At 40.9% G+C, this 234,703-nt stretch overlaps 6 protein-coding genes across 11 annotated transcripts in view; 3 read left to right on the forward strand and 3 right to left on the reverse strand.

Annotated features, from left to right (window-relative positions):
• Window positions 1-8,109: 8,109 nt before the first annotated feature.
• ypel1 (yippee-like 1) lies at window positions 8,110-30,092 on the reverse strand. Its single transcript, XM_085476436.1, has 4 exons — window positions 29,908-30,092; window positions 16,268-16,311; window positions 13,832-13,940; window positions 8,110-12,675 (listed from the first exon to the last, which is right to left on the reverse strand). The coding sequence occupies exons 1-4, from the start codon at window positions 30,022-30,024 to the stop codon at window positions 12,586-12,588; spliced, it is 360 nt and encodes a 119-aa protein (XP_085332562.1). The 5' UTR covers window positions 30,025-30,092; the 3' UTR covers window positions 8,110-12,585.
• A 12,148-nt stretch (window positions 30,093-42,240) lies between these two features.
• Window positions 42,241-80,130, reverse strand: mapk1 (mitogen-activated protein kinase 1). Its single transcript, XM_085476438.1, has 9 exons — window positions 79,749-80,130; window positions 56,040-56,222; window positions 54,828-55,017; window positions 54,430-54,546; window positions 54,028-54,142; window positions 52,949-53,080; window positions 51,828-51,937; window positions 50,596-50,724; window positions 42,241-46,796 (listed from the first exon to the last, which is right to left on the reverse strand). The coding sequence occupies exons 1-8, from the start codon at window positions 79,892-79,894 to the stop codon at window positions 50,608-50,610; spliced, it is 1,110 nt and encodes a 369-aa protein (XP_085332564.1). The 5' UTR covers window positions 79,895-80,130; the 3' UTR covers window positions 42,241-46,796; window positions 50,596-50,607.
• A 4,410-nt stretch (window positions 80,131-84,540) lies between these two features.
• On the forward strand, window positions 84,541-90,964 carry grsf1 (G-rich RNA sequence binding factor 1). 2 transcript variants are annotated; one of them, XM_085476441.1, is made up of 11 exons: window positions 84,541-84,603; window positions 84,720-84,967; window positions 86,015-86,159; window positions 86,257-86,412; window positions 86,564-86,698; window positions 87,122-87,260; window positions 87,377-87,486; window positions 88,675-88,799; window positions 88,873-89,008; window positions 89,896-89,947; window positions 90,325-90,964. In XM_085476441.1, exons 2-11 carry the CDS (start codon window positions 84,767-84,769, stop codon window positions 90,326-90,328), a joined length of 1,203 nt encoding a protein of 400 aa, XP_085332567.1. In that variant the 5' UTR covers window positions 84,541-84,603; window positions 84,720-84,766; the 3' UTR covers window positions 90,329-90,964. The 2 variants fall into 2 exon arrangements, with proteins under 2 accessions (XP_085332567.1, XP_085332568.1); XM_085476442.1 differs by lacking the exons at window positions 84,541-84,603; window positions 90,325-90,964 and having other exon boundaries at window positions 84,610-84,967; window positions 89,896-89,951.
• Window positions 90,965-91,506: 542 nt separating this feature from the next.
• Window positions 91,507-107,976, reverse strand: rufy3 (RUN and FYVE domain containing 3). 2 transcript variants are annotated; one of them, XM_085476439.1, is made up of 19 exons: window positions 107,760-107,976; window positions 107,376-107,672; window positions 100,940-101,113; window positions 100,613-100,730; window positions 100,339-100,440; window positions 98,948-99,071; window positions 97,573-97,637; window positions 97,132-97,197; window positions 96,982-97,051; window positions 96,773-96,862; window positions 96,600-96,683; window positions 96,135-96,302; window positions 95,337-95,434; window positions 94,276-94,395; window positions 93,426-93,552; window positions 93,272-93,342; window positions 93,162-93,189; window positions 92,970-93,044; window positions 91,507-92,306 (listed from the first exon to the last, which is right to left on the reverse strand). In XM_085476439.1, exons 2-19 carry the CDS (start codon window positions 107,626-107,628, stop codon window positions 92,163-92,165), a joined length of 1,977 nt encoding a protein of 658 aa, XP_085332565.1. In that variant the 5' UTR covers window positions 107,629-107,672; window positions 107,760-107,976; the 3' UTR covers window positions 91,507-92,162. The 2 variants fall into 2 exon arrangements, with proteins under 2 accessions (XP_085332565.1, XP_085332566.1); XM_085476440.1 differs by lacking the exons at window positions 107,376-107,672; window positions 107,760-107,976 and adding an exon at window positions 103,415-104,091.
• A 15,647-nt stretch (window positions 107,977-123,623) lies between these two features.
• On the forward strand, window positions 123,624-189,574 carry slc4a4a (solute carrier family 4 member 4a). Of its 3 annotated transcripts, XM_085476444.1 has the most exons (27): window positions 123,624-123,775; window positions 124,283-124,371; window positions 129,852-129,925; window positions 138,117-138,290; window positions 149,452-149,587; window positions 151,730-151,890; window positions 154,425-154,577; window positions 158,204-158,280; window positions 163,491-163,648; window positions 164,580-164,667; window positions 165,748-165,902; window positions 166,576-166,683; window positions 166,891-167,065; window positions 167,155-167,288; window positions 167,840-168,114; window positions 169,301-169,371; window positions 169,697-169,882; window positions 170,004-170,117; window positions 170,490-170,651; window positions 172,202-172,380; window positions 175,377-175,449; window positions 177,231-177,299; window positions 178,022-178,195; window positions 179,380-179,541; window positions 180,429-180,522; window positions 181,391-181,470; window positions 186,685-186,747. In XM_085476444.1, the coding sequence occupies exons 2-26, from the start codon at window positions 124,355-124,357 to the stop codon at window positions 181,432-181,434; spliced, it is 3,213 nt and encodes a 1,070-aa protein (XP_085332570.1). In that variant the 5' UTR covers window positions 123,624-123,775; window positions 124,283-124,354; the 3' UTR covers window positions 181,435-181,470; window positions 186,685-186,747. The 3 variants fall into 3 exon arrangements, with proteins under 3 accessions (XP_085332570.1, XP_085332571.1, XP_085332569.1); XM_085476445.1 differs by lacking the exons at window positions 123,624-123,775; window positions 124,283-124,371; window positions 180,429-180,522 and adding an exon at window positions 157,182-157,277 and having other exon boundaries at window positions 129,718-129,925; window positions 154,425-154,604; window positions 186,685-189,574; XM_085476443.1 differs by lacking the exons at window positions 123,624-123,775; window positions 124,283-124,371 and having other exon boundaries at window positions 129,718-129,925.
• A 34,008-nt stretch (window positions 189,575-223,582) lies between these two features.
• Window positions 223,583-234,703, forward strand: part of npffr2a (neuropeptide FF receptor 2a) — a 16,769-nt gene continuing 5,648 nt past the window's right edge. Inside the window, exons 1-3 of one of the 2 annotated variants that reach the window (XM_085476448.1) lie at window positions 223,583-223,913; window positions 231,174-231,273; window positions 234,236-234,249. In XM_085476448.1, the coding sequence (XP_085332574.1) occupies window positions 223,586-223,913; window positions 231,174-231,273; window positions 234,236-234,249 (442 nt within the window). In that variant the 5' untranslated portion in view covers window positions 223,583-223,585. The remainder of the gene's footprint in view (window positions 223,914-231,173; window positions 231,274-234,235; window positions 234,250-234,703) is intronic. The other variant, XM_085476447.1, reaches the window with a different exon arrangement.

Raw genomic sequence — 234,703 nt, forward strand, 5'->3', positions numbered from 1 at the left:
GATGATTCTAGCTGGTCTGCTTTCTTGCAACTGTATATATAACTTTGGATTATACAGATTATACAGTATGAGTATGTCAAAAATGTAGACTCTCAGGAAAAAGTAACATTTTTACACTTAACATCACATAATCTCTATTTATTACACGTGCAGTGAAATATTTCAAGCAGTTTTTATTTCGATCTGGATGGTTTTCATACAAATCTAGAATCCAGTGTCTTATTTGAATAGTTTGTTTTGAGTTTTAGTATATTGTGTATCTCTTGGACTGTTTCAATAAACACCACCAGAGTAATGGGTGCGGTTGATGATCATGAACTTTGTTTGTTTTAGCTGCTTTCCACCCGATGGAAAAGGACCTCCCTCTTCCTTCTCCTTTCCCCTTATTACACATTATCAAACGAAAGATAAGAAACACCCAAAAATACAGGTGAGTTATCAAAGCAACCTGGGCTGTGAGTAACACCCCAGCAGCTACAAGCTGAGCACCTCTGTGCCAAACCACACTGATGCAGTAATTCATGATAAAGGAGCCACAAATAAGTATTGAGTGTGTAAATGAAAATACTTTTTAGAAGTTATAGATATATTTATATCGAATAAAAACATGTCAAAAGTATGGCCTGGGGACAAAAGTGATCTGCCAAGAGTTCCACAACCCGACCTGCTGGGGGCTTTGCTAAAGGGCAGTAAATCAGCTTAGATGACAGTTTAGTTTTCTGTGAATTTTACAGGAAATCATGGAGCAGACTGCCAGTACTTTTTCTATCATTTTACAGATCTGTTTCGTAGACTATAAACTCGTGGAGACATGCTGATGTGTCTCTATTATGGTCATTTGTGCAGATAAGTGCTTGACAATAGGCAATCTCGTACACACGCACACCTTCATACACCACGTTACTTTTTGCATAATGCTCAGTATTTTGCACCTTTCTATTGTCTCGTGTCTGTGTCGTTCTGTTCTGTCTGCTGTTGCACAGTGTTTGTTTTGGGGGTTTTGCAATTTTTGCACTTTGCACTTTATGTAGTCCTGTGTAGATTGTCTGTTATATGTCACATGTAGCACCGCGGTCTTGGAGGAACGTTGTCTCGTTTCACTGTGCACTGCATCATTACACATGGTTAAAATGACAATAAAGCCACTTGACTTGAGTTGTATTTATTATCAGGTGTTTCTCTGCTTGGTGTGGATCAAGTTTTTATTTTTTGCTTTGACTCTACCATCTTGAGTCTTGTTGCGTTTAAGATTCCTTTATGTGTAATTTGGTTTGTCCCCTTTGTCACAGTACTGGGTCTTGTCCAGCTGCCACAAGGCAAAAGACAGGGTACACATCTTTAATTGATGTGAATGTTCTCAGAATGTATTTCTTTATACTAACAGAGGATTCATTCTGAGGTATTTGTTTTTACAGGTTATTGGTAATATTAGTTCTCTGGCCCCTCTAAATTGGGCTGTTTGCGCCCCACAAACTACAATAAGTTTACCAGCATCTGATATAAAAAGTCTAAAACAGTTTCAAATCAATATTGAAAACTATAACTTGGAAATCTATATTAATATTATGCATTTATAGTCCTGCAGCTTAAGAGAAAAGCAGAATGTGGGATAAATTAGAGGCTGACAGGCTGCTTTGTGCTTGAAAACAAGCCAGCCACCTCAAGGACATGAAAATACGAGGCTGTGTGGGCATCAGCATCACAAGCTAGACAGATAGAAAGCACCGTGGAGAGAATATTTATCTAAGTATGTACTGTCACAGGAGCTCCCGTCATTACAACAAATGAACTGTCTGTACTTTACCAAATGATTCATGCTTAATAAGCTGTGCAGCTGCAGGTCAGATAATCTTTCTGCAAAATAAAAGCTCCAGAGCTCAGTGACACCTTTTAAATGGTCAGTACACTCAAATCAGCATAAATACACACGGTGTGACTCACCCATAGTGGGTTTGAAGCATCGCACAAAGTTCTCCCAGGTTTTGGGGATATTTTCTGCCACAGCCTCATTTGTGCTGCTCACTGCAGAGCAGACTCAACACTTCACAGAGCCCGACAGACGCTTCTTCTGGACTGAAACGCACAGCTTTGTTAAATAAGATTTTGTGGCATTATGCGGCACGCCGAAGTTTTATCTGGCTTCTGCTTTCAGTTTACTTTGATACACGATACACACTTGACAAAGTTTTCAGCCAGTAAACATTTGTGAGTGTTTGGGCAATTTACAGGATCTGATTAAACAATAAATAAATGTATTAGTTGATTAATGATTAAATTATATAAGGTGATTGTCTGATTGTTGGGATTTTCACTAATATTACGACGTCTGTAGCTTACAAGATAAAGTGCTTTGATGCAGCTACAGTTATAAATTGATTAAAACTGAGCCTTTAAAACCTGAACCATGAAATAACTGCCAGAAATCTTTCATTTTTTGATGATGGAGTGTTTGTTGAACCTTTAGACAAACTATATAAAAATATATATCAAATTTAAATCTGCATATATGAGTTTTAATTTGAATCACATTTGCTACATAAGCAATATTTTTGCAATGTAGTTATTAAAAATGTGTCATGCAATTCATATCATTTTGGGGGGGGGGGGGGGGGGTAAAAAAAGTCATGCTGATCATGTAGAAGTCTCAGAAACTCACAAAACACATGGATCAAATATGATATACCTGGATTTGAAGGGTTAAACTGTTTACCAGTGAGTAGCACAGAGACCTCCAGCTAAAGCAGGTTTGGGTGACCTGTACTGCAACTGGTTGAAGGCAAAGAGAAGAAAGAAAAGGACAAAACAGAAATTAGAGGAGAGAGAAGACATGGGATCCAACATTGTATTTAAGTAATGAAATATTATTGTCACATAATTGCTGCAATGTCTGTCTATGAAATTATCTTACTAAAATCCCGATTAAATTATTTTAGCTCCATTTTTGGTCTCCACCAGCTAAAAAGAACTATCAGGCTTCTCATTTATTACTTCTGCAGTTTCCTCTTTGCTGGTTGGTCTGTCTGCCACACGCTAAAGTTCTTATTTATCTATTAATTAATGCTTCCAAAAACCATTATAAGAAAGTGTCTTTTGGTGGAAAAGACAGCCAGTCTTTCTCTTGTTTCACTGACATGCCAAAAACTGAAAAAAGTGTATTTTTTAAAGAAATTACAGCTTCCTGAGATCAAAGCATTGATATTTCACTGTGTGGCAGCCTTTTTTGTGGAATAAGTTTACATTTCTGTGTCTTCTGATGACTTTAGGCTGGAGTAGTGGGTGTAACTGTAAATAAATAAAGAGACCAAGGATGGAATAATACAGAAGCTTGAAGAAATGAAGGTAAACAAGAAGGTTTTTGAACTCATCTGAAAACATAACAGAATGACTTTATGGTTAAATGTATGTCTTCTGTTTGGAAAGTTATGTGATGAATATGGGCTTAAACTGCAGAGTCTTAGCTTTCATTTGAAATTATGACATTTTTAAAGATGCACTGTTATTTTAAGCAGGTGGGCAGTCTAGAGATGATTCTGTATGTGGCATTTTGTTTACTGTGAACCTACAACATGTGAGCTTACGATGCAAATTAAATTGTTCATCCTTACTGGGTCTGAGCAGAGACATGGCAATTAGAGACCAGAGAATCAGAGACATTTGGCGACTTGGAAACAAGAGCTGGTGATGTGAAGTGGGTGGGTGGGTTCATTTCAACAGCTATCACTTCAAGTCCTTGAATTTCATCAGCTTTCTGTGATCTGGTTGCCATGTCGCTGCTTGTTATTTACTGTGTGGAAGCCCCGAGACAAAATCAACAGTTTAGTATATTCTGGGGAAAAAAGAAAGAACAACAACACACTTCTTATAATACTTTTCTTAAAATAAAAGGCCTGGATAATAGAAAACAACAGCGGTGGATGATCGCAGGAAAAGCAAGTCTCACTAAAGACAGCTACAGGCCTGGGAAAGCATCTAAAAGAAGCAGACGGACTATTTTGCAGTTTTCTTGTTTTTAGACGGCTGTCATTGTTTCTTTCATTGTTAAAAACATTTAACAGTATATTAAAATTATTGTACTTCCTTAACTGTTTATGCAATATCTTTGTTTTTTGCACTTTAATATCAAATAAGTGATATGTATATTATTATACGTAATATATTTTGATATTTAAAATATGACATTGACACAACATGTTTGTTATTTGTACTACTGTTTCTGTTGAGTCATTCTGAGTCATTGTGTGTGCGTGATGCATGTAAACTCCTGAGGTTTATTCCACAGACCTTACATATATAATGCACAGTTATTCTCATAATACAGACATTCAAATTCAAATAACTCCTTTACTTTGAGCTATTGCAGGTTAAACAATTGTGAGTGAGAACAGACTGAGCGGCTGCTGGGAGAGCGGTAGTGAGATTCATTCGTCACCTCGGGCCTTCACACTCATCAAATATGATTTAAAAAAATACTTTTATGAGAGAGGAGGAAAGTGTTCCAGTCTTCTTTTATCCATCATATTAAATTTAAATACCAATCCCCCCACTGCACTGTCTTTATCTTCATACCATTGCAGGCTATAGTCATTTTAAATAAGTTGTTTGCAAGGAATTCACATTTTTTTATACTTTAGCAGAATTCTTGCCTTTGTTGTTGAGATACCGTCACATGTATGACCATGATATGGATATGATGATACTGAGGGAAGTAAAGATCAGTTATAAAACAGCAACCTTTCTGTTTGAAGTACTCGCTGTGTGTCAGTCTAACTCACCCAAACAGAGAATGATTAACCTGTGAGATAAAAGCAAAACTGTTGTGAGAACAGAAGAACCAATATAAATCTCAGCTGAAACTGAAACTCTTGGGACTGCATTCAAAAGTGAACATTGTAACATTGTACTTCACTCGAGTAAACCAGAAAACAGGAGGAAAAAACTTAACAAAATATTGTAAAAGAAAATTTATAGGGCAGAACTTTTATTTTTCCTTCTTTGTGACCCCCATTAAACATCTTAAGACCCCTCATATTTTAGGGTATCTGTACACAGTGACATCGGCTTCTAAATCAAACAATCAATTTGAAGTGCAGAATTTTGGGTTTATTTCAAGGGGTTTAAAAACAATTTTGCATTAACTGTTTAGGAATTGCCATCATTTTTATTCATATTTGAAATACTTTGCAATTAAAGACCACCTGCTTTATTTGAGGGTCTTTCTGCCTTCAGTTTTGTCTTCAGTCTTTCATATATATATATCTCATAATATCTCATTTCTTTGCTCTGAGAAACTCTTGGACTGCTTTTGCATTTTGCTTTGGTTTATTTATCCATGTCCTCTCTGAAGCACAGTCCAGTCAGTTTTGTCTGACTCTGAGCAGAGCGTACAGCCCTGTACACGTCACAATTCATCCTACGACTATCTGCCGTCACATTAATAAACACTAGTGAGCTGTTTCTACATGCACGCTCATACATAACAATCCCCCACCATGTTTGCCAGATGATGTGGTGGTATGATCTCTCTGTTAGGTTTCATTTGGTTTGAACTGTTGAAGTCCTCCTTCATTTCCATTATTGGACATCACGTTCTAACTTCCAGTGAACAGCTCCCAAAATCCAAGTTCAAGTCTTGGAATCTTTTCTCTGCTAAATGTTTCATGGAATAATGAGCGGAAAGGCCTCACTTGACCATGAAACTGAGAACAGTTGAGTGTCATAGAAGTGAAGATAGTCACAGTGTAACTGCAAAACAAAACAAAACAGCCCTGAAGCTCAGAAAATATAGTCAAGAAATCTGAGGAACCTGTGCAGACTAAATTTATTCATCAATAAACTGTCAATTCCCAATCCCACAGTATAGTCTTGTTTAATTTATATAAAGCTTCCCCGCCTTAAAGAATTCACTGTTTGTCACTTGGAGACCTGCTAAAAATAATTAGAATTATTTATATATATATTTATGACCCTATGCCCTTTGGCACTGAGCCAACAGTCAAACCGGGTAAAAGGAAGTGCGGCTGCAGTCGATGAAACACACAACTGCTGACGTCCGACTCTTCAGCTGCACAAACCGAAAACAAAAAGCACTGTCACCTGCAGTTCTTTGTGTTTTGAAGAAATGACCTGACAACCCTCCACACTTGCACATCAGAAAGGAGACTCGTGAATTTCATGCCTCAGTAATTGTTTTACATTTAAAGCCTATATTTCCTGCAAGGCCTGTAATACTCAATGAAGAAGTTTCGCCTCTGTGGTAAACTGTCAAAGTTCATTTCATCACCTTTCACAGACATGACATCCACCACAGACCAGTTCCTCTTTCAGCTGCATCCCTGTTTTAAATGCTCCAGGCCAGTGCTCTGGTCTAATTTACATTATCACTTTCAGGGCTTTTTATGGTGCTCAAATAAGCACATAACCATTGTCTAATTTTTGCATTCTTGTTGTTTATCCGTGCTCACAAAAAAATGTATAAGGGAATAACCATTTAAACTAACTCACCTTAACAGTTTAGTGCACAAAGACAGAAAAAGTATATTTATTACAGTCAACAGTTACAGACTTTGAATCTACGTATCAGGACATGATAAGCAGTTGTCTGGTCCTTCGCAGGTTTTCAAATGAGGCAATCACAGCTTTAGAAGAACAACAACACACGACATATTACACTTTTTTTTTATTTGGTAAACTGTAAGCCGAATAGCAGAAGCAGTGTGTGAGAAATGAAGAACATCCCATGATTCGCTTTTAGAGCAGCAATCATTTTGTTGAGTGTCAGTGTAGCTCACTGGGCTGAGCAGGTGACCCATATGCTGCAAGGCTATTTGCAGAAAGCTGAGTTTGATGCTGTCCCAGGCAGATTTACTGTGCGTCCCCCCTTAAAGCATCTCTATCAGGTTGAGGTCTGGACTTTGATAGTGCCAACGCATCAGCTTGAGGTTTTTTCATTTTCACTTATTCTGTTGCCGTGCTTGGCATCATTGTCCTGTTGCATGACTCAGATCAGCCAAACTTTAGCTGTCAGACAGATGAGCTCACATTGATTCTAGGATACTGTGATACACAGAGGAGTTCATGGTCGACTGCGAAACAAGCCTAAATCATCACCCGTCCACCACCGTGCTGATAGTTTGTGAGGTGTTTGTCCTGATATGCTGATTTGGTTTTCTCCCAACGTGGTGCTGTGCCTTATGTTAACCTCCTAAGACCCGAACTCTTCCACGGCATGCATTTTTAATTTCTCTTTGATATTTGGGCATATTGGGGCCTAAGAACGTCAAAACAAAGAATTACCAGATTTTTTTTTCCTTATTTTTGTTTTTAAGAAAAATAAGAGCCACATATGAGGATATTGGTTTAAAATTTTGATAGAACAGTAGCAGTATAATGTCCTCGTAAGTGGATATCAGGCCCTTGTAGAGAAAAATTGAGTATTTTGGTCTAAATAACCCAGAATGTGATGTCCACATATGTGGATGCCAGGTCCTAGGAGGTTAAACATCACCACTTTGGACTCGTCTGTCCCAAAGGCCATTGTTCCAGAAGTCTTTCTTCAGAACTTTTCAAACCTAAGCTATGGTACTATGTCCTTTTTGGAGAAAAGAGGCCTTCTCCTGGCAAACCTTCCAAACAATCCATAAGAGTTCAGGCTTCTTCTAATTGTAATTTTCACGAGCTTTAACATTTAACAAGCTAACCAAGGCCTGCAGACTCTGAGAGGTGGATTTTTTTTTGTATGGTCTGACCTTGGGGTGAATTTGTGGGAACATCGACTCCGGGGGAGATTGTTCTGAAAAACTGTAGAATGATGGACTTCAGTTCCTTGAAAGTGGCAACAGTTGCTTCTCTCATGGCTGATGTTTATGGAGGGTCATTCTGATTAATGATTAATTAATCAAGTGATTTCATTAGTAGCACTTGGTTGCTTACTCTTTACATTTCAAAATATAAATAATAAAAGTTGCATAATCTTTAGATTGTATATGTTTAAAAATTTAATATACAAAAAGCTCTCTTACTTGCACACATTCAGAAAAAGTTAATGTGCTACGGAAAATGGCATATGAAATTTAAAATGTAAAAATAATGACACCTTCTGACAAACTGAGACTTAATGCCATTGAAAATTTTATTGTGATATCTGATAGTTTACATTAGAGTGAAAACAGACATGTGACATGGCTTTAATAAGACAGAATGCAAAGCAATGTAGTCAAATAAAAAGCAGAATATTTGCTTTAAAATTTAGGAAGAAAAAAAAACAAAAAACAGGCACGACATCATAAATACAACATGCTTTTAGACCTCAAACTGTAGTTTAACAGTCCTAAGAAAAGAACTTGTACAGTCTTTTCCCCGTATACCCATCTAGCCTTTGATCAACATCCTGTTTAGACAGTAACAGAGCGCAAAAAGTAGGTAGCCAGTGCCACGATAACAACAGAACAACAATAAAAAGTAAACAGTTTTCAGCAGCAAATATCTACATTTTTCATCCAGGCTGCTTTGACGCTGTATTTCAGAGAATCAAAACATTCTACAGAAAGACAATGTCATAGGTGACAGGTTTTCTACTCTTTGATTTTGGTATCGCAGTCGAATCTCCAGGGGCCCATCGACCGTGGCCCCTGGCTTCGTTCCTGCCCGCTGACACATGACACTGATGCATTCGATAGAGCCTGGGTCTTTATTTGGTACGCACTGGCGGTGACACTGGCAGCTGCTTTTTGTTGGTTCAATTTTGACTGACTTATCGAAGGGAAGAGTACAGAGGCTCTGCAGTCGGGTCGCTCCCAGAAACTGCTGCTGCTGCCATGTGGAGGTCCTCAAGAGAAACTGGCTGTGTGCATGTAGCAGAGGGAAATCGTACAACTGTGTGTGTGCATTCAGTAATGATTCAGATAGACACAAACAGTCCTGTAAGGTAGATTTCTTTCCAAATTTTGCTACCGGTGCTGGTCTTGTGAGACTGAGTGTGTGGAAAGTTCACAGAGGTAAACCAACCTAAAGGCAGGGGCTGTGGCATTGTTATGTTAATGCAATCAGACTTTGCTGTTTTAATAAAAGCTCATCATAGTTCAGGAGCTGCAACCTTCGAGCATCTAACGATGCATTCATGCGTTCATGTGAACATCTAATGTTTGTAGCTTTAAACTGACCAAATCTCACGACATGTGGAAGAAGACATGGCTTTAATGCAATGACTGTTTTATCCGATGGCCTTCCAGTCTGTAGTTTTCCAGCTTGTTACCAGGAAATGGAAAGACAAGCTAGTTCTGGCTGAAGGACCTCAAATCTTTCACATCATCTTTCAATACTTTAGAATTTGGACTCAAAAACAGGCCATTAAAAGTTTGATACGACATCCGCAAAGAAGTTTGTTGCACCTCTGAGCACACGCCCAAACGATGCTACGGGGTTAACTCTTGCAGCTGCGCTCAACACTCTATGCATTAAGTTGTTGGACAGACCTGCAAATTCTTGCCTGCATTTGACAGGCCCTGCGTGTCCTGCAAAACATCGAAAGGATGCAGCACCAGAACTGAGATGTGACTAAAACAGGCTATTATCATCAAAACAAGCCATTCGATCAAATAGATAAGGGGAGTAACAGTTCACTTTTACACAAAAAAAGAAAAACACCACGAGAATGAATACGTTCAAAAAATACAATCAGATATTCACAGCCAGTGTTGCCGCAAACTAATGACCTCCGACATAGCTGCCACAGGGTGCATTTCTACACCTGAAAGCCCTCAGCACAGGAGACACTGACTGCGGTGGCCAAAGGGTCTTGGTAAAGGCTCTCCCTGCGACATGGTGGGAGATTCCAGCTCGCCCTCAACGTCTACATGGCTCAGCAGAGACCTAAACACCGGCCCTCTAACGGGCTCTTACCACACAAGCTAAATAAACAAGCTAACAGAAAAAAAAGCAAACAAACCAAACGGGGGATAAATCACTTCCAAACAAACTAACCTGGCTGTCAACCTCGCAGATCAGCGGGCGAGACAGCGAAACCAAACAGCTGTGAAAGGGAAGAAAAAAAAACACACCAGGAAAACTCAAAAAGGAAAGAGGGGAAAACTGAGGAAGAGAAGGTAAACATTCGCTTTGGTGTGCAGGCATGCATGTGGATTAACACACATGCATGTATGCGCACACGCCAGACACCACACAGCCAGAGGTACGGTGAACAAAAGTGCTTCAAGTAGGGGAAGTAAAAGAACTAACCCAGTAGAAATACGTATAAAACCTTAAATATGTTACTTTATGTACAAAAACTGTAACACGGGCCAATATCTTAGCTGTTTATGTATTTATATTTCAAGTAGGTATCACTGCTAACTATCAAGGGTTTGCATTGTCATAGTTTTAGGTTAAAAGGTCGTGTGATCTGACTGACCTTGCCGGCAAAGTAATCAATCACTGCTGATTTTTTTTTTTTTAATTTTTTTTTTTAAAATCTCTCCCATCGTGTCCCACCCTGCCCACACCATCACCTGCCCACACCATCACCTGCTGCCATCTTTTTAATCCCTCTGATTAAAAAGTCCAACAAGTCCCGGGCAACCTCTTCCTCCTCTTTGCTTTACTCTGAGAAATAATATACTGAATATCCATCTGTTTTTGCACCTTTAAATCTGAACGTAGAAAATATATGTGTGTATATATACCAAGTCTCTGTTATCCATAGAGCTCTGAGGATTTTGGTGAAAAATGTTATTTCGAGGGCTACTTCTTTGAACCAGGAAGGGGGCGAAGGGAAGGGGAAGACACATCGGTTCACATGAAAGTTTTCAGAGTTATGCACTGCACAACAGAAGGAAAAATAAAAGAAAACAAGTAGAGGGAGGCCGTTCGTGTTTTGAAGAGGCACAAGATTCATACGGCTTGGAGGCAAATCACAGATGCTGTCCACAAAGAGACGATTCATACGCTCCGAGAGAGAGAGAGAAGGACGTAAAGTGCAAAAGATCTAGAAGAACGGGGCGAAGCGGCGGGATTTCCAGGATAGCAGCAAAAAATTGGAAACTACTTTGTGGTGTGGAAGAAGTGAGAGGAAACCTGGAATTTAAACAAAATGAAACCAAATTTCCTCAAAGTATCTAACAGGCAGCTGCTAAGCATACCAGAGTCGACGAAGCCCTCCTGCTCCAGCTTCCTTTCCATCTCCAACAATCTGTCGTTCATCTGTGAGAAGGCCATTGGGAAACGAGAGCGAACAAACATTTTGCCTCCAAACCGCGATGGACCAAACGCCTCTGCAAAGTGCAAACGAAGTCGTTCAAGTATGCCACTGTATAATGCATGACCACACACACACACAAAATGCATATATACACACAGTAATATGCATATATACATATGTGCGTGACAGCAAATATATATATATATAGAAACCATGTTCCAATATCGACGTACTACGAACATTTTCATAGTATTTATGGATATGTAATCATAGTATGTGTATTTATATTCATATGTAAGTGTCTCTTATTGTTTCATTACCAGACAATGGGATAATACACTCTGTCATCGTGTTTTATGATGTGTGGGCACTGATGGAAGGATCCCCAGTCTAATAACCATTTCTGCTCCTTTTTCGTCTTTCACTCGTGGTACTGCTGCAAACTGGGACCAGCCACAATCGCAATTAGCCAAACACTACAAATATGTATCTATAGATCTATGTATACGTATATATATATACCCATTTATGTCAAACGAATACTAGGTGCTGCTTTCAATGCTTTTGGGTGCTGAAAAGTACCAGAAAGAGGGAAAAAGAAAGTCGAAAAAAAGGGTAAAAACAGAAAAATATCAGGTATAAAATTCCACAATACTGCAAACTCATTCTTTGCCTCTTTAAAAAAGAAAAAAAGAAAGAAAGCAAGATGCTGCTACATATTTGCAACTACGATAAACTCCCTTTCCCCCTCTGCTCCTCACCCATCCCTGATTACTCATTTGGACATTAGCAAAGAAAAGCATGCTCAGCTAGAGGCAGAGATACACCAAGCCGACAAAATGAATAAACACAGACTTGACAGGGAAATAAAATATAATGCTAACCAGTAACATCCATCGGCTGCCAAACCAAATCTTTACCAAACCCGACGTTAAAACTGAAGCAAATAACATTAAAATAACCAAAGTCATCCATCAAGAAAAGAAAGAAACGTCCTCTCGGTGAAGTCTCTCTCTTCCTTCGCATAGTGGTCGACACGTCACCACAATCACTTGTAAGCGTGTTTCGGTGGGGCGGCGGCGGGTTGAGAGTGGGCGGGGTCGATCCCAAAAGCTCTGGGGAAGTAACGGCGGGACTCACATGACGTCGTTTTTCAACGAGTCGCTCCACTCGGCGGTCGCCGTTTGTTCACTTTCACAATGAGCAGGTGGGTGCGTGTGCACGTGGAGAAGGCGGGAAGGTGGAGGTGTTTGATTTTTTTAACTGTTAGGAAAGTGTGGGGGCTGGTGGAGGGAGGGCCGGACGAGCGCCCTCCCCCTGTAGTTCGATAAAGAGCATTCCCAGGTCAGAAAAACAACAACAAAAACAAGAAAAACAAACGGAGAGGCGGAGCGTCACTCCCACCCGTTGTCCTTGATCATGTGAGCCAGCTCGATGATGAACTTTCCCTCTTTGTACTTTTGACTGCTTTCAAACGCGTGCTCCTGTTAAAAGAGGAAAAACATCAGAGAATCAGTCAGGAAAAAGAAAAACACATTATCAAACAAAACGAGTGACAGTGGGAATACAAGTGGAAAAAGAGCAATAAACAGCTGCTCTTCATATCTCAGTGGCTCATCTGTGCTCACTTTACTTTTCTCCTATATCGGTGCATCTTTGTAACCATCACCGGTGCATCATATAGACTAACGTGCTCTGCAGGGACTGCTGATGTAAATTAGCAGCTTTGCTAAAATCTGGCACGCTTACATCTTCCGTTTTTTGTTTTAAAATAGTTATAAAAACACACAAAAAGACAGAAAGACTGGCGATTTTGTCCCAGCCCTTTTTTATATGGAGAACATGGGAAGCGTAGAGGCAGCATTCAAGCATCCAAGATGAACACATTGATGTAGCACTATCACCATCTATCACATCACCGTCAGAGAACAGCAGGGCTTTGAGAGACGCAGAGAGAAATATGAGAAATATTTCCTCCGGTGTCCAGATCGCTTCGTTCAAAGGTCTAAACTTCCAGACCGGCAGTGCATCTCGTTAAGTGCTGTATGATTTCCGGCATATGTCCCGGCCCTGCTGAGCTCCGGGAGACTCGTGCGAGTCTGCTTCTGTGAATATTTGCTCAGCCTGGTTTGCCTTGTAAACCAGTCCTGCTCTGCTTTGCTTGCAGGGCTTTTCGGAGAATCTCTAATTGTTTTTGTCACTGAAGCAGCAGCTTTAAGTGAGTCCCTGTCTTTATACCGTGTTTAGTTATTTTACACCCTTCTATACTCTTTTCACACAATTACCAGGACAAGCCTCTTCAAAACGGCCTGACATTTAATCACTGTAGACTCTCAGAGGTACCAGCCTGGCTGTCTGCAGCCAACCTTTCGGCACTGTAATTATCTTGCACACTTGGATACCACAGAGTGTTCAATCTCTGAGCCCAAACAAAAACCTGAGTATTTAAAAAAAGAAAAAGTGTCACAGTTTCTTTAATGAGCATTGCTTTAATGAGAGCAACCTCGTTCTTCTGACCTGTAACAGCATAATGTGTTCTCTCAGAAACTAGAAAAACCACACAGATGCAAAACAACAAAGCAGCAGCCTTAAGTGATCCATCAAGACAGACGGGGAAAGTTTAAATAGCAAATTACTTACATATTTCCAACCAAGGGTGGTTTTACAGTTTTCACAGTAGATATCAGCCACAGCATGTAAACCTGTGAGGAGAACCCGCTCCTCTGCTGGCCCGCAGCCGACATTCACCCTGTAAGGAAGGCAGGGAGATCAGGAAAGGTCACAAGGGTCAAGGAAATTAAAGCAGAGCATAAATAGAGGCCCTGTGATTAAATATGGTAAATGGCCTGTATTTGTACAGCGCTTTACTTAGTCCCAAGGACCCCAAAGCGCTTTACACTACATTCAGTCATCCACACATTCACGCACTGGCGATGGCAAGCCACAGCTGCCCTGGGGCGCCACCGGGCCCTCTGACCACCACCAGTAGGCAACGGGTGAAGTGTCTTGCCCAAGGACACAACGACCGAGACTGTCAGAGCCGGGGCTCGAACCGGCAACCTTCCAGTTACAAGACGAACTCCCAACTCTTGAGCCACGATCGCGCCTAAATCTACCTAAACCATTTTGTATAGACCGAATCTTATTTTCTTGCAGAAAGTTTCAGGAGTGAAAGCAACGCAAAGATAAACGTGTTAAGAATGACTCGACGCTGACACTTTGCTCTTAGTTTGCCCCCAAAATCTTTGTTGTGTTGTTAAATCCTCTGCTTTAAATTTACCAGGTAGGGACACATCAGCTCTACAGACGTCAGCCTTTCCTTGAAAATACCACGAACCTTGGCGTCTTACTTAATTTGCTGACGAACTGGTATTGCCGCGCAGAGGTGCAGCAACCTGTGACGGTGTGAGAATATGTAAACGTTCACGTCTACCTCGGCTGACCTGTACTGTCAGCGAGCTGCACGCTTGGATTTGTTGGCAGATGTAGACACAAGAAAGAAAAGCGCCTGATGCTCAGCCTCATGAGGAGAAAGGCAGACACGTCTGATAACTCACAGCAAAACAATCCAGGCAGACTGACTGGACTGCTTTTTGTGGTGAACTGGCCCTTTAAAAACGCTGCGCTGCAGAGAAGTTTGAGTGGCGTTTTAATTAAACAAACACGTCATAAGAAACACACTGAAATTATTATATGTAACCAAGCAACCGGTAGATGTCTGCAAACCTTTAGTTTTTTCCCTCCACCACAAATGTTTCTGTTTTTCAGCCTAAATGTCTTTTTACCTGCAGCGCACCATAAGCTTCGTCTCAGGGGTTCGGTTGCTTTCACATTGTTCGGAATCATTTATTCAGACGCTCGTAGACTGCTTCTCTCATTCGATTCATTGTGACAGGTGAAACAATGTAATTCAGAGTCGGGTGGCACGAAGCTGCTGAAAAGCAACACTGTCTCAAAATGTCTCGGGGCTCTGGGGGGCAGAGCGGGGGGCGGCTTCTGCGCGGTTCATTAAGACTGAGAGCAGAGTCCCAAAAACCAACCAACCAAGAAATAGACCGGTAAAACTTGCTCTCAGGTTCAAAGAGATGAATGCTAACCAGCTTTTTCTGCAGCACGGACTGAAACTCTGAAAGAATGGAAGTTCGTCCTGTGTTTACCGGTAAGAAATGATTTGTTTGTTTCCAGGTCAAATGATAAATTAATGACTGGACTCATTAAAACATGATTAAAAATAGTGCAAAAGCTGAACTGGTCGTGTGTGTGATCTAAACTGAAAACTACAATTATTTTGACATCGTTTGACCTGCAAAACACCAAATAAATCAGCGCTTGCTGGGCTTGGCTGCTGCAAACTGGAACCAGACTGTTTCTGAGTCACTATGGTGCCAGAAATCTGCAGTTCCTTTGAGTGTTTGTAGTTAAATTTTCTAGCATGCAATATCATTTTATGAACCCACAGAGGCCACCTAAAGGAGGTGTTTGTAAGCCAACTGTGGTGCAGTCTGCATGCATGACAGATCCATGCTCCGAGAGCATGAAAATTTATGTGCATCTCATGCTAACAGCTCTGGCTGCAGCAGTGCACTGATAAGATGCAGGTGTACAAAGAAGCATCCCGGCACAACATTTCCTCCTATGAACCTTCATCACTGGAATGTGTGCATCTATGAGGACATGGGGGTGGGAACTATTAATTAAAGGATGGGTTGCTTTAAGTGTGCTTTTCCTGAACAGTGATTATGTGCGTGCATAAAGCATGTGCTGAGTAGAACTTATCAAAATAACTGTAAATGGCTACTCCGGCAAATTCTGCAGAAGTGAACGGGGTTAGTGGAGGTGATCGTTCCTCTTTCGCTTCTAAATTTTGGACTGTGCAGTTAAGAAGAAAGTGCTTTCAACATTTCATCAGCTAACATGGTGTTTCAACTGATGAAAGTGGCAAATGTTGAAAGCAAAGTGGAGTGAAAGAAGAATTCAGATAACTGAACTGTGTTTTAAAGCCAAACTAAGCTATAGGTCAGACTGCTTATATGAGAAACAAGGAGGGTGAGCTGGAGGTGTGAGATTCATACTTACACTGAATTAAACAGATAGGCTCTTCCTTGACTGCCTTGAAATGACTGAAACCAGAGAGAGAGAGAAAAAGACATCATGTAAGTTGACATTAAAGAGCTGCGCCGCACCGCTGAGTTCAAGAATGTCAGCATCTGACGCCCCGGGGTGCTTCTCCCCCCTCGACTGCTGTGCATTCTTGTTCTTCCACCTTATCAACAGTCCTGCACAAGTTTGGCTGCAGGTAAGGAATAAAATGAGGCTCAAAAATGCAGAAGCCTGAGCAGATAAACAACACAGACAGGTCTATGAATAATGTGGACGTGAGAGCAGTAAAAACATTAGACCACATAAACAATGACTCAGTATTCACAAACTTCAGTTTCTGCTAAGTACTGCATGGACAGTCATGTAAGAAGAGGTCAATACTCTACTCAAAAGTAGAGTATTAAAGTACAAGTAGGGCTATGAGGAAACAGATGAAAGTTTGTTTTGAATAAATGGATCATATAAAATCAAGGTAAAAATCTAATGAGTCACATTTTTACAGTTTTTCCGCCTGCAATCTCAACATTTCAAGCTCCACTGTTGACATGCAGCTCCAGGTATTCAGTGCATCTGCTGAACAACAAAGCAGCTTTCACAGCAGTTGATAGAAGACTGATGTCTGAGGAATGCTGCAGTTTAACAGGGATTCACACACCCGCACACACACAGCTAATAATAACTACTTTAATCATCGTCATCACCCCCAAAATGAGCTGAAAACCCTGCATCAGTTTTATTAAACGCACCCCGTGGAGTTTTCTCGTTAGACAGGAACTGTTATGTTTACATCCCTGAAAATAGCATAAGCAGGGATTCCTTGAGGCAAATCAAACACAGCCTTCCTTATGAGGCTGGAATTAAAAATGTCTCTGCAGAGAAGGATGATGTGGGTAACCGGGGGTCCTATGTGTTCATGGTAAATGGCCTGTATTTGTATAGCGCTTTACATGCTGCTGCAAACAAAAGAAACTTTGAGTCAAGTACTCAAATAACATTTTTGGGGTGTTTCAGTCTTCATTTACAGAAATGATGAGAACAAACCAATGACAGCGGCAGGTTTTGTCTGAGAGTAGCACAGATGAGCCTGCTGAGCTGTTTACAGAGAGAACGTGAAGCAAACAAGAAAGTGCCTTAAACTTGCAGTCATTCAAATGTCCAGCAGGGGTGATTCCTATTGTTGCAAAGATGTCTGGTTGTATAGTAATCTATGGGAAAACGGGCCTGATTCTCACTTCCTCCATGAGCTCAGTAAATACTTTCCAGATTACTTTATAGGCTCAATCACTAGTTCCATGTTGCATTTAATATAACATCGTGTTCATTTAGTAAATCATGGTTCCCATTATTGTCGAGGCAGATAAAGCTTGCTATGCCTTACCTGTGGGAAGTGGGACTATCACAGACAGAACTACCCAGGTTCATATTATATCGGCATGACACGTTTAGCCGTTAGCAGATGTGAGTCTGATAGCATCTGCCAAAAATAAACCAAAGACACAATTAAAGAGAATTTTACATTGATAATTCAAAATTAATACTTTACAGTAGTATGCTACAGATCAGGAGTTGGTTTAAAATAGAGACACAATCTTAAAAAGAATAAAAAGCAAATCCACAATGTTTAAAGTTAACGCACATAGTGCACATGTTACTGCATTTCCACACAGAGCCACTAGAGGTCGCTTAAACTTAAAATCTGACTATAGGTCCTAAGAAGACGCTTGCACAAACAACTTATGGTAGTGTCGCTCCAGCAGGTCCCTGAGGGACAGCCGACGCCTGCTGCTGACCGGGAGGGAGTTCTTTCTCCCCACAGTCACCAAGTTTGTTTACAGGGGAGTGGCCAATTGTTGGGGCTGTTTCAGTAATACTGGAGGGTACACTCACTCACATATGTAGTCCTGATTGCTGTTGGAGGTAATAAAAAGAAAACTGGCCTTTTTTACTATCCTGCTATTTGCCTGCCATTAAACATACACACGACTGTTCTGTAAAATGTAAACAGAGCGCAGTAAAGCCGTCACAGTGAGTGACAACAGAGCCTGCCAGGCTTCCATCCTCTGGTCCCGTCATCCCAGGCTGGGCGACAGGCCTCGATCGGCTTTGCTTTTTCCATTGCAAATGAGTGTGGCAGATACATTTGTTGTTGCGGTTGAGGGCGCTGAGCTAATACCGCCTAATAGGAGCACCAGCTGCCTCCTTCACTGACCACAGCCACAACCAGCACTGAGGCCCGGGGGACATCTTTAACTGCCCAGCATCTGTCCAAACCGGCAAAGTTGAATTTCAGACGTTAGCAGTTCGTCCCAGCAACAAATTTGAGGTGCAAAAAAGGAAACCCTTCTCTCTGCAGAACTCTTACTGTCACATCCTTAACTTTGGTGTTTGTGTTTGAAGGGAAATCTATGCACACATGCAGTGCAGTCCAGCGCCACAAGACATGCGACCTTTAGCTGCGAGAGGGAACTGGGTCGGTCCCCGTGGAGTTAACAACAAGTCCTCGGCAGCGTTTAGGCCAGAGAGGGTGGCGGGTTACTCTGTCATATCTGTGCTGCTCTGTGGCTCGCCATCAGCTGAACAACTGGCAAAAGGCTCCATCTCTTGCTGCCCTTATCTGTTTCCCACAGTCTATTTTTACTTTGCTTGTGTTTTTTTCTCGAGCTGCTGCAACATTCACTAAAACATTAGCAACAGAAAATCCTACAAGATTAAAAAGAAAAAAAGAGAGAAAGAAATTCGGATAGTAGCTTTGGGAGACAGGCGGCAACCCGAGCGTCCTCCAGCCTACCAGCGGTCCAGCTAGACATCCCAGGGACTGCTCTGTTGACTGTTTAACCATGCAGCAAGAATCAGATACCAGCTGGAAATATTCACACAGCTTGTTTTTTTGCTGCTTAATAAAACATGACAAAAACTGGAGTGTGGTTACCAAGCTCATTTCTTTAAGCTGCTGCAATCACACTTGTTTTAAAACGCTTGTTCCCAAGAAATAAATTCTACAAAGTAAATCTCAAAATCCCTGAATATCCTGTTGACCACATGGGACTAAAGGGAACAAGACCTCGCACACAGAAATCTTCTCCTTCAGCCAAACACACGATACACAAATCCACCGTGAGAGCAGTGAGTGTGCTGTGTCACTGGCGTTTCTTCTTAAAATGACGCCATAAAAATGAAAGAGAAGCTGTGAAACAAACACTTGTGTTTAAAAAAAAGGAAAGAAAAGAGATTAACTCAGAGCTCTTATAACAAACACGCTGAGGTCAACTTTTACCATCTGTTTGAACAGATGTTGGCTGTTGCAGGTGAAGCTCAGCTCCAACTTAATCTTCTTAAATCCCAAGGCTCTGTATAAATTCAGTTAGACAGCGTTTGTAAGGAAAGTAGATCTGGTGTTTGTAGAGTTTGTGTTGGCTTCTGTTTTATTATAAGTCCTGTAGCGTTCACTCACAGATATGCTCCGACGGGACATATCAGAGCTTATGTGAAACTTCAACATGAACTAATGAGACGCAGTTTGAACTTGATTATAGAAGAAATTGTCCTTTTCATGTCATCCCTCCAAACCTCAGTTTTCTTATTTGAAACTGCAGTTTTTGGTTTACTTGCTGCTTTGAGTCTGTGTTGTTGCATTACCCAAACCCGCCTGTGAACCTTGCTAAACTTTTGCATTCATTGGTTCAAAAGCAGCGCTGAACCACGATGATTCCTCCGCCGTGCTGCACAGTCAGGACGAGGCTTTAAAACTTTTATCTCATCTTTCCTGAAATGTTGTGGCTCATCCAAATATTTGAGACACACTCCAGTGTTCCCACTCAACGTTTTCCTGCGAGTGGACGCATTTAAAGTTTTAGTCCTTTTTCCATGTTGCACTCTTGGCGTGATCATTACAGGATATCTGGTCATCTAAAGGTTTGTGATCCTCTTAGAGGCATCCAGTTTTGTTTGCCTCTCTTAATATGCCGTTCTTTCTTCCCACTGTCACCAAGTGTTTGCAGATATGGGATTGTTGAATCATTGGGGCTTTCTCTCTCTCCATGAGATCGTTTTTGTTGTGAAGTGATGCCATTAAAATAAAACTGAAATTGTCTGTAACCCACAGGTGCGATGGATGTACTGTAGGTGAGGACTTTTGTCTATAAGTGAGACAATCACCGCTAAACATCACCGCTGATGTTGCTGCGAAAAGGTCCAACAAAACCTTCCTGGTCAAATGGAGTTTTTTTTAAAGAAGAGAGAAAGAAGAGCAATATTAAACTGACTTCTCTGTCACAGGCAAACTTCCAGTTAAAGATGGTTTAAAAAAGAAAGACGAAAAAGGAGCTGCGTCTGTTAATGGTGAGAAATGAAAAGTGCGATCAATCCATTAGAGGGACTTCCATCAGCCCGATGGGTGGGACGAGGCCAAGGTGCTGAATGAGACACTCAGCCTCCTCGTCAGTATTCGGGCGGCATCCTCCCGCTCCAGGACCACGTTCACACTGCAGGCCTTCACGCTCTGCTCTTAACCGCTGCTCTGATTTCAGGATGCCGTATCGCTATCTGTAACCCGCATCTGATAAAAATATGAAGCGACAGCGATGCTGAAAAGAAGCTGCGTGCTCAGGATGACAACAACAACACGTGTCCGATCAGATTTTGTGCCTGCGCGTCTTGTGTTCAGCGTGTTTGGGTTGAAGGTGTTGACTGAAATTAAACCGTGTCATTGATTGTCTAGCTGCCCTTCATGTTAACAAATCAGTGACAAAAACAGACCATAGAATCAGAGCTTAGGAACTGTAACAAGTCAGGCCTGGATATCGGCACAGTTTTAGCCTCAACTCAATCAGAACAGTGAGAAATATATTTAAAAAGTTGTCTGCTGTAATATAAATATAAAATAGATATATATCCTACAGCAACAATCTAGCATCATTTCCCGAGGAACATGTTTGCTGGCAAACTTAAAATCCAGCTTAAATATGTTTATTTACTTTGCATGCTTTGCTGCAGCAGTTTGCAGGAATCAGCCCAGGAAATAAACAGACATAAAATATTATAAATATTGCATTTGTTTGATTAATTCCTCTTTTAATTGATAAACAGCCGTACAAGTGATTTAAATGCATCATCAGTGTTCTATGAAACATATAATCTGCACATTAACTGATGCTCATCAATCCCAAGACTGCCTCAAACATTTTCATCAGGTTTCCACCATAAAAAACATACATCACCATCTCCACTCAGGGCTGGGGTAATAAACATATTTAGTTTAGTGGCTGAAGCGGGAGGGGGGAGGCCACTGTGCCTGCCATACTTCCTTCTGGTCCATGTGCTCAGGTTAATCCTCTCTTTCAGGCTGCTCCATCTGCATCTTCCCTCGCTGCCTGGCATGCCTCGAAGACTCTGTGCACAAGCTCGGTAACGAAACATTTTTCCCCCACTCTTCTTTTTTATACCTGACTCAGGGGATTTCCAGCACCCAGGCTGCAGCGATGGAGAGAAATCTGTCAGAACCTGCAGATCTCCTCCAACACTTCCCTTTGTGTTTTTGTTTTTAAACAGGGCTCAGGAACTACTTTCTCCTCTGCTTAGACCACGTACAATGAAAAAACCCCACATAACGCACTACCGGTGCGAGATACTTTCACTCGAGATGAAAATCAAACATGGACAAGGCGAGCGGTCCTTGGCACCATGCAGTGGAAAACACCAGACTACGGTGTCATCTTCTCCTGAGTAACATAATCGGCTTAGAAGGCTCGATGCTGAGGTCCAGCGATGCCGCCTTGGACTGAACACACACATGGCAGCGAGGTGTGGCGCAGAAAGAGGAGTTTATTAATAGATCAGTGTGAGGTACGGTCAACAATCAATATCGAGATATTAAGAATGATTTCCAGATGGATGTTTTCACGGTACGATGCATTTGTGTGAAATCAGACATTAAAATGCACGTTTGTGTTTTTTATCCATCAACAAAGATCACAACCGGGTCAACAATAAACAACGACGCTTCCACATAAAGCGGAGCGAGAAACACCAATCAGAGTGCTGCAAGGAGAACATTCGGAGGGGTCCTGATGTGATCTAACAACACTTGAAATGAAATTTTGGAAACATATTAAACGGTCACATCCGTCAGCGCTCTGCTCCCTGACGTCACCGTCGTAAGCTGGACCTGAGAACAGGAGGCCTGCGGGTCGAGTCACTCGCAGGTTTCAAAGCTTTTTCATTATTTTGAATCACATGACAATATTTAAAAAACTGCTGAATACAAACTTTCTTTAGCTCAAAAGTCAAACAAGGGGTTCAGGTGATGTTGAGCATGGGCAGAACTTTTATTTTGTAACTACGATGGTTATTTTATTTTGAAATGATTGCTAGGAAATTTAAATCAGCACTCATGTTATTGATAATTATCCTCAAAATTAGCCTCTCTACAGTTACATGGATTATACTACTTTAGGTGACATACTGGTGGTCAAAGACATAATCGTATGTTGCCCTATTTTGAGAGACATCTCTACTTTAAAAATAAAATCATTCAATTGCAATTTCTCAAACAATAGAAAAAGACTGAAAATGCATTCCTGCACTCGTATGAAGGAGGCAAAGCGTCTGTTACTGTGGCTGTGAGTCCACGTGGCAGCATTATGCAACAAAATACATTTACTGCTGCGCTGCGTCGCAGGTTTTCCTGACATTTGCAGTTTTTCTGGCCGTGTTCCGATTGCTTTCTGTATTAATTATGCGGTGCTTGAACTGCAGGAGCTACGATTGTGAAATTATCTCCTGCGAGGCTGCAGGAGGAAGCACATGCACGGCGGCCTTGAGAAACCCTTTTGACACTTACCCCGATGAAAGGCTGCTAATTGAACTTCAGCTGAAATATCTGCATCCAAATGAAGTGCACGCAGCCTTTTGTAGCATCTGATCTCTCTGGACGCCTTTTACCTTTTTTAATTAAAACTAACAATGAAGTGAGTTGGGGGGGAAAATAAAAATATTACGTGCACTTCAGGTCAGGATTTACAGAAAAAAAAAACATGCTACATAGATATTAGTGTTATGAAGGCAGAATAGGAGCAAAGAGCCTCATTTTAAGCATTGAAACCTGCCGGAGAAGAACAGCCTGTCCGAGGAAGCGCTCTTAATGAAATCCAATTATTATAGACGTGGATTGTTTGGCTTAAAGAGGTCGTCCGTCATCAGTCGCATTAGTCCAGTAAACACAGCAACACAACCCAGTGACTTCACTCTTTACTCCAGTGGTGTACTGGGAACTGTTTAGCACTGCCAACTAATCGCGTTCCTAAGAAACAGATGGAGAATAGAGATTTTTATGGCCGTATATAACTATTTAACATCATAAACCACCAACCAGCTCGGTTATTGTTCGGGGAGTTTCGTGAATGTTGCCTTGGTGTTCCTGACCAGTTAAACAAATGTAATTATTCACCAGTTTGCTGGTCGGCTAATTGTTACTTGAATCGTTTGCACTTGTCACAACAGCGCGGGGCATTTTAAAGCGCGTTGGCGTTTCTGACTGCAGTCTGACGCAAACATCGCCTCTCAGCTTTAACCACAGCAACACCATCTCTGGTTATATGTTAGTAAACACAGCAGCAGGATGTCTGCGGTTTGATTCCTCAATAATTCATGAGAAAACAAGACAGGTTTAATTTATTCCCATGGAAATAAAGCCCACAAACCAAACAAAGGCCAGCACGGACGTGGCTAATGTGAAGTCATAAATCAGCTCCCAGACAGAAGCGCTCTGGTGCTGCTGGTTTTCCAGCATTCCTGCTCCAGTGTCATCTCTGAGGAACACTGAGAAACAATGTGGCGTGACTTTAATAAAGCCAGCAGACAGGCTCAACAACCTTCAACACCTTCAGCTCCTCCCGCTCTGACTGTCATTATTGTGTTGCTTCCATCTAACAGTTTGTCACACGGGAGGCAACATCAAGAAGAATGACTGCAGCACAGGAAACGTGGGTTTGATGCTCATAATAACACATGACCGCGGTGAGACATTTGGCTCACCGGCCATTCGAGCCGTGCAGTGCTGGTGTAACTGCAGATTAAATATTTCAAAAGGCAAACAGGCGGCTTCTTTTGGCTGACATTTCAATGCAAAATTACGCCTGATCAGATTCAGCAGCACCTTAACCACACAGGCCTGTACTCAGTAACACACAGTATTGCATATTTTCCTTAAAAAGAGCTCTCTGGGAACTTTGCTCTGGAAAACAGCAGCTGACCTCTAGTTTTGGCACCGTTTGAATCGGAGACGGCCCATCGCAGCCAAGAGTGTGTAAAAGCATTTGTTCCGTTTCCTGCTACATGCTCGTCTTCTCCAAGTCACACAGAGAAAGTCAAACTGACCTCAAAGCATGCGGACCGGCCCTGATCCAGTAAGTCACCGATCGGCCGTCATCAGCCGCTGTGTCAACTGAGCGAGAGGTTATGGAGGAGATTACAACAAGCTGCTACTTGATGGTAAACAAGGAGCCGCTGATAAGAGAATGACTGAGCAACAGGGCAGTTATTATTGTTTCAGCTTCACTTTCATCCATCGTAATGAAAACTAAACGTTTTTTTTAAATCCAGCTTTGACCATTGAGGATGAGCCGTGTCATAAAAGTTACATTTAATAGCTTTTTCTTCCACGATCGACTTCCTATTTGCAAAAGCGCGAAAGAAATGTATTAATTACAAGAGCAAGCAATGGTGCCTCGATTTAAATAACATCCCATGAATGAATCATGTTTCCCTCTACATTTTTCTTCTGCTGATAAACTGAAGGTTATTTGCATGAGCCACATCGGCTAAACTTCTCTTCATTTATTGCTTTATCCCCCCCACCACCACCACCCACAGCCACCCGGTTTCAGTTCAACTTTGCTGGAGCAACAATTTAATTTCCCCGCGCAGGATCCAATAAACCTTCACTGCATAAAACCTCCTTTCTCCCCTGTCACAGTCTTTGCTGCGCGTGGAGATAAATCCACATATCTGACATGGCTCACGACAGGTTAAGTGAGGCGCAGATAAATGAGGACACCCCCCCCCTCTCTCAGGCCAAAGGCACATCCATTCATGATTTATGACACTCGTTAAAAATTAAAACCCAGTGAAATTGTCGTTGTGCAGACTTTGCAACTCCAAACTTACCACCTCGAGGCCTCCGAACCTTCTGAGAGGCTGCTGGTAAAGCTTTTCACTGAGCGTGCTGTTGTGCTTGCACCAACAAACAGAGTTATCAGCATTTGCTTCAGGAGAGAATTAGCACATATATGTAGAATTTTTAAACACTGGATTTTTGACATAGGGGCCAGTGGTAATGTTATAGCTGTTCCAGTAGTACCCATGTATCAGGGTCATAAATCACATTGTTATAATTACCCAAAATGTGCTCTAAACTCCCAAACTGCTCCTTTTATACCTGACTTTTAGGACCTCCAAGCCTGTAGTTATGTTCATTATCAGTTAGAGCCCCTCCTCATTCTTTTCTTCTTCTTCTTTGGTGCAATCCTATAAATACAGTGTACCCCTTTTGCCTCTCCCCTTTTCTACAATTCCCCTGTGGGAGAGGTGGGTGTCATTTCTTTCCAACACTTTAAAACACACATATAATGCATATTTAGCCACCTGGATGTTTCTGATTGCGATTTTAATTCAGTTATTGTCATTATTAAGCCTGTTTTTGTTAGATGTTATAAGTGTGTAGTATGTGTGTATCATAAATGTGTTTTAGGCGCCATAAATGCTAGCATGAATATATACTCCTTGCTAGCTTGGGAGCTGTGGTGGGTTGAGCTAATCCTCTTCCCCACTGTTTGTATTTGGTCGTCGGAGCTGGAGTGGGCAAATTATTTACTTGGAGGTCTTTCTTTTACCTTTTTTATCAGGTATGTCGGATTTCATGTTGTTGTTTTTGTTTTATCTTATGCATACTTTATGTTTAATGTAAAAATAAATGCCAGCCCTTACTCGACTGTACTTGGTTTCAGTTTTTTCCAAGTGAGTACCACATGACGTACGTGAGGTCATTACAGCAGCGCAGCCTCCACACAGTCGATCCAAGCTCAGATTGATCAACTTTTCCATTTAAATAATCAGCTTAGCGCTCGGGAAGGCCTTAACGCAGAGGAGCACGCCGTCGTAACACGTAAAGGTCACCACTTCTGCTCTGCTTCATCTCACAGTTCTGAAACTTTCCCCTCCAGCTGCCGATTCACGACCGGCGTTAAAGCGACGCTTTCACACCTTTGCGCGTTTGTGCCCCCAAATGCCAGCGTGGACTTCGATACAGAAATCGTGTAATAAACAGACTTTAAGGGGCCACAGAGCTCTTTGTATTTGACTCAGGTTCACATTTGTCACTCTCTGTGGGCTGATGAATGACCAGCCCTGGCAGGACAATTTCATTTTGGGAAATTGGCTGAATCTTCAGCGTCCTGCTGTGCGCTCTGACTGTAAAATGAGGTTTTTTGCTTGGTTTGGTCTCTGCTAGAATTGATCATTAGTGAAGACAGGATTTATGTGCAGGCAGCAACAAAACGATCAGCAGTCATTTATGATGGGAAGTTAATACTGAGGCTTTTTTCCACAGGACTACGCAGACATTTGACTCCACAGACACATCACAGAGGAGGGGTCACGAGTTGATACCAGCGACCAGTTGAAAACCAGTCCCACCACCAGGTACTGTGAAAACTGTGCGGAAATTAGTGGTCCTAATATTCGCGTTTTCAGAGATTTTCCCTGAGATTCCCGACTTTAAATCCAGACTGGCACCGTCGGACACTTTATGACGCTTATAATAATGTGTCGTCTAGATTCGCTTCAGGTCACAGACTCGCGGAGATGAATTTCTCTGACAATAGTCTGACGGCAACACTGGATTCAACGAGTGACACATCATTTCTACCAGCACCTTTACGCTGTTCGTACTCGACAGGAGTGGATGATGATGAAGGTAATTTACCTTAAAAAAAAGGGTAAAGTCAGAATGAAAAGCACAATCACAGGAATATTAGTCACACCAGCCCAGCGATGACAGGTAAGGTGAGTAGAAGAGCGCTGAGGTTTTCATGCTCATCAGCCTCAAACTTTCAGTCAATGAACGTCTGAGATTGAATGATTTTTGTGGCTTTCTAAAGTGTTGCCATCCATGCATTGACTTATTTAAAACTTTTGTTCATGGAGATTATGGAATCTGAAGACATTATCTCTGACATTTTGCAATATGCAGCTCTTTAAAGCCACACTTATTTACATCATGACAATATACGATATGAGCTAACACAAACAAAAACACGTCCCCAGGCCAGCGGCGCAGATACGAAGCTCGACTGTCTTGATTTTTCCATCTCAGATTTTCAAAGCACGTACGAGGTTACCAAAAATGCTCAGCGAACCAAAGCGGCTCTTTCAGCTTTGACGTTTTTAACTCAAAAACAGCCACAGAAGCAAAAATAGCCACAGCAGTAACACTTTAATAGAGCGACCAGCTCTTTCATGCTCGAGCAGCGTCAGTGATAATAGCAGCCCCGCCCAGCATCCCAGCCTCTGAGAATTTATGGGCAGTAACAAGACGCAGACGCCCGAGCGAACAGGTACACGAGCTGTGGAGATGCAGCAAGTTGAGCATCACATAAAATTTCATCTGTGTCATTTGCCAGAACTGATATCAGATATTGCTGAGTGGGATTTCACAGTTTAGACATATTTATTCACCACAAAATATAACGAGCATGCTGTCAAATATGACTGCCTGAGAAAGTCATCCCCATGGTTACTAAGGAAAACATGCCATTCATTTTGATCTGCAGATCTTCTTTTTTTTTGGGTTGTATGGAAGCCCCAAACGCAATTTCATTGTTCTTGACAATGACAATAAATAAATAAATACTAAATACTAAATAAGTCTGCATAATTATCAGAGCTCGATTTTAACCGTGAGCTGCATAAATCAGCACAAACACTTTCAGAGCTCTAACTTTACAAATTCACATGCGTGTTGCTTGTGCTTCTAATTCAGTTCCATCTAGTGAGGATCACTTATTTAAAATCTCCACTGATTAGGGCTCAAGAGTCAGGGTTAGAAATGAAGTGTCAAAAAGCGAGTCAATCCCAATTGCACTGCCAGGATTAACAGCCTAAATGCACAGCATAGAGCCTGATATTAAACAAACACGCAGCAGTTTCAGTTTCCCCTCAATGACACCCGTAAGGTTTTTATTTACACATGTCAGCTGTTTAAGTTATGCAATACTAGGAGGTGACCCACTTTGAGTAACAGGTGGATTGTGACACAGACGGGTAAAGCCACTCGCAGCCTGTGAGCCTTTAGGTAATCTGACTGAGTCACTGAACCTCCTCAGCATGTTTGTGCTGTTTGTGCCTTCAGAAGTATTTATAATGAAGTTATGTGACACATGTTATGGATAACCACGTTTTGGTTAAAGGTGGTTTCATCGCCAGCTCCAAAGAAGGAAAAATAAACATGGCGGCATCAACAATGCTAAAGCTTGAGCCTTCACAGCAGGTGACACCATTTTTGATATACAGTCTATAAAATACTGCACAGTGAATCTCTTGTAGCACATTGTTAAGGCTTTAAAGCACACGATCCACCTTATTCCTAACACGAGGCAGCTGAGCTCTTATTTTGAAGGAACAATAGAAAAAAAACAAAAGCTCCCAAAATTCACGTGAGCACGCCCGCTCGCTGAGCTGGCTGAAAGTAAATATTTGGTTGTAAAACATACATTTAATACCACAACATTAGGTTATAACAGAGTGAACTGCGCTAGTCACTATGCTAAAGAACGCTCAACCATAGACTGTATATTAAAGACGGACATAGCGATAGTGACATCACACATTTCGGCCATCGCCATGGTAGCTTTTTGAAACCAGATGCGATCAATTAAAGGACACCTCACACTCATACGGTAACGGTTTGTCAATAACAAGGTGGACTCACCCTGCAACTGAATGTCTCGCCCCCTGCTGGCCTTCGTGAACACTGCAGGTTTATGCACTTCCACACCGGCTTCAGGCTATGAGCTCAGGAAGCGAGGCCAGTTTATGGGATTCGAGAGACCCATTTATCGACAGACTCCTGTCTCGTAGCTCTTCCAAACTCGCATTTTAGATTTTATATAACTAAAATTTTCTGTCAGCTCAGGCGAGCACGGCAGATTACGAGAAGTTCCTGCGGCATGCTGGTCACCATAGTAGTCAAACAAACACGAGTGTGCGGCGCGGAGCAGCCTGCTGGCGCTCGCTCAGATTAATTCTCTGTTCTGCTCTCACGTCATGACGTGTCTTCAAACAGACAGTATGGCTAAAAACAGTTTACTGTGCCACAGTAACCTACATTTGCTTCTTCGACTACATCACGTTATCCACGCTTATTTATAGCTTACAGAATGGGCCGACACTCGCAGCTTTTATTTATAGCTCTAAGGAGAGGGCCAACACTCGCTGCTGATCAGGGTGTTTTAAGCACGCTGCACTAATGTAATATTTCTCTCTAGTTGACCTTCGGGATGGCACCAAGGGTAGCTGCTGTGAGATTTGTGAGACAAGTGCAAGCTCGTGTGGAGCCGTCATACCTTTGAGATGAGCTCGTCGTGGTTGGCCAGATGTGCTCGGCAGTGAATGCAGCTGTAGGTGCGGTGGCAGGACGGCAGGTAAGCCTGGAAGGTCTTAGACTTGGTCATCTTCACCATGTCAGTGGGGCAGGGCTCCTCGCTGGTGTCAGGGCTGGCACTGGAAGAGTTGCAGCTCTGCTGGACTTGCTGACAGAAGAAACACTGGAAGATGCAAGCAAAAGCCGTCGTTGTTGTGGAGTGGGTGTGTGGCACGCTCCACACAGACACCACGGGAGAAAATCAAACCTGCGGATAAGTGGGAAAAGGAAAGAGATGATGTGGTGAGCGGCACGTTCCGCACTTCCTATTTATAGCGCTCGTGAGCTTAATTGCATTTCCAATATAAACAGCTCGTTCACTGGAGCAATCATTTGATTAGAAACATCTATTAAGTGATTACAGTCGCATGTTGTCCCTGACCAACACGGCTGCATGGTTATGTAACTTAATATGACAACGAGTCAGAAGCCACATAACACGTTTCACCTGCTCTCAAACTATTTTCTTCTTCACAGCACATGATAGAAACCAGCCTGTCTTCATTTTGTCTCTTTAGACTGAAAGATGCGAGAAGAGATCAGCAGCTTGGAGATAAGTCAGAGGAATTTCTCAGGAGAAACAAAAATCGTTCAAAAGACAAAAATATACAGGATTTCGAATCTAAAACTCGGCACCAACTCTTGTGCCTGTAGAAACTTAAGGAAATGCTGCTCAGATGTCAGTTTTTCAAGTAGCTCGATAAGTTTTCCTCTCATGTCATTAATTTACACGAACAAATGGCTCATAATCATTTTTGTTGGACACTTGACGTCAAAGTATGTTAATGCACGCCGAACGATCCAGGCAGTGTTTTCAGTAGGAGAAGTGTTGCATCACTCAGCCGAGTGATTTCTTCAGTCTGGAATGAACTTGGCTGACTGATGAAACGTTTGTTTATATGAATCAACTTTCTGGGATTTTATGTCAAAGGATACCATTAGTCACATCTCTTGGCCTTATCTTGGAACGTGGCGTTTAAAGAAGAAAGAGGCACGACTGTCTGCAAAGGTTTCAGAGGTAAAAGTGAAAGCAGGCGCCTGCAGCGCCGCAGTAAAAACTGCACACCAGCACAGCTGCTGAGACAATGAAACAGAGGCCCGATAATAGGTGCGAGCTTTGAAAGGGGTTCACGAAAAACACGTCTGCAGATCTACACAGATGCTAAACATCCACCCACGTGGAGTCTTCCTTCTCCTCCTCCTACTCCTGTTTGCAAGCATGCGACTCCCAGCTGACCAATAAGAGATTAATGCTCACATAAAAATGCATATGTGGAATTTTTTTAACCTCAAAAAGAAAAAAAAAAGAGAGCCCGGAGTGACAGACCTGCACAGATCTGCCACAACATTAAAACCACTTGCAGGTGAAGTGAGTGACATTGATGATCTCGTTAGGATGTAATGTCCTGCGGGGACTCGTCGGCTCCTGGAACTGCACTGACATGCAGATGTTACTTTCACACTGCTACGGTTACTCTGCGCTTCCTGTGGGACTGTGCAGGTAGGGGGAGTTGTTAGATTCATTTAAGCGCACCTGTGCAGGCTAGAAACCGAGCCTAAATAAGCTCAGTGTAATCGATCTCTCCCCCTCTGCCTCCTTTGATTTGGTTTGCTCCATCTTTTGCTTTCTGCTAACAGCACCACCACACATATCGCTTCTCCATACACAATCAGAAGTCTGTGTTGGCAGGGGTCTCCCACAGCAAACTGTGTCCCCACATTTGTTAAAATGAATAAATATGATCACAAAAGTTTGCAAAGGTCTTTGCAAGAATGTTTTAAAATGCATTTAATTATTAAACCAGATCCAAACAGCATGCAGACTTTTTCCCAGATTTCAAACTTCCACGGACATGCCTGAACAAGCCCCATCCCAGACACCAAGGCTGTGATCCTGGACTGAATCTAAATCAAGAAAAGACTAAAAGTAGGTGTTGAAAACATCCCACAAACAGACTTGGATAAAAGAATAAAATGAGAGGATATTTTGTGCTCGCCAAACTAAAAGCAAATAGAAAAACTGAGGAAGTGTTCTTAGTTTTAGTTTTCCCCCCAGTGTGGTCGGGTTTGTGACACAACCAGCCTCACGAGGCTTTGGAGTGTGTGATTACTGGGATGTCCACCGGACTGTGACTCAACTTCCTTCACAAACTGTTGCATTTTGCTATTGTGAGCATCGTATCTTGGCCCTTAGTAAAACCCGCACTTTTATAAAATTCAGAAAATAAAACTAACCTGAAGCTAAACATTGCAAACTAAACTGCAACGAGTAAACCCACGAAGAGCTAATGCAAAGCCCCACCCACTCGGTGTCCTGACCTTTAAACTTCTCAGAATAATCATGATTAATCGTTAGGTTTGTGCATTGTAGCCAGGCCAGAAAACACATTTTTATTTACTGAGGCATTTCTCCACATTTACACAAAATAAATGAATCACTGCTGTAACTTTTAAAGGTGCAGTGGAACTCACGCAGAATTCGATTTGAACACATTCAGACCCACTCACTGTTCAGCTCTGCAGACAAACATTCACTGCTGTGCATGGTGCTAAAAATAGCATTGTATTCATTTTTAAAAATCATATTTTGTGTCATTTTCTATTTTACTGGTTGCTGCATGTGAAGAGCACACGCTGATTGAAGGTGCTAAAGGTGACGGACTGATTGATTGGCTGATTGAAGGTACATGTATTGATTTGCAGCAGTGTATCAGCAGCCAGGAGGCGCAGAGCACCTGAACACTGGTGTCGAGTTTCTGGACACCTGTTGAATGCACGCCTGATATTTGCTGTGCTTTTAGCGCTGATTAAGTTTCCACCGACAGCTGAGAAAAGTCATCTTTGCCTGCTTGTGTTTAACTTTGTTACTGATTTACAAAGTGCATCTTCCCTCATATGGATTTTTTTAAGCCTTTTTCTGCTGAACTACTGACTTTCAGGAAATGAGCAACACGCAGTAACTTTACCAGAGAGTCAAAGTCCTCAGCCCCTAAACATGCAGGGCTAACGGAATGCTAATCGGGTTAACTAAGGTTACTAGGTTAAGGGAGATAAAATTAACCGTGGTAAACACACCCGGCTGGATCTTGATAAATCTTGAGGACTTTAGATTAGATTTCCCAAAACTACACAGCTTTAACGTCATCTGACTAAACTGTGAATGTCAGTTGGGTTGGCATGGTTACCATAATTGGATGGATAAACACAGTTAATGGCTACATAGATGTTACAAACGGTGCCTTTATAGATCCAGGACATGCATTCCCCTTCCTGTTTGTCCCATTGCAATGTGATTGCAGTTCAGGTTGGGGTGCAGTAGGGGGCGCATCGTGAGCTCATCCTCCATAAATGGTGGTAAATTGTGCTAAATGACTGAGACAAATGCATATCAACAACACCTCCAAACGGGTATGAAATGACATTCACACACTTCTGTTTTTCTTGCAGGGAAGCCAAAATTCTCCCAAATAAAAATGGCCGATGATGTAAAGGGACCCATGGTGCTGTGAGGTTCCTGATACCCACAGAGATGTGTTTCCCTCTCTCACCCTGGCCTATTAAAATCATGTTGAAAACTGGATGAAGAATATGAAATGTTTATATTTTCGGGCTCACCAGCGCCCCCTATGAAACCAGAGCGTGAGGATTCCTGAAGTTTGCAAATTCTCTGGCTCACATTTCCCATGTTGACTGAAATATACGGTGAATCCGACTCTGTGGATCATATTTCCCCATTCAAACACCAACCAGCACATTGTACACCCAAACTCTCAGACTTTCACTTTTATCTCTCAAGAGTTGCTAAGTGAAGGAAAAATCCACCACACGCCTCTCTTAATATAATCTCTGCATAGCAAAGGTTGCCCCGTTAGACAGAAATCCCCTCAAAACAATAACCCTGCGGCCCTGCGAGGGAAAACAATTAAAAAGGCTCGAGAAGTTTCCAATTGAGCTCAATGTGCCGCAACAGGAAGAGCAGCACCGAGACAGAAGCCAGCAGCCAGACAGAAAACAAAGGAACTTCCGCAACTCAACAGGAAGCAGCATGAAGCATGGCTGCTCTGCAAACACAAACACACGAATATATACGTATGCATACACAAAAACACACACACAATCAGCCAGGTAAAAACCTGACATGCAGACACACTCTGGCCCACAGAGGCCCCACGCAGAGAGCCACGTTTACATACATACAGTATAATCTGCACAGGTGCCGAGGCCTAATCCCTGCATGAAAAGGACAAAATCCCCTCTGAACTAGCTCAGTTTAACCCCAGTGGCACGTACACAATGAAGGTAAACACAAACGCACGCACACACACTTTATAAGCCAAGTTGCTGACTTCAGGCCATTTAAACCACATGTTCTGTTTCTTTGATGAAACTTTAACATTTCTGGAGTTTTGCAGATAAAAGTGCTGATAAAACACTTTAAACACGACGCTTTGAATCCTGCAACATTGTCTCCTCCTCCTATTGTGTCCATGCACTCCATCGCCTGCCATCTCACCTTCTGCTTCTGTTTTTTAATTAAACAAAAATATCTTTCTGCTTTTAAAAAATTAAAAGCAGAAAGATATTTTAAAAGGGTGGCAATGTGAGTGGAGAGGACAGGTAACAGCTGACATTCGCACTGAGCAAAGTGAAAACAAAGAGGCAGCACAGTGTGCGTCTCTGGTAACCACTAACAGGAAGAGTGTCCAGACAAAAGACTCGCTCCCTTCATCACTGAGTCCAACCAAAACAAGCCGATAACATGCGTTTTCGCTGAAAGTCTTACGATCCAAAGCAGTTAATCTGACCGTTAGACGCGTTTGCAGCCCTCCCAATTCCTCCTGCTCCTCTTCTAAATTTGTTTATGCCCAACAAAGAGCACGACGCCAGCTCAGGCGCAACAGTGTTGCTGTCTGCTTTCATTGTTTGTTTTTCTGAGCCTGGCGCTGTCTCTGAATCCAGCGCACACAGAACCTCGGCTGCTGCTTTCTTTCAGTTTTTAGGCAAACGGCGCTTCAGCTGCTGCTGTACTCACCACCTGGATCAGATCTGAGCAGAGCGCAGCTCGGTGGAAAACTGCTTGCTGGAGGAAGAGACAGAGAGGTGTTGTTGTTGGGGGTTTTTGCACTTCTTGTTGCTTTTTGGACTTAAAGAAATGATTGTCGGCGTCCCAGGCTCTGGTCCATGGGTGATGCTGCCAGATGGGAACTTATTGTTGCCTCCTTTGGGTGATGACGGTTCTCATTTTTCCCCACACGGGCTTTTGTTGTGCCTTTTGTGTGCGCAATGGACTGGCCTGGTTACTTTACGAGGACGTCACCACGTGGGAGGGAGCGTGAGCTTTGATTAACAGCCCAGCTGACCAATAGATGCCTGTGCTGCCTTCAGGCTCCCTTGGGAAAGATGGATTCCAGATTAAGAGCGCAATTCAAGGTAAAATGGTGTGTTTGTGCGATTTTAATGCCTGCCATTCTCTTTAAATCCACCCTTTGAGAACTCTTATTTTATAAAAAGCACAACTCTGTTTTAAAGTTTATTTGTAAACTTTAATCTTGTAAATATTTGTCTTTGTTTACTGGTACATTTGTACTTCATTTACTTTAGATTACCAAAGTATTTTCGACTATTTTTTAAAAATGTGATTTCCACTAATTAGTATTTATATCCATATTTACAAGATTTCTTTTGAAACTTTAAATGCTTTTGGATCCTTTTGGAAAGCCATACTTGGAATTTTTAGTCAACGATCCATCCTTGCTTTATTCTTATCCTGCTTATCCACTTCAGAGTCATGTGGAAGGTGGAGCTTATCCTTGCCTTCAGGCAGTTTACAACCAATTTCCAATCACCAATTAACCTAACATGCTTTTGGACCATGGGAGGAAGCCGAAATGCCTGGAGTGGACACGCAAACACCACACAGAAAGGATCAGATTTGACTTTTGCTTGGACAGGGAAAGAATCACTTTCTTATTTTAGCTCAATACCAGCAGAAAGCCATCTGGCATATGGCTTCAGCTGGAATATGTGCCAAAGTGCAACAACATCTATGAGACATGACAGCTAGCAAGCTAAAGAAGCACAAATTTGATCCCCTCCAAACATGCCAGAGGCAGTCAGAGGTTTTTGCTGGACTGTGTGAGAGGTAAAGGAGGCAGGCTGCATGCCAGTGGAGATAACTGCAGAGCCATGAAAATTGGTGCCTCAATTTTTTTCTTGTTATTTAGGTTACATTGTTAAATCGTTGTTTAAATGATTAGTAGAAATTGTTTTTGTGGATGGATTTATGCTGCTTAATTTGGTTTTATAAAACAAAATGTTCCCAGAGTCTTCCACCCACATGTTCAGCCAGAGTTTTTCTCTTTGCGAGTCTGAAATTGGTCATAAATGGCATTATCACGGTTTCCTTGTATCACTCTTTAGATGTCTGTGTTTCTGCTGTGACAGACTGTCATCTACTTATTTCCCAGAAAAGACAATCGCATATTTCTGCTTGGAGACCACACAAAGGAGGGAGAACACCCCCCCTACATGTTATTGTTTTTACTGTCGAGATTATTTCCCATGCGGCTTGAACGCACCACAAAAGGGAGGTGGGAGCGCGCAGACACCCGGATGTGTAAATAAATACAAGATGAGAATATGAATCTGGATTCTGTCCTCTACTTCACACACAAAGCAAAATAAAAATCAGACACACTCGTGTGTGTGCAGCTCGGTTCCCCACCTGCGGATCTTCGAGTTAAATGAAGAAGATGATGCGTTTGCGTTCCCTCCAATCACCCCGATGATTAATTATTTCAAGATCAATAATAATGAATCTGTGAGTTAACCAAATAGAACTAAGAAAATGATTGTTTTCATGTTCTTTACAACTAAACAGTCAGACTTACATCATCCGGAAACGTCATAACTGAGTAATAACGAAATAATTAACGGTCGTTTTTCTAAGAGGCAACAACATAGGCGATAAAACAAAGCCTACCACTGTGACAAAGACCAGCAGGTTCCTTCAATGCTCTGTCACGTGATGAAGATGTTTTTATGGAATAAGAGGCACAAAAACAGCAGCCTTCCTCCTCACCCTCCTCCTCCTCCTGCAGCTGCTGCTGCTGCGCTGTTTATGTGTCAGCGCTGCATCATCCTGTCACTGGACATCACATCTGGAACAGGACGCCACGAATGATCACACCAAACATTAACAAAGGTCTCATATTAAATAGTACAGCTTGTCCTCTTCTTACCCTTCCGCTCCTGGCGTCGTGGGCGCGCTTACCTTAAACAACATTTCATGTTTCTCCTTTTGTTTATTTTTAAAGTGTTTCATAACAATAATAATGAACTGTATCGTGAGGACTGTCGTGTTGTAACAAACCCTGAGGGGCGATATTGCTTCACCACGAGGGCGGCTGATGATGATGATGATGATGATGCATGTAAACACAATATTGCAGCTTCCTTCAAGAGGTGCAGGCAGAATGCGCGTGGACGTTATGAAATCCGTCCTTTCGCTGTGTTTTTGTCGCCTGTTCACGTGGCATTATAAGCCCTCCCCTCCTACCTACACACACACACACACACACACACACACACACACACACACACACACACACACACACAAATCTGACCGAGATCTGCAGCCAAAAAAGCGCACCGATGATGATGGTGGTGGTGATGAAGGCAGCGCAGATAATCAGCTGAAAGCAGCGGCAAACCGTGCTTTTTTCTGCTCTTGAACACAACTTGGAGATCAAATTACAAAACGTGTCCCATTAAAGGAGAGGATGTTGTAACCTTATAATTAATGTAAGCAGATTGGTAAAGCCCCACGGTTACATAAATCCACCCGAGCTGCCATCCTGTAAGACCACGGACTTCCACAATGGGGACTAAATGATATCATCTCAAATTCTAGAGGGTGACACCTGATTTTTATTTCTTCCCCGACGCGTCAGACAGTTTAAACCAGCCCCACAGACACGCAGAGCAGGCTTTAAATACGGAAAAACTCCTCTGGTGCAACAGGAAATAGAGTGTGACAAGATCTGCACACACTCTTCTAAAAGCACCACAGCACGGGTGTATCTGACCAGTACATGCGTGTCCTCCAGCAGGTCACTGCTTCTGCACTTACCCCAAAAACTCTTCACCTTCCTCCCCGTCAGAGAACCAAAACAACCCGGCCAAGAAATCGAAGCTTTTCCCTCTGAACCAGCAGTGTGGATACCAGTTTAGAAAACAAACAAAAGAAATAAATAAAAATAAAATAAAATAAATGAGGATAGCTTCACCGTCCCATAAAGGCAGCAGCAGCCTCTTTAGGTCGAGCCCAGAGCCATTAAAGTCTCCAGAAACATCAGTGTCCTCGTTGGAGTTTCAATGCGTTCACAAAGCAAAAGCGTGAAGAGTGCAGCGTGGGCGAAATCCCCAAATCCCATCCGCTTGTTTGGGATCAGAGCGAGTGCATGCTGGGGTGCACCTCTGTACCTTCAGCTCTCCGACATCAGCGGCAGGACAGGCCGAGCTGTCCCGACTGCGGCCTTTTTTATACTGAAATCCTAATTAGCTCTCTGATGCGCGCACAGCCGCGTTCACGGCCGCGGATCTGTCAATTATAAGCGTCGCCTCGGTGTCTGCAGCTTCTCTTTAGCGTCAGCGCCGCACGCTTAGAAGGAAAACTTCAGCAAAAAAAGTGCAGAAAAGGCGCAGTTTTATCTCCATCTATCGGTGATGCGTTTAAGTGTCGCAGGAAATGGCGGGTGTCAGACACAGCCCGTGAGAAAACCACGCGGAATCCAACTTCAGCACAAGAATGAGAAATGAAAGAACCCCCCCCCCCCCACCCCCCCCCACACACACACACACACACACAAATGCAAACTTCTAGAACTATCCGAGAAACAAACAGGAGCTTAAACAGTTTTCTGTCTTCCATTTATTTCACGTTATTCGTTTTCTGGTGTTTTAATTATTATTTTTTTCTTAGCTGTATAATTTGTGGCTTAAAAGTGAGAGAGTAAAATCTACAATATGTATCCACAATTCACTCCTGCATCTCTTTGCTGGCTAACCAATCGTCCCTCTCCTTTCATTTGTGTTATGACTCTTCATATGTTACATGTCATACAACCTTTACCGGGCCAGTCAAACAGCACTGTGACAAGGAACATTTCGCTGTTACTCTTCACACAAAGGCAAATAAAGACGTGTTTTTTGTGTTTTTTCGTCCTTAAAATTCGCTGTTCGGAGAGGTACGTGAAGGTAACAGCAGCCTAGCTACAAAGCCTGCTTTACAAATAGAGTCCAATCAGCGAGGAGAAAGATCTCCATGTACCCAATCAGCTGCAGCGGAGGGCGGGGAGACGCGATGACAACCAATCAACTCGAGGGCAGGGAAGTGGCTGCGCGCCCGCGTGGCTGGTGGTTGTTTTTGGCTGCGCGCGCCACCGATACGCGTGCCATAAGAACAATACTTTAGTGCGCATGCGTGGACACATTGCAAGCACGTGGTCGAAACAAAGCTGGTAAACAAAGCCGTCAGAAATGAATCCATCTGATCGCTGCTCAGTGACGTCTTCACTGCAGTTATTTTTGGTTTGAATAATTTTGAATATATTTTTGCTTTCATACAGCAAAATCTGCTTTTACCTTCGTAAATGTCATGGGTTAAATTTACATCTCTCTGCGATATTAATATATTAATAAGTATGAACGAAGATGCTTTTTAAATTTACTACAAAATTAAAAGCAAAAGACTCGAACTTCTGACCTGCTTTGGTTTGTAGCTGAAAAAAAGTGAATGAGGTTTTGAATTTATGAATCAGTCACGGGACATGCCGCAGCACATCATATTAAACTGTACCGCAGCACCACCTACCGGACACACTGAGTACTACTAAAACGTGAATACTTCTGGTCCCCTTTGAAGTTGGTTTGGTCCCGCTTTAGGTGATAAATTCTCTATGGATGACTTTTTCCTAAAGACAGTATAAAACTGCTGAAGTTGTTGTTTCCTCTAAAAAAAAAGATTATGCTACTAAAAATAAATAAATCAATAAATCCTCAAATGCCATTAGGTTTTGAATCTGAGAAACATGCTTAAATCTTTGTAAATACTTTTATGCTGATGTGACCCCTCCTACTCATCTAATGAGAAGATGACACATATTTCGAGTGTTTACAAAAAAAGAAAAGAAAAGTACCAATGTATCCCAGCTGAAGTTCAAAGAAAACACAGGTAACAGTTTGGGACAGAAAACGATGAGTATACAATGATGATCATATAAGATCATGAAAATAAACAGAAGAAGCTGGCAAAATATATCTTCAAATAAAATATAGCATCTCTGTCCTTATGATCAGTCATTTTTATTTACTATTAATAGTATTTGCCATCAAGTCCACAAAGACTTTAGAGCAGTCACACATCACTGGTCACAAAGTGCTTTGAACACCTGGTGAGAGGTACATGGTCTCACAAAACGAGCATCGTATAGACCCCCTGCAATTTGCCCACCAACCCTGTAGGTAGGTGGAAGACTCAGGACCGACTCTGCTGCATGTACTACACACTTTGTGGACTATTAATCTGCTTTTTTATTAATATTTTAAAGAGTATTTTATGTATGCAGATGATACTGCTTTAATGCGTTCTTAAACATTGTGACAGGACAAACCTCATCCTTGACACTGTAAAGACTTCAGGCGGAAATAATCATCCAGCCTACTTTCATTAAAGGGAGCCGATCCAGCCTGTGACTGGACAGAAGCACCTTGGGGCTGTGCTTGAAATGGGTTCCTGGCACAGGAAAGAATGTAGTTTCAAAGGAAACTTTAATCCCTCAATGTGGACTCCAACATGTTCCATATGCTCTGTGCTTTTATTGAACGTTTCTGCCTCTTTGTATCATTTGTTGGTTTGAAAAGCCCTCTGAAGCACCAAAACGTCCATTAGAAAGAGTAACAACAGCCTGTCAACTGTCAGGAATGTCATTATTGAGTCTGGAATGCACTTACAGGCAGTGTGTTAGGAGCAAGGCAAACACTGCTGTGAGTGATGGGAGGTGTCAGTCACAGGTGTTATTTGGATTTGGGGGCTCTTGCTTATATTAAATCCAGTATTTAGTGATTGTGGATACGTCATTTTTATTCCATCAGATTTTTACGCCACACTTGGCATTAAAATTGTAGAATTCACCATCAGTAGGTTTAGAGATCAGGACCAGGGAGATGGTATTTGGGTAACTGGGATAGTATTTGTCAATCAGCCTGTAATCAATCATTTGTATTAAAACTATTTAACTGAAATGAAAAAGCCCCCAAATTATACAAAAAAGTAATGTCTTTGTTTATACTAGAAAAATATTTCATTGTATAAGATGCATTAGAGCTTCATTTAAACACCACATTTAAAAAAAAACAAAAAAAAACAAACATCTTTAAGGATTTTCTCCCTTTGGAAAGTTTTTCTGCCATGTGTGTGTGTTTTTTTTTTAATAGCGCCCTCTACAGGCTGTACTCCGTATTTCAGGTATTTATAGATTTCCAGCCTTTTCATTCGGACTGGTTGTGCGTTTTTCCAGACACCGGGACATCGCTCCGTTTTGGGGCCCACTCAGCTTACAAAATAAACCTAAAGTATCCTTTTAGCTGAAGACGGCGCCTCCAGTGGTTTTCTGTGGTTAAAGCAAAGTTTTTTATCCAGTTGATCTTCCTCAAACATGTCTCCTCCTCAGCACGATGGAAATGTTGCTTTTAAATAAAAGTTGTAAGGATTAAATCATCAGTTGGAGTCAGTGTGCAGAGCTGTTTTTGTTTGTTTTTATCAGTTAATGATAAAGTGAAGAACGATGTTAAAAACAAACTGAAGCATAAAAGCAGATGAAACTAAATTAGTAATGCTGTCAAACATTTCGGCCATGAGTACTTTTTTGGGTTTGGTTTGGTGCCGAGTAGAGTTGACTTGCAGCCGCATGTACCTCTGCTTGTCCAACAACCAATTAGAATCCAGGACTGATACGTGCTGGCAGGAAACACCTCAAACGCAGCACAAACTTTAATGTCTATTTAATTGTCATGGCAGAGTTGCAAAGAAAAACATTAAAGAACAGATCTTTCAAAGTAGCAGTCAGTCTTTAATAATAGTGAACGCTTCGTTCAAGTCAAATCCTTCACACGACAGCAAAATAAAACTGACCAATCAATTCAGAACAATTTCTATGGCAGGTTGAAGAGAAACCCTTAAAAATACAACCAAGGATCTTATTTATTTATTTATTTATTTTCCTTTCAGAAATGTTAACTACACAATTAAAGGTTTATACTGATCAAAACATACAGAGTGAAGTAGTTCCACTGGAGACAACTCAAACAAGATTAGTGTCTGATAGAAACATAACATTCATTTTACAATAAAAATATCTGCACAAAAACATCCCCCCCCCCAAAAAGGAAAAAAAAATCTCAAAAAAGTGTTACGCAAAAAAATAAAATAAAATGTTTGCTTTTCATCTTTTCAATACAGTCACAAATCACACAGCTGTGGCAACAAATCTCTTTAAAATTTACAGAAATGAAAGGTAAGGATAACCCCCGAACCCCTCCCACCCCCCAGACTTGATTGTATTCATTTTTAAGCGCATATACTGCAATTACAACGGATTCCCGACTGAACGAAAGCTGCACATCAAATCTCAGATATCAAGACTATCAAAAAAGGCACAAACAGACAGGTTGCACAAAGAACTCAGCAGAAGCTTTTTTTTGTTTTATACAACTAATCCCAGTAAGATTTCCAGTGCCCTTAATGTTCTCGCTAACCCCCCCGCCCCCCCAAAAAAGGCTATCTACAGGCGAGTCAAGTCCCGGCAGGCACCTCGGATTACAAGTCCCATCCCAAGTACTGTAGAAGCAAGTGCATTTAATAATCGTGTGACAGACGGGTGTATGCAGCGAGCGCTGGAGCACTGGGACAGACGAATCTCAGCGTCTTTTAATTTGAGTGCAAAAACTGTCATTTCTGCATCAGAGTTTTGGTCATGAACTATATTTTTTTTAGGTAAATCTCTGCAAACTGAACCAAAAATAATATTTTTTCAGATGTTAGCAAAGAGGGAAATCTGATCCAAAAGATTAAAGTATACATTTACAAAGCAAACTTTATTTGTACAGGTCTGTGAGTTTACCGAAAGACCACGCAGTTTTACCCTGATCACTGGGGAAATGTGTTCAGCTGGACCTTTTTTTTTTTTTGAACTTTTGAAAGTCACAAAGTTTTACTCTCTTCTGTAAAGCAGTCAAGGTTTGAGGTGTGTCCTCTTTATGTGGATTTTTCTTTTTTTCCTCTGATGCTGATTTGTTTGATTTTGTTTTAAAAACTACAATAAAGTTTGTCTTGGTGGAAAAACGTGTTGAAAGGTACTTTTTGTCAGCAGAATGAAGAATCAGCTTCTTTGACTTCACGTTCAGAACACCTTCCTATCGTGTTTATGCAATATCAGCAGAAACTGAACTGGGGGCCAGCTGTACTGCCATCTGAGTTTATACCACAAGATGGCGCAATGAAACCAGGTGAGCTTAAGGGCTTCAGTCACACAGGCTTAGAGCATCCGCAGCTCATCAGGTTACGATTTTGAGCGGCTGCTGTAAGGTCGACTGATGAGTAATGCTGTGGTAGAACAATGGTTGGTGAGAGGCTGCAGGAAGCTGCGTGCTGTTATTAAGTCAAAGTAGTTTCAGACCTTGTGACAGGCAAGTCCCGTAGTTTGCAAGAAACATGCCGACTCGTCTGCAAACACCTGTGACAATGAGACCAAGTTACTAACTTACTCAGTGGCTGTTTTTTCCAAGTTTTGGCTGATTAGTCAGCATCTCCCTGATAAATTACAGGTGACTGCATCGCCCTCTTTGCAGCTCTCAGCAACCCAGTCAGTAAAAACCGTGATCTAAACAGACACTGACAGGAGGTCGCGAACCGGCCTCTAGGGAAAAGGGCAGGGCTAAAACTAAATTTACGAGAAAAGGGGCACATATCTGGAACTATCTGAACACATCGATGGGTAACACTGCCCCTAGTGGTAAAAGTTCATTAAACTCTGCAGAGGGTCACTGCAGAAAGTACCTTTAAAACTGCATCACTTCATTTATTACCTGAAGCTTGTGTCCATTCATGGATTCTCATCAATTTGCCATCTTTGCTTCTCAATGAACGGTTCGCTCTAAAGACGACTCCAATTATCCGTCAGTTTGTGCAAAGTTACATGTTCTTTCCAGAAAACTCAGCAGACACAGAAAACATTTGCTTTCGTCTTAAGTCAGCGCGTTAATCTTGAGTCTTAACGTTCGTTTTTGCCACTTTCATTGGCGTAACATCACGTGGCTGCAGTGATGTTGACGTGTACTCGAGGGAGGTGTCAGTACGCCGTGACATCACAGTCAGAGGTGCAATGGGCTGGCTGACTGATTATGGCTTGAGTGCATCTCAGCAGAGCTCCGGCGTCCTGTCGTGGCTCCGCTCAGCTTCAGTCTAATGTCATTTAGGTCAGAACTAAAAAAGTAAAACTGAGGTTCTTTGGCTCTGTGATTTATTATCGACCAGAGCAGCTCCGCCCTCGGGGAGATCAACTTTAAAACGACTTAAACTTGGCTTGTCTCCTCAGAGAAACATAAAAATCATGAGTTTACCTCTGCGACTGACCACATGCAGGGGGGAAAAAGGAAAAATCTTTTAATAAAAGATTTCAATTTTGTACTTTAAGTGCAGCAGAGTCAGATTCTTGAAGAATCCATTCAGGTAGATTTTAAATTTGATGTACTCTGAAATGTTTTAATATCGTAACTAACACGAGTCATGCACACCTTACCAAGAGGTTTCAATTTGAATATGCAGTTCTGCAACCCAACCTAAGGTCAGGTGTGCCATTAAAGCCGAATAGATTTAAACAAGCTGAAGCTTTGGGGATTTCATCCCGCTTTTGCTCCCCAAAAGTTTCCAAATCCACACCCACACACACACACACACACACACACACACACACACACACACACACACACACACACACACACACACTGATATATGTGTTATTTTTAAGCTCCTCTCACTTGAAATAAAACCTTCAAATTCAACAGTCTTTAATCAGCAGTTACTGACAAAAAGTGGAATTATGGTCTTGACTTCTGCTGCATTTCTTTTTGTTTTTTTAGTTTTACTGCAGTCGGCTGCTGGCGCTGACGCTGCTAACGGCTATCAGCGTTAAAATGTGCAATTTAAAGCAAAAACAAAAACAAAAAACCCCACAACAAAACAAGCATGATCTGTTATATCTGAGTATAATTTCTAACTTTATAATGCCTGGATCCCATTTGTCAGGTTCAGGAAACGTACGTACGTACGTACGTGTGTGTGTGTGTGTGTGTGTGTGTTTGGCATAAATACAGTTATATGGTTATTCTCCTATTTGCAACCACAACAAGATGTCTCACAGCATGCAGATGGAGTTTATCTAAGAAACAAAAAGTTGAAATCTGAAGAAATAAAGAAAAAACAAGACAGAAGAAAAATGGACAGAGAGGTTGTGAAAGCGACAGAAAGAAAGAGGACAAAAAGCACCGTGAGTGTGTAAAGTGTGATATACCACAAAAGATAGAACGGACAGAGCCTGGGCGCTCTCCCGGCAGATCCGCCCGGTTTGTGTGGCACTTAACATCGTCGTCTTTGTATACAGAGCTTTTAACAGTCATGCAAAGGGCACAGTTTTATTCTAACAAGGCGAGAGAGAGAGAGAGACAGAGAGAGATCAACAGAAACTCACAAAGAAGAAGAGAAGAAGACAAAGAAACGGGGAGGCACAACAACATTTCCTCCAGACAAAACAAGCGCTGAGCGGTAACTGAATTCTTGTCCTGATGCGGTAAAGCTCCCCCAACCCACCATGAAAAACACCACCCTGTACATACAGACGTGTGGGAAATTCCTCACAGCTAAGGTGGACACTTTCCTCCTCCAGCTGATGAGACAGGAAATCCTAATTCTCACCTTTAAAATATCTTAAGACTCTTTAGGCCATATATTTATATATGTCTTTATAGGTATACATTTGCATTCGGGCCTTGTGTGTGTTAATTAAAATACAGCGTTTGATAAAACATAGGTCCTCACTGACTGATGGCTTGTTGCCTGCAGACCCTCTGGCTGATTCAGTGATTTCATTGCATAAATCAGGTTGTTAAATTTGGATTTTTTTTCTAAATAGAAGAAAAAACGTAGACTGCATCCCCTGTAACACTGCGACGAGCATTAGAAAACTCCGATCAATGATCCTTAGATGTAACCCTCTGCTGTTTGTGCAATGAAGGCAGAGAAAAGAGCAGCTAGTCTATGACCATCATTCAACTGGACATTAAAGGTCTTGAATAGTAACTCCCCCCCCCCAACCCCTGTTGTTTGAGACACACAGGTAGAAAAAAAATGCTTAACTTGGCTTAAAACACACAACCCCAACCACCCCTGTAAGCTGTGATGTGACCCCGCCCTCCCCTCACCTGTCCTCACCTCCGAGAGAGAACGAGAGAAAAAGAAAGCAAAACGGAGGATGATCTGATTGATTGATTCCTGACGCCATTCCTGAGCAAAGTGGATTTGACGAGTGAGACCCAAGGAATCCAGGAGATGTGGACATCGGCAGAGGAGCATTCAAACAAAAACAAACCCAAACTAAAAAAAATAAAATAAAATAAAAATGAATAATAAAATATCACAGCAACAGTGTGGAGGCGGGGAGGAGCAGTGGCAACGCAGGAGCCAGTCCGCAGAATCATCTGGAAGGAGAAGGAAACAGAGACGCCGTGATGAGCCGCCATACTGAACCCAAGACTCATAACACTGAGCATCCAGCAGAGGGGGGGTGGAGCCTATCCCAGCTGTCGTAGGGCGAGAGGCGGGGCACACCCTGGACAGGTCCCCAGTCTGTTGCAGGGCTAACACACACAGATAACCATTCCCACTCACATTTACACCTGTGGGCAACTTAGAGTTTAACATGTGGGGACAGTAAGAAAGATGGTTTTAAAAAGCTCTCTGTAGCATTGTTATATCACAGCTTCAGGGTCATCATTTATACTTCCGCCTTAAATCTCATCGGTTACATCATAAATCAAACCCTATGCTGTGACCTGGCATGTATGCAACTCCCTAGAAATGTAGGTACAGGCGACGACTGATTGGCTTGTCAGTCACGCCATTTCCTCCTTCACATGTGCAGCTATTTATTCTGACGCCTTTTTTTTTTTTTTTTTTTTTTTTTTAAATGAACGGAAGAGAACGGATCAACTCAAAGAGAGAAAATGAAGCATGCTCACCGTGCCCACCATTATGTAGCAGAATATAGAGATTAAATGCAGAAGCAAGACCTCAAAGGGTTGATGAATGAAGCAGCAGGTGTCTTAATAACAGAGCTGTGATACTGAGAAGTCACTTAACAGCTTTTTATCCTGGCTTCAAACTTTTTTAATATAATGGTGCTTTTTCAGTCTTAAACTTCATCGACGTCCAAAGATAATCACATTATTGTGTTATTGTGTTTGTTGTACCATTTATTTGTAGATTCTAAATATATTTTCCCTTTCTGATCTGTGATGAAATCACTCCAAATCATTTGTAATACTAATAAAACACTTAAATAGTTATTTTAGTCTAATCTCGCCTATAATTACAAAAATAATATTTTGGCGCTTACTGCTGTTGCAGCAGGGGGCAAAAACGAACCTTCTGGCAGATCTAGTGCTGACGCCTGCACACAGTCATACAGTAGCTTTGTGGGGAGGCTGTAGGTCAGGAGGTAAAGCAGCATCTACTGATCGGAAGGCCGGTGCTTCGATCCCTGGCTGCTCCAGTCTGCAAGCCACATATCCCTGGGCAAGATACTAACCCCACATCACTTAAACATAGAAGAAAGTGCTTGTATGAATGGGCGAATGAGGCTGTTGTATAAAGCACTATATAAGAATCAGTCAATTTTATAATGCTATACTTTTCCTGTACGTTTCACAGCGCGTTTATTTTTAACCCCGGTCCATGTTTGAACTCTTCCTCTTTCATGTGAACGTGCTGCATAGATAAACCCCGGGTAGACTTATGCAGCTGATAACTGTGTTCACGTGACCCTTTAGCCTGATTGCTGATGTTAGATCAAGCAAAGCTACATAATGGAAAGCTACCCTGGCTATGATGCATTTGCTTGACAGCCCAGGCCCCAGGAGATGAGTGCAGCGCAGAAAGGCAGCACTTTTACAGATAACCAGATCTGCAGATACTGAAACAAGGAACTAAAAAAATGCAAACATGCTCAGTGCTCTAATCTGGGAGGTGTCGCACAACAGACTCACTTTCACTGCACTCGTGTTATGCTTCAAGACATGCACAGTGGAAACACAGTAATTACACACAGCCCGTCTTGTGCACAAAGAGGATGATGGGCTATAAAATGTAGAGCTGATAGCTATTATCACAAAAGGAGGCCTGTCAGGAAGCAGCTGGTGGTGAGCAGAGATCAGCGAGGGAGGGGACAAACAAAAACAATCTCTCCAAATTTTCATTTCAATCCAGACGTGTTTTTAACTGTATAATTTGCCAAAATCCTTTCTGAAGGAAATGACACTTTAGCTGTTAAGAGTGGTGAGTATCCATTTTAGCATCAGTGCATCTGTCAAATAAAGAATTACATTGCAACAATAAACTGGGTAGTTTACATTGTTTAAAGAAACTTTTAGAACTACATAATAATAATTCTTGATATGACAAAGTTATTACTGTCAGACGCTGCACAGACAGCTCGTCTCCCATCTGACTCCCTCACAATCAGCTGATTGTATTTGCACAATGATGTCTGCATATTTAATGACGCCATGCGACTCTTCACCTTCATTCCAAGAATATCAACACGATTACAGAGAATCGGTATCGTGATGCACATCACAGTTTCATCAGCAAAACACGAATTTGAGGTTTTCTATCTGACTGTACTTTTGGAGGTTTTCTCACACAAGTCATCAGAAAACGGAGCAAACACCCAGGCCAGCGATGCCGGTTTCTGATCCTCTATGCCATTTATATTCAACTGATGCAGTTTCAGTTATTAAAACTTTCATACGGTGCTTAACAAACCTGTCAGATCACCTGTCATAGAAACAAGAAAACAAATATCAAAGTGTTTGGCACTGTATATGCCCTGATAGTAATCACAGAAAAACACCTTTAGCTGAGATGTTGTATCTTAAACAAAAGAAGGTGCAGCAGATTTCTATAACACAGCAAACATCAGATACTTGCGTCACTTCCCAGTATGTTTATGACTTCACCAGATAACAGGACATGAGCCTTTTTCACTTTTTCATAATTAATCTTTTGCTCATACCGAAGCTGCTGGCCAGAGGCTGACTCACAGCTCACGGTAGCTTTAGCCACTTTCCTTTTGTTAGCTTTTGTAAAATGTCCATATTCAGCTGAAGGAGTCTGATTAGCTTTGTTGTTAGGAGCATTTTTGTTGCAGTCCCCTGAGGTTTACTTTAACAACTCCAACCAGCTTATAATCAGTCATAAGTGAGGGTGACTGGCCAGTCACCAAACATCTAAGGTGGGTCAGATGGCACATTAGCAACCGCAGAATCTGGAGCTAGGGAGCTAGATGCAACTTCAGGATGTTTCATGTATGTGCCATTGGTTAGTGTGAGAGGACGGACTGATGACCTCAGCCACTTAAAGACAGTACATCAGATACCCTGTAACCGGCAAACCAGCGTTAGCTCAGGGTTTGTTTGATTCCCAAAACCAAAGAACGTTCGTCCGTTTCAAATGGCTAACACAGGTTAGCCATTTGAATGAATAGTGGCATTGTAAAGCGCTTTGGGTGCCTTGAAAAGCGCTATATAAATCCAATCCATTATTATTACTAGTGTTGCTCACTGCTGACAGTGTGGGAGCAGAACAGAGGCACCGAAGCGAGGCATGAGCTAAGGAACATTAAAGTCTTATCATTTAGAGTTTCTTGGAATATCTGTCCCACACCCTTCACACTAAACTATACTGAATTTAACTTGCGTTACAATCAATTCACACATTGGCAATAGGGAAAAAATAAGTCTTAATACATGGTAAATGCTGCATATTGAAAAATCTAAATTTCATACCACAGAACAATTTTTGTGTCTTGCTTTGGATACAAATTGATGGCAGTAAAGCACAACTCACTACGTTTAAAGTGCTTAGATGGATGGTTTTAAGTGGTTTTATCCTGTCCAGTACCTCGGCTTCGTACTCAACAAAAGCAAAATTTAAACTTACTCTGTGAGGTCCTGACTACAGCTCTTAAACAGATGAGCTGTTAAATTTAACCCCAGTGATCCTGAGCAGATTTCAACGCGGGAACACGACTCACTCCACCGCGCTTTGAAGCAGCGGAGGTGGGACAGTCATGAGGATCTCCCTGATCTTTATGACCTTGGAAAAGTTGGTTGTTGTGTACTTCTTAACAAATTGCTCATAGTTTTGTGTCACCAGCCCCTGCAGGTTATTTTTCAGTAGTTTAGGGTTATAAGTTGGGCTGCAGTGATGTGTACTTACCTGTGTGGGATGTTAGGACCTAAAGCTGGGCTGGAAACGTGCAGTTTCTTGAAAGATGAGCTCCTTCAGCGTCTCTTTGGGTAGGTCATCTAGCTCCATGTCAAACTTAAATGGGGCCTCGGCAACAGGCTAAAGACAGAGAGCAAAGAGGGCAGAGTGAGGTAAATGTTCATGGAGACTTTAGGTTTGGCTCCAACAGAGCAGCTAAGTCACAAACAACCACAAAAGAAATTAAGAACATTTTTAGATCAGAGAAACATGCAGGCAGCTTTTTGGACAACGCCACTACCATCACTTTGAGATCAAAGTTATGACTGAAGTGCACGTTTGAGCTTTAATTCAAGCAGCTCAATGGAAATTTGCATCAACTGTTTTGCAATTACAGACATTTGTATTTCCATTTTCTTAGCCTCAAAATTAATTGAACAAACTAACAATTTTAAACATAAAAACTGTGTTTAATATTTAATGGAAATCTTGTGTGGCCCGTTTCATTACATTCCTGCACCATGTTTGACAGAGGATGTGGTGTGCTTTGGGTTAATGAGCCGTTTCTCTCCTCCTCAATTTTCTCTTGATTTCATCTTTCCAAAGAATATTTGAAGGCTCTTTTAGACGTTTGCTGCCAGTCTAATCTGGCCTTCCTGGTCCTGAGTGTACAAGGTTGCATTTGGTGGCTCGTGATTGCAGACTTTGATATGTTTACCTACTCAAGAGTGACAAAATTCTCTGAAACTGTTTTTATTAACCATGAAAATAATTTGGCAGTCATCCACTTCAGTTGCTTGCTGTGGTATTTCAGATGCATCTGCTGACGAGTGCATTCATTCGTTTTAGCGGCGACTGGTTCTTGTAAGATGCTTTTCTACTTTATTTGAACACCTAAAAACAATTTCTAACTACAAGCACAATTCATGCCATAATATTTTTTCTTACACTTTTAAGCGTACATTCACCCTCTGACGGTCTTCACTCCCATCGTTATCTTTGAACCTCATGTTGAGGATCAGGCCTGAACTGAACATGAGCCTCTGAAAATGGAGGACTCAGTATTTATATATATATAAAAAACTGCATATGAAATACAGCACCTGCTAAAACAGTTCAATACTTCTGCTGAACTCCTTGAATTAAAGCTGGAAATCTGCTCTTCAATCATCTTGTAAAATAACAAAAGTTGTGCTGTTTTTTTGAACCCAGGTGATCCATATAGCACAAGATGCCTGACCCACCTCATCTGTGGGGTCGTAGTATTGTTCCAGGTAGGGGTGTGCCAGCGCCTCCTCCACCTCGATCCTCTTGTGAGGGTTAAAGGTCAACATCTTGTCCAGCAGGTCCAGAGCTGTAACACAAAGATGGACTTACTGTAGGTGACTCTGAAACAACAACAATATCCTTGTCTGTCCACTAGAGGTCCTAGTCTACATCCAACATGTTATCATTTTTTTAAACCATCCTTTGACACCAAAGTCTGTCAGTCCACCTCTGATCAGCTCTTTACTGAACACGAATTTGATGCATCTCTTCATCCAACCTTCATCCAACCTTAATACTGTGTGACAATGAGGGGTTCAGCTTACTGAATTTGCAGAATGGCTCTAATAAACATCTGTGTTAGCCTGTGTCACTGCATGATATCAGTTTGGAAGATGTCATGGTGATACGGTGAATATGTGGTGACTCATTGTGAAGTGTTGTAAACAGAAAAGGATTTAAGAGCAATATCGCGTCATCCACCTGCACTGCTTTTGTGCTCTGAGTAAAGGTTTGGCCACAGTTCTTGAGTTTGACCAAATCCATCATTCAGCTTCTCTCTGTGAATTTTACAGCTTCTGAGGACGTTTTTCTTAAGTAAACTCAAATTTACACTGTGTAAATATTATCATCAGCTTCTCTCTGAATTTGGCTTCAGGCTGCCTGTTGGTGGACTCACATTGTGATTACCAAAGATTTTACTAAAGCTTTTCTCACTATGTTGAAATGGCACTCTGCCTTTATTAGCACTGTTCTTATGAATGATTTGATTTAATTTCAGCAGTGAAGGAGACAGAAAACCATCATGCACAGAAAAACCAACTGAACCTGCAAAAACATCATTAGAGTGTAGTGAGCGTGTTTGAGCCCCAAAGTCCAGATGTTGTGACTACTGTGACTGCTGTGTGTTGTGCCAGGGCACAGGTCATCAAAGAAGTAGACACAACATGAATGTAATGTGATGTGTATGAGGTGAGCCAGGTGTAGGCAATCATTTTTCTCCCCGCTCTATAAAACGAAATTCTCTCAGGAAATGTTTAACATTTACTAATCCCCTGATGACCAAATACTGCGGTTATGGTGAGATTCCACCTCTTACCTTTTGGATCAGCGTTGGGAAAGAGACGGTTCCACGGCACTTTGCAGCGCAAAGGCAGTGACAAGAGATAGTTCCTGGCTTTAATGTTGATGATGCAGTTGAGATCCTCCTGTGAGGGAGAACCCAGAATTCCTGGAGGACAAATAGAAAATCATAAAGACAATCAGATTTTGTTCTTTTATGATAAATAAATGATATGTAAAATGATAAATGATATGATATGTAACAATTTGCAGAGCCTCCGCTAAAAGTTTATACTGAAAGGAAAAATTCTCAAAAACGGACAAAAACATTCAGACCGCACAACGAACGGACAGATGGGAGAAGCAACATGTGGTCTAGCACCAAGAGACAAAAAAGTCCGACTTGATAAGGACATATTAGTGTCTACGGTATCTATGGACTGGCACCAGGAAGCTGTTGCGACTGAGTGTGAAGTCTAAAGGTATCAAAGTTTTTCTTACAGACTAAATAACGCAGCTGAGTCACACCATAATGATACACTGTACTACCAAACAAATACAGACCAAACAAATTCATTATCAGGAAAAACAAAGTTCATCATGGAGGACTCGGCTTGGTCAGACCATCTCCAAAACAAAACAGGTTCCCAGTATGAGGCAGCGAGTACCAAGCAAAAGGAATCCAAGAGGGAATAACTGGAATAACCAGTAACCGGTGCAGACGTTTACTGATTACATGGCCACTGTTGCTCAAACTGGAGAAAACCTCAATGCTTGCTATGATAGACCCACAAAGCAATGCACTACACAGCCACAGAGCCCCAGCTGAACCCCAGCCACCACCTGAGCTGAACAATGGAGCAATAGAAGTGACTCAGGTGTGTGCGGTTTGTGGGGATCATGGGATTCATCTAGATGTGTGTTTGACTTATAGACCCATAACCTAACCCTAACATCTCTGATCCGTTCTGGCAGATTCATTTTGCAGGAGGCTTTAATTTTGTGGCCTATGGGCTAAATGTCAGCCTCTGTGGACTTACACATCAACACAACTCATTTGAATTTTTAAAAAATGGAAAGTTCTACATGTTTACTGCATGCAAAGTTTATTTTTACCCAAAATATGGTTAAGCTGATCCAAGTAATGCTTCCCCGGAAAGATTGGCCTGTTGGACAGCATCTCAGCCAGGATGCAACCCACTGACCAGATGTCTATGGACTTGGTGTAGCCCTGAAATCAAGTAGAACAGACATAATCATGATTACAGTAACTAACTTAGTTATACACAGCATTAATATACCATGTGCCTATCAAGTGCTGCAAGTCATTTTAAATTATTCCAACTAGTATTTAGAAATTAAAGTTTAAGACTTGAAATAGAAATACAAAGTTTAAAGATATTATCACTAACAGGGTCGTCGTTTTCCAATCAACACGTTTCAATGGAGGGCACAAAGTATTTTTTAAGTCGGGAAAACCTAAAAACACTAAACATACTCCACTGTTACTCTACTCGCCTTTGAGTTGAGCATGATCTCAGGAGCTCGGTACCAACGAGTGGCAACGTACTCTGTGAGGAAACCAGTGTGATCGTGGTCGGGATCAGCCACACGAGCCAAACCAAAGTCACAGATCTACAAAAAAATGAGAAAGGCACAAGAAATTGTCACATTAGAGGACACAACATAAAAATTATAGGCTGTAAAACGTTGAGAGTCTCCACAGCAGATTTGTATTGGTGAGGATTTATGACAACATTAAGTTATTTAATCATGATGAAAATATGTCTGGTGTTAGTTAAACCACCATACGAGGAGGTCTTTCCCGTGACAAGAAAAATATCTGAATGGGGCCTTAAGGGTAAGTGCCTGAAAACAAGCATTTAAATGAAGCCAGCATCTGCTTGAGACGCTACCTTGAGATCACAGGTGGTATTGAGCAGAAGGTTGGAAGGCTTCAGGTCACGGTGTAGTACGTTGGCAGAGTGGATATACTTGAGCCCTCGCAGGATCTGGTAGAGGAAGTAGCAGATGTGGTCATTGCTCAGGTGTTGAGTCTTCAGGAGCTTGTACAGATCTGTTTCCATTAGATCCTGGACAATATATCTGCACGGTTCCAGGTTAAGGAAAGTCGGCTTTTATACTGAAAAAAATCACTCACACACACGTGTGTATTTATATCCTTGCAGGGACATCTCATTGACATAATGCTTTCCCTGGCCGCTTACCCTAACCATCAAAAATGGATGCCTAACCCTAACCTAATCGTGACCCTGACACTAAAACGACATTTTGGTCCCCACAAGTAGAGTAAACTTACAATTTTTGGCCCCCACAAAGATGCTCACTCACTCACTCACTCACTCACACACACACACACACACGTAGCCAAAACACTTGAGGATTCAAAACAGAGTTTCACAATCTAACGTGTGGCGTCAGAGTGACTACATACATCATTTACAGACAGTCAATAGTCATGACTCACTTACGAGGCCATTATTAGTCAGTATGGTAAATTTTGATAAATGTATTCATCATGCTGAAAGCTCACTGACATTTAAGTTCAGTAAAACTATTCACTGTTTTACGTTTCTTTGTTTTTTTTGTTAAAGGAAGACTTGATAAGAGCAAAGGCGGATGCACAGCTGCAAAAATACAAAACTATCTGATCAATTGTTGGGTCTTTTAGGACTTTTAGTCAAGTTTCAAAGTCCCTAAGCATGAGGATTCTGATTGGTGCTCTTGAGGCCAATATGTACTGAAACTGGTCCAGGTGGACTCCACCTCCCTGACGACTCTTGGTGAAAGAAAGCCAGTGCAATTTAGTATTTGTTCTTGGGCACATGCTTGTGTTGCCAGGCTGAGCAGCTGCAGGCTTCAGTCACAGACGCAGTGTAAAACTATACACAGTGCCTGCAGGCTTGATAGTCTGCTACCATTTGGCTACAGCGAAAAGCATCTCTGCCAACTGTATGGCGACAGGTGGCTATTATGTAATGGAAGACAAATAAAAACCTCTTGACCACAAACGTTTGGTGGTAATACCAATCTGACCAGCAGCTAAAGAAAACCATCAAACACAAGAATGAGACGCTTTACACTCAAACATGCTTCAGTGAGGATACACATCCTTCATCTGCTCGATGGTCGGTGCACGGATAATGTCGTTGATTCCGATAATGTTCTCGTGCTTGAAGCGCAGAAGGATTTTGATCTCTCTCAGGGTTCGCTGGCAGTAGGTCTGGTGCTCAAAGGGGCTGATCTTCTTGATGGCCACGCGTATCTTGTTCTCCCGGTCGTAGGCAGAGCTGTATTTAAAAAAAAAACAAAAACCCCAAAATAAGACAAAAATGCAAACCTTTTAAATCCATAAAACTCAAATGCCAGATATGTGCAATAACTGCATTAATTTATAATTACGATTCAGAACCACTTATTAGGACAGAAAGGCCGCAGGTGACCAAGACTTTCTCGCTGTGGTGATGGTGCTAACACAGCTAAGAACATGGCCTTTGTGGTGAAAGTGAGTCACACTCTCTCCTCTGTGAATGCCCAGCTGTGCCCAAAACTGAGCACAGCCATTATCCAAATGTTGAAAACCATGTTTTCAAGTTGGGATGGTAAATATGAGAATCAATCAAAGAAATACAGACCAAGGGTCACTGAGCTGATGGAGCACACCTCACTAAGATGAACTGCTCAGGACTCTCCCTCTCTTCCACACCTGGAATCAAGGTTTTTTCCCCCTTTAATTGCCTTAAGTCAATGTTTGGTGGAGACTGTGCAGACTGTAGTCAATGTAATCAATATTAAAGCTATAACCAATATCGCACAAAATAACACTTGATATAATCAATTTCTTCCATATCCAGCTCTAAGCTTCTGTGCTTACTGGGCCAAGCAAGTTCAACAAGTGCAGCCTGAAGAACCACACATGTCACATACCAGCACGATACTGTAGCTTATATTAACTTCTAATAACTATCTTTAGAAGACAACAATAAAACCTATTCCACAAAAAGACCACATGTTCATTCACCAAAAAGTCACGTATAATCCCAAATAAGGATTTATGAAAAAGGTACCATACAATTTTTAAAAACAACTGACCAAAAAACCTTTAACCGTTACATTAACTATTATTTACAAATGAAAATGGCAGATAAAAAATAAAGAAACATTGCTGTGTGAATCAAACCCGCTCAAACCTCTGTGACAAATGCCACTTCCTTCTTGTGGTTTGCAAGCGAAAAGTTTTTCATGTTAAGTCAAATCGGCAGGAAATGCTAGGTTTGAATTAAAAGTATTGTAAAACAGTAAGCACACACTAAAATGGAAAGATAAGTGTAGCACATTAGCTTTTACACGAGAACTACTACAGCAATATAGAAACTAGTGGTGCAGCGGATCACGGTTGATCCATAATCCAAACCGATCCCACTCCACGGTTCGGCACACACGTGATCCGAAGATTCGAAAAAGAAGGAAAAAAAGTATGAGTGTGGTCAGTCTGTCAAGCGATAGCTATGGTCAGCGCTAGTGGTCCAAGTGGAGGAGCAGAGGAGTTTGAGGTATTTAAGCAGCCCTTTGCTGCCCAGTTCGACCGCTTAAAGCTATTACAGAAGCTACTGGGGTGTTTAGCTGCAGACATGAGGCTGTACTCTCCTGTGCAAAACAAGGGGTTTAAACAATGATGAACGTGCTTGAGCCACGCTATGATATCCCGTTGCGCGTCCACTTCAGTGACAAGATCGTTCCAGGCATGTATGAGCAGGAAAAGATTAAAGTTATGGCTGAACTGTCCCAGGCATCTTCTGTTGCCCAACTAAAAATGGGTGGAGCTGCAGGTCAACGGAAAGCTACGTGACCGTGACCGCTCATTATATCACAGCGGAGTGGTAGATACAAAGCCCTGTACTGCACCTTAATTTGTTTTTATACAGTTCCATGGAATGAGTCTTGAGTTGAAGGTTTTAAATAGGCAAAAATTACTTAAATAAGTTAATAAGTAAATGTTAAAATTCTCTCTTTTTTCCTTTTTTTGCTGATCCGAAAATTGATCCGATCTGTGACTTAAAACCGTGATCCGATCCATGAGATTTGTGATCCGTTGCACCACTAATAGAAACCCAACCGGTTTAAGTGCTTTCAACCAAACCATATCTGGAATGTGATAAAGACAAAACATTTTCAGGAAATTAGGAAGCCGTCTTGCATGCCGGGTATGGAGGATCTAAAGTTAAAGCTAGATTTAGAGAAGGAGCAGGGAGTTAACATGCAAAGCTTAGCTAGCTACTTTCATATCACACATTCTTCACAGCAGAGGTCAACCTTAGCAGAGAGATCCCTCACTAAGGTAAAGGCTCATTACACAAACATGTACGATTAAAATATAGATAATAATAAAATAATTCAATTCAATTTTATTTACACAGCGCCAAATCACAACAAGAGTCGCCTCAAGGTGCTTTACATTGTAAGGTAGACCCTACAATAACACATACAGAGAAAAACACAACAATCATATGACCCCCTATGAGCAGCACTTTAGTGACAGTGGGAAGGAAAAACTCCCTTTTAACAGGAAGAAACCTCCAGCAGATCCAGGCTCAGGGAAAAATAATAAATACGCTTATCAGTTACTATATTGGAAAAAACATTTGCAAGCCTTTTCAAAACTCTTACTCCAAAATTAGTCTACGACACTTCATTGTCATACTTCGCATGTGGCTAAGCAGAAAACCCAATCCTAATCATTGCCTACAGACACTGACAGACGCCCTGACCAAAGGTGCTGGAATATTTTTATGTACCATGCAACTCCAGCGGCCATAAACAAAGACAGGACCACAGCACATGAACACCGTGTGTGTGAGATTAGATGTTGAAAGGGAAAAATAAACACTAGCACACCCTTTGGCATGAAGAGGGTTTGTGTATCAGCACTTTTCTCTGCAGGGTTTTTACTTCCAAGAATGACACCACTTATTTGTACTAACTAGTAAAAACATGTTGGCTGGATTTTTGTTTAGTCTGCCCACTTTGTCTTATTTTCTCTTGTGCAACTGTGCAGAGACCATAATTTCCAAAGCAGAAAGCAGATGTGATGTTTTGAATGTGGGACACATTAAGCCTTTTAGAAAACAAAATCTAAACTTCACTGCCATCACATTTCCATTCATCATAAAATGATCCAACAAATTTAGCTGTAACTTATTTTGGAAACATTTTTAATTTAGAAAAAGTATCTTTAGTGATTATGTGGAAAAATGTGGGTGATTATGCTCGCACCCAACAGGCTCAGTGTTCATCCACTCAAATATCCAGCCCTGCCTGTGCTGAAACACCTCCTCCACACTACCCCAGGTACAGACATGTCCACTGCTGAATATCTGGCTTTTTTCCCCACTCTTAATGGCTGTGTCAGACCCACGCTGTGGTCTCAACCTAAATCTCACAGCCTTACCAAAAAACCCAAAACAAAAGCAAACACACTTTACTAAAATAAATAAGAAGATATGCAGGAGTCGACTTCAATTAATCTTTTCCAATTATTAGTCTGCATGAATGACTGCAATTTTGACTATAAAAGCACTTTGTTTTTTTGTATGTTCTAGTTTTTTGGGTTTTTTTTTTAAACTGAATAATAATGACAGAAGTTGAGCCCGCCTACATACGTCATGGAGAACGATTAATTTACAGCCTGGTGTTGGGTGTGCGAAATGATCAAACATCTTCAGATGACACATCCAAACCAAGTCCAGCTGACCTAGTACTGTCAGGAAATGCAAATCACTGCTGCCAGCTCATCTCACCCCATTTGGTACAACCAGAAAAGCAAAACTGCACAACGCAGCTGCACCTCGGGATGACAAACTGAGAGAATTTGCAGCTTTTATCATCTTCCTCAGCTTCATCGTTTACATCTACACAAGCATTGTTTTATTTCGGCACATTACACACAACAGAAATGACTGAAAAACACCCACGTAGTCAGACAAAATAAGAAAATGAGTTGCTATAGTGATGGGGGTGTAAGGACTGCAATGTAAACACAAGTGTGCCAGCCTTCTGTGAGGGAAATATGAGTGACCTTCCTTTCCACTTGTGTGTGTGTGTGTGTGTGTGTGTGTGTGTGTGTGTGTGTGTGGGAGGTAAGTAAATAGTTCTCCATGTAACTGTTCTACACCAGCAGATGCCCTCATGTACAGAGAAGCAGGCAACGACAGTAGTTATTCATCAAAGCTGCAATCCGATCCAGGGCAGAGGCAGTTTGGCACAGACATCATATCCTCGTACTGTTTTTAAACAGTCAATGGTACAACAGCCTCCTCCTAGTTTGTGGAAATGGCAGACATGAGAAGCTAAATATTTTCATGAAACTGATAATATGTCAAAGGTCAAAGATAAATATGTCCCTAACTTTGGAACCATTTAGAACAGCAGGTCTGCAGCAGTACTGGATGGTATAACAAAATGTATATTTTGGAAGACTTTGATGCTTTCACTTTATTTCACAGCATAAATCCATCTATGCATCTGCTGCTTATCCAGTATGGGTCACAAGGGCAGCAGTCTAAGCAGTGCAGACTTCCCACCCCAGCCACCTCCTCCAGCTGTTCCAGAGAGACAACCAAGGCCTTCCCAAGCCAGCCGGAAACGTATTCTCTCCAGCAGCTCTTGAGTCTGCCCTGGGTCTCCTCCACACCGGATATGCCCAATACACCTCACCTAGGGTATCTCCAGGATGCACTCTAGTCAACTGTCAACTCAATCTCAACTGGCTCCTTTCGATGCGCAGCTCCTCACCCTCTCTCCCTCTCTTTCCTCTTCCGGTGAGGAGCCACCAGAAGAGGAAAGCTCATTCCCAGCAACTTCATTCTTTCAGTCACTACCCAGAACTTGTTGAGGTGTTTGGAGGAACGTAGACGTAGACTCATCAGTAAATCAATACTCTGCTCTCGCTTTACCACAACAGACCGGTACAGCACCACTCTCCCCTCGTTCGTGAACAGGACTCTGAGATACCTGAACTCCTCCACTTGAGGCAGCAACTCCTCCCTGACCTGAAATGGGCATTTCACTTATTTCCAGCTGAGAACCACGGCTTCAGACTATGAGGTGTTAATTCTCATTCCTGTCATTTCACACTGGCCCAGTAAGTGCTGGAGGTCACTTTCTGATGAAGCCAGTATTTAATGGCAATATTTCTGGATGACAAACCTTTAGTGCAAAAAAGCTGTGAAACAAATCTCCATTTGGACTTTTCTTGAGTAAAACCTCCTGTTAGCTTTGAGTAACACACAGACACAACAGTCTGAAGTACCACCTCTAATCTACTGATTTGTATTTTTGGACAGGATTTTCATCTGTCTGGACTCTTATGCTCTGATTCACATGTGCATGCATGTGAAATGAATATTTTCTGCTTTTAAAAGACGAAAAGTCCACATTTGGAGGTGGGAGGGGTTAAGGGTGACAATCAGACTACACATATTTTCACACATCAATTAGGTTTATGGGGTGAGGCATCATAAATCACTGGATCAGGTCTAGAAAAGGATCACGGTTTAGCCAACTCTAAACAACATTGGTTGCAACTTCTTTTAAAAAGCTCAGTGTCTTAGTTGGCATGGTGAAACGTTTCTGCATTTTCTGATGCAGAAATATACCTTCTAGTGAAATACATCAGGCACAATGTTGTGCTCATGATCATGTGACCATTTCCTGTTTTGCAAAAGACCAGGATGGTATAAAGATGAATGCAGATATCAATCGTTGGTTATGAAGCCCTGAGATGAGCAACCTTGCTGTTCCTGAACTGATGTGCACAATTTTCTTTTGTTTTATTATTCTCAGGCTGCAGCTGCAAAAAAGAGAATTTGGTGCTTTTGTGGTTCATATTACTGTAAAGTATTTATTAAATGATCGCACTGACATAAGATAAAACTTCTTCTAAGGCAAAAAAGGCCTAATACTTTTTGGTTTCAGCTTTTGAAATGCTGTTCCATGCTATAGGAATTTATGACAAACAAAAAGTATTGGTTCATACTGTATTTCACCATATTTACTGAGCCAAGCCCTGCAGTTCCTTGTCCCTTTATCTGGCATGCAGAAGGAACTTTGAGGAAGTACAAAGTACAGAGTTCACCAAGTAGTTTTAATGCAGTTATCTCTGCCTGCTAAGGCAGTTTTGAGCTGCACGGCTTTATCACTGGAGGGTGGACTCGGGCTGCTCTCAGGCACCTGTGACCTTTGAACTGAAAGCTATTACTCTGCAGATCAAACCTGGTTTAAAGCCCTCATTTTTTTTAGCTATCCTGTTTTGATGAGCAATAGTTTAACTTAGTTTATTTTACTATTGTAATTTTTTTGACCATTTCACTGACCTACATCCATCCATCAAAAAGCATTAAACGTCATATGTGACTAGAGCAGGGCGATATGGCCAAAAATATTTATCACGATATAGATTTGAAAATTTGCGATAACGATATAACTGACTATATAATTGATGCGAGACAAAATGCAACTCCACAACTTTACTAGTGCAACCCCCCCCATCCATTTATTTTTACTTAAACAAGCAGCTGTTTTTTTATGTGCATTGAAGCTATATAAAAATTTAACAGTGCAAATGCAAATTCCTTACTGAAAGTTTAACCAAAAGGCATTTCCAGTAGAAATGGGCTGGCATATCCAGAGCATAACCATGTATAATATCCACTGAAGTTAAAAAGAGGTGCTTTGCAACATTAAACTGCAGTGTGCCAAATAAAAAAGTCAAATACGTATTTTTTGGACAATAAAGGTGCACGGGATTATAAGGCACATTAAGCGAAACAAAGCAGTCAGATAAATCAAACTTTACTCAACTCATTCTTCTTGCTTCCTCCACTTCTGTACCATTGATTCATTAATGCTGTATTCTATCACAGCTGCTCTATTCTATCACAGCTGCTCTATTCCCATGTTGTTGCAGTATATTAATGACTAACCTCGTATTGTGGATGGATTATCTCAGTTGTTCTTCTGACTGAAGTTTGGTCCGTTTACAGCATCCTGCCATGCGACTGTATTTGTCTCTAACCATCAGGAACCTTCACGTTAACTTTTATCGAGTGGAAAAGTGTTAGCGTTCATCCTCCAGCTTCACTGTTTATGTTATGCTAACATAGCTGAGTCGCTAGCGATCACGTAGCACATCATTATATACCAGCTAGCCCAACTTCAGTAACTTTACAAACATCACTGCTGTTTAGTTTCCTGTCTTCATTTATGTTGGAAGTGATAGCAGAGCTGTACATTTGAATTTTTTCAGAAATCTCTCAGTCAGAACATGTAATATCATGCTGAGGTAACTAGCGAAACTAGCGAGCTAACTTCCGCTAACTTCCTGCTAACTTCTACCTCCGTTAAAAGTAATAAATTCTGTTTTCATGGATGCCTGGATGCTAAACTTCATAGTTACACCTGGTAAAGCAGCAATGCTGATCGTTTTATTAAAGATGAAAGAATTTAGACAGATTTTTACTCTCAGTGATGCTGCAGTGTTCGTTTGACTTTGGGACCTGTAGATGACGGAGTTTAGGGCCCAGATTACTCCCAGATTTACGAGCACCTTAGTCCGACAAATACTGCAATTGACTATGTGCACGTTAGCATATGCTACTTCCGGTGCGGAAACTCCTGTGGGGAGCTTTGTTTCCGGTGTCCTATTCGCGCCTGGTTTACGGTCCAAAACAAGTTAAGCAAATGAATCAAGTGGCGATTTACATTTCTATAGATGTCTTGGGCATTTACCCAATATATCTGTAAATGATGTTCATTGACTTGTCGATATTTTTCCCCCGCGCCTCAGAGCAAAAGAGAAAAGGGATTCAAATGTTATATTTCTCAGCTGTCCCTCGTTTATCGCGGGTGTTATGTTCTAAAAATAACCAGCGAGAGGTGAAATCAAGTAGCCAAATTTATTTTTGACGATGCAAAACGTTTGGGGGACACTTCAGAGTCACACTGTTAACAATCAATGCAGCGATTCTGTACTGTACAGGAGAGGCGTCACGGAGGAGATCGTCTGCAGCGATCAGGACGCAGGACACAATGTGACGTAAAAAAAGCATGCAAACTTGCACTAAAAAATCTGAAACAGCGAGGTGAAAGGTGAACCGCGTTATAGCGAGGGACCGCTGTAATTTTGAAGGTAAGTCACAACATACCCTTCGTAAATACTAATGTATAGAAACCATTACCAGCAATCATTCATTTTTTGTGTGGCTTTTTTCACGGTTTGTTAATATGCTGTGTAGGTGTGTACTTGACTAGCTGATATGGACATAACGGGGGAAACATCTGGTTTGACTATTCTTCACCTGTAGTTTGAATGCTGAACATTTGCCTGTTTAATTCATAAGACCAGTCATTATACAGAGATGTGCTTCTGAATGTGGACGATGTGTCTTCTGCTGCAGTAATGCAGTTCTGCTTGTGTTGAGTGATGTAAACAACTGATCGATCTAAACGCTTGATCATTAGATTTTTTATGACACAACAGCGGTGAGTGTTCCCACGTTCTGCTCTTTGTAACTTAACGCAATCTTTCCGTTTTCGAGTTTTGGACATGATTGTGGAGGATATATCTTCGCAGTAGCGATTGACCGCAAAGTAAAGCTACCGGAAATATACAACCCCACATCCGGTCTCAAACCAGGAAGTTAGCATTGTCTCGTGCACATAGTCAATAACGAGGCCCGCTTGCATGTTCTACAAAAAAAAAAAAAAAAAAAAAAAAAAGTGCTTTGTTGTGTATCTGACGGACAAACACCAAACCAGTTCCACATCACTGAAGTGGCACCATTTTTACAAACCAATTCTCATTCATCCGTTTCACTCAATGATCCGCTTTCTCCCTTCTCATTCTCCGTTGCCGCCATGCTTTTCAGCCATGTGCGTATGAAAACAAAGGCACTGCACATGCGCGTTTTACCCATATTCTATTGCGATATTTCATTTTCTTATCATTGCCTAACATTGTACCGGTATTACCATGAACGGTATAATATGGCCCAGCCCTACATGTAACTGCATTTATTAAGAATCAGCTGTAAAGTCAACCAATCAGTGTTTTTAAACAAAGCATAAAAGTTGTATTAAATCCTTAAATTCTCCTTTACTTTGAGTTATACGGGCCTACAATTAGGAAAAAAGGTGAATCAAATAGGACCAATTTTCGATCCACATTGTGTACTTTCCTGAATTTGGGGAAAAAAGGCCTAGGTATGATTATGCAATAATATTTTTACAAGCTAAATTTAACACAGCTTGTGCAATCATTATTTTAATGAAGTTGCTCTGTAGTGAAATCTTGTTTTTCCTATTTCCTCTGTGCACTTAGTGTTTTCTGAGCATGCTCACTGCTCAGGAAGAAGCTTTGTGGGGGTAGGGGGGGTGGGGTGCCTCCATTTCCATGGAGACAAGAATACAAGGCTTTTCTCAGTTATGCAATAGGACTGTAACCATGACAATATTCATGGTTAGAGTGGAAGGAAAAAAAAAAAAGGGGGGGGGCAAAGTTCACTGTGCTTAAAGGGCGACCCATGGTGAGAATGTGGACTGACATCACAGTCACAGGTTTAAAAAGGCAGCGTGAGTACCATAGCTGTGGGGTTGGGCTTCACACCACACTCAGTGCTGCTGTGAGGGGGTTTGCTGCATTAAGAGGTGGTACAGTAGGACTCGAGCGTCTCTGCCATTTACAATTTACTGCTGTGGCCTGCAGTTACTGATTCAGACCGACAGCAAGTCATAACTGCTTATCAGTCACATCGCAGATTACTCATGGAATTTTTCCTGAATAGACAAATGTTAGTCAGAACCAAGAGAAAAATAACTTTACAAAAAGAAAAAAAGAAAAGTGATTGGACCATAGCAGTTGAATAAGCCACACATAAATTTAAACACGTCATTGGTTTCCCCTGTTTAAACTGCTTAAATGAGTTCCTAACAATAATATCAAAATTAACCTACAGTGAAATAAATTGACATGTGCATCTGCAACAACTATGAAAACTGTTCTCCTTAACACGACTGCACTGCTACCAGAAACCACTGGTATATTGTCCGGCCTACAGAACACGTAATCTGCAATCTTATTTTTGTTAATTTCATCCTGTAACATTGATTTATTTCTGCACAGAGATCAGTTAAGTTTAATCTTTTTGAGCTGCTCTCTGAGAAGCTTCAGCAGATAACCGGGCGACACTGACCATTGGCTGCAAAAGCTTAATTCAAGTTCATTGAGATTTATACCCTCCAGCATTTATCATTGGGAACGATCATAGATTTAACTGCATTTGCATGCTTACTAAAAAAAAAAGAAAGAAAAAAAGTTAAAAAAACAAAACAAAAAAGTCTTTCCTGTTTCTGTGTACACTAACCACAATAACCCATTTATAAAAACATGCCAGCATGGTGTTTGTGTCTGCAGGTGCTTTTCAATCAAGCTTACATGGGTGTATGAAATATTCAGCTCTGCACAATAAGCCATTTGTTTCCCTGACGTCAGCAAAATGCCCACATTGAAACATACCTATAGTTTGTTTTCAGAGGTAAAGCGCTATAGTGCGTGGAGCTCAACAATATCATTTCACTCACTGTTCGCATTTATAAGTAATAATTAGCAGGTAACCTTATTGCAGCAATTCAGACTATTTAGCACAAACATGATAAAGAAACTTTGAAGAGCATGAGCAGAGAAAAGTTTCTTCCTCAAAGCCATTTCCTCACACAGTATGCATCGCAGTTTTCTAATATATTTGTACAGCCTCAGTGTGGCCTGCAGGGTTTCGTCACAGGCTTTGCATTAGTGACTGGTGGAGTCTATTCTTACATAGGGGAGAAGCCACTCCTATAATAAAAGCCACCTCTGCTACTATCATAAAAAAAATAATGAATCCATTTACGTGGAATAAATCATTAACTTTCCAGTGTCATTTCAGACTGAAAATGAGACATATATAACTCCAAGAGACTGTATGGAGTCATTCATAACCCCAGCTCTATATTTAGGTGTGCCGTTATGATAGCCTTAATATTTTAACCATTATAGGCTTAAACGTTACTGTAACATTTAAATTTGCTGCTTGTTGTCCCCATCCTTTTGAGTATAAAATGTTTACGAGTCCAGCAGACCAAAACCCAACAGCTGAAGCTGAAACCAACACAAATTTTTGCATTTAAATAAATAAATAAAATAACGCCAGTTATTATTAGTTAGCTGCCAGCTATTAGGAAGGCACAATACTGGTGTCAGTAAGCCAACCTATGGACTGAGGCATTTCATTCAGTTCTATGTTATTTCAGTTTTATTTTCTAATTTTTCTTACTATAAAACTAGTCGATTATTTTCTTTTACCAGTACAATAACTGGTAAATTAGATGCCAGGAACATCTGTTTTTACTGATACTGTAAGTCATTTCATTGCTTTCATTTCTTCACATATGAAGTGGATTATACAACCAAATGTATTTAAAAAATACATTTAAAACAAACAAATAAAAAAAAGTATACTTTATACGTACACACACGTACTCTTGACTTCTTTCTAGGTTTTTATATTTCACTCTCTGATCACAGCTGCTAACATGACATCTAAATAAATTTATATAGTTTATTTAACCTAAAAGCATAAAGCAGACTAATATCAGGCAAATGAAGCAAAACCTGAATGCACAGAATCTCGCCATCAGTCTTAATGTGCATCTCCACCTGTTACCATCAGTTACAGCTGTCATTCTTTTGAGTCATCGAGTCACAACCCAATTTTTCTAAAGCATGTCGAACAAATTTAAAAAACAAAAAAAAACTTTCTGGCATTTAGAATGACCGAAAGTGACTCTCTGTTTTATTCAGTATGACCTGCTATGGGTGACTGAGCTTATAAACCCATTAGGAAGGTGTTTACAGAGGTCCCCAAAATTTATTCTGTTCATCAGGACGTAGTGTTTTCAGTTTCATCACTCATCCAAGTGACTTCTTCAGTCTCAGCTGATTGCTGGTTTCCAACCTTATAAACAGTACATTTGCATAATGACTGAAACAAGCCCACTGAAGGAACAATGGTGCTAGTTAGTACTGACCACAACATTATCATCTTTCCGGCATACAAAGGTAGATGCACAGTTTTGCTAAACCAGAAAGACTATCATAAGAAAATTTTGTCGCTCAGTGACGAAAATACTTACGAGCCTCTGAAACGAGACCCAGGAAGTGGCTACAGGAAGAGGGTGATACCAAACCAAACAACCTCTGCCGAAGTGGATGTCACAGCACAGAAGAGCTACCTCGTCAGGCCAGGACTCTGCAGACTATTTACACCTACAGGCCAGTGGACACTCTTTCAAGGATGAGGATGTAACATCCTGGACAGGGAGGAACGCTGGTTTGAGGGCGGAGTCAAGGAGGCCATTTACGTGAAAAGGGAAAGACAGTCTCTGAATGGAGGAGGGGGCCTAAGGGTACATCTGTCACCATCTTACAATGCTGTGATTGCAGCCGTTCCCCAACTCTCTGTGAATGGTGATCTTTGATAAAGTAGCTTTGATCAGTGGGTGTTGATCAATGGTCATGAAAACTTCCATAATTAAGATTAAGGAACTGACCTCCCAGCCCACCCAGCCCATTGTTCCTTCAGTGGGCTGGTTTCAGTCATTATGCAAATGTACTGTTTATAAGATTGGGGAAACCTGCAGTCAGCTGAGACTGAAGAAGTCACCTGGATGAGTCACAAAACATTTCTCCCGCTGAAAACGCTACTTCCAGATGAACAGAATCAACTTTTGGGGATTTACTCACCTGGATGATTGAGCATGCATCAAGTAATTTACAGAGGTCAAGTCAGAGAAAAGCACAACAGCAAAACAAAAAACTGTACACATGTGACTCACTGAAACTTTTCCCTGCAGCCCATTTTTAGGCATCTGCTAAGAACCACTGATATAAATGCTTAATATAGGAACTCTCCTACAGATAGCACTCATGTTTTAATTTCTGACCATAGGCCTGCTGCTTCTCTCCTATTTAGCCACAGCATACCTTCCAGTTCCAAGGCTTTGACCAAACACTTGAACCTCAGATTCAGATGCTGGTTTTTTTTTTTTTTTGCATCAATTCAAAGTCTTTCATTTAAATGAAGCACTCTCTCGCATCTCTGAATGAGGGAAACCAATTAATACAAGAGCTCAAGGAAGACATTTTTCATAGACAACAAATTGTGCAAATGAAAGCATCGGCAGTCTCTAGAATTCAGAACTCAACCTGACCAACACAAGGATTTTGTCAGTGGCTTCATAGTTATTTAAAGCGCATTTAGATTTCATAATGATGAACTGTAATTAGAAAGTTGGAATCCTTTAGACTTCTTTCAGAGAATCTGGACTTTACTGTGACTTATTGGTTAGAAAACTCAGTCTTTTGGTTTAAAAACTGATAAATGAACCAAAGTAAGATGTCACACTGAAAATTGTAAAAAGGTATTTTTCCACTGTGGGAGTGAAGACTATAATGAAGTCCTAAAAACAGCAAATACTCTGACCGTAGCTTTTAAAATGTTGCAATTTTGTGCTTTTAAATTAAATATTTCTGGGGCTTAGCAGAGTCATTTTCATGGATTTCTAGTTCTTTATGTCACTTCATATACGGAACGATTAACAAAAAATATATCTTAGTTTGTCACAAGTCTTTATTTTAGGGCAATTACATTTTGTTTGTTTATTGAAGCACACTTGTGATTTGTAATTCATGCAGATAATTTAGACTATTCAGCCGAAAGGGTGCTAACCTAAGGTAATTCAAAGACAGGCGTGTTTTAAAATCTCTGAATGAAAACATGCAACTTTTCTTGAGAAAAAAAAAAAAAGAATCTTCCACTGTTCATTGTGATAAACATCCTTCCTTCAGCAAAACTTTGCTTGTCAAGCCCAAAAAAAAGAAAAAAAAAAAAAAAAAAAAGTATTCATTATAACACTGGTGTGTGTGTGTGTGTGTGTGTGTGTGTGTGTGTGTGTGTGTGTGTGTGTGTGTGTGTGTGTGTGTGTGTGTGTGTGTGTGTGTATTTTAAGGCAAGTTGAACTTTCGTAAGCATACCTTGACATAAAAATGAGGGCAGGTGATAGAATCAAAGCTAATTCTGCATATTTCACTGTGCATGAACTCGATATCTGCCTTTTTCTCATTAGGTTACAAGTCCTAATGTAAGCTCAGCACTGTGGTTTCTGAGAAATGCGGATGCAACAGTAAAAGCAGCAACAACATGCACCTCTAAGTCCTGATGATCAACACAGATATTAACATCAACGCAGCAGAGCAGCGCCTGAATGTTTTACAGCCCTTCTGAACCAGAAGTCGTCATGCTCGTCTTGGCAGGCGCAGCCACCCAAATTACCCAAATTACATCTCCTTCTGAATTGCACAACAGGATTTCAGAGTGTCAAGGCTCTCATTCTCTCCCCCCCTCTCTCATTGGCTGTGGAGTGGTGGTACTGATGTCAGAAGCAGAGGAGTTGCCATGGAGATGGGCACCACAGTGGCATTTCGAGAGGACGAAGCAGAGCATCGGCGGTGGCTAAGAATCAGGCAGGTCAAGGACTCGAGACGGAGTCAGAATCACCAGAGGACAAGAATGACAAATAAATTTAGGATGAAATGTTTACAAGCAACAAGTGTTTCCCATGCTGGATGTCAGTGATACCAAAGAGTTTGCTGTGATAACACAACTTTGTATTTCTACACAATACCAAAGCTCAAATGATAGCCAGGTTCACATTATGAGATGCCAGATATCAGAGGTGCTTATTAGTCCAGCGGGTTCTTATATAGGGCTTTTCTACTCTAACTGGGCACTCAAAACACTTTATACAACTTACCTCATTCACACATTCACACAGGAGCTCTTTTTATTTTTATTTTTTATTTTTATAAATCCTGTCTGGCAGCTTTTACAATCAGAATTATGATTTGAATACACTTGTTGTGCTAACCACATTTTTCATGTTTTTTCCATGCATGTATGTGTTTTCTATCTAACATTTGCACACACCGGATGGATCGCAGAGCAACCTTGGGTTACTATCTTGCCCGATGATATTTGGCATGCAGACTGGAGCAGCCAAGCATCGGACCACCTGTTTGGTGAGTGCGAAAAATTTAGTTCCATGCATTTGTCAGTTTAATAAACCAAATATTATCCCAAAGCATTCTGATGCTTTTTGTGTGACAAACTAAAGAACTATTTTCTTCACAATTAACTTTACGTTTTTATTTAGTTGTAATTAACTATAATCCGAATCTGGAGTCATGTTCATGTCTTTCTTTTCTATTATACATGTCTGCGCAAGTGCGCTTTAATGTGGTTAATTTATTTAATTTCTTCCCTTTATTTGTTTATATAGCCATCAACACAAAAAAAGCTCTTTTCGAATAGCACTGGAGCAGTTTCAGTGTGCTGCTTTGTTTTTACCACAAACCGTATAAAAGATAAACGCCGACACCGTGACGTCACCCACTGGTTAGTCAAGTCCAGTTCTGAAGCCTTGAGTTGAGCATTTTCAGCATATTCTGAATAATCTGACACTTAGAGTGATCAAAATTTACAAAATGGACTTTAATATTTTATTCAATATGACCTGAAATGAGTGAATGAACCCATGTATTTAACCAGAATCCATTTATAGACATGGTGTCTGGCTGCTGTTTTTCTGCAGCCTTCTGTAGGACTACAAGTCTTTTTGCAGCCACAGGAGTAATCCTCTGGTGGCCATTAAACAGAGTCTCTTTCCTAAAACAGGCTTCACTAAGCGATCCCCACTGCATACTAGCTAATATAAAAGCATACGACTTATCCCCTCCTGCCGTTTTCCTTGTTCCAGTGTGATATGAACAAAAAAAAGTGGAATCTGACCAACTATCACCCATCTTTTCAGATGTAAAACTTTTTATAAACACGAGCCACTTCAGCAGCATTCCCCCATGATCTAACTGCTCATGTGGGCGGGTTGAAAAAGGCAGAGTTTGCCATGGCAGCTTCTGAATATTATCACAGAGGGTGATACAGTATCTTGTGATTGTGTAAGCATACAGTGTTAAGAGGCTCAGTGTACCACCAATCTGTGGTTGTACATCTGCTCATGTCAGGGCTTTCCAGCCTCAACAGGCACCAACAAGAGGTTGTTGAAAGCAAAAATAGGCCTGCTCTGAAAATGACACAGACATACCTCACAGTCGACTGGTAAGCAAATGTCTTCATGCAGCGTACCAACTTAGGTTACAAAGAATCTGCATCATGTTTCAGGGTTTTTGTAGAAAAATAAACAAAATGTGCATTTAATGAGAATTCACAGAAAACGAATATCCTGCTGTACAGTGGGCGACCAGAAAGAGAAGTGGGATTCTTGGTCCAAAAATACGCTCTTTAAGCAGAAGCTTACATCAGCGATATCTGATCTTATAGAACCTCCGTAAACACTTTTCTGATTACTTTATGGGCTCAGTCACTCATTTTGGGTAACAGTGAATAAAACATGAAGCACGATCATTATTAAAGTCAAAAAGGAGAAATAACGTGTATACCGATTTGGTATATAACTGTCAATAACAAACTAGTCAGATCAACCTGTAGCTTGTCATGTCTGGTTTCAAAACAGCAAGATGGTGACAGTTAAATGCTCAATGTGAATTTGGTTTAAATAATCCAAAGGAGTTAAACCCAGTAGAGCTGTAGAAACATAGTTCTTCATAATCTTTAAAAAAAAAAAAAGAAATCACACAAGCAATCAGTGTATCACTGTGCATCTGTGGCTTTTACTCATGTTTAATCTCTATAGAAAATGCAACAACAGAACAGTGCATCCTGCTTTACTGACTCATAAAGGCCAGCTGACTGCAGCCCAACACCACCATACAGCAGCGCAGCCTGACAAAGAACTGACTGATGGTATTTAAAAATATTTCAGATGCAAACTGAGGGATGTCTGAAGTACACCCTGCAACACTTTCGCTGGCTGCTGCACATCAAAGCTACATGCCCAACTGGCTGAAAACCACAGGTCTCAAAAAGAACGCAGAAAGAGGAGTGCAAGGAGGCTGAGGCTCGCACAGCACTCGCTCCAACCGCCTCTGACTCGGAAGCACACACAGCCAAAAATACAGTAACGCTACCAGAGTCAGTGAAACAACTGGGCTTCAACCTGAACCTGAGTAAGGACTGCGAAAGGATCACCGATTTGTGAATATAAGCGAAACTGAAGAAGCCATCATGGGACGGCATCTGTGTCACTCCTTCAGGCCCATACAGTCTGCTTTACTGTGACAAGAGCGCAAATACAAGGAGCAAAGCAAAAAGATGTTAATGGTGACAACATCAGGTGCTTACACCATACATGTATCCATTTCTCTATTGTTGTTGCTATTACAAAGTCATTAGATCCTCTGACACTTAGTGTGCACAGTTTGGGCCAGTGCTAGTGCTGAAATCTGAAGCTCAACGCACCCTGAAACATATGGCTAATAAAGCTACGGGAAGCGGTCGGTACAGTCCGGAACAATATAAACCACCTCTAGAAGTAGCAAGAGTGTCTGGACTATAGCTGAGTGTGTCTCCAGCAGAGCGTTCAGACACACTGAAAACCAAGATGACACAGCTCAGCTGTCCAAATACCTGCCAATGTCATTGTGGGACAAAGAATAAGTTTTGAAGTGTACTTAAAAAATTGCAAGGTCAGCCTAATATGGAGAGGCAACTCACAGTTTAGAAGCTATGACATGACCCTCCCGTTCTTCAGTGTAATCTTCAGGATATGGGGGATAACTGGTCAGCCGTTCTCAGTGATGCTGACGGGACGTAAGGTGTTAAGAGATGTGCAGTTGTTGTTGGTGACAATCCATTAAGGGATTTAAAAAAAAACATGCAATAATATCCTACAAAGCACAGGAGGACAGTGAAGAGAGGCCAGAACATGGGACATGCTTTATCGTATATAAGCGAGCAGCGTCATTTTGGACCAATTAAAGATCCAAAAGGGAAGCATGATCCAATCCAACGGGGTGTAACAATAGTCAAGTCAAGTTGCAATAAAAGCAGATGTAACTCTCTCAAAATAAGAAGGACTTGGCCATAGAAATAAGCATAAACTGGAAAGAGTTTATTGATTTTACAGTGGATTTAATCTCTTTACCCGATTTTAAGTCAATTTTCAGGATTTACAGGATTATTTATAATAGATAAGGATCCAGTCCAATTATGAACAAATACAATAAATAGCTCCAAGAATCATGTCCTTGGTTTTACTCTCATTAAAATGGTCATCAAAGTTTTGATGTCACTAAGACTTTCTAACTTTTTAACAAGCACTTTATTTTGCGTGAGGGGCAGGTAGATTTGGGAATCATCAGCATAGAAGTGGAAGGACATGCTCTAACTTTAAAAAAGCAATAGATCAGATGGGAAGTGGGCAGAGAACTGTCCCCAAAAGAGAACCTTGGGGAACTCCACAGAGTAGCAAGATGACTGACATTAAAACGTCTTTGCAACGTATACCACTCTAAAGCTGTACCTTTACTCTCCGCACAGTGCTTAAGGTTGACTGGGTCCAAGGGTAGAATTTAAAAATTTGAGTCAGAAGAAAATAAAAGAGCATTCGAAATTCCTAAAAGTATAAATTATGAAGTGAAAAGCTTTGCACATTAATTTTTCTCTGTAGGAAAATCTGCGACAAGATTAGAATTGTTACATCTATTTAATATTTTTAAGAAAAACAAATAATGCACAAGTTCTATTGTAAAACATTTAAAATAACACCTAATGGCCATACATTTTAAAACCTGTGATTTTTTTGATCAGCCAAGAGATTTTTCTATCACTGGAAATTAAAAAAAAACAAAAAAAAAAAAAACCCTAACAAAAGAAATTAGAGTTTTGAACGAAGCAAAAATCCCTCGAGTTTCCCTTTCGACCTGAAAGGTTTTGTTCAAACTTGCCCAGATTCATCATCATTCATCAAATGGACTGAAACATTCCTGAAACTGGTCACAACATGCTTTCTCTGAAAAGGCCCTTAAAAGAATACTATTACAGCTACAGCCATTAAATACTGATGACAAAGCTCCAGACAGACAGAAGATCATCATCATCATTAACATCAATAAGAACCCAATTCTGGAGGAAAATATGAACTTTGATGGTTACTGGAAGTGGCACCTGCAGAGACCACACTGACAGAGGCCACATTTCGGTGACGGAAACAAAGTTCATTAAAGAAAAGTTCAAACCTTTCACCCAGTTGGCAGTGTGATGGACAGGGAAGGTGTGGAAAGGCCACAGTGATGAGATCCAAATCTTAGAAGCAAAACTTTAAGCAAGTCATCACTTGTAGGAAATTAACATAAACTGCTTGCCAAGACGACGCCTAGAGCACTGATATGTACATTTTACAGTTCTACCTAAATCCGCCTTCCTGGAAATTACGTTACAGTGATAGAGATCTCAAAAAGCATAACTGCTCTGTTTGGTAGTAATCCTCCATTTAACACAGTTCATCAATTAGCGCAATAGTTAGCACAACAGTTCATAAAACAAGATAGCATGTAATAAGATGGACAGGGATGCACTGCATTTAACTTTTGTCAGTGTCAAACCGACACACTATAGATAGCGTACCCTAAGCCACGCTGATACCAAGAACCGATCCACTAACACTGTTAAACGACCAAGCTCTAGTCCTTACTGTGGGGAAGAGACTGGAAGTCATTCCTTCATATTTAAGACAACAACAGGGTTAAGGTATGCTGCTTTACAAACTGTGTGAAATCAATGTGGCAAATAAATAAATCCAATAATATTTATTTATTGCGCTGGTATTTGTAATCAAAATAATAAACAACAGCTCAGTGTGAGAGACATTATGGTGAATTTATGGCACACTGGTTGTCAGTTTGCGTAGGTTTGATTACACAGAGGTGTTTGCAACCTATGCAAACATGCTTGTGTGCAGTCCTCGCTTTCCATAAAGACAGCATGAAGGTCGCCATGAATGATGTTGTGCATAAGTAAAATGCTAAATTGTTCAAAACTGGGCTGGATCCCTGTTCCAAACATTAAATGTTCTTGCTTCACCTCAGCTCTTTGCAACGTTATAAGTTCAGGGTCCTCTGCAACTGTGGGCTACTCTTGCTTATGCAAGAATAGCCCACAGCCTGGCTGCTTGCGACACTTCCCCCTGGTAAAACAGCTACAACATGCGGACGATGGTCTGCAAAGTTGCCCATAGGCTCACCACTGAACTATTAAGGCACCAGTACACTCGATGCATTGGTCTCTTCATGTGCCACCAGTATAATCGTCACACAACCACATTGATGAGTACTCGCCGTTGTAGCGCAAGTAGCCATTGCAGTATTCTTCAAAAAACAACAACAAAAAAAAAAAAACAGTATGCCACTCAGGCAGCTGTGATGTAGAAGGAGAAGTTGTCAAAACCGGAAGCAAAGAAGGTTTTTCCACAAAGTCTCATCTTTCCAAACTGTGGGAACATCTCCCTCCGTTTACCCTGAGCTTCTATACTATCTCACTAAAACATTGGTTTAAAAAAAACAAACAAAAAAAAACACAAAAAAAACTTTGTCACCTTTGTGAACGACAGCACATAGCAAAAGTGACATCACTTTGCTGACACATGCTGTGGCGTTCTTTCAGCTGCTTGAGCACCTCTCACAACTTGATGTTTGCGGCCTAGTTGAAGATACAGTGTATAATTGTGTCCTTGCGGCCGTTACCTCCATTTCTGTGATGTATCCATGTAGAACATTAGGTTGCTGTAAACTGCAGTAAAACCTTGCAAACACGTGTTACAATTAACATAAAGAAACTGCTGAAGCGGTGAGCAAGACAAAGCATCATCATTGGTTTTCAGTTGTGTTAGCTCTCCTGACCACAGTGTGTGGTTAAAACTGAAGTGTTGCAAACATACAAATAAAAGCTAGCTGGATATCAGCGGTAATATTTTCATGCAATAGTGTTTCTAAAGTTGTCCAAGCAGGTGAACTTCTGAAAGTAATTTTAATGTGAGCTCAGCTCTGCAATAATGCTATCTTTGCAGACTGCAACACGTACTTTGAAGCATTACTGTAAAAGCACAGAGGCCTCTTTACAAGTGAACATCCTCACATGGAAAAATGTACTTCAATTCGGCTTGACTTGAGCTACGAGTCATTTCTTTGCTCGTACAACTGTAGCTGTGTGCTTTCGGTGGGTTTTCCAGTTTGCAGACGAAAAGGTGCTAAAACAACCTGCTGTGCATCTACACCGTGGGCAGACTGTGTGTCAAAGCCTGTTCTCAGAAAAGCCTGCTCCTCTCTCTAACTACAGAAGACAAAAGAACTACACTGCTGCTGTTTGACACAAGGACAATATATTATGTAATGCAGTACAGTGTGCACATTTAAGGTCAGAAGCAGCTCCTCAGGCTAAAGAAACACATGCAAGAAGTGTTTTTCAAAGTAGAGGGTAGGGTTTGATTTAATACACCAAGAAATGTGGACAAAACTAAGTTACCTTTGATTGCCATTCCTGTGTGGGAATGTACACTACTAAGAGAAACCACAAATAAAATGGTGAATAATTTGAGTTTACACTCTACTGCACTACTGATCGCATACCATTAGGTAGAAAGTGGATAGAAAATAATGCTTCTGTGGTCTATCTTTCCTTCACATTCCTTCATATACTGCTTGTAATCTGCCATCAGCTACAAGGAAAACCCCTTGAGATACTCCCACAATACATTTTCCAGGCATTTTATGCAACACCAAGCAACTTAAACAGAGGACTAACCTCATGTAGGAACAAAAAGAAAAAGAAAGAAAGAAAAATTTAATGAGGTAATGTCAGCTCACTATAAAGCCCACAAACAAGCGGTATTTCCAGGATGCTTTAAATGAGGTGGCACAGGAAATCTGAATATTTGATTGAGAAAACTGGCCTAGAAAACATTAGGTATGACTTTCAGGCTCATGTGAAGCAGCCTGAGAGTACTAACACAGCACCAAAACAAACTTTACATTTCAAAGCAACATTAACAAAGCAAATGCAGAATTAATATCAAATCATAATCATTGATGATCACTTTAATAATGCAGCTGGAGATTATTTAAATGTGTCTGGGTGCTTTCATGTATACATGAAAGCTGTTATTGGGTTTATATTACAATCTTTAAAATATTAAGAACCCAAGGCTTCAAGATAAATCATGTGGGGTGCAAATTACATTATTAGCACCTAGAATGTAGTAGATTAAAACTGCATTTCTGTAAATGTTTAAGTAAATGTGGCAGAAATAAACCTGAAGACATGAAGACACATATAGAAACTAGAGTTGATTAAATTACTGCACATGTCACTGAATGACTACACGCAGCATGTTACAGAAACTGAAGAGACATTCTTATTTTCTGTTACATTATTTTTTCGACGCCACGCTACTCTCTGCTTCTACTCAACTACTTTTGAATGGAAAGAAATTAAAAACCTGTTTACAGCTGAAACACTAAGGTGACATTACTCATATTAAGAAATCAATAGTTATGCTCTCAGAGCATCATGAGTACATGACTCCAGGTACCTTTAAGTGGAGTCCTTTTTTTTTTTTTTTACATTCAAGGTTTGAGTTTATTGTAATTTTCCACTTCTAATCACTACATTGTGCAGTGAACCATGGCTAACAGACCCAGAGTAGCACTGCTGCAGAAGCCTCAGGCAGAGAGCTAACACACAAAGTTAGTATAGTTAATGAGGGTTTGCAAAAACAAACTATGCATTTTTAGAATATCTGCTATAGCTATAGGAAAACCGGTGACAAACATAAATATAAATATTAAAATAAAGATAATGGGAGGCATAACTGACACTGATGGGTCGTTTTAGTGACTTGAGGGTTGTTTTAAAGCAGACACTTTTGTATTTCTGTCCACTGGAATAAATGGAATTAGCATTTTTGATTGAGTCTAATTGTTATTCAATCCAGTTATTTTAAAGCCTCGGTTTCTCCACAATTATAACAGTAAATGACACTGTGTTAGTACACATAAAGTACAAACAATTAAGTCGCTAATGGCTGCAATATTAAACTGATAAACACAACAATGAATCCATATTCTTGATGTGACATTGTAATGTATGAGTTTCCTTTTACTTTAGGAACTTTAAGAATATAAAACATGTTTCCAGCATCTGTTTAGTTAAACAGGATAACGATCTTTAGCCGAGTGAAGAATCTAAACAGTTTTTTTTCCCATCTCTTTGCGAAACAGCTATTTAGTAAAAACAGCCTTAAACCTTTAAGCACGATCACTTTCCATGTGCACAGAGCTTCACACGAGCCTGAAAAATCACACCCAGTGACTTTTTCTACTCTGCATTTATTTCTGATCAAATGTTCCGATTCCCCGCGGGCCCCCTATGCGGACCCCACTTTAAAAGAAATCCTGGAAACGCCTCTGTCCGCCTGAAGCGATCGATACCTTAGATATCGTCCACCCTGTTCAGCATTGATAACAGCTAAAAGTAGCCACATAAAATGCACTTCCAGGCTAGTATAATGCCATGAAGTCAGCGACCACCGGCCGGGATTTAACTGCCGTCTTCCTTTAAGCAACATCGGCTTCTCGCTGTTCCTTGCTAGCCAGACGAAACATGACAGTTAGAAACGGAAAAGATGCGGGTTAGCCGCCGTTTACGTCGGGCTAAAATCAAAAAGTGTCAGCCCGAGACACTTCGGCTACAACTTACCACACCATCCCGTAGGCGCCTTCGCCGATGTAGGAGAGGTTGCTGTACCGAGGCCCGACGTCGAAGGCCTGCCCGCGGACCAGCTCCGTTCCCGGCCCGGGGCTGGGGCCGCTGCCAGTTGGGGCAGACACCGCAGCTGTCGCCATTACGAGGACTGTCTTTTAAAAGGGCTTTTAAATGTAAAAAAAGAGCGACTAGGATCAGAAAAACGTGCGTGTCTGTGCTTATATCCGACGCCGCTGTGACTGCAACAGGGTGTAGAGTGTGGCGGAGGCCTTCCCGACGTGTGGAGTGTTTTTTTTCCTTTCCGTTAACGTGCGTTCAGAGCGACCACACCGCGGCTGTGCTGTCGCAGGCAGGAGCGCGCAGCAGAGGATGCTGCTGCAAGACATCAACGGAGGCGGTCACGTGACTCCGGTCTTTATTTATTTATTTTACTTTAAAAGAAAAAAAAGCTTTATTTTTATTCTGCCACAGAAAGGCTGTAACGGAGAGGACTTCAGATAACATTTACGTCATTTGAAACATTACAAATAATAAAAAAAGAAACTGGGCTCTTGGAACTTTATCAAGTGGGCTATAAATGCAATTGTAATATTATATATACTATATTATATTATTTTATTATTATTATTTACCTCTACTCTGATGTTGGCTTTGATCTATCTGTTAGCAGCTGCAGAACAAGATTACATGTTCTTTTAAAACATGAAAAAACACCCCAAAGTAACACTTTCCCGATGAAAGTAGTTACTTTAAATGCATGAAGTGTAAACTTCATCTTACTAAACTGCATCCTACTCCTTTTCGAGCACACACATTCTGAAGACATAGATATATACATGATAACTTGATGTTTGTTAAGTTTTGTTTTTTGTTTTTTCTCTTGTTATTTCAGTTATATTTGCATATTCAAAATAAAATTCTATCTATCTATCTATCTATCTATCTATGAATTCGACCTTTGCAAGTTTGTTCAATAACTAAATAACTTTGGTTGTGGAGATATTGAAAGACAAAAATGTAGTCAAGTGACGAAATGACATATCTACATGTCCTAATTTTCTCTGTAACTGATGAAATCGGTGTTTCTCCATGTCACAATATTTCTAAATTATGATCTGATCTGGCATGCTGAGCTGTAAATAAATTCAGTAAAGTTTTAAGGACATAAAGTATAATAACTTATACATTATTTCATATGCAGCCTTGTCTACATATAGAGACCCTTTTATTTCAGGTTTTTACATAAAAAGGAAAATTATCACCTTCTTAGCTATTTTAAAATAGATTATAAAAATAAGAATTTTCACATCAAAGTTACCTATAAAATGATGATGATGAAGTTTTAGAATTAATTTATTGTAACATAAATATAATATAAAAACTTATTCGATCTCTAAAGAAAGAAAAGCGGATTTAATATCAATGACGCAGCTTCTACGCATTTAGTTGATGCCACTGGTTAATTTTGGAAGGTTATAAACACTTTTATTTTGCATATAATACTTTCCATCTGCAGAATTTCATTAAATGTTGGACCATAGGGGGGCACCTTAAAAAAGTAAGTTGTCATGTGCTTTAAACATGAGCTGCTTTCTTTTACCTTTTAAATGTGCACTCAATGACTTACCTGGTTAAATAATGTTACATTGACACACTGCACCACCTGGTGGTAGCAAATTGTATTATGCAAAAGTGCAGCTCAGGTATAATTCAGCTTCAGCTAGCATCTCTTCCACACAGTACACTGATGCTTTGGGCATAAAGTCATAGGTTTCTTTACATTCTGCTAATAGCTTTAGTTCCCTCTAGTTTGTAATTGTTTAACTTATTTAGACAAACCTTTAAAGCATAAATAACTAAATGAAAAAGAAGTGAGAGAAAAGAATGAAAAACCATTACATTAAAAAAAGAAGAAGTGCTGAACGACAGAAGGTTCGAAACAGATTGTTTAGAAGATATGAAAATACCAAAAACCACGACTAACCACTACTTCCTCATTATCTCCACAGAGTGAGAAGATTTTTACGCACATACTCGTGAATGAGGCCCTTCATAATACCCACAACGACCCAGACCTCTAGATGGCAGTGTGGGTTAAATACTATGTGAGAGAGGAAGCGCTGCAAGGCAGAAGTTGCTAAAGATCATCAAGTTTGCAGTAGTTCACAATAACATCCCGTCCATTTTGGCCCACTAAAACAAAAGAAGCCCAGTCTGCTTCTCTGATCAACAAACTCTTATTTAATATCTAAGGCGGAAATGAACTGTCTTTAAATAACCACAGCAATATTCATGTATAATGACAAATATAAATGTGAAAAATTCAGCTTCTCTTTTTGTGGCACATTTGTATAACTACTGATGAATCTGTTGTCACACAGTCTTTAGCAGTTTGCACCCATCACAACCAATCCATGTGAAAGAATCTAAAAATAAAGTTAAATAAATACATACATACATAAGCAAGCAATTAGACATTTAAAAGATATCAGATCTGCTTAATTATCAAGGATGTTTTGTTCTTCTTATCTGGGCTGCTCCCTTTAGGGGACACGGCAGTGGGTCACTTGCCTCCATCTCATCCTCTCCTTGGCATCCTCCTCTGTGTGACGCCAGCCCTCTGCATGTTCTCACTACATCCTTGAATCTCCTCTGTGGTCTCTAGATTATTTGACCTGAGCATTTTCAACTCTGCCACTCAGTTGTGCCACCATCTCCTAACCATACATCACAGCAGGTCTTACTAATATGTTAATCATCCCTTGCACTTGTTTTTCTATAATTCAGTCATGAATGATGACAAATATTATTTTAATATTTTAAAATTTTTACTGCTGCATCACAACTGACCAAAACCTGGTTCTGCCAGAGTTTTCTTCCTGATAAAAGTGTGCTTATCCTCCCCACCTTCACCAAGTATTGCTAATAGGGGGGGTTTATGGTTGTTTCTCTCTATTATTTTTAACGTCATTAACGTAAAGCATGAAGTGCTTTAAGGTGATTTCGTTGTGCATTAGTGCTATATGAATAACATTTAATTTAAAAAAATAAATTTTGAAAAAAATAATAAAAACACAACAACAGTTGTAACAGTTATTAGCCAGATTATTATACTTATAAAATCCACTAACACAAATAATAAAATAAAGACTTGAGATGTCCACATGGCCAAGTCAACTGCTTTCTGAAAAGCTGCATTCATGTCGTAATTTCTATTGTGATTTCTAAAAAAAGGTTCTCCTGTCAGATTTTTATTTTATTTTTTTTATTTAACCTTTATTTAACCAGGAATGTCCCGTTGAGATCAAAGACCTCTTTTTCAAGGGAGTCCTGGCCAAGAGGCAGCACATTTCAAGACAAATACATACGAACAAACAAAGTTAAAATTACACAAAACAATTACACATTATTGAGGCAGCCTGTAGGCCTTTGAGTTTAGTTTTAAAAACATTTAAAGACAACAATTCAGTTAGTTTCCAGTCTTTCTGTAACATGTTCCATGAAAAAGGCGCAGAGTGGACAAAGGCTTTCTTACCCAGCTCTGTGCGGACAAGGGGAACAGACAACAGCAGCTGATCATTTGAGCGCAAGGAGTAAGAACCACTATTTGTCCTTGTGACCAAAGTACAAATATAAGGAGGCAGCAATCCAAGCATAGCTTTGTAAATAAAAGTGTACCAATGCCCCTGTCTTCTAATGGCCAAAGAAGGCCATTTTACTCTTAAGTACAAATCACAGTGATGGGTCAGGTATTTACAATTGGTAATAAACCTCAAGGAAGCATGATACATCGTGTCCAACATTAGAAGACATGAAGAAGAAGCGTTCATATACAGAATGTCACCATAATCCAACACAGATAAAAAGGTTGCAGTGACAAGACGTTTTTTTACTGCAAAAGAAAAGCACTGTTTATTACGGAAGAAAAAACGAAGTTTAAGTCTCAGTATCTTTACTAGTCTCTCTATATGTGGTTTAAAGGTGAAGGAGTCATCAATCCAGACACCAAGGTATTTATATTCATGAACTATCTCTATGACATTTCCTTCAAGGGTGGACACCACTGGAATAGGCTCCGGGACCTTCTTTGACTTGGAAAACAACATTAGCTTAGTCTTGTCAGCATTGAGAACTAATTTTAGCTGAATAAGTGAATGCTGGAAAGCAACAAAGGCTTTCTGTAAAGTTTCAATGGCCTGAGCAAGAGATGATCCATAACAGTAAATAACTGTGTCGTCAGCATAAAAATGCAAATTTGTGTCTGAGACATTTTGACCCAAGTCATTGATATATAAAAGGAACAGAAGGGGACCCAAAACTGAGCCCTGTGGCACCCCCTTGTGGACAGCAACAAATTTAGAACAAAGACCTTCAAGTTTAATGCACTGGGTTCTATTTTTCAGATAATTTGAGAACCACGCTAATGCATGTTCTGACAATCCAAGGCTGAGCAGTCTGTTTTTTAGGACTGCATGATCAACAGTGTCAAAAGCTTTTGAGAGGTCAATAAAGAGTGACGCACAGTACAATTTCTTATCAAGTGCCACAATAATATCATTTATCACTTTCATAGTGGCAGTGTTAGTACTGTGTTTTTTCCTGAAGCCTGACTGAAATTTGGAGACAATATCATTAGAGTACAAAAACTCTATACCATATTGGAACTAAGAAAAAGTAAACCAAAGCTGAAGATTTTTTTAACCATACAATAGAATTATGACGAAAGAGCAGCGTCCTGCCCTTGAAATAGACCTTTATTGTGAAAATCCAAACCGGATATTGAGAATGTGAAACTGTTAACTATCAGTTTCACGTTCTCGAGCTCTGCCCTTGACTGTCACCGACCCACGTGAGTGTGTTCATTTACAGGTTATCGTGATGCTAAGCCGGTAGTTAGCTAAGCTAACCGACTACATTAAGAGAAACCCGGTCTCACACCGTTCGGGCGCCTCATTTCTTTTGCAGAACAGACTGTCTGTTATTGACCTGACTTCCGGCTTGGTTCGGCTACGATGTCCTGCAGCGGTAAATCTCTGTGGTTTTTACTGCGGCGGTGTGTCGCAGTCAGACAGCTAACGGTACCGACAGCTTCACGCATGTGCGGCTTCACTCAGCAGCGAACTTTGACTTCGGCGGCCCGGACAGCCTGTTTCCAGAGACTGTGCGAGCTGCAGCCCGCAGTTAGAAGCAGCCAGAGCCGCTTCTGTACTAAGGTTAGTCTCAGAGCAGCCCCGCGTGGTTTAGCATGTGTTTGGGTCACAGAGGCAACTAGAGACGGTTAAAGACCGAGAAGATGCTTCTAGAAGAGTTTATTAACGCCACGGGCGTATGTTTTGTTTGGGGAGCATCAGACACTTAAATTCGTGCTTTTTATGAACTTTCATCTAGAAATGTGTCCCTTATATGCGAAACTCCAGGACAGAAATATCCCTGTTCATGTAAAGGAAAGCACTTGTACCAAACCCACTCTGGCAGGGGCTAGTGTGGGGGTTCCTTAGTTCCGGCGTAGGAGAGCAGTGGAGGAAATGACTGTCAGAAAAAAAGAATAAGTAATTTCTAATGTGAGCTATGTCTCTGTGGTCTGGCTATGGTCAGTTGACCTGAGCTGGTTCTGAGGTTTACCACCTGCCTTCTACAGTACATACAATTATTCTACCTGAGCTATCGTGGCTGCTTTCCGACTCCTAGTCACTATAAAGCTGCTATAATTGTGGGATTTGACAGGTGTTACTGAAGAGCAGCATCAACTTGAATTGATGACTACATGGTCCTTCTAGCAGCATGTCGTTGTCATTGAAACACATCCAGGCACTTATTTGGGCAGCTATCCTGAAGCATTATCTAAATTAACTTTCATTTCCCTTTCACTAAAAGGGGTATAAAAACTGTATGTACAGAACCCCAAAAGACTGATTCTGGTCATCTTAACGTAGAGTTTTCATTGGGAGAAACGTTTTTTCACTCATCCAAATGACGTCTACCACCACTGTTTCTTTCACCACTGTTTCTTTCACCACCGTTTCTTTCTCAAAAAGGTTCCTTTAATTTTTTTTCACTGCAGCATCTCTTTCATATAATACAGTTGATCCTGGTGCAGGTAGGACCTAACCTAGCAGTGACCAGAAAGATGCAAATACAGAAGTGGCAAAGTCCTTTACAATATAAAATCACATACAGTTAAAATTGTATCAGTGGATAAAACGAGCATGTATGATCATTTCACACTGATATATTGATTTAATTGACTCTACATCTTCCAGACAGGAGGAACCTATGAGGATGACTACCCACCTCTGCCGGCCTATCATCCTGAATCAAAACCAGAGTCCAGGGAGGTTTACATCGTGCAGGTGAAAGGTCTCCCATGGTCCTGCACCACTCAGGACCTTCTGCAGTTCTTCTCAGGTGGGAGTCTGAGGAGTGGCACACCTTTACTTTGTAACTACACAGTATATGAATAAATTAAATGAGATTATTATTTTTTGCAATTACCATGTACCAGAGTGTAGGATACGTGATGGGGTGAAAGGCATCCACTTGACTTTGGACAGGCTGGGGAGGCCGTCAGGACGAGCCTTCATCGAGATGGAGCACGAGGAGGACGTCAGCAAAGCACTGGAGAAGCACCGGCAGTACCTCGGCCCACGATACGTTGAAGGTTTGTTCCAAACAGGAAGTCCTTGACAAAGACTGATGGTTTGAAGGAAAACTCAGTTTCAGGGTCCTGACAACATACATTTATTTATAATAAATAAGAAGCAGTCATGTTTGCTTAACTCACAAGAACACATTCTCCTGTCCTGTCTCAGTGTATGAAGTGACAAACGGTGACGCTGAAGTCATCCTGAAGAAAGCCACCCAGCCTCTAGGAGCTGATGGCGTGGTGCTGCTCAGAGGGCTCCCCTTCACTTGCACTGAGGATGACATTGTCCACTTCTTTTCAGGTACACTGTGTTGCTACAGTATGGGACTCTTGTCAGTGTAAACTCAGTAGATTTAGTTGCAAAAAACCCCAAATAAACGTTAGCGATTGAATGTAAGTAGAGCTTGGTAATGATTTTGGTTTCTTATTAGTCTGAAGACAAGAAAACTAAAGTAAAATTCTCATCGTCTGTGGCTAAATAAAATGTTATCACTTACAGTCTTGGCAGTGTCCTGCTTATTTATTTATTTTTTAATAAATTCATGCATGATTTGGTAAACTTGGTAAATCACATTCGTAGGATTCATTTGTTTCACCTCCCAACATGAGCAGCTGAGCACACGGCTTTCAGTTAGAAAACTGGCACTGAGCCTTTTGAAAAGGTGAAAGTATGCAAGGGGAAAAGAATTATAACTACTTTATCTTAACAAGCTGTGTTTCACAGGTTTGGAGATAATGGCGAACGGGATCACCATGGTCACAGACTCCAGGGGAAGAAAGTCTGGAGTGGCTTATGTGCAGTTCACGTCTCAGGAAGCAGCTGATGAAGCGCTGCAGAGGGACCGAGAGATCATAGGGAGCAGGTGGGAAGCTTCACTGACTCTCGAATTCACCTGGATGTTTCTCTGGTGACCAAGAAGTGCACTCTTTTATTTTTTGTCATGTTTGTTGCTTGTTGTGCTGTTTCTAATATCTGCAGATACATCGAGGTGTTTCCCAGCAGAAGAGATGAGATTCACTCGACCTGGAGGAAGAGAACGAGTCCATTTCCGTCTCAGTCCAGGCCTCAGTCAGTGGACTGGAGGAGTGGTGAGGAATTTTAATTGGAATTGGAAAAACGTGCAAATCTTACACTTAAAATATGAATATAAACATAAAACAAATAAAAAGAAGCACAGCAGGAGTGGCTACAACAAAACATTTGTGATGTGGCTCTGCAAAATATCATATTTAACATTGTTTTGAAAAGAGGCTCAAAGGCTTCGGTGTCTCATTTAGCCAAACACCCTCTCGCCTCACATCCTCTCCTCAAATCTCTGGTGGGAATAAAGCGTGTTTTATGGTTCTGGAAATGCGTCTGCCTGTGTACACGTGTTAGTTTGACCAGTGTTTCCCAGTGAACTCTGCTCTAGCTCCTTTCCCAATCCCAGCCTACTTGTCGATCAGTCGGCATTCGGTAGACGGATACATTTATGGGAAAATAAATTACACTTAAGATGTGATAAGACAAGTTTAGGATGTAACGAACAGGTAACACAGAGAGGGGTTAAAACTCTTCATGTGGACAACTCTTACACGTGCCAATTCAATGTTAGAAGCCATATTTTAAAAAAGACTTTCTTGTTCTTTACAGCAGCGGTCCCCAACCCCCGGGCCTCGGACCGGTACCGGGCCGCGAGAGTAGAGGCTCAGGTGTGAAATGTATGGTTTTCAGGGTTTTTATCGGTTTTCAGCGTTATTTTGTTATCGTTTTTATCGTTAACTCGGTTTTCCTGGGTCTGTTCACGTGTGTTATGAATAAATCTTTTTTTTCGGTACCGGTACTGGTTTTATTTTGTTGTATTTATCCGCGACACCTTAAAGGCCGGTCCGTGAAAATATTTTCGGGCATAAACCGGTCTGTGGCGCAAAAAATGCTGGAGACCGCTGCTTTATAGGGTAGAAAGCATTTAAATGACCTGACATATACAACACAGTTGGCGCCCTCTATGGGTTCAATACGGTGCAACAGGTGCTGGTAGTGGCCCGTCCCTCTGGCGTGTTAATTCTGCTACCTTGATAAAGACTCATCGGGGGAGGGGGGTATAGATTAAATGTATTTCAGTGTCACTGTCACATTCCTTTCCCAGCATGTGTAATGTGAATGTTCTGACATACATTTCAAGCTTTAATAGCTCCAGTGAATATTTGATGATATTTCAGCCATTTATGGAAGTTCAAGCCCAAATGATACATGAGCCTGGTTAACAGACAGCAGTGTAATGGGTCCTGTTTTAGCCCCTGAAAACAGATCACCTGCTTCGCCTCCTCCGTCACTTCACCTTCAGAGCTCCACCGTACCGCTACACTACATCCACGTGAGGGGACTTCCTTTCCAGGCTTCTGGGGAAGACATAGTGAAGGTAAAGCTGTTCACGTGTTGAGACAATGAAGCTGAGTTTGGTGATTTCACGTGTCGGTGTTTCTCTCTCGCAGTTCTTCTGTCCTCTGGCCGTGTGTAAGATCCTGATCGAATGCGGTCCCGACGGCAGGCCGAGCGGAGAGGCTGACGTTTACTTCCACTGCCACAGAGACGCCGTGGCCGCCATGTCCAAAGACAGGATGAACATAGGTGAGCCCGTTGGTGAGCTTTTCACAGCGTTGTTTATTTTTGCTTTTAGTTCAACTCTTTACCAGGGCAGCAGCTGTCGATAGATTTAGTAATCGAGTAATTTATCAACTAATTGAGTAATCGGATAAGAAATACTTTTGTCTTATAAATGAGCCACAATACATTTTCAAAAGATGAGTTCAGAATGAACTTCTCATTGATTTCCATTTTAGAAACTTGAATGTTTTAAAGTTTAACTGCATACAACATCTGTCAAAACCCCGAAATAAACTCTTTGATCGTACGCCTCGTATTAAAATTACATTTAAAACATTTTTAAATGCAAAACTCTGGAAATGATCTCGAGTCAAATGTCAAACTTGAATGAAATAAGATATAGATGCAATCTAAACTAAGGCATAAAAACGTTATCTTTACTCAGTCTTCTTGGAAAACCTTCTGACGTTAATAGGAGGCAAGTTTTTGTGCTGCTGAAAACAGATGTTATATTAATAATAATTCAGCGTCCAAACCAACAACCCTCAGGTCAGCGAGCTTAATGGCCCTCGTGCATTTTTATGGAACTGTGAAAAAAAGCTTTTATTTTTACATGTTTAAATATTACAATAATTAATTAACACAGTATTTGATATTATTTCTCTTTCAATATGAAAAATGTTACGAAAGTATTGAAATTAATGTGGTCTAGTACACCCCATGCCCCCCTTTTCTCTCTCCTGAATGTCTGTGATAACGTCGTAAATCAGAAAAACAAGAATAATTTGAGTCTTCTCTGCTCTTTATATATTTTTCTGTGATCCAAATAATATTGGCCTAAATGTCTAAAGCGTGTCTTTGCTGCTTGCTGATCGGTGGCATATTGACTTTGTTTGGTTCTTCTCTTTCAGGCGAGCGATACATCGAGTTATTTCTCAACTCTGTTGCAGACGGTGACGGCAGGTAGGAAACACATCTACCATCAGTTAATTTACTTTTAAAAGAGACCAAGTTATGCATAAAACAGTGGAGTGGCCCTATTTGTGTAAACCAATAATTACTAGAGTCCAACAGAGTGCCGTTTCCTTTTTCTGAGAAAATATTTGGTCTCAAAGTCTTGGAGAGGAAAGGATGCAAATGTGTCGTAGACAAACTGCTCTGAGGTCCGTACAACGATCCTTCCCTCTTCTTGTTTCTTATTCATGGACGGATCGACTGATTTTACATGTAAAACTAATATTAGAAAATATAAAGAGGTTAAACACGTATTACTGAGTGTAACCCAGAGAAAAACTTAAGCTGCCTTGACTGAGCGCGTTTTGTTTTTCCCTCTTCTGCAGGTGAACGTTGACACACAGGATTCCCATATTTATTTTCCAGCCTCACGTGGACATCGAATAAACATTCCTGGTGTCAAAGACAAAGCAGTCGGTCTTTATTTAATCAAATGTAATATTCCTGTAATGCTTTTTTGATTTTATTCTGGAGGTTTGCATCTCCACTTTAAAATGAAAGAAAGAGGCGAACACTTGTAAATGCTCATGTTTATTGTAAGCCAAGAAGCTGTTCCACTTCACCTGTTAATCATCATCAGCCACAAAAAAAATAAAGATTTAGTTTTTAAATCAACAGAACACAAGTTATAAACCTGTCTTCACTTTACCTCAGCCAGGCAGAGCCGTGCATCAAAAGTGCTGAAACACATTCAGTTTATCCAGAGCAAAAAGCCTTCGGTCTAAAAATGTATGATTCACCTGCTACAGTTTAAAACACACCAGACTCAGATGTGACTTCATGCTACATGACTGATTTTAAGCCTTTTTGTTAATGACACTTCTAATACACAACAGCAGGAAAGAAAAAGCAGCTTTGTGACCTTAAGAATCAGGTGATCATTTGCAAAATACATTTATTATTTCTCATTACATGAAACTAGCTGAGCTTAGCATAAAGAAGGGAAACGAGTGCCGACTAACACAACGTTGCAAAAATGAAACACTGCATCTAAAGCTCCCCGCGCTGACGGGAGCAGCTGTTCCTGAACAGAGCACCGGGACTGAAATGTGCAAACCTTCGATCAAAACTCTGATCTTGCTGTTTTCACCGACTTGTTGAGGTTGAGTCTCCATGAACGGCTTTAAATTGGTCTCCAATTTTTAAAGCTTTACCAATATTAAGACAAGAGACAAACTCAGCTTCTATGAAGCTGAGTTTCTTAGATGAAGAATTTAATGGTGATACTGATTTTTATTGTGAATGACTTTGAATCAATGTCCAAGTTTCCAGCACACAACACTGTAAACTCAAATTGGCATGTTGACCTCTTATGGTGGATTTGGTTATTTATGCTAATACTCTAACAGTCATATTTAAGCAAATAGAGACAATAGATACCAGCGTTTTCATCTTTTATCTCTGAAAGCAGGGAATAATCATAACTGCTTCTAAGTCTCACAACATCGTTGTGGATTTTTGGTGATCTGATTTTTCATTCCAGTTTATAATTCCCAGAATCCGCTCCACTCTGGAAATAAACACTAACTTTTTTTTTTTATATATATATTGCATGAATTTTTATTTTTTATTTAAAACCGTCTTTAAGGAAGTAATGACACACAACATGACAGCATTTGGTCATTTTGTTGACCGAGTTTGTCAGGATTTTCCCTGAATGTGACGCCAGTTTAATCACAAAAGTGCATAAAGGTACGAGTAACTCCGTATCCTGATCTCTGAATCGAAACACCGAGCCTTGAATTCCAGTTTTTCCTTTTTTATCTGTTAACACTGGGGATAAAAATGTCAGTTAAACTTTTCATCACTTAGTGTCCATAAATGAGATGATTCTTTTATTTATTTGTTTAAATCCAGCCATGTGAGGGAGAGCAAGTTTAGCTTAAAAGTGCCGACAGAAGCCTAAATCACCAACACGAACCAGAAAAGGAAGATAAATGGCGTCAGCTGTTTTTATTTTAAGGAAACACACACACACACACACACACACACACACACACACACACACACACACACACACACACACACACACACACACACACGACTGATTTAAATAGCTCACAGACCCCGTGATTCTTAGGATGTCTCAGGAAGTTGGGATTTTTTGGTTTTTAGGTGCCATTGTTACACTCGCGCGTCTCTGCTGTGTGTGATGATTGTGGGTTCATGTTGGTGATGAAGCGTATTGTTGGAGTAACAGCGAGTAGCAGGCGGTGCAGACCGTCTCTGGGAGAATGGAGGAAGGTAAAGGCAGCTCTTTGGACACGCAGCTCTCACAGAAAACGCCGCTGCAGTTCTTACACTGTTTCTGCAGAGAAGAAGAAAAACTCCATTAAAGGAAACCACAGCTGGGGACACGAGTTCTCCTCCATTCTGCTCATTTACAGCGCCTTATTTTTACTTTTTGGTTCTATGAGAGTAGCTTTGCATGACTCGCAGATCATATTCATCTCATATTGGGCTTTGGTGCAGTCCACGTTAGCTCCCCATTCAGCACCCACCCTGAGGGCCAGAACCGGCCAATCAAAGACTCCGCTTCAGCCTTCTAAAGCCTGACCATAAATCATTGATTGGTTTGAGATCGGGGCAGTTTACTGACCACTGATCCAAAATGCTGACTATCTGTGAGTCTTAATAATCACTTTGCCCTTTGAGATGATCATGCTGATCTTTGATGTGGGCAGTCCTTAAAAAGTGTGGGGACAAGAGGAGTTCCACCACCTGTGCTCAGCCTGGAAACGGATGAGATGGGAATGGATCCCCCACAATCAGGATTTGAACCAGACTATTTGCATATGTTTGATATTTTTTTTGATACAGAAAATAAGTTTTGGAACAGCCGTAACAGCTTTAGGAAGTTCAACCCAAGAAAAACAGGAGTCAACTATTTAAAGAAGCTGTAAACTTTCAATGCCAAACAGAAAAATATTCTTGATAACTCAAGTTCAAAATGATCCTCAGTAATTTGTACCTTTGTCTTGAGGAGGGAGTCGGCCTGCTCACACATCGTACACATGGAAGGCTCGCTGATCTCCAAGAACGACTCCTGAGGAAGAACAACAAAAAGAAATAAATGCATGAGTCTCTGAACAGTGCAAAGACACACTGCCATCAGTACATGCTGACTGCTTCAGCATCCACTTATTAAAAAGTCAAATCTCACCTGCTCATCCTCGTGGTGCGACAGGGACCTTCAAAGTTAAAGACGGGACATGAAAAAGTGAATTATTTTTCCATAAATTTCACTATTTTTTGAAACTCTGAGATACCTACAGGCTGGTATTGTCCTCCAGGCCACTCTGGAACTGGTCTTTCTCCTTCACTGACGGGGATTCTGGGAGTTGCTGTTAAGAACACAGTCATAAGCCACCAAACCACAGCTGACAGCTGTTCGTCGGACATATCGTTAATGTGAGAATCCACGTACTGTTGGTACATCCCCTGGTTGTCTCCTGTCGGTCCGCGGAGTGCTGGACTGAGGTACCGAGGAGGCACTGAGGTGATGCTCGCTCTTTCGATCGCGACCTTTTCTCAGCTCACGCTCCAGATTAGACCTGAAACAGCAAAATAAGCCAAAGAATAGAAACGTATAGTTCAGTGACGACAGTAATTAATAAACATATCTGGAGCAGAAAAAGGAACAACGTTTATGGTAAAGGGGAACCTCCAAGAGGTAGGAAAGCCCAATGTTACAGTAGAAATAAGATTCTTCTGATGGCAGCTTTGATTAACAGCTGTGCATCCAGCAGTTTCCTGCCAGGCCTCTGACCTGTGTTTGTCCCTTCGTCAGGTAGAACCTGCATGTTATACATCCTGTGTAACTGAAATCTGTGTGAAACGTCGCTACTCAAAACTTTCTAGAAACCACTCTCTGTATCGATGTGGTTTGATGGGCTACATATCGTTAGTATTTGTACGTTTCTATGGTTACAAATGCGCTCGCACAAGTCTGTGATGAACTTCTAAAAGATCTCAATGAGAGCACTGAGACCACAGAGTGAGAGTCTGACTGTTTTAACAAAGAAAGAGTGATAAAATAGAAAGGAGTATTAGGGCCACATTAAGAAAAAAATGTTCATTTTCAGCATAAATTCAAAATGTGGATTTGCCAACTGCCACGGCTCACAGCTTCTACAAAACGCCTCGTGTAGATGAGGTAGTGAAATCGTACTTCAGAATCTGTTTTAGTAATAAGGAAGCGATTTGTCCTCTTCCTCTTTGTTTTGGTCATCTCAGTGTTTCAGATGGAGCAGGAGTAGTGAGGCGCCAGACTTTACCTTTGCTTCCTCAGCTGCTCCACCTCCACCTGCAGACTCTCGATTTTGTCTCCAAAGTCCTGCTTGAAGAGCCGGTTCGCCTCTAAAGCCAGGTCCCTCTCCTTCTCCGCCTGCTTGCATCTGGTTTGGGGTGAGCGGGTTAACATAAACTCATGGAAAAATAAAAATGTGATGAAGGGAAACGTGGCTTGGAAGAGAGATCAACTCAAACTAAAATGTAAGAGCAACCTGGGACACTGTGACCAAAGACCATGAAGCAGACTCTGTTTGTTTAGCGTTTTATTAGCCTAATGATTACTACAGTTGACACCAAACTTATGTTCACATACAATTTTAAATTATTCATTAATTTTGCCCCTTCCTTCTTCTGCGCTGGACGTTCGACTTCAACAAACCCCTCTGATATCTGGCGCCACACGCCACTTCTCTCTGTCAGTTGAGAATATCTGACAGCCTCAGGTTTGAGGACGAATCACATTACAGCAACTGTCAAGTATTCAGCATGGGTTTATTGGCACATCAGTCCATCAGGCACCTCTACTCATCTTATGTCTGACTAAAGCATTACCGGGGCAGTTTTTAGAAACGGAAATCTGAAGTAGAAATCTGATGTGGCGAACACATCTGGCAGAAAACACGAGGATTAAGGGGCTGCTAAAGGATCCATTCAGTCCACACTAAAAGCTGATGCTGGAGCGCCGCTGCAGGAGGTTGTAAGAAGATGGTTTTTATTTTGTAACAACAAAGGAGCATCGTACAGAAAAGATAACATCCTAGTTTGGTTATTTCTATATTAGGCAGGGTTGTATGTTTGTTTTCAGACTCGTGAAAGCAGGCAGCTACTGCTGCAGCTGCAGCAGCTTCCCCGCTGCAGAGTTCAGGCTCCGGGCCTGCTTCGCCAAATGTTTGTCACTGATTTTTTTCAAAACAACAGACGAACAAATGATGGAAAAAATTAAAGAAAAAGAAAGTGAAGAGAGAGAAAATGGATCCATGAACATAAGAAATGTCATCTGGAAGCACCAAATACATATCGTGCTGTAATAATAAACTAGCCTCACCTGGTCTCCAGCTGTTTTATGGTCCCTGACATTTGGTTCATTTTCTCCTCCATGCGAACGATGATCTCACTCTTCTGTTTCGAGCTGGCATCGGCACTCTGCAGAAGATGATCCAAACTAGTCAACTGATGTCTTTCCTCCATATACACTCGGATTTGTGTGAAAAGATATTTTTGGGGATCTAATCCTCCACCTGCTCGTCATCCCTAGAACAGCAGGTGGAGGATTGGGATTAGGCGGCTGTGAAGACCAGGATAGGGGTCCGAAAAAGGAAGGACAGGTGGACGGATGAAATATCTGATAAATGCGACCATCCCTAGTTGATCAGACGGCAAGAAATCCAAATTAAGAGACTAAACTCAGAGCAAAAGTGAAGATCACCTGTGCACCTTTTAATCTGAGGCCAGGTTGAAAACTTTTTCCGCCTAATATTTTCAATGTGTTCCAGTAAACTAATTGCTATCGTCCATTTTATTCTTGCTTTGTGGAACAGTTTCAGTCTTCTTACAGTTAAGCAGACCTTTGAACTTTCTCATTGAAGTGGCCTCCTCTTTTCTGCCTTAACTGAAAAAAAAAAAGCCAAGTTCTTACTGTCAGTCAGTATCTACTGCTGACTGCAAGTTATTCTAGACAGGAAGTGATGCTTTATCATTTCACAGAGAGCTAATAGTGAAATTAAACACCTACAAGTTTCTGGGAAAAGCTGAAATCTACGAGTGAAGCCCTGAGAGACAAAAGTGGATGTGAGCCTTTTAAAAGCAGTGTCCTCATAATCAGACATGAGAAGCACCGCCTCACCTGTGACTTGTGCATTAGCTGTTGGTTGATGGCACGAAGGTCTTCCAGCTGCTGTCTGAGCTCCACCAGAGCGTCCTGCTTCTCACAGACGTCTTTCTCCAGCATCTTCATGGACAGCTCCATCTCCTGCTTCATCCCGATCTGCACCTCCAGCTCCTTCTCCACATCCTGCACACAAGTCAGACTTTGTCAGTTAGAAAAATATAAGCAGGAATGTCATAATTAAACTCTAAGCTAAATGGACTGAATTTGGACTGGGCTGACTGTCTTTCTCCACATAAGCTTTGTTGTATTTCTGTGTAAATGGCAGCTAAAAATGAAAACACTAAACAGGCCAAGCACATTTGTTACTATTAACTACAAACTTTGTCAGCAGATGACACGGCTACATGTATAATCTCTCGCTGGTATCAACGCTTCAACGACTTAAAGCTACACAAAGACTGTCAAACAGCTGAAACGCACCAGTCGAAGCAAAGTTTCCTCTTTGAGCTGCTTGCGTGTTTCCCCCAGCGCTTGTCCGTCTGCTGCTGAATCACTTCTTAATGCCTGAAGAAAAAAGGAACGCTTGCTTTTACTACAAATTTCCAAATGCTCGAGTCAGCTGCTGCATAAACTGGCAGATAAGCAGTGTTCACCTTTCTGGACTCCAGCTGATACGAGCTCTCCTCCTTTACTCTCTCCACGTCTTCTTGTAAAGTGATGATCCTGTTATTCGCCACTGCGAGCTGCAAGGACAGAAATCAACAAAGCAGCTTGGTAAACAGGAAGTCCCTGCAGCCGGGCTAAAAACATGTAAGGCTGACATTTAAAGACAGTTTTTGAAGATGATCACTGTGAGACTCGCCTCTTCTGTCAGCTTCGTGTTGGACTTTTCCAGAGCGTCCACTTTGGCCTGCAGGTTATTTACCGACGCGCTGTAAACAGGCAGAAAGCAGGTGAGTCACCGAGCTCGACAAGGTGAGGAGAGCAAAGTGAGCGCACCACCCCGACAAACCTTAAATGTCTGTTCAGCTCCTCCACGTAGTTCTTCTGATCGAGAATCGCTGTGATCTGACCGTCCCTGAAAACGCACAAAGAGAAACGTGCAGTTAGCCGTCAGGCACACAAACACACAGCAACACAAACAAAACAATAGAAATCTGACAGAAAATCTCATTCTAGTGCAGTATTTTTAAACTGTTGAGGCTAAAATGTGTTTCAGGCATGGAACGGAAATCTTTTTCAATATTCAAGTTTAAAGGCCACACATTGGAAAAATATGGTCCGAAGGCTGGGGCTCAATCCAGCCGTCCAAATAAAAGAACACTTTCTGTCAATTAAGTTCAAGACAAATGGCTGTCAGTCGACAGAGGTAGGAGTGAAGCAAAAACAAAACACACGCTCCGATTACAGGCCCACAGCTACTGCTGATGGGACTAGAGGAGCCAGGACTCACCCCTCCACGCTCTTGCTGCTGTGTCCACCGTCTTTTAGGTACATGGAGAAATCGATCACCCCAACCTGCAGATGTTTTAAGAAAAAGGCAAAAAACAAATGACAGGAGCCATCCTCGTATGTAAAACAATTCAAAGTATGTGTGTAGAGTCTGCAGGCTGAAATATTTTAGTCTCCAAGCTCAGGCGGATATGAACAAAGAGCTGCAACATTCCTCACAGTCACTCTGGACTCCCAACCTGAGAGCTGAACATCCTGACTGACAAGCTGTGAGCTGCTGAAACAAGAACAACCTGAAGCTGCACTGCTCAACATTTTAATGTTTATGAAGCAGAGCGGGGACACAGGCCTCAGAGCCCAAATCGCTGCGCCCCTTTACATTGCTCTTAATTCAGTTGTGCTGCTGCTGTGTAAAGGAAACATCGCTGTACTTCATATTTAAATGATCTGAACAGATGGTTTAACTCAGGGTGGGGAACTCCAGGCCTCGAGGGCCGGTGTCCTGCAGGTTTTAGCTGTGTCCTTGATCCATCACAGATGATTCAAATGGCTAAATGACCTCCTCAACATGTCTTGAAGTTCTCCAGAGGTCTGGTAAGGAACTAATCATTTGATTCAGGTGTGTTGACCCAGGGTGAGATCTAAAACCTGCAGGAGACCTGGAGTTCCCCACGCCTGGTTTAACGAAAGGCTTTTGTTGGCATTTTTAAGGGAAAGTACTGACTGTAGGAAAAAAACGAAACAACAACTCATTAGTGAGAGTTCAAATATACAGATATATAAATGCCATCTGGCCAAAAGTTGAATGCCAAACAAACTTCATTCAATAATTCTAAATAACCACACCACAGTGTAGACACTGTCTGCACCACATCTGCCAAATCTGGACCAAACCCGGCCGACACAGACCAGATTTTTAAGACCGATACCACACAGGTATTTGGTGATTTTAAAATGATATTCTAATGCATGAAACATTTTTTGTCTTTCAGAAAAATGAAAACATAAACAGATCTCCCAAACATTTATTCGTTTACTCTTTCTAGCCAGTACACACCACATGCTTCAATCATTGAAAGAGGCCACTTTAGACATTTACAAATAAAATGATGGATTATTTCCCTTTAACATGAACTTGTATCATGTCAGGTTGTTGGCGTTATTGCAGAAAATAACAAGCTATTTTACACATGTCATAAAGTCCATGTCTGGCCTTTGATGCGATCAGTGAAACTGAATTTGACGCGCTTGTTCTACATGGGCTGAGAGAAAACGATGCCACACCAGGGAGTGTGATGACTTTTCCTCTGCCTTACTTCTCATTTAGTTTGAGCTGCTCTAAGTGGAGTTAGAGGTGAAGGTGAAAGCAGACTAACCTGCGAGTCCAAGTCCTCTCCCTTCATACACAGATTGGCATCGATGACATTTAATCCAACCAGAAGCCCGGCGATGACGGCGCCTTCCTCCTCCATCATCAACGCGTTTGGCTCGTAAAATTCACTACAGAGAAGAGACAGAAAGGGCTACAACGTCAGGCGGAAGGGTTTTAGGTTTGTATATAATACTACCGGAGCCAAAAACAAACAAACAAAAAACCCCAAACCAAAACAAAAACTGCAGATCCTCAGATGGCCACTTGAGACAGGCTACATGGTGGGGTCAGGGGCTGAGGGATGGAACCAGACCCAGCTGATGCCAAAGTCCAAGAACAGGCATTACTAATACAAACTGACTGATTACACACCTTAAACACACTTTGATTAAAACAGCTCGCAATCTGGATTTAGGGAGCTCATCAAGATAAAACACCTTGATAAGACTTGATAAGATTTTTTTACCACAGTGTAAAGTTCAAAGTTGAACCTGCAGGTTCAAAAGCTTGTTGTTGAAAATTCAAAACCTTTAACAAATGGCATAAAAATAATGAATGCACTAAAATGAGGATTTACATGATCCATGTCATGCAGACAGAGTGTGGTATGAACTGTGGGACAACATTGTCTCCTTTCATAAAGGATGCTTCACTGCATCCTCTGGATAGGAGATCATATGAAGGAAGCACTGAAGCATCCTTCTTAAAAAAGACTTTGACCAGCTGCTATTATTTCAGGGTCAGGTGAACTATCTGACTGCTCCACTGGCTGATATAAGATGAGCAGCAAGTGCACTGCAAACTCCTGACCCACCGCTTTGGAGCCGGACTCTCATCCTCCTGAGCCAGCTGACCAGGCGGTAAACTGAACACGGGATTATAATGGTGACATTGGAGGGAAACTAAGAAGACAGAATCTACATGTAGATTTATGTAGTAGCGTTTACATAAAACAGCACAGCCAGTAATACAAGCTGCTGTCTGGGCCTCAACACCTGTCTGTCCGTGACTGAGTTTGACCACAGCCAGCTTTGATCGAGGTGATAACTGCTCTAAGCAACCAGGTTTGCTTTGTTATTAAAGGTTAAAGTTGTGCATTATCAGGAGTGTGGCAGCTTAAACATACAGGTGAATGAAGATTGTGCTGCAAGCTGCCTGCTCGCCTCCTCATCTGCTAAGTAAAGTCAGTGAACTGAACCTTTCCTTCATATTTGTGGTGTTTTTGCCTTCTGGAGAAGTTTAATGCAATTACCTGATAAATCATAATCATTTGTTATAATTAATGACTGTACTGCCAACTGATAGATGTTGTGACTGCAGTGGTCAACAAGAGACACCACATTCATCTGTTCACATAAAGTCTTCGCCTCTGTGAATATTACGATCCAAACACACCTGAGCAGGTCCTTTCTGTTGATGATGGTCTTCATATAGTCTGAGAGCTTCTTCTGCATCAAGGCCAGTCGTAACCAGGCGCGTCCTCTTCCTAGAGGAGTTCTGGTATCAAACATGGGAAGAGTGAGATTTGCACACACTAACAGCCTTTACAAGATTAAGGCAGCTAGCAAAGAAGCTCCAGCCACGTTCTGGCATTGTTTAAAGCTCAGATGACATAATTAAAATCCAAGCAGAAGAGCCTTTTTTTGTAGGAAACTTTGAACAAACTCACTTGAGCCCGGGCAGGTCTTTTACGCTGGCAGTGATCTCTCCTGCCTCAGGCGTCAGCTTCTCAACCAACTCCAATGGTCCCCAGAAGGACTTGTTCTGCCCCAGGAAGGTCTTCTTAGCTGAAGATTGACAGACAACGATGAGACGGACAGACTGAGAGCGTGCATACAGAAAGAGCAAAAACACACTGGCCTCAATACAGTTAAAAGGAAACTAAAGCAGGAGTTTAAGACTAAATATTCCTTACAGCTATGTCAGCTGTACATTTTAATCTCTCACATCTCACTGTCAAAAACTGTAAGGAGTTATAAACGAATGCAGTTTTTACTTTTCAGCCCGTGTTTCAGACAGTGCTCCATCACGACAAAGAACTGCTGCAGAGGTGCATAGTCAGAGTCAAGCGTGCGTCCCAGGTTGAGCGCAGACTCGATCAGGCCCTTGATGCTCAGTTTGGCCATGTTCATCAAGTTAAGCCTCTCGATTGCGATGGGATCCTTGGGATCTAAAAGACGGAGAAAAGGAAACAGACTTATAATTCTCACCTTCAGAATTTAACAGCACAAATAAATCAGGAACTAAACTCGTTTGAAAGTCAGCTCTGTATTTCTTAAACAGAAATTTTAAAAAAGTCAGTTTCCAGGAAGGTGAAATAAAGAATACACAGCAAGACAACAAAGACTCCATCATTACAAATAGCTAAAAGAAGACAAACTCCAGGACTTACTGTGAAAAACCTTGTAAATCTGAAGATTATATACAGTTTTAATATAAAACTATAAAATGTGTCTGCAAGAGAAATAGTCTCAATTAAGAGAATGTGAAAGTTTAATACAGTCCACTCGTTCTGCACGCCTGATCTATTATTTATGTCAGCATTTAACACAGAGAGGTTTTTAGTGGAGGTGCTCTATGCTGCCCTGCAGATTTGTTTACATTATTAATACAGTTACACATTTAAAGTTTACATTTGCAGTGCAGCATGTTCATCTTATTCTCTCTAACGCAAAATGTAAACAAATTAGCAGAGATCCTCAGCATGCTGGTATTAAAACTGTATAAATTTGTATTATAATGTTAATGCTGAAAGTAAAATAGAAAATTGTAGAAAACTGGGGAAAAAAAAATTTAGGCAACTAAACAACGAGACACTGAGAAATACTGAGCTGGTTCAGGAGGATGGCCTGACTTATCTGGGTATTTTATAGTGGGTACTGGTCTGCTTGATTAAAACCATTTTCTCCACCATCTCTATCTGGTGTTTTCCTTCCAACGATAAATGACAAAGAGCCAAGCTTTGTCATTTATCGTTAAGAAGAAGAAGAAGAAGAAGAAGAAGAAGAAGAAGAAGAAGAAGAAGAAGAAGAAGAGGAAGAACTTTTATAACGCTTTCAGTGGAAACTACAGATCCATAAGCTTCCACCTCTGAAAAGTGACGCCGACGCTTTAGCTCCTTAAAGCTGCATTCTTCCTAATGCAGCCAGCAGGGGGCGATACCAGCGGCTGTAATAAGGTCTTTGACTCTGTATGTGTCTGTAGGAAAACAACCTTCCTTTATCTTTCTTTCTCTAACAACCTTATGGGATATATCACAAGTTTCAGGTCTTAGTAAATACAACATGAAGCTCATTTGTTTTAATGTTACAATTAAGACTTAAAAAGGTGGATAAAGCAGAGCATGCTCTATTGTGTGGCTGATAAGTGTGCAGTGTCCCTCAGCTTCAGACCCAGCCCTCACTTGTTACCTCCAGTTTTTAAAACCACCAAGAGCGGTGGTGGAATCACATGGCAGGATCTCGCCAACCAATATGTGACGTCACGCTGGCTACATCCATCTTTTTATACAGTCTATAGTAACTATAATACTACTAACAATAATAATAATAAACATATCATGAACAGTTATTATACAATAAAAATATTATGTGCATATGTTTAAAATATAAGATGTCCTGTATCTGTCCCTGTGGATCTGAATCAGTCTGATTGAGAAAATGTTCAACAGGATGGAAATGATTACCCAGCTTGTTAAATTAAGCCATGTGGATAAACTGTATGAACATTAAAATAAATACTGCCACGTCTCCCATAAAAAGGTTTGACACTACCAGTGCTATGATAGATTTAAGCAACAAAATTGTGCATGTTGTCGTTATCAATAACAAGAACCTCAGAAACCTATGCAAAGTGAGTGAAGAGGAGAGAGAACTAAAGCCTAAAGCAGATGTTTCTGTTGTCTGTTAATGGGCTTCTGTAATGTCATTAAAGTGGACTCTTCAGCGGTGTAGGCTGAAAGCTGCAGCGCTTCATTTGCCAACTGAACTGCCTACGAGTGCCTGCCAGCTGGCCTGCTCGTGCTGAGAGTAGGTGTGGCAGTTTTAAAAACAATAAAAACAGAGCACACAGTTATAGATATCTGTTTACAGTCAGGCTTGTGTTTGCTGCCAAATCTATAATTGGCTGCACTCCGCTTTGTCAGTGGGAGAAACTAAATGAAAATCATCAGCACACAAACATGTTTGTTCTGTGCAACTGGGATCTTCTGTAAGGAGCAACAGCTACCAAGTACTTGAAGCCTCCCAGCAGGACCTGGCTGCTTTGTTGTCCGCCCCTGGCTTATTTATAAGTGGCGTCATCCTGCTGCGTAACCCTCGATGAAATCAAACCCGTCGTGACACAGCTCACACCGTTCACCAGGTGAAATATGTTGCTTCTGGTGTCCGCGATGCACACCACCACGCCCTAACACATAACGTAATGTGCTCACAAACACTTCCTCAAACGCTGAGCTAATCTGTCACGTTACCTTCATGGACCGGCTCGGGGTCTGGCGTGAGCGAGATGTCGTTGAGCTCGCGGAGGCACAGCCACTCGCCATCGACAGAGACGCGAAAGTTGCACAGATAAATGGTCTCCCTGGCAGCCTGGGTGATCTTGTCTGTGGTGGGAGTCGGGGTTTCGCTCTGAGGCGTCAGATCAGACATGATGACTCAGCTTGTGCGAGGCAAAACCAACACCACCGAAGGGGAAAAGGGAGGGGGGAGGTACAAAAGATGCAGGAGCTTTGCGTTCCAACAGCCAGAGAAGGCCAGAAAAACAAGAGGATGAAAGATGAAAAGAGAATCAGAGGAAGAAACAAAAAGGACAAGACGGGAAAGGCCCACAGCAGCCTTCAGCAGGTGTTAGAAAGGGTGCTCCTCCTCTTTATGCATGCATCCTCCTCTCCTCCTTGCTACAACTGAGTGAAACAGGCTGCTGTCTGTGCCTTCTACTCCTCCACCGCCTCCTCCTCTTCAGCCTCTTGTTATCGCCTTTTGTGCCGACTGGGGATTTAAAATGCAACAGAGAGCACCGTGCTGAAAAATCACAGCCCTCCTCCGGTCAGCTTAGCACCGGTTCTCTGTGATTGGACTGCCTGCGCACCGCAGTGAATGCACTGGGTGGGTGTTGACCAAGATGGCTGACGGCAGCGCTGGGTACAGCAACACATTGTCACGTGAGCAGATGGTGCATGCGTAAAAAAAAAGAAGCTAAAATAAGGGGGGGAGGGGGGTCCCCGGAGTAACCAACCAAGGCTAATGATGCAGCAGAGGGCCTGTGTCTCTCTGAAGCATCAACAACATCCCTCCTCCTCCCAGTCTCGAACACAGGCCTGTCAGCTGGCTGCAGCAGAAAAACAGCAGCAGCAGTGAGCATGAAGGGCAATAAGGCCAAAGGTCCCAGATGTAAGCGGGGGCCATCTATTTTTTTAAATCCCCCACCCATTCTGGTACAGCTTCCCTGGGCCTAACACCTTAAACATCGAGCTGGATATTGACAATCAGATCATCTTTAGAGGATGACACTCCGTGCCATCAGAGGACAACAAAAATAAACATGTGACAAATTTAATTGAGAAAGTTTTCACTTTTTTTTTTTTTTTTTAATCGATTGCTTTGTTTGTCTGAAACGAACCTCTGTTTTCTCTTAGAAAGTAACACCATGTGTTCAGTATAATACAGTCAAAAACTGCAGTTGCTTTAATGTTCACATGAGGCTAGAAAAGTGAGTCAATCCTCACAGATGTGTTAAAACCTTCAGTTTTACAGCAGAAACAAACATGTTTATAGCATGTACAGTAAACAGCTTAGTTTCCATATTGTAACAACTTTATGGGGACGATTATTTTATACGCTTTCTACTTCGATTGACAGCCATCTGATCACAGGTGACTACAGCGTAACCAAACTGAACCTCTCTACCATGTTGCATTGGTATTTTGGGGGCAGCTTAAAGATGCTAAGGCACATAGTGCACAGAGGTCGCCAACTTTCTCCAGAGTTAATCGGTAGGACCTCAAACTTCACGTTCCTTCAGATTAGATCAAGAGCAGTGCACACAGAGCTTCGTGGAATGTGTTTACATCCCTGAGCAGCTGCATCCAAGCCTTATATCACCGAGTGATGTAAGATGCGGTGGTATAAAGGATACTACTAGACTCTAGTGGATTGGGCACATTTTCTCTGGAGTGGTGAATCACACTTCTCCGTCTGGCATTGCGATGGATGAGTCTGGGTTTGGCGGTTGCCAGGAAAGTGGTACTTGTCTGACTGTAATGGGCCAAGTGTAAAGTTTAGAGGTGTTTCTATGATTATGCCGTTTTTCAGAAGCTGGACTTGGCCCAAAGGAACTCTTAGCGCTTCAGCATACCGAGACATTTAGGAAAACTTCATGCTCTCAGCATTTTGGGAACAGTTTGGGGAACGCCCTTTCCTGTTCCAACGTGAATGCACACCACTGCACAATGCAAGGTCCACAAAGACATGAATGAGAGAGTTTGGTGTAGAAGAACTTGACTGGCCTGCACTGAGTCCTGACCTCAACCTGATAGGACACCTTTGGGATGAATTAGAGGGGAGACTGTGAGACCACCATCAAAAATCCCCATAAACACTCCTAAACCTTGTGGAAAACCTTAGAAGAGTTCCAGCTTTCATAGCTGCAAAGGGTGGGCCAACATAGTATTAAAGCCTATGAATTAAGAATAGGATGTTACTCAAGTTTTATACTGTAACGTTATGGACAGACATTACTGACCTATTGCCTACATTTATTTAAGGTCTCTCTGCAAGAGCTTTGGAAACTAAAAGTAAAAAGGATCTATATATCTTAAATGCCACAGAGACCTGTGTGCTGATAGAGAATGAAGATGTGAAAGCAAACAGGTATTTTAACAACAGGTTAACTCTGTCACGACCAACGACAGGATCAGTCAAAGACTCAATACCTCAGGAAGGTTTCTAACTGAATTAAGTGACCCTAAAGTATCTGCAGCCAGAATAAGAGCTATAAGACATACATCCACTCCTTTTAAGAGTTCCTGTAAATACTAAAGAAAGGTGTCTGAATGCTTCCTTTATTACCTCTTTTAACAGAGGACACACTGGACAATCCCTTTATGAAAGGAAAGTACACAACACCACCCAGAAGCTCACCACAGCACACAAAATTAAATCATCAACATGAGCCTTAAGTGATGCTCATCATGTTTGTTAATAAATATTAACAGTACAGAGAACCAAAGAGTGGAATACCCACTCCGGGTTGGGGATGGGATGTACCTTCCAGCGGAGGAGCTCAAATATCTCGATCGTCTTGTTAATGAGTGAGGGTGGAACAAAGCAGGACGTTGAAAGATGGACTGATGCAACATCACCAGTGTTGTGGATATGAACGTGAAAGCGTAGCTGTGAATTTACTGGTAGAGCTACATCCCCCCCTGACCTATAACCACCAGCTTTAGATAGCGATTGAAAAGGTGCCTTAGCTCTCCCTTAGAGAGGGGGTTAGGAGCTTGGTCATTCAGAAAAGGTTCAAAGTTGAGGTATTCGGGGCACGTCCCACTGAGAGGCGACCAAGGGGGATAATGGAGAGATTATGTCTCTCATTTAGCTTGGGGATGTCTCAATGCCCCCCAGAACAGCTAAAGGAGGTTGCTGGGGAGAAAGAAGGCTACTGCACCCGTGACCCAGACCCAGATAAGTATCAGAAGTTGGATGGAAGGATTTGGAAAGTTTTCATCCTTTTTATTATTTAATTCGGACATTGGGAAGGAAGTGATAGTTTTCTTCTGTATTAATTGCATGAAAGACGACACAAAGACACTAGAGGAGGTATCAAAGATGAGCCATCTGCAGTACATCTTTGAGGCATAGTTTCAACACAGCAGACCGATGTAAACAACACTCACTGTCACAGTATTAAACAGCCTGGTGTAAGGGCAGCTGGATTCTCTGAGCGATCTTATTTTCCTTAAAAACTCCTTAGGAATTCTACTTTTTTTTTTCAAGTGGTTAGGAAAGGAGCCAGGAGGTCACTTTCTGCAGCTCCAAATCAGATAAATGATAAATCTATACAACAACAACAATAATAACCAGCAGCAAGGTGAGTCAACCAAGCCTGTCAAAACACATGACACATGTTGACACATTAGCCGAGAAACAACACAGAAGAACACACAGCGGCTTTTACTTTGCAGACAGAAATCTGAGGCTGAGAATCAACAATCATGTGATGTAGCTTATCCTCTCCCCAGCTTTAGCTCCGATAACTCCTGGTACTTTACTGAGTTCATGTGTCAGCAAGGTGTTTGTTTACGGACGCTGGAAAGTTAGCCAACAATGCTAGCAGCACAAACTGCAGCGTTACAGTTGGTATTCTCAGTGTATTAGGAAGCTAGTGTTAGCTGTCAGGGAAAGGTGTACTTTTTGAAGTTGGTCAGCACTTACTTCGTCGCCTCGATTCGATTCGTTCAATCTGGAAGTCATACTGTCGAAGCGGAGCGGGCGGCAGCGATCCAGCCTTTGCGAAGCGCAGGTTGGACGAGTTTAAAGCCTCCTTGAAGTAAATCACTGAGGTCGGGGAGAGAGTTTCGTCCGGGCTGTCAGTGTGTCCGTTTTCATCGGAGGAGTTTTGTTTGTCGGAACTTTCTGGAGAAGACCGCAGAGGAAGATCTCCCGGCGGCATATCCCGCTCCGCCATCCTCTCTTCGGTCAAATTCGTCTCATGTGACCGGGGAAGGGGGGCTGTCGGGCAGTACCAAGCTAGTTAGCTACGGTTAGCTTCTGCAGACATGCACTGAGGTGATTAGCAACAGCTGGATAGTGACTCACTTGCCAGCAAAGCCTCTCTAGTAATCACTCCGCCTTTCGTCCTGTCCACCACGGCCTCTCCATGACCCGGAAATAGCCAAGCCTCAGCATTTTGGTCAGATTTGTTGCCAATTTCGCGAGAGTTTAGGCGCTGTGTCAGCTGTCTTTTACATACACAGAGCCCATACACGAAGCAAGATTTGACACCAGCAGCAGAAGCACGACTGGGAACGTCCTCCTATGTTTCCCATGATACATTGCGAAACATGTCGCATTAAAGGAGCCTCTTCTGTGCTCTATTTTTATCTTAGTGGGTTAAAAATGGACCCTGCAAGCATTTAGGTGTATAAATAGCGCAGTTTGTTGTAGAAGATAAAAAGTAAACTGTCATTTTCCCCACTAACAAAGACTTTAGCTAACACTGATGTGGCAGCTAAAACCTAAAAACACAAAAGCTGGATTATAGCTGAAAGCTGTACAGTGGTTCAAATTATGAATGAATGAATCACAGAAAGAAAAACCTTCCACATATTTTATATATTTTCTTAAAATGCTTCTACAGTTTAGAACAAGCAATAGTCATATGGTGCTTTATAAATACAAATAATAATAGTAATAGCTTGGAAAGAAAAGCGTCTGGACTTCTTTAAGTTGCTTAAGATTGCTTCTTTCCAAGCTCCTTAGACTACGATGACCTGGATGACTGAGAACCTTCACAGACAATAATAGTAATAAATAATAGCATGATACACTATTTTGCTAATCCACTTTAATGTTATCTAATATTTGGTACCCTGTTTTTACTACACTCAGCCATTTTAATATTGTTTCGCTGTTCTGTTGAATGTGAGATAATTCTGCTTTAGTAATATATTTGTTTAAATTTTGACTTAATTTATCTTGATTTTCAGATTAGATTTTACCTTATTTTTTTCATATTTTGGTTCATTTTTATTTAGCTCCATACTTTCTATTTAGCTTCTGTAACAAATTTTTTAAAAATCCAACTTTGGGTACATTTTGGGATACATAAACTACATTTTATCTCATCTTATCTTAAACTTGTTGAAGGTTGTATCCCAGTGAAAATGTGTAAATAAGCAGAATGCATTGCGGAGTAATATGTGGGCATAACTGTGTGAGCTTTGTAAAGGAATCCATCAGAAAGAATTAAAAGGAAATTAAAAGGAAAGATTAATTTACAATAACTGTCAGATAATTAAGAAACAAACCGCTCCATGCCAAAAGTCTGAGCTCTAAATTTAGGATCTAAGTTTATCGTGAGGATGTTTTGCTAGTTCTCATACAAAGAAAGGTGAGCACTGTTACATGTGATACCCATAACTGACAACAGGAGGAGACTAGGGACCAATAAAACTGCCAGGGACTGGAGAATATAACAGATATTCCTCATCACCAGGGATTTAATCTGGATCAGAATGATCTGAATTAAGAAAGCTGCATCTTGCAGTCCAGATAATCAATGAATTCTTGGTTTTTCAAACAATTTCCAGATGCAAGTGATTCCAGATTCCAAATGAGTTTAAAACACCAAAAAACATAGCCAGAAACATAAAAATTATGGATATTAAATTTAGCAATAGGATGGATCACACCATTCATGTCCCCTGTGTAGTGTAAAACCTTTTCATTAGGCAGGCTATAAAATGATAGTTTCTGCGGTACTTTGAAGCTGATATTTGTATAACCTGCTCGAGCCTGTTCTTTACATGGCTAAGAAACAACAGACCTGCATCAGTCAGGATTTAGTGCTTTTGGGGGCTTTTAGAATTCTCAGTCAGTATATTTGATTTCTATTTGGGTTTTATTGTTATTCTAGTGTTTGAAGTTTTTCTGTTTATTGAACTTTGGATTCTGGTTTTGGTTTCCTTACATTTTTAGCAGACTGTGAGTTTTATTTCTGGTAATAATATGAAGTGTTTGACCCCTGCTTTTGGTTTATGGTTGTTCTAGCCATGACTCTCACTTTTGTAGTTTTGTGTTTTGGTTCAAGTTGATTTTTATTGGTTTCAGTTCCTCACGCCTCATTTCTGTGGTAACATCTCAGTTCTCCTGTGTTCCTTGATAAGTGCTGCTATTAATGTCTGTGTTACTTCTCTTCTGTGTTGCTTTAAAACCGATGGTGATCCAGCTTTGATCTGATTATTACCCCAAACTCCAAAAAATAATGACCTTCCACTCTTCAATTTCAATTACAGTCATCTTGTGGGCCAAACTGGATACTTTGGTGGACTGATTCTGCGCCACATGTCACATGCTGTAATTCATTATTATCAATATGCCCTAAAAACTCCCTGAAAAGCCTTCAGCTAATCCAAAATGCTGCAGCAAGAGTCCTGACAGGGACTAGAAAGAGAGAGCAGATTTCTCCTGTACTGGCTTCCCTTCATTGGCTTCCTGTTAAATCCAGAATTCAAAATCCTGCTCCTCACATACAAGGTCTTGGATAATCAGGCCCCATCTTACTGTATCACCCCATTAGAGCACTTCGCTCTCGCTCTGCAGGCCTACTTGTTGTTCCTAGAGTATTTAAAAGTAGAATGGGAGGCAGAGCCTTCAGTTTTCAGGCCCCTCTTCTGTGGAACCAGCTTCCAGTTTGGATTCAGGAGACAGACACTATCTCTACTTTCAAGATTAGGCTTCAAAACTTTCCTTTTTGCTAAAGCATATAGTTAGGGCTGGACCAGGTGACCCTGAATCCTCCCTTAGTTATCAGAATCAGAATCAGAATCAGAATACTTTATTGATCCCTGGGGGAAATTATTTTTTGTTACAGTGCTCCATTTTAAACCAACATTAAGACAAGACAGACAATACGCTAACTAAGAATAGTACAATATATACATATATATACATACATACATACATAAGTCACTTATAAATAAATAGTTGGAAAAGAAACATGTGTAGCTGTAGCAGCAAACAGTGTGTTAAGTGGATGCGTTGTACAGGGAGCCACAGGCAGGAATGATTTCCTGTGTCGTTCAGTGGTGCTTTTCGGTAATCTCAGTCTCTCACTGAACGAGCTCCTGTGACTGACCAGCATGTCATGGAGTGGGTGGGAGGTGTTATCCAACATTGTCTTTATCTTGGACAGCATCCGCCTCTCCGACACCACCTTGAGGGAGTCCAGCTCCATCCCCACAACATTGCTGGCCTTACGGATCAGTTTATTAAGTCTGTTGGCATCTGCGACCCTCAGCCTGCTCCCCCAGCATGCAACAGCATAGAGGATCGCACTGGCCACCACAGACTCATAGAAAATCCTCAGCATTTTCTGGCAGATGTTGAAGGACCTCAGTCGCCTCAAAAAATAGAGACGACTCTGGCCCTTCCTGTAAAGTGCTGTGGTGTTTTTAGCCCAGTCCAGTTTATTGTCAATGTGTACTCCAAGGTATTTATAGTCCTCCACAATGTCAACACTGACCCCCTGGATTGAAACAGGGGTCAAGTGTTTCCTGGTCTTCCTGAAGTCCACGATCAGTTCCTTGGTCTTTGCCACGTTGAGCTGCAGATGATTCTGCTCACACCACGTGACAAAGGAGTCGACCACAGCCCGGTACTCTGTCTCATCATCCCTGCTGATGCATCCAACCACCGCAGAGTCATCAGAAAACTTCTGAAGATGGCAGGTCTCTGTGCAGTGGCTGAAGTGCTGCAATAGATGTAGGCTGCCGGGGGGATTCCCATGATGCATTGAGTTTTTCCTTTCCAGTCACCTTTCTCACTCACTATGTATTAATAGACCTCTCTGCATTGAATCATATCTGTTATTAACCTCTGTCTCTCTTCCACAGCATGTCTTTATCCTGTCTTCCTTCTCTCACCCCAACCAATCACAGCAGATGGCCCCGCCCCTCCCTGAGCCTGGTGCTGCCGGAGGTTTCTTCCTGTTAAAAGGGAGTTTTTCCTTCCCACTGTCACCAAAGTGCTGCTCATAGGGGGTCATATGATTTTGTTTTTTTCTCTGTATGTATGATTGTAGGGTCTACCTTACAATATAAAGCGCCTTAAGGCGACTGTTGTTGGGATTTGGTGCTGTGTAAATAAAACTGAATTGAATTGAATTGAATGTTTGAGACCCCTGGCCAAGGCTCTGTTGGTGATCTAAACAGTTCATCTAGGTATCAGAAATATTTGACATCGAAAGGTGTTTTTTTTTTTTTTATGTTAAAAGGCAGTTAAAACTACTATTATTTGAAATACAGGGTTTAGTCTGTGTTTGTGGGGTCAGTTCAGTTTGGTGAGCAGGATCCTCCCAAAGCTTTTCTGCCCTCACAGACAGCTGCACGAGAACATCTGCCCACCAGTTCTGGTGCACATCAAGGCTTTTTCACCTCTTTGCTGACAAAATGTTATAAACACTGTGCATTTACGTTAAATCCAACCAGAACAATATGTATTCATGACCTTATTATAACTCCATCAAACATCACATAGACTGTCCTGTGACGTAGTTTAAGGAAATTCCAGATGCTTACTCGCACGGAATTCTTCAATAACTCAAAGTTTTCTTATCCACCATCACTACACACATTAATCCTGCTCTCCAGTCTTGTCATATTTGTTTATGTCCTCAGTCTGCTCCTAATCCATCTCCATTTCCTTTCCCCCTCAGCTGTGCATTTCTGCCCCCCTGCTTTATTTCAGGGGTTATTGATGTTTACAGAACTTGTTGCTGTCGTCTGCTAGTTGGCTGTTTTTTCAGACTGTGCCATCTCTCTAACTCTAACTCTAACAGAAAGTATGTGAAGAGATTTTGTCTGAATGAAGAGATGATGCTCAGTGTGTGTTTGTTTCAGTGTCCTTTTTGAGATTGATAAGCTGAAATAAAACAAATTAAAAGATAAACTGGGAATGTTTGGACCTAATCTTTGGTTAATACTCTTGTTTTTTTAGTCATCCACATCCATTCCTCCCAGCCAATCCAGAAGGTTGCCCACCCCCAAACAAAAAATGATTTGGTGCTTGGGATGCTTCCAAAACAATGAAGAGGTCTGACCCTGGGTGTATCCTGAGTCTGCTCCGGGTCTGTACTGGGTCTGGGCCTCTCCAACTAGGGTCTCACATTGCAGGTGTTCAGGAGGAGTATTACGTCTGTTTTGTTGCTTTAATTAATTTATTATTAACAATAATATAAAATTATGCACAAAAGGAATTACTAATGTAAAAAAAAGAAAGAAGTGGTTTTATGTATATATGTTCATATATACATATATGCGGTGGCCCCTAGAGTCAAAGCACGTACAAACTCCAAAACACATTTCTAGCATGAACTGAACTTCCAAAACAGCTACCTAGATCACTTAAATTACACAATTGAAAGCATATGTGTATTGTTTGTGTATTTATACACAAGCACTCATATATATTCAAATAATAATAATAAAAAAGGTTCATTTACCTGTTATTACCACACATCAAATCCGGTCGTTGGCACTTGCTGGCTTGTGTAGCCACTAAAGCTCAACACTGCCTCTAGCACCTCTAGTGTTTTGGAGTTTGTATGTGCTTTGTCTCTAGGGGCCACCGTAAATATACTTTTATTTATTCACTCCACATAAAATGTAATAAATAAATCATATAATACAAAAACCAACTATTTACATTTCAACTTTTAAATATTTAAATTTTCAGCTTTTTCCTTTTAAACAAATTTAAAGTGAAACAACACAAAACACTGCAAACCACAACACAATTAAATATAAGTTAAAATATGAAAACAAAAAGAAGATGCATATTCTCTGTCATATGGACCTGCATGAATAAACTTTCTGAATCCTTTATCATCCAAAACTGAAAGTAGTTGTGGATGATTACTATACCTTTCTAATGTGGCGTTGTTGTCCCTGGCTTTCTTTCTGTCTCTTCCTCCCGCTCTGTTCCTGTGCTACTGAGAGTGTAACTACCGCCCCCCTGCCCAGTGTAAAGCACAAGGCTCGCGTGCAGAGTGAAGCGGGAAAAAAGTGCGAGAGAGGGTGAGAGAAAGAAAAAAAACAAAACCCACGGCTCCCAATAAGGAGCCGGCTCGCGTCGTTCACTTCAAAGAGTCGGCTCTAATCATTCGTTCGCGACCGACACATCACTAGTGTGAATCATCACCTTACTGCCCCGGAGGGATTTATGCTCATGTGATCTCAAGAAATATGTTGTTAGGGGCAAAGCAAATTGGTCCTCCTTTAGGGATCAGACTAAGTGAAGAGGACACCAAGAACCTTTCCCGGATCTGCAACACTGACCTCAGCCTGGAGCCAGGCCTGAAGGATGGGGCTCAGAGGCTAAGCCATGAGGCCTGACTGGGCTCAGCCCCAGTGAGTTACATGCATCCATCCTCCATCTGCAGGAGGTGGCAGAGGCAGATGCTTTGGCAGTTCAGTCCCAGGCTTGTATGCACTTTACTCTGAAAACATCATTGTAAATGTTCTTGAAGTCAGTCACTTTTTGTATAGCTCAAAGCAAACACACATGCAAATAAGGAATACAATAAGACAATAACGTGTTTAACAGAATCTCACCCAGATATGCTTCAGGGTGAAAGTGAGGAAAACACGTTGAAGCACAAAATCTCAACAATTCAGCATAAAATGGTTCATGGGTGGAAAAAAAGCAGATTAATCACAGAAGTAAACCCTCATCACTTTGATTCAAGTCAAAATGGGATAATAATGTTGGATAAACTCAAGCCAGTGCCCTCAGAAAATAACTGGAGGTTTTTTCCTTTTATTTAAAATGACATACATCGTCACATAGAACCTTTGTATTCTAAGAAATATTATACAATTATGATGGGAAATAAATAGCTTCTGCTTTTGTTTTTTATCATTTTGACGTCACAGAAGGATTAGACGTCAAAGAAGGAGGGGGACTAGATTTCCTGGAAGGATTTCACATCAAAGGCAGGAGCTGGCAGAAAGTTAAAGACAACATGGATCAAAACAGCAGCATGGTTGCCTAACACCTTCAAACTACAAAGCATCCATAAAGCCCAGCAAGTACCCCTCAAAGTCTTCTTTAAAGGGAAAATCAAGTCAAATACTTAATAGGCTTTGTGTTTATGAAATGTAAAGTGAGCTGAAGCTGGAGGATCATGAAACAGAGACATCCACGACATTCATGTTATTATGGCTTCTCGTCTCCCTCCACTTTGCTTTTTTTTTCTTCCTCTGGATGAAACTCGTCGTCCATGAGGGAAAAACATCGAAACGCTGACACGTGTGTGGTTGTAAATGTGTAAAACAGCAGCTGTTCTGCATCATACACACAATCATGAGGGAGAAAGCCCTTCTCATACCAACTTGTCTGAGATATGCTGTATGAATGTTAGCCTTAACAATATTTTGTGTTGTGAATAAAAACATAAAACAATGTTTTGTGAACAAATTTTAACTTCTGGAAAATTTAAGTAGCTTCAGTGAAAACATCAGACTCTTGTATCATTTACTCACATTCTTCTACAAACTGATGTTTGTCTTGAAAATTCTTCAGAAAATTAGAAAGTAAAGAGTTAGTTCACTGAAACACAAAGCATGCACAATTATTGCTTTTGCATGGTTTCAATAATCATGATTTGTGTAAAAAATAATAAAGAAAGCTAAAATTGGCTCTTTTGACAGATTCATGTATGAGAGGGATGACTCAGATCAGATGTCAAAAAGTAACACTAGAGTGGCAAAACAATTTTCTTTTACATTAAAAACAATAATTAAGCATAATCAGCCACAAAAACAATCCACAGAGATCTTTGATTAATTTGATTGGTCAAATAAACAAACATCTCGTCCTGAGCAGATTCAACATTTGTTCAAGACAAACTGCAGAAGCAGCAGGTGAAAATCATAGACGACCCCTGGATTCAGTCGCTTGTAGAAACTCTTTAGCAGCACAAACTTGAAATAGTTGTTTCCTGCGTGACTTGATCAGTCTTTCACATTGCTGTGGAGGAATTTGAAGTTTGCTTCAGTTCAGCTCTCTTAGCACTTCAGTCGGTTACAGTCTGGACTTTGATTGGGGCCGTTGCAGCAACTTTCTTCATTTTTCAGCTATTCTGTTGGACATTTGCTGCTGTGCTTGGGATCATTAACTTGTTGTGTGACCCAGTTTGGGTCAAACCTTCACTGTGAGACAGAAGGCTTGACATTTGACTCTAACATGCTTTGTTATGCAGAGGACTTCACGGTGCACAGTAGGTCACTCTTGACCTACTGATCTCCAAAGGCCTGAGCATTTCAAAGGTTACTGTGTCTGATGTGGGCCTGTCTGATCATTACTGTGTTTTCTTTGAAAGTAAAATCTCAGCCCACACAAATATATCAACAACAGTGATCACAAAACGGTGTATAACTGAACACAGTAGTGCAATTTTTAACCAGGTCTTCCCATTAACACCTGACCTGCCCAGAGGGTCAGTCAATGAGCTCGTCAATAGCTTCAATGCTAACATGTTAAATGTAATGGACACTATTGCTCCCATTAAGGTGAAGGTTATCTCTGGAAGGAAAAAGTCTCCATGGAGAAACTCCACACTGGTGAAAAATGAAAAAAGAGAGTGTAGGAAAGCTGAGCGCAGATGGAGAAAAACAAACCTCCAGGTTCATTATGACATTTATAAAGAGAAACTTCACAATTATAATTTACAACTGAGGAATGCAAGGAGGTCCTACTTCTCTGACATCATCACTAAAAACAGCCATAATGCTCGGGTCTTATTTTCTACAGTTGACAGGCTAACAAACCCTCCTGTGTCAGTGGCAGCTGAACTTCATTCGACCATGGCCTGCAATGACTTTGCCAAATTCTTCACTGAAAAAATCCAAAAAATTAGACAAGCAATTGGTACATCAACAGCAGATCCAGGATATGTACTGTGTCCACCAAAAAACTGTTTAAACACCATGAAACAGTTTCAACCTATTAACAGCAAAGACCTGGAGGACATCTTAGGTAAACTGAACTCCTCCTCCTGCTGTTTAGATGTCCTGCCAACAAGTTTTTTCAAAAAGGTCTCAAAGACTTTAGAGTCAGACCTGTTACAGATCGTCAACTTTTCTTTATTATCAGGTGTGTTTCCAGAATCACTAAAAACTGCTGTAATCAAACCTATACTGAAAAAGGACAATCTTGACAAGACACAAATGAACAACTACAGGCCGATCTCAAATCTCCCGTTTTTAAGTAAGATCATTGAAAAAGCAGTTTCTCAACAGCTCAGTTACTTCTTAAAACAGAATAACTGCTACGATGCCTTCCAGTCAGGTTTTAGACAGAACCACAGCACTGAAACCGCTCTGACCAAAGTGTTTAATGACATATGTCTGAATACAGACAGTGGAAAAATGTCAGTCCTAGTTTTACTGGATCTCAGTGCAGCATTTGACACAGTTGACCACAACATATTACTCAAACGACTGGAGAACTGGACAGGTCTTTCAGGAACTGTACTAAACTGGTTCAAAACATACGTAGAAAACAGGAAATACTTTGTATCAATAGGTAACTTCACATCTGAGCAGACAAGTATCACATGTGGAGTTCCCCAAGGTTCCATCTTGGGACCCCTTCTGTTTAACATCTACATGCTCCCACTGGCACAGATTATAAAGAACAACAAAATAAACTACCACAGCTATGCAGATGACACACAAATATATATCACAATGTCACCAGGAGACCGAGGCCCTGTACAGGCTCTTGGTAAATGCATTGAGGAAATCAATGACTGGTTGTGCCACAATTTTCTCCAGCTAAACAAAAACAAAACTGAAGTAATAGTCTTTGGCGCCAAAGAAAAACGATTACAGGTCACCAGAGAACTTCAATCTATACATCTAAAAACCACAAACCAGGCGAGAAATTTGGGTGTAGTGATGGATGCAGACCTAAACTTAGAAAAACACATTAAGACAATAACAAAATCAGCTTACTATCACCTCAAGAATATATCAAGGATAAAAGATCTGATGTCTCAACAGGACCTGGAAAAACTAGTCCATGCATTCATCTTTAGTAGGCTTGATTACTGTAACAGCATCTTTACAGGTGTACCTAAAAAATCAGTCAGACAACTACAGCTCATTCAGAACTCTGCTGCTCGAGTCCTCACTAAGACCAAAAAAGTGGACCACATCAGTCCAGCTCTGAGGTCTTTACACTGGCTGCCTGTCCGTCAGAGGATAGACTTTAAAGTTCTGATGCTGGCCTATAAAGCTCTGAATGGTTTAGGACCAAAATACATCAATGACCTCCTGACCCAGTATGAACCATCCAGATCCCTCAGGTCATCTGGATCCGGTCTTTTATCAGTTCCCAGAGTCAGAACCAGACACGGAGAAGCTGCATTCAGCTTTTATGCTCCTTATATCTGGAACAAACTCCCAGAAAGCCTCAGATCAGCTGAAACACTCAGTTTATTTAAATCCAGGTTGAAGACTCACCTGTTCTCAGCTGCATTTGAATAAAGCACCAAATCCACACTTTAAGCTTAAATTTCAAAACTTACATTTAACTACTGATTTTATCTGTTTTGATTTTATATACTGTTGTTTGTTTGTTTGTTTGTTAATTAGTTAGTTAGTTTATTTGCTTGTTTTATTCAATTTTAAATCATGCTTTTTATTTGTTCTTGTTTCTAATGTCTCTGTAAAGCACTTTGAATCACCTTGTTGTTGAATTGTGCTATACAAATAAACTTGCCTTGCCTTGCCTTGCCTTGCACTTAATGACTGCCAGAGCTCAACTCCTCACTCCCACCTCCGTGCCGACAGTGTGAGGTGTTTGATTTTCTCCAGATCTGGTGCTGTGCGTTACGGCCAAACGTCTCCACTTTGGACTTGTCTGTCAACATGACATCGTTCAGATGCAACGTTGACTAAAAATAAGCTGTGCTGCCATGTTCGGTTTCTCCCGGCAACCCTTCCAAACAAAACACACTTGTTTGGGCTTTTTGTAATTGTAATGTCATGACCTTTAAAATTTGCACGCTAACTGAGGTCTGTAGAGTCTTTTTGCTTTTTTGCACTTGCAGAGTCTGACCTTGGGGTGAAGTTCCTGGGATTTCCATTAATGGGAATACTGGGAACGGTCTTGAATATTTTCCACTTTTGAATAACCTTCCTCACCATGTGCTGGACTTCAAATTATTTAGACATATCCTTACACCCATTAGTGATGGACAGCAACACTGCTGAAGGTCAGTTAATAAGTGTATTTGATTAGCAGCATCTGGCATCTCAATAATTTTAGAATCTGGTGGGAAACAGATGATTTTGTTATTGTGTCCTGAGATGTAAAGGTTTATAATGTAACAAAGATGTACTTTCTTTCCTCTTTTCCCATTGCTTTGGATGTTCAGACACCAAAATTCCCCATGGCAGCAGAAATCCCTGTCCTAGTTTTGATTTGGCAACACTCCAAAATGTATTGATGATTGTGTCAGATGAACCTGAAAGGTTAAAGTGAATTTCAAAGTTAAATATTATTCTCTTGTTTTTGCATATAGGTAAAGAGGCTAAAGGTGACAAATACGAGCTCTGAGAACAATCACAGGTTATACAGCAACCAAGTTTAAGTTTCCAGAAAGCAGTTAAGGATTCCCAGTAAAGTGGGGAAAAAGGACAATACAAGCACGATGACACATCTTCCCTACGACCATTGACAATGTTTCTATGCCTTTGAGAAATGGTGCACACGTGTGACTCTGACTCTAAACAGCACTTTCCATGACTTGTGCATGGGCAGCATGCTTGAAGGCATCTCTGCTTGGGACTCTACTGTCCTGCTCGAGGACTTCAGCACTCATGTGAGCAATGACAGTGTGACCTGTGGAGTGTGACTGGCAAAGAAGGCTTGATCAAGTGGTCTTGGTTTGTTGGACTTTTGTGCTAAACAACAGTTTGCTCATAAAGAAAAACATTGTATTTGAGCATAAGTGCATTTAGATTGGTGGTCTGTGAGAGACCTACAGAGAGATCATGTCCCACAGCTGGTTTGGGAATGCCAAAGGTAGAAGGTGGCTGGGGAGAGTGAAGTCCCAACTTCTTTGTTTAGACTTCTGCCCTAGATAAGCAGCAGAAGATGGATGGATGGACTTTTTCAGCGCAAGAACATTTAAACACCTAGAATATCTTATTGCAGCTTTGCATTACAATTTCTATTGAACTACCTGAAAGAATAGCCCACCCTACCTTATTCAAATAACAATGTGGCAACTGATACGCAAATAATTTGAAATAAACTTTCAGCATTTCATTGAAGCATATTAAAAATAGGCTAGTAAGTGTTTTCTGCAGCTCTGTGCAGCTTCTTGGACCCTTTGAATTCATTCCTTTGATTTGATGACTCATTCTATTCTGTCTAATGAAACCTGAACCAGCAGCTGAAAGTAAAATGTTTCTTTATCAAACAAGGGCAAGTAAACCCACTGATTCCACTGAAGCGTACATCCAATTACTAAAAAGGTTAGCAAAACTGGAGTTGGTGGAGATGAAAGCAGAGCTACAAGCACCCTGGACTTTGGGACAGGCAGAAACACAAAGCTACAAACACATTAGACATCAGAGCTAATTGGATTCACCAGTGATCACGAACCCTCACAGTGTGTTTGGCCCTGAGTTTAATTTAGTAAATAGTCTCAACCAAGCTTTACTTCAGAATCATGGTCCAGAAAAACAAACAGTCTCATAAAACAATACAAAAGCCACGTTAAGAGGCACCTGGACCAGTGTCCACAGTGGAGACAGATATAAGACGTCATACTTGTTGAGCCCACATTCATCTCATTCTCACAAGTGTTGATGGATGGAGGGAGACTTCTTAATAAGGCACTGAATGTACTGACTCCAGCAGCAACAAACATTTAACCTGCTCTGAGCCACACAGGTCACTTCAATAATAACCTCATGGCATTAGAAGCTACTTTCCATAAACTTTCCTACAGTTTCTCCGTAAGTGTGCCATAAACAGTGGTGTGCACTCTGCTCTGAATAGTGAAGTCTTCACTGTGTACATGCAAAATTTGAATTAAATTTGCATAAGTGGATGTTTGCTTGGTCGTCCATCATAAATCATTTCCTATAAATATTTTTATCACACAGCCAGTAAAACAAATGGGAAACACAGGAGCTACTGGTGTGAGCTAACACACACATACGTTATTATCTGGAGACTTAATACACCTCATTTGATATTAGTGTTATACAGATCATGCTGATAACAATTAAACAAGATGCTTTAATGCTTTTGGCTTAATGCTACAATCTGTTGATCTGCTGATTGTCTGAATGATGCTTTTATTCCCGAGTGTTCGTTAAAATAATTTCCACATAAGATACACTTACAAAAACTTACAGTATTGGTGTTAAAACCTGGATAGCATGAAAGTTTAAGCTGATAACAGTTTGATATAAACATGAGTTTATTAAGGCAGAATTGTTTGAATCGCTGCTTAATTCTGAGGAAATATTTTCAAAAAACAAAACAAAAAAGTTATAAATATGTTGAATCGCAAGTAAATGATTATTACCTGTGGAAGTTTATGCTGTCAGAATCTGCTGCCGTTTATGGATAACGGAAATGAAATAGAGAAAATGTTAAATGTTAGAAGCCTAATACCTGCAGACTCATTTGTATAGAAATGACCTGGCTGAGGCAGAAACATTCAACACTTATATTAAAATTCCTGTTTAGTATGGAAGTTTGTTTGTGCCACTGAAAACATGTTTTTTTTGCCAAAAAAATCTATATTCGGGCTAACATCACAATTTGACTTAATAATTAGAGATTTCGAGTTGTGTATTTTGAAAGTTTTACTCAGAGGGATACAAAGCTAAATGTTCAAGGACTGAATCCACACCTTATGTCTGCCTTAGTTAACAATTTCAACTTGTCCCTAGTTTTGTTTTTACACCGACAAAAACTGGCAAAGGTGATGACAATTGTTTCTCTATTTCCAAATTAAATATTCACCTTTTCCTGGAAAGTCAGGTCTGTGTGGAATGTTAATAAAACTCCTTTTACCCCATGGCTGGCCACCAGATTCTGCATAAATAGTCTGGAAACATTAACCAGTTTGTTCTGCCTTTCTTTTCTTAAATGTGCACAATTGAAACTTGGTGCTGATGGATTTCCTGCTCTCAGTAGCTTTATTGTCTCTGGAAACCATTTTGGTTATCAATGATTCTTTAGTCCAAAAGAATTTGGGAGGGATGCAAAGCTAAATGTTCAAGGATACACTGAGTCCACACTCAATGTCTGCCTTATCGCTTCAAACCAGCTCTCGCCTGTCATCTCAAGGACAGGAGACCTCAGTTTTATCAGTGCTGCTGGGACCAGGTGGTTGACAGCACATGTTTTGGATACTGTGGTTTTGCAGCGTGGCCCACCTTGGATTTGGTCTGTGCTGCCACATCCCACAGATGCTCCTTTGGGATCTGGCAAAGATGGGTCAAGACTTGACCCTCAAGCTATTCCTGAGCAGACTGACCTGCTGGGCTATGTTGCTGATGTAGGACAGTGACAGTTTGAGTCACTCGAGCTATTGTCTTACTTTAACATTGCAAGTATTTGGTGTATTTAACTGTTACGTGGGTTGCAAACCAAGAAAAGACCTTAGTGAACAGTTTTCTGAACCACAGCAGATGATAAGATAAGAGTTTTGATTTAGAATGGGAGACTTTAGGCTTTAGACTTTAACAGTGGCTCAAACCAAGACACCACAAACAACTATTATTTTTATAACAGGGTAAGCTATAATTAATAATTTCATAGTGTGAGGAAGACTCAGGTAAAAAAGAACCTTCAGCAAAAATAACAAAAACCCTTTTTTTTCCAGCCATGGCATGAAACTTACTTTCCATTTAGTCAAAGGAGCTTGCAAAGAAAAGCGTCTGGTGATGATAATGCTGATATTACAGCCAAGTAAGAAGGTCGACTCAGCCAATCTTGCAATATTTCTTCCAACAGATGGCGCTCTATAGCTGCAGAACTAAGCAGCTTCAGCAGGTGTCCTCTTTAGAAGCTGCAGCTATGCTGAACATTACCGGCATCTAATGAAAGCCAGGGCCGTGCAGAGATGTTTGAAGGGGCGGGGGGGTCAAAGCTAAAGTGATTTCATTATCCACAGTTAACAACCTTGCACTTAATCCATAATAAAGTAATGATAGAAATGTTATAAAATATTGCGTTTATAATTGTTTTTATACTTGAGTAATAACTTTAAAAAATCTATACACATAAAACACGCACAGACACATGCACATACAGTGACATTTTATAGTATATACTGTACGTACTATGGTCAAAAGTTTGCATGATGTTGCTGATCCAGAATCCTTCCCATAGGATTTATTCCTAGTGCTATAATAATAAAGTAATAAGGACAAAATAAATAAATAAATATAAAAGAATGCATTTATGAGGATCCAGTTTGTTTGACTATCCACTCTGTGCAAACCCTAAAAAAAAAAAAAACTTGGGGCACCCATCAGGAAAGGGGCAGGTGCTCTGCTACCCCCCTCTGCAAGTGCCTGATGAAAGCATCCACAGATTGTTATGTGAGCCAAAAGTATGTCCAATAGTAATAAGTTAAACGTGATTTCAGAAAGTACAGATTACCAGATTTTGAAGTATTTACTAATTTCGGAGTATCTAATTGAATGATTTAAATCCAATGTCGCTCTTTTTGTGCGTGATTTTAGTTCGGACAGACTTTACTGCGAATATCCGCGTGCATTCCAACATCGTGCCCGCGCGGTCAAACCGCGCAATGGTTCAGCTGGAGCAAAAACAAAGCTGGGGGAAAAACAGGACGGTGCAGCGGAGGGGCAGTTTGACCTCCCACCGGAGGAGTGGCGTTGAAGGAAGGATGGTCCAGGAGATAGAGGCTGCACGCTGAGCGCAGCTGCTGTCACAATGCCACATTCAAACTTACTCTAAGAAGTGGGAGCAGTACCTCTTATCTGCATGCCAGCGAAGGAGGGACAATAAGAACCAAAGACACAAAGCCAAAGATCAATAACACAGAGGTAAGTCCGCAGCTCCAGTTTCACTTTAGACAGCGGAACGTGTTCCGGCCTCGTGTACATGCGTAAAAAGACGCCTTGGTACGAAATCAGCTTTGTTTTCTTTTCATTTTTCTGCAGGTGTCTTCAGGAGCCGGTAGACTTTTTCTTGCTTTTTGTGACTTTATATGCTCAACTTGGTAAATTATCACAATACTCAAGAGTGGGCTGCGCGTAAAATGCGCAGCTGTTGTTTTGGTCAGGCCGTTTGCTCGTTCAACTTGATTTGATGGTGTTTTCTGGGAGCCAAAGGGTCTGCACACAAGTGCAAAGTTAATGAAGTCCGCTTGTTTGATCTTTCGGTGTGAATGTCAGCACCATATGTTGCATTTTTCCTGCGTTGTGATTTTAAGTCTAACCTTTGCTAAACTTTTACAGCGGCAGCAGCACATGTAGCACATTGTTGTGATTCCTGTGTGTAAGACTTGTCCGTGAAAGCAGGGAAATCACCTCTCTGTGTTACTTTGTCAGGTCAAACATCAGCAGCCGCTCGCTCCTCTGATCCGCTCTACTCAGCAGGGAGATTTATCGCACGCTGAAGAGATGAGTGGCACCAAGAAGTAAGTGATCCCGTCAGACGCTTTTTCACAGCATAGTTAAGACATTTTATATATTAAGATTGATTCGAACACACGTGTGTGAAAAAAAGCTGCTGATACTTGTGAGCAATTACGATGTTTTGATTTAAAAAGTAAAAGCTTAAAAACAGGCGTTTAATTTGTTCTTTTAGTCTCTGCCTTTCAGATTCATTTAAAATAAGAAACCTGTCAGTCAATTTGAGCGTAGCTCCCATAATAAATATCACATGTCGAGGCAGGACAGTCGTCCATTAACAAAGGCCCAGCCCTTTAAGGTCAGTTTAGGTTTAAAGATGTGAAAGTGTAAGCTCTGACACACATGGATTCTGTCACCTAACATGCAATTGTTTGGATGGTGAAGCTACTTTAAACACACCGCCTATATTTCTCTGATAAATATTAATCACAGAATATATTGGATATATTGATCTATCTTTGTATTTTAAAAACATTTGGAAGGTTTTTGAAATAACTGTAGAAACCCAGATCTTGGTGCGGCTTTATGATGGGGTTTTTCAAGGTTGCAATTAGAAACCCAATAAAGAACACAAAGAAGAAAGAAGAACACAGAGACGATAAAAGCAAAGCTTATTACAGTTAATCAATCTGATCAAAAATGAATCACAAAAAGTGTCTGAATATCTTTTGTTTGTTCCATCACAAAGATTGGAGCCATAATTTCAACATCCATCAGCACCTGCGTTTATTTAGACACCACACTTGAATCTTCAGGTGTGATAGCTGCCAAAAAACTATCCTTTTACTGCACAACCACCCTTTTGGCTTTCAGAGTGATGACTTTTACTTCGCCCTAGTTGTTGTTAGTTGTTGTTAGGTGTTGTAGGGAGATTTTCCTTTACAAATCTGACCAGAGGTCAGAGATACTCGATACATGACCTGCATGCATTTTTTCATTTCTCACGTGAGCAGATGCCGTCAGCCACAACACAACGTGGATGCCTTTAGGCTGTTTGATGTTTCCATGGTTTGGAGACACAGACAGAGAGTGCACGCTACATGCAGGTTGTAGTGAAGACAGAGAGACTGATAAGTTATCTGTGAAGGGACAGATTGCACCAATGTAAGTGCAAAGTTACAGCCCTCTAGGTTCTGATTGCTTGTACAGTTTTAATAGGGTTGTTTCAAGGTTTAGTTACTAATCTTTAACATATGCAAAGTGTCAATTATTGATTAATGAAACTTGCATAAGGGTTCATGTGATTTGCATTTTAGGTGCATTTATTCTCCATTTGTTCTAACTGGAGAGCTAGCATAGCATTATTTTAGCAGAACTTCCATTAAAAGCAAAGGTAATGGAAAGCTTTCTATGTTAGCAGCAGACTCGGAGCAGATCAGGTTCAAGGTCAAGTCCTGAACTTTTGTTGTATGAAAGAAGGAACATCTGTTGAAGTGCTGCCCAATAAAAGTTATGTAAAGGTGGACGAAGTGTATCGTCTTCTGCACTTTTTGGTAATATTGTTTTTCCCCCTTTTGGTCTCATAAGCCGCCACACATTCTTTTTACAAAGATGATTTCTTACTATAAACTTGACTGGAATCAGACTCTGCCTGTCACTTTTGGTTTAAATGAGTTCATTATGAACTATAAGTCACTCACTTGTTAAATACAATAAGACTCGTGTTTCTAAATAGCAAAGCATATGACAGAAGATGCAAAGAATGTACCTTTATGAACTCATGAGATCACATGACATGAGACTGGTCTTTAAGTCAACTTGGAAAAGTCTGAAAAGTTAAGACTGTACAGAAAAAAAACAACACATCCTTTCAGCAGAGGAATCAGTGAATGTTTGGATTGCTTGTTTTTCATTATGCACTTTAAATCTGTCAGATTATGTTTAACCCAGTACTAAAAGGTGAGGCTCAAAGGTTTTGGTTTCATATCATGCACACAAAATATGAAGCCAGATATCTATTAAACCTTTACCTCTTAAAACTCTAGAGTTAGGGTAGAAGCAGATACAAGACAGAGTTTTTAGTTTTTTATAACACGAGGTCGTTTCTTCTTCTCTTATGTTAAATTTAGTGCAGGCATGTGTGGGCGGTCAGCCGAGGCCGAATGGAGTTTTGCATGTTATGTCCTTGGTTGTTCCATAGGTGGCAATGAAGGAAGTGGGAACGGCAGCATTAGCAGGAAAACCAGTGAAGTGCAGAGATACAAAACCACAGCTTTAGCTGTGACTGAAACTTAGTGTTATTTTAAAGCTCTTAAGAAGTTGACTCAGGCACATCAAAACTCCAGTTTGTTCTTTAACCGGTAAAACCACAAACCAGGCTGCATGGGCATGGCAAAGGGCACCAATTAAGAAACAGTTTATGCTAAATTAAAGAAATATAGGAAGTTAAATCAACCAGTGTGCATGTGTAGTTAGTGCAGTCAGGAGCAAGCAAACGCTGAAGCAGTGTCTCAGGGAAGAGGGCACCACAGGAACTGAAGTCTGAGGGCTGCTGTGAGGCACAGGTGCACTGCGCCCAGGTGTGCTGGCGTATTGATTGAGAACAAATAACAACTTCTCTGCAATACCTGTGGCGAGACACACAGACAGGCAGAAAAGGATGGCGGGGCGAAGGAGCCCATCACACAGCCTTTATCTGAATATTAGGTAATATCACCAAATCCTGGATAAGAGACTCTGTAACTCAGATCATTTGGTGGATTGTTGCAAACACACACTTCTTCCTGCCCTGGCTTTATAACTTTGCCTAACAAGAGAAAAAGTAAACATGTTATTTTATATGCATGATAATTACACAGCACAACACATTAATGAGTCTCCTGACAGTTCTGTAGCTGACCTTTACCCTCTGAGCCCTCTCATCCCCAAACTGTCAAACCTTCTGTGACCTAAACCCCTCAAAATGTTGAAAACGTCCTTAAAGGTGCTGTTGTTATTTATCTGATATTGCCTAAATACACAGAATAACCAAATGTAGATCATTAATATATTTCCTGTCTTGGGGGCTTCAACGTCCGTTACCTGAGGCTCTGCTGATCATTTTTTAAGATTACTGTTACAGAAAAAAGTGCTTTCATTTCCAATAGCTCAAAATGACGTCTACAGAGCGCCTGTTTTATGTACGCCTGTTTACAACACCTTAAACGTTCGATCTGAAAGTATGCCCCGCTGAAACAATGCTGCTAACTTAAAGAAAATTAGCTTGTTAGTGTTTTCTCATCTTTTAGCGTGTTTGTTCTTTTGGTTAGAAACTGAGTAGAAATCGATTTCTCAAAGAACGCCTCATAATCTTTTCAAATGTCACTCTGACCTTTCGACAACGGAAGACAACATTTCGTTGATGTGCAGAAAAGGCAAGAAATCCTATTTGAAAAGCTGCAAGAAGAGATTTCAGACATTTTCTTTTTTCTTTATAATCAATTAATTAGTGGAAGAAACGGATGTTAAATGAATTCAATATTTTATTGCTTTGCAGGTAACAGTTAGGAGGCTTTTAAATTCTGCAGACAGATTGGAAAAAATTGGACTGTTTCTTTGCAAAACACATGAAACAGTCTGTGTCTGCATTAAAACCTCTAAAACGACTGGTGTTGTTTTCACAGCAGCAGCAGATGTTTTGTTTGAACTTGAAGCTTTTTAAGGGCTTAAAAAGATTCAGAATCTGACTGAACTGATGAGGAAAGATTTGTGTTTAAGGAAAGCATTATGTCATGCTTTTATCATCTGTTTCCATCCTGTTTATCATGCAAAGGCACCAATTCCCAACAATCACAACAAGATGTGTCACACAGTCTGTCCAATGTTAGACAGAAAGCTCCCACAGAGACTTTCCCTTTTGAGCAGCACAAACAACGGCAAAGAAAAGGCCAGTTATAACAGGAAGTGGCCTCCACCTGAAGCAGGTTAAGGGCGGGGCATCCAGAAACTTTTTATTAATTGACAGAATATTTAATTTTTACATGATTTTTACAGTGAACTGACAGTTCTATAGTAGGCAGTGCACTTTCTGGTATTTAATTGTTATCCTACTTTTTTGCTTTGGTATTGGACGGGGAGTCACCATCAAGAAAAACTGTAAAACTTGAAAATACAGGTTTAAAATTCATGTCCTCCTTCATGTTTTCCTAAGCCGCTCAGTGGCCCAGGTTGGAGTCTTTGGTGGGCCAATTCTGGCCCCTGCACCTGATGTTTGGCACAGGCTTTCTGTCACTTTTCAACTGAAAAAATCATTAAGTGAACCTTGAAGATCTTAGTGATGAAAAGCGAATTTTAATAGACTGTTAAAACGACCGAATTCTGCACCCCTACTTAATTTTATCAGTTCAAAAGTCTTCGATCGGTCGTGTTAACAGACAGAACGACATGCACACAAAAGAATTGTCCTGGAAAAAAAATACTCAGAAATCTTTTGATTAAAACAAACGACATCAAAGTTTTTACCAGGAAGAAAAGCACACTGTAGGACAAACGAGGGTGTGAGGACGCTTGTGAATTATGAGGAAGATCTGGAACTTATAACTGTGAATGTTTTTGTGTGTGTGTAAAAAAAACCCCCCAAAAAAACAGATTTGAGCTTAAAGACAGCAAAGTTTTTATTTCTGCTGTTGCTCGTCTTGCATAACTGGCAGTACATACTGTAAAGATCAGTATAAAATCTAGAAGGCAAAACCTGTTGTTACCTTCAAGGCAAGTCAGCCTGTAGAGACATTTGAATCCTTTTTTATTGTCAATGTTTGTTGGGAAACAGTTCGGCCCATTTGAGGTAACGTTACGTTTGTGAGGTTCTTGGAGAGTGGCGGAGGCGCCGGTACGCCAGCCTCTTATGGGCTTGTGTGAGTGTGATGTCACTTAAGTAAAGCTGGTGTAATCCTGTAAGGGAGGATGAGTATACAGACATGTGATGGCCCACTTGTTTCTTGGGTGGAGGGTGATGGAGGGGGGGCTGGCAGGCATTACCAAACAGATGGAGAGGCTTTGTAATGTGGGGGCGTGTAACTGATTAGACACAACATTTATTGACGCTCCCTTTGATGGTTTTTCACCTTGATTCTGTTTCTAATCAAAGTCAAGTGAAGCCAAAGTCACATCCGGATTTTACCGGGTTTAAGTCTCGGTCAGTCGGACATTTTTTCGCGCATGTCCAGCGCGGACACTCTGGACATCGTACTCAATTAGAGGACTTCCTGTCCTCCCCTCACCCCCCTCTTCTAGATTAAATCCATTACACCACACTTACCGACTGCACACTTTGTCCTCCGGAAGGACGACGCGTGTTCTCTAAGTTAGGATAGTTTGCTTGCTGAAAATTACATCTCAAGGCGCTGTAACTCTGGAGCCTTTGATGGGTGGAGATGAGCGCCACCAGCAGCACCAGACTGAACCCCAGTCCGAACTTACTGCAAGTGAACGAGCCCAAGCGCTATGGCTCCACGCTGTCGCTGGAGGAAAAGTGTGAACAGTCTTTCTTCCTTTTTTACTACTACAGGATGGAGGATGAGGCGGTGCTGGACCGCGGGGCATCCTTACTCAAGCACCTTTGTGATGAAGAGGAAGTAGAAGGTAAGTTTTACCTGTTGCTCTTTAGTTCTTCTATGTAGCTGCCTAAAAAAAAAGAGAAATAAAATAGATTTTTCCCAGTTTTTAAAACTTCTGAGAGGTTCCTCAGGTTCTGAAGTAAAAAACAATCCCAATTTGCCTAGAAACAATAGTTAACCAAGAAAACAGAATTTTATATATATATTATATAATTCTTTTTAAGAAGTCCCAAAACACAGGGAGGTCGTTTAGCCTTTTCAAAACTGCCAGTTTCTACTTCCTGCATGTACAACCTGATGCTCAGCTATTCAGCGAGCTGGCAGGAGAAAGATGTGGACCACAGAGCGCGTGACGCTGTGTTTACCTCACTAATCCTGACCTACAGGACAGCGGACAGGAACAGGAAAACCTTTCAGCATTGCCGTCTTTAACATGCGGCAGTTAACAGCTTTAAAACTTTAGAATGAGCTGCATTCTGCTCTCTGCGCTCATTTAGGATTACAGGCAGCCAAGGCCTTTTGTTTTTGTTACATTTTAGATTGTGTCTGTAACAGACGAACTGAAAAATTTTTTATACATGAAAGCTGATTTTAAATTCGAAATGAAGTAAATCTTAAATACTTTAAATCGAGGAACTTCAAAGTATGGCATGCGATCCACCTTGCTATTGTTTTGTGTTGCCCAGGGCCACTAATGAGACATTGGGGTATATTTACGTAATTTAAGTTCATGCCATGAACTAGCTGCACAAAGGAAGACCAATCTTCCCAACACTGACAAATACACCTGGAGTCAAGGAATGTAAGAGCCACCTAACCCGTGGTTAAAAAACTATAAACCTGTTCAATAATGAAAGCTGTCAACATTATAATAATAATAATAATAATAATAATAATAATAATAATAATAATGATGATGCAGGGCTCTAGAGTGCGACCAATTTGGTCGCAAATGAGACCAAATTTTTCAGTGGTGCGACTAAAAAAAATATTTGGTTGCACCAGTGCGACCAACTGTTCGGGTAACAAAAAACAAAAAAAAATCTCTGCAATTCTCCGTGTGGTCAACAACAGACACACATTATGCCCCTATCGTGGACTAAACCAATCAGAGATAGTCAGGGGCGGGACCTCTGTGATTGTCCGTGGTCCAGTTGAAAGTGCAGCGTGGATAGAGGGAGGTGAGTAGTTTGAATAAAGCGATATCGATTCATTAAATCCTGAATCGACTTTTAAATATAACTGTGTTTTGTCAGAAACGCCAGATTCTCAGATTAAAGCTCACAAAACTATTTCAACAACAACCAAACAGTAAATGAGAGCAGGTACACGGACTCCACACAAAGACGTAAACACAGACCCGACGCATCAGAATCAGCTTTGTCTTTCTCGGCTTTCTCACCCGACGGCCCGTAGACGGACACGCCATCGGAGCTCAGCGATTCTGATGCGTCGGGTCCGCTCTGTGTTTACGTCTTTTTGCAGGTTTTGTCTCTCTCCAACCAAAATTCACCGAGCCAGCAGCAAAAGAAGCAGCAAACTGCGCTTCACATGTGATCAATGTCGTCATGAATTCCCTCTGACTTTTGCTGCTTTGCTTCCACCACGATAAAAATCACACTTCATGCACAGCTCTCTCTCTCTCTCTCTCTGTACTTCAAGAACAGTTTCTCGTCTCAAATCTCTGTTTTCTGCATTATTCATTCTCTTATTACCCACCAGTCTACTGTTGTTTACAGCGCTGTCGGCCGCTTTTTATTTTATTTTATTTTTTTTCACTTAAATGACCTCGGACAAAAAAAGCCTCATTTCTGTTGTTCAATACTGAAGAAATTTAAACTTAAAATAAAATAGCTTTTATGCAAAATTACAGAATATTGCAGAATATTTTCTGCAATATTCAGAATATTTTTAGCCAGCTCTGACACGGTGCCATCAACCTCTGAATGCTGAAAAAACACCAGTGTATCCAGAAAACACATTATATGCTGCAATAAATGCCCAAGTGTCCCCTCTCCCCACTGCCTGTCAGCAGCATGCAACAGCAAACAGGCCGTCAGAGGAGCCGAGATGATGATTATGTTTAACATTTTCTACAATATTGACAAAGCACTTTAAGCACAAGTTTGTTAGTTAATAATTTAGAAATGAATATTGTCTGTATGGACTGCAACTTCCTCCCAAAAAATGTGCACATGTAAAACTGCGGTGTTAAGCGATGCTAACAAGTTAGGCGCACCGGTGCGCCCATGGCAAAAAGTTAGTGTAGAGCCCTGTAATGATAATAATAATCTCATGAGTTTTATGTATATTATCAATACACACAGAAGACTTTTCACTTGAAGCTGGAATTGGGAGCAATGTTATTAAAGTGAAGTGAAATTAGGAGTGAAACAAAATAGTGAAAGAAAAATGAAAAACAGCTTCAGCAGTGATTAAATGAAGGAGTGACCGACGGCCTGTCATGGCATCGAAATACATCGAGCGATTGTCCAAACATTTATGGACCTGACTGCATGAACAAGTCATTTTTGAGATCCAAAAGGTCAGTTTCTACATATCCCACTTATTGTACTCTTTGGGGACAGAAGCTCCGCCCACCTGCTATTCAAACCTTCTGTCTGTGAGTGGCATCCAATGAGAAGAAACCTGGCTCATTAAGGTGAGGAGCTCAAACAACCAAGACCCAGAATAAACAACAGAATAATCTACTTTAAAGATGCGTATTTGTTACTGTGAAATCAGTGCTGGAGTTTACACGTCAGTCTCGGATCTGATGGCTACGTTTTGTTTTCCCCCTCTGTGCTGCTCTCTCAGAGGAGCCAAACGGACATACAGCCGGACATATAGTCTCTCCTGCTGCTGAGTCAGCAAAAACAAATCTGTATTCTTTCTGACAAAGAAGCCCAACAATCAACAACACGTTTAAAGGCTGGAGTATTAGTATGCTGTCAGTGCTGTGTGGTGTGCTGCCACTCCCCCCACCACTGGTCTGGCAATGTCCCAGCAGTGCTGTTACTGGGGAAACTGGCTGTAGCCTTGCCTCTCCTCAGAAATCTGGCGAGCTAAACAAACCTCCTGGCAAACACAAGATTTCATTCACTTTGTGCTCATGGGCGACCCCAAAAGAAGTTCTTCTTCCACCCTCCAAAAAAGAACAGGAAGTTGTTTCACAAAGCCGCTCTGGCTCCCTGCAAATCTTCCCTTCCAGCTCCTTGACTTGACTATTTTTTTTATTCCTTCGCCTTCATCGCTGTCCTCTCATTCAGCCGCCTCCTTTCTTGTTCTGCTTCGGCCTATGCAAGCGTCTCGTTTTTATCGCTCGTCTCTCAGCTGTAATGGCTCTGTGTTCTTTATTAGCGCCGTCTGTCTCTTTTAGCTACTGTTCAGCCATCTGTGTCTCAGCTTTTCTGTCATGTTGAGTCACAGCAACAGGAAAATCTCCACATTAGTCTCCAAATCCACCATTGATCCAATTGTTTAATTACATAACTGTCATTTATTGACACTTTGAAGTTGCTCATCAAACACAGGTGTTTGAAATGTGTTTTAGTTTCCCTTGTACCTATTGCACTTGATGTATCCAGGTAGGCTGTGTTTCCACTACATTTTAATTTGACACTGAAGATGGAAACTCACCTGAATTTAAAGCTTGTTTACGACTGCGTCAGGGTTCAAGCTATCTTCTCCTATGCCACCTGTGTTATGTTAAACTGAGCTACCTTGCTCTGCTACACAACTACCAGCATGCCGGCACAGAAATTCACCTAGAAGCAAGTCTTGCCACCCAGCATCATCCCTGCACCCCTGGGCAGTTATTTCATTTTAACAATTTTCAGTGGTCACCAAAATACATGCACCGATTAAAAAGAGATTTAAAAAGTTTGATGACTTTGACTCCATCGCAGGGTTTCCCCCACAGCAGGTCTTATCCTGCTACGTTAGGCTGGAGAGACGCAGACTCGGGCAGCTAAGTGAGTTCCTGTTCAGATGCTGGCATCTCCTCTCCTTTCTTTTGTACATGTTCCATAAGAGAAACAAGCATAAAAACATAAATAAATAACAGATCAATAATTAAAAATAGATTTGAACCATTGTTAGCTCTGCCTCGGATTTGCACCCTGTCTAGAGTGTACCCCACCTCTCACCCTGTGGTACCTCTGCGAGGCTCCAGCCCCTGATACTGATAAAGAAGAGAATTGATGGATGGACATGAACTGTAAGGAGGCAGGGGAAGGGCTGATTTTGTGCACAAAGGATGCAAAAGCTGGAAAAAAAATCTCCAGAAGACTGGAAAGAAGTAACAGCTGTTTTTTCCCGTCTGAAACTAAGGAACAGATCAATAATGATCTGCTGCTACAGTAACTTAAACGTGTTAGTGTAACCAAGGCTGCTGGAAGATTTCCCATGATGCACTGAATTCTTCTCTACTCCCTCTTTTCACTCCTGATGCATTTATGTGCCATTACTGCAGGGATGCCATTAACCTTTGTCTTCACTCTCCTGTAGTTTGTGTTGGTCCCTGTCTCTCTGTGTCCCTCTTGTCTCAGTTCTCTTTCCTCCGACCAGTCGTAGTCGATGGCTGTCCCTCCTTGAACATGATTCTCTTAAAAGTCTACTAATTTTAAAATGATGGTCTTCCTCCCCACTGCTGCTGTTCAAACAAGATAAACAAGATACAAAGAGGTATCAACCAAACCACCAGTTTAATAGTTACTTTAGTTTAGCAGTAATTAAATCTAACAACTAACTAAATGCATAACACAAGAATCCAAGGAAGTAAAAACTATATTTAAAGTAAATGACACCAGTCGTCCCTCCATCATATAGCAGGCTTTCTCATTTCTCAACCTGTACTTCCTGTATTTAATAGTTCTGCTTTCAAAGACCCCAAGCACCACGCACAAAACCTTAGGGTGGGCAAAACTTTAGGGTGTCACGAGAGTTTACATTTAGCTGAAGGCTCGTTTCTTAGAGTACATGAATTCTGTTTGGATGTTTCCCCTCCTTGGCACAGGATCCCAGAGTTGTAGATTAATCTTGTGTTTGCATGTTATCATGTAAACATGGGAGTTGTGCCATCTTTGCTGAACCAAAAGCACAGAGGGCAGGAGGTCAGGTGTGGGTGATGGTGGCTCGGTCTCCAGTTTTGTCTTCCTCTGTCTCCGTTTTTATTTCTGTCATGCTTTTTATTCACCACCTCCCACACTGACTTCAGATATGTGGTCTGATTAAGCACATCAAGTTTTTGAGATACCCAGCATTGACGTTTTTAAATATTAATATAACAACACTCCGTGTGGAATTTTAACCAACCATCCATTCTCTTCCACTTATGCTTGTCAGGGTCACGAGGCTGCTGGAGCCTATCCCAGCTGCATTAGGGCGAGAGCCAGGTTCACCCTTGACAGGTTGCCAGTGTGCCGCAGGGCTCGCATAGAGACAGACAACCATTCGCATTCACATTCACACCTGTGGGTAATTTAGTTACCAATTAACCTGTCCCCACCAACTGCATGTTTTGGACTGTGGGAGGAAGCCAGAGTTTAGTTCTGAGAACAAAACAGAAGACCAGAGATGTGTTGAAGCATATTTCTGTCATTTTAGATGAAAAAAAAAAAAAGAGTTTTAAACAAACCACATCCAGCCGACCCGACGGGCCAAGGAAAGAGCTCAAGCTCTCCTAAAAGTGACGGAGGTAAACGTTGGGGGGCAGCTGTAGTTCAGCCCCTGGCTCAGTGTAATATTTGCTCTTCACTCTGTTTGGACGTCATCTGAAAAATGTAATAAATGATCACAGACAGAGGAGCACAACGCCCGACCACCTAAAATAGTCCCCTTGGTTTACAGAAGCCTTCACAGTTGTTGACTTTCTCCGTCCCTGCATCAGCTCGGTGTTGTGAACTGTTGGTGTCACTGAATTTAGATGAATCCCTAAAAATAAAACACAAGGCGTTGTGGTACGAGTGAATAATGAACACTGTTGTGCTTCTAAGAGGTCATTGTTTGTTGTGCTGAGGGGTTCAGCCATTTCCTGGTTGGGTCATGTGCAGTGCTTGGCTCAGCTTCGCCCGACCTGCTCCAAAGGAGACATTTGACACCGATCGCACAGAGCTTTTTGTTCCTGGAGCCCGTTTGATGTTTGCTCTGTGATGTTGCTTTTATTGGGTTTATTGGTGAAAATAATAGATTATATAAAACAGATTGTATTAGCTTAAGTTAAAGGTTTGCAGGTATGAGAGAAGATGATGAGAATTATTCTTATTCACATTTTTACTAATTTACTACAAAGAATAAACATCTGAAATGAAAAACAAAAAGTTTTTTGTAAAGTTTTGGTAAACTGGCGTTCATGATTATTTGCTAAGTATTAGTGGCGTTAAACACCAACTAATCTGTTGAAACTGCAAGAAATGAAGCGTGCAGAACTAAATTATTACTCTGTTATCACTAAAGTAGCTTCAGGGGCACTTCCGATGTTTGATGCTATGAAAGAAAGTGTGTCAGGATCAGATTCAAAATTAATAAACTAATTTTATGATCATTTAACTGACAATGTAACACTCAGGTACGTGTGGCTTCAATTCTCACATACCCGCATTAGTAATAAGTTTAAGTTTAGTAACTTATGTAAAAGTTTCTCGCCTTATTCTGCACACGTGTAGATGTACAGTGAAGCCTGCTGGCATGAACCTCACATCCATGCAAATAATATGTTATTAGCATGCAGTATGGTCTGCTTGTCAGCCTGTATACGAGGGATGTAGCCATGCAGTCGGTGGTGGCTTCACTGCAGAGTGTGACTTGATGGCATACTGTTGCCACTGTTACGCTGCTCTGGTGCCATCGCTCTGCTCTGATCCATGTGAGAAAGCTTGAACTGAGGTGAGAAGTGGTCAAGATCAGATCGAGTCCACAGGTTCCTCGTTCCTCGTCGTTCTTATTGTAGTGATTAAAAACCAGGCTTGGGAAAAATGCTAGAATGCTAAAATGCTATGGTGTGTTGTTAGGGATAAGAGAAATATTTTTAATGTGTATCTGCTCATTATATTGTTTTATGTACTTTAATAAAGGCTTGTAGAGCAAGGCCGCTTTTGACTCCCAAACTAAGTGCTCAGCCAGACTGAAAAACAGGAAGTTTTAGTGCACAGCCATATTAATAGATAAGACACTGAAATGAGGAACTTGCCATATAAGCAATGTTTGAGACTGTGTGATGTGTAAAGTACCAAAATCACACCTATATGAAGCACAGTTTATGATTCTAATGTTAGAGAGCTCTTGCAACTGGCGTTTGAGCTGTGCAGGGGTCTCTCTCTTCCGGAAGATGATTGAATAAAAGAAATGTCAATATTTTAACACACTATGAGTCGGTTTTCTCCGTTCTGTCATGGGGACAAAAGCATCGGGTTTAATAGTGTTTAGGAAACAGGAAAATATATAAGAAGTTGATCAGAGATGAAGAATTATGGTTAATAAGTTTTCTGTCAGTGATGTTTGATAGTTTAAAATTGTATTATCTAAAGGTCAGAGGCACATCTGCTCCACTGTTAGGCTATGTGTCCTGAACTTCAGCACTTTTGGGTGCCAATATTTGCTTTATTTATCTCAACATTGCATAAAAATTGTATGAACTTCAAAGTCCTACCTTTAAATCTTGTTTGTATTCTAAGATCTACTCTGCACTTCTGAGAAATATGCCCCCGACATATAATATAAATGAAAAAGATGACTATAAATGTCAATATATAAAACTAAAACTGAGCATTGTTAAATAACAGCTGACATGAAGCGAACAAATCCCCTCAGGAAAGCCACCGAACCACACCTGAATTACAAAAATAAAAACCTAAAATTGAATAACTGGTTTTCACTAACCAATAAAAATGGTGGGATGCTTTAACTTTTATCAGCTCCTGAAATGAGGTGTTTGAAAAGCACTGCTTTAACATCTGTGTATGTAGTGCAGACAGTGCATCTGGTTTATTTTAATGCTTTATAACAATGTAACTATTTTCCTCATTTAAATGATTATAACGTGTTGAGCTGAGGGCTGTATTCACAGGGTGACTATGAGCGCACAAGCCTTCATAGATATTCTGGCCTTGTTGTCATTTCTGGAAAGCTCGGACGTTTGTCTTTGCGGTATCATGGCGCTGTGAATTTGTCAGGATGTTGCGTGTCAGAGTTCATCTTCCTTTCTGCTTTATTTACAGGTCACCACACCATTTACATCGGCGTGCACGTGCCCAAGAGCTATCGACGTCGGAGGCGTCACCGCCGGAAAACCGGCCACAAGGACAGAAAGGAGAAGTTGATGGAGAATGTCTTTGACAAGTCGGAGACAGAAAACAACGACGAGGCCAGCAACAGCATCCTCAAACCTCTCAGTAAGTTCTGATGGACTCGGTGTCAGGCCTGATTAGAGTTCACGTCTGTCTTTGCTGAAGGCTGCTCTCTTTTCCAGAGAAAAACGCTTCTGTGACTCTGCGTGACCTGAGCAAAGTTGCTGAGTCCACTTAGTGGCCAGAAATAGCTTTGTATGTCCTGCTAAGTGACAAGTCTGCCTCGACAGAGGACAGTGAATTTCTTAGGAAGTCGTGGTTGTGAAGATGCGAATGCAGTAGTGCTGAATCGTCCCGTGGCTTTGTCATAATTTTAGACAGGAATATGTCTGTTTTGGGTATACGGTAGCATGTATGTTGTATGTGCTGGTGTTTGTTTTTTGGTTGCCTTAACCTTCTTAGGAGTGTAAAGTGCAAAACGCCCTCAGGCTGCTGAGATCAGTGGATGCTCAGACAACCAGCTCTGGCCAGTTGTGAGGAAACCAATAGAAGAGGCGGGTTATACTGGGTGACATAAGTATAAGCAAAGCTCTTAATGGTATCAGTATTTTTCTCGGTCATTGCCGTGTTCAAGTTAAAGTTTCAGGTCAAGTAAGACTAAAATCCTTCTGGCACCAGAAACCTTTAGTGATGTATTCAGTCACAAAGAGAAAAGCTCACGACTTAGTCAAGTGAACAAACTGAAAGGAAGCTCAGTGTTTTCGTCGAACTGCATGAACAGTTTGGTGAAGATGGGACTCTCCTGGCAGTTTTTGGAGAAACAGAGCATCATAACGCTGATGAGTCCTCGTGAAAACAGCTTAAGATGTTCTTGTGTTCTGCCAAGTCGTATAATGAGGCAGACCGCTGTCATTTCCAGAGAATGATGCAATTTTACACATGCCTGCATGCGCGTGATGTGACAAGAGGACTAAAGTGTGCCAAAACTGGATTTCACAGTGTGCCCACATCACTCCATGAGAGGGATTTTCATAAATCCAATCACAGAATAGATTACAGCCGGCCCATCTGGTTGGTGCTGGTCACTGTCCACATGCATGTTTAGCAAAAACTGTGTTTTTTTTGGTTTCTGGGATATTTTTTAAATTACAGTTAGGAGTATTGAACAGCATGGGGCTGAAGTCAACTGTAACTGGCTTTTATAGTGTATGAATTCATTTTTTTGTTATGTTTGTTTAGTAAGAGCTTTGTGTTTTTATTTGTTTATTGCAAGTAGAGAATGTGTCATGTATTAAAGTCTATGATTTTTCATCATCAGTGATAGCTCACCAATCAGTAATACATGTTTCATATGGTAAATGGCCTGTATTTGTACAGCGCTTTACTAGTCCCTAAGGACCCCAAAGTGCTTTACACAACCAGTCATCCACACATTCACACACTGGTGATGGCAGCTACATTGTAGCCACAGCCGCCCTGGGGAGCACTGACAGAGGCGAGGCTGCCGGACACTGGCGCCACCGGGCCCTCTGACCACCACCAGTAGGCAACGGGTGAAGTGTCTCGCCCAAGGACACAACGACCGAGACTGTCCAAGCCGGGGCTCGAACCGGCAACCTTCCGATTACAAGGCGAACTCCCAACTCTTGAGCCACGATCGCCCTCGTATAAGTTCTAATTCGTGAAAGGGAAGGCTGTGTTTTTGTTCCTAAAACTCTCTGGTGCTGTCGGCGCCTCGATGGGGGAACAGATGAAACCTTACGCACTCTGATTTGTTGATTTGACCACTAATAAAATGTCCGTTTTATTAGCGGTCAACACTGTTTGCTGTGTGGAACACCACAAACGCAGAGCATACGGTACAGTTGGTGTTGTTGTACAATCGGCTGTTCTTATGTTTTATTGTACGTAAACAGACTTTTGCACATTGTGTTGATGTGCTCCATTTACTACGACACGCGAAAAGTCTCTCTTTTTAAAGTTATGAGCTGATTACTTCATAGATGAGTGCCAATTGTAACGTCAAGCTTAGCTGCATATATGAGTAACTTTCAGATTTCATTGTCGTCATAGTGAAATAACATGAAATATTCTCTGATCGATAGACTACAGGTAGGGGTGGGCGGTATAAATGGTATACGGTCGAAGCGATATGAATTTGGCCAACTGTAGAGATTTTGACTATACCGCTCTACCGCGATAGCGCATGTTGATGATGTCATCAAGCTGCACCTGTTTTGGTTGAAAGCATTGCCACTGTCACTACCCGATCTGTACCGAAAACCCGATCGGTACCACGCATGTGCAAATCTTACCTCACTTCCTCTCTTTGCCAACACTGCGACATTTAATGTATTGGAATGACACGGTCAGCGCCCAGTTAGCTGCTAGCATTTCTCGACAGCTCTGCCTCCTTTTCGACTGCCCGGGACATTTAAATAATGGATACCTCGTATACAAACAAATTCAGGCTTTTCTCCTCAACAGAGAGTGTCCCCCGATTGAACAACGACGCTGTAAAATAAGAAGAATGGCGCCTAATTACAGACTTAATAGTACAGACTTAGTAATGTGCCACGTGAAGATTCATCAGCCAGATTAAGTGTTTACTGATGACTGACAGTGATAGCGGACATCATCATCATTATTCCAATCAATCCTCTCCACACAGAAAAGCTTAAACACACTCGACTATCACTAAATCAAATTTAACACGCACACACAAACACGATTTGTAATGACGGAAATTGATACGATTGATGCATCTACTTAAAATCTTGTACGAGTTCGAATCTTAGTGATCGCAAGGTTAGAGGTCAAAGGTCAAGTTTTCTGAAAATCTTGTGAATGCGATAACTTGAGAGGTTGGAGATGTAGGAATTTGAAATTCATACTGTATCACCGGCCATCGGCAATATTTTTTAATTGATAAAATAACACAAATTACAGGTAATTTTAAACAAAAGGGCAGAGACGGGACAAAAAAAATTAATTACCTTGAGGGTTGATTTCATTCGACATATAGATTAACTACATTCACCGTCAAGCTTATGATCAGTTCTCCTGCAGTCATTTCAGTTTTTTTTATATAATGTCAAATCACAGCAACAGTTGTTTCAAGGTGCTTTATGAAGTAAAGACTCTGCAATAATACAGAGAAAACCCCCAAATCAAACAACATCTTGGAGCAACCACTTGGTGACAACGGGAAGGAAAAACTCCTTTTTAACAGGAAGAAACCTCCGGCAGAACCAGGCTCAGGTGGGAAAACCGCCTGCTGTGACCAGTAGAGGGTGAGGAGAGGGAGACGGGACAAAGACACTATGCTAAAGAGACCCTAATTTAAAAAAAGAAGACTTTATTAAATTCTTTCCATAAATGAATCCCCATCACCTCATGACATCCACAACATGGGTCCTCCCAAGTGTCATCCTCTACAATTGTAAAACTCAAATCTGCAGGCATTCAAAAACTGACAGGCATGCAGTAATGTCATGCTGTTATTCACTCCATGTTTGTCTCTGTGGAAAACATGGCCGCCCCCAGGGGAGGGCCGTGTTCTTTCTGAACTCAAATCCTCTTGTTTGGTCAGATGGACACTGCAGGGACTGCAAGTGCGTCCTCCCGGCTACGTGCATGTCCACTGCACAGCTTTCTGACCCTGCTCATTTTGATGAGTTTTGGTTTTTCCTTTTAAATCCTAACCTTTTACTCATCTTTTTCTGCTCTGGGGTCAAATGCTCTTTCAAAGTGGATTATAGGGATTACTTAGAAACTTAGCTTGCACACAGATAATAGCTTTAGTTTCTCAAAGTCACCGAGAGCAAGCTGTGATTGCTATAATTGTTTTTTGTATACGGATTCCTAAATGGAAAGAATGGAAACCTTTATGAGCTTTTCCTGTTTGATAAATGCAAAGATTTAGAGAGCAAAGTTTTCTTCTTATTCCTGAAAAGCATAAATGTGTGGCATGTATGCTATCCCAAAAACATTTCTAGGTAACAAGTTAACAAAAAAACTATGTTTACACCACAGGATGGTCTGTGGTACTTTAGGATTACCTTAATCCTAAACATATTCCAGCTGTTTGCTTAACTGGTCAACACACAAGAATGATTTTTAAAAAGAAACACTATACAGAACACTTCACTGTACTTTTCTGTGTGTTCACTGTAAAGCCTGAATGATTAAAGTGCTGCAAAAGTATGTTGAAAACTATAGATAGAAACATATCACACTATCATTTTATCTACTTTAGTTATTCTTCTACACTTTTTGACACAAACTACTGAGACATGCATGAGGACATGCAGAGGTTTGGTGTGACAGAGGAGGATGCTGGGGATCAGGTGAGAGGGAGGCAAATTCCCTAAAGGGAGCAAAAGTGCCATTAAACTATCGTGACATAGTAATTTTTCAGGGATCAATGCCATAAACGGCCACTGACGAGCTGAATATTCGAGGGCTTATTTGGATGCTTTTGGTATAATTTTGTTAGAGAACTTGTCTAATGAAGTGAGACAGAGCAGCGAGTACCAACTCATTTATTTTACTTGCAAGGAAGCAAAAGCATAATCTATGTAAATGCTCGCCCACACAATCCCACGAGTTTCATTTATACACTTCTTTGAACGTTATCCTGGTAACAGATATGTGTGCGACACTCTTGCAGAGAAACAGTTCAGTTACACAGTGAACTCGGACATCTGGATAACAGATAGCAGAGGAGCCACAACAAGGCCTGAGACAAGGACAGAGAAAGATTCCTTCAGCTTGCAGTAAAGAGTGTTGCATGGCTTTAATAATTTTTCCATCAGATATCTAATATTAATAACAATAACCTCATTATTATCTCATTTTAGCTGTCTTAGTCATTATCTCAGCACTTTTTGCCTAGTTCACTTATAGTGATTAGCTTAGCTATAAGTTAGCAAGCTACTGAAGCTAGCTAAAACATGCACACATGGAGTCACTGGACTTTTTTTTAATGATCCACATTTAACGCAAGCTGCAGTGTTTCAAAAATGTTTGTTTGAAGTATCGTAACCTAACAGTGTTACTGATGGGCCTGCAGGTTTTTAACTGTTTTTGCTGATGCTTGCTTCTCATTGCTGGAATCTGGTTTAATAACTTGTAAAATTATTTAAACACATTTTGTTGTAGTGTGCAGCCTACTTTAAATCTTCCTTTAAATGCACAGGCTCTACTTCATTGCATAGCAGATTGATATCAGCTGCTTCTCTGCCACTCATTTCAGTTTCCTCCACTGTGGCAGCTGCAGCTGGAGCTGCAGGCATCGTTCTCCTCTTACAACCACCCAACACCCAGGCACTCCACATTTCACTCTTACAGACCTATTCTGTTTTTCACCCACAAATTTAAAAGTGATGTGAACATCCAAAGTAAAGAGTAGACAGGAAAATGGGGAAGAGAGCAGCAGCAAAGGATCGCAGGTCAGAGTCCAACCCAGGCCGCTGCATTTCAGCCGTAAGGCTGAATCAACCAGTGAGCTAAACTGACAGCCGTATGGTTAAACAGGTCTCTATTTGAAAAAGTAACAAACAATCTGTTTAGTAATGCGTCTCAGCACCGCCTTCTTATATCAGTTAAACATGACAACAAAGTGGAGCGCGCTCCCAGCTGAGCTGTCGTACGCAGGAGTGAAGGTCCTGCACGAAATCGAGCTTTCTAACTAAGTAACAGCACATTTATTTCATGTGAATTAAACATTACTTGGGATGAATGTGGCTTGGAATCAAACTTACATTTGAGCTCAGTGGAGGCACAGAGAAAATGTTTTTTACATCCAGCACGCCTGCAGACAGCACAGTGGTTTCATTTCAGGTTATTTCCCGCAGCTGGAATTTGTTATATTGGCCACCTCAGCTATCACAGCAAAATACCAGAGCTAGATGTTCTTGATATAAATACTGTGTTCTCAATGAATCACCCTCAGGGTGTCACTCTGTATTCAAGCCGGTCCCTGCTCGCTGCCTGTGTGCTAGCTCCTCTGCATACTGAATGTCAGACTTGAAAACATGTCCTGCACTTTTTTTTGCTTTGAATGAGGTGAAATGGAGACACAGATATCATTGCATGTGTGGCCAAAGACAATGAGCATGTTACTACATCCCATGTAGCATTTATACTGCACTGAGATTTTCAGAAAGGTCAGAGTAGATGGAAGGTATTTGTGTAGGATGCATGTCAAGAATGGGACTAAACAGGCCTTTAGTGGCAGTCGCACTAAGCTTTCTGCCGGGCAGCATTCTTCCTCCGTACCCTATCCCATGAGCCTTTGCTGCTGGGACAAAGTCCTCTTTGTGTGCCCATGGCTCTTGGCTAGAGCACACAGAGCTTTGAAATTGTGTTTGAACGATGGGATTTTCATTTCTAGCCCTCCTTTTCGTGCTTGCTCTCACCCCTCTTTGCTTTCACTCTGACTCAACCCGCACCCTCCCCACCAAACCCACCTTTCTCTTAGCAACTGGCCGAGTAGGACGGTATTGCTCTGACACTAGCACTATTTGTGTTACCTCTTCATTTTTATATTGGATCACAGCATCAATTTCTCATGAGAAATTTCAAAAATCCTCGGACACATTTTTGTGTAACAGCAGTTTAGGTTGCGCGCTGAATATTTAGCTGTAAAACTTTGGGGAATTCATTTTTAAAGACGCTTCTAATTTACAGCTACATATTTGCATTCTTTGACTCTGTTATAGTAACTTTGGGTGAATCACAACTCAAAATAATCCAGATTTGAGAACTGGTGCAGCTCGTCAGTCTAGCCTCATCATTTAAGCCACTTTTCTTCTGATTGTCTGCCTCTGATAATCAGGAGGGTTGAACTAAGATGATCATATTAAGTGTATCCCCTCTTGTTGACATCATGCAGAGCCAAGAATAGAAAGAATTGTGTGAAACAGCATTTTATACCAGTCTGAATTCCGAGCTTCCAGCTCACAGCATGTCCTCCTCCCCAAAGGGATTTTTTCCTCCCCACTGTCACCAAATGTGAACATCTACTCAGGTCTACATCACCGTTTGATTCTTGATTCTTCCAAACTGCATGTCAAAGGATCCTTGGGCAAGATGCTGAACACTGAGATGCCCCTGGTGCATTCATTAGAGGGCGAGTGTGTGCATGAATGTTAGACAAGGCGTTTGGAGAATAAAAGCGTTGTATGAATGTGTGTGATTGGGTGAATGAAGCTGGTAGTATAAAGCATTTTGAGTGCTCAATTAGAGTAGAAAGGCCCTATGTAAGTACCGATCCACTTACCATTGTACGAGGAAACGTGTGACAGGAAATAGAGCCATTCATAAAAGGCCCTTTAAAATGTGTTCCTGGCCTTATTATGAGGATTGTAGATGCCCCCTCACACCCAAACGTGCTTCTTTCGTTTCCCTTGTGTTAATTTCTTTGCTTGTGCAACATAGTTGATGATAAATGTATATGTAGCTCTTATTAGTAAAACCAAAATGTAAAGGCTGTAACTTGAAAATGCGGATAGGCATAGTAGTGGATTACAGCCGTATACAACTGCTTGCATGTTGGAAAAAATTCCTCTGGAAGCAAGTCTCACCACTAGGCGGCCATCTTGAAACTGCTCCGGGAACTTATTTGTATTAAGGTGAGGTTGGCCGTTATGAATGTCTCTCTTCCACAGCATGTCTTTATCCTGTCTTCCTTCTCTCTCCCCAACCGGTCACAGCAGATGGCCCCGCCCCTCCCTGAGCCTGGTCCTGCTGCAGGTTTCTTCCTGTTAAAAGGGAGTTTTTCCTTCCCACTGTCACCAAAGTGCTGCTCATAGGGGGTCATATTATTGTTTGAGTTTTCTCTGTATGTATTATTTTAGGGTCGACCTTACAATAAAAATTGCCTTGAGGTTACTGTTGTTGTGATTTGGCGCTGTATAAATAAAATTAAATTGAATTGTATGTATTTTTTTATTTATTTTATGTAAGTGGCTTTTCCCCCTAGAAATTGCACTTCTAGCACCATCTTAATTTCCGTTCTGGATTATTTGAGAGCCATGCCTCTCTCTCGACATTTCTCTGCTGTTAGCTTGTCCTAACCCATGCTAAAGCTGATTTCTCCTAACATAATGCTTGGCTTCATCTGGAGTGTCTTTACTTTGAATTCACAGGAAAGAAAATAAATACTTACTGTCCACAGTTTGGTTTGTTACACTTAATGCCACTTTAAAATATTTCACGATGATTTTTGATTAAATATTTTGCACATTTGCTGCTCCTCTATTATTTTTTTTGCCGCTTCTTTTTTTAACCAGAAGTACCTGAAAATTACAGCAGTAGATCCTCGGTGTGTGGCCGCATCACTTGGCTCTTTGCACCCACCTGCCTGCCATTGTTTGCATGTAATTTTGTCCATACAGGTATTTAAAGCTTGTTTTAAATGTTTACTATAATCAGCCTAAATCGCTCTGGATGTGAGTGTCAGCTGAATGTGTGAAACACACGTGTGCTTTACTCCCTCTAAGATGTTATTAAACAGGTTGTGGTGTCTTAAGCTAGTTGCAGCTTGTAGAAATGAGTGAGTGTGTGTATGTGTGTATGTCTGTGTGTGCGTGCCAGCAGACAGTTTTTCCCCTAACTAGTAATCTTACAGCTGCCTGTCTGGCTCATACCTGCTGCTGTTCCTGTGCCACAGAAAACACAATCGGGAAACTGCAGCCCTTCACCCCCTTTACTATTGGGCCATGAATGAATGAATGAGTCAGTGTGGTGGATGATATGATGTTAATTGTGTTTGCCAACATCTAAATTTGTCCTGCAAAGTAAAATCCAGACTCTTATAGTTAACTTGTAATTGGACCATGGTGGTGGCTTCAGAAGCTCCTACAGACTCAGAAGATTAAGAAACAAAAGCAAATTTTTACTAATTACCTGTTGAGAAATAAAGATGCTCCATGGTAAATATATCCATCACTGTAGTAGCTCTCTGGTGCTACAGTATTAGCAAGCTGTTGTGTAATCTGATCAGCTGGCTTTGCTATCACACAGAGACACACACACATGTGTGAGCAGAGTTATAATTCTGTGCTCTTAAGGCGATTCATTCCTGGATCTTTACCGTAAATCCAAGTCTTAACCCTCAAAAAAGCCACTGAAGGAATGGTCACTGAAAAGACCTGGGACTCAAAGTGATGCTAGTAACAACAGGGATGCAAGAACACCTCATTAGTAATGTCACAGAGTAAACTCGCTGTCCATATTTAACTTTAATCACTGCCTCCTAATATTTACTAGTTTTCTAAGTTTTGCATATAGCTGTACATACACAACTTCATTTTCAAAACCTTAATTCAGTCACGCTGTGATCATTGTTTCTGTTATGTTGTGTTTTGTTGTGGCTTCGACGCTGTGGGTGATGTGGTTCCAAGAGTTTGTGTGAAGGTTTAGCTAGCAACAGCCTGCAGAGATGAATGTTGAGGGTTAATGTTGCTGAATGTTGATAAATGTTCATAGTTTCTTAACAGGTAATAATTGTGTAGAAACACTTAGCTCGCTATGAAAAACAGGAAATTACTGCAACATTTTCCTGAGTTTACACTTGCAAACTAGGGTAGTATAAAATGCATTTACCTTTAAACTTTGAAGCCATTTACTTTGGTAAACCATTAAGTTCATGCGACTTCTTAAGTGCTTCACATTCAAAGTACAAAATTTAGCATAGATATATTAAATTGAGAGTATTTACTGATTTACGCAGCTTATGTTTTGCAGTGTACAGTATTATCTACTAGTTTTGTGAGCAAATGTTTGCTTTTTTGGCTTTTTTGGGGGATCCGGGCTAAAATCTGAAGTCTCACATGTCAGGTCGCAGGAAAGCCTGGAGAGCCATCAGAACAGATCAATAGAAGCTGTAAAATCAAGCCCCCAACACCACATTAATCGGTTATTGAATAACCACGTTATCTGTCTAACTGCGACGCGTGCTGCCAGCTAATTAAAAGCCAGGGCTATTCATTCTGGATTTAAACATTTAAAAGCTGGAGCCCAAGACAAGCACAAAAAATATCAGCAAATTAGAATTACAGCCCCGCACTATTCACGCCACAACAATACTAGAGATGGCACGATACCACTTTTTTATGTCCGATACCGATACGTAATATCGGATCGGTCCATCTCTAGACAATACTGAAGTAAACGTTAAATTTTAAGATCAGCAAAATGTTAAATGAAGACATGATCTTAAATGTAACATGAGCTTCTGCATTGAGCAGTACAGAGTCTGAATTTCAGTGACATTTGCTTTAAAAAAGTTCAAGGTGTAATTTTGACATGTGATACCAGCCAAAGGACAGAGTTACTAAATAATAGTGATTATTAATGGTAGTTGTGCTCTTTTTATGTCTCACTGTTCAGTTTTAGGCACTCGTGGATACTGTGCAGGTTTCTGGTGTCTGTGTCTATAGTGATGTTGTGTGGGTCCAGTAAAAAGTAGGGTTCAGAAGCAATGTTCAGATATTGTCTGTTTCACTCAGTGAAAGACGCTGTTGTCACGTCGACTGTTTGCACCATGTTTAATACTGAGGAGTATTACACCGTTATTGTTCCTGCTGGAACTGTGCTGGGTTCACTTATGTGTCACTCTCTAAATATTCAAATGAGAAGACAAGAGGAAGGAAAGCCAAGCCTGAGCTGAAGAATGGACCAGTTTGTGAACCATTTCCTAATTGTTAATGAGGGGCTTCAGGACAGCTTGCCAAGGCTGGAGGGCCAATGGCGAAGAACTGTTTGAAAAGTGAAGGGGGGGTTGGGGGGGGGTGGACTGGGGCTAGCTGTTGGGCCACTGTCACTGAGGGGGACCCTAAACCCAATCAGCCCCCTCCTACCTGCTTCACAAAGTGCTGGAGCAGGCAACTGAGAGCCGCTGTCACTTCCACCGAAGATTTTAATGAGGGTCTAGCTGGTGCTTTGGGACTGTGGTGAGCCTGTGACACTTGCAGACTACAGTCTGTTAAGCAAACGCTGTGTCAGCTGACTTGGAGAGCAAAGGGGGGTCAGATTTTAAAGATGTCCAACAACAACAATAATCAAGAAGAGAAGGAGGAAAAAGAAGAGGACGCTGAAGATAAAAGAGAGGAGGTCACAGTGAACACTGCGCTGCTTCCACCTCCTACTGAGGTCAATGTGAAGAGTCCAGCTGAGGACGAAAAGCCAGTGCCCAAGCCCTTGCCCAACGGGCACCACTGCCAGCCTATGAACCTCAGTATCTTTCCTCTCTCCACAGTCTCACCAGCAGCAGAGAGGATTCGCTTCATCCTAGGTGAGGACGACGATGGCCCGGCACCCCCACAGCTCTTCACTGAGTTGGATGAGCTCCTGTCAGTGGACGGACAGGAGATGGAGTGGAAGGAGACGGCCAGGTAAGATCCTCTTTGTGTGTATCTGCTTTGTTAAAATCATATCCTTTCACGGAGTCACTAAAAATGTGAATAAAAATGATGAAAAACCAGCCTCACGTTAAGTTTTTATCTCAAAAGGAATGAATATTTGTTTTTTATGGAAAAACAGTGAACAGACATTTGAAAACAGCTCCAAGTTTAAAACTGAGCTCAGAGTTTTACTGGTTTCTTCTGAGTGGCTCTCTAGTGGGACACACTGGGACAGAGATGGGATGATTGTTTATACATAATTAGCAGTGGATGAGTGAAGTTCTTTCAGGAGGAAACAGAGTCTCTGGACCGCTGCTCGAGGCACCCAATCAGTGATTCATTATCCTAAACTCAGACATACTGTAGAAGTTTTGATTCACTGTTGTTTAAACAGTTTGCAGAAGTACTGCTGACATTTTTAGTGCACTTTAAAATTGCTTTTAATTAAACTCAGTGAAGCTTTTAATTGCTAAGTTCTGCTTTAAATCTAGTTGACTGTCGTTTTAAATTTGGCCTTTTTGCCAGCGTTTCTAATGACTGACGATAAAATTGTCCAGCCTCCGCCCCCGTGCCTACTGCACACAGGAAGTTATTATATATGACTGAAGGATCAGATGAGGGGCTGATCCTTCAGTCATATTCGGTCAGCTCTGGAGAAACTTCAGCATAATTTAACCTGCACTGGACCACATGTTTGAAATGCACTATGATAGGTAAGTGTGGCCTCGGGAGTAATGATTCCCATCATTTCATGTCAGCCGTCTGAAAAAATCTAATAAAAAGCAATAAAAAAGCTTCTACTTGATAGAAGAGGATGCAGCATATTTTTTCAGTCTCTAAAAATAAAAATCTTTAGCATACAGAAACTGTATGGAAAAAAAAAAAACAGGCTGAGGACAGCAGTGCAAGAGTTGTAGTTCAAAATTTAAGAACTTGTGCAGCATCTCGCCGAGTACACTCAGAGGACTCAAACTGAATAAAAGCTCTGCAACGTGCCGGGCAGTGCTGACTGCCTGCCAAGTGCGGTTTTGGCAGCCAGATTAAAACCGCAGTAGAGAAACAGCCGCTCAGTAACACCTCTGATTCTCAGGTCTCTCACTCTGAGCTGTCGAAATGAAGAATGGCAGAAAAAATATAACAATGCAGACTCAGAATCCAGTTTTTTTCCCAATAATGAAAAATGAAAAATTGATTGATTTAAAAAATAATGGCTGACCCTCGTCAACAGGTCCACCAAGCGTACATTTGATGGCTCATAATTTGGACTAAAGAGCAAAAAGCATGAAATTATTCTTTAAGTTTGTCATATATTTGACAATATTTACTTTTCCTTTTTTTCCCAAGACAAAGTTTAATTAAATTTTATTCATACAGCGCCAAATCAACACAACAGTTGCCTCAAGGCACTTTATATTGTATGTTAATGACCCTACAATAACACGTACAGAGAAAAACCCAACGGTCATGTCGCACTTTGGCGACAGTAGGAAGGAAAAACTCCCTTTTAACAGGAAGAAACCTCCGGCAGACCGGATGGGGTGAGAGAAGGGCGAGAGTACAAAGACATATTACAAGTATGATTCAGTGCAGAGAGGTCTATTAAAACATAGTGAGTGAGAAAGGTGACTGAAGAAGAAACACCCAGTGCATCATGGGAATCCCGCAGCAGCCTACACCTATTGCAGCATAACTAAGGGAGGATTCAGGGTCACCTGGTCCAGCCCTAACTATATGCTTTATATGCTTTAGCAAAAAGGAAAGTTTGAAGCCTAATCTTCAAAGTAGTAGAAGTGCAATACATACTTGCATAGATATTTTTAGTGGTGGCATTTTTCACCAGGCACTTGTTCATTGTGACGCTCTACATTCTGACATTATGAGAATAGCTTGGGCCAAAATTAGACTTGTGATGCCTCGAAGCCACCCATACTTACTCTCTAACACTGATATCTCTCCTCTTGCATCCTGACTGTACAGCCTGTTTTTGGTATGCCTGCTTCCCCCCAAGTTAGCAGGTTACTGCTTAGTACATTTCTATAAAATAAAATAATGTAAATGTTTATCCAAGACTATGATAAAAAGATTTTCATGTTAAATCGTGTGCCTGTCTGAGTCTTTTTTCTTTAAATCCAGGTGGATCAAGTTTGAGGAGAAGGTGGAGAAAGGTGGAGAACGCTGGAGTAAACCTCATGTGGCGACGCTGTCCTTACACAGCCTATTTGAACTGAGGACATGTATAGAAAAAGGCACCATCATGCTGGACCTGGAAGCTTCTACGCTACCCCAGGTTGTTGGTAAGCTCATCTCTTCAAAAATAATTTGTTTGTTTTTTTTCTTTTTAATTCCAGCAGCTACAAATTAATTTAACCCATCGAGTGATTATCGCCATGATGTGTAATCACAGCTGTAACAAATTCATATAAAGCTGCAGTTCATCCTGTGATTATGAGGTTAAAAGTGCAGTAGAACACCTTTTACTTCAATAATAGATGTGTTGTATCTTTAAAAGGTTATGTTCACATAGTTCAACCACAATGGTTGAGAGAAGGTTAAAGTGGAAGGAGCAGCAGGACCAAAGTGTCTTCATCCCACTTCATATGTAAATTAAAGTGGTCTCACTGCAGAGATACATAAGTGGACAATGTTTCAGCTTCATCTCCTGGTTGGGGCTATGATGAGAACCTCAGACTGCATATAAATGATGGCTATAGCCACGGTGATCTCATCCAGCATGTGAAGCCCTCTTTTAAGTTATTTAATTTAAAGTTATTAGCTGATGGTACTTTACCAAGTCATGACATTTGTCAGATAATTTCATGAAAAATTCAACCTCAACTCTGCTTTTAAAAGCTGAGACTAGTGATGCGAACTTTTAACTTCGATAACATTTAAACAAATGTGTTATTTTAAAAAAAAACAGACCCTGAAGAGCTGTTGTGAAGGGCAAAATGGGCTATAGTCCGGTGGCCAAAACAGAACAATGCTCAATAAAACCCCCCAAACAACCCCAAAAGCCCCCAAAACAAACACACAAAACACGACGTAAGTGTTTTTGGGGAGACAATAATGTGACGGACACTTCCACAGCTGGTCCGTCATGTTATTGTGTCCCCAGAAACACTTCCATTATGTTTGTGTAATTGACCTCTCAGGGCCACCGTACTACAGATACCGTGAAGGTTTTTTGTAGCAGGGTGTGTCACTACCCGATCGGTACCGGAAACCCGATCGGTACCGTGCGAAAGGCCACTACTCCGGGTAGCGACAGGGTGTAAAGTTTTAACATGGGAGTAAATGGGGGTTGACTCACCTTTGCAGCAAGCCTCAAGTGGCCATTCATGGAACTGTAATAGAGCGACCTCTATGGAAATATTTTAAAATTTTTTTGAGTAAATAAATTTTATTTTTCATTTTTTACCATTCCATGAACTCTAAACTTTGAATTATCTCTATGATTAGAAGTAAAATTATTTTTGCTGAGTCTGAATATGAAGAAATTGAATTTTTGGGAGATACAATATAAAATGTAAATACGTCTGGATCTCTATCCCTAAAAAATCGTATTACTTAACAAAGTCCAGCACAAAAGTGCTTTAGAGTGTGAAAGAACTGAACTGACAGATTTCTTTGATGTAAGAATATTTTTTTCTGCGGTTTGATCGTTTCGTTTTTTCTCCCTTACACATCACTATTTTTTACTGCTGCGTAACGATACTAAAGGTCAGCATCTTCCTGCCCGTCTGCCAGCTTGATTAAATCAGCTGTGTGATGTGCAGCGTGTGCAGAGCAGGTCGGCAGGTTCACGGATTGATGCGCATCAAAACACTCAGGTTTCTTTTCATTCCCGTCTTTTAAGAGCGAGAAAAGAGCTGAGTTGCAGGCCACGCTGTACTTTACATTACAGCACTAGTTGACTATAGTTTGGACTAAATGGCCACACAAAAACTTCCTAATCTGAGGGCAGCTAACCTTCTCCAGTTGCTCTAAGATGATTATATCTCTGTGTCCTCCTATCTCATGCCACCACCCCAAAATTTTTGTCTGCATGAGGGAGCAGGAAGAAGAGTTACCACTTGGAGTGATTAATGTGAAGTAATTGTCTGTGCTGCGTGAGCTGCACTGGGTGGAGTGGAGCTGGGCCTCTTGCTCTGAGGCCTGCTGACTTGACTGATAGGCCATTAACAGCACTACCCTTACACAAGAAGAGGAACTGCCCCGGGCTGCTTTCATTCAGCATTCAGGCTTCTGACCTTCTTTTCAAAAATAGACTAGACCTTTTGATTGAGCCATTTCATGATGCCATAAAGAGGAGCATTAGAGTCTGGGAGGCACTAATTGAGTCCTTAAAGTATGAAGAGACTTTTATGGTGACCTGTTTTGGGTGATAGTGTTGCCAAGTCTACCTTTTTGAGTAAAATGCTGCAGGGTGGGGAAAGAAAGAGACCCCAAATTAAAGTGTCATTTGACAGAACAGCACAATATAATTTTACTCTTTGTGCTCATCTTTTAATTTATAAAACTTGAAACAGGTGGCACCTTTGCAATAAACTTAAAACAATATTTTATTTTTGTTCATGTTGCAAAAAAGTGTTTATTCAATCTAACATGTTAAATTTCATGTTTTGTTTATATATATATATTTTTTTTCTTTGGATTCTTCTGAATTCTTCTGCTCCTAATTAAACCTAAAGCTCAAGAAATTAAGCAGTAATTAAAAAATGCATCCACAGTGTCTTTGCTTTAATGCAGAGTATTTAAAGCCTGCATTTAAACTTTAACTCAGCTTTTCACCTTCTCTTCCTCGCCTCGTCTCTTTCTGCATTTTCAGAGATGATCACTGACAACCAGATAGAGATCGGCCAGCTGAAGGCCGAACTTAAGGACAAGGTGATGTACACGTTGCTGCGGAAACATCGCCACCAGACCAAGAAGTCCAACCTGCGCTCTCTGGCTGACATCGGGAAGACGGTGTCCAGTGCAAGTAGGCTGTTTTCCACCCCGGAAAATGGTAATACTGATGCCAGTTTGGTGCAGTCTTAGCTTAAATAATTAAAGCTCGATTGCTATTTTATAAGAATAAACTAATTGCAGAATGGAGTCGACATTGAATTTTGTTAGGTGAAGAAAAAGATGTAGAGTGGGTTCTGAGGAATACCACAGTGTGTCATAAGGGGCACACTGCTGCCCTCCTCTGCATGAACCCACTAATGGGGCTTTAAACACAGTTCCAGCTGGAACCAGCAGATGAGGGAAAACACTAAAGAACCAACCTGAATAACTCGACCTGCATTAACACCAAAGCTAAAGAATAATTGAGTAAAATTAGTAAAGTTCAGAAATGTCTTTTGCACTTTAACGCTTTAAGTGGACTCACTGCAGGGTACTGTACTAACTACATAAACAGAGGTAGAGGTTTAAAGGGGACCTATTTATTAGTCATCTACAGTCAAGTATAAAGGAAGTGCACCCTCTGTCAATTCTAGGTTTTTTGTATCAGGACATAATAAAAAAAATAATCGTATCCTTAACAGGTTTAAACTCATTCAATACAACATCAGATGGACAACCTTAATTAACCTTAATTCTGATGATCATCAGCAAGTGTCAGTAGCTCTATAGCAGGGGTGGGGAACTCCAGGATTTAAGGGTGTCCTGCAGGTTTTAGATCCTGGAGGTAATTTAGCCATTTAAATCATCTGTGTTGGATCAAGGACACATCTAAAACCTGCAGGACAGCGGCCCTCGAGGCCTGGAGTTCCCCAACCCTGCTCTACAGAGATATGCATGTGATCAAGGATACTGTAAAAAAACACAAGACCAGACTCTGTAGGCCTCTGTTAGCTTTTTATGGCAAAGTTCATGATGGTACAAAAAAGTAAAGAAGTAGTGTTTGGAAGGGCAGCCAGGAGAAAGGCTCCGCTCTCTAGAAGGAACATGGCAGGACAGATCAGGTTTAAGTTCAGTCTGACCAAGCAAACTTGTGGAACAATATCCTTTGGACTGAAGTGGATGTATTTGGCCATAATGCACAGTGCCATGTTTGGAGAAAACCAAACAGCTGATACCAGCTGTCAGCACTGGTGGAGGGGTGATGAGCTGGGTTATTTTTCTGAGTCACAGGACCCGGACACCTTGCACTCGACCAGTCGATCAGTCGAAGTATCCTACAGTCCGACGTGAGGTCATCTGTCCTATGACCAAAACATGATATAAATTTGTTCATGCAAACTGGTCATTAAAACAGAAAAAGACAAGTCCAGACCTGAACATGACTGAAGAACTGCAGCGGGACCTAAAGAGAGCTGTGCATCAAAAAAAATGCTCACTAATCTCTGTGCACTGAAGCAATGCTGTAAAGACGACTGGCCAACATTCCTCCACGATGATGTGAGACTGATAAAGTCATAAAGAAAGATTATTACTTCGAGTTATTACGTTCTTCCACAAGCTGTTGTTAATTTTAGAGCCTGCTCAGATGATTTTTTATGTCCTCATGCATAAAACCTTAGAACTGAAAGAGGGTTTTTTTCAACCATAGCCGTTGCAGTTGTTCTTACATCTGATAAATAAAGTCACATGAACAAGTCATTTCTGTAAACCTTAACTTTAATATGAGAGAGAACAATGGGTCCTCTTTAACTCTGAAGAAGTGAGCTGGGGCAAGACTTCACGACCCACAGGAGTAATCATAAACCTGAAATCATAGGATTCTGGTGTTTGCTACTTTGGTCACAATCTTCTAGATTTATGATTCATGTTAACAGTAACGTTTCAAATCAATTAACTCTTAGTTTTGATTAAATTCATGGAAATGCATGTTTTATTTACAGAGCTGTCACTTTGTTTTGCTGAAAGTTGTCAGAAAATTAACTTTTTTTAAAAATTCTTCTTTAAAAAATAATCATTAGTTCACTCCCGGGATAAATTTCATTTGTCCCGGGATAAATGAAATTTCACTCTGGCACAAAATCTTCAGAAATATCTTGATGAAGAACTCAAAGTGACAGCCCCACCACACAGCTCTTACTGATGTTAACAACATGTGGATTAGTAGTCTGTCAAATATTGATTTACTAAATGTTTATTGTGTTGACAGTGGAATGAATCTGTTACTAGTCATGGGCCTTTGGAAAGTGAAGTTATTTATTAGCCACTATCAGATTTCAGGAACTTTGATGATCAAAGAAAAGGCTTTCTGTGTTCATGACCCAGCTCTAGCTGTGCTCGTCCTCTTATCACGGCAAAGATAAGGAGCCACTCTGATAAATATTGCTTGATTACCATCTTTTCAAGGATAAAGTTTATTTTCTGACTTATTAAAGTGCAGGTCAAACTTCTGTCCAAAGACCCATGATGTCCTCATTTAATGATGCCCCTCCTCTTTCCTCACTGTATCTCTGCACGGCTTGTCAATTGCAGCAATATCATGTCTTCACATATTTTAACAGCCACTTGATCTTTTGTGCATTTAACAAATCTTCTGCTTTGGCTCAGCGGGCTTTTCTGTCAACTCTGCTTTCCATCTCTCTTTCGTCCTCTTTGCTTCCCTGGATTGGCTTTGATAACCTGCTGCTGCCACTAAAAGCCCGCAGTCCTCTCGAGAACTCTGTGACTTGCCTGTCAGGTCGCATCTCAATGGAGGACTTGCAGACCCAAAGGAGTTCCAGTATGGACTGGCTCAGTAAGTTCACTGAAGTCTACATTCACACTGCAGACCCCTGGTGAGCTTCCATTTGGCGACAAAGAAACGAAGACCAGAGAGTTCAAATTTAGTCTCAAACTGAGGCTTTTTTAAAAATACAGACAGCGGATCGTAAAGTTGTGTCCGAGGGCATCTTTGTGCTGATGACCTGCAGCTTGAATGTAGTCACGACTAGCTTGAAATTTCACTAGATGCAAGTACTTGATGGTGAATAATCCCTGTCAGCTCAGGTTGTTTTTAAAGAATATTTTCTCTCACCTACACTACACCTATAAAAAAAATTATCTGGCTGCATCATACTGACATGCACGTTATTACCAACAGTGCCAAAGGTGCAGATGCATGAAAGGCTGCAGTGGCACCAGATTGTTGCATTCTTTGAGGTTTTTCTTTCCCTCGGATCTCTGGACTGAAGCCTGTTCTGCTGTCACATTTCAGGATCATCTTCTACTTATTTTGTGTCTGCACCCATTAAGTCCATCCACAGAGTAAGGCTTTAAATGTGACAGTAAGAATGATGACACTAGATCTCATTATTATCAAAGCACAACAAGCTGATTGAACCTCAAGAAAGATGCATTAATAATGGTAATTTTACTCTTCGTTTTTGACCTCCTGCCTTCTTTTATTTGAAATTCAAAGTAAAAAGTTGATATTTGATCTGATCACACATGTTATACCCGACGGGTTAGACCTAAATATCGGCCAGTTACTTTATCACAGACAATAGCTTTTGTCCTACAGCTTGCACGAGTATTTCTGTTGGATTTTTTCTTCTTTTGGCAAAGCATGTAAGGAGCTAATTGTCTGGGCCACTTTGGGTTTCTGCCTCTTTTCCTCTTGAGTCTTAGACCACAGTGGGGGTGAAGCTGGTCTAACTAGTCAATGTTGCCCTGTCTGAACAGATAGTCCCACCACAACTCCCAGGAACCTGACATCCACCAGCCTGAATGACGTCTCTGACAAACCGGAGAAAGACCAGGTAAGTCGCCCTCATGCATCTGCTGTACTGTTTCTGGACACCAACCCTCACCAATCCATCAGACTCAGTGGTGAGAGGTTTATATTTCCTGGAAAATGAAGGGGATGGATCTCTGTATTCCCAAGTTCCCAGTTTAAGGTGGTGTAGTTGTAACAATACGCTTGATTATTTTTATTAATCTGTTTTATTCTGAAACATTTATAATGAACCAGCTTGTCTGATTTCTCGAGCTTGAGGCTAAAAACAAGCTAGTGCATTGGCAGAAGAGATGAGAAAAGCCTGACTAGACTCCATGACAGAGCTGCATGGTGTAGGCTGGATGTAACAGAGCTGAGGAGGCCCGTCGGAGTATTTCGTGGTTGTTGCTTCACAGCAGAGATAACATTGTCTAAAGTGCATTGTTCCAGCTCCTGGTATTATCACCCAGCCTGCTGTAGCTGCTCTGAACCTTCCCCGCCTTTTCCTTTGATGGTTAAAGTGGAAATTTTTGTAGCAACTTTAGACTGCAGTGAGGATCAGGCTGTGGCTGATAAAGGATGATGTCATCAACAGCAAAGAGAGACTGAATTTCCTCTGCAGCCTTACAGTCGACAGCAGCGGTCCCCAAACCCCGGGGCACGGACCGGTACTGGTCCGTGAGTCGTTTGGTACCGGGCCGCGAGAGTTGAGGCTTGGGTGTGAAACTGATGGTTTTCAGGGTTTTTAGTGTTATTGTTTTTATCATTGACTCGGTTTCCCTGGGTCTTTTCCCACGTGTTATCAATAAATCTTCTTTTTTTGGTACTGGTTTTATTTTGTTGTATTTATCTGCGACACCTTAAAGGGCGGTCCATGAAATGCTGTTGGCCATAAACCGGTCTGTGGTGCAAAAAAAGTTGGGGACTGCTGGTCTACAGTGCCATTAAACTGTGTTTGCACCGTTCCTGATTTCTCACTTTTAGTTCAAAAAAATTTTAATATCAGACAAAGATTACTCGAGTAAATACAAAATGCAGTTTTCAAATCATGGTTTAATTTATTAAGAGGACAAAAAAGACTAAAAAACTTTTTCCTACCAGCCCTCGGTGAAGAAGTAACTGCCCCCTAAACCTAATTACTGGCTGTGCCACCCTTGGCAGCAAGAAGTGCAGTCGGGTGTTTGTGATAACTGTCCGTGAGGCTTTCATGTGATTGTGGAGAAACTTTGGCAGAATCTTTTTTGCAGAATAGTTTTCATTCAGCTACAGCTGGGGGGATTTGCCTGTTAAAGGCACACCAGAGCATCTCGGGCTTTGAGGAGTCTTCACCAAACCCTTTATTTGTCTTTTGAGCCATTCTGAGGTGGAGTTGCTGGTGTGCTTCAGATTATTGTCCTGCTGCAAAACCCAAGTGCACTTGAGCAAAACTCATGGCTTGACATCCTCCTTCAGGATTTTCTGGTAGAAAACAGAATTCATGGTTGCATCAATTACAGCAAGTCTTCCAGATCCTGAAGCAGCAAAGCAGCCCCGGGCGAACACATTATCACCACCATGTTTGACTGTTGGTGTGATTTTCTTTTCATGAAATGCTGAAGTAGTTCCACACCAGATATAACAGGTATGAAACCTTTTGTTTCATCGATCCACAGAATATTTTCTTAAAAGTCTTGGGGATCATCAAGATGTTGTTTGGCAAATCTGAGCTATGTCTTTGTATTGTGTTTGGTCTGCGGTGTTTTTCTCTTTACATTTTTACTCTGTGTCTTTCTTATTGTCTTTTGGATGCTGAGTCAGATGAGTCATTGTTGGGCTCTTGGAGTAATTTTTGTAGGCTCACCACTCCTGGAAAGGTTCACAACGGTTTCATTTTTTCCATTTATTTTTTCCATAATGGCTCTTACTGTGTTTCACTGCAGTTCCTTATAAATGGCTTTGCAACCCTTTCTAGACTGATAGAGACAGCTGTAGATCGTGGCATGATGCGTTTCATTTTGAGATTGTTGAGCCTACTTTACTTTGTCTTGTTTAGCAGGAATCAGTGACATTTGTTACTGAGTCTAGAGGAATGATTCTCACTTCGGGTGCGGATGAGCCCCAGTTCATGTTACAACCCGTCTAGGGGCCAGGTCATAGCATGGATGAGGCACTCGCTCCCCCACTTCCTCAACTGTTACGGAGCACTGCACCCGGCGGCTGTCACAGGCGTGGCTGCTCAGGCGTTAGGGGAAGCACAAGAACCTCTCTTGCCGGCGGTGCTCCAGGCTATATTTATAAGACGGGTCCTCCAGCTGGAACCAGTCATTCCGGAGCCATACTTCCACGCACCAATCGCAGCAGGGATTTACCATAACACAGTGAGCTGTTCAGACAGAAACAAACACACATGACAGGTGTCGTAACCCAGGTTTTAAACAATAGGGTTCATCACGAATTACGTGGAGGGGGCAATGACTTTTTCACAAGGGCAGGTGGATAGTTTGGATAGTTTTCTTCCCTTAGTGAATGAAACCATCATTTAAAAACTGCAGTTTGTATTCACTCAGGTTATCTTTGTCTGATATTAAAATTTCTTTGATCTGAAACATTTAAGTGCAAAAAACATACAAAAAATGGAGAAATCGGGAACGAGGCAAATACTTGGCGCTGTTGCTATATTTAGATCATCTAACACGCCCACAGGACATAACACAGTTTTCCTCTGGGTTTTTGTCAGAGGCTTCCACACACTTGAGACACGCTGCTCCTTTGCCCTCACGCTATCTTATCCTTACTACTTGTATGCCAACATGTGTAGTAGCATCTGCAAAGGTTGTTTATTACCAAAGTGTAGCTCCTGGAATATTTCTCATGTAGTCTACCTGTGTAAACTCTTCTGACTGGATAAATGCAAAAACATTGTAGCTGTGCTGATTACTAAAACGAACAAATTATTTTATTTTCCAGACTGAGTAGATTTAACAAAGTCAGATTAATCTAAACTAATCAGTGAGTTACTTTCTCATGAAAATATCCAACCCAGTATCACGGCAAGATGGAGAATAGACACACCAGTCGACCATGTCATAGCATGCAGAAATTGCATTACCACCAGGGGGCGCTAATACATTTAAAGCCGTGAGGTGAAGATCTACAGAAGCTCAAAAAAAGTACATTCCAAAGGCCTTAAGCAGTTAATGTGTACATACACATATAAATGTGATAATAATGTCTGTTAAACACTCAAATAAAATCTCCCCCTGCTGTTACTGCAGAGTACTGCAACTTACTGCAAATTCTGCATGCGTGTCATACGATTCATAGAAGCAAAGTGCCAAATGGACACAGTGGACCGGCGTTTCTATTACACGTTTTGTTGTGATGTTGGGTTGAAATGGCAGCTCTTCTCTGGACTGTACTCTATGCATTCTCATTGTATGTATTGTCATATTCCATGTGTCATGTTACCCCAGTTCACAGCAGACAATGTTTTATATGCCCTCATCCCAGACGAGGCCTGTGGGAGAGAGGAATTAGGTCAGAGCGACCCAGTCAGAGGGACCCAGTGAGTCTCCTGTGGGACAGATTAGAGACTCCCAGGCAGGAAACGAATCTCCTAAACCGAAGCTCCTCCACACCCACTCAGCCCATAAATACCATAATGACGTTTCCACATGGAGCGATCGTGACTGATAACTTGTTGCTAATGTAGAGATAAGATAAAGACGGGAGCTGTTCAGATTAACATACAGAGACTGCAGCCACTCGAGGTGCACAGATGAATTACAAACGTATATAATTTATTTTCTCTTCACAGTGTATTACTTTTGCAAGGACTTACAAGTATTAGTTTAAATTTGAACCTGAGTAACAACATCTAAATATTATATTGTATCATATTCAACAAACGCAGTTCTGAAAATGTTGGGATGCTTTTAGTGGGTTTTTGGTGCCTCTAATTTCTTAACACGTCACATCTCAGATCTCACTTTGATCTTTGCACTGGCTCATTTTAAACGTGCTAATAAACATTTCAGGTCCATGCATATTGCGTTTGTGTCTTAGGGCAGTAAACAACAGATTCAGGTGTACGTGGTTTACGAGCGCGGTGTGGATTAGCTGGGATTGGACACAGGCCGTGGTGTGCAGTTACACAGGTTTAACCTCTTGACTTGAATCATTTACAGACAAACTCTTTGCCAAGATGGCCCAACAGCCTGTGATTGGATCTGTTTGGCTGTTAACAGTGGAAGGTCACAAGTTTATGGGATTTCAGTCCTTAGACGCTGAGAAAGCCCAGTATGTCATCTGCATTTGCTTGTCATTTGAATATGTATGTTAGTCTGTGTGTACAGCAGGCTATCTAACGTCTTTTAGCAGCATCAGTCTGACCGCACCAAGCTGGCAGAGCTGCTTTTCGAGTCACTTTTAATAGTATTTGTTACTCAGTTTGGTGCCTCAAAACTTGTCTGGACCGATAATTGTTGGTTGCCAACAAGAACTCTAGTGCAGCGGTCTCCAACCCTTTTTGCGCCACGGACCGGTTTATGCCCGACAATATTTTCACGGACCGGCCTTTAAGGTGTCGCGGATAAATACAACAAAATAAAACTAGTACCGGTACCGAAAAAAAGAAGATTTATTCATAACATACGTGAAAAGACCCAGGAAAACCGAGTTAACGATAAAAACGATAACAAAATAACGCTGGAAACCGATAAAAACCCTGAAAACCAGACATTTCACACCTGAGCCTCAACTCTCGCGGCCCGGTACCAAACGACTCACGGACCGGTACCGGTCCGAGGCCCGGGGGTTGGGGACCGCTGCTCTAGTGCACTAAAAAGGATAAAAAAGAAAACATTAAATCCACGACTGCAACAAAAGCATGAAAAAAACAAACCTCTGAAAAATGACCGAATCCAAACTGAAGCCGTCTTTAACACCTCACTGGTTTACTGCCGCCCCTCTCTGTCTATGCAAACACATTAATGACATAAGGATGAGCCGTCGTACAGATAAAAGTCCCATGAAAGACACACATGTATCTGACCTCCTGGCATGTCTGTGTCATTACGTCGAGAAGAAATGCTCATTTTACTGCTTGCTTCTTATTTAGGCACCATGGGGGACGCCTGGTTTGGTATTTAACCTGAATGGGATTGCCTCGTTTGATATAGGTTTTTTAATTTCGAGTGCGTGCTTCTAGACGGCTTGCTGGTGTGAACGGAGCACCTCTCAACTCCTGTTGCTTTTCTCTTTTGTGCTTTTCAGCTGAAGAACAAATTCATGAAGAAGTTGCCAAGAGACGCAGAAGCCTCCAACGTGCTGGTGGGGGAGGTGGACTTCCTGGACGCGCCCTTTGTGGCGTTTGTTCGTCTGCAGCAGGCCGTGATGCTGGGAGCCCTGACGGAGGTTCCTGTTCCCACAAGGTGCCTGAAATTTTGTCCAATCCAGACTCCTGGTTGTCCGTTTGCAACCTGGATGTGTTGTTTATACATTTTGACAGGAACCTAATACGTTTTCCTTATTTTCTGTCACATCTTCTGAATGTGAATGAATCAGAGTGGATATCTCAGGCACACAGCTCTGGCTCGAGCACAGGAGGCCGATGTTCAAATCTTTCTTTTGAGAGCGGCAGCCAATCAGAATAAACCTAGCTTAAAGGGAAATGATGATAATGTTGAACTGTGAATCATGCAAAGCTGCTGTAGCATCACAGTCCACCAGTAACATAGTAACTGTGGAGCTTGAAATAAGCTCCACTGCAAAATCCAATAAAAAGTGGATTATATGATAATTCCGGATATTTTATTATGATCAACAAACAGTAAAATATGAAAGAGTATTGCATCACAGCTGTAAAACACAGATGTATGACGGTGTTTCACCTGATGTTTGTTCACTGAAACAAGCATCATAAAGTTTGATCACTGACACCTGATGTCTGTTCTCATATTTAAGCAAAGGAGCCATAAAACAATTTAACTTTCAGTACTTTTCAGTGAAAGTATTTAAAGCTAGTTCATGGTATTTATACGACAAGGCCTCAGTTATGGTGTCATATCCATTATATCATCATTTGTTTATTCTTATAGTGAGCAACATCCTTTACTGCTCGTATCTGTATTGGAGAGTAGCTGAATAGATGATTGTCATACAAAGCAGCATCTTTGCAGCCAGAACAAAACAAAAATGTCTCTGAGCTTCGAGTTATGTTTTATAAACTGCACAGGGACCCCAAGTGTGCGCATGGCATCTGAATAAATGCAAACTGCCCCAAAAAGGCTCTAATTAAAATAAGAAAATATCTTTTTAACCTGTAATCTTTTTGTTAAATTTGAACTTTTAATGTGGCTTCAGATTTTTATTCATCTTGCTTGGACCCAAAGGCAAAGCCAAGTCGTACCACGAGATCGGCAGAGCGATCGCTACACTGATGTCGGATGAGGTAAGATCTTAGATATTAGACATTAAAATGTGATCCTCACGTAAACCTGTTTAGGATAAAGTGCTGGTGCCAAGTGAACTCTTGGACATCGTGTCTGGGGAACGAGCTGAATCAGTAATCTTTGCAGTCGTGCAGCGACATGTCCTAGCTGCAGTAGCAGTTAGCATTATTTTAAGCTCTCCAATGAGGAAAATCGACCTCTTTAACATTTGTATTTGCCAGTATTGAGATAGATATAATCAATAGATACTTTATTGTCCCCACTGATAAACATGGTACACAACCCCAGCTGAAACAAAACAACAGGCATCACACAGAAGTGACCCTGCAGTGTAACCTATGTAGGGTTCATTTATTTCACACTGCTCTGTAAAGTCCTCAGCAGGCTCTTAAACCTACCCGATAGTAGCAGCTCATGCTGAGAACATATATTGTGCTGGATGAATCATAAAGTTTTATTACAAAATGTTTAAAAACCAGTTTATAATAAAACCTGAAACCAGTTTGGAGGCTATAGCGGTCTTTTTAACAATCGCTGCAGTCTGAACTAAGCAAGCTAACTTTGATTTCAGTGACACAGGAGGGTTCCCGTCCCATGCAGTTATCCCACACCTGATTACACTCAATAAAACAAGCCTGATTAAACATGCTCCCCTCCAAACACATGCCAGTGTCTGGAGGAGAACTTAACCAGTGAACCACATTATCCTCCCATGAATATGAAAGATTAATGTACTGTATCACTGTGGACACTGAGATATTTACAGCACTGTATAATTGAGTGGTTATGAATAACACCTATCGCTTTGTGGGACCAGGTCTTAAATGCAAACTAAATAAAACTAGATGGGACAGGCACCTCTTTAATGTTATATTCATGCTGGGGTACATTATGAGAGTCATTGTTTTGATGAAAACAAACTGCATCTCTGTCCCCCTACAGAGTTTTGGGATTTACCAGATGGGATTAGTTCACAATCCTTAGATCTGATATTGCAGTTTGCTGCCCCGTGACCCTGGATTCTTTGACAGGTGTCTTTTACACTTGAATGCCCCATCTCTCCCCCTCTGTGTGTTCAGGTCTTTCATGACATTGCATATAAGGCCAAGGACAGACAAGATTTGCTGGCTGGTATTGACGAGTTTCTGGATGAGGTGATTGTGCTTCCTCCTGGAGAATGGGACCCAGCCATCAGGATAGAGCCTCCAAAATCCCTCCCCTCCTCTGACAAAAGGTCAGTGAGCTCAAACTTGTCTGTTTTACATGATTCAGATTTGATGATTGAAGAAAAAGCTGCCTGTCACTAAAGAAGATACGCAGAATGGGTCATATCAGAGTTTGTGGGAAAAAAATATGTTAAAAAATAAGCGTTAGTGGTTCAGAGGGAAGTTGTCACTGTGATCTTATCTGAAACCAAAAGAGTTGATTGATTTAAACACCTGGGGCTGTATATTAGTGTGCTGGTCATTCATTAAACCTGTGTCAGCACAAACACTTCATCTAACTTCATGTGACCCAAAGTCTGCTCTAACTCTGGCAGCTTGTGTCTAAAAGAGCCATTTAATAACCAGCAGCATGAAAATATGTCTGCCTAGATGTTAACACAAATCCACAGAGGACCAGTGCGAGATTAGAAGACGTTTGTAGATAAAAGACGGAAAAATGAGGAAAAATGAGATGTTCCAGGAGAGTAAAATCACTGAGGTGCATCCAGGTGGACAACAGTGTTCAATTATGAAAGAGCTGGTTACATAAAGCTGGCATGTAGTAACTCTAGAATAACTTGACCTTCTATGATTCTTCTATGATCGATCGATCTCCCAGCACATACCAGTATCTGTAGGACCTGGATCAGGTACTCTGACTTCCTGCTGCTGAACAAATCTGTGCCTTCATGTGTATTTCAGGAAAAACATGTATGCAGGAGGCGACTCTCAGATGAACGGAGACATGCCTCACGATGGAGGTCATGGAGGAGGACATGCTGTGGGTGAAGAGCTCAGGAAGACGGGAAAGTATGACACTTTGAACAAAGCGATGTCATCTGCATGCAATAGTTGGGAGCACTGTACTGTTTTTACCTAACATATTGAATATTGAGTGAAACGACACTGTCCAGTGTCGCGTGTGTGAATGTCATGTTCGGTGCATCAAAACGAGTTGCTGGCTTTAGTAGTCCATACCACTGACAGCGACTCACCTTTTGCTTTGTCCTGTTTCAGGTTTTGTGGGGGTCTCAAACTTGACATCAAGAGAAAAGCGCCTTTCTTTGTCAGTGACTTCACCGACGCGTTTCACATTCAGGCCCTGTCGGCTATTATGTTTATTTACCTGGGAACTGTAACGAACGCCATCACCTTTGGTGGTCTGCTGGGAGATGCTACGGAGAACATGCAGGTCAGGCTTTTGCACCATGTGACGGTTTGAAGAGCGTTCACCGTTTACACTGTGAGCGTTTCCCTGACTGCTTTCCAACATGTGTGCAGGGTGTGCTGGAGAGTTTTCTGGGCACAGCCATTGCTGGTGGCGTTTTCTGTCTGCTGGGTGGTCAGCCTCTCATCATCCTCAGCAGCACTGGCCCCGTTTTGGTGTTTGAACGGCTGCTTTTCAACTTCAGCAGGTAGGTCTCCATTCTCTCTGTTTTTTAGATGCCTGGTTACTGCCCTGTGTTTTAGAAAATCTCAGCTGTCACTGTGTCTTTTTGATTCTGTTAAAGGCGATGCGTTTTATTCTTGGACTATGAATGAGTCACAGTTTAAAATGATCCTTATTTATACTTATCACCGTGCTTCAGTGCAATTCTTAGCTGATTCAGAAATAAGGCTTTTAGCTCTGTTTAATCCAGCTCGATTCTCATTTGCTGTCTCTTGAAACGGTTTGAGTAGAGGGCAGGTGGTGCAGAGCTTTCTGCACAGCCACATTAGGTACATCTGCTCTGACCTCATGACAACAGCACTCAACAGAAAATAAGGAAAAGCACAATAAGTTGTGCTTATGTTGTACTGAGCAATAACTTTTTAAGAAACAATATTCACAGTTCTTTGTGCTGTTTTTGTGCAAATTGTGTTCAGTGTCTATAATTCCAATAATACTATTGTTGTTTTACTCTGAAAGTCACATCCCCGTCCCATCATATGACTCATTGCCCCCCCCCCCCCCTTTTTTTTTTAGAGATAATGAGTTTGACTACTTGGAGTTCCGCCTGTGGATCGGCCTGTGGTCGGCTTTCTTCTGCCTGCTGCTCGTGGCGACTGATGCCAGCTACTTGGTCCAGTACTTCACCCGCTTCACTGAGGAGGGCTTCTCCTGTCTCATCAGCTTCATCTTTATCTATGATGCCTTCAAGAAGATGATCAAATTAGCTCATCATTATCCAATCAACCCTGACTTCAGAATGGAATATGTCACGCAGTACGACTGCCTCTGCATGGCTCCTACTGTCTTGGGTGAGTAGTTACTAAATTAAAGGCATATCTACACACTGTACAGCCTGTTTTGTCCACGCATGCCAATGAGCCGGTCTGCTATTCAATGTTACAGGTTTTGCCAGAATCTTTAAGAACAATGCATGAAATTTATCTTCTTGTGAGAATAAGAACAGAGATCTTTTTTTAAACCAATATGATGCGTTTAATGTCTAATTATCAGTTAGAACAGAGGTTTAATTTAACACAGCTGGTGCTGTTCAGCTCTGTGTTCAGCTTACAGTAATGCTGCTGCATTGTGTAATATAGAAAAGAGGAAACGACAGTTGTGTGGATCGTCCAGTCCACTGGCATAAAGTTAAACCAGCAGTGCATTCATAGCTAAAGGTCTATGGTGCAAAGGCAGCAGTACACATGTGCATTTTCTTTAATCAGATTTGCTACAGCTGTACTTTTTATTTGTGTAACACTTTAAAAAACACAGATTAATAAAGTGTTTCAGTTTGAATATTACATTAAAGCTAAATGCACATGTTCACACAGACATCAACCAAATTATGGCCCAAAACAAAGGTAAAGATTAAGGAAAAGCTAACCTATAAAAACGAGTTTATCCTGCACCTAATCATAGCTGTCAGGTTGTATTGATGCTTTTCCCTCTTATTGTAGCTGCTTCTTCTGTGGCTTGGTCTAGAGTTTCCTAGCAGACATAAATGCATAAAACGTTTGTATCCTTTGTGTCAGATTACAAGAAGTTACAAGCATTGATGTCTCAATGTCAGATTGTCTGAACACTTATTATGTCTGCTTCAAGCTGTTCTGTGTAGATGGGACATTATTGAAATGAAGTAGCTGTTGAGTTCATTGTTAGCAGATTGCTGCTGATTTTCTTTGACATTCGGATGCACTCAGGTAACAAAGGCTGTTCCCAAGGGCACTTTAACATGATAGCTAATACTTATATTGAGATAGTATCACAATGAATGCAAAATAATCACTGTAACAAGTTAAGTCATAGCTGAGCTTTGTACTGTACTGCAAGTATCTTAACCTTGACCAGAGTTTACCAGGCTGATTGTCAGATGTCATAAATGGCCTCTGTAAAATTAATTTTCCATATAAGATTTCAGTCGTGTCACTTTGGAAACCTTTAAACGTATTAAAGCTCTCATGCTGAGAGGAAACATGTTTTGTTGTTTTCTTGCAGAAAACAGCACAGACATCATTGGCGATCCTTTAGAAGGCACTTCAGACTGGTTCTGGAACAACACAGATCTGGTGCGTCTCTCTCCTTTTATTTGATGCTCTTTAAGAAACAAACTAAAATGTATCATTTTCAGGTTAATAGTTTCTTTTGATGAGTCACCTGAGCAACCAAACCTTCTCGACTAAACCCCTCGCTGTGCTTTGCTGTATTAACCTCTGCAGGAGAGTCACCACATTAACACTGATGCTCTCGGTTTTCTCTCCTGTGTTTCTGGGCACTGTTTTATGAATCTCTTACACTGTAAAAGATGGAAATTCTCAAGCAGCTATTTTGGTTTAATTTAATCTGGAAGTTTGATCTCAAACTTTATTTAACCTGTTTGTTTCTCTCACGCAGCCACCGAATGCCACGTGGTCGTCCCTCTCCAGGACCGAGTGTTTGAAGTATAATGGAGAGCTGGTGGGCAAAACCTGCGACTTTGTCCCAGACATCACCCTCATGTCCTTCATATTGTTCTTTGGCACTTACACCTGCTCCATGTGTCTAAAAAAGTTCAAGACAAGCCCCTTTTTCCCCACCACTGTGAGTCAGTGTGCCGAGCTAATTTAACTGAACAAGCCATGTGTGAAGGAACTAAATGAAATTTCCACCTGTTTGTGGATCAGCAGGTTCCAGAGTCTCTTTGTGTTTTCTTTTCATTCAGGTGCGAAAACTCATCAGTGACTTTGCCATCATCTTGGCCATTCTTATCTTCTGTGGAGTTGATATGCTCGTAGGAGTTGATACGCCTAAACTTCTTGTGCCAAGTGAATTCAAAGTGAGTGCCCTCCTCCACCCAGAGAAATTAAAGTCCATATTAGTTATGCATGGCTTTATGAAACCTGAGGCAACAATAAACTCTTGTTAAATTGTCCTGCAAGTCATCATCATAGACTGTATGTAAAAGATGGCCAGTCGGCATAAGCGGCTACAGACAGTGGTGTAGCACTTTGTACCAGGTTCATCTTTCACTAAAAGCAGCCACTCTAATTGTGCACATAATGAACCTTAACACAGTTTCAGAGACAGGTTAACAAAAAAAAGGTTTTCTGGAGTTTAAATGAACATGTTTGATGGACAGGAAGCCTTTGCAAGGATATGTACAATTTAAATCTCATGGACTGACTCTGTGTGTCTTCTCTCCTTATAGCCAACAAGTCCAAACCGAGGCTGGTTTGTGGCCCCATTTGGAGGAAACCCCTGGTGGGTTTATCTGGCGTCTGCTCTTCCTGCCCTTCTGGTCACCATCCTGCTCTTTATGGACCAACAGATTACTGCTGTGATTGTCAACAGGAAGGAGCACAAGCTAAAGGTAAGTCAGAAATCCTTCTGACAGAATGAGCTTTGTGAAGCGTCTTTACAAAGCTGAACGTTGTTGCTGCGTAAATACTGATAAATCCAACAAAAACAGCTTTTCATAAGGTGCAAACATAAGAGGTTTTTTTCATTTGGTTTCTCTTTTATGATGTATGGAACTTTTAGTGTGTTTCACATAACAAACTACAGTCCCTCTATTATAACAGGGGTGTCAAACATAAGGCTTGGGGGCCAGAATCGGCCTGCCAAAAATTCCAATCTGGTGCACCGGACGGCTTTGGAAAATGTGAAGAAGGGCACAAATTTTCACATTTTCTCTGTATTTTCAAAGGTTTTACAGCTTTTCCTACTGATAAAGACCTCCCCCATGGCCCTTCATACTAGAGATGGCACGATACCACTTTTTTATGTCTGATACCGATATCATAAATTTGGATAGTTTTAATCAATAAAAGTGTTTTTTTAGTATGTTGCTGCATTTTGTATAAGTTCATACTCAAATTTAAAAAGTCGCGACAGCTGATCATTGATCAGTTTCATGATTGAAGTAGCAGCAGGAGAGGGAGGGAGAGAGGCAGTCGCTCCATATATCTGTTGTTATGCTTAACGCTGGAATGCTTTACAAACATTCAGAGATGAACTTACACACTTGCTTTACTTCTGTCTGGGATCACTTTCTCGGAGATGAAATACCAGTTTGGTAACGAGGCTCCAAATGCTCAACCAGACCACCGACAGGTCTCGCACGCCACAGCCGCTCTATCAGGTGACGCACACTGCTCCGACGTGCTACGGTTATGAGCTGAGTTACGCCATGTTGCAAGTTTTTTGAGGTGCTTTCATGATATTTAATGGATCGGATTACATTTTTTATTTCTCTCCGATATCCGATCCAGTAATTTAGGTCAGTATTGGACCGATACCGATACGTAATATCGGATCGGTCCATCCCTACTTCATATAAGAACAAAGTAAAAAAGCATTAGACAAACAGTCAAGAAAGTTCCTGTGTTTTCACTATCTGCTATAGAAATGATGATTTTTACAGTGTTAAAAAAAATGAAAAAATTAACAACACTGTTTTATAATTACAGGATGTATTTAATTACATTTTTTATATTAAATATATCTAAACATCTTCATGTTGACATGAAGACGAGTTTCACTGGTCTGGCCCACCTGAGATCAAAGTGGGCCACGATGTAAAATGAGTTTGGCCTCCCTGCTCTAGAACACTGGATCCTTTCACACTGGAGCTAAACATCATTCTTCTCATAGGGGTGAGAGAGATGTCACGACAGTACTACCTGTTATTTTTAGGCAGTAACTGCTGAAGTAGACCAATAGGATTCTTTCAGCGGGGTAATTTGCCCCTTTAAACAATAAATGATGGAGCATCGCGTTGGTTCTTCTGTCTTATTCTGCAAACAAACCATAAATGAGCAGTTTGCAGGGTTTTAGGTCTGCCTGTATCTGCAGCTGTGCTCTGCTTACTGCCTGTACATACACACACGTTACCTCTGACCTTGTTTTTGTCTGTACCAGAAAGGGGCAGGTTACCATCTGGATCTGTTTTGGGTGGCTGTTCTGCTAGCAATTTGCTCCTTCATGGGTCTGCCGTGGTATGTGGCCGCCACCGTCATCTCCATCGCTCACATCGACAGTTTGAAGATGGAGACTGAAACATCGGCTCCCGGAGAGCAGCCAAAGTTCCTGGGTGTGAGGTAAGAGCAATGCTTGTTAGGAAGACGCCCCCTTTCTGGACTGTGGTCACATACAGCCCGATGACAGTTTTAGTTTGACTGTGAGAAATGAATGGCTTTTACATCTGATCTGCAGGTGAGATTCCAGGAAGAAGAAGGCAGAATCACTTGGTTAGATTTGGTCAACATGCATCAAAGAGCAGTAAATGGATAATCTTTCAGATATTTCATGCACTAAATTGAAAATGGAATTAAGTGCTTTCAGATGAAGGGCTGTGGTTAAAACTGGAAGGTCCATGAAGAAGGACTCGTGCTGTGATCTGCTCAAACACCAAGTGCTCTGCAAATGGCCCGAGTGTTGCAGCAGCAATGAGTCATTTTGAGATGTGATGAACACAGAAGCAAAAACCTTCCTCAAAAATAGTTACGCTAAGATGTTGAATTGGCTCATGAGTTAAACTTTTTCTTTTATTTTCTTAGCACATATGTCATGTGCACTGGAAAGAAGGCTGTTCATGCCAGAAATGCTCAAATTAGCCACACTTGTTTCGATTTCTGACTGTTAGATTAGCTGATTAGTCTTAGTTTAAAATTTATTAACTGATTAGCAAATAAGCAGCTAAAGACACCCCTGCCTACTTCTGGTAGATTCATGTTGAAGGACTCGATGACAGATGTTGCAGCTGTGGCCGCTGATCAATTACTTCAGAAATGTGCAAAATTAAAAAATGGTTTAACAGGAACAAACTATCGCTAAATCTAAGTAAAACTAAAATGATCTTATTTGGGAATTCCCTTAGAAATGCACAAGTGCAGATTCATGTAGATGGTGTGGAAATTGAAAGAGTACTTGAACATAAGTTTCTTGGTGTGATTATAGATGATAAATTAAACTGGAAGTCTCATATAAATCATATACATAACAAAATTTCAAGAAGTGTCTCAATCTTGAGTAAAGTAAAACACATTCTGGACCACAAATCACTCCACATTCTCTATTGTTCCCTGATTGCACCGTATTTGAATTACTGTGCAGAGGTTTGGGGCAATACTTACAAATGTTCGCTATCATCAATCTTTATATTACAAAAAAGGGCCATAAGGATAATCCATAAAACTGGTTACAGAGATCATACAAATCCACTATTCTTAAAATCAAAAATTCTAAAATTCACAGATCTGGTTCATTTTCTCACAGCACAAATTATATATAAAGCAATAAATAACCTGCTTCCTGACAATATTCTAAAAATGTTTTCTAAAAGGGAACGGGGATACAATTTGAGGGGGGAATTAAATTTAAAACATCCTCGTATCCGTACAACATTAAAAAGTTTTTGCATCTCTGTGTGTGGAGTGAAGCTGTGGAACAGACTAAGTAAAGATATGAAGCAAAGTCCAAGCATGGCGCAGTTTAAAAAGCGGTTTAAGGATATGGTTTTTACAGGGTACAGGGAAAAGGTAGAGATTTGATAGGGTGTTCTTGTCTAATATTTTCATGTGTGTGCGCATGCACGGGTTTGTTGGTATGGGTATATATGTATGTGTATATGTATGTATGTATGTATGTATGTATATGTATATATATATATATATATATATATATATATATATATATATATATATATATATATATATATATATATATATATATATATATATATATATATATTAAATATATATAAAATTGTAGGTTGTGTATCCTTCAGGTGTTAATGGGGTTATTGAAAATGTGTATATGTGCGTATGTGTGTATATACGTAGGTATGGATAGATAGAAACATATATGTGTATATATTAAAAAATAATAATAATAATAATAATTACACATAACATATAATGTAATTACAAGGAGGTATTTCTGTAGTCTATTGATACTAGATAGTGGAAAAGGGGTGGGATTAAATAAGCTTATGCTTCTTCCTGCTCCTTTTTGAACATGGACGTTATTTGGAGTTGTGGTTGCTCGTTTTCCTTTTGTTTGCTTTGTTCATTTGTCTCTTTTAATTCTATTTTTTTTTATACTTTTTCAACATGTTCAAAATAAAGATTCAATCAATCAATCAATCAGGGAGGCAGTTTGAAGCCTCAGATTTCTTTAGCCGATCACTCTGAATATGAAACCATATACTCATTGTTAATGACCTTTAACTGACAAGTATTGCTCCATTGTGAAACATGTTATTACCACGATTTATGAAGCAGACTCTGATTTGTTATTCAGTATGACCCCAAACGTGTGACTGAGCCCATAAACTCGTCACAACATGTTCACAGAGGTCATGGCAGAGAGGTGTTTTTCCATAGACTGCTATAGGACCAAAGTCTTTTTTTGCAACCGCATCTATCGCCATCTGGTGGCCTTCAGATAGAACGCAGGCTTAAGGCACGTCAACGCTGGCTTCGTTTTTCTGACCTGGAAGTTACGTCTGTGCTTTTTAACGTGCACACGATCTCTGAACAAAGTGTCTCGATCACTCTTATCATTCAAATCATAATCAATAAACACTTATTGCTGTTGGCTTGTTGATCCTAGCTGGTCAATATTGTTCATTCAGTGTTTGGTCTCAATAAATATTTCAGAAAAGGCAGCGTGAGACAACTTTAACAAATGTTCTTTTTTTTCTCATCATCTCAGGTTTTTAATGATTATCTGTATTTAAATTAAGCTGTGTTATTGGCAGTATTAACATATTTTATTTTCAGCATCTTGCCTGGTTCTTCCTTTGTGTTCATTTTAGTTTTACGGGGCTTTTGATTGTTTTCATGTCTGACGTCCTCCCCGGCCTCCTGATGTGTCAGCTGTAAGCTGAGCTAACAAACCGTAACACCAGAACATCCACACTAACTCTGAACCCTCTGCAAACACTGGTGCTGTTTTCTTTTTCTTGGCTAAACTAATTTATGAATTGGTAACTGACTGCCAGGCTGCTTCAGATCATGACTTTATAGCAAGCAGACAGCTCAGACGCTGCAGTTTTGTTCTTGTGTAAAATGTATTTTTCTGTCCTTTGCAGAGAGCAGAGGGTCACGGGTGTGTGCGTGTTCATCCTCACAGGGCTGTCTGTGTTTATGGCTCCAGTTTTAAAGGTAATCAATCAGATATTGATTTTATTTCTTGTCTTGTGATTGATTTGTTAACTTGACATGCCAGTTAAACGGTTTATGAGTTTAATCAATGTCCTTCTAGAAGCAGGTCTTACCACGTAGCAACCATGTTGGTAACAGCTCTGGGGAGGAGTTTGAATTTATTTTCAAGCCTCTGACTAGAAATCAACAAACAACAATACATTTTTAATAGATCTAGAGACATACAATGCAAGTACTGCTTAAATGTGATTTACAAAAATGCTAAAAAGCTCTCTTTAGTTATACTGCACAAAGTTAAACAATATAAAGGCAGTGTAACTTGGCTTCATCGCCATCTCTGAGCAAAAGTCATGCTGCTTCACACTATGCTCCTGCAAAAAATGCAAAAACAAAACACAGCTAATGTCTAAGGAGCTTGGAAAGAAAAGCATCTGGACGTCTTTAGGTTTCTTAAAGATGTTTCATCCGAGAAGCTTCTTCAGTTCTAAGAGCAACTGGTGGAGAGCCCCAGATTTTAAGCCCTATGGGAGTGTCCCCAACAGGGTGATGGACCCCTTATTGATCCTCTACCTAATCACATGAGCCAAGGTGTCATCTGGGACCCTCTTTCCAACCTCCTTAGGCTACGATGACCTGGATCACTGAGAGCCCTCACAGACACGATTAGCTAATATGTCCCATTTCAGTTTAATGTGTTTGAATTCCAGTTGCTCTTACGTGACTTTTCAAATCTGCATCAAAATGCAACGACACAATAAAGTGGTAATAGTCTGTCTAATATGGCCGGTGGGTCATATTATTATGAAGAGGATCTGTAGTATTTAACCTGTTCTTCAGTTACCAGGACATATATGAAATCGGACTTCTCTGCTTTTTAACATAGTTTTCATTGGTCAAATTAAATTTAAAAGAATAAAAGGATTTCTTTATCAGGCTGCCCATAAACCTGCATAATAAATACACTCACTGATTACTGATAAGCTGCTATCTTATCAGAATCAGAATCTTTATCGTCCCTGCAGCAACGAGGCGCTGAAAAATGACATTGAGGTCCAGTTATCTCAGTGCAAAAGAAGATCGCTCAATACAATAAAAATTAAGTTAACACACACACACAATAAATACTTATGTGGATGAAGTCAAAGATCAGTGGAATTTTTTTTAAGTCCTTCTAGACGTCAGTTGTCTCTCAATGAGTTTTACAGCAGCGCCATTAACTTTGATCTTCGGCCACCGAGAGGCCAGACTCTCTCACAAACTTTCATAAATGTTCACAAACTTTATAACTCAAAGACTTTTGCATGCCGAACACGTGCCAAGTTCCTTGAGAGAGTTTTATATGCAGCTTTCCCTCGATTTATACAAATCAGCCAATCTATCATTAGATTACAAAGATTAGATATACTTATTCTCACCTCATATTTTAAATTCAACCTCTGAAAGCTGGGTTCAAAAAGCTGTCATTGGTTCCCTTTGCAGCACAGTAAGTAATTTCAGACTTTTAAATGATATTCAGCTGCTCTTCTTTCCTGCGACTGTCGACAGCTGTGGAGTAATACGACTTCTCTTTTTGGAGCTGTGATGCACAACAGTCCACACGCTGTTGTGGGAATCTTTGAGAGCACTACACAACTCATAGGCGACTCCTCGAATTCAGAACAAATCAGACAAGTTTCAGTGGTTTCATTTTGCTCACTATCCTTTACATATTCTGTGTTTCCTAACAAACCAGGATCTAAGTATCATCTGTGATGTGCATTCTTCTTTTCCCCTTTACCTAGTTCATCCCCATGCCTGTGCTGTATGGAGTCTTCTTGTACATGGGGGTCGCTTCTCTCAATGGAGTGCAGGTATCATTTTAATTTTTAAAAAAAACAAGCCACAGAAAAAATTTGACTAAAGAGAAACTGATCTGAAAAAACAAAACAGCAGCAACAAAAAAAACAACTACAATTACCATATTTCCACAAATTAGACTAGTCGGGGGGGGGATATAACCCAGTTGTTTAACCATCATTTCCTTTTAAGAAATGGACGGTTAAATGGTAAAAACAGACACAGGAAGCACTGAGTTGGCAAGGGGAGCGTGGAGGATGGTCCAGCTTTGAAGTAGCACATGTAATGTTATGCTTGTTGCGTCAGAGCTGCTGCATGTTTGTTCTGGTTTCCTTCATGTTAGAGAAGCAAGCCTGTGACACCATAGGTGCAGAGGCTCTTTGGATAGAAGACCATCTGTGCATCAGCACAGACAGATGTGCTCAGAGTCAGAGAAACTCAAGCTGCCTTGCTGCTTTCTCCCCCCTTTGAGGTAGTCACTCAGCACTTGTGTAGGATAAACTGCATTATGCTGTAAATTTAAGGATACCAGCTGGAAATGATTGGCTGAATCTTCACGCTTAAACATAAAAAATCCAAACATGCTGCAGATGATGCCTGGGTACCTTCGGCAGCCGATATCAGTAAAAGTCTCAGAATAAGGACTTGCATAGTTTCCTTTACTTTAGTTGCAGTGAAAAGCAGTGATGGTTACTGAAGCTCTGTCATATTAATTGGTACCACGGTCTCTCTGTAGTTCATGGATCGTCTTAAGCTGCTTCTAATGCCGGCGAAGCACCAGCCGGACCTGGTTTACCTGCGACACGTTCCTCTCCGGAAGGTCCACCTCTTCACTTTTATGCAAATCCTTTGCTTGGCTCTGCTCTGGATCCTCAAGTCCACCGTGGCTGCCATCGTCTTCCCTGTCATGGTGAGACATCTTTTTATTGAGATGCTGCTAATTAAGTTTGCAGCATCCTAGAATGTATAGTTTTAATTAATATTAGTGAGTAATGTCTTGACGCACGCTCAATCACCCAGGTAAGTGGATCCCAAAAGGTTGATTCTGTTCATCTGGACGTTTTCAGTGTGAGAAACATTTTGTCACAGAAGAGCCACCTCGTCAGGCCAGGACTCTGCAGTCTGTTTACGCCTACAGGCCAGTGGACACTCTTTCAATGATGAGGATGTAACATCCTGGACAGGGAGGAACGCTGGTTTGAGGGCGGAGTCAAGGAGGCCATTTACGTGAAAAGGGAAAGACCATCTCTGAATGGAGGAGGGGGCCTAAGGGTCCATCTGTCACCATCTTACAATGCTGTGATTGCAGTCATTCCCCGATTCTTTGATCAATGCTCCGTGGGCTTTGATCAGTGGTCATGACAGTTAACATATTAACGATCAAAGAACTGACCTCACAGAACTTTGTTCATTCAGTGGTGCTGGTTTCAGTCATTGTGCAAATGTGCTGTTTATGAGAAACGTTTCTCCCATTGAAAACGTCCAGATGAACAGAATCAACCTTGTGGGATTAGTGAGTAATACTAACACCTTTTAGTATTATTGTAAGAGTCATATCACAGGCATCAGCAGCAGAAGGACTCTGATCTAGGTACATAGGTATTGGGCAGATTCATAATGGCGTGACGAAAGTTTCATATCAGGACACATTTTTACAGCTTAAATGGAAAGTTCATTAACAGAGAGTTTGTGCTGTTTTAAAGCTAAGCAGGCACTATGTTCAGCATTACACTCACCAAAGCAGAATTAAAGAGGCTGTGACCAGAAATGCATTTTCAGTTCAAGTTCAAACCGTTTCTCGAAAGTTTGTTTTGTGTACGTAGACTTGAGTTTATCTGGGTGATAAATCAGCAGAGATCATCCCAGTACTTCATGTAACAGTTATATTGCAGGATGTTGTTATAAACTTCATTGAACGATAAAGTTTGTTGTACTTTTCAGAATCAAAGTGAAATAATCAGGTTTGACGTGTTAATGTGGGTTAATGTATTATTTTATTTTACAAATTACGTCGATTTCAGCTCATGTTTAAAAAAGAAATATCGATAGAATTAACGCTGACGTCTTTCTGTCAACGAATGATCTCAAAATCAGATCCTCGCTCTGGTCGCTGTCAGAAAGGGGATGGATTACCTGTTCTCTCAGCATGACCTCAGTTTCCTGGATGATGTCATCCCAGAGAAGGACAAGAAGAAGAAAGAGGATGATAAGAAGAAAAAGAAGAAACGTGGCAGCATAGACAGCGACGCTGACGACGTAAGTTTGGGATATGTTCATCTCTTACATTTCTAACTCACTCTTAGGTTTATTTGAGATTCTTCATTCTTAACTCTTTTTGTTTGTTTTCTGTTACAGCAGCTCATCCTAACTCGGAGTTTATGCACATTTCTTTCATTTTTAGGTTGTAGTTCTTCCAGTTAATGAACATGAGAATGTTTAAGAGGCGACATATGCTGAAATCATACCTTCACCGTGTAGACCGGAGAACGCCGTGGGTTTTATTCAAGCACTTTGCATTTTTAGATATTTGCAGCACAGAGAGAGATCTTATTGCAAGAGTTTTGACTAAAGGCTAAACAGTGCACCTCAGCACAGTTATCGTTAACTAACAGTTAACGAGTCTCCTGCAGCCCAGTCTGTATGATTGCATAGTAAATGAGGTGAAAAACAGCCACACCCCTTTCTTTTGAATACATTTAATGAACTATCGCTTTAAAAACAGATGAGTCTGTGACGCATCCGTGTTTTTCCACCCTCAGTGAGTTTGCTGGACATTTACATTATGATTTACAATCACAGTGGGCATTAAAAAGTACAAAACTTCATATACATTGGTTTTAAAAACTAGACAATATTATTTTATGTCTACATGAGTTTAAAAACAAGTTAAAATTTCCACATATTTTTACTCCTGTGTGTTAACGCCATCGTCGTGCTGCATTCAAAATATAATGAATGACTTTGCTCCAATTTCTACACTTTGCAGAGATGTGCAGTGGGCCCAGTTGGACCCTCTGGCAGGCTGCTCTGAATTATTCACTCATGACTGATTTTCTTGTAGCTCTGAACAGGATATGGCTCGAAACAAGCCGGTGAAGAGAAAAAAGAAAGTTTCCAATGATGATGTTTCCTCTCTCCAACAGTCTGACTTTCCTTACAATGAGAATATTCCCAGCATTAAAATCCCCATGGACATGATGGAACAGGAGCCCTTCTTAAGTGATAAGGCTTCTGACAGTGAGTAACTACCTGCAGCACCGGAGAAAACTACTTCTTGCGCCTGCCTAACTTGCTGTACTTAGTGAAGATGTGGTGCCTTTTTGTCTGTAACTGCATGATATTTAAATTTGCTTCACTTCTTTGCCGTTCTTTGTGCTTACTTCCTTTCAAACATGCATGAAAGCTGCTCGCTTTCTACCTCGTCCTGCTCAATTAACTTCTTTCCCCCATCAGTTTCCATTTTCAGTTACGTGCTGTTAAGTCTGACTTTGTGGATCCTGCCTGTTTAAACATATTTAACAGTAACTTTAGTTTTATGTACAAAAGTCTTCTTGAATTCTAACTTTTGCCTTAATATATAACTAATGTGTGTTTGCTGAAGGACTAGTGTGTAGACTTAATTACATTTATTGGAGGTTGGAACTAACTGATTGGCCCTGCTTTTCAGAGGGTGTTGATTATTATATGTTTTAGGATCACTTCACCTAATAAAATCAAATAGAATACAACACAGCAGACCCTCTCCTGAGCTTTGTCTGGGCTGGTGTAGAAATATACTAGAACAACCTTTAAAGACTCTGTTGAAGCAGATAAAAGTATGATACACGCTGGATGGGGAAAAATAAATGACCCCAGTATCACACACTGGTCCTTTAATGTTAGAACAAATGCCTGTTTACAACATTAAATGAACTGACTGGTTTCTATATGTATTCATTACAGTATCTTTGATCCACACTGTGTTCCTGGTTTTACCCGCTGCTTTGCTCTTACAGATGCTATGACACACACAGGATGTCAAACATTAAAGTGTGTCAGAGGCTATCTAACAAGTTACATGGATATCTGTGAGCTAATGGCTGTTTTCTTTGGGGTTTTTTCGTAGGAGACAAGTCCTCATCATTCCTTGAACGACACACATCGTGCTGAGCAGCTTCGCTTCTACCAGGCCAACTACTTGTCCAGGTGAGATGTGTGTGTGTGGATATCAGAGTGTGTACAGACGGGAAGCTGAGAGCCACAGACTGTCACAGTGCAGCTCACCTGCCAGACTAAACAAAATGACAACGAAACAAAACAACCTCCACCAATTTCCTTTTGCATTTAATAAAGACAGTGGCATCAGAGATGGCAAAAGGTCAGAAGGCACGCTAACTATCCCCACGCGTAATGCTAGCCTGAACTTTAAAGGTCAGTTAGGCTAATTAGCTTACCTATGGCTAAACTGTATTTTCCTCAAGGGGAAGCAAAGCGCTGGGCGCCATATGCCAGCTCGTCTGTCTGCCCCGTCATGCTGTTTGCATGCTGTATGCTAAAAAGTGAAAGGCTTCTGAATACTAGTTTTTTGCTGTGCTTTTTTTCTGCTATGTTCACAAAAGAGTTTTTACTCTATTTTATTTCCTTCAGTAAAACAAAGGAGCTGCTTCAGTGAGACTTTTTCTTTTTTAGTGAGCTAATATTTTATTTTGTTTTTGGTTTACTTTTCCACAGCTTTAGAGATAAATAAAGTTTGTCCTAAACACATTTTGTGACTTAGTCTGTGTTTTACTCAAATTAACTGACATCTGTAGATGCTGGCTAACCTAAGCTGCCACGTAACTGTTAAGCCTTTTGAAAGACAGCAAACTGAAATCTTCCATGCTCGGCTGCAACTTGCACCCAAAGTGCTTTCTAATGGCCAATGATGCCTCCAGAATCTGCATTATCACAGATAATACTTTATTATTTTCAGCAAATATGCATAGGATTAAAGCTACATAATAATTATGGCCCCAAACTATAGCATTCAGACCCGACGGGTGTACTTGGAAGCAAAATTAGCCCATATTTTCAGTCTCATGGAGACTCATCTGTTTGTATGAGTTTTAGTTAAAGTCATATGTAAGTTTTCCACACTTTCCCGTTTGTGTGATTTAGTTTCTGTGCCGTAGCAATGCAAAAAGTATATAAAACAACAAAGTGTGTTTCACTAATTTTCCCATCTTTATGGGAAAGCGTCAGACATCAAATTTCAAATTTTTTCAAATTCAAATTTTATTTGTCACGTACACAGTCATACACAGTACGATATGTAGTGAAATGCTTGGACAACTGCTCGTGACCTAAAGAAAACAAAAAAGGAAAAGGCTATGAATAAGATAGGAAATAAATATGAAAAATTAAAAAGGGTAAATTTAACTAGGAAGGAATAAAATATAAATTAAGGTTAAAAATGAAATAACTGTACAACACAAATTAGAATGAAGGGTAAATTTAACTGGGAAGGAATAAGATAAAATATATAAATTAAAGTTGAAAATAAAATAACTGTACAACAAAATACACAATATAGAACTATATAAGAATGTATGAAGAAATCTAAATATAAATAAATATATACACAATGACAGTAGCTGTACAAGTATTAACCGGAAATGAAGAATATAGTGACCAGTGTTGTGCAAAAAAACAATGTGTGCAAAACCAATGTCCAGAAAGTCCAGTGTGTGTGTAAGAACCATATGTGTGGGTCAGTACTGTGTGGTGGTGTGATTGAGAGACCGTATCGCCTGCGGGAAGAAGCTCCTCCTCAGTCTCTCTGTGTTGGTCTTCAGGGAGCGGAATCGCTTTCCTGACCTCAGCAGAGAGAACAGTCTGTTGTTGGGATGGCTGAGGTCCTTCACCATCTTCCTGGCCTTGGTCCAGCACCGCCTGCTGTAGATTGAGTGCAGGTCAGGGAGCTCGGAGCGGATGGTGCGCTCAGCTGACCGCACAACCCTCTGTAGAGCTCGTCTGTCCTGCATGGTGCTGTTCCCGAACCAGGTTAAGATGTTTCCTGCCAGGATGCTCTCTATGGTGCAGGAGTAAAAGTTCCTGAGCACCTTGGAGGGCAGTTAGGGTTAGGGTGGTAGAGACGCTGTCGGGCCTTTTTCACCACGGTGTTGATGTGACAGGACCATGACAGGTCCTGCGTGATGTGAACTCCGAGGTATTTGAAGCTGTCCACTCTCTCCACTGGGCACTCGTTGATGACGGGGGTCTGGTAGTTCCTCTCCTGCTTAGTGCTGAAGTCCACTATCAGCTCCTTTGTCTTACTGATGTTTAGAAGGAGGTTGTTCCTCTGGCACCAGTTCTCCAGATTCCTAATCTCCTTCAGGTAGGCCGTCTCGTTGTTATCAGAGATCAGGCCCACCACGACGGTGTCGTCAGCAAACTTGATGATGGTGGTGGAGCTGGTAGTGGCCACACAGTCATATGTGTACAAAGAGTACAGCAGGGGGCTCAGAACACACCCCTGGGGGGCTCCAGTGCTGAGAGTGGTGGAGGCTGAGACATGTCTGCCCATCCTTACTGCCTGTGGTCTGCCAGTTAGGAAGTTGGAGATCCACTGACACATAGATGAGCTGAGTCCCAGATGCTCCAGCTTGGTGGTGAGTGTGGAGGGAATTATGGTGTTAAATGCAGAGCTGTAGTCTATGAAGAGCATTTTAACATAATTCCACCTTCTAGTGTCCAAGTGAGTGAGTGATGTGTGGAGGAGATGAGAGATGGCATCGTCTGTGGAACGATTTGGACGGTAAGCGAACTGTAGTGGGTCCAGTGTGTCTGGTAGTGAAGAAATGATGAAGTCTCTGACCAGGCGTTCAAAGCACTTCATCACTACTGAGGTGAGGGCTACAGGGCGATAGTCATTGAGAGAAGCAGGGTGGGGTTTCTTCGGGACAGGAACAATGATGGACTCTTTGAAGCATGTGGGGATCACCGACTGAGATAAAGAGATGTTGAATATCTCAGTGAACACAGGAGCTAGCTGGTATGCGCAGTCTCTTAGGATACGACCTGGGATGCCGTCTGGTCCTGCTGCTTTCCTGGTGTTCACTCTTTTGAAGGCTCTCCTTACTTCATGCTCGGAGATGACGAGCACGTTTCCGGTGCTGGCAGTATCTTCCTGTCTGCAGCCGTTAGCGCCGCTAACACTAGCATTGTTGGAGACCTTAGCTGCAGCCTCGAAGCGAGCATAGAAAGTGTTCAGCTCGTCTGCCAGAGTCACGGCCGCGTTCGTCACACACTGAATAACATCATGTTTAAACAAGTTAAAGATTGAGAGCTGTAATGTGCAGCACCACCACAACGAGTGGTAAAATATATGAGCCTGAGTTACTTTTTCACTCGTGCTTGTTACGATCAAATCGAAACATTTACAAAATGTCTGCAACGTCTGTGTCGTGGTTCTGGGTCCTTTTAACCCAGCATTTGAGTTAGTTAATATTTTGTAGTATGGTTTATGTTCTGGTTCATTAGTAGTCCTAGTGCTGTTTTGAGTTTCCTATATTCCCTGTTTAGCTCTCTGTGTCTCTGTTTATATCCGTTTGTGAGTCCTTGTGTCTTGTTTCGCTCCTTATGTTTCGTTGCATGTTCCCCTGTCTACCATGTTTATCCATGTTCCCCTCGTGTTCCCTCGTGTTCCCTCGCTCCCTCTCATCTGCCTTTTCTCCACTCCAGTGTCAGTCTTGCGTTCGTTTCCTGTTTTATTGTGAAAGTCTTGCGTTCCATGTTCAGTGTGTTTCGTTTTGCTTCCTCGTGTCTAATTTGTCTCCGCTGTGTTCCCCATGTGTTTCCTGTTCCCTCATCATCCTATTGTGTATTTAAGCCCCGTGTTTCCCTCTGTCCAGTGTCGCGTTCTCCCTCATGGTTGTGTGTCATTCTGTTTGCCTCCACATGTGTTTAGTTCTTATCATTTCCCACTGTTGTTTTGTATTTCCATTTACTTAATAACGCTGTGTTATATGTTATCTGCATTTGCGTCCTTTCACAGCCAGTTCACGACAGTTTCTCTCATGCAGACAAAGTTGATAACCACCTTTGTGACATCCATCATCTCTGACTGGGATTTATGGTTTTATTGAGCCAGCTAATGCTAACAAAGTCTGACTATGTTGAACTTCATTGAACGTCTGCAGGAACATAACCTGCAGGATTATCAAAAGCAACCAGCTGAATAACAGCTAAACTGGTTCGTCTTAAATTTGCCTGTGACTTGTAAGAGATTAGTATCTAAAGCTGCATCTTAGGCCATTTTGTAGTGTTTTTGTGTATTTAGGAACACAGATCAATCTGCTGTGTGGATGTTGTAAGTCTATACTGCATGATAAATGCACACTGTGTTCCACTGATAAGAGCTTTAAGGAGACAATCGGTCTTAAAAAGGCATGACAGGAACTGCTGGTGTGCAAATATTTATAGCAAAGATTATGCTGCTTAAGAGAGATTATGTTTTTCCATCATGTCCGCAACTTCTCACAATGACCAGGATCTGCGCATTGTGAGCACATGCAGGGTCAAGCTGCCTTCCCATCACCCCATCTGCCCCACAGTCGTCCCACTAATCCTCTTCCATCAGCACTGTTACCACAATGTGTGAAAAGCAGCTGCGATTACAGGACATCTGCGATGTCAACAAACCACAACCAGTGACATAATTGGTCCGCAGCCACAGCCGCAGTGCTCTTCAGTCACATGTTGTTTTCTTTTAGGGTTAATTAGCTGGCTGCTTTTTGATGTCATTTTACTTTAAAACATTTTAGGCATTTTAATAGTTACATGCTCATTATTATCACTGGCATCGTTCCTGGGTATCTATTGTAGTAATGACGTTACGCTGACCCTGCTGTTAAAGTAATCCTGTCCCACTAAGACTGAAGGCAAATTGTTTTGAGCTCAGACGACCTCAGGAAACATCAGATCTATACTGAGGTATTAGTGAAATACCACAATAAAGTGACCTAGAAGTGAGATGTTTAGTCAGCTAAACATAAACTAGTAACCAAGATAAGCAACAATGCCAAATAATCACCGGGTACAACCTTTGAGATGTGAGCATGATTTTTTTGGTGGGCATCTATCAGATCTTTGTCATATTTACTCTGCTCCCAAAAAATTACAGGAAAACTTTGAAATCCTCCTGGATATCTACTGAATACTGATAAGGACAGGATGATGTGTTAGGAACAGAAGGATGCTGCGTTGTTTCAAAGAAAAGAAAGAGCTGAATTTAAAGACACCCTAAAAACTGAAGTGAAAAGTGATGCAGCAGGCGAGTCTGCTGAAGCTTCATCTAATCGACCCCGAACACCTAGATGATATAGTCGACGCACTACGTCTGCACACATGTACTTAAAATATTTTATTTTTGTGTTTCAGCCCTGAGATGAGTCCGCTGAAGTCTGTGCCTAAGATTAGAATAGACATGGACCCAGACGATGATAACACTTTCTACTGGAAGAGCAGAGGATCCGAAACATCTCTGTAGATCTCCACCAACCTGCAGCACAACTTTTCTTTTTACTGACCTTCGGTGATTCTTTTAACTCCGATCTCCTTCATGACTTCAAGACTTTGTTGTGAAGAGCGGCACGCTTTAGAAGAAGCATTACGCTGCACGCTATATGGTCTTTCCTCACCACGTTTCTCTCACAGCTCCACAGCTAGTCTTTGCTTACAAAGGTAACCCCTGAATATTCTTCTATGCAACTCCTCCTACGCATCACCGACCGAGGCTGCAGCTCACTCTGACCACGCATGGACCTGCTCTTTTTATATAAACATATACAAATATCATCTGTCTGAGTTTTTATATAAACCGAATTATTCTAATAACATTTTCCTGTAGCAGGAAAATCATGTTTTTATAGCTCTACCTCTTGTTTTAGATTCAGTGCTTATCATGAATGATTGCAATGTGTTGACTTTTGATGGGGTTTTGATATTTTCTCTCTGTCCTCTTGTAGAAATGATTCACACAGATTCACTCTATGATCATATCTTGTGAAGGAAATACAGTAGATATTTAAGTAAATTAATAGCAGATTAACAATGCACATTTGTATGTGCAGATGAGGAAAATATTTTTATTCTCACTTTGTGATGCAGTTTTACTTGCTTCAGTTTCTAGTTTTCTGAATCTTTTACTCTTTTGCTTTTGTTACTCGTTTAATTTAAATCATTTTCTTCTTTTGTTTTGCTTTAAAAAAAAGATTTTATTGTGTGTGTGTTTGTAACATTTCTTATTTTTTTTCTGTTCGAGTAGAAAACAATCCAGCGACATAATCATCCGATTTTCCTCCGCCAAACTTAAACTCTAACTAGAAATGCATATCATAATAATTACTTTTGCTGCACAAAGTACTTTACCTAAGTGGCTTATAAGAGATTGATTCTTAAAGTAACAATGTGAAAAAGAGGAGACGGGAATCAAATCCATGCGAGCTCAGTTCGGTTCACGGCAGGTTTTCTTTGTTTTTCTCAGCTGTTTTTGGAATTATCTGATGATGTGAAGACGTTTTTAATAAGGATGTGTTTGGGCTGTAATACAACGGTCACATGCCATCTGTGCTTACATTCAGAGACTTATTGGTCGGTGTTATGCAATCCTATCTTCTTCAAATCCACACAAAGACCCGTGCGCACGTCAGCTGTCAAACATGTCTTTGAATCTCTGATTGCTGGTCAGTGTTTGACTCAGTTTTCTTCACTTTAACTCAAATTTCTAATTATCAGGCAAAGCATTTTAATTTTGGCCCCCATAATAAACTTGCTGAGCTTGTAGAGTGTGCACAGGGCATGTGAGTGTTATGTTTAACCCACACACATCCTTTAAACAGTTGTTAAAACATCATGTCAGTGAGGCAGAAGATGCACAAACTCCATATTTGCTCCAATGTTTTTACTTCAGACGGTTTCCCACAGAATGACCGCGTGCATCTCTCTGACTGCTCGTCTGTTTTTGGCCAGTTATAAAGGATAATTCAGGTTTATGTGAACTTATATTACATGAATGTGGCTGCTGTGTGGGTCGCGCTAACTTTGAACTCTTCCCTTCTGTTGTAGTAATCAGGCAGGAAACAGAAGTTGTATTTAGAGAAATACAAGCTCCAAAGGTTGTTTGAAAAAACAAAATTGCAGCTGACCCATTATGCATCAGCTGTAGGTTTCTTGGTATATACAAAGAAAAATGTTCTTTTCTTCAGTGCAAAAACATTTTACAATTTCCCCCAAACTGCAGTAAGTATCTCACTGAAACAACTGAAAGCAAAGTGCTCTGCTCCTGGTACAGGTAATTAAGTAAAAAGAGTTGCTGTACACCCACTTTCACCTGACATGCATTTTACTTTAGCAGCTTTGTTATATAATTTCCCATCAAAATAACTGGTGGGAATTATAATAATAACTCCATCAGATAGCAGGACATACAGGTGGATGTAGACCCTGTGCATCTTTAACATACTTATTCCTGGAGATTACAGATTACCTTTGCATGGTAAGATAAATAATCCATATTTATCTTACAGTAGTCATTACTGTTTGAAACAAGTAGTTTTAGCCTCAGTTCTCCACATCTGAAGAAAGTGACTGGATGACTCTCATAAGCAAAGAAAAACAACAACAACAGCACAAAAGAGCCGCTTTAAATGTTGAACGACACACTCTTGCAGTTTGATCTGAACAATAGACACAAAAAGCTTTTACATGCTGTTTTCTGTTTTTGTTTTGTCTCTGTGGTGAAGATGGAGCTCAAAGTTGGCATGACCCACATTGAAAGGTTAAAAATAACCCACGGTTATCTTTTAACTCCAGTACAGTGATCGACACCATCTCCCCACTGAATCTCTAATGGGTGCACTGAAGCACTTTCTCACTTTTTTCATTTTAATTTGAAACCTCCGGGCCTCTGTACGGATCGCCACGGTAGAGATTTCAAAGACGTAGATAAGAGTCACGACATACTTAATATTCCACCTCAGTATTTACAGCTGTCAGCAGCGGCGAGTGGAAACGAATGTGAGTCAGCGCCCGGGACATCTTCTGTGGGGAGTGGTTAGTTTAAAGTGTGATTCTGTGTAAGTGTGTCGGACAAAAACCTACAACACGACGTGAAAATCTTCTGTTAATCCTAGTGTTCGGAATACTGATGCAATTTTTTTTTTTTATTATTAACATTTTGTGACTTTAGAATAGGTGAAATTGTTTATTTTAGAATTTATATTTTTCAAATGAAATGTATATTGGAAATAAAGAGAATTATCAAACAGCACTCGAGTGCTCGTCAGTCTGATGTTGGGGATAATTAAAGTCTTCCATATTGAAAAGCCAGCATAATTACATTTAATGTCACATTTATGAACTGAAACTATTTGAGGATTATTTATGTTAAAGTAAATTTAAGTCACTATTTTGTGATTTAACAAACAAGTGAAACCTGAATAACTGAGTCACTGCTCTTTAAACCTTCCTTCAGAACAATCATCAGAAACCACTTTTACTCTGGATAAAAAAAGTCTGAGGTGAATGGTTGCTGAGTGATGGACAGTTAATGATTTTGCATTTTTGCCTTTTGAACATTAGTTAAAAAATCTCTTTTAATCTCTTTAAGACACATAAAAAGTTCAAGGACATTCATCAGTTAGACATGTGCTCATGGACTATATCCCCCATAATGCAATGCACCAAGAAGCTGGCAGACCTGAAGCACTCACTAGAAAACACCTTAAAATAATAGTCTGTAAAAAATATATATATGATGGTGCTGGAAGGGTCCTCTTTGCACAGGTTTTTGATTTTACTCACCATTACTGATTATGTAACTCCCTCTACTGTCAGCTGAATGCTATTAAAGACTATAGTACAGATGTTTCAATAAAAGAGCAGTGTGTGTGTGTGTGTGTGTGTGTGTGTGTGTGTGTGTGTGTGGCTATTTAATTTAAAAGTTTCATAATACTGTAAATACTGCACTTGGTGGTACAGTTTTTCTTAGTTATCAAAGTTCAAAACAGTATGTGTGACAAGAGAACAAGACTGAAAAGTGTAAAAAGACCCAAGCAGCACAGGAAGATGCAGAAGAAGAGATGCTTCTTCACTCACCTTTTTGCTCACCATGTGTTTACACACCACTCTGCATCTAACCATTAGTTGTTATCAATCTCTGTCTTCTTCCAAAACTGTCTTCTGACCATAAACAACATGTCATTGTTCATGTACGATGACAATAGAGGGCTCTTCTATTCTGTCACTTCAGCTACAGTTTAAAATACCTGCAGGTCATTTTCAGAGCAGCTTCAAAGCTCCCGTTGGCTCTGTGCTCTGGCCAACAGTGCTCTCAGATGTCAGCTAATTATTCTACACAGAGTGTAAGAGGTGCTGCAGCTTATCCACCTCATCAGCATTTAGAAACACCATCAAAACAAAGCACTAATCAGCAATGTGTGATTCCTGCTCTCCCATGTAATCAGGGACTTCCGGTTCATTAGCAGACATGCAGAGATAATTACAGAATTACATGAAAAGCATGATTTCACGTCAACTTTGATACTGTGTCAGAGGTTATAAAAAGGTAACTGCTCACTGTTTCCACTAGGGGGCTATAAAGAGCTGTGGTAGAGATAAAAAGCACCGGTGAGGATGAAGCTGCATTCAGCTGGAAGCAGGTTGAAGGGAAAATAGGTAAAAAAATACAGCTAGACTTATTCTGACAAGACCTGTAGCTGAAGACTATAATTTATGTTAAATTGCTGTGTGAGCAATTGTGGTAGTTTGCTGCCAAGTGAAAGAGACAAGAAAAAGTCCATTAAATGAGCTGAATAGACTTAAATCATAGCTTGACATGAGCCGTCTTTCAGATGAAAGAGGACATTTCTAGAAAGTGCAGCAGACATGGATGTAACAGTAACTTTATCACAAACCTGGTCATGGTGTGACTGCAAAAACTGTGCAGATCAAACAGAAACCAACAGGTCACAGTTTGAAATCTCAGTATCTACTGGGACTGGCACTACATCAGAGTTAGAATTTATTAGTTAATTTCCTTCACACTTCACACACTACAGGTATTTTCATACTGGAAATACCTGGAAAGAGCAGCAGCATACCATCAACTCAGAGAGTTTTCTTCACATATCTTTGAATTTTGTTTCTGATTTGTTGAGGGGCCAGCACGCCTCATGTATTCACCGTTAGTGAATTCCCTAGAGAATGAGTAGATTGTCCATCGGATCAGTGTTGGGCAAGTTACTTTGAAAAAGTAATTAATTATAGTTGCTAGTTACTTCTTCAAAAAAGTGGCTCCTATCCCCAAAGCCGCCTCCTATCCGCCGCATAAATGTCCTTGCGCTTTTACACCAGTCTTCACGGTAGCGCCTTTTCGCTTTATATCCTGATTGAAAGCCTAGACTCGCGCACACGTGCGCGCGCGCGAACAGTCACACGCACACGCGCGCACACAAATTATAACTTTGTGTCCTTCTCTGGGACACCTACTGTACCTGTGTGCCAAGTTTCATCCAGATTCACTGTAAAATTCCTCAGAAATTAAAGGACATTTATATACAATTCAATACAGCCAATACACTACAATTATGTAAATTTCGAAAATTCATTAAAAATCATCCTGAGTAGTTGAGGAATCTGTTGAAAGTTGGACCTCAACTATTCTGGAAAAGGCGAAAAGGCGCTACCGTAAAGACTGGTGTAAAAGCGCAAGGACATTTATGCGGCGGATAGGAGGCGGCTGGCTTGACCGCGGCTCACAAATGACGGCTCACTTTACCGCGGTCCCATGTTACTTACATAGACAGCAACCTCCGCGCAGCTGATATAAGATGCGGTAACCTGAAGACAGCTTCAAACGTCTGTTTGTTGAAAAATAGTAATGCGACCGCATTTTCTTGTTAGTAATGGTAACGGCGTTGTAACGATAGAAATAGTAATTAGATTACTCGTTACTGAAAAAAGTAACGCCGTTATTCCCATCACTGCATAGGATGTATACAACAAAAAGGAGGAGGCAGCTGCCATGTCCTGACAGTGAAGGCAAGGGCATGAACCTTGCATTCTTCTTTATGGCCAGCAGGGGGCGACTCCTCTGGCTGCAAAAAGAAGTCCAGTTATGCAGACGTTTGTGCAAATGATGGCTCTCAGCTCTATGACCTCACTAAACATCTTCTTCATGGCATATGGTGTCAGTCACTCCTTTCAAGTCATGTTGAATACAACATGGATCTCATTCAGTAAGTTATGGCGCCCGTTAGAGTCGCCTCGTGATTTAGATGTTGCTAAATGATCATGTAGTGTTCCTCAGTTAAAAAAAACCCTAAATAACTAACCTACTAACTAACTAACTAAAAAAATTGTAAAAGGCTCATTTTAATCCTGGAGTGGCATGTGGACCTTTAGCAGTGTTACTGGTGTGATGGGTGTCTTTTAGCACAGAGTACAGGTTGTAACCGAGCAGATTTCAGTGGCTGAACATGAGCACAGGCTCCACAGGAGAAGAGAGGTGACACTTGAGTTGGGGAGCGAGAGCAGGATCCACCCACACGAATAACACAGTCCTTCTAGCTGTGTGTCTGGGGTAAAATAATATTATTTTACTTTTGTACATGCAGTACTGGTGTGCATTTTGAGCTACAAGCACATTTGTGGACAAATGCAGCCGTCTGATTGGTCAGATTTGCTTATTTGCATTCGACAAAACAAAACAAAAAAGCATCAACCTTAGTCAGAAAAAATAAATGCTGCAAATTCATCCGAACGTCTGCGGTTCAACTGAATTTTTAACACTAAACATATTCACACAGATCCTGTGTGTGAAAGGCCTTTAAAGCTAGTGATCAGAGACCATAAACACATGAAAAACGTGATGATCGACCAGAGTCGCTGCCTCCTGCTGGCCATGAGAAAGAATGCAGGTTTAAAGCATTTTTGCACTGATTGAACTTTGCAGACGCTGAAGCTTTGTTGTCCAGTGTCGACGCTCATCATTTTTACTTTCATGATGAGAACTGACACAGCCTCATAAAAAACCAGCTCATTCTCTTTAATGTGTTAAAATTGGAAGCTCATTGTGTGGCAGGTTGGGAGTAACAAAAACAAGGTATACCCGCAGAGAGGATGAGTATAAGCTCTATAAACATAAACTGTATTATTAAGACGTTGTGTCCCTTCACCGGAGGAAACCGGGTGATTAATCGCAGTGCACGAGTGATCTGTCACATCTTAATCAGTATGTGTTTGCCTGCTGACGTCAGGATATTTCACTGTTGTGTGAACACAGACCAACACTGACAGGGAAGCATTCAAGAAGAGGAACATTTTGTGACCGATTTAACAATAAATTCATGGTTGTTCTTACAGCACAGCTATTTCAAGGTTCAATGTTCTGTAACTACAAAGGACAAACAACAACAGAGTGCAAGGTTTAGGACCTGAATGATTTGCAGGACGAGCTTCAGTTTGCACGTTTCTTTTAGAAATGTGCATTTGAGCCTCGGTTTGATTCTCCATTTACAGTAGTGACATAACTAAGTCTGCAGTTTTTATACAGTGGCTTGAAGCACAAAGGAACTACCTTCTGACAATAGTGCAGGTTCGCCCTTTGTCTGTATGTGGAATTGTTATATTGATGTCTTTGACCCTGAAACAACCGAGCTGTTTCAATAAAAGGACTGAACTGAACTTTTAAAGTATTTTGTACAAAAGCACTGAAAATCAAGCCTGCTGCAGCAGGACGTCTTTCTACTATATTTATATTAATTAATTCAGGAAATTACAATGTAGTGATTATAGGTGCAAAATCACAATAAAATCAAACCCAACCGTGATAGAAAGAACACAATATGAAGGCTCAATTATAACCTAACTGCAGTCAACAATTAGTTTATTGACAGGTTAAATTCAGATGAAATTAGTTTGGACATTTTGGGCTTCACAGCATCCTCAGTTTCCATCTCTCCTGTCTGTCTTTCTGTTACCAATAAGGGCTCTATGAACCCTTCCAGTATGGCTTCCATACACACTGCAGTGCTCAGACTTTAGCAAAAATAACTAAAAGCTTCTCATTCCTGCTGACTCTGGCCACATCAGCATCCCCATCCTCCTGGACCTTTGGAGCCTTTATCAACCTTTCTCTCACCATCCTTCTGTCACATCTATCCAACTGTCTTGGCTTCACTGGTACTGTATTCTCCTAGTTTCAGTCCCGTCTCTCTTGTCACCAGTGGGAGGCTCCTGATCCACTCCTGCCCCAGGAAATCATGGTGTGCCACAAGGTTCTGTGTTTGGACCCCTTCTCTTCACATCTATTCTTCTTTTACTCCCTGTTGGTCAGATGGGAGAACATGTAGATGTGTAAAATCTCCCCTCTTACTCATCACAACAAAAGCAAAGGAGGCACCATCCTGTGACGCTATGTAGCAACTGTGTTTTAGGAGTTGCCAACACCAATAAAACAACAGGCCCGGGACTCTGGGACCACTGAGAAATGTGTCATGACCTCTGGGATGCAAAGTTTACATTTTTAGTCTGATGAAGTCCGTCTGCGTGATGTGGGACTTATGTGGAGAGATTATTGTACAGTAAAGTAACATCTTTGCTCCAGATCCATGAAACCCCCACTTTGTCACCACAACAACTCTTGAGCCTGACACAAGCCTTTGTCCTGTTTATGCCGCTTATATCTGTGACAGTGGGGGGAATGTTATCACTAAATTTAAGCCTGCCTCGCTGCGCAGATATTCACCTCGTCCAGTGAACCCAGATGGGGCCCCGAGGACGAGGGAGAGAGGACCAACAAAAACACAACGTCTACAACCCTGATGCTCTGATAAACTCTGAGGCTGCTATTTTAGGTCAGTGTCAACATGGAAAAGTATTGAGCATCATCCAAACATGAGTCATCCTCAAGAATTAAATTTTATAGCTCTGTAATTAAGTAGGACAAAAAGCAAATGAGATAAACAGAATAAACCGAGAGACTCATTATGAAATATGTTTACAGCTTCAGGATATATATATCGCCACTGATTTACATAACTATTGATCAAAGGAAGCCACGCCATTGGATCTGAAATTCACCCTGATGTGCCAACCTCACAGCAGGACTAGAGGAAACATACAGGAGGCAACAGTTAGTAGGATTCATCCTTTGGGAATCCCGAGTGTTTCTCAACATTAAACGTAGCTGTCAGTCTGAGGGCCGAACCACAGATCCGCTGCTCCCAATAATATAATGTATTTCCAGAAGTTTTCAAAACCAGAACAAACAAATCACAGCTTTCATTCATTTTATTTTATTCACAACCCTACTTCCAAAAAAGTTTGGACACTATGTATAACTTAAAAAAGAAATCAGTATTTCAGTATTTTGAAAATTTGGTGACAGAAACGGCTTAAAAACAGTTGGCAAACATCTGGGGACTGAGGAGAGCAGCTGCTGGACCTTTGGAGGAGGAATGTGTCCTGTTCTTGTCTGATAGACGATTGTAGCTTTTTGGTTTTATGATGAGCCGAACGTTGTTGGTTGGTGAAAGGTCTGTTCAGGCCAGTTCAGCACCTGGACCCTTCTGCTATGAAGAGTCCAGGTCATTTATGAATTTGAAATGAGCTTTGCCCCAGAGAAGACAGCGGTGTTTCTGCATCATGTTCACACATGGCTGCTTCTTTGTATGACTCAGCTTTAACCTGCATTTGCAAACATTTCCTGAGCCCATGATGAGCTGATGTCCAGGATTCACGGGCATCCAGGACTGATTTTCTGATCAACTCTCACACTGCTGATGATGAGATATTCAGTCTTTGCAATTTTAACATTATTTAACATCATATTGAAATTGTTCCACAGTTTATAGATGCAGTTCTTTTTGCAGATGGGTGATGCTCTCTAAGATGTTCTTTTTCTATTCCCAGTAGGGTTTCTGACTTGATGCCATTTAAGCTGATTAGGTGCAAAATGTTCCTAAAACTGTTTCTTTTTATTACCGTTTTCCCAAATATCAAAAGGAGCAAATATTCTTCAGGAAACAGTGAAATGTTTACACATTTTATACTTTTTCTTTGTTCTATCTTGAATAAAATCCGGGTTTATGAGATTTGCAAATCATTGTCTTTAATGTACATTTTACATGGGATCAGACTTTTGGGATATGGGACTGGAATTTGTTGGCAGGAGATTTGATCTCTGGTGACTTGTGTAAAACAGCATACTTCATTACCAAGTGTGTCAACTTTATTACACTGATTAACAGAAAAGGCACCAGAGAAGAAGAAGTTGAAGACATTTTGGTAGTTAACACAGCTGTAAAATAATTGAAACCTCAAAGCATCCAAGAAAAATTTCTGATGCACCAAAGAAACTGAAAACGTGCTTTAAAAGGATGGATTACAGTCACCACAGGTAAGGACACGTTTTTAAAGAGGAAATGACATTGAGGGCAGACCTAGATGTCACATTAGTGCTGTCGGACAGTTTGCTCTTGAAAAATAATTGAATCAGGCTGCGCAGATGTTACATTTATTCAGTTAAAATGATGGATTATTGCCTTGGGGCAGCAGAAATTTCTCTGAAGTTCTGAAAGTACATCATTAGCGTGTGTTAGTGTTTTTATAATTACACTGTTTTAATGGGACAGAAACTTTAGTACTCGTGGTTAAAACATCACACTGTATATTATCATCTTAATTTTAATCTTGAGAGCACCCGTGTGCGCACACCCTGCAGAACTGGCTGGAGGTAATACAGAAATACAGAAGCACAGCGTGGTTGTTTTTTCCTCGCCAGTTATCCTGCTCAGGTTTTCAGTGCTCTCAAATTTAGATGAACATGTGGTTACCAGTATTTATAGATTTTCTAATCTTTCCCTATTTCACATTAGAACAGCCACAGACTGCTTTCGCTTCTAGCTTCTGTACGGTGGCCCCAAGAGGTCAAATGCACTGCAACTCAAGAAAACACCAGCAATTAGAAGAATGCTCCACAATGAGCGGAGCCAGTTGAGGTGGCTTGAGGATCTGAATACGACGTCTCCTGAGCACCTCCTAAGTGAGTTGTTCTAGACACGTCCTGGGAGCAGGGCTCGGGGTAGACCCTGGACAGGGAGAAAAAGATGCAAGGTAATGTGTATTTTGACTGCATTATTTACAATCAGCCATTCCTAAAGTAAAGAGAGCTGTTACCACTTGTTGGCTAGAAACTAGGAATTTCTACCCAGTCATAGTCAAAGGTTTCAGTCCAATGTGTGACCCAGCTGCTACTGGGGCACAAACTTTAAAATCAACAGTAAATTTATGTCAGACTAATGAGTAATATCACAGACTAACCACCTGCTATTACACGTTTTAATTCACTTTTTATATAAATAAAATCATTTATAGAAATATGTAACTGTACATACCTTTAAGCTGTATTTCTGTTCTGAAGCCCACCTGCAGTACCGTCACTGCCCACCAGGTGGCCCACACTTTACAAATCACTACTGTCGATAACAGTTTGCCATTTGCTGGTTACTGTTAACTCGTCACTTCTGTCACCTTATAAAAACACATCTGTCATGTTTTGAGCTTTTGCAGCATTTTTCTACTTTCTGGTCTTTCATTAAGTGTGTTGACCTCTCTGGGTCACTGTAGAGAAGCACTCGATTTATTGCATAAACCATTTTTGCTTCTCTGTAGTTTGTATCTGAAAAATAATAAATAACTTGAAGGACATTTTTAAACTTTAGTTTAAATGCCTCTCTGCTGTGCTGAGACGGTTCTGCTTACACTGAAGGAAAGAAAAGCAAAACACAAACATGTGGATCCATGCTGGGTTGCACTTATTCGTGCTTCCACCCAAAACCTAGAATTACTAAAATAACACCCCCACATTAAGCTTGTTACCAAAGGTTTCTCAGAGACCGCGGCAGCACTGCAGCTTCACTTCATACTAACTGAAACTCCAAAACCCAGGTGGTTTATCAGGGGTCCACAACCGACCGGTTTAATGTCCAACAGTATTTTCACGGACCGGCCTTTAATGTGTCCCGGATGAATACAACAAAATAAAATGACACGACCAAGACAAAAACTGTGGTATTTTGTAAATATAATAACAATCGCGAATTCAGTTTAATTGTGTAACTTTATTAGCAGCGTCCTCCTCCCCTTAATGCTCTCTGGTCGCTATGGTAACAGGTAAATATTTCTTTCAACATAAGACACACAACTACAGCACGGTAAAGGCCCAGTGAAACCGAGTTAATGACAAAAACCCAGAAAACCATAAATTTCACACCCGAGCTTCAACTCTCACAGACCGGTCCATGGCCCGGGGCACCGCGGGACGATCTTAGACGATCTTTTCTCCCGTACGAGCATCCCAAAATGAAAACAAGTCACACAATGAAATTAAGACCAGGCAGTGATCCAAAAGCTTTTCAAAAATATATATATATATTTTACAATCTTGGCCCAGGAGAACATTTCAAAAATGTATTTCTTTACGGTAAACACAGTGAAAACTTTGGAGTGGTGTTTTCACGCAGCTCTTTCACTGCTCTGGCTCGTTTTAGATCGATGTGGGCAGCATGTGGCGTATTAACTACAATGAGTCTGACACCTCCGCTCTGAATGCAAAAAGTTGTCTTCTGATAAAAGCCAATATTCCTCCTCAAAAAAGGCTTTCAACGATGCTTCAAGTGTTGAATGTGCCATTTGGAGGACGCTCGCCAGACAATAACATATTGGCTTTGGAAAAATCTGTCTTCACTCAAATATGAGATGAAATACGCTCCGAACTCCAGCTCCTCCAATTCTGCTAGAATTAAGCTTTTATTTCTGGGTGCTATTTACCAGCAAAACCCCTCCTGACATGCATTCCTGCCATTTTCATCAATTGTGTCAAATTTAGGGTAAAGTCTTTTGTTTAAGGCAAGCATCAGTCCATTCCATGGTTTCATCATCGTTTCCAGGGAGAGATATTGAAACCGTTGCTGCTTGGACACGTCGTCCTGTTCTAAAAAAAGAAAAAGAAACATGACTGCTTGGCTTCAAAGCAAAGCCCCAGAGTGGGCACAGGAGTAGATTTGTTTCTGGAATACTTTTGCAAATAAAATTTGTGTTAACTTGCAAACTTTTGTGCTATTCTACAATGTACAGCAGCAGTTAATGTGCTGTTCCAGTCCAGATTTGATGACGTGTCACATTCAGAGAAAGCCTTCTAGGAAGAGAGCAGAGATAACACAACACTTGAGCTCTGTGATATGGAGCAAAAATCTTGCACTCATCTTAAGACACTGATTGACATAAAATGTGATGATGTTCATTTTCATTCAGAAAACCGTTTCCACTTAGTTCATTTTCTTTAGAATAAGCTGGTATTTTCCCTCAGACACAGGACATAATGACAGACATGAAGCCAGAGTGAAAGAAAGAACATGCACAGTAGAACAGATGAATAAATTGGAGAAGCTGGATGGAGAGAGAGCCTGACGGCACACGTTTCTATTAATATGACAAACTCAAGACAAGTGAAAATTAAAAAGACCTCAGCAAGCTTGCATCTGCAGAAGTGCCCGCGCTGTCATTTTTGTCACATCCTTGCTTCACCATGAGAGCTCACCACGGCTACATCACAGGTATGATGGAAAAGAACTCACACAGTGAAGCACAGTGACATTAGGTGGAGGATTTGATTTGATATACCTTTATTAGTCCCACAACAACAATCAATCAACAGATCCATGCAGGAGCTTCAAAGGAAAGGACCCCCAACTGTGCAACCAAACATCAGTCTAAGGCCTCAGCACAGCAACCCTGATGTTTCACTGACACAAACTCAGACCTCGGGCACTTGACTGAATATCTTGAACATGAACTCATCCTTTGATCTGTCACATGAAACGCTGAACTCCCGACACAACAAAAAAGGAAGAGAACACAACCCTTTGGCTTTACTCATAACCAAACCTTATGAGTTGTGACTCAATTGTTCACAGAGAAAAATCAGTTGGCAAATCAGATGTAGATGTGCTCCTATTCATTTAACCGTAATGTGTTATGGGACAATAAAAGCCTGAGCATGCTTCTCTTGTTGAAAAGTAAAATACGTTCAGCTTGATTTGCCTGTGTCAGCTTGTTTGTGTGTCACTTACCGTTCTCCTGTTTTCAGGACGTCCTCATTCAATAATGAATAAAACAGAGATCAAGAAATTTATTTCATTAAATGAAAGATAGAAGTTTGGACACACCTCATTTAATGGGTTTTCTATGTTTTTAAAGCCTGTTTACATTGTAGATTCTCACTGAAGGCATCAAAACTATGAATGAACACATGTGAATTATGTAAACCAAAAAAAGTGTGAAATGTCTCAAAACACGTTTTATTTTTTAGATTTTTTCAAACAGCCACCCTTTGCTTTGATTACTGCTTTCACACTCTTGGCATTCCCTCAATGAGCTTCATGAGGTCGTCACCTGAAAGGGTTTTGCAGCAGTCTTGGAGGAGTTCACAGAGGTGCTGAGCACTTGTTGCACTTTTGCCTCACACAGCCTGGAGGTGTGTTTGGGGTCATTGTCCTGTTGAAAAATAAATGATGGTCCAACTAAACACGAACCTGATGGGATGGCATGTCGCTGCAGGATGCTGTGGTAGCCATGCTGGTTCAGTGTGCCTTCAACTTTGAATAAATCCCCAACAGTGTCACCAGCAAAGCACCACCACACCTCCTCCTCCATGCTCCACAGTGGGAAACATGCATGTAGAGACCATCTGTTCACCTTTTCTGAGTCACACAAAGACACGGCGAGTGGAACCAAAGATCTCAAATTTTGGCAGTCAACTTCGTCGCAGTGCTTGATGGTTTTTGCAGCTGCACTTGTGGACACGTTCAACATTTTAGCAACGTTTTACTCCATCATTACTTTAAGAACTGACCCTCAGTTCTTATAGTTTCGTTTCTCTTTACTTCGCAGATTGGCTCTTGCAATAATATGAATTCTAACAGTTCTCAAGTAGGGCTGTCAGCTGTGCACCAACCTGACTGCTGCACAACACAACTGATGGTCCCAACCCCATTAAGAAGGCAAGAAGCTCCACAAATGAAGCCTGACAGGCACAGCTGTGACGTGAAACCATTCCAGGTGAATACGTCATGAAGCTCATTGAGAGAAGGCCGAGGGTTTGCAGCGCTGTCAACAAAGCAAAGCGTGGCTACTCTGGAGAATATAAACTATGAGACACATTTAGAGTTATTTATTGATTGTTTCTTTGCTCCATTTATCTTGCTCTGATGTTTTCAGTTTGTAGCTACAGTGTAGAAAGTAGTAAAAATAAAGAAAAAACATTAAATGAGAAGGTGCGTCCAAACTGGATTTGAAAACCTTTAAATGCAGCCAACATGCATTCAGTGATAAATTGTAATGCAGCTGACTGGAGGGAGTGCTATGCACCAACCTCTGATATTTGGAGGACAGCAGATAATGGAAATGCACCTTAAAAACAAAAACAAGACACAAGTACTACAAATCAGAGCTCTAAATATGTCTAAAAACCATTCATGCAGCGAATGGTTGCCTCCTGCTGTTCTTGTGAATGTTCACCTTGAACTATGTCTCTGCTTGTTTTTAATGTCAGAAAGACATTTAAATAAAAAAACAATGCAAGAGCCAATTTGTCAGGAGCCAGTGCATCATCAGCTTTGGACAAGGTGATTATCAGTCCTCTGCCAGCAGTGTGTACATCATCACTTAGCTTAAAATGACTACATCAGTCATCAGCCATTGCAGCTACAAACCACTTTATTAGGCTATAATGAGATTAGACTGGGTGGATGATGCTTTCACCTGACACACACACATCACAGTGGATAAGAATGTAGTTTTCTACAACAGGAATGTCCTGCAATCTGCACATTAGCTTCACTTGTATCAGTCATGCAAACTTGCTTCAGAAATGTAATGTAACAAAATCCCTCCTGACTTCTGAATGCAGCTCATTAATACAAAAAAGATGATCAAGATGACCAAAGAATCGATCGGTCATTAAAGCATTTTACTGAAAGCATAAACAGAAGCAGGACTGTTCATCAAATTCAACTCCTACACTCCCCAAACTGTGAAATAGGTAAAAACAATGTTGGTGCAGTAGCACTGAAAACTGATACACAGGATGATACAGAAAACTTCACTTTCAGTGCAATCCTTTAACCAGCAGTCTTTGGTCTTACAAAAGGTTTCACACAACCAGCAGCTCTGCAGACACGGTGACTTCTTCGATTGAGATCAAAGATCGATGCTGTTATTGAGGTCGTTCATTGACAGTCTGGCCAGGAGGCAGATTTAACAGCTGTGTTTTAATCAAACTATAATAACTCATTAAGAGTCTGCACTTCTCACTCTGCAGCTGGAATATTACTCAGGGTGAGACGGAGGGGAGAGAACCAAGGAGCAGGAAGGACGGCTCGGTCTTTATCATCTATCAATAGCGAGCAGCTTTCCGCGGCGTGAAAGCGACTCTACGACGTGGGTAATTTTTACTGTAGATTGCTGGAGCCGCTGAACGACAAGGAGACAAAGCTCACGCCGAAAGGAAGCAAGAGGAAGTAAATTAACAGTTTATGACCTTTGTGATGCTTGTAGCCCTTTTATAGGAGCGTTCATGGTGCTGCTTCTAGTGGAGGCTAATGTGGAAAAAATGACTGTCTACCACTAGTGCTACGAATCAGTGATCTGACCTTCAGGCCAAAGTCACTGGGATTTGAACTCATCTGAGATTTTCAGTAGACACAACTATAGTACAGCTACCACAGGGCGAGAAGCAGGATGCACCCTGGACAGGTTTCCAATCTGACACAGAGAGACAGACAGCTACACCTCTGGGAAATTTATAATCGCCAGTTAACTCAACTCCACTAACCGAGTGTCTTTGAACTGTGGCAGGAAGCTGGAGTATCCATTTTATTATACTTGACATACCTGACAGGTGATAAAAGGCAGATCAGGGGTCAGAGGTCAAATGTGGAATGATATTTGGATACAAAGCATAATGTGATATTTAGAATCCTCTTGTAGCAGTATCATTTCCTAACTGTCAGCGATACAACCAAAGGAATTTTAAGTTTTAAAGATCAAACACATTTTAAGAAAATTTGATCTTATTTGACCTTGAAAAAGAGGTCAGAGGTCCAAGGTCATGTGATATTTTGAATCTCCATATATCATTCCCTGTATGCCTCTGTAATGCCAATGCAGACAATGACAGTAAGAAATATAGTTTTAAATAGCTTCATAGGATTATTATCATTTTGACCAGATCAGATTCAGATCAATCTACTGAGAGGTCAGAGGTCAAATGGGACATATTTTAATTAGTTATACAATACTTTCCAAATGTTGCTAACATACACCACACTTATAAGAAGCATAGTTTTTGTCTGTTTTCAACCAACAAATTGTGAAGTTGACCTTTACAAACTTGGTAGTTTAACACGTTAACCGTTAACACGTCCTCCTGCTACACCACCACAAAGTCTCATCAGAATTTGCTGAAAACTTTTCGAGCTATCGTGTTTACAGAGCGAACGACATGCACGCATGCACACAAAAAAACGTAACTTCCTTGGAAGAAGTAATCAATTCGATTCCTTGCAGGTCTAATCAGTTGTTTGTTTTCAGCAAAGCTTCAGCATCCTCAGATGTTCATTATGTGTTTTTCTCATTGTCACAGCTGTTAAAGTTTATTAACTAAAATCAGTATTTTTGGAAGAAATGTTGTCATCACACACAACAAGGCCCAGGAGAACAACAAAGGCAGGAACACAGACAGCATACTAATTTTACTTCTTCTTCTACTCCTTTTGCAAACAGTCAGTGTATTTTCTGCCAGCTTTATCTGAAAGGATAAGATGAATGCCTGTAGGAAAAAAAGCCCTAAGCTAATTTGTTGTGGTAAGGTGATCAAAGCTGGGATGAAATTAAATTTGAGTCTGTAAAGGTTGAAATGATGACTCTAGAACAGCTTAAAGTGTTTTCCATGTTACAGCTTTTGTCCTTTTCTTTCGGTAGTTTTGGTCGACATTGAACCGCTGCGCTCCGCATCACAGTCTGCCTTTTTGCAACTTCTTGTCCCTGGATTTGTCTCATCTAAATGCAAACATCCTGAGGTAACTGCTTACTGCCCAAGAACATGCATAACAAACAAACAGAGACTCTTAAATCCTCAGGCAAGGACGGCTGTCCCAAAAGTCTAGACCGGAGATCAAAACACGACAGTGCTTTTCATCCTACTTGAAATGTGTGTTTTAAGTGGCACCACCTTAAGTCATTAAATGTATTTCTGACTTTTGTTTTCAAAATTGACACGGTGCTGCATCATTCTGTTTTTGCCTGTTATTATGTAACCAGCTTTATTCTGACTGACAGCGTTCTTATTTTATAAACAGGGTTTGTATTAGCAGAAATACGCCTGTCTTGTTATGTTCTGCACATGAGCTTGTCTAATTGGCTTCCTGCGAGACTGAGGTGCCTCTTGTGAAATTATTAATTAGTCTCTTGGATGTTTTTTGATATTTCCATTTCAAAAGATACCCTGCAGTGGATTCCTGCCACATAAGCTGTAATATCACCTGGGCAGGAAGCTGGGCAGCTGTGAGATCCAAATATCACCATCACGAGTGAGCCGGATGTTTCTTATTATGTTCCAAGATGCCTGGCAGCTCACTATTTCACTTATTTTGTCCAGTATATTCACTATCTGCCCTCTGCACATGTCCAAAACATCTAAACCTCACCTCTCTAACTTTGTCTGCCTGCTCTCTTCTTCACCTCTCCTGTGCCCAGGTATTTAAACTTTCTCTCTTATTCAAACTCATGTATTGGAGGTGTGCTTTCTTTTCATACCTCCACCTCTAATGCGTCTCTACCACCTGCTCCCTACTCTCACTACAGGTCACAATGTCATCGTCTGCAGACACTCCTGCCGGTCAGCCTGTCCATCACTGCTGCAAACAAAGAATGAGCTCAGAGCTGATCTCTGATGTGAGCCAACCTCCATCTGTCACTCCTACTGTACACCTCACCACTGTCTTCCTGTCCTCATCCATGTCCACCACACTCACATACTTCTCTGCCACTCGTGTCTACCTCAGTTCTTCTCCCTGTTATGTCCTTTTTTCACAAAGACAGAGTGAAGTGCTGTCTGACCTTCTCAATACTTGTTTTCTTCCAGGACTCTTTTCTGGATCTTCGCGGTGTGGCTGATCAGCTTTGTGCAGTTACCACAGCTCTCTTATTCCTGAAACTCAGTATCAACACACTTCTTCTCCATTCCTCAGAAATCCTGTCATTCTTCAATATTGCGTTAAACAACCACTCTCCTAGACATCCTCACACCTGTGGAAGTACAGAGATTCAGCTGGACCAGCTACCGTTCTTCATCCTCTTCAAAGCTTCCCTCGCTTCCTTTTTACTAATTCACTTTCCCCCATCTGTCCTCTTCTCTCATTTTCCTCATTCATGAAGTCCTAAAAGTACTCCTTCCATCTTTTCATCTCACTCATCGCTCTCCTTTCCAGCTCAATGTCTGTCAATGTCTCTGTCAAGCCAAAAATCCCTTTCTTGTTTCTTAGTTCCTAACAATCTGTAAACATCACAGTACTTCAGCTTTCAGATTTCTGCTATAAATATATCCACAAAAACATCAAGTTGGAAAAATGTTCAATCCGTAGACAGCACTGCTTTGATCTTTCTGCACTTTGTTAAAAATATAGACATATAAAGCACTTTCTACTATGTGCTATATATATAGATATAGGCTCCAACCCTGAGATATGTATGAGTTAATATATACAGTATGCAGAAAGTGTAATTCTCTCTTGGTTTGTGTGGGTGTGTGTTTAAAAAAGAACGAGCTCTGCCTCGCAGGAAAACCCCTTCAGGCAGATGGCAGCGTGTCTGAGAGGACAGACTCCCCAATGATTTCCAAGCTTGTTAAAAGAAAAAAAGGACAGTACTGTGGAAATATCTTTTGTTCCGATCTTTGTTAAAGTTATCAAAAACTGCTTCGAGAAAACTGAAATTTCTCATTTGGGTTCATCACTCCGTGCCATTGACTGTCAGTCCAGTTCTGTGTAATTTGGTATACCTCAGTCTTTTCTCCCTGATCCTCCCTGATCCTGTCTTCCTGACAGCCACTCGGCTGAAGGATGAACTGAAGGCTCTGATGCATCTCTCAGGCTCCGTATCAGGTCTTTGCTGGATTTTCTTTTCGTATTTGTTAAGCACGTGACTTTCACATGCTGTTCATCTGCTGTAGATAGTTTTTATGCCTGCCGTTTCTTTGTTTGCCCTCCACTTCCTCAGATTTTTAAGGGAACGCTGCACAGCATGCAGAGATGTGCCACATTTTCAGCTAACAGCTCTTTTGGAATCGCCTTGTTGATGCTAAAATCTTATTTCATGTCTGTGAAACGGTTACCTTTAACATTTTTATTAGATTCAACTAAAGAAAGCCTCGCGAGTGATGGATGTCTGTGGAGGGACGTCACAAAGTGCTGAAAATTGGCACATTGTTCGTTGTGATCTGTCAGGTGGACTTTAGTGACAAAAGAAACAAAAGAAAATGTGCTGGTGACAAATTCAATGAAAAACTGTGAACCGGCAGAACAGCCGACAAGTTTCCAGACTTTTTTTCCAGACTGTTGGTTTTTTTTGGGTTTTTATCATATAGTTTATTCCAATAAAGAAAAAAAGGGAAATCGATCACCAACTTCCTTATTTAGTGAAAACTGAAAGGGCACTGAGCTACATTCAAGATGTATATTACAGGCTGTGGTTGGAGCTAGTTTGCATGTTTCAAATTCATGAGCCGATAGAAAGAAAATTTGTGATGCTGATGAACCTGTTGCCCTGAGGCCTGTCAGGTGTGCAGAGGTAGACGTTCCAGCTGTATCAACCCTCCTGTCTGTAATAATCAGGATCTAAGGGTCGTCCCTGGGGTGCACTTTTATAACCCTGCAGTGCATCTCACCCTCAGCTGCTCTACACTTTTCTGTCTTAGCACTCTTTTCCCCCAGAGTCACGTCACCTGACACCACAGTTTAGTCAAACCAACTGTGGGTGGATGCAGGGAATTTGAAAGAGGAAAGACTGTAACACACATGCGCAAGACATATAAGTGCAGGACAAGACGTCATTTGATTAACATCCTCAGAGACTTAGCAGCTACTAGTGTCTTTAACAACCAAGCGCATTTTAAGAAACTATATATTAAAGTCGTAACCAGGACTCTTATCTAATCTTGAGTCTGATAGTTTTTCAGTTCTTTAAAGGGCTATTACCATGGTGACTGATCATATTAATGATGAAAGAGAGCATGACCAATCCTTAATTAACTAATTAAATAACTCATTTATAATGTTAATGTTTTTAAATATGCCAGAATTACTTTGTATTTTCTGTATACATGTCAGAAAATATAATTTGTAGCAGAAAGAGTATGGAGAAATCTCCCCGGTTTATCTGCTTTTAGCCTTTATGAATAGTGGTGGCAACACAGAAGTGCTGAAAAATGTTTGAACACAGTGCGGCTGCTGGTTGATCGTAGACGGGCTGATAGGTTTGTTTAAGGGTGTAAAATAAGCAAAAGGAAAAAAGTGAATGAACAAGAAAAGTTGCAAATGATTTTATGCTGCAAAAAGCGTATAAAGGAAAGTCAGACTGATACAACATCAAAGCTGACAAATTAAGCGGTTCAGGAACGTGGTGATAACTGGGCACCAGGAAAGACTTGACTGTTGGGATGTGTGTCTTCAAACATATTCGTAACTAGGGATGGGTATCGTTTAGGTTTTATCGCTGCCGGTGCTTAAAGAATGAAGAACACAAACTTTGTCCAAAAACCTCATGTTCAGCTGTTTTTTTGTAAAAAGATAACAATGTTAGCCTTTTCTGCAGCTATGGGGCATATATGGTATCACTCTTGGCTGGAAGCAGTGCTTAAACAATGGAAAAAACACAAACTTTGTCCAAAAACCTCTCATGTTTAACTGTTTCCCACTTTTTCTTTGGTCATTTTAGCCTTTTTGTCCAGGGTGAAGGGAGTATCTGCCATCAAACAAGAAGACAGCCGCATGTAGCTATGATGATGTTTGCTAGTTTACCTTACATGCATTAATGTAATAACGTGGTTAGCCTACTCAACGTAAATTACACACGAACAACATGAAGCTACTCACGCAGAGAAGAACGGCTGCTGCTGCATCATCATCCTCATCATTTCTGCTACACTGGCAGGGCTAGGGGCCAGGACTCTCCTCTTCGGGTTTTTGGGGGATGTTGCTAACTCCGGGTCCAATAACAGGCACCACACCGCAGTAGATGTGCTCGGTGTGAGGTCTCGCAGCAAGCTATCAAATACAGCACATTTCTCGGCTTTTAACAAAACGCTATGCGTCGCCAGGTGTTGTTGCAGGCTGCTGAGTTTGCATCTTTTGCTGTGAAGTACAGCGAGACTTTTGACCGCTTTTTAAATCTGTAGCTCTGCTCTAAAAGAACGTATGTACCTGGCCCCGCCTACTATCCTCGGAAACGTAAAATGATTGGCTAGAATCTAAAGCGTATCACATCTCAGGGGGAAAAAAGCACCGAAATGTGCTCTGCTTTTCGGTCTGGTTACTACCGTTTATGTCAGAACCGGTGCCATCATGGCATCAGATACCGGTACCCATCCCTATTCGTAACAGTTTATAACCTGATCATTTAAGCTAAAATGCAAAAAACAAAAAATAAAACAACACACACACACACACACACACACACACACACACACACACACACACACACACACACACACACACACACACACACAGCAGTTAAATCCATGTTGGACCAGGAGTTCTTCCTCTTTCCTCTGTGTGTACTTTTGTTCCTCGGTGTTTGGGGAATCCATTCTGACAGTAACACATTTTTCATTCACTCCCCAACCAGTGCCAAAAAACCTGTATAAATGTCTGAAGTGGGCCAGAGGTAAAGCAGTCGCTCTGATTAGCATCCTGCCTTCACCGTCACTGGAGACAAACAGCCTGCTGCATGTACAATACTTCAGAAGAAAAAACGGCTGACAGATGCTTCCCACGACCACTCCAGGGGGGAAAAAAGAGATGTTTCCCTGAATTCCCTCATTGTTGCTGTGAGATAAGACAGAATTTAAACAAAGAATAACACGTGTTCTGCATTTTAAACATATCAGACTTCAGAGAGTTAACCCATGACTTCACCTTCTTTTCACTTGTTGGGTAAAAACTGTTGCAATAAAGTGAATGTGAAATCACTCCTGCGTGTCCAAATATGAACTGTGAACGTTCACATAGATTTATATAAAAAGGAAAATGCATGCCGTTTTCACATTCCTCTGGATACTTCAGTCTGCTTAGCTCTAAACATGCAAAGAGAAGGTCTCATTTTTCTCTTCTGCAGGGATCCACAGATGCATGATTAATTTTATTCATAGCTTTAGCTGTTCCCGCTGTTCTTCTTTATTCACACTTGTCTTAGCCAAATTATGCATAGATCATAAGCCGAATAAAACAGACTGAATAAAGATCTGGCCTCGCACTAAAGCCAAATGTCCAGTGACTCTTAGATCCAGCATGCACATTCATTCCTGCGGGGTTTGGTTATGGCTTGGAGCTGCAGGTAGGTGGTGCTTATCCTTTTTTATTTGTCGTCTGTGTAGATCAGGGTAAACAAATGTATGAATCTCATATTTATTTATCAACTTGAGAATCCAAATAATAATCTTTTATTTTATTTTCAGTAGTAAAACGGGCGAACATACCGAGACAGAAAACAAAGAAGAGCCCTACAGTTTGGCTAAGCAGCTGGAGAATGATGTATGCACTTATTTGCAATTGATCAAACAGCTTTGCTGCAAGTAAGCGCATATGTATGTAATATACAATGACAGAGCTGCAGTAACATTTCTTTATCAAAGCCTTTATGAAAATGTTTCAAATTACCATGGAAACAATATAAATCATTTCAAAGACCAGGCACTAAGCCATCTATGCAGCCTTTCTTCTGGAGGCAGAGTTTATTTTTGTACAGGTTTTCATATTGTAAAGCAGAATGAACTGATGATTTTATTTTTATATGTGTACCAATATACAATATATACATACTGACAATAAAAATGTTAAATGTTATACAATCTTTAGCATTAAGTGACCCAGTCTAGGCCGACTGGAGGCTGTGATCAGCTCCAAACGTCGTGCTGTGTTCCTGGAGTTAACCTTGCTAAAGGCAGGCTTTCCATGTAGACTTCCTGTTCTGTTTGCCAGTTTTTATCAAAGTGGTTCTGAGACTGAACTTCACCAAATGCACAGTCCAACCGCATGAAGCCAAAGCTGGTTTAACCACGAAAAAAAACAGAAAGCATTTTGCTTCCAGATGTCTTGTCCTTTGTCTAAAGATAATGCACAAATGTACATGGAGTAAAATAACATTTAAATACGCTGCCAGATGTGTAGCTATATAGCTCTAACAAAGCTTAAAAATGCTGTGGTTTAGACAGAGACATGCGTAAAACTGTAAATTTGCCTCAGTTTTAATATACGGCGCAATCTTACTTTCTGTTTTCGATTTTGTTCAATTTAAATTATTACGGCTTTAGTAAAGAGCCAAACAGATTTGGACAGACATTTGACAAACATTGGATTGATGATTTGGATTTTAGGTCTCTATGTAAAGTTCTGATAATGATGAGGAAACTGAAAAGACCTAATCACACATAACTCAACCAGCCCGTAAAATAATCAGAATCAGAATACTTTATTCATCCCGAGGGAAATTAGGGGTTACAGCAGGCAGCACGCTAATGGCGCATGCGCACTCACAAAGGAACCTTCTGACCAACTTTACACAAACATCACATTGGGCAGACATGTCAGTAAACACTCCACTGCAGGCAAGTTCAGTAAACAAAGCACAGGGTCAGGGAGCTGCAGTGTTTGTAAAGTTTGAAAAAATAATGCAATCCTATCTATCCTTCCACATGAGGCCAGCTCTCTGCACTCTCTACAGCTGCTGTGCATATAAAACAATGTTATTCTCAAGGCTCGACCTGCATATACTGCAGGATGCCTGTCGTCCACAAACTGCCTTCTTGTTACCATGGTGACTTTCATCAGCGCGCACACACACACACACACACACACACACACACACACACACACACACACACACACACACACACACACACACACGCACACACACACACACACACACACACACACTGGATTCCCAGAGAGTAATCCAATTGTTTGAGGTGTCCTGAGGGATGACCCAAAAGTTGCAGCAAGTTCAAGTTTTAAACTGGTGTCACTTTTGGATTTTATTAGTGCAAAAAGTGTTTGGCATCACTTTATTTCAAATGACAAAACCCCCTTGCTAAAACAGCTGTGTTGCCATACTGCAACTCCCACAGGGGGGGTGCAGTTACTACTGCACGATTTCTTACCACAAAAAACCGAAGTACAATGCACAACATTGCTTCTTTAATAGAAGGGCAGCCTATTTGAAGCACCCACTAATCTGATATGTTCGACCCTGTGCCACTCGCTCCACCGGTCACCCACAATTTAAGTTTAATTATAGATTAACATGGTTCAGTGACACATTCATTACTTGGTATGAAGTTGGACCATCAAATCAAAGCTCGGTCCTAAAAGTCTGTAAAAAAAGAAAAAGATTTAAAATGAAGAGCAAATGTGGCAAAATTTAAGAATGAAAATAAAACATCACAGTGAATAAATTAATTAAGAAGAAGCCAAGTGTAAAACTGGGAACGCCAGTCATACCTAAATCAGCTCTTTGTGGGAATGACCCATCTTAATACTGGGAGACAAAAGGAGCAGGGAAGCAAATACATGCACATGCATGCCCTTCAATAGGTGGAGAAGGTTTAAAAGGCTACTTTAAACATGTCTGCCAGCAAGATCTGCATCGCTTCATCTCTGGTTCTAAAAAACCTAAATGTGGATCATGTTACTACAATTAAATCATTGGGTGGGTAAACCAAATTGGAGTTAACCAAACATGTAAGTGCTTTTCTCCAAAAATAGTGTTTCATTGCATATCTGCGCAAACAAAAAGAAAAAGTGAGATGTTTTCAAAATAACACAAACTGAAGGCAGCAATGAGCAAATATATAAAACAAAATATATAATGGGAGGAATTCAGTTAATAACTGAAGGGGATAAGAGAGCAAGAAATCCATATAAACATCTGCATAATGCCTTCTGAGTCCTGTCTGCAATGAGACAATTTGCTCCTGGCGTGCTGAGAACTGAACTCAGAGTCTATGTTCCTGTGATTTGTGTGTGTAAGTGCACTTGGCTGCACTGTTCACCACCAGTTGTTCACATTTGAGAGTGAGAAAAAACATTCTTCATGTGCAGCTGAGGTGAATCTAAAATCTCACAACTTTTGTGCAATGTGCTCAGAGGCAAGGTCAGAATATCAGCACTCGTCTGCACAGAAATAAAAAGATAAAGAGTTTTATTTACATTACAGGTTAAGATTTTTAAAAATATCTTCTGCTTTTCTATTTTTTTCTACAGTTTTAAACTCGCCGAGGTCTCACATTTATTCTGAGAAATAGAGAAGATGTTCAGCAGGTTATCCCGTTAATACACACCAGCCTGAGAGCCTGAAGCCAAATAATCCAGCAGACCGACTGGTAAACTAAGACTTCAGGCTGCAATCACTACAAGCAGAGAAACTGTCTCAAGAGAGAGTCGGCACACTTTTAGATTCAGGGTTGGTAACTAAATTTTATTTAAAGACAAAAAAGAAAAGACATTTCTTTTAGAAAGAGAAAAGCGTGACTGTCAAATCTAAAGGGTTTTTTTGTTGCTCAGCAGGTAACATGGAAAAATGAAAACACCACAAGATGGCAATCACAGTCCTCCACAAACGCCGCACAAGCCTAATTTTAAAAGAAATACTATGATATTAAGATGAGGCAACATCTGCTAATACTTTCGTGAGAAAAAAGTGAAAAAACAAAACAAAACAGCTGACAAGTAGATTTGAGATCAAGACAAAACAGGAAAAGGAAAGAGTCCAGAAAATACAAGCAGCATAAAAGCAAAAGTTTTAGAAAGTACAGCAAAGTTGTAGCAAAGCAGCAGGAAGAAAAATCACAAGGGGCAAAACAGAGACACGAGGAGACCGACAGGGAGGTGCAGAACTATGATTGGCTAACAAGTCACAGGCAAGTTTACAGGAAGCAGAACCAACTGAGACACACGAGCACGTAGCAAACAAAATAAACAGTAAATAAGAACAACGAGCGACACAAAGCTCACACAGACAACAGGGAGGGAAACACAGGAGATATGGTTTAAAAACAAACGTGTTTCATGATGAATCCTCACATATCAATAAAAGACGCAGCAATAACTGTGACTGACTACGACAATCGTCACAAAATCATGATAACGTTTATCTCACTTAATTGGTCGCTTTAGGCTTCAAAGATAAAGCATCTAAGGGTAAGGCAGCCAGGAAGGCCGCCATTAACGATGCTTCTGCAGGTTAGATCTTGTTGCTCAATAACTTTTTCTCAATGATTCAGACTCGAGCCGAATCAAACATGCCAGAGCCTGGGGAAGAAAGTTTGGGCTTTTAACTGCAACGCTTTCTCAGTGTGTACGCAGCAAAACAGCACTCTCTTCCATCTGCCATCTACAGGGGAGCATACTGTGTGCTGCACACACGTTTCATCATCAGAGTCCAAAGAACAAAAAAGAAATAAAATACAAAGTGGGAATTTGCATTAATAGAAGCTGATTTAGAGACAGATTAATACTTTCTTAACATATTAGCGCAATGAAAGGAACACATGCAGGAAAGGTCCACAGCAAGATTCAAACCAGTAACTTCATAGTTCAATTATTTGACCAACACATTAAACCCACAAACCACAAAGAAACCCAGATAAGAGAAGTGACCCTGTTAGACTTAGTAGAGCAATCCCTTGATGAGGCAACAGTCAAGCTGTGGGAGCTGAAGCAGCGCAAGCAGGCGGGTGGTGGTGGTTTTAATGCAGCACAGCAGCTACCAAAGCAGAAATACAGGTTTTTAATGTTGGGCTATCAAGCCGACCGCATTTGGTCCAATTTGATCTCAAGTGAGCCACACCAGTAAATTATAAATAAATCCATCTATAGATATACAAAAGCAATAAATGCTACTTTTCATCGTTACACACTTAATCTTCTCTCATTACATTTGCATTCAATTATATGGTTCACAAATAGACCTTTAAAAAAAGCATAACAACACATAAAAATCATAATTTGTTAGTTCTTAATAATCCAAAACAACAAATGAAATGCTGTATGTACATGGATTTCCACTGGAAAGGCATTTTATTGATAAAATCTGAGGTTATTATTCATTTCTCTGCAGGGAAGTTCGGCCTCAGTCACACAGGTCTAAAGATTAGATGACAACAAAAAATTGGGTGGCAAGTTTCACCTTTCAAAACACGTTGGCTGCAGCATTGAGGCACTTTTACTTTGAAACAAGTGTGCGTCACACTTTTTCTAGTTTCACTATTGCTCGTTGATTAGTTGGTGGGGGCAGACAAGTTTCTGTCTTCAGTGCAAACTATGGGCAACCAAGCAAACTGCTGGCACCCAAAGCAATTGCAAGGTTTTGTTGTGCAGCACCCTGATTTAAGGACTGATTTTAGCTAGCACCATTCAGCAACAGACAGCAACCGCTCTCCAACTGGTTGGGGAATAGCCAATTTTCCTAGCGACCAGTGGTTGCCAGGGGAGTGCAGACTTAATAAATTCTGGCATCTCAGGGCTTCCATAAATTTGTTGACCGTGGCTTTGAACATTTTTAGAAAACATCCACATGACTATATGGGGTGTTGTGTGACGGTTCCTGAGGCTATGTTTTACTGCGCAGACCATCTGTGTTCTGCCCCCCCACACTTCCACCATCACAGACAATGACATTTAAGAGTCAGCAGCTGGGCGAGATCGGGGCGATATCACTCAACCATTAGCCCGTTCATCCTCATCCTCTAATCCCACCCCTGCGCCCCCGACGTCACAGCATCAAACACGGCTGGATCTGCACAAATCCCACACTTGCCGGCCGCTCAGAGCGCACCATGTGCCACGAGAAGCGCGCTTTCAGGCGACGCGCTTGAACGTGGATTGGTACGGAGCTGAGTGAGAGAGAGAGACTGGCTTCTTTCTGTTTTTTCTTCGGTTTCATATAAATATGTCTCATTCGGAGAAAAGTAGAAATTTGGACATTTTCTTTAAATGAACGCTGCCCGTTGAGGTGAAAGCAAACAAGGTAGGACAACATCATAAATAACGCAATGGTGAACATTTCAGTGTTTGGCAGGGCGACGTGAATCTGTAGAATTAATTTTCAGTAACTTTTACTTATCTTCAAGCTGAATAGTTAAAACTGGACAGCGTTTAAAGCTCGTTGGGGCGTGTAGAGGCAGGGAACAAGTGCGCATCCATCCAAACCATTATCACCGCGTTTTTGTCCACTGCCTGACAGGACGCTCTTTGTCCAGGAGCGCTCAGTCATTCAGCTCCTGAAGTCTGCATCCAATTCCTCTCCTGTGAGATTTACTGGGAATCTGAAGAAGCGATATTATGTCCTGATTAACTTTAATGTTTCATTAAGTGATGTGCGCATAATGGTTGCACAGTGTGTTCATGGAGCTGTCTGCTCGCCTCGATGCATCAGGCAGAATGCTGCTGGATGGACGCGAACTTAACGAGCTCCTGTGTACGTGTTATCATTATCATTAGTGGGAAAGAGGATCATGCACAGTCATCACTGGGGACTTTTGGAGCTCCATTAGAATTACATTTGAATTGTTTGATTAGTTAATAAAAAAACGTAACTTCTTTTCACCTTTTTCATTAAAATATAAAATTTAACTGGGTTTGACTCTAATTAATTAACTTCTAAACACGTAATGAGCTCCTCTTGTCTCATGCAGACGAAGGTGGAGCATTAAAATCTGAATACAAACGTGCACAATGCAGCTCTATTAATGCCATTACAATGGCTGCTTTTAATACATGCTTAAAGAATGATGAGAAATGCAAAATCTGGGGTTGGTGAAAGATGATGAAGGACTGGATCTGACATTTAAGTTTATTTTAAGCTGCATGTTTGACAAACATTAGAGAAGGCAAAAGGATCTTATTCGTTTTTGAGCTACATTTCCAGTTACACCCTGGATAAATGCACTGTGATCACAAGTTCACCAAAAAATGATCAGTGGCATATTAGGGACATGAACACAGTCTGGAATTCCCTTGCGGCTCCCAGCTCATATGCAGTATCATGTGAAGAGCATGTTTAATGACAGCAGAACCTCCACTGTTTATTGTAATAACTTTATTGTTTAGTGAACATGAGTGAGAGGAGGAAGCTGCTCTGAACGTGGTCTTCTGCCTGCTAAAGGAGAAGCAGTTATGGTTGGATAGTGAGATTAGTGTTTAATTAAGAGGTCACGATCAGTCGATTGAATTTTAGAGGGTTTTTTAACATTAAGATGTAAATTTGTTTTTTCACAAAATGTAAATGTTTTAACATGATAACATGTATTGTTGGGCTGCTGTGGACCACTTAACACAGTACCTCCCCAGTGCAGTAATGTAATTAGTAAAAAACCTTATTTTATAAAGCCTTATTTTAACGCAGATCTTAGTCAGATGACTGAGACGAGGCTCGTTTTGCTGGTCAGCTCTTCCCCTTTCATACTTGTGCTGTTGAAATACAGAGAATTACCCAGATAGAAGGATTGATACACTTTTATGTTGAAGTTCAAAAGCTTTTAGCACAAACCAGAACACAAACTGAGAAGTTATCATGTGATTCCTGAGGTCCACCTAATGTGCTAATGTTGTAAACCCGCTCAACATTTGGCAATAAAACCCTTTCTGATTCTGATTCTAAAACCATGTTTAGATATTTCCAGCTTACAAATGATTTCCTTTGAAATCCAACAATGTTTCTGACTGAAATTTCATATAGTGGTGCTTTCTTTTACCTGCAGTATATCTGCTGTAGAAGTAATTCACTGAAGGAGGAAGACACTTCAGTTGCACTTTATTTTACAGTTCCCTAGTGAAGTGTCACACAGTGTACCAGCGGCATCAAACACAGAAAAACACTCATACACTAACAGATTCAGACACTCTGATTAGAAACCGATCTCCAAAATGGACTTGATTTTGTTGGAGGGTGGGCTGCTTGGAGTGGCTGATATATCTGTGTCCACAGCACATGACTGTCCTGCAGAATTCAGTCGTTTTCGCACTTTTCTCATCGTTATAGGTAATGTGGTGGTTGACAATGTGAACATAGTGTGAAAAGATGGCTTCATAGCTGCACAATGAAGCTTTAAAGTGTAGTGTGCATTAGTATGTCCCCACCAATTATACTGAAGGCTCAGCTGCTGTGGGTTAGCACATTAGGACAGTGACACTGAAGTCCTTGAGTGTTTCTGGGTCAAATTTTGCTTCTCATATGGAAATTAGCATCCAAGTCTACCATAGCTTGGAGCCTGTAACAAGCATTGTTGCCTCCTCCTCACAAACACTAGCCGGCTGAGTGGGGAAAAGCTCTTTTGCCCTTTTCGGCGACTTTCTTCCCAAAGGTTCCTTAGAGCAAGTGATGTCCTTGTAATATCAGTCCTGGGGTAACTGTGGTGCTTGGAGCCAGTATGTGAGAGATTTAGGAGATTTGTGCAGACCAGTGCACAAGTCCACAGTGTGTAACATGCACAAGGCAACCAAAGGTGCTACCTTTTCTAAGGGTTTACAGGTGATAGACCAGCCCTGATTACGCTGGAGCTTAGTGGTGCTGTTGATACCGTGGATCATAACATTCTTGCCTGAAACACTGGGTTAGCCCTAAGCAGCGAGTTCTTCTCGGTTCAGTTTCCATCTTAAGGATACAACGTTCTCTGTTTGTCAGATTTTCTCATCCTCTGCTCTCGTCCGGGTTTGTATCTGTTTCCATTTGGTAATATTATTAGGAGGCACAGCATCTCCTTTCTTTTCTATGCTGATGACCTCCAGTTTTATCTTCTACTAGAACCTCAGGATTCCCTACAGCTTCTTATGAACTATTATGAAGATATTAAAGCCTGGATGATTAATAACTTAAAGTTATAACTGAGATCATCATCTTCAGTTCGGCCAAATCTAGAAGTGCTTTTGCAGGCTGTTTAAGTCATTTCACCTCATATTTAAAGCCTAATGCAAAAGACCTCGATGCAATTTTTTAAACCCATTTGTTCTCTTGTTAAAAATCATCTTTAAACGCAAATCTTTTTTTGGCTTTTCGTGATCTGGAAGTTCATCCATTCCTTTATTACTTTATGTCTGCTTTTTTGGAGATTCCTGTACCTTGGTGTCACCTGTGTCTTTAAACACGTTAACAGAGTTCAGCAGCTAGATTTTATTGCTGATTTCTTACATTTCCAATATCACATTTGGAGTAACAAGGTAACCATCTTTGCAGTCACTGCTCCACAGCTATGGAATCACTTAATGCTTGAGATAAAAGGAGAGTCTAGGCTCAAAACCACCTTTACTCTCTGGCCTTTCCAACCCACTAACCTCTCATTTGTTGTTATATCTGTAACCCTGCTGTCTTCTGGTTGATGTAGTAGTAGTTATGTACCTGCTACTGAAGGCCACTTAATTCTGTATTCTGCATGTCCACTGTTTACTTTACATTGTACAGTGGAACCCCGACTTACGAAATTAATTTGTTCCTGAGGGTCTTTCGTAAGTTGAAAATTTTCGTAAGTCGAAGCACCCGTCGCGCCTTTTGAGTGAGGCGATGCTGAACGATAGGCTATAGGCTAATTGCTAACTAGAACAACAACACGTTGTTCAAGTGGAACAGCGAAGCGCAATTATGAAAGCCAAGGGGTTGTCACATGATTCGGAAGGCATTGTGGGCTCAGCCAATCAGAGCCAGCGGATTTCGTAACTCGGGCAGAAATATTGCCGTTCAGCGCCTTCGTAACTTGAATTTTTTGTTTAACGGGGTATTCGTAAGTCGGGGTTCCACTGTATTTGTATGTATTTTTAATGTAATTACATTTAATGCAACTGTATTCTTTGCACAGCAATTCAAAAGCTCAATTTTAATTGTGCTGTGTAAATCTGATTTTGTTATACCTGTGAGAGGAAGTAAGAGACGGCCCCTTTTTTAACTTTCTTGGCTGATTACATTTTGCTTTTTAAAAGTTACATCTGCTTATTACAATTTTTTGAGGTTTTTGATTTTCTGAGAACTATAATTCACAGCATACCTAAGAATTTTTATAACAATCTGCAGCAGCTATTAGAACCTGGAATCAAACCTCAGAAAAACCTCAGGTTACTGGACTTAGGTTAACTTTTGTTGATTGATCTAACTGAAAGTGTAGCCAGCTTGCATGAGTCTGTAACTATGTTGCAGTTTAGTTTGCACTGGGCTTTCTATGCGGAGCTGGGATTTTTTGTGCATTTCAAACAATGGCAGCTAACACTGAGGTGATCCACCTGCTGTTGGACTGATTAAATGTTGAATAAGACTTAACATAAAAAAAGGGTTAGAATCGACAGAGTATATACATGCATTGGAACTGTGAGAAACAGAAATCAGGATGTGGCTACACTGGCAGATTAATGACTATTACATTAGAATTATAATTTATTTGCAGGCTATTAAATCCTACACTTTTTTGAAAATAATATCTTATATCAAATCACAGAAATGCAGAGACGGATGAAGAAGAGCTCGATACTTCTATCAAAAAGGTGTTACAGAAACCATTTGTCAACAACACCAAATGTGATACACTTAACTGAAGGGGAATTGTTGATCTTGGGTTCAATGATGAAATTGTAAAAACTGTGATGCATCATAAAGGAGACTCAGAAAATGTGATGGGAGGATGACGGTGATTGAAGGAATCAATTTAAGACATCAGCAAAGCACAGGAAGTCAGCTCCAAAGTAATATTGTGTTTTCTTCCATCTAGACTTTCATATTACTCCATGTAAGTAACATCCAATCATGACCAGACAGTTCAAATCATACTTAATGATTCTCAGCAGCTACCCTTATCTGATCCAAATCTCTTCTATATAATTTCTTGAGTAGATGCTATCACAGCTGTTAATTTGCTGTCTGCTTGAAGGCACACGAGTGTGACACTCAGACAGCTGAGAGGAGGCTGACTTTTTCATTGGCCCATTTTGTTGTTCACATATAATCAATAGTTATTTTACTTTTCTTCACGTGTGTCAAATTCAGGTGGACCTACTCTTAGAAAACAGATTAAGTTCTGTACGAGCAGAGAGTAAAAAATGAAAGTGTTAAATTCATAGCTTTTCATTCTAACATCAAACATGATATGAGATACCAGTACAAGGGAGGGAGGCTGTCAAAAGGTTTAAGAGACTGAATAAGCCTGTCAGAGAGAGAAAAAAAAAAAAAAAAGCTGAAAGACTGCAGAAAGCGCCTCGAGGAGACTGTTGTTGTGATTAAATAAAACTGAATTAAATAGAGGCCAACTAGAGTGGATGAAATCTAACCAAGGCAAGACCCTTTTTGAGGGGGTAAGCGTGTCACTGTCAACATTTACAAACCAAAGTTGGCTTAATGAATAGAAACACATTCAGGGTTTATTACAAAGCATAAACCACTGGTTTCACTGAAAAAGAGGAAGATTGCTTGAAACGCTCTAAAAGAGCCTTCACAGTTCAGACAAAGAAAATTCTCTGGACAGATGAAACCAGGATGGAGAAAATTATGGCGGAGGAGTTGAACTGGCTCGTGATCCAAAGCATACCTGTCAAAAATGGTGGAGGTGTTATGGCATAAGTATGTATGGTTGCCAGCGGAACTAAGAACGGATGTTTTAACTGCTGATAAAGGTAACAGGATGAAGTGTGAAGTGTACAGGACTATATTCTTAGACAGACTTAGACAAGTGCTGCAGAAGAGTGCATCAGATAGTGCTCACAGCACAAATGGATACTGATCCAAAGTAGACTCAAAAGCAACCCAAGAGTTTCTCACAGCAAAGAAATGGCTTCAACCCAGCAGAGCAGGTTTTCAATTACTGAAGAAAAAACTGAATGCAGAAGGATGTCAGAGTAGAAATGATTAGCCTGTACTTACAACACGTTCACCTTTGAAATGTTTTCGACAGCATACGAACATAAATTCACAATTGCGAGTTTGTTGACTTGGTGGGTAATTTTTTCTTTGGCATTTTCTTTTTCCCTCAACAACCATCTCATCTCGTTTTATAAAACACAATTAGACAGCGACAGCAGGATCCCACAACAAGAGCTGCTCCAGTGTGGCAATGCTCGGGTTGAAAAAGTGAAGGGGGAAGAAGTGCTCTTTTCAAGTAGCAACACAGATGGAAAATAGGACAGTGAAGTAGCGCGCTGCTGCTGGCACGGGGCCGGTTTGACATGTATTGAAAGAGATGCTGATTTATTTATTTTATTAAAAAGGCTTAAACAAAATGTTGAGGAAAGGTTTGATAATCTCATTTATACCAGAGACTGAAAAGATGGACACAGCTTGGGATCTGTAAAGTGAAACAAGTGGTTGTAAAACCAAGTGCAGCTGTTAAGAGGACGACTGGGAAAACTTAATCCATCAGCTTTTCCAATAACGAGTTTGAGTTGCAAGTTTCAAAGTCTTATTGGACACTTTAATATTTTCATTTTGTACTTCATAATGTACGGATGTACTGAATGCTGACTATACTAAACTACGTTTGAATAATGGCCAATAAACGCCCAGTAGGTAAAAGTTGGACAAGAGTTGGCAGTTTGTCTTGTAATGGGAAGGTTGCTGGTTCGAGCCCCGGCTCCGACAGTTTCGGTCGTTGTGTCCTTGGGCAAGACACTTCACCTGTTGCCTACTGGTGGTGGTCAGAGGGCCCGGTGGCGCCAGTGTCCGGCAGCCTCGCCTCTGTCAGTGCGCCCCAGGGTGGCTGTGGCTACAATGTAGCTGCCATCACCAGTGTGTGGATGTGTGGATGACTGGATGTAGTGTAAAGCGCTTTGGGGTCCTTAGGGACTGAGTAAAGCGTTATACAAATGCATTTATATTTTAAAATCAGACTTACTCCAGCCTGGAAAACCTCAGGGGATAAAGTACAAGCAGTTACAACAACGCTGCTCAAAATGGAGCTTTTAAAAAATAATTTATCATCACCTCCATTAAAATAACAGACAACTAAAACACAGCGGGTGATCAGATAACCATCAGATACATCAGCCGACTCGAGCTTTTTTGATAAGAAATGATCAAAATCAAAATGTATCTGCCCACACTCAACATCTGGTATCATGCAAAAATCGCAGCATTGTTGTAACACAATAAAAACCCAACACGCTGCAGTGATGTGAGAGTGAAAGGAACAAGGTTTCATCACAGATTTCTCTGAACTTTATCATTCAGCTACAAAGGCAGAAAACTTCTCTTTGAAGAGGTGAGGGTATTTCTTTTACTTTTAGAGGAGCATTATCTTTCTTCATTTTGATTTCTTCCCGTTCTTGTGTAACATTACACATTATAATCTGACAGGATGATATGTTTTTAAGGTATTTTTGTACTCCTTAATGGGTGCTTTTTTAAAAGATTGGGATTAAAACTTTTTGATTAAGCTTATAGTTAAGGCTGGATCAGGTGACCTGAATCCTCCCTTAGTGATGCTGCAGTAGGTCTAGTCTGCTGGGGGATTCTTCTTCACTCACATCTTTTTTGTTTGTTTGTTTTTTTAAATACTATTAATCTCTGGCTCACTTCCACAGTGCGTCTTTTTCCTTTCTTCCTCCCTAACCCCCAAGCAGATGGCTGTCCCTCTCTGAGCCTGGTTCTTCTTGTTTTTCCTTCCCACTGTCACCAAGTGCTTCCTCATAGGGTCATCTAATTGTTGGGGTTTTCTTTCCAGTATTGTAGGCTCTTACAGTATGATGCACATTCAGGTGACTGTGACTGTGATTTGGTGCCATGTGAATAAAACTGAAATGATTTACAACACTAGAGAGGGATTCAGCCGTGGTCAACAAACATGTTTTCACCAAAAATCCTTTAACAAACCTTCGATTGCAGGATTTTACTTAATACAAAACTAATCTTAAAATAAATAAATAAATACTCCAGTACCTTCTCATTGCACTTTTCTAACGACTTTTCATATTACAGGGTTAAAATGAACGAAGGATTTGAAAACAACTTGACTCAACTGAATGACAACTGGACGTTGTACAACTCCTCCCTGGAGTCTGTCATACCCAGGAGCAACATCACTTATGTTGGATTTTACCTGCATCAGCCATCCACGGCAGCCATCTTCATCGTGTCCTACCTGCTGATTTTCCTCGTGTGCATGGTGGGAAATGGAGTGGTGTGCTTCATCGTGCTGAGGAGCAAAAATATGCGGACTGTTACCAATTTGTTCATCCTAAACCTTGCCGTGAGTGACCTGCTGGTGGGGATTTTCTGCATGCCAACAACGCTTCTTGACAACATAATTACAGGTGAGCAGACAGTAATAGAGGTGTGTTGCTCTTTTGTGCTATCAGTGGCAACACTACCCAAAAACTACCTGGTGAAATTGCATCAAATTTGAGAGGTTGAGCATGGAGTAGGGAAGAAACTATTACCTTTTAGCACAGAGGAATTTCTGCATGTGGATTCTTATAAATTAGATGATTTATTGCTTCTTGCTTCCTGATAACCCAGATAGAGGACAAACTTCTATTGTGATTAACATCCCGAAAGGCGTATTTAAGCTTCAGTGTGTAGACCGAACAGCAATAATGGACAACAAAATAAAAGGTTGCCAACATGAAAGTTAAAATCTAATTTCCTTGATGAAAGTTTTGCAGATTATCTGCAGAACTCAGCAAATACTAATGAACAGAATCATAACCAGCTACTTACCAGGTTCTGAAGCAGAAAATAACCACTTTTTGGTAGCGATAGAATATCTTAGAAAGATTTGGTATACCCACTGCACACATAAACCTAAATTACAAATGAATGTTAAGGCAGCCGGAGTATGGTAAAATCCAGCCTGACCAGCAACAGCTGAGTCACTGCAGTGGAACCAGATCTGATTCCTGGTATCCTGAAACGGCCACCGAGCAGAAGGGTTAAGGTTTTTCTGTCGTCTTCACTTTTGCCCTGTTTTACCAAGACTTGCTTCACATTTCAGTGATCGCAAAGAAAATGCTGTATGAAAAAAAGTGTTCTCACCATCTTTTCCAGAGTTCAACCAGCCATTTAGCTTTCTACTGTGAAATCACAGCGTCAGAGCTGCTGGCTTTGAGTTGTATTAATGTGGACTACCCAAGTTTTCTGTAGAGCCATCTGAACCTTGTGAGCACTGAGACATGACCCACCGCTTTCTTATCGCCTGTGGTGGTGAGAAACAGAAGAGGCTCGGCAGAGTTGAAATTGTGAGCTGAGATGGAGAAACCGGGGCTTTTTCCACATTGTGCTCCATTTCCGTTTGACAGTTGGTTGCTGATGACTAAATCACACATGAGCAATTTTTAAGGCAAGTGATAGTAGCTGGGGGTTCAGATACTGTCTACAGTTACACATTGAAATTAAATGACTAAAATTTTCCTGACAATGATTTTATGATAATTTACTCTTGGAAAGTGTTTTCAAATTCCTTTGATTCTGATATGAAATGACAGTTTCAAACTAAAGCCCACGAGCTTCTGTATTTTGCTAACAATAAGAATGTCAACTGAGTGACAACGAAATTGCTTTACTCATTTAGAGCAACAATTTTGGATGTATAACGAGAGCGGAATCTGCAATTAGTGATTACAGTTACAGACCAATTATCCACATCTTTCCTCTTTGTAAGAGCAGATATTTGGTATGAAAAAAAACCATTATAGTCTGAATCAAGAGCCAAACCAGACATGTGAACGTACAGCTGGCTGGAATTCTTTGTGTGATTAAATTCCTGCTGCGATGACATAACAATGAATTTAATCCAGAAATGTAAGGGACGGCTTGCACCCACCAGCAGGAAGCATATTCCAGATTAGCTTTCCAGTAGATTATCGCATTAAAAATTATGCAGAGTTTTAGAAAAATCTCTTTCAGTGCGAACCTCTAACCTCAACAGTTCAAGAATACACCAGTGGGTAAGCATTTGCTGCACTATGAATGGCACTGGAACAGCTAAAAATAACAAAAGCATTTAATAAAATAAAGCGTGTATGCAATCCCGGTGTCATCCATTAATAAAAGAAACCTAGAGGAGAGACATGTCAGCGGAGTAGGAATTGAGCTCTGGAATCAACACCTGCCGAGCACAAAATAATAGAAATAACAGGATAATAGTAATAATAGAAAAAACATCAGTAAAAATTATTTTGTGATGTAGCTTATTGGAGAGAATGATGATTACATTTGGCTAATAATAGCAAGATTTTTGCACTTGTGCAACTTGGATATATCCATATCTGCAGGGGAACAAACGTCTTGCACAGAAGAAGCCTAATGTGTAAACACTGAACCCAGGAGATACAAGTATACCGACCCCTGCTCGCCACCTCTCACTGAGGACGACTTTACAGACCGTCTTTAGGACATAGGCTTCAAAACCCGAGCTGTGCGTTGAAGAAAGCATGACTATATACAACTGGCATCTCTCAGCCTGGTGCAATAGCTCCAGCTGCTGCTGTTCGAAGTGCCAAGAACCAGTTTGGATCTGACTGCCCAGACCTCCCCCCCGACTGCTTCCCCATTCATATTGCATCAGACACCAGTGGACCCCCCAGCCAGTAGGAAGGGTGATTGGCAGGGCTGGCCTATGGGGCTGTCTCTGGTTGAGGTCAAGTATTGACCAAACTCAGGTCATCTGCAGAGCACGTCTCCATACAGAAATCTAAAATATTTGATTAGGCTTCATCAGATATGGATTTTAAAAGGATTACACTTTGGTGGGAGGTGCATGCTTATAGGTCATAATTAAGCGGGGATCCTGATTGCTTTCCAGAATGCATTAGCCTTTGCAAAGGATGTACCACCCGAGAGCTTTACATTACCTGACTCTCTTATCAGCAAGATTATAGAAAAAATGAAATGTGGATATACCATCTTATTATGTGACGCCACCTGCAGCCATAACTGTTTTTGATCGCTCCAGAAGGTGATTATGTGAAGATTCTGTCAACATTAAGGTGTCATGGCCACACAATTTCATGCAATCATGAAATGATAAAGCGGGATAGGAGACATCAAAATGAAGGCCTGGTTCAATAAAGGGAGGAACAAGTGGCTGATGACCCCGACCACTAGATGCCTGTTGCAACACTTTTATTTTTTGGGTCTGTTCTGAGAATTCATGAGTCAGCTTGTCACATTTCATGTTACACAAGATAGGATAACACAAGATGTTTTAGAAGAATATACTCCAGTAAATTCTCTGCAGTTTCTTTAGTGTGTTATGTTGCATGACCTAGTGGAGAGGCCGTGTTAACAGGGCAAGAAAGATTACCGTCGGCGTCTCCAGCAGATTTTTCATGCCACTGAAGATCCAAACATTTGAGCAAGAAGGGAGCCCAAAGTGATGATCAGGCGAAAAAAGATGGCCCTCTATGTTTGCTGATCGACTGTTGAGATTTGAGTAAAATATCAGTGGACATAATGGTAAATGTGATGCAGCAGACAAAAAAAAAGGTTCAAGGTGAGTCAAGCTGCAGTTTGTATGAGGACAAAATGAAAGATTCATTCAGACGCCAGCAGGCCAAAGAGCTTTTGGCACAGAGATGAAAATTGAGCTCACTCAGCTGGAACGTAAAGGGCTGTGTCAATCATAAAGTGGGCAGAGCTCATCACCTGTCTGCCTGCACTCCATCTTTCAGTTCTTTCAGTGTTAGGAGTAGGATACAGAGAAATTCAGTGGCATTTGGCCAATAAATCACTCCGACATCTCAATTCAGCTCTGCTTTCCATTATTGCGTCAGAACAGATTAGATGCCATTGTAATCTGTCTGTCTGCAGTTTGCATGTTACTCAGGCTGCATGTATGAAAACATGACCTTATGCATAATTTTTTCTCCTTGTAGCGTAATAGTCATGTGTTTACAGTGATCGTGCACCGAGCTTCGAGTGCAGCCAAGCATGGGCGACCTACAGCTGAGCACGATGCATTCAGGCACAGACAGAGTATGGGAGCCGCTGCTGCTGATACTGCGCTCGTGTGCTGCTCACACCTGTAAAGGCTCAGGGATGTGATGCATATCCTTTTTTGTATGTTAGTTTCGGTTGTCAATGAAAACTCTGGGTGTTTGATTTATATTTAAAATTTCACAAATACCAAAAAGATATATTTCTGTGAAAAAATGTGTTGATGAGAGATTGTGGACAAAAGGAGAAAAGCACAACTTAATTTTGTAGGCAATAATTAAAAGTTAGGACAGGGGCGACAAAAACATGAAAAGTGATAATAATACATTTTAAAAAACACACAGTGGAACATCTGATAACTAAGATGTTAATTAGTAGCATTATTTGGAATAAACAGACATTTCCTGAGAGGTTGCAAATTTAATAGAGACTAGAAGAGGATCACCACTCTGAAGGACTGCGTGTGCAAACGTCTCACAATTATGAAGAATTTTTGGTACATAAACAAGTAAATGTGAGGTTCGGCCTCTCAGGAGCACTCTCTCTGCGATCAGGAAAACAAGTAAAAACTCTAAAATGCAAACAAACAGATGCATAATGCACATTTTCGAAATGCTGATATCTCCTGGGTGCTCAGCACTCAAATCTATGTGAGCTATGAAACTACAGCTAAGCCCTCAGTGGCTGAAAACACCTAGAAATGTTGTTAAAAGGAGAGGTGATGCAACCAGAGGTAACTTGCCCCTCATCTCACCTTTCTGAGACATGTTGCTGGCATGAATTTAAAAATGAACATACTAAAATGTGTTTCTGCATTTTTAATTCACATTTTTTCAGCTTTTTTGGAAACGAGACTGGACTCAATGTTAATGGAGGTCAGGGGTCAGGGCTTTAACACAATGAAGTGAAGCAATAAATAAAATGTACAGCTCTCCATTTGACAATGAGACTGTGAAGCTTCCCAACACCAACGAAAAGCAGTGCGATGACGGTTACAGTCATCTTCTTTCAGCTATAGTGATAAGAGGCTCTCGTTTAGCCCATGAGTGCTCTGAAAAGACTGGACTACTCGCAATCTGCCGCAGTTTCTAAGAAAGCTTTCATCTACAGCCCATGTGATGATGCTCTAGTTCACCATGATTGATGGTATTGAATCTGCATCAGTGCTTACTGGCAATTCAAATTATATGAAAGAGGCATCGCAAGAAGATTAAAGACGCCCAAAATCTGCCTGCTCGTCTGCTCAGCACTGTGAGCAGATTTGGCAGATGCTGTGTAATTTTGGTTAATAACATATTGTGTGTAACAGAAGTGCACTATCGCACTGTATAATATAATTTTGTGAATAGAAATTATTGTAAAAAACAGTAACTGCAGACCTCCAGCAAGAAGGAATTGGTGTTTGAGGATATTTTTTATTATGGAAACCGTAATTAATAATGACACTAGACCGTGTCTGCTGGTTCTAAATCCAGTATGCGGATGGATGGCAGCTCAGGATATCAGCATATAGTCTGCCTACACAGAAGAAATTTGATGAAAGTGAGTCTGTCTCTGCCTTATTTAGAGTTTTCTGTTCTGAAAGGGATTAAGAAGCTGAGCGTATTATGTAGACAGCTTGTTAATCTGTTTATTCCTTAAAAAAATGAAAGAAAGGAAGACGAGGTAAACATATACACAGTGAAATAAAAATACGCTTTCAGTCCAGTTATTTCTGCCATTATATTTATCTGACATCATCCATGTAAGAGAGCAAACTTCCAGATCGTTGTGCTCCCAGCTGTGCGAGGCTTAATCCTCAAATAATTTACATAGTTCAAAAACAAGACTATCCCCTCCTCTTTCAAATCCCTTATTCTGTTTCCTAGATATACATTTTAATATCTTAAACCAGTAACAGAGATATGCCTTATGTTATTATTAGAAACCGAAAAGAAAAATTATTTCATTAATTTTTTTGTATTTCATTTTGATCAATTAATTTTAATTTCAGCAGGTGGTATCACACTCGAACAGATTGAACACGGACTGAACAGTGGGAAATACATGATTTAAACCTCCCTATACCACAAAATATTTTTTTTCATTGTAAACAGCTGTGTTATACTTGGTGAGACTCTAGAACTTAAAGAAATATCCATATTTTTTTAATTATTAGTAATTGTTTGTATGTACTGTTAACATATACTGTTTTATCAAACAGCCTGAGCTTATTAATATTAAAAACATTTCACCGTAATTTTGACAATAATTCTAACAATGTTTTGACATTTTGTTAAAATTAAAAGTACGGTATGTTTTAGGTAATATACAGTTGTAAATCGTAAATTCAAATGAAAAAAGCAGGAAAGATTGCCATTCATACAGAGTTATTATGTAAATTGTAGGGTGATTCATTGTAAATAATGTTACAGATTTTTCCTGTTGTTTTCAAAGACAATGTGCCATATTACAGTACATTAATTTATTTTCAACATATTAGCAGTGTAAAAATAAAAGCAAATCACCATTTTTCAATTTACAGAAATGTAATGTCCATATTACAATAAATTACTCTTTTTGATTTAATGGTAATTTACCATTTTACAGTTATTAACTGTCATTTTTATGTACATTTCTTACAGTGAGGTTCATTTTCAAACTCAAAGAGCCCTCATCAGATCCCCCAAAACGTAGTAATACTGCTGGTGGGTGGAGATAGAAACACTATTATAAAGTTCCCTGAAAATCTCGTCCTATAAATGTTTTTCTCGTCACTGTTCAATGCCAATATTTTAAAACTCAGATTTCAACTTCACTAATAAGAACAACACGCTCTGCCAGGAACCCCGTGAGGTTTGTTAGTCTCATTCAACCTTCATCTGGTATAACAATTAATTGCAAGTGCAGATAAATGGCTCATATCAACATCCTTCTAGCCTGCTGGCCTCTCGGGCGCTTGTTTGTGCAGTGAAGCTCCTATATGAATGAACTGGAGAGGGATTCACACGTTTTACTGAATGCTTAAAAGCATTTTCTGCAGATTTTACTAAACTATTCTTGCACAAAGGGCGGATTGAGGATTCCTTGAGTACCGTGTTTCTTCTTCCTGTTCACTCTGTACTGATGATTGTCTGCAGGCATATTAAACATCAACACTGTAGGTGTTACTGTTACCAGCATCACTGATTACATATTGTTCCCAATCAAAACACTTGCTTATGGCATTAAGACAAATCCCCTCAGCTTCAGCGTACACTGGTGAGTTTGTGGGTGTAATCTTTGTTTTCTCGTTTCTTATTCTTCTCCAGAATTTACATAGGTACTGGAAAACTATCATATAGAGCAGTCGTGCCTCTCAGGCCTTTGCATACATGTGGGTCGCATAATTACGTTAGTCCTTCCAGACTAACCGGCAGTGTTTAACACTATGGTCTGGATTATTAAAAGGTTGTTTTGAAAAGTGTTTCCTAAATGGCCTTCTGGCTTTTTCAGAACTCACTGGTTAAATATTTCTTAGAGGAACTGATGGTTTCTTCTGTGTCCCAGAAGTATGCCATTACATGAGAGTCACAGCCTGGGGCTACAGTCATCATGCCAACTGTCACAGTTTGTTGTCTCAGTAGTAAATCAGCTGAGTGCATCTCTCTTGTCAACAGGATGGCCTTTCGGAAGCTTGGTCTGCAAAATGAGCGGCATGGTTCAAGGCATCTCTGTGTCAGCTTCTGTCTTCACGCTCGTCGCTATTGCTGTTGACAGGTAACGTAGATGTATTTTATCTTTTAAGCTGCTTTTGAAAAATATAAAGGTCGCAGCGTCTTTTATGCAATTTGTTCAATATGTGCTTTCCATGAATTTGTGTAATTAAGTACTTTGAAGTCCTGTCATGATCCTGGGTTTTTTGTGAGCTTGTGATTCCTTTTAGTTGTAAGAGTCTCTCGTTTGGAATCTGTTTGTACTATTTTTATATTCTCGTCCTCCTTTGTCATCCCTCTGTCTCCTCAGTCATGTCCCCCCATCTGTTTGGATTTCTTTTTCTATGTCAGTTCGGTGTTTCTTGTTTCGTGTCAAGTTTGTATATATCAGTCAGTCACCTGTTCACTTAGTTCCTGTTTAATTTGCCAGTCCCTTGTCTCATGTGCTTTGCGTGTAGCTTTGTTTCACTCTGTCATGCTTCCCCTGATTTAGCTCAGCTGTGTTTCCCCGGTGCGTTACATCTCCCAGATTACCTCTTGTGTATTTGAGCCTTCAGTTCTCCTGCAGTTCCACCCCCAGCTTTATTTAAAACAGTCTTTTAGAGTGAATGATATCATTAAGCTTATGACAAAGCTCAGATGGGTAATAATAATAATAATAATAATAATAATAATAATAATAATAATAATAATAATAATGGGGTGCCGAGAGAAGAACTGTGGTACTGCATGAGGAAGTCAGAGGTATGTGAGGGGGCATAGGAAAGACAGTGGTACAGTGTGAGGAGTGACAGATGAGTTTAAGTTGAGTGTGGGATCGTTTGTAGTAGGGATGGACAGGTTGACAAGTGAGGCTATGCAGGAGTTTCTGTGGACTATGATGTTTGCAGACAACTTTGAGATCTGCAGTGAGAGTTGGAAGCAGATGGAGGAGAATCTGTAGCGGGGAGGTATGCTCTGGAGAGAAGGGGAAGGAAGGTCTGCAGAAGCAAAACAGAATACATGTGTGTGAATGACAGGGACGCAGAAGCAAAGGTGAACATGTAAGGAGTAGAGATATTGAAGGTGGATGAAATGAAATACCTGGGGTCAAGCATCCAAAGCGATGGGCAGTAAACAAGAGAGGCGAAGAAGAGTGCACAGGCAGGGTGGAGCAGGTGGAGATGAGTGTCCTTCTATCACAAGAGTGAAAGGGAAGGTTTATAAAATGGTAGGAAGACCTGCTGTGGTGATGGCACTGATAAAAAGACAAGAGGTCGAGCTGAAGATAGTAAAACTTAATTTGGACAGACCAGGAAGGACAGGATTAGAGGGACAGAGGGCTAGCTCAGGTTAAAAAGTATGGAGACAAAGGTAGAGAGGCACGGGTAAGATGGTTTAGGGATGCTGGAGATACTGGACAAAAGATTTTGAATATGAAGCTGCCAGGCAGGAGGAAAAGAGTGAGACTCTAAAAGCAGCAGCCCAAACAAGAAGACGTTGATGACAGTAGGCAAGTAAATGGTAGTGCTCTGATGCAAAGAAACAGGAAACTGCAGCTTCAGAGTTCTGAGATAATTTTATGGGGATTATCAAAATTCCCATAAAATCCCCTTGTTTCTATACTTTCTGCGGCCCATCTGGCCTGAGTTGGGCACCCTGCTGGCCCCAAACACCACAGATAGCTGACATACATCTATTTGTGTCCTCTAATCGAGGATTACACGCATGTCAGTGACGGAAACAGTGGATCCTGTCTCCTCTTTTGTTATCTCGTGTGTGCAGAAATGCACCTAAGCCATCACAGTTAGTTACGTCCTCTTGGTGAGTGTTACAGGAGATTTGTACCATTACAGTAACAGAGTGCATGGGCTGAACAACTACTGAGCAAACAGAGAACCTTTGTCTTCATCCGGTCGTCCTTCTCTCACCAGTCAGGGCAGATGGCCCCGCCCCTCCCTGAGCCTGGTTCTGCCGGAGGTTTCTTCCTGTTAAAAGGGAGTTTTTCCTTCCCACTGTCGCCGAAGTGCTTGCTCATAGGGGTCATATGATTGTTGGGTTTTTCTCTGTATCTATTATTGTACGATCTATCTTACAATATATATAAAGCGCCTTGAGGCGACTGTTGTTGGGATTTGGCGCTGTATAAATAAAACTGAATTAAAAATTGAATCGAACCAGAGAATCGCCTTAATCTAACTTCTCTCAGCCTTTGGGTATTTAATAGCTGAGCTATTATACCAATAATTTTTTTTTCATTCTCAGACTGTTGCTGTTTTTGCCTCAGCAGGAAATGGAAACGCTACGGCAGTGTTTCCCAACCTTTTGGAGCCGCGGCACATATTTCACATTAGAAAATCACACGGCACACCACCAAACAAAAGTGTCACAAGAAGCATATTGATCATTTTTCACCAGGCACAGTGGAATTGGCTCGGTTTGTCCCCAGTATACCTTTTTTGCTTTCTTCTGACCACTACTCCTGCCTTCATCTGGGTGAGAATTTTCTCCGGGACCAGGTCGGATTGACCACTTTTCCTTTTCAAATATGTATCTATTGCTATTACACGCTGGTTATCTCACTCACAGCATGACATTATGTAATTTCTTCTTTGTCTTCTGTTTTACTGGCGGTTGGCAACCCATTTACAGTTTTTTTACAGACGCTAGGACACATTTCTCAATACTTAGGTCACGTTTGCAAACCTCCTCACACAGTGAGCACAACAGAAGTCTATGTGGGCTAAACTGAGGACCAGTTATCATTGTTTTGGCACAAAATGCATTCAATGACTACATCTCTCAAATTTCATGAATTATCTTCTCACTCAGACACAACAACTGCCAAAAATCTTTGCACGTACAGGACATTTTGCATGTGCTTACATACTGTTTTCAAAACTGTTAAACTTATGGCCAAAACAATAACACAATGCAAAACTTAAAAAGAGCAAAATGCAACAGCAATATTTTATTGAAACATATTTTAAATCTAAAAATGCAGTTTAACCAGCCACAGCTGATTCTCATTGTGAACATCTACACAGGTGTTACTCCTTCAATTGTTCAACTCCTTCAATTGTGGCAGCCAGAAGATTCTTTCCTAGGTGTATTGCCCTAGATGACATAAGATGTGATGTGGATGAGAACCTGTGGCCAAATGGAGGAGACCGAGTAGATTAGCATTACTATTGTATGTGTATCAGTGGATGGTGTGTATACAAATTCTTGTATTTTGGGATTACTTAGTGCAAAAAAATAAAAATACATAAACAAATATTAACGAATTCTGCATGATGTCTGATTCATTCCAGTAACATATATTGAAATTATAAACAGAGATGTGTCCTTGTTTTACACAAGAAAACACTGTGTAATGCTACATGTTGTTAGTGTTTTTTAGGTCATTGTTTTGTGGGTGACAAAGTGTGTTTGTCGGCTGTCAACCTTTGCTAGTGTTCTGGAAGAAAGAGTTTATTTGAGACCTGAATGAAGTGTTTTGGTAGTTGTAGTGC

This window comes from Copadichromis virginalis, linkage group LG12 (assembly GCF_057382275.1).
Source record: "Copadichromis virginalis isolate Kocher_CV1m ecotype Utaka linkage group LG12, C_Virginalis_male_GT1.1, whole genome shotgun sequence".
NCBI lineage: Eukaryota > Metazoa > Chordata > Actinopteri > Cichliformes > Cichlidae > Copadichromis > Copadichromis virginalis.

What these genes read in the sequence shown, in the direction of transcription:
- ypel1 (XM_085476436.1), bottom strand. Translation starts at nt 30,024, where the DNA reads ATGGTGAAGATGACCAAGTCTAAGACCTTCCAGGCTTACCTGCCGTCC. An exon ending in ACGACGAGCTCATCTCAAAG is followed by an intron (nt 16,312 to 29,907) that starts GTATGACGGCTC and finishes CTCTGGTTTCAG; the next exon opens with TCATTTCAAGGCAGTCAAGG. An exon ending in CCACCCTTGGTTGGAAATAT is followed by an intron (nt 12,676 to 13,831) that starts GTAAGTAATTTG and finishes CTCTTTTAACAG; the next exon opens with GAGCACGCGTTTGAAAGCAG.
- mapk1 (XM_085476438.1), bottom strand. Translation starts at nt 79,894, where the DNA reads ATGGCGACAGCTGCGGTGTCTGCCCCAACTGGCAGCGGCCCCAGCCCC. An exon ending in AGATCATGCTCAACTCAAAG is followed by an intron (nt 54,143 to 54,429) that starts GCGAGTAGAGTA and finishes ACTTGATTTCAG; the next exon opens with GGCTACACCAAGTCCATAGA. An exon ending in TCCCAACGCTGATCCAAAAG is followed by an intron (nt 51,938 to 52,948) that starts GTAAGAGGTGGA and finishes TTTGTGTTACAG; the next exon opens with CTCTGGACCTGCTGGACAAG.
- grsf1 (XM_085476441.1), top strand. Translation starts at nt 84,767, where the DNA reads ATGTCCTGCAGCGGTAAATCTCTGTGGTTTTTACTGCGGCGGTGTGTC. An exon ending in GTCAGTGGACTGGAGGAGTG is followed by an intron (nt 87,487 to 88,674) that starts GTGAGGAATTTT and finishes GTCCTGTTTTAG; the next exon opens with CCCCTGAAAACAGATCACCT. An exon ending in CAAAGACAGGATGAACATAG is followed by an intron (nt 89,009 to 89,895) that starts GTGAGCCCGTTG and finishes CTTCTCTTTCAG; the next exon opens with GCGAGCGATACATCGAGTTA.
- rufy3 (XM_085476439.1), bottom strand. Translation starts at nt 107,628, where the DNA reads ATGGCGGAGCGGGATATGCCGCCGGGAGATCTTCCTCTGCGGTCTTCT. An exon ending in AACAGAAAGGACCTGCTCAG is followed by an intron (nt 99,072 to 100,338) that starts GTGTGTTTGGAT and finishes TCTTCTCTGTAG; the next exon opens with TGAATTTTACGAGCCAAACG. An exon ending in GAGAGGACTTGGACTCGCAG is followed by an intron (nt 97,638 to 98,947) that starts GTTAGTCTGCTT and finishes AAACATCTGCAG; the next exon opens with GTTGGGGTGATCGATTTCTC.
- slc4a4a (XM_085476445.1), top strand. Translation starts at nt 129,718, where the DNA reads ATGAGCGCCACCAGCAGCACCAGACTGAACCCCAGTCCGAACTTACTG. An exon ending in GAGTGGAAGGAGACGGCCAG is followed by an intron (nt 149,588 to 151,729) that starts GTAAGATCCTCT and finishes CTTTAAATCCAG; the next exon opens with GTGGATCAAGTTTGAGGAGA. An exon ending in TTCCAGTATGGACTGGCTCA is followed by an intron (nt 157,278 to 158,203) that starts GTAAGTTCACTG and finishes CTGTCTGAACAG; the next exon opens with ATAGTCCCACCACAACTCCC.